The sequence below is a fragment of the Zosterops lateralis genome, assembly GCF_965231275.1.
Source record: "Zosterops lateralis genome assembly, chromosome: 1".
NCBI lineage: Eukaryota > Metazoa > Chordata > Aves > Passeriformes > Zosteropidae > Zosterops > Zosterops lateralis.
The window spans coordinates 113,297,012-113,528,633 of record NC_139762.1 but is presented as its reverse complement, the minus strand read 5'-3'; the positions used below and the strand labels follow the sequence as shown (position 1 = coordinate 113,528,633).

The 231,622-nt window shown below is 37.2% G+C and overlaps 2 protein-coding genes across 2 annotated transcripts in view; both read right to left on the bottom strand.

Moving 5' to 3' along the window:
- XKR4 (XK related 4) overlaps positions 1-8,366 on the bottom strand; it is a gene marked incomplete at both ends in the record, with an annotated part of 215,905 nt that extends 207,539 nt beyond the window's left edge. Inside the window, one exon of the mRNA XM_083877469.1 lies at positions 7,537-8,366. Within this exon, the coding sequence (XP_083733595.1) occupies positions 7,537-8,366 (830 nt within the window). The remainder of the gene's footprint in view (positions 1-7,536) is intronic.
- Positions 8,367-17,918: 9,552 nt separating this feature from the next.
- RP1 (RP1 axonemal microtubule associated) lies at positions 17,919-189,360 on the bottom strand (the record flags this gene model as incomplete). The annotated part of the gene is made up of 56 exons (XM_083858160.1): positions 17,919-17,988; positions 20,700-20,775; positions 23,483-23,561; positions 25,114-25,396; positions 25,611-25,689; positions 28,167-28,242; positions 28,368-28,522; positions 31,795-32,017; positions 32,562-32,740; positions 34,663-34,870; positions 47,360-47,508; positions 49,105-49,231; positions 51,723-51,964; positions 57,754-58,006; positions 62,436-62,575; positions 65,151-65,283; positions 68,901-68,987; positions 69,532-69,713; positions 70,205-70,336; positions 71,887-71,965; positions 74,693-74,844; positions 80,063-80,273; positions 81,768-81,958; positions 83,268-83,481; positions 85,364-85,518; positions 86,818-87,037; positions 93,199-93,368; positions 99,319-99,374; positions 101,474-101,555; positions 104,351-104,429; positions 105,142-105,296; positions 115,257-115,482; positions 125,059-125,222; positions 129,989-130,030; positions 130,327-130,385; positions 132,715-132,869; positions 135,293-135,444; positions 135,683-135,815; positions 137,762-137,851; positions 147,716-147,918; positions 152,718-152,849; positions 154,500-154,677; positions 155,777-155,989; positions 156,588-156,761; positions 159,234-159,337; positions 161,237-161,366; positions 161,508-161,539; positions 161,626-161,702; positions 163,246-163,321; positions 163,984-164,062; positions 164,619-164,770; positions 169,204-169,336; positions 171,988-172,074; positions 173,974-174,137; positions 187,181-187,352; positions 188,722-189,360. 56 exons carry the CDS (start codon positions 189,358-189,360, stop codon positions 17,919-17,921), a joined length of 8,403 nt encoding a protein of 2,800 aa, XP_083714286.1.
- Between the last annotated feature and the right edge of the window lie 42,262 nt (positions 189,361-231,622).

The following is a 231,622-nucleotide window of genomic DNA, read 5'->3' as shown; positions in this document are numbered from 1 at the left end:
GCCTCTTTCTCTAAAGCAGCTGGCACCATCCTTGGTACATTAGTCTCATCTAAGTCACACCTTCCAAGTTCAGAGGAACAAAAAGTAGTTACTTTCCCTGTCATATCACTGCCTGCTAAAATTCCTTTGAAAACACCCCACAAAACAGTGTCACTCCATGTGCTCCAACTCGTGACATCAAATCATTTGTGACTGATAACATTAACCACCCCCACTGATTATCCCTGCCAATCAAAAAGATTTATATGGCTCTCCATACAACCCTTCTACCATGAACATACTGAACAGCACAGGCTTGTTGTCAAAGGAAAAGTAATGAAAATAATAACATAATATAGCAATTATTTTATCTTGGGGAAAAAGGTACATTATAACCCATTTCAGCCATTCAGGCAGGGAAACAGAATGAGAAGGAGAGTGATAAGAAACCACTTCAGCAATCAGAGCCCACGGGGAGATGATAATTCATGTTATGGTTGTCAGAAAACTCAGGTAAAACCTCTTGGAAAAATATATATCCAAGACCTATTATTTTTTAATTCTAAAATTTATGAAAAGATGTTTTAGAGTACTCTCTTTCCTGTCAGCTTATGTCAGACTGATATCTCACATTTTTATTTATCATTGTTCAGATGACTACTCACTGCAGTGAGAGTTAATCTAGCATTTTCTCTGTGTATCTAACATTTTTGCTGTGAGTTTTCCCAGACATACAACTCTTCTGTTTCCCTGCCTGCTTCTACAGTTTCTCAAGCAGTCACTTAGGAAATTATTCAAATAATTCCTCTTTGGCGGCTGAAATAATTCCCTTTCAGTGGCTGAAAGGAAACAAACTCAACTTAGGTACATAGTTAGGAGTACTGATATTCCTATGCCATTTCAGAACCTTCTTCCTTTTCTACATGATCCCTTGTACTCTTTTATATCAGCCTCCTTTCATTTTAAAAATCAAGTAAATCAAAGTAGTCCTTTTTATAGCCTGTTTGCCCCTTCCATGCCTATATGTCCAATTGACACAATGCATACAACTGACAGCTGTGCTAAAATTGAAAGAAAAGGCACCACTTTGTAAATATACTTTGGCAAACAAAAATTTCTACTTGAAGTGCAAGCAAAAGAGCTATTGATTTTCTCTGTGCCTGATAAATTCCTCCCAAACAACCTGTTTACTGAAAATGTAAGTCACTGTTGTGATTTATCTGCTATACATTAAAAGCTACTTAATTGGAACAGAGAGACAGAAGAACAAGGTAACACTGTTATAAGTGACAGAGGAATTGATTTAACTTTAGTTTTATTAGAGCTTTTGTATCTTTGTGGCCAAGTCAGTTCTTATGGACAAATATTAAGGACTAAGCCAGCTGACAAGGAGAATACTCTTCTGAACAAGTTAAACTGTGATGTAAATAACCTGAAGAATGAGGGAGGATAACTGAGGCTACAGATCACACTCTGGTGTTACACTTTCTTGCTTTCCCACAAGAGATGTGGACATGCAAACTGACCTTTCAGAAATAAATACTTTCCCTGATGTAAGTAATAGAAATTTTAACAATAAAAAACAAAACAAAACAAAACAAAAAATACCCCTCTCATCTGGTTGCAAGAACCTTCTGTGAGTTTATAACACTTAGAAACAAATTATGATGTGATCCATTTACTTGAATTCATGGTACGCATGGTATGCATGTCATTCCTTCACAGCATCAGAGGACTCTAGAATAATATCTATATATGGGGAGATGAAATCCTCTGAAACACAAACCCTTGCAATCTTACCCATTTTCCACTCTTGGAAAAAGGCAAATATGATTTTTTCCATATACAAATTTCTAGAAAGCATTCTGTGTATAAAATATTAGTTTTCCTACTAAGCCTATTGTGTGATCAGAAATCAGTGTTTAAGCAGTCCTTTGAAAATCTGAAAACTTATGTAACTGATAAATATTCTCTACAGAGAGAACACTTGTTAATTATTAAAGTACAGTATCTTTCTTCTAAAGTACATCAGCATCTTTTACACATAGCTAAGGTTATTAGAATAAACGGAATACCAAATCTGATTTGTATGCAGACTTGTAAGAGATTTTTAAGAACATAGTGAAACTTCACTCCTGTGTTTCCAAAAGAATATGAAAGGCACAGACTTCATCTGCATACCACTGTCTTCAGAAAAGAGAAGAAAAAAAAGAAGAAAAAGGAAAAAAAAAAAAAAAGGAATGAAAAAAAATTTGAATATTTAATCTGATGAATATATTACCAAAAGTTTAAATGTGGTCAGGCCCCTTAACAGGGTGGGCTGCCCCTTCTAATCCTACTGAGAGGGAAAAAACCCACAGCTTTATTTCCTGCTCCTGACAGCCCATAACCTTTCCTGAGACCTAAAGATACAGCAGGCAAAATAGTTAATCAGTAGGGTTTTAACTCAAGCACTGCAGTAACTCAATAAAAGAAATATGGCATTGCTGAGTGGCAGCATTTCGCTACACTAAGAGACAGATGGGGAGGATATGCAATAATCTTGTCTAGGAAATGGCTATGATTCATAAATTTGGACTCCATGTGACAAATTATCTGACAGATTTCAAAACAGTGAGAAAAACTGGTGTCAGATTGAGATATTATCACATCTTAGTGTGAAGTCCAATGGCAGCTGGAATTATTGACCACATAACTACACCAAACTCCTACACTGCTACTGAACAAAAGTGTCAAAACTACTATGTAGATCAAAAGTGTGAAAAGAAATGAACCTATTTAAGTTCAGAGTTGAGCTAAGACTGATGATATTTTTCTTAATTTGAACTACCTTGCTGCACTTCCAGTTTAGGGGGCCGGTCATGCTCAACAGTGAGCACCTGAAGAAGTCGTAAGGATTTCTGCAGGGCAGACACCATTCCTTTTTTTTTTTTCCCTAAGAGTGTCAAGTTATTGTAGAAGTGAAGCTTATGAGCATAAGCAATGACACTTCTTTGGCAGATGATCCAGACCTGTGAAAAATGTTTCCACAGGGCACCAGAGAAATTACAACTCACCCTGTCTCAGATTCCAACATCACCTTTACAACCTTGCTCCAACTCCTTTTTTTTTTTTTCCAAATAAGAATCAGGAAGGATGAGGAAAATAATGGCTTCTTAGTATTAGATATAAACAGATACAGCCAAAGCATGGCATAATTTGTCAGGGAACAAGATCCACTTTGGAACAGACACCTGTCCTGGACAATCCCACTAGGAAGAACAAGTAAGTATCTTGGTGTGTCCTCCTCCTTCTCTAGGTGGTTTCCCATAGAGCTACGAAGTCTCAGTCAAACCTCTTCACTCTGTTGAAAGGGATATACTTAATCATCTCAGTATTGCTTCAGCTATCCAAAAATAATTTTAAAGGGTAATTTCCAGTCCTCTTCTTTCCAATGATTCACCCTTCCTCTGGCCTTGTTAGCTACAGAAACTTGACAGTTCCCTTTCAGGCGCTTTGACTGCCGCCTTTCAGACAAAATGACACACACTGTGGGAACTCCCAAGCACCCTGAGCACTAAGGCAGCCTGCTCACACCACCCTACTGCAAGGCACAGGAGCTGTCTCAGAGAGATACTTCTTGCTTTCCAGACACCACAAGATGGGCTCCAGCAAATCCTCCAGTCTCCTCCTCTCGTTCACCCAACTTCCCACAACCCACACTCCTCCCAGGGCTGACTCTCCGGATCCCTTTACCCAGCTCCAGGGGCATGGCTATCCGAATGCTGCCAGACCAAAGGAACCTCAGCCAGAATTTTTTTCTAATGAAATGAACCAGCTCCACAGATGCCAAATGAACACTATGGTCTCTTACATCCAGTCACCAAGTCCTGCTACGCACAGCAAAATCTGAAAGTCTTGGCTAAGCCTGTGAAGTTTAGTGAATCAAAGGGATGCTCAGGGGCAGTGTTACATACTCTCAGGCCAGGCTCAAAGGGCAATAGTTCATCTGAATCCTACTGGCCCATACACATCTACAGAGGTCCTCACAGACTCTGAATTAAAGCATCGACTTCCATTTTTTCCTTTTGATGGGATAGGAACATCCTGTGCATTACACCCTCCTTGTACCCCCAGAGCCTACTACTAATAAGACAGGTCTCTCACAACACCTGTTTGGGAGAAGACAGCCCCACAGTGTGGTTTCCATGCCCAAATATTGGTAAAAAAGCAGAACACACCAGAAGTGTGGATAAGGAAACATATCTATATCTATCTCTGAAGGCTAAATCCCATCAGTGATCATATTTAAACATGAAATTAGCTGCCAATAAATGCCTAGTTCCTGTACTCTGCTGTGGCAAGCAGATCCTCAGAGACTCCACTGGAGTTTTAACAGGTGGACAGTGTTATCAGAAAGTCATGAACAGCCAAAGATACACACACATAAATATATATATATATATACTTCAAAAAGGATCCACTTGATATTTTAAAGGTTTTTTTGGGGGGGAAGTTACACCAATTTCAAAAGAAAAAAAAATACCATTTTATTCAGAACTGATTGGCAGCTTAGCTGCTCCTGCAGCTCCCCTTTTTCACACTCCAGGAATAAAAACTGTTTTAGTAATTTTAGATTGCCTACTTCTAGAATTGTTCCATACCACATTAAAGACCTCATTCATTTCCCATTAGCACATTTTAGTTAAAATTAACACATAATAATTTTCAATGATCTGGCTTTCAGTATGTTTGTAAACAAAAAATTAATCTCAGAGGAAAAGCTTTGAAATTGTTAAAAGTCATTCTGATGGAACTAATCACTAAAAACACATTTTTTACAATTTTTTTCTTTTGTTAAAGAATATTAAGAGCACTGCGATTGTCAGTTGTACTGCTCTCCTCATGATGTTTTCCTTAAATAAGCAGTTGACACCTTTGCCCCCAAAACCTTTGGCAATGGGACAAATAAAGAGAAATTGAAGACCTCGAGATTCAATTAATTTTAAGGGGAGACAGAATACAAAAAATACCACACGAAAACAGAATGATCACCAGTTTTAGTAGCTTGGGAATCAGGCACGACCAAACTTTCTCCTCATTCCCTGACAGAGAAATGACAGACATATTACTGTAATTTTCACTTGTGGAATACTCAGTCCAATAAGTAGCAGAAAAACTTAAATGTAGTTACAGAAGAGCTTTAACCAGGGGCAAAAGGAAAAAAATAAGGAAAAATCTGAAAGCTAAGAAGAAACATAATGACAGGCACAGAATAAAGGGTAACAGGTTTTGTCAACTGTTGGGATGGTGAGCCCAGCACTTGTGGTGCACACACAATCAGCACAGTTTGTTCAGTTGTGTCAAAGAAGGAGTTAGTCTCCAAACACAAGCAACTGGAAAACATTTCAGAACACCTTTCAGCCTAAATAGTTTGAGCTATTTGCTCAAGCCAGTGCCAGTGTTACACTGTGGAGTAAAAGTTCTGGACTATTAGAGTGTCCAATTATAGATACTGCTTTCCAGAAAATTTCTACAGATCATGTTAGTTCTGACACTATGTTTACGCACAGAGTTTCTCAGGGTTTGATGTGAAGAGTTCTCTTTGGTGCTGATTATTAGTTGTAGATGTCTCCAAAGGCTCTCCCTAATCAGGAATATATGTAGGGAATTAGAATGGACCTACTTTAATCAATTACGAAGAGCTGATATGAAACACTCCATACTGCTGACCATATAATTTCTAATTTCGTGGAAAAATGCAAATAAATACTACAAAGTTACTGACAGACAAGCAATTTGATGGCTCTATTTCACTGAAAAAAAGAAAAAAAAGTGTAACAGGCTAAACCATAAATAATGTCCTAACATGCCTCGTCAGTTTAATATTCCGGTAGTTTTACACTGATGCACATAAAACATGAAGAAAAGCTTCATATGATCAAAAGAGACTCATCTAGCTTTAAATATAGAGGACTAGGTGCTTTTGCAAGGAGGAAATTTTATGTTAAGAGACACTGTGCTTCATCAAAAAGCAAGCAGCTGGAGAGCTCTAAATCCCAGACACCCCATCTGACAGAAGTGCTGTACAGTATTGGATCCCACCCTGCTCCACCCACAGCCCTCCCTGCTCTTTGTGTTCTCCAATACAGAGTCGTGACACCAGACCTTGTAAAACTCTCTTTGTCACTCAGCATGATCCACACTGTTTGACTATATGTGTGATTATCAACATGAATTTCTAACTACAATTTAAGCAACTGTAGTTATTTTTCTATCTCTGCAGGGTGGGGACTAAACATTACACAAAACTCATCACATTCAGAAAGCCCTAAACTTAACCTGAAGGTAGAAAATAAAGGAGCATACAAGCATTCAAGATCTGAAACAAAGCATCCCTTTTTGTTCAAAATTCTGCTTCCCTTTCAAGTCATTTCATTGTCAATATGAGCACACCTGTAACTTTTAGTTAGTTTCACAAGTTTAGAAAATCGAATTTGTTATAATGAACCAAATCCTCTGGAAAGTAAAAGGTACTTAGTTGTGGCATCCCAAGATCTTTGGTCAACTATCTAGCACCCCTTGGACTCCTTGATGCTTAAGGGTCACAAACAGAACTGAGCTGTACTGGATTCTGTGCTAACAGAGCAAAAGGCAGACTTTGCCCAAAAGGATGAGACAGATATTAAAAGTACCAACACTAGAATTTTACAGTAACAACAAATTAAACTCCCTAATGAAGTAGCTGTGAAAAGTCCCAAGTGTTTCCAAAACAGGATGACATAATTTTTTTTTCCATCCATCAGACAAGAAACACAAAAGGTATTTTCCACTGTTGCTTTAGTGCACTCGCCCTACTGCATGACCTTCTTCAACACGGCATCTATCTTCCAAAATTTTATGTGAAACTTTTACCTCTTTATACACAATGCCTTCTGAACTCTGCACTTTTCAGGCAGCACTAAATGTATTTGCAGGGCATTCAGCCTCCATATAAATCTTTCCCAGAAATTTGCTAAAATCGAAGGAAAACTTTACTTTTGAAAACTATGATGTCATCTCCTTTTCCAGCAAGCGCTTTTCACAACCTATTTCAGCACATCCTCTCCCTAACGCACAGCACGTCGCTTGCAGATGGTTTTGGGAACTGCTACTCAAAACTTTGATTTAGAAGACATCCCTTTAACACATCACATATGTAGAAAATGGATATGAATAGCAGGGAGATGACTGTTTGCAGCGTATGTACACATAAATCTCAAAACAGGGCATTACTGGAAAGTAACTCTTCCCTGCCGGTGAAGTTTCGTGCTGGCCACATGTGAGGAGACCAGGAGATGTGCATTACCGGGGTACGTCCCCTTTTCCCCACTGGTTCCCTTATTTTACCGAGCGTCCTGCGCAGGTTTCCCAGGCGGTTCTGGGCACCTGGCGCTGTGCGGGCAGGCGGCACAGGGCGGCCACCCCCGTGCGGCACAGGGCGCTCCGGGAGCCGGCGGGGCTCCCCGGGGCTCCCCTCGGGAGCTCGGTCCAGGCGCTCCAGTCCCGACCCCGCACGCCCCTCGCCCTGCTCCTCACCTCCAGACCTGCCCCAGCTGCAGGATGTGGACGAGCGACTGCAGGAGCCAGACGCAGAAGGCGCAGGAGGCGGACCGGCCGGCGCGGGTCCCGGCGGCGGTGCTGCCGCCGTTGCTGCTGCTGTTGGTGGCGTTGCCCTTGCTGGCGGTGGACGCCTGTCTCTGCGGCGTGCCGGGGCGAGCGGCGTCGATGTCGGCGGCCGCGGAGCCGCTGCTGACCAGCAGTTTGCTCTCGGCGGCGGCGGGGCAGTGCCCGGCGGCGGCGGCGGCGCTGTCCTCGGTGCTGAAGTCGTGCGCGAACCAGCGGAAGCTGAAGACCTGCACGGAGAGGGAGCCCAGCAGCACGAAGAACAGCGTGAGCCCGAACCACCAGCGCTGGCCCCGCAGGTAGTAGTCGACCGCCAGCCAGATGTCGGTGCCCACGTCCGCGAAGTACACGGCCAGGGCGGCCAGGATCCAGAGGCAGTCCCACAGCGAGTAGCGCCGCTGCTCCCTGCCCAGCCGCAGGCACAAGGAGGACGAGCCCCCGCCCGAGCCCCGGGAGCCCCCGCCGCCGCCCCCTCCGCCGTCTCCTCCTCTGCCGCCGCCGCAGCAGCAGCAGCAGCACCGGGAGCCGCCGCCCGAGCCGTCCCCGCCGCCGCCGCCGCCGCCGCTGCAGCAGCCGCCCCCGGGCGCCTCATCGTCGTCGCTGCCGCCGCCCGGCCCGGCTCCGGCGGGCAGCCCCGGGGCCAGCGCCTGCACGGAGCCCGAGTGCTCCGAGTTCTGCAGCGGCGTGAAGGCAACCTCGCCGCCCTTCTTCATCTTCCGCCGCCCGTCCGACTTCGCGGCCATGATGCCTCCCTCAGCCCCGCCGGAGAGCGAGCGGGAGCGGCGAGCGCTCCTTTATCCCGCGCCTCCTCCCGCTCCTCCTCCTCCGCCTCCTGCCTCCTGCCTCCCGCCCTCCGCCGCCGCGGACCCGCCGCTCCCCGCTCCCCCGTCCCCGCTCGGCGCAGGGCTCCGCGCCCGCGGGCGGCTCCTCCGCGGCGGCCGCGTCCGCAGCGCCGCCTGTCTGCGGGGAGCCGCGCTCAGCCCGCCCGCCCCGCCGCCGCCTCCGCGGGGACCGCCCGTGCCGGGGCCGGGGCCGGGGCCGCCGCGCTCCGCCGGAGCCGGGAGCGGGCAGGGCAGCGCCGCCCGGAGCAGCGCATCCCGCAGCCGCCTCCCCGCCCGCCTCCGCCCGCGCCCGCCGCCGCCACCACCCAGCTGACTGACGCCGGGAAAGAGGATGACCTCATCCCTCTTCCCTCGCTGCCACCGCCCCCCGCCCGGCACCGGCACCGGCACTGGCGCAGGGGCGGGGAAGGGGGCGCTCGGCCCCCGGGAGGGGACGGCAGGGGACGGCAGGGGACGGGAGGGCGCGGCGCTGCCCCGGGGGTGCGGGGGTGGGCTGTGTCCCGTCCCGGGGAGCCGGGCACGGCGGCGGCGGCGAGGGAGCGGGTCGGCGGGGAGGGGAGGTGGGGTGTGGCCGGCGCCCCCCGGGGCCGGGACCGCGGGAGCAGCGGGGGCGCGGCGCTGCCGCCCATCTCCGGCCTCCTTCCAACACTTTGGGCCGCGTCCGTCCCGCCGGCGCGGGGCTGGATGCGGACGGGGCGGCCAGGAAGGCAGAGGTGTCCCCGGGCTTCTCCCTACGAGCAGCATCCTCGGGCTGGGGGGAGCCGCCGCTGCTGCCGGTGACCGGGGGCGGCTGCGGGCGGCGATGCCCCGCCGTGACCAGCCCGCCCCGCCCCGCCCCGCGGAGCCCCGGGACCAGCCCAGCCCAGCCCGGCCCGGCCGGTCCCGCCCGTCCCGTAGGAAGCGCTGCCGACGCTCCCCTAACTTTGTGAAAGGCTCCTGCGAGCGGCAGTTCTCGCTTTGTGCCGTGACTCACGCTGCCTCAGAGGCGTTCGGGGGAAGGTGAGGAGACACCGTTTTATTCCGCCACCTGGAGAAATCGTATTTTAGGCGTAAAATTCACCAGGCGAACTCACGACGCCTTTCCCCGCTGCCCGCCCCTTTCCCCGGCTGCTCGCAGAGCGCGGTCGCTCCTCAGAGCTGGCCCGGGTGTCTCGGTGGCAGAGCTGCCTCCGCCGGCAGCTCCCGGCGCGGGGCGGGGGAGAGCGGGATGGGCAGGAGCCGGCTCGGCCCCGCTCTCCCCATGGAGCTCAGAGTCCCCCCGGCGGCCCGGGGCAGCCGCCGCCCCCGGAGCCCGGCGGGGGACACGAGTGAACGGCGGTACCCGGTCACGGGAGGCCACCAGCATCCGCCCCCGAGGTGGGAACCACACGGGAATCAGGGCTCGGGCTGCGGGCGGGATTGGAGCGCATCTGCCGCCCCCACCCTTGGCCCTTCTGCCCCTTCTGTCCTCCCGCATCTTCGACCATAAGGGATGAGCAACTAATTGACCTCTTTACCTTTTTAATTTTTTTTTTTTTAAAGCCTCTGGAATATTTTATGGGCATGCCCATTCCTTTCTTAAAATAGAGCAGTGAGTTCGTCCAACCACGTTGCTGGAATATCTTAATAGGAATGGCAGTGAGACTGATAGGGTAGTGTTACACTAAATATAGTCCCTTTAACTTCATTAATTAAACAGAAGAAGTCATATGGACAGCTGAGAAATCTGCCTTCTAACTCTTAAATGTAGATGGTAAGTATAAAATTGCCTTTAGGAAAGTAGCTTTTACTGATCTGTACCCCAGATTTCAAGAAAAGACTGCAGCACGCATTACAGAATTCAGAGTGCTGAGCACACAAAAATCAAACTTTGGAAGGCGAAAAGCACACATGAAACTAATTTGACTAGTTATTTTACATGTTACACACAAAGAGTCTTTTAATTACGTTGTCACATAATGGTTCTTCAATAATACACATTTGCTATGCAGTCTGGTACAATGGTATAGCTGCACTTTATTTCTATTCCTGTTGGAACCCTGTATTTTATTCTCATTACAATCCACATGATCTTTCTTGCCTGAGACTTGTAATACAAATTGCTTCTTTCTCAAGGTATCTTTTAGTAATTCAGTCAGCACCTATATATAGTACAATATATTCACTTAAAGTCCCTTTCAACCCAAACCATTCTCTGATTCATTCTATGATTCCAGGATTACCTTGTGAGCAGAGAAGGTGCTTGATGATAAAGCTAATTTAGCTGCAAGTTTGTGGTGTATAACCAACAACTTTTCAGTGTTACTGTATTTCACAGAATGGTTTGGGTTTGAAGGGACTTTAAAGATCATTCAGTTCCAATTCCCTGATGTGGCCAGGGACACCTTCCACTTGACTGGGTTGTTCAAAGCCCCATCCAGACTGTCCTTGAACCACTGCCAGGGATGGGGTCTCCCCAGCTTTTCTGGGGAACAATCCTCACCACTCTCGCAGTAATCAGGTTTTTTTCCCTAACATCGAATCTAAACCTGCCCTCTGTCAGTTTGCAGCCATTACTGCTTGTCCTGTACTGCATGCCCTTGTAAAAAGTCCCTCTCCGGCTTTCTTGTAGACCTTTTTAGGTAGTGGAAGGTGCCATAAGGTTTCCCCAGAGCCTTCTTATAGTTATGTATTCAATAAAATGGTTTAGTGTACACTTTAACTTACTTTAATTGAGTCTGTTTGAGATATACAGGTCTAAAAGATGCCACAAACTTATAATGAAGGTTATAGTATGATACCTGAGTGGCATTAGAGGAACAACTGTGCTCCTAGGGCTGAAATCTTAACCTAAATTTCTTGGGCTGCAGATGGGGTAAGAGAGTAACTCAAAAGTGTCAGATTTAAGAAGGAGAGAATAAAAAGGAGGAGATCAAAGTCCAACATACTGAAAGGGCAGAAGATGGCTCTGAGCAATTCAGGAGATATTTGAGAACATGAATGGCATCAAGCTCACTGTACATCATCTTCAGAAGTCATGGAATCCTGCTTAAGCCTACTCCACTGCTTGCCATTGGAAAAGGTAACTGCTGGGGCCAAGTGTCCCTACATCTTCCCCTCCCTGCTCCATATGTGTGAAAATTTTTCTGATATATTTGCCCTGAACCAATTCACTAAAGGATAGAATTTGACAGAACTAGGAGCTGACCTATCTTCCAGGAAGATTTCAGTTCACCCCAGTGGGCTCAGACCTGTAAATCTGAAAGGTGTTCAATTTGCAAGACAATTTGTTGGGGGTGGTGGGACAACTTTACACTTTCTTTCCTATATATTGAAATCCTCTCCTCTCCTCTCCTCTCCTCTCCTCTCCTCTCCTCTCCTCTCCTCTCCTCTCCTCTCCTCTCCTCTCCTCTCCTTTCTTTTTGTTGGTTGGTTATGTTTGCTCTGTTTGGATTCAGCTACCATTGCATTTGAGAGGGAAATAATATTCTTTCAAACTGATTTTCATATTAACAATAGCTGTCTGTTACAAGAAAGGCAGTGCAATAGATGAACATTTAAACTGAAATTAAAGCCTGTTTGATACTTGATAAGAGGAATGTCTTTTGGTTTGTTTTCTCACTTTAAAGATAACAAATGAAAAGAATCCCAAATAATAATAATAATAATAACAACAGAACCAAATTTCCTCTCTGTTAGACTGGCATAACTTCTGTGGAGCTGTATCAAGGCCAGAAGTGTTTGTATACACACAGTGTACAAACCAGCATGCATTCAGCAAGCCAATGTTGTTACTAAACCTCAGAAATTATTAATTACAAAATATAATTGAAGGACAAAAATGAGATTGCAGACACAAATACATATTTCATAAACCAAGTACAGACAACCAAGTACATTCATTTCTCATGTAAAGCTATTTTTTTTCTGGAGGAGATTTTATTCATGACTTCCTTTTTCTCCTCCTTTCTTTAAAGAAAACATTTTTATGTGTATCACTGCTTTTGCTTTGCTGTGAATTACACCTGTTTTCCTTTTTTGCCCCTTAGACTCTTGGTCTACTTTAGGAATACTTTTTGTGTGTGTATATGTCCTTCTGTTTGTTTCACTGTAGACCATTATCAACTCAAACCTAAATGTCCAGGAAACAAGCTTCCAATTCTCTTTACTCTAAACTATTTTTTTAGTTCTTCACATCCCAATAGTGATGTTTTTCCATCTCTTCTTTAGCTGTGTTGTACAGACTGCCCTTTCAAAATACACTCAAAATTTTGCTTGTATATCTCTCATTTTGCCAGTAGACTATCATTATACTCTACAGGTCTAATAAATTTTTTCATGTGTCCTTCAAAATTATTCCAAAATCAATTTCCTTTCATTTGGCAGTACTTTTGGCAATTGCAGTTCAGTGCTTTAGTTTCTGCACTGTCTTCTAGTTCAGACCAACTGAAGCATTAGAATAAGCTTATTGTGTCTGGATTTGACACCCTCTGGAAACATTCTGGCACAAAAACCTGCCTTTCTTACTCCAGTCAGTCCTTTAGGGAGTAGTTCTGCCTCAAGGAGTTGTGCATAATCCTGCAGTCCTGGTAGGGCTTGCAATACTGAGCAGAGCTCCTGAGCAGCCCCCCCTTAAAAAAAAAGGAAGTCCTAAGTCATAAGGAGTTTCCTGCTGATCCTTCCTTCCTTCCTTTCCTTCCTTCCTTCCTCCCTCCCTCCCTCTCAAAGGCACCCAGTGTCTTTTCCTGCACTGTGCTTCCCTCTGTCTGGATGTGTTCGACACAAAACTGGGTTGACCTTGTGGAGGATCTGATGTACATTTGTTTTCTCATTCACTAACTCAGACATAGTCTCACTCCTATGTCTTCCATACAACTGGCTTTAACTATTTTTCCATGTTAAAACAGTGCCCTCAGGCAGAGATGCACATAAAATCAATTTCTTGAGGAGCATCAAGTAAGAACCATTCTTCAAGATGATCATAGGTTTTAGGTATTTTCAGTAGATTTATGTTTAAGCTATACACACAGGTGTCAGTGGAAGTTGTAATATAGGCTGCATGTTTAACATTTATGCACGAAATTACTTAATTGTCTTTTTGCCCAACTAGCTTCATTCAAACAGGCCACTGTATGTTCTGATACCTGAGATACTTCATTGCAGAGGGAGGATACATTTCCTTTCAATTTGGGCAATATTTCAGCTTATTAGCATAAGCACAAGTCAGAAATACATTCATGAATTGGTATGCTGTTTAGAAAATTACTATTAAAATACTATCTATCTTTATAAGCAGCAACTAATTTCTTTAGATTTAGATTATTTTATTTATAGGTCTACATGTAGATTGAGATAGAAGCATTTTTCAAACTGTACTTTTAAAATTGCAAAAGGAGGATGAATCAAATATCTCCATATGTTAGCCCACTTTTGCAATTACAAATAATACTCTGGAAGGTTCCCTGGCTTCCAAAATTACTTTGCTTTATAACACCCTGATATTGATATGTGTATTTGGTCACCTTAGACTCTTCTCTGTACCGTGCTAGGGTTCATGTGAAAATGCCACACCCACCGCATGAGATCTCAAATGAGACCCAATGTCATGAGGTTCATAGGTGTACACCCAAAATAAGGAAGACTATAAATCAGAGCATTGGGAATGATTATTATGTCCTTATTGTTTAGGCAAACACGTTTTAGGCACATACTTAAATTTCATGGTGAATTGTGGCTGCAGTTTGTTATAGGCTATTTCCAGAATGTCTAAACATTAGAAACATACAAAAATATTCAACTGTACACTCCAGATAGATAGATTCCAGGTTTAAGCAGGCAGAGGATAAGCATGCTTTGAAGATAGCATATGGGTTTTTAAATGACCTATGAAAGAAGAAAATATTTCTTGGGATTTTTTAAAAGATTTAACTCAGGATTTCTTGAATTTACATTTGGTATTTAGAAAAGGATGTCAACCACCTTTCAGGTTGCTTCATAGCTTATATTTAAATATATAATCAAAGACAGACATAGATATATAAGGAACAATAGCAGAAGACAGAGATATAAGAAGACAGTAAGGAAGCAAGCTTGCAACCTTTTACAATGCTGACAACTCTTACTGCTATTGTGCAGCCAAAAACCAACCAACTACCGTGCACATCACATTTTATGACAAATGGGAAAGGCATTTATAGAATGCCTAAAGAAAAATATTAGCAAAACAATTCTGACACTCTAAGATGTAATTAAGAATTTTCAAAAATTTGAAAAAAAAAATTTAAAGTCCCATTTTCTTTCCTTTTCTTGATTCACTGTTTAAAATTAATTTAAGTCAAGCAAAAGAAAAGGGTTTAGCCACAGCACAGGAAGTTATGACACTACTTTGCACTGCTAAGTACGGAGGATTTTATGAAATTTTCCAGTCTACTGCCTTTCTTCATGGAGAAGTGCAAAGGACCATTTCTGACTGATATGTGAGCAGAGCTTGTTTATATTTGCAAAGACATTTATAAATACTAACAATGAAGGACTAGATGGCATTCATCCAAGATGTCTAAAGGAACTCAGAGGGGCATTTGGTACTTCCTTTTTTTCTTATTCTCATGCCATTTCCACAACTGACAAACTACAGGATGGATAGATGCAATACAATTGCTCATATCTACTTAAAAGGAAGGAATCCTTTCTTATGTATAATGAGTTTCAAAAAAACAGTACTTGGAGTGGCTAGGAGAATGTTAAATGGTCCAATGAAAAAGTCAGAACATGATTATACTTTTTCAAACCTTTAACATCAGCAGCAAAAGAAACTGGGACACTTAAGGGCTTAAAAGGGCAGAAAAGTATCATCTAGATCAACCTAATAATAGCCATATAACAGCACACCAGGAGAAGAGGATGAGGAAAAAAGATAGAGTTAGCTGGACTCTAATGGACATTTTCAGACTCAGTTTTGTTTAAGAGTCTATGATATGGTCTACAGGGTAAATATTTTAGCACCTAACTTCATGCTTTGTCTATAGTGCATAATCAAATGCTTAATAAGAATAGCAGCAAAAGCTTCTAGCCTGCCTTTTTTCACATCTTGTCAGGTTGCAACAGAAAGAGGCAGTAGCAATCAAACCCTTATCTCCATTACAGCCTTGCTTCCTCCAGTAGATTGAGTTATCTCACTACTCCTTCCAAGACTTCTTTGTGTGTCAAATTCCTGGATTACTTGTGACCCAGGCAGTTTTCCATGCTACATCCCTGTTCCCCATGGAAGCATCAGTACTGTCAGGCTCTCCACAGGCAGGGCAGGGTGTTGTGAGGAAAAAAGCAGGGCAGCATCCTTGCTGCGTGGGAACAGCAGAGTGCACACGAGGAGGTACCTTTGTAATGTCCCTGTCTTTGGCCAGCAATTTTTCCAAAAATCATCCCACTGGCAAGGGACAGAGATTAAGTGGCTTCTGTGCCAAACACAGCACACATCAGCTTATACCATGTGGAAGAAGCACGTTTGGGATTTGGCACTAGTCACAAGCTAAATATGCTAACTGGCATGTCTTCCAAGCAAGACCTGAGTGGGGGGGTTAGATGGTATTTCACATTTTCTTATCAAAGTGTAATCCGCTGCTATTGTGGGCTGCAAGCACCCATGATGCTCTTGAAATGAAGCCCTCTGCAGTGCTGGTCCTGTTACTGAAAGGGTTAGAGAGTTTGCACTGCTCTGCATCCAGAAAAGCAAATCTAAAACCTGCTTTGGACACTGTATAGGTAGAGAAAATAATTTTCAAATATGGAAGGCAGCTGCAGAAGAAGGGTATCCAGTGTTAGTAAAGAAAAACAGATTAGGAAGGCATTATTTACACTAGATAAATCTGAAATGGCATCAAAGCGAGCTAGTATTACAAACTATTAATGAAACACATAATAATGAAACAAATCACATAATAGATCACAACGAAGTGATTCAGTGTAATGAATACTGATACCAAGTAAGTGAACTGTGGGCTCAATTTCAAATCCATTCCAGTGAATGTGGTAGCAGTGTGAGCAGAAAAAAAAAAAAAAAAAAAAAAAAGAAGAACAATTTGAGTGCTCCATTGCTCACACTGACCACATCCACACCTTATGATAGTTGTCCTTTTGATGACATAGGTAGATAAAAATTATATTAAAAAGTTATATACCTACCAAGGCCAAATATAGACATTTCTTATTTTTTCTCGTGTCAAAGTAACAACTGAGATCTCATCACCCATGCAGATGTCAGCCAACTGTCCTAATTTCACAGAATGTGAGTAAATAAACTTTAAACATAATAAAAAGACAGGCAGACAATATTTTATCATCACACATTACAAACTCATTTATTAATTATAGAAAGCCCATTGCTGCTACAGAACATGGTAGTGTCTTGAGGGTGAAACAAGTCTAAAATTCAGATCTTCAGAAAGATTTTAGATTTTGGAGATACAAAAGGTAAAGTCTTTGATTAAGAGAGGGATGCCTTATATAGCTTATGTAAAGTATTTGTATTTTGATCACACACCTGAAATTCAGGTGGTGTGCAAGTCCTGATTTCATTTCATACTTGTCTGTATCCTAAATCCTTCCTGAGTCAATTCTGGCAATATCGAAGCCGACCAAATCAGGCGTAAATCTGTGCATTTATAGGTAAATACTTTTTGTTGTTGTTGTTGTTGTTGTTGTTGTGTGCATTTGCAAAAAAAAAAAAAAAATTGCGCCTTCTTTTTGTTTTTCTTTGACATAAAGACATTCACACATGTAGCACTGGAAAGTTGGTTTAATAACTAAGGAGAGGCACTGCAAAAATCATCAAGCTGAGCAGGGAGCTGCCTAAGCCTGCCTAAGCTATTGCAGTGTTACTGATAACAGCCTCTCTTAAGAGACCCTTTGGATCTAAAGGTTCTCAGCTGAGGTTCTGGCTCAGCTACAAGATTTTACAATCAAACCTCAGTGAGAGGTTTACCGGCACAGAGTGAATATCTGAATAACAAGATCTTTATTACTGTCTGTTATGGTCTTAAAAGAAGCAATGTATAGTAAGGCTGAAGGGTTGTGCAGTTTGTTTGGAAAATGATTTTGAGGAAATCTAAATTTTAATAAATGTTGAAAATGAAAAAAAATCATCAAATACATACTGACAGATTTGAAACGAGCTAAATTTAGCTTACCTACAAATCATTACTGAACAAAAATATTTCAGTATGTTACTACATATGTCTACTTTTATGATTGCTCAGTTCAAGTCCACAGAGCCATGTTACAGATTTTATTTTCTGATATCTAAATTTCTGTCATGCAAAATTTTGAGCATCTATGATAGGATCAGAATTCTGTGTTCATGTTAGGCATATTTAATTTACTGTGATGTTTTTAATACATTGTTTTGACTTTTCTTCACATTAATTACAATGCCTTCAGAATTATAAAAGACAAGTAAATCAAATCAGCATGAATTTGGAGAAGCATCACACTTGGAAAGAATCAGAAATCAAGCAGCTGTGGATAAAGTTGCACTGTGGTGAGGCCATCACTTTCATCTTCAGAAAGCCACCTTATGGGAAAAACACAAAAACCTGTCATAGACACAGCACATATAAAACTTAAGAAACAGACAATTTGTGAGAGCCTGGTTCTGCACCTTTGATTTTCTAGGAGATTTTACATTGGTTTATAGAGAAGAAGGAACCAACCTGAAGAAAACAGTGACTTTAAAAAATTTTGGTTTAGTACTCACATACATTTGATTTTAAAGTGTAATTAACTTTATTAATATATTTATGAAATATACATTAGTTTTATTTGTTGGTCATAAAGGTAAATTTCTCTAAAGAATGACATCAAATCAGGATAATTCGAGTAGGGAAACATGTTCTGTGATAGCAAGTTACTGTCCTTGTAATTCATTCCAGGAACTCTCTCTTTCCCATACCTCTGTTGGTTCACAAAATACTAAATTGCATGATGAGCCCAATTCAAGCTCTGTAAGAGCCTATGGAGCTTTTACTGTTGATTATATGAGAAACAGGCCTGAGTCCAAACTTTGGGTAGACTCATTTTAACTGGAATCATGGATACAGTGGTATTAATTTCCAAAGAGAATCAAAAATCTTTACTTTGGAAGGCTTATGATAGTCTACTTGATGTGATAGCTACTAAGTGGGTCGTGTGGGAGGGATTCCCAGATTGTTAGTACAGCATCAAAGTAGCTCACATCTGAAGCTGCACCATTCAGCAGCTGGGAGATATGGCTGAAGATAAGCAGATCCAGGCTGAAACACAACTGATTTTGGCAGCTAAAACTGCATGTGGAAGTCACAGAGCTTAGAAAAGGTGTGATGGGTAAGCTAGGTAACAGGCATTTAAATGGGTTAGTAAAGGATTCAGGTTTCTCAGTGATTAATGTCTTTTAGAGATGTTATTTGTATTGGAGGACTCTTTTTTATGTGAGTGAATGAGCCCATTCTCCATTCACTCCGTAGGCCATGAGAGGAGGAGCTCCATTAGGAGCTCTAGATTTCAGCTGGAAGAGGGCCATGAACTTCAAGTTTCCTCTATCTTAGGAGCCTCTGGGTCATTGAGTGCTCTAGGGTTTAACCTCCTGATCTCTCCTACTAATTTAGGGGTTAACCCCCTAATCTCTCCTACTAAATAACTTCCAGTTTGAGTAGGCTGATATGCTTCAAGGTGGGCACGTAGTTTGGCACCCACCAAGGCTCCAGTTAAATGTCCTTGTCAGCAGCCTGTAGAATCCATCTGTGCCAGTCACTCCCCCACATCAATGATGTGATTCAAGTTCTTGTGCCAGTCTCTATCAAAACTTTTCACTTTTACTATAAGATTTTAAATAAAATTAAAAAAAAAAATCTCAGGGAAAAAAAATGTTTGCTGCAGTCTATCTTCTTCAAGAATCTTCCTCTGACTGGTGTGGTCTGAGAACTCTTACAAGCAAAAGAGGTGAATGGTATCAACTGAAAATCCTGTCATGGATTGTGTTGCACATCTGAGTGATATTGTGGTTTAAGAATTTTCTTCATGCCCACTAACTTAGATTTAGGTATCTAGAAGATTAGAGAGCATCTGAGCAGGCCTTTGGAGGAAGTTGAAGCAAGAGAAGTTTAATGTTGTTCAAAGAAGTTTAATATTGTTGAGGTTAGTACCACTCTCACGCTCTCATAATTTAGACTGTAGAGACCAACTCAGTATCCAAGAACTTTAAAAATGTTACCCCTTTTTTGGTACAGGGGCTTGGATTTGGCTTCCATTAATTGTCAAATTTACAGAAATATTTAGGGAAAGGATAAAATTAAATCTTCTTGGCTACCATTTCTGTTTTCAGATTACCAGGTAGCATTCCTCTTTCTAGATACAGGGAACTTATAAATTTTCACACTTCTGTTTTCTCCAGATGCATTAAAAAGCTAATTTCCCCTTGGGAGGACATAAATATGTTTGCAGCAGTTATTTATTCTGAAATTCTTCAAGCTGTGAACTATATATTGTAGTGAACAGTCATTGCAAATATACCCTTCAATTTAATTTCCAATTTTTGAAACTATATTGTTTCAATTTGATGCAGACTGATGTGTACTTTCTTTTTGTACATCAGAAGCCCTTTACCCAAGAAACCCAGTACCTAAATACATTTCTAAATTTAGATTGTTATACTTCTACATTACATTATGTAAAGCTTTTTCTTATCTTCATCTTTTTCCTATTTGCTGAATGTATCTTGGGCCCATACTAAGCAAACACTGAAACAGAAGGATTTTAATGTTTTAATGTTGCCTTTGCTCAATAAAATATACTACTTATTCCTTGAGTTTTGAATCTATGCTGCCATATTTCACTGTCCTCCTTTCTGATTCCCTTCTGTGCCTCTTTGCTTATTCCTAATATGTTTACCAGAGCTATTTATGCACTAATGCTTTTATAGTGGTTCACCAAACACCTTCTACCTCTTGAAAAAATGTATGCATGCTTTCTCTTGGCAAAGGCATTAAACTATGTCTCTCCCTCCTCCAATCATCCAGTTTTAATTTCTTGGAAAAATCTAGTGTCTTCCTCTAACAATTCTTCTGACAAGTTAGTTTCAAGTTGGCCAAAGGGTTGGCCATCAGTTGGGGATGGACTGATAAGAACTCAACATTGTAAAAAAAAGAAAAAAAAAATCACTACTGTCTTAGAAAACCAGAAAGAAGTAACTGAGAGACTTCTGAAAAAGAAAACAGCATGTACAGAGTGATGATGGACTGATCTACTGACCTGTTACAGTTGAAGCAATGCATTGGATTCCCATCTGCATCTGTGATTTCCACTTTTTCTAGAAACCAGCCACTTGCTGTAGAAGGAAAAAAAAAAAAAGAGCAAATTTAATATAACCAAAACACAAATACAGCATAAGAAAGGTTTCTAATTTCATTTCCGAAACCCCATGTGGTTCAGTACTTCCAAGTATATTCAACATCAATAACAAAACTAAAACACAGATGATTCAAATTACTACCAACTTTTCTCAGTTTTACAGGGAAGGTCTTTGATGGTTTTGACAGAAAATGTAGTGGAAGATTTTTGTTACAACTTAACTTATTTTTCCAGATTGGATAGAACAGGCAGTAAGACAAATGAAACAAAGTACATGGTAATATTGAATACATTCTTTAAAACCCATTTTGCCCTTTGAGGTACTTGGAAATGCCCTCTAAATGCACCCCTAGTGGGCATTCTACTACTCTTTTCTAATTAATATATTGATATGGATATGAACTAAGTAGTGGAAGTGAATGCTTCTCATATTCCTAGTTTTCCAGCAGTCATGATTCAGAATAGCATTTTCATTTAGGCCAGCACTCATATTTGTTTCGGATTTAAGAAGATATTAAATATTCTATTTTAATCTCCTATTTTGCTGTGTGAAGAAATGCTTTAACTCTTGTGATATAGAATTTTATTTCATAGAATACTGAAATATTAATATTTTAAAACCAAAACTTTATTTTATATATACAGTGTCTGTATTGATATTTTTAGTTGTGTTTGCCAATGCAAATACTTAATAACAACATTTTAAAACTAATTAGGATCATACTGCTAGTAGCTGACAACCTTTTGGTATTCTTTACGTGTCCTAGAGATAAAGAGCTATATCCTATCTAATTATTTTGGTTTTCAAATATTTGGACAAAGTACTATTAGGCTAAACCCAATAAAAATATTTTTATTTGTAAATACCAAATTTTAATTGCACATGCTAAAAATGTAGTATAAAAATATTTGCAAATTGTGTTGGTTTGGATAAAATGTAAATATACAGCGATGGTTCTTGTTTTTCAATGATATTAAAAAAAAAATAGCTGGGTTAAGTAGGCCATGAAGGTGTCAAGGTATTCCACCTTCATTTATTGATATTGTGAAGTACTTTTGAAACTCTTTTAATGAAATCTTGTGAATGGTTTAATATATCATAGACTCCACTTGGAATAGATGACCTTTCATGAAATCTCTAAATCAGAGTCAAGATTATCAGCAATAAAATTTTACAGTCTCTCAAATGTACATGACACTTTCCAAAAGAATAGAAAGGCAAGTTTGCTCTCTTGAAAAGATTAAAATCTAATGTTTCATCCTTTATTGACAAAACTCCAACCTACTCACTGAAATCTCCAGGCATGGGGAAATCTAGAGGTAGCTAGGCTATATTAGCAAACAGATGAAACATCTCAAAGAGGTGTAACATTTGAGGAAGCTTGTGGGGATAACAGCTGATGTGACAAAAGACACTTTGAGGTAATTTTAGAGAAATATTTGGAGGAAGGTTGTCATGTCTAAGATGAATCGACACACACCAGCTGTGCTAGGAAGGCACTATTAGCAGCTATGTGATGTTGATCAGGACACAGAGAAGAAAAATAAAAATTTTGTTGACAGATCAGGACCCAGGAAATAAAAGTTCAATCTGTTATTTCCCCTGCAGACTTCTGTGCAACTCTCAGTACTAAAAGTCTGCCTTTTGTCGAGTTTCCTTCCCAGATCAAATCTAAGATGAACTGTGTGCAGTTATCACAAATAAAATGAAAGTCAGCAGGACAATCTTGTTTATTATAGATATTTCAACAGGTTTGGTGTTTTTTCCATTTTCAACACTATGAAATATACAACACAATTGGGTAGTTGTGAAAATAAAAAACCTGTTCAACATTTTCCAAATAGGAATTGCTATTTGCAGAGTTTTTCTTGGTTTGTCCTAGAAATTATAAACCTTTTGGCACTTTATTATGCCTCATGCACTTAGATTAATCAGATATAATTAAACATAAACCTATTTATTTGGGTTAAGCAAACTTCACCTGACTAGAGTATCTTAATACAATCAGACCTCTTTGATTCAAGTTATACATTCCCTGCAAATTCAGTTGATGTATTTGTACATCTCTATATGTCTGTTTATATCCCTGCATATCCCTAGGGGGTTTTAGCACTATTAAATATAAACTCAAAAGATTATATGCTCTAATTTCTCATTTTATTTTTTATGTAAAATTCAGGGTTTGGAGGTTACTGTACACAGAAACATTTTCCATCACCATGTGTGGTTATATTCTACAGTCACATCCTAACTTAACATCAGGGCAGACCTGATGCTCACTGGTGTTCTCAGACTTTCACAAGAGATCTATGAATGTGAGCTACAGCATGCTTTGACCAGAGTCCCCAAACTCGCTCAAATCATGGAAAGTTTAGCCTGAAGTTTGAAAATCCAATCCTGTCTTATTTGAGACATCTCATAAGGGTTTTGGCTGAGCAATGTTTGAAGTATAAAACTGTCTGAGGTTTATTTCAACTAGATCACTGTTAGAAAAAAAATAATTATAGAGTCAAGAGAAATGTGATAGAGGGGGTGAAAACAAGGGCAGTAAAGCTGACCTCATTTGTATACAGATTTGTATTAGCTAGTTGTAGCAGTAGTGTGACTTCAAACACCTTTCCAAATGTCAGGCAGATCCTTAAGCAGAAGATTTTTGCAAGGCTATCAAACACAGAATACTTACCAAATCCTTTCCCATCATGGCCAATTTCAATTGAACGTAGGCTGCCTAAATTTTTTGTCTTGATCTTGAATGTATCAACCTTTAATATTAAAACAAAATAAAATATTAAAACAAAATAAAATATTAATAAAATAAATAATAAACATAATATAATGAAATAATTAATAAAATATAATATTAAAATATTATACCAATGTTTGGAAGCTTACATATTTGTCTAGGTCAGTTCTGAGACCACTAATGTGGTTTATTTTCCTTACTGATAATGTGAGGCATAGATCCTCTCCTATTAGGTCTCAGTTTCAACACAAAAGATTCACTCTTCAACTTATAATATGACAATCTCTACCTCTTTCTTGACTTTCATCTACTGTGAAAACATTTTTGGTCTCATGAATCCTCAACTGGTATGGTCTTCTAAAATGTTTTTAGTATATGATACGTAAATAAAAAATCAGGAATTTAAAAGTTAAAGGCTTTTACTACATTAACCATCATTCCTCTCAAATATGATTTACTTTAAAATATTACATAATTTCATATTGCAGATTTTTTAAAAGAAATTCTTTTTTTCCTAAGATCTTCAACATCACTGGCTACCCATTGACTTAGCTGGATTGCTAACAGGATCTCCTGTGTAGTACCAGGCAAAAGGAAGTATTACTTGAGACACTTTATTACTTGCTCCTTGCGCCTGTAGGTAACTAGATTTATTATCCTCCTCAGTATGGAAGACAATTCATGGGTGTAAATATCTTTATCTCATAGATAACCTGGCTGAAGAAACTCAGACTAATTCCAAGTAAAAAGATGATTAATATTGTTGGAGATAATGAGGTAGATCTCTTAAGGGATATATTTTCACTGGAGTTCTAATTATTTAGTCATTACCTTTCAATAACTCCACAATAGAAAGTTACAGAGAATATATATATTTCTTTTTTACTTAAGGGTAACTATCATTGTACTCCATTGCACAGGTGGTGATCAAAAGGAGCAATTTCTTTGCCAGAATAATATGTTTATTAAATTAGGAGAACATCCAGCCTAGGACTAGGACATCATGCAGAGTATTTGCATTCTTATGCAAATATGTGTATCTGAACTAAAGGATCCCTGAATAACAGCCTAAAGCAGGATGGATATCGGAATCAAGCTGATGTGTATGGTCCCATTTCATCTGGTTTTAGGCTTAAATATGGTCACAGCACCAGTTTCCACAGCAAAGTGAAATGATGGGATGTGAGAGACTGGTGTGTCCTCATGCACGATATTCAAGGTATGTGGACAGCACAGGCAGTGCACATACACACACACACACACAGACAATGCACACTGTGCATTTCAGGATGAGGAAATACATAACTGGGTATGTAAGTGGATGCAGTATGAAGATGTATTTGGGACCCAGAGGCAGAAGAGCAGTGGAGACAGCTAAGATACAATAGAAGCAAAATGCTCCTTGGAGAATCTGGTGAAAAGAAGAAACACAGGGCGAGCTGAGACTGTACCTCATGTGGTCATATGGAAAACAGATTAAATGCCTCAAGTTTTCCAAAGAACTTGCATAGATTTAATGTTTGCTTTTCCAGTACAGAAAGGAACAAAACCTATAAAATTTGTGTACTCACCTTTCCTCTTTCAAAGGGGTTTTGATGCTCCAGTGAGTGAGCGAGTTGAAATACCTCAGATTTGTCCTCATTCCCAAATAAAATAATATGCACATTGGCATCAGTCCCTGCTCCCCTTTTGTCACCTGTGTACACTTTAATAGTATACTCTGTCAATTTTTTTACTTGACTTTCTTTATTCAAGTTGTTTTCTATGTCATTCTTTTGTTGCTCTCCTCTAATAACAAAAGATCTTGGGATTTCTCTCTGTATTTTGGGCTTATTTGCATTCACAGAAAATTCTCTGAAAAACAGAACCACATATTTTTTGGTAAATAAATAATAAGTTAAATGAAAAAAATCATAGGAATTTATGTGGAATGGCAAAAGATGGGTGTATTTTTAAAACATCTATTGGCAGAATCACTCTATGGCACTTGCTTTGATTCAGTGTCTGCTCAGTGTTTTCAACTATTATGCTATAAAAAAACATTACTAGCTTTGCACAATATACTTACTCATTCACTTCAAATACATAGATAGGATGCTCCTTCGCAGCTTCTTGCACATGCAATTTTTTAATGTCCAGTTTGCATTCTGCAAAGAAGGAAAGAGAATATAGTGAAAATGTTCCATTGCATGACAAGAAATTAGTGTTGTTGGTATGATGGTGGCATTCTTAATATATGAAAACTTCGTTTTTTCATTAGTTCATGAATGCCAACACTTGAGTTGAAAGTGCTGGAACTACTACAAAATTCTTTATATTGTTCCTATTTGTAAAGCTCAACTTAGAAATTTAGGAGTAAGCATTTCCTTTGACTTATTGAAGCAAAAGATTGTTGTCCTCACTATCCTTGGACAGGCATGCAGAACAGATTCAGCAGGGCTCAGGCAAGCACATTTGAGAAGGAAGAGCAGAAATACACGTCTGTTGCTTCCTACTCAGTGACTGGTTGACAAGAGGATTGGAGCTCTATTCCATGTGCAGCACAAAGGGGATCTCATAAGGAGGCAGGTAGGAAGGCACTTCAGAAGCTCACTGTATCTCTCTGCTGTTTGGGAAAGGTTGCTCTCTGACTTACACTCCTTTTTGAATTTTCTACTGGGGGCTTCAGCTGCATGGCCTGCATGTCTTGCCACTAGTTAGTCATGAAGACTATTCATTTTCCCTTCTCTTCTGTTATTTGTAGCTTCAGCCCTGTTCAACAAAAACTGCATTCAATCTCTTCTACTACTATCCAACTCCCTTTAATTATAGCAATAGGATATAATCAGGCTTCTCTGGAGGAATCCAGGACATTGTATTACACTCATGACCTGCCAGGTGCATAAAGAGAGAGTCAAGGATTCAGGAAGGGACCATGAACCATTTGATCTTAAAAACTTACTCTAATAAGAAATGAAAGCATAAATGCACCAGAGAACATTGCCTGAACTAATCAGTCCTGCAGGCTACATATGAGTTTGAAGAGTTTTATGGGGTTTGGGACTTCTGTTTCAAAGTCTTGGTCCAAACTAGACTCAGTTCAAACAAGTCTAGTTACAATATAGACACTCTTACTCATCTGAAGTGTTTTATCATCTAAGTAACTCCATTGGAAAAAAATATCTGTTATACATCACAGAATTCACACAAATATCACAGAATTCACAGAATGACTAGATTGGAAGAGACCTTCAAGATCATTGAGTCCAACCCATGCCCGAACATCTCAACTAAACCATGGCACTGAGTGCCACATCCAGTCTTTTTTAAAGACATCCATGGATTGAGTCCACGACCTCCCTGGGCAGGCCAGTCCAGTACTTTATCCCTATTTCCGTAAAAAACTTTTTCCTTATATCCAACCTATATTTCCCTTGGCATAGCTTAGGACTGTGTCCTCTCGTTCTGTTAGTTGCATCCTCCCAGTCCTCTCTTCCTAACACACACAGAGGCAATGAGCCCAATGTCCCTCTTTTGTGAACTGTGTTTTCAAACCCGAATGGAAAAGTCTCGCCTGTCGTGCTCTCCGTGTTCTCCGTGGTGCCCTTTGGCTCCACACAATTGTCACATTCAGTGACTGTCAGTCAGACAGATGGCTGCAGTTAACTTTCACAACGGAAGCTGTGGGAAACAAAAGCAGTGAGCTACACGCCTTGCTCCCCACAGCAGCATGGCAGGGCTGTCTCTCTCCTTCCCTTCGCCTCTGGAACAGCTGCAGCCCCACACCGTATCCCCCTGGGACTGACCAAGGCAGCCCAGCCTGTGCTGGGGTGTGAGATGTGTTGACCAGTCAAGGAGTTCTCACATGTTTACTGCCCCAATGTCACCTTACATACTTGGTTGAAACAGGGGGCCGTGCCTAAAGGGTTTTTATGAGGAGCCTCCGGATGAGCAAAAAGCAAAAAAAAGACAGATAAAGTGCAAATGTAGAACCCTTGTTTTCCTGGAAAACTGTCTGAAAATGGTCAAGTGTAATGCATAGTAATGACTTGCAATTATATATAGGAAATTTCATGAACACATTTCAAAAAATTTTATAGTAAATTCTTTGAATTAGCAGCATGGTAGCCATCCTACAGATAAAGGAGAGAGATGTTGAGGTCAAGACAATTTTAAGGAAGTTCAGTGACAAAACTTGCTGACTGCCAAACAGAGGTAAAATTTCCCTCTGAATGTCACAGGGAGAAAACAGAATTTGGGGCGAAACAGTGAAAATAATTGAATCACAGAAGGAAAATTAAACAGTACCAATTTCTTACTTGAGTTACAATTATTCTCCTAGACAATTTATTAGTAGAGCATGTATTAAGTGCAGAATATAATTATATTCATCTTAATTTTCTGTTCTTTTTTCTTGTATGCAAAGGAATAGTTTACTTTCTTCATGCATTAATGTTATAATCTTTAGATCCCAGGATTTTAAAGTGTCAAAATTTAGGATTTTCTTTATGAAACACTACCCTTTAGAAAAAATAGCCAAAAGGAATTAATTAGGATTTAACTCTGGCAGTGACCTTGTTGCCTTTAACAGGAGGCTAGCTCTGTGATCTACATGACTGACTTTAGAAAGTAAAAAGTATTTTACCTGTTTTACTGCTGATCAAAAGAACAATTTTTTCCAGTTCTCCCAAGTCAACAGCATCCACGATAACTAGAAATGACTAAAATAAAATTATTCAGTACTGTAATACTGTTATTTAATTGTATGGGAAAATTTGAAAATAATATGTAGGAAGTACAAGAATGAATTAAAGGGTGAATTTTAAAATATTTTAAGACAGAGTACCTCATTTTTCTCTCCCTGCTGTACATTCTGCAATAACTGGAGAAGGGATCTGTCCCCTGTGTCACCATGAGTACCATATATACATGCAGTCATATGCAGTAAATTTCTCTCATTCAAAATATTTCTTGAAAATACTGTTAGATGATATGTAACCACTGCAATATCAAGCAAAAAGTGATCTTGTTAATACTGTGCCACAACCTTGCACAGCTATTTGACAACATGGCATTCCACAGTCAGAGGTAATTAAAATTCAAGTACTTGAAAATAATAGCAAAACTCAATATTTTTTTGCAATTTTTCCTCATAATTGTTTTGCCACAATCTCCCAGATCTGAAATTTGAGAAGTGAGACTGGACCAGCCCAAAAAAAAGAAGTGAAAGGATTGCATTTGGAAGGTTTGATTCTTGGATCACTGTGTCAGAGAGCAGTGGACCTGCCCTACAAGAGTGGACAAGGCAGAAGCTGAGCACAACCCCAGCTCAGGCAATGCCCTCTCTGACCAGGTTCTGCAGCATCTGCATGAGACAGCCAGAGCTGCCAACAGTCCCAGGTGCAGCAAACAGTGAAAAAGACCTGGGATCCATCCTGGTGATTTAGTGGGGAGTAGAGGGAGAAAGGGCCAGAGAAGAAATGAGAACAAGGCTACGACATAGGTCCAAACTGTGTGCAGAAGAGGGGGGCAGAGAGAGAACTAGAGAAAGACACACATACAATGTAGCTCAGGCAAGATCTGACCAAGGACATCCTCTGCCCTTCATGACTGGAGGTTCCTTGGCTGAGTCCAGCCAAGGCAAGTTAGATCTGTAGACTCATCATGGCCCTGATACACTGGAGTCAAGTAGAGGGGCTGCATTCATGAACCTTAGATCAGATCGTAGCGTGGATAGCACCAGGAGAGTCCATTGTACAAAGGAGGGCAGTTGAGGGAGATTTATGTAGGCAAGGGTAGGAGGGCTGAAATGCTTCAGCAGTGATCTTTGTTTGGGTACTGCAATCAGATCACAAGTGTAGCAACCAAGCTTTCATCTCTCTAGTGTACTGAACAAATTGGAAAGGGAAAAGATTAAAGGAATCTCTGAAATACCCTTGCATACAACAAGGGTAACATATACAAATGTTAAAACTCCATTAATTTTATAAAATTCTAATTATTTCATAATATCAATATGAATTATATCTCTCTGTTAAATTTATGTGAATAATCAGTTTGAAAGTAGCATAATAGGTTTTTTTCACCTTTTCAATATTTAATTGCTTTGCCTTAAAAACTATGGTAGTGAAAAATTGACCTTCTGAACAGCCCTGGGTTTGAGAGGAGAGAGACAGCACCATGTCACCCATCTGGATTCCTGAGGTGCAAGCATCTCACAGGAAAGTACAGTAAAGGGAAACTACTTATGTGTGTACTCAGCTGGAGGCCTCTGCTCATTAATACACCCAAAGGCACAAGTGTGCACTGCCAGATCTCGAGGGTCTGTACTCTATCAACTACATTTTGATGGCTTCAATTAGCCATTAGCAAATGCTTCATCACAGGCACAAGCAGAATTATTTTTAAAAAGGGAAAATATAACTGAGATAAAATACTAAGTCACTTTATGAATGACAGAGCTGTATCTGAAATTTAATATCACATGGCTTCTGGTTATGGTGAGTGTGATTAGCTGCTTTTCACTCCAATTAATACAATACTGGTTTTGCTTTTAGCTGAAAAAAGGGAGAAAATAAATTAGGTTTAGAAAGCTGTCAGAAAGCATTTCTGGTTTTCACAATAAATTGTGAGTAAATTTGTTTGTAAAGATCACTTTTAACTTCATGTGTACCACATGCTGTGGAGCTGCTTAAATCTCTCTTGAACATAAATGACAAAGATTTGGGGGAATCACTGTCCTAGTTTTTTTTTTTCTTCACTGGTTACAAATCCCTCCTTGAAGCTATCTAAAGCATGGATGGAAAGAAAGAAAAACTGTAGAAATTAGCTATATCATTTGTTTGTTCTTTTACCTAAATTAATAGACTAATAAATGAATATAAACTAATATAATTCCTATTCCTTGTTTGTGAATTTTTGCCTCTTGATTTCAGAATATTTGCAAAGAAAAAAAATATTACCAGAAAAAAAAAAAAAGGAAAAAAAGAAGAAAAAGAAAAAAAAAAGAAAAAAGAAAAAAAAAAGGCAAATAATGGGGAAATTATTCCAAGAGGTCAGTGATAGAGACAGAGCCAAGGTAATAAAGACTACAGTCTCACCCCCTCTTTGTGAAAGATGCTGCATCTTTCTCTTCTCATTTCTGTGTGCTTGTACCTGTATCCTGAATACTTCTGCCTGTGACAGTGATCAGTTCTTTGCAAGGGGTGCACTCATGTGCTTTATGTGAATTTGAAGATCCTCTTTGTTTCAGTCTTGTGTGTAGGAGATGAAGGCCACTGAGCCTCGTTCTGTACTGTACTGTGTAAGTGGTCAAGTGAAAATAACACCTCTAAGCAATATAAAATCTAAAGCCTAGATACAAATTTTAGGTTTTCAATTGCAGCCAAAATATGCAAAAAGACCCCAAACCTCAATCTCTGTTACTCTTATTGAGATTATTCACATACTTACTTTTGGATGCATTCAGAGACCCCACTGAAACTGGGCCAGAAGTCCCAATCCAAAGTGTGTTGGGGTAGTTCATTTTACATCTACTTCAGCTCACTTTAGATGAGCTGACTTATTTTTTACCCGAATAATTAATTTGTTTTCTGCATAAAATCCAGGCAGAAATTATTTGAATATTAAGTATCGTAATTTGGTCTGTTAATGAAGTTACTATTTGTTCCATCACATGTTGGCATTCAGTAAGCATCATATTAGGAAATAGGGTGGATTTTAGGTGAAAGGATTTCTTTTATTTTACTTAACCAAGGTGCCAAATGTAAGAATTGTTGAGCTAATTTTAGGAGGCATAAATATTTGGAGTGCATAAAGGTAATAAAGCTGAAGCTTATATGTAGTTTTGAGCTGTTATTTACTGAGAATATTTGTTTGGAATGTGCAAACAAACAACAAAATCACTTAATAGTAAATGAGCTATAAAAAACCATGTTGGTAATGTCAGTAATATGAGCAGCTGAGGACTAAACAAAAGAGAATAGAAATATTACAATATTGCAAGAAAAGGATATTTCTTATAAACGGTTCTTTTTAGCTTATAATAATGCTTCTGTGCAATCAAGTGAATATTGCATTTCCCACTTTATGGTACAGAAATTAAGATGAGTGAGTAATATTTTCCTTCATACATTTTAAATTCTTATCCAGTCTCTATGAATCATTAGATAAAGATAATAAAAAATTCTGTTTGGATAAAGGTTTCTACTGTAATACTAGGACATGTTAACCTCCTGAACCACTCTACTGCTTTGAAGTAGATTTATACCTACCAGAAAGTGCTTCTTTTAATGGCCACTGTATAGGGAATTCAATCCATCTGTCTCCATTAGGAGAAAGAGGAAGTGTTTTATTTATGGTGAGACTAAAGGTATCCAGGGTTGATGTGTTCTGTATTTTAAAGTGATGAAGAGACAACTGGGATATGTTGTTTCCCAGATTCTGGAGGCCAAGTCTCACTTTATAAAGCATTCCCAAATTGGATGGCAAATGTATCTAGGAATCAACAAAACAATGAGTTAGCCTCCAAACAGAGGTATACACATAAATGCATAGGTAGTTTACAGGAAGAGAGGAAGTTGGCTATAAAGGAGTCAGCACAGTCCTGGACCCATTTGCATCAGTCTTGGTGCTAAAAGTCCCATTCACTTCAAAAGCAGCAGAACCAGGTTGACTGTAGGCACTTAAGGACATTTTAGCTTTATTCTCTAGGGGCATTCATTGTAATTGTCTATCAAATTCAAATTACATACAACAATGATTTCTAATGTGAATAAGTAATGGTAATGTCATTTAAAATGATATGCATTATTAACTATGACTCTTTGTTGGGGAAAAAAATAATATGCTTGATCATCATGAACTTGAGAAAGCCAGGAATTAGAAAAGAAATCTGGCACGCAACTGAAAACTTCAGCTCTGATTTTCTTGAATATTTAAACAATAATACCTCCAATATTTACAGCACTACATGATTATTTCTCTTTAAAAGGAAACTCAAACAAAATTTAAATATAGGCAAATCTATAAATTATTTTACATCATATGTTATTTGGTTCTCAGTCTGATGTTCCACTTTGTTTCCCATGGAAACTGGATTTGACTTGCCGTTGCTTCCATAAAAAACCATAACCATCTTGGATATATTTTCTGACAACTTTTCAAATTCTGATTTTGTTTCTTCTTGATGCTTTGTGAAATAAATTCTCCATCTGCCTTCTGAACAAATAAAAGAAGGAAAATAAAAAGGGAAAAATATTAAGGATGTTTCTGTTTTCATATATTAACAAAACTATCTGATATAAAATTTCTAAGACATGCCTTGTTCTACATGGGGAACATTATTTTATAAGCATGTCACCTGGGTATTGAGCAGCTCCCTAAGTTTATTGCCATTTTTTACTATTACAGAGGGGAAACTATTGTCAATACTAGTAATATAATGACATATTGTGATGAAAATATTCTCACGTTATTATTTCAGAACTGATTAATAAAACAATCAGTATAATGACAGAAGCTATACCTGAATTCATTTGCTCTCTTCCCAAAGGCCAGGCAGATGTACTCCTCCACTCCTGAATTTCTAATTAAAAAAAAAATCAAATTAATATTTTTGTAGAACAGTGTCTATATTATAATAAAGGTCTGTATTCACGTCTAGTGAGGCAATTCACTGAGTATTATATCATTTAGATTAAAGATTCAACTAGGAAATGTACAGTGTGATTTTCTATTAAACATCATCTAAATATTACCCTGTTAAATAAACTGTCTCTAGGGCTGGCTCTTCACTAGGAAAATAGTAGCAACATGAAAATTCAAGTATTTTTCATTTTAAAGAATTTCTGTTTGATTTGTACAATTTATGCTCTGGATGAATGAGTACTAATTGAATGTCTTTAATGCCCATTCTAGAGGCTGATGTTCCTCCCACGGATATTAGCCTGCATTGATTTCATTGGGGTTTAGATAATTTCATTGGTATAGATCAGAGCTGCTTGTAAACATTAGGTAGTGACCTGAACCGAAAATAAGAAGACTTCTTTTGAGTTCCTAACCAAGACTGAATTTGCCAATTATTCTATAAAGAAACTCACAGGAGCATTTGTACAAATCAATGAGGTCTAGTAGAAACAGAACTAAATATTCCCTTTTCAGAGAAGTCCCAACATACAAACTAAACCAAGGCTGAAATTATTTGCTTTTGCACACTAACAGTTTCCTCCTTTTTTTTTCTGGTTTCAAATGATCAAAAGTTCGAGATCATACAGCAGAGGAAATTGATTGAACTAGGATCTTCTTCAGTCTCAAGAGGCTACTGCTGGACAAGTGCCAGCAAATGCCCGGGGAGTTAGGAAGAAAAATCTAAAACATGTTTTGTAATCCAAGGACTTTACTGTCAATTAACTTCTCTGAGAGGCAAGAGAATAAATACATCTGTCTTAAGAAGTACATTTCTGGGCTTTGGTGCCTACTGATCTGGTTGGGAGTGTGTTGTGGTTCCTCCCAGCTTGAACACCAGATTGTATTGAAATCCATACTTGGACTGAAACCATGAGGCAGGGAGGGAGGAAAGGTGTGCATTCCCTTCCTGTCTTGACAAAGAACCACAGGCAGTGGGGTCAAAACTGCCCCTCTGTGGCCTGATTACTCACATGGGGTCAGTCAAAAGTATCTTCAGTTTCTGGCAAAAGCTGTCTGAACAGTGCAGCATAAATAATGTAAATTAGTCATCTTGAATACAATGGAGATACTTTCTCCACTGCTTAAACAGAGTTTTCCCCACTTTTTACCTCATTTTCACTCTGCTTAGCAAGTAACTGGTATTAGAAGCTTAAAAAATAGTTTGTAAGTGTAGAGGTAAGACTTGGAATTTGTAAAAAGGAATAGGACAAATTTCTTGGCATTTACACCACTGAAAATCTGGAGTAACAAAGCAGATATTATCCTCTGGCAAATAGTGGCTATTAAGTGGTAGTAAAACACAAAGTGTTCAGACACACTAATTCCCTATATAATGACAGAGTTCTACTGGAATATTTTAAATCACAACTTGTTTGTAGAAGCAAATCCTATAGCTGCATTCTCCAGTTTGGAATGAATTTCTTAGCAGATGGTAGTTTGAAGACAGTGTTGACCTGTGGCATCCAGAGTTATTGAGGCAGATCTTTTTCCATCATGTCTGTCTTTAAGCCATGTTTGAGCCATAAACAATGTTTCTGTCCCTGAAGATGCTGACTCTTTCACAATAATCTTCTCCAGAAGCCAGTCAGAGCCTCTCCCTTTTTCAACAACCATCTTTTGCAAAATTCCAATATCTACTGCCTCCACTTGAAAAATATCCACCTGAAAAATTCAGAATCAGAAATCATATGGAAACAGAACTGTGTAACTAAATTATCAATGTATTTTGAAATATGAAAGTGAGAAGAAAATCAGGATTAATTAATTCAATAAATACCAACAGAACTCAAGATGAGAAGTTTAAACGTGCTAAATGCCTGCATTAAAAAGTATTTATTTCCTTTGTGGTTCTGCAATTAACAGATAAACCACCTCTTTGCCCACACAGACCTATGAGTTGCTTATGCTCACTTCATGAGAAATTTTCCATCCCAAAATTGATGTTTAATGATCTACAGGGAATATATTTTAAACATATCTTACTCTCAACAAAATAGACCCCAAGGGCTATTTCAGAAATGAAATACAGGGAATGAGAAGGGTAGAAATGAGCATCACAGAAGGAATCTCTTAGGAAAGAATGACAGACTTAGTTCCAGATTTGGATTAACTTGTAGGATTAGTTTCAATATAAGTACTTGAATTTAAGGAAAAATATTAAATAAAACTATGTTGACATGAGTTCTGATATTCTCTATCAGTTAAAAAAAAAAACAAACAACAAAAAAAAAAAACATAATATTTTTACAATGTTTAGAACACTGAAGTAAGATTCCTAAAGAAAATTGTAAAATATCAAACATTCAACTCATTCACAATATGTGATTCTGGCTTTTTGTGAGTGTTACAATTATTTCCTGTTTCCTCAACAGAAAAACAGACATTAAATTCTTGGCACAGAGATTTTCCACATTTTTTGCTTTATAGATTTATGAATTATCATCTCATTTCTACTGGGGTTGAAAACTGTTAAAATCTGGTGTTATTTTTGATGGAATTTCAAACATGATTTAAAGAGGCAAAGATAGTTTTGAAGGGCCAAGGTAGCAGTAGTGATGAAAACATGAATCCTGAGAAGTCTTGAAGTCTTCCCAATGTAATCGACACTGGAGTTGCTCTGACAGAGCAAGAGGGCAGCAACCCTTGAAGGTTTATGCAGAGATGAAACAGAGAATAGCATTTCTCTTGCTTCACCAGTCACAGTTTCTTTCTTGGACAGGTTTTCCAGCTGAAGAACTGATGAAAGGTTTGTGTCACAAAGATGAGCCTTACCAGCTTGCACCTTAATAAGACACAGCATAAGCTCAAATACTGAGCTTAAAATTGCAGATAATATATGGCCATCAACTTTAAAAAGAATTCCCAGAAACAGAAAAAGAAATTTGTTCAACTTTTGTTTCTCATTTTTAATTAATGTCTGTACATGTGAATTTGAAAGTGTGTGTGTTTGTGAACTACACCTTTAAAAGTGTCCTAAAAATGATAATCAACCTGTTATTATCGCTCTTAAGTTATCATGTGAAATGGGAAAATGAGACAATGATATTAAGGAAAAATCTGAAAGAGGCACTTGAATTGCTATACTTCACAAGGAGTCAAGGTTATCAAGGCTTAGTGAATTTAACAGCAGAACAAATACATTGGAACGGCTGAAATTCTAGATGGAGTGCAGAACTGCAGGAAAAGAGGTTCCTCTTCATGTTTTCCTTAGTTAAATAAAAAAAAAATAATTAAGGTTTAGTGTCAACACAATCATTTTGTTTTATTACCTATTGGACTAATTTGATGATTGAATGCTGTTAATTTGAACTCTTAATTTACCTTCATTGTGATATTAATTTGATCACTCCTTTATTTAATTGGATTGGTAAAGTTATACCATCATGCCTGAATAAAATGAATTTGTTACACTTAATAAATAAAATGTATTAAAATTACACACAGTTATTAGATGACTGAAAAACACAGACTGAAAGAAGAAATATGCAGACCCCTATGTCTGTCAGTAATAAAGTATTTTAAGTTCACAAAATGTGAAATTTTATCCTAAAATCTCTGCTAATTCTTGCAAATGATCATGGTTATATTGATGCATGACTGTTGAGGTTTAACCCCAGGCAGTATCCAAGCCCCACAGAGCCACTCGCTCGCCTCCTCACCAGCAAGATCAAGGAGAGAATGAGAATGGTAAAAGCTAGAAAATTTGTGGGTTAAGATAAAGTTTTATAGAGAAAGCAGCAGCCATGCACACCAGCAGAGCAAAACAAGGAATGAATTCAGTGCTTCCCATGGGCAGGCAGGTGTTCTGCCATCTCCAGGAGGGCAGGGCCCTGTAGTAATTATTTAGGAAGACAAACTCCAAATGTCCCTCCTTCCTCCCTCTTCCCCCACTTTATAAACTGAGCATGAAGCCATAAGGTCTGGAATATCCCTTTGGTCAGTTGGGGTCACCTGTCCTGGCTGTGTCTCCTCCCACCCTCCCATGCACCCCCAGCCTCCTCACCAATGTGGCAGCACAAAAAGCAGAGAAGGTCTTGGCTCTGTGTGAGCTACTCTTGGAAAGGAGAGGTAGGAATATAGGAAAACTACAGACAATATTCTGCTGGCTTCTAGACTTGTGCTGTCTCCAGAAGGATAGTTGGGTCTGACTTGCACCAAGTTTGATGGTTAACAAACTTTTAGTACTTAGTGACTTAAGAAATCAGGGGCAGCATGGGCTATGGGTTGTCTGTGACCTGGAAGATCCAGCCAAAGAGAAAAGACAGTTAGTATATATATTTAACACGCTAAAGGTTTTCCAATTCCTTTTTCCTATAAAGATAAGTATATTTTGATGGAGTAAACATTTGTGAAGACTTTGATGTTTGGTTTGTGTTAGACACACTACTTTATCATTTGTCAATGTGCCATTTTAACAAGCTCGCCTTAGAGAATGTAAAATCTCAGAAATCCATGGTCAAATCTGCAGGCTATTCAAACATCTAATAAACTGCAAGTTAAGGAACTATTAAATAGACTAGAAATTGTGTCATGTGGGGTAAACTCACTTCACAGACAAGATTACATTTTCTCTTTATGTGTACATTTGAAAATCTACAGAGTGTAATGAGCTTTATTGTAGTCAAGAGACCAAAAAAGAACAGAGAAAGAGCAGCAACTCTAATTGTTAGAGCTAAAAACAATTGGCTAGAGGTAATTTATTTGCTAAATTTAATTCACTTTTCTCCTCTCAAGCTGTCTGCAAACAGAGATTATGACATATATTTAATTCTAATTTCATGAAATTCAATTATTATTAATAATTTAGCTAATATTTTTGTAGATTCATCTGAGACATGGATTAGGCATAAAATTTTCCAAATACTCAAGTTGTTGACAGGTCTTGTATGTCACATGATATTCTATCTTTTATTTGATTTACAAATCAATCAGAGCTTCTAAAGTACTGGAGGGTTGATTCTTCTGTAAAAAGAGAAAGAGAGAGGAAGGAAACACACAGAAGATAAGCAAACTTATAGAATAGGAAATTTATCTTTATCATTTTCCCCTAGGGAAAAGAATGTTAATTGTTTTTTAGTTACTACTAGCAAATTAGGTTTGAATGGAGAAAAGTCACCTTAAATATTGATAATAATACATATTGTCTAATTCAGCAGAGCATGTATTGAATTTTCTCAGAATAGCATTAAAGCAATTTGTATGTATGTACAGCCCACTAAATTTTCTTAATTAACATTGCCTGGAGAAAGAAAGATATTGTCCCAGTCTGAGCAGCTAAGATTGACAACAGTAGAGCACACATCCTCTGTGACCCAGAAGAGCTGCCCTAGCAAAACCGGAATTTCCATACTTCTTGGCTAAGAAAATAAGAACTAAAAAAATTCTTTATAACAATAATTCCAGCAACCCTTTCAGCATATTTAAAGTTTGGTTTTTTTCTTAACTCCTTTTCAGATTTTCTTCAAATGTTTCTTTTTTTTTTTTTTTTTTTTTTCCTGGGACCCACATTTTGAGCCTTTTCTTTGAATCTATGACCTAGTTTATTATGACTTTATTCAGTACTCTTCTGTGTCAGTGCTGGCAACATATCACCGTCTGCAGCAGCTGCAATAGCTCTTGTAACAGAAGAAGCATTTGAACAGTCACTGTGCAATATTTACCTTTATAAATGCCAATCATTTTACAGGCTCGGTATTGAGACTTGATGGTTGGTTAATGACAATATTCCCAGAAGAACTGAAAATGGCAAGTCAAGACACACCATATGCTTCATTTCATCAACCTGAATGCACAAGTGATTTGCCATATTGCTAATGTTAGTATCATTTTAATAGGCTTTTATTGGAAGAGGAGTCAGAGTGTCTAGATAAATGACCTTTTCTTATTAAGCTTAGGGAACCTATTGATTTGCTGCCTGATTATTTTGATCTCATTTGTTAATCTGGAGAAACTCTGCTGAAAACAAAGGAGTTTTAACACAGGTAGGCAAAATAAAGGCCCCCTGTAACACTGAGCCCAATCAGAAACAGTGTGTGAACATCACTGGAAAAGGAGAAAAAAGAGAAAAATTACTTTTGCCCCTTCAGACTGGGGTCCTGTGGGCTCTTAAAGTTATGCTGAACTGAACCTCACCACCCTGTCCCAATTGCTTGTCACATCACTACCTACTCTTAGATGGATGTAATCACCCTTTTAGTTGTGCCAGGATAACCATAAAATCAGCACCAGCCAAATTTTATCAAGATAGACCAAATGAAAAAGCCCAAATCACTAATGATATTAACTGCTTAAACTAAATAAATATTTGGACAGAGCAAATGTATGTCACTGTGCCAGCAGACTTCAGAGGTGGAAATATTGGGTGGTAAGCAGCAGTGATGGCAAACACTGGTAGCAGTACTGTCTTGGCTCAGCTCAGTGGAAGGATGAGCAGTGCCTCTGACTGTGCCCTCACTGCCTTGGAGTGCTCTGTACAAATGCTTCTTTAAAAATAGGGGGTTTCATGCATCTGAAAAAGCCAACCCTGGATCTCCTCCTAGACTCACATTTCTGCAAGCATACTTTTGTATTATATTAAATTTTCAGCTATATATTAATTGAAAATTTCTATCTCTGCATGGAAAAAGTAACGTAGATTATAATAAATGAATCATTTGAGGTTTCTGATAACCCACATTTATTCTAGTTTATCAATCTTCAACAAGATTAGTGAAGAATCAGTGAAAGAATAGGGGTAGTAAAAAACCTCAAAGATATTTGCCCTGCACTTATCTTATGTTAATAAGCTTTGCATAACTGGAAAGAAATCTTTCTGAAGCAAGATTTCTATGCACAAAACAGCAGCAGGAGTAAGAAAAAATAGGGGCATCTTATGATCAGTAGTTATGACCATTCTGCTAGTTAAAGACATTTCAGTCAGACTTTAAGTAAAGTATATTTAATTATATATAATATAATATTATATTATATTATATTATATATTTAATTATATTTATATTTAATAAATCGCAAAACAACTGCTACATAGATCAGTATCATCAGCCGCATCCAAAGCTCTAATCATAAATTATATCAAACAAAAGAGATTTGAAAATCAAACCAAACAACAACAAAACACAAACAAAAGACAGCCATCAGTTTGGACAGATTCAATCACATCTGATGCAGCCTGATTGTTGGACTGATTTAATAACAGCCCAAGTTTGAGATCTGGTTTAACAGGCAAAAAAAATAGGATGAATGTGATTTTGTTCAACTTCAGTAATGCATATCATATAGTATTTTGATTAAGACCCTATAATCAAATATAATAACAGGATAATAAAATGTCTAACTTGTATGTCTCCAAGTACAACTGTAAAAAGAGAATATTTTCAAGCACACTTCATTGCAGTAAGGCCAATTAATAAGCTTATGCTCTTTAGTATTTCCATGATTTATCTGGGAGAAAACAAGATTGCAGAGATTATGCAAATACAATCTCCAGTTATGACACTTGAAAAAGTAGGGTGCTAAATTGAAGAGTGCTCTGAAAAGATTTGTGAGAGTTAATAAATCACTGGAAAAGCTTCCTTTCAGTGAATCAAGCAGAATAATCTATTTAACTTGTCAAAGACATACTGATTTTCTTATTGTCATAAATACTGTCAAAGGCAGTAGAAATTTGGTGTAAGAGAGCTACCCAAACTAGCAGTCAAAAGCATGACAAAATTCAGTTCCTAGAAGTTAAAGTTTGACAAATTTAGACAGTAAATAGTGTGACTCTCTAATATTTAAAAGAAAAGTATTGTTAAGCTTTGAAACAACTTTCCAGCTAGATTTAAACTACATCACTAGTAGCAATATTCACTTGGAGTTAGATATATTTTCTAAACTATTTAACTTGAGCTGAATTTAATTTAGTTCTTGTTTCATTGAGAAAATGATTGAATATTTTATTTCCTGAAAAATGCACACTTCTATTACCATAGCTATTTTAAGATTTTTTTATAAATCAAGCTCATAAATTTAGCTGCATTTTATTTTAAAATTACCTTGTTTATCAAACCCCTGAAATGAACAGGGCATAAAATTCACTTACCTAACTTGGCCTATCTAAAATAAGTCTATATAATAAGAAAATTTCCTGCAAAGAAAGCAGCAGGTACTCTCTGAGGTTAACTAATTTCATTTTAAGACAAATGTCCAAATGAAGAGAGAAGATAACCACCACTCCCTTTCTGCAGCAGATGCTTAAGCCATCATGTTAGAACAAATGTGTGTAACACAGACAAGTAAAACTGAGATGCATTTCAGCTTTAGAAATGTCACTTACGAGATTTATTTTTAAGATCTGTAGAGACAGAATGAAGTAATTCCCTCTTGCAGTTAATTTTAGCATTAATTACTTTTGCCCAGTTTTTAATTTTTTGGAACGCAGTTTTACATGTTTTCTCACTCTGCAAGAATATGTCAGGAAACCAAAATTAATTATTCACATGGCTCTCAACATTGGCCAGTGCTGTATAGGCTATCTGGGTGATTGCAATGGGATGTTCTGACTCTGTCCCTTTTAAATCTCTCACTGACTGTAAGCACTGACTGGGAAATGCCATCCTGTAGGTATTGATGAGAACTGCACATGACTCAGGTATTTGCCACCCTCTCCTAGGATTTTATAAAGCTTTAGTAGTAGTCTTTCTTTCTGCCTTGCTGACAGCCCTCACCAGTCTTTCCTTCACTATGGTGGCATTCCATATTTTCCTAGTTCCCATTTGATTCATCCTTCTGCTCAATGGATTTAAACATAGTGCAAATAAAAGTAGCAGTCAAATGGCCAAGGTGAGCCACTCTGGTGCTGGCACAACTGGCAGCTAAACACTGAACACTGTAGTGTGGTACACAGGGCATCTTCCCAAAGGAACCTCAGGGACAGCAGAGAGAGCCTCCCAGGAGCCTGCAGCTCGTGTCACAGCAGGATGCAAGGCCAGAAGCAATAGTGTCCAAGCTTCCATGTACAAAAGAAGCCCTGGGGGAGTGCAAGCAACCAGGAGTGCCACAAACAGAACCAGCAAAGGCTGAGGGAAAGGTCGGGGTACTTACTGCCATCTTTGCCTCAGTCTATAACAGTAAGACCAGTTGATCTTCCAGCTCCCTGACATATAGAACAGAGACAGGGAGCAGAATGAAGCCGCTACCATCCAAGGGGAAAGGGCCAGCTACCTGCTACAGCACAAAGACACACATATGGGCCTGGATGGGATTTGCCTAAGGATACCTAGGGAGCTGGCAGAAATGCTCACCAAGCCTCTTTCCATCATTTACAAGCAGTCCCAGCTAACCTGGAAATGGACTGGAAATTAGCAAATATAACATCCATCTACAACAAGGGTCCAAAAGGGGATCCAGGGAAGTACAGGCCTGACCTAGGTGCCAGGGAAGGTCATGGTGCAGATCACCTCGAGTACCATCACAAAACACATCAGACAACCAGGGCGTCAGGCTCAGCCATCATGACTTTATGAAAGGCAGGTCCTGCTTGAACAACCTGATCTTCTTCTATGACAGAGTGACCTGCTTAGTGAATAAAGGAAAGGCTGTGAAAGTTGTTTAGCTGGACTTTTAAAAAGCTTTTGATACGATTTCCCACAGCATTGTCCTGGAGAAGATGGTGGCTCATGGCTTCGATGGATCCACTCTTCTCTGGGTAAAACCTGGCTGGATGGCCAGGCCCAGAGAGTGGTGGTGAATGGAGTTAAATCCAGCTGGTGGCTTGTCTCTGCTGATGGTCCCCAGGACTCAGAACTAGAGCCAGGTCTGCTAATATATTTATTTCTGAATTGGATGAGGGGATCAAGTGTGGCCTCAGTCAGTTTGCAGACACCACTAAGTCAGATGGGAGTGTTGATCTGCTGGAAGGCAGAAAGGCTCTGCAAAGGATCTGGACAGGCTGGATCAATGGGCCAAGGCTAACTGCATGTAGTACAGCAAGGCCAAATGACAGGTCTTGCACTTGGGTCTCAAAAACCCCATGCAATGCTAGAGGACTGGGCAAGAGTGCCTGGAAAACTACCAGGTGGAAAAGGGTCTGGAGGCTCTGGTTGACAGCAGCTTAACATGAGCCAGTGTGTGTGCCCAGATGGCCAAGGCAGCCAAAAGCATCCTGGCCTGTATCAGAAATAGTGTGGCCAGCAAGACCCGGGCAGTGATTATCACCCTGTACTCAGCACTGATGAGGCCACAACCTTGAATCCTGTGTTCAGTTCTGGGCCCATCTCTAAAAGAAAGACACTGAGGTTCTGGAGCAAGTCCAGAGAATGGCAATGAAGCTGGGGAACAGTCTGGAACATAAATCCCATGAGGAGCAGCTGACAGAACTGGGGGTGTTTAGCCTGGAGCAAAGGAGGCTCAGGGGAGACCTGATTGCTTTCTACAACTGCCTGAGAGGAGGGAGGTTGGTGGGGGAGGTTGGTTGCAACCAAGTTGGGGTTGGTCTCTTCTCCCAGGTAACAAGCCACAGCATAAGAGGAAATGATTTTGAGTTGCACCAGGAATGGTTTAGATTGAATAGCTGGAAAATTTTCTTCACTGAAATTGTTATCAAGCATTGAAACAGGCTGCCCAGGGAAACAGGTCAGGGACATGGTTCAGTAGTGGATTTAGCAGTGCTGGGTCAATGGTTGGACTTGATCTTGAAGGTCTCTTCCAACCAAAACAATTCTATGATGACCAGACACTAAATCTAGTGTTCATTTCTGTATTACAGTAACTTAGACAACAGCCTGCTGCTGTGATTAATACATTTAGACCAATGACATTTGGCAACTATTTAATCATGTCAAGTATGCTTTCCATAAGAGATTTATCTGCAGTCACAAAACAGCAGCACTGTCAATGTGGTGGGATTTGGACATTACTGGCTTCCTACTTGCAACATCAGGACACTGCCCCACATTCTGATTTTTCTTAGTGTGTCCTGACACACATGGACTTTTTCCAGAAGTTTTTTGGGTTTTTTTAATTGTCAGTGCCTAATCTGTAAGTGAGTACTGAAACTGAACACCAACAGTCACCTCTCACTGAAAATTTTTGTATGTGCTGCAGTTACCATGGCACCAACCTGAGCAGTTGATGTCTAAATATAGGGCAGGATAAAGAACATATCTTTTCAAATACTAATAGAATGAGGAAAAAAATTTCAGAGAATTTAGTGGTTCCATAACATGGAGTATTTAAAATATCAGCCAATTTCATAAAATCTAGATTAAAATACTTAAATATCATTCAGTGTCCTTTACTGGTTTTGATGGAACTGATCTGAAAAAAAACCTCACATTCTCAAAGAGGAAATTTTTTGGATAACTCACAGCCAAATGATAGAGCATACAGCAAGTCTATCAAAGGCCATATGAAGAAACACCAAGAATTCCATTTGCTGAAAAGCATTGCATGTCAGAAGCAACATGGAGATACTGTAAGGATTTTACACAGCTGGACCTTGGTTTTCACAGAATGTCTGTGCTGAGTATACTTGGTTCCAGAAACTGCTCAGAAGCAGGTAACATCTATCAGGCTTAAACTGACTCACAAAAAAAAAAAAAAAAAAAAAAAAAAAAAAAAAAAAAAAAAAAAAGCATGAATAAATACTATTAGGATTTCATGAAAGCGGAACTGCAGGAATAAGTGTGCTGAGATTGCGTTGTCTGTCCTCACAGCTTTTAGGAGAACATCAAACAAGGCATCAATGTCATAGCAATTTGAAAGACTGTGGTTCTAGCAGGACAAGTCCTCACACTCATTTATATGAGTACATCACCAAAAGCTCAACAGTGACAGCACTGCACTCTCAGGAGAGAGCTACAGGGCCTTAGTGTTGAATTAATAATATCATGTACTTTACCTCCAAGTTCTCTGATGGTCTCACAGGTGTAAGGACTTTGGAAAGGCACAAAGCAACTTTTCAGATATAAGATGCTAATTCGCTCTTTTACTATCATGTAACTTAGCTCAGGAAAATAAAAAGGCTGTTAAATGAGAGAAGAATATCTCCAATCTACTGCAAACTTCACTGAATATTTAAGCATTTCTATGTATTTCTGCACAAACTGTTGCTTGCAACAGCCCTGACATTCTGTGAGACTAACACCATATTTTGATGTGATTTCCAACAGAAACACTGTTCCAGTTCACTAGCTGTTACTGTATAGTCAGGGGAAAAATTATTGCAAGGAAAAGCACATTTTAAAATGTCAGAACAACTGTTAAGATTCCGAATGCAAATTCTGCCTCTTATACTCCAAATCCCCTAAACCACCAAGTGCAGACTCTCTGACTGCAGGGGTGCTTGGCACAATATGTGATTGGGTTGATGCAGAAAGACATTCTACACTTGAGAGTCTTTTTGGAGATTACTTTTAAAGGGAATAAAACATTGGGAAATTTCCAAAACATATAATGAAAAAATACTGCTGCATAAGCAGGAGCCTTTCTTGCAGAATAATTTTATACTTTTCAATTAACCAAATACCTTTATTTTCACTGAACAAAGAGTGAATCAAGACTTTTATGTGTTTCTCTTATACTAATCTACAAGCAATTTCTTTTCAGAGCCCTAAAATACTCCTGTGCTGATATCTACATTTATAAATATAGGGTTACTGTATTATATACACACACTGCTCCTATAAAATGTTAAATAAATAATGAAAAGATGGCTACATGCCAGATCTGCATCTTACTCTGTAAGAGAAAAAAATTCTGAGCTAAACTGAAGTAGGTGCAAATACTGTAAATGTACCCTTCAGGTTATAAATCTTTGTGGTTCACTTCTGATTTTTTAGTCAACATTTCTAGATGTCCATCCCTGGCCCCTCTTCATTAAAAACTACCAGTCTAGAAATCAGATTGCTCACTTGTGGGACTATGATGTACAGAAGTACAGTAAAACTTACAGTAAACTAACTTTACTTCATGAGGACAAAAACACTGCATCTCTAAAATTCACTTAAATCAGCTTATCAGCAAACCATAATCTGAACTTCAACATTAAGGAAGACAAATGTGACTCTATCAAAACTGAGTAGCCCTATCCACAGTATTTTATCCCTTAAAAATAAAGATTTAAACGCTCTAATATTTCTTATGAGTCAGTATTTCAAGTAGGTGAAATCCAGTGATATAATACCCACTTTCAATTCCCACTGAATGGATGAAGCTAGGGGTAGTTAGGAGCTGACCTCCCCCTAATCACACATGTCTCTACTTTGGCTATCAGTCTAGGCTGATTTGGAAGCTTGCATCCTTAGAGAAACTCTCAGGTTTTTTGGCAGCCAACACCAACAGAAGAAGTAAATTACTGGTTGCAAGACACTAGTGGACTTTTTTCTTCTAAACTTTAACTATTCCAACTCAAATTTTCTGCAACAAATGTTTGTTTCAGAATTTTTATAAAATTGTTTCGATCCTCAAATTTGTTTTCAAAGAAGAGCCAGAGTAAATACAAGCAATTTGGTTATTCCATGTTTGAAATAATCTTGTGATCTTTTCAGCTGAGAATTTCACTCCCTCTGTCCAGGGGTTCTGACAGGCACAAGGTTTTATGTCAAAGATATGCATTTTGCTGTAAATCTGCCCATGTTTCTGTGGCACATTCAATACCTAAATTTCCTCCAATTTCTGCTTATACTGAAAATGCATCAAGGAAATGCATCTCTGGCAGCAGTATTGGACTTTGACTGGTCTATGTCTATGAGCTACAAGACTCACTCCTGCACAGTGAATGAAAAACCCTCCTGGTATACCTAAGAAAACTATGGAGAATAGTGTCTGACAGTCTGGAGAGAGGCCAAGGACCAGACTGAGGGGTAGACGGTAGAAATCAGGGAAAGGTGCCATAGTCTGAAGAACAGCGTGGGCAGAGAAGAGGTATTAAAATTTGAATATAAAATTGAATATAAAAGCACTGGATATAGTCACTTTATTAGCTGTCAGTATTGCTAGCATCAGCTGCATAAGGATTGGTACTTCCCACAAAAGGTAGAGATATTGATAGGCACACTTCATCACAGAGTGTTGTAAACTGTACTTTGCAGACTTCCCTATTCCCATTAAGTCCTCATTAATTGGACCGGGTTCTAAAAATGAAAAAATATCTTGCAGAACATAAAAGTATACCTTTCCGTTAGTGAAATTTTCATCTCCATTTCTAATTAACTTTCTTCTGCCGGTATCTCCCAAGGAGCCTTGCAGCATGACATGCACATCTGCATCTGTTCCTGACCCAGGGGTAGCGCCCGTGGTGATGTAGAGAACATAGATTTTCACTGTGGGGAAAAAGAGATCAAAGGTTTACCAAACCTAAACCAGTTAAAACATATGCTATTTAATAAATTACTTCTATTATATTTTCATTTTTCATCCTATGTGGAGTGATCAGAAGACCAAAATATATTGTAATGCTCGGAAAAGCACATAGATGCATTGTAATTAGAAGTTAAGTGCAACTATTATAAAGAATAATAAGCAAAATAATTTGAGTGGGCCTGAAACACAAGAAGAAAAAAAAATAAAAATAAACGCTTAACAAATTGGTATAAAAGCATGTAAATAATACTCTATCACCTCTTGTATGCATTTAAATACATGACACTCCAATGAAAAAGTTCCTAGGCTATGGATGATACTAAATCACTCAACAAGTACATCTGTGCTCAGAGCCTCATGGACTCTGTCAGGAAGAAAGCAACTTTAGTATTTCCTCTGGATCATGGTCCAGTAAGTGGCTGTTCACTCTGCACTGTACCAGTTGGAGTTACTGGCCTTAGGAGAGATGACACATGACAGACCACACATTGTGAACACACAACCCATCAGCTGAGCACTCCTTGAAAGGCTGCTTATGTAGAATATCTGTTTGTACTCCCAGAGAAATGCATAGCACACATGATATGGCCCCTAAAATAAGAAAGAGATCACATCCCAAAAAAATTCAATTGAAAAGGAGAAAAAATTGTAGGGAGAGGTAAAGAAAAAGTACCTGTCCTCATGTTAAATGCTTCTCAGAAAAAGGAGCAGCATTTTTAAAGATTTAAATATTTGTGCTTTTCCAGAAAGAAATAAATCTAAGAAGTATTTAAAAGAAAGAACTTTACCAGTGAATTTCCCATCAATACTTTCTCAAATTCGTATTCAAGAAGCTTCTGTCTAAGTGCTTTGTTTGATACTAACTTTGAAACCACAGCAAAAGAGGCAAGAGTATACAGATTACTTCCGTGCTTGATCTAAACCCTTAACTTCTGGAATAGCCTAGGATATTATCAAGGTAGAATATTCATTTAAGATAAGAGCTCTTCCATTCTTCTCTAACTTTGATTATAGAAGCTTGTAAGAAACACAGAACAAACTAAAAATATCCAGCCTTGAGGGGACCAAGGCAAAACTCTGATGGAGTTCAATGACATGCAACTGCTATGTCACAGAAAAAGAATGCCTGCAATTCTAGGAGCACAAACAATGAGATCTGTTTGGGGGGGGGGGGGGGGGGGGGGGAATGGATCTCCTTCTTGTCTGAAATTACTGTACGAGTGTTATTGCCTCTGTATTTCCCTTGCTCAGTCTGTGAGAGAACCAGATCATATTATTGAGTGAAAACTAAACTCCTAGTACTCTTCAAAACCCTTTTAACAATTTCAGTGTCATATGCTTTATCTTTTATGTGTCACAAACTGATACCAGCCAGATGAGTGTGTAATTCTCAGTTTTAGGATCTAAGATGCTGGTTTTAAACACAGGAGTGGACTGGACCTAGCCATGCATCACCAGGCAGAAATGAACAGAAAATATCTGCTAAATCCTTTTCTCTGAAAATTGGATATTGTCACTGACCAAATCTCTCCCAGGGTTTTGAATTTGTGACAAACCTGCTGGAAAAGGAGACCCAGCTGTGAGAACTGGAAGCTCAGTCACTCTTCCTCCTTCTTCATCGGCAAAGGTACGACAAAATGGGAATTCTAGAACAATTTCAGTTTCTCTGTGTTGAAGCTTTATCTTAGCAAAGACATAAAAAGAAATAACTTCAGCATCTGTTGCACTCTAATGCAAACTGTAGCTAAAGACAAACTATTAAAAAGCTATGACACATCATCTCAAAATTTAAAAATAAGAGGAAATAATTTTTTATAATATGTTTTTGAAAACATCCTTTTAAATGAGAAGGACTAAGTATCTTTCCCAATTAAGGGTAATTAAAATGTTTTCAACATTATTTCTGAAGAGACTGCAGTGAAGGAAAAAAAAAATTGAAATTGTTCAAATAGTTTCCTTTATGTAACCTATTCATCCAGCATATGGGAGAAAAAGAAATGTTGACATGGGCACATTTCAGCTTGTGAGAAATGTCAATATGCCACAATATTTTTCAGCGTGGAACGTTTTCTTATTCTAAATAACAGGAGAAAGAAAAAGAAGGGAAAAACTGAAATAGAGAAATTAAGAATGCTTTCTGACATGTATATATGTCAGTACATATGTATTACTTGAATATATAGACTTGGATACTAAGTAATTTCAATGTCTATGAAATTCTGTGTATGAATAAGAAAATGGTGATCCTGAGCTAAGTAGCTTATTCTTTCTGTAAGAAAACACATTTTAATAATGAGATATCTTCAACTAAGGTACTACTAGATACACTGAGATAAATTCCTATTTCTAAACTATTTAAACCTAGACTAGACAACATATTTTAAAATACTTTGTAGGAAGTAAGTCTGCTTTGAAAAGGGCACATATAATTCACTCATTCAATTCTTTGTGACCTAACTCACTAAAATGTCCAAACCTTTAAGCCAGTAAGAAAAAACAACTTTGGTTGGGAATTGTCACTGAGAGATGGTAGCATTATTTGGTCTTCAAAAGACTCAGTATTTTTCATTATGACAGACACACTGAAAAGACTTTTTTAAAAGCACTGTGAAGTATTATGCTGGCACAATTTTCCTTTCATAATAATATCTACATTCCTGAACAGTTTATTGAAAGTAAGGTTTCATTTACTGTGTTTTATTTCTTCAAAGAGTGAAATAAGCAAAATGAAGATATTAGCTATTACATGCTGCAGAAATAAGGCATATCTTAATTAATTTTGGTTTAGGCATTATTTTATAATGATTTCAATTTTCTAAAAAAATCAGGATTATTATTTTGTAATTATGGCTATAAGAATGAAGTCTGAATCTAAATATGAAATTCAACCAACTGCACTTGCATTTACTTTTGATAGGAGGGGGAAATCTCAGACTCTCTGGAGGTGCAATCTTATAAAATCAAAACAAAATAGTATAGAAATGACCATGCTGATTCTAACCAGCAGTGTAAATACACTGCTAAGCTGTGTTTAATAACAGCTATTACCCACAACTCCTATACCAACCTAGTTATTTCATACAAGGACTCAGCCAGTCCTGCTATAAAAACCACAGAATAAGGAAATGTCTTTCTAAAATCCACATAATTTACATGCATCCCAAAGCAGGGAAATTTATAATTTCTTTCTCTACCTCTTCCTACCTAGAGTAAATGTACATCTTTTCCTTATTTATATAAATGATGTTGATTTCTTTTCAAGTGAGTTCTGAGTGATTGTTCTGAGCTAATGAAGTAAAACAGACTAATAGATGTCATTGTTTTCAACTGCCAAGTTTCTGTTCTGAAATTTTTGCTGTGATTTACTGTCTCCTACAATATTCCAGGAGCAATCTTAATTTTGATAGATTTTTTTGGCTGACTATTTCATCTGGCTATGAAGATGAAATTAACAACCTGCCTACCATTTAAATGTCAGGGAGTTCAGCTCAGTAATACCATTTATTAGGAAGGAATATTATTCTTTCTGTAGTATTTAATAAGAGAAAAATAGAAACATTAATGGACAGAAGCATGTCTGCAATTTTAAAGAAGATTGCTCTCCTTTAGAATTGTTTTTATTTTTCCAGCATAAGAAGATGATGATATTTTTTTGTGTAGTGAAATGCCACAGCAATTTCAGTGTGATGTCAGATTTTAGCTGGATATCAGAAGAAAGATTGTCACTTTTGCTATCCACTTCTTTTTTTCACATGCCAACTTAAAAGGCAGATAGTTTCATCAAAATGCATTTCTAGTGTCTGCCTTAATTATTTGCCATGGATCACTGAATCTACAACATGTAACAGCCAATTTGGAGTTATGTAAATACTGCAACGTATGCCAGTGAGTACAGTTCTGAAAAGACAACACTGGATATGCTACAGATGATGGCACATCTGTATGTATGGCTCTCCATAAAACCATCCAAGTTTACAAAATTTTGTTATCCATAGCTATTGCAGTGTTCTGAGCAGTCTCTGAAGTTAGCACTCTACAAGTGTTGCAGCTTCTGTAAATTAAAAATTTAGCAATCTTAGATGGGACTTAAAACAGGAAGAAATAACAATATAATATGAAAAGCTAAAAAAAAATAGAGAAACAATAAATAATTGCTTTAGGTTTTAGTTTTTACCTCACGGCAATGCCAAGTCTCTCCTTCTCCTGCTTCTTCAATTTCTAGGCGAACTTTGGATATAGTATTAAATTTCTTACTTAGTTCAATAGAAGTCTCATAAATCTGCTCTTCTTTAAGGCATCCTTTTGGGAATATGACTGAAGTACAAGTACCTTTTTCACCGCATACAGTTAGAGACATTTTAGGGTTCATGGAACTAGAAGAAATACCACTACTTGTGACATGGACATCCCAAGTCCCTGTTGAAATAAAACAGAAGAAAAAAATTAATGGTTTCATTGAATATCCAAAATAATAACTTAATTTGTAACAAGCTGAGTTAGTGAGTGACTAGCAACCCACTCCCACCTTTGTACTGAGCTCAGATATTGGCACATAACAGGTTCAGTCACTGTCATTGATTTAGTGAAAAGCAAATTTGGCATCAGTCCTTGCATCATGGTAGCTGATACTTTAGAGATGGGCTAGTCCAAGAGCAATATGCAGATGAGACTGCCAGTTCCACATTAGAGACTTGTGAAGAGCCATGACAATCTGTTTATTTTCTCCCCTTGCCCCTTATAAATATCTCCTGATGATTTTAAGATTTTAAGGTTTTTTTCTCACTAGTCACCATTCAAAAGCAGCATATTTTTTACAAGATACTACTGGTTATCAGATTTGCCTTTGGTCAGGGAAGGGCATATTTTCGTTTTAATTTTGGGGGATTTATTTAAATGAACATGTTAAAATTTGATCCATACATGCTATAAGAAGATGGTGATGAGATAAACCAGTTCAGAGCTTGAAATGTGATATTTTTATCACACCTCATCACAACTATCATGACAGCAAAGTACAAAACTTTATCCATTTCTTCTATGAAGAAGTAATGTTTGCTGAGAGATTAAAAATAGTCCTATATAGCATCACATAGATTTGTCTACTTTAGGGACTCAAGAAACACTCCAGGAGAATTTTTACTAGGTCTTTTTGAAGCATTTAGTCACTTAAGGAATGTAGGTTAATTGACAGATCCCTGAAAGCTCAGAAGGACTGCAGACTGATGCCAGGTAGATTCCTAAGTAACTTCTGCACCTTTACCTGGAACAGATATTTGGTTAAAGCTTCAGTCAACAAGAGAGTTTTGAAGATCAGAAACTTCTATCCCTCAAAAAAAACTCCCTGATTTAGCTAGCTTTATTATTTTAATTTATCTTAGTAGAATATATGGAAAATTCAGGATTATCAAAGCCATGATTTCAATTTTAAAAAATTGTGAAAATCAGAATTTTTGATTATCTGGGCTACTGCAGAACTGAGCAGAATTTTTTAGTAACATGACTTAGCTGTGTTTATGTGAAGTGAGACAAAGTACGGATCTGATAATTTCAAATAGCTATTTTGTAAAACAATACTTTGAGTAGTGGAATCAGAGACTCTCTGAGTTTATGTCCATAAATCTCAGCTTCAGAATGTTCAGTCACCTCAGCTTCCTAATCACAACAGGAAAGTCTTTGTCTCCTACTACAACTAATGCAAATAAAGCTTTATTGCTTTAGATCAGGTGAATATCTGTGCCATAAATCCAGTGCTTGTTGGCATAAAAATTTAGTACTCACCAGCTATAAAATCATCTAAAATAACTTCAGTGTTACAATTTCATTAATAATCCTAAATCTATTTTCATGCCTATGAGCATTAAATGTAAATGAAACCAATGATATCTGTGGAAAAAATGGAAGTAAAAATGAAAATATTTCACAACCCATGTGAAATAATCTAGGGTATTTTAGCCCTTTAGTACTGAAATGCTGCACCTTTAAATTAGCAGTGTATAACCGAATAGAAGGACTATGTGTGTTGGATTGTAAAGTATCATACACTGCTGTAACATAAATTAAATTGCATAATTTCTTAAAAATTTATTAGGATTAAATTTAAAAGCAACTTCCTTCCTTCTCCTTAGTTAAGTCTAAAACAGTGTTTTGGGTTTGCATGGCCAGGTTTTGGTAGCAGGAAGGTTCAGGGATGGCTTCTGTGACAAGCCATTAGAAGTCCCCCTGTCCAGCAGAGCCAACGCCTGCTTGCTCCAAGACACACCCACCCTGGCCAAGGCTGAGCCATCAGTGCTGGTGAGAGCACCTCTGGGATAAGTGATTTAAGAAAGGGTGGGGGAGGGAAGACCTGCACAACTGCAACTGGAGAAGAGTGGGAAAATGCAGGAGAAACAGTTTTGCAGTTGCTCAGGTCGGTGCAGAAGGAGGATGAGCAGAGACTCTCCTGCAGCCTGTGGTGAAGACCATAACAAGGCAGCTGTGCCCCTGTGGCCCATGGAAGTCCACGGTGGAGCAGAGATCCATCTGCAGTCCATGGAGGATCCCATGAGGGAGCATGAGGTATGTCCAAAGGAGGATGTGACCTCATGGAAGCCTGCACTGGAGCAGACTACCAGCAGGACCTTCCAGCCCCATGGGGAGAGCCTGTGCTAGAGCAGGTTTACTACTGAAGGACTACACCCTATGGAAGGAACTCATGCTGGAGCAGTTCATGAAGAATGACAGCCCCTTATAAGGCCTCACTTTGGAGAAGTTTGGGGAGGACTATCCCTTGTCACCCCATGCTGGAGTGTAAGAGGAAGGAGCAATAGAGACAATGTGATAAATTGACTGCAACCTTAATTTCCTGTCTTGTTGCACAACTGGATGTGAGGAGGTAGAGAAAATTGAGAGTAAAATTTAGCCCAGGAAGAAGGAGGGAAAGTGTTTTTAGATTTGGGTTTAGTTCTCATTATCCTGTTCTAATTTCATTGATAATAAATAAAGCTAATTTCCCTTAGTCAAGCCTGTTTGGTCCGTGGCAGTAACTGCTGAGTGATCTCTCTGTGTCCTTATCTTGACTTATGACCCTTTTTTTTTTTTTTTTTTTTTTTTTTTTTTTTTTTTTTTTTTTTTCTCTCCTGTCCAGCTGAGGAGGGGAATGATAAGCAGCCTTGGTGGGCACCTGGAATCCAGCCAGAGTCAACCCAACACAGAGTACAATGCTAAAACTCTAATCTTTCTTTGTTTCTTTCTCAGAATTTTTTTACTTCTCTCGGAGAGGCATTAATGGACTGCTGAAACCATTCATTTTTAGGACAACTTTGTTAGCTTAAATAACTCTCTTCCATCCTTGATGTGTAAGCCACAATTAATTTGATAGATCACTACTGTGTCCATTTTGAACATTTCATTAACTATTCTGAATCTGTCACTTTTTTTTTCAATACCCATTTGCAAGAAATTTTCTCAGTTATCATATCTTCTTTACAACTATTCCAGTTTGATCCACTCCTTCTGGACATAGGTGGTCACAATTACACGTGGCATTTCTGGTGAAATATCATAGTTTCTCTGTAAAGCCAATAATCCACTTTGATTTTGACTGATAATGCCTACACACATTGTGGGGTCACAGTAACCCCATAGCCATGGCACATTACTGCCTCAAAATTATCTTGTGATCTTATAACAAACCCAGGTATTTCTCATAGTCCTTCTGCTGATGAATTTGTGTAGCAGAAATTGTTGCAAAACACAGCAATGCAGATCAAATACAGTTTTTAGACCTTTAGCTACAACTTGTTCCTAATTCTAAAAAAAACCCAAGACAATTGAAATTAGGACCATGCGTCAGAATTGAGAGCCCAAATAGCTAGTTGAGTTTACACCTAATTGTATACAAGCTGTTTGGCACAAAATTCTGTTCAATTCCTTTCGTTCAAAGTTTATCACACAACCTCTTCTTCTCCTGATAGCACTCCCAGCTTTGTAGGACCAAAAGATTTCATTAACATATTCATTGTAACTTCTCCAGCTCTGTATAATTCTTCCTTTTACTACTACTTTTCACTTTCTTGTGATTACCTAATAATTTCCCATAGAGAAAATAAAATTCAAGACAGAAATTTAGACAGTTTAAATGTCATTACATTTGTCTTAATGAAAAGTGTTTCTGTAGTATCATTTTGTTTTACACTCTACCTTTAGTAAAATCATGGTGCATTCCTTCTCATTTCCTATTTGCCTCTATTATCTCAACTATTCCTTTTTTCAAAAGTCTGTTATAAAGATTTTTATGTGAACAATTACTAGGTCTATATTCACCTACATTATGCTTTCTATTGTTCAGATGGAAGTATTATGTTTGCTGATGTTAAGTCTCATAAAATTGTTTTAAATCCTTGCTATTAGATCTGCCCCTGGACTAACAACTACTCTGATTGTCACTGTTTGAGTAAATGGAATTCAAAGTTCTATTTTTGTTTCAGATTTTTTGATTTCAAATAAGCTCATCCCATTGGTAACTGTTTTTGCTTCCTTGACTAACACAATGGTTCCTTAATGAAAAGAGAGATGAGGTATTCTATTTGTTTAGGGATTATACCTACATGATCTTCAGTCTGAACTCTATTGTTCCTGAATAATTACTTGTCTTTGAAGGTCCTTTTCTTAAGTAAATGGTTGAAAAACACTTACTTTTTTACTTCTTTTATAAAATCTGATTTATCTTGAAATGTAGTAAGTTCCATTGTATCCATATAGTTTCTGACCCCTAAGGTGTACTGCTCTTTGCTGATTTGTCTTTTATTTATCCATTCTTCATAGGCTCTCTGCTTACTTTTCCTATTATATCTGGATTTATTAAACACCCAGACCAAAAATGATTTTCAATAGATACAGCACTGATTGTTAATAACCATAGACATGAAATTATTATCAAGTCTGTACTCAGATTTTTGGGGACTATGTATGTGTGTGGGAAACCAAGGAAGAGAATAATTTTTACACAGCTATATTCAGACATTAATCAAGGTGCATAAACAAGGACGCAAGATTTCTCTGGCTTTTCATATTATCAGTGAAGAAAGATGTGACAGACTTTGACCAACCTTGGGCTTCTGCTCTGAACTTGCCTTGCTCTGTGGACTATGTAGGACACCTATTAAATCTCCTTAATAAAGACCTAGAATATTTGCAGTGGTGAAATACAGCTATTTCTTGTTCTGAAGTTGTCACTACTCTAGCTGTTCATACTATGCTTATATTTCTCATGGTTTCCTGTTCTTCTGTTGTATCAGTATCATTATTTCTGTTTTGTTAGATGACACAAGGTATTCATGAGTAGACTAACTATAGATGGCTAAATATGAGGATATAATCTATTAGTTTTGTCTGCAACTATGTATAGCATAAGATTCTCTGAACATAAAAGGAAATATGCAGTATCAGGGAAGTTAATAGAGATTGGTTTACAAAATGGCTGATACAGAATGAAAATTCACACTTTCAGATTGGTTAAACTTTGCATAGCTTGGTCTATCAGTTCTGATTCAGTTTTCATAAATGGACCCAAACCAGCATTTTACATCTCTTCAAAAAAGACACATGTGAGAGCTAAAAAATCCAGTATCCTGGCAAAGCATGTTTTCAGTGTCGAAGTTGTTTCTGAATTTTGGTTGTTTATTAATTAAACAGTTTGAATAGAATATTGAGTTCAGGTCAACTAACTGTTTGCAAGAACTTGTGCCATTGATATAAGTAAAAAAGAAAACTGCAAATAAAAGCAAATGCTTTCTGCAAATAAATGAACATAAGGGAAAATTGCATTTTGCTAAAAGAGTTTTTGTATCTCTTCTTGTGATTTCATCACTGTTGCAGGAGCCTTCTGCTCTGCATTGAATACCATATGGAGCAACCTACTTCTTTCTGCTTCAGCTTTTTTTCTAACCTCGACTAAAGTCATAGTACCTTTATTGCCTCTGTCACTTAATATCTCCCTTACGGTCTAGTTTTTCTTCCCTGAGCATTGTAATTGTATTTACCATCTCAGGAAAGTGTTTGGAGGGAAAATTGGTGTGAGAGAGGCAGTTCACATTCAAGCTATACTGTTTCTGTAGTTTGGCTTTAGCCTTAAAAATAACCAAAATAAGAAAAAAAAAAAAAAAAAAAAAAAAAGGATTACAATGAAAACAAAATCTGGAAGGAGTTTTGAGGATTTTGGACCTTACCATAAATCTTTCCTGTCAACATTCCATTCCTGACTTTTCCAAGAAGTTTCAGTGTTCGTTCCATCTGTGCATCACCGACTCCACTGTCTAACCATTGCTGGCAAAGAAATACATATTGTTCATCAGTCTTGCCTGACTCATGGATGATGATTTGGTCGAGGTACCATCCGGCTCCATAACCCACATCATGGTGCTCAACAAGCACTTTGTTTAACTGTCCAAGGTCTACTGCTCTCATTTCAGAGATAGAAACCTGAGAAGATAAAGCAAAACGAAGAGCACACTGATTAGACCATATACCTTATCTTTTATGTTTTAGAAGTTTGCATTTGGAAAGACAGATTCCTTTTAATGTTGGAGGGTCTTTTTCTGAAAATAAGGAAAGATGTTGTAAGCTGACATTCATATTTGGAGAACCTGTTCAGAAACTATTTGTATCCTTGAATATCTACATTTTCTCTTCTTCATGATCACTGCAGCTCAGGTTTTATTACAAAAAACATCCTTCTGTTCTAGGTAGAAAGAAACCTCTGATTGAAAAAACCTAGAGAAAACTAATGAAAATTGAAGTTCAGCTAATCCCTCACAGCTGAAACAAAGGGAGTTCTTCAAAAATCAGGATAGACCTGGTAACTTAAATTTTTTGTTTAGATAAGGAATTTTATTTTAAAACATTTTCAAGTATTTTACATTCTAAGACACCCTATTATTCAAATAATGTCATATTATTCAACTCTGAACAGAAATACTGTTGACGACTATGCAAACAAAGGAAGATACTGACATTAGAAACTATAACTAAGGCTGTGCACGCATGCAGGCAAGAATTGATGTGCTCCTCAGATGTAAATAGACATCTGTTTAAATATTGCTACGGCTACCAGTAAACAAAAGCTAAATGGCAACTGCACTAGTGCATGTTGGGAGGAATAAATTATGTGAGTGAGAGAATGAATGTGTTCTGTGCAAGATAATATAAGTGGGTGGGTAGATACATGGGCATGTGTGTGGGTGACATTAAAAAACCCCAGATGGATAGTAGAAACAGACGCTACAATTTTTATTTGTTGCCAACCAATTTGCCACCAGGCAGGAAAAAGCATGAGGACCAGAAAGCAATGAAGGAAGAGATGATTTTTAGAACGAATTATGTCATCTGGTCCATTCTCCTGTCTGTGTCAGACTATGCTCCACAATGTGATCAGAAAAAGAAAACATCTAAGTTATTATTCCTATCACAGCCTTGGGACTTCCAGCATTCATACCTTGTTATTTCCATGATATCCTCAAACAGTTACCATGGCAAGTTATACCCCTGCATTTAAGTATATGAAGCCCAAAATAAGATCTGGCTGGGAGGAACCTCTTACAAATAACTTTTTGGGAGCACTCATTGCTTTTTAATTTTATTCTTTGTAGTTCCAAGCCAAATATAATTTTCCTGTCAGTCTACATGACCTTTGACTTAGAGGAAATAGCCTGTATTGCTAATATTCATGTTCCTTCACAGCGAACTCTAATTGAGAAAGGGGCCTATCATTAGTTTCATTCTTTGTGACAATAATTAACATTCATTAGACAACAGTGGTCATAATCACCCATTGTTATCAATGAATTCTCATAATAATACATTAAATTGCCTACTCCCTCAGCATTAGTAAGAATGTACTTTTGGTTGATGTCATTATATTTCTTTTTTCCCCCTTCAGTATAAAGACATTTGGAACTGTATTAAACACACTACTGGAAGCACAACTAATGAAAGCCAAAATGATTCTATTTAAACTGCTTTGCAAACCCATTTTACTCTGTTTTTTACACTTGGTTTAATTTTTTTATCTTCCTAGATTTTCCTTATATTCATGTTCTTCATCAATAAAGAGAGATCCTTTTTTGTGTGTCTCTAGTTTCCTTAACTTTGCTTTCTTTGTGTGTCCATTCCACATTTTTCAGGGATATTACTGACATAACCTTGTCTCTCAAGAAAGCTTGCTCTTTACATTCCTTCCTTTCACCTTCTATTCTTAGAACCTCTCACTATAACCCCACTCCAATTTTTTTATTGATGAACTTCAATGTAAAAGGAATGTAAGACTACTAGTAGTATTTTAAATTGCAGATCCATCTAGTCCCATATAGTGTTGCCAACAGCTACCAGTAACAGATTTCTAGGGAAGAGTTGAAAAACAGGGCAAATATATAGAGATGCTTCTTGAATATAAAGTCTCTCAGCCTTTTGCAATTTGTGGTTCAGAGATTGCCTGAGCCAGAGATTGTCTTTGCACTTAACAACCTCAGTGGAAAGTTGTCTTCCATGACAATGTGCAATGGCTCTTTGCATCAATATGTCTTTTACCATCTGCAACATCTTGTGCTAGAAAGTAAAATGTATTAATTACACATGGAGCAAAAAAAGCCACCTCCTTTTGTTTTGAATCTGCCACCTGCACATTACATTGAATGCTCTTGAGCTCTTGTATTTCACGAAGAAATAGAAATGTTCATTTTCTCTATGCCATTTTATATTTCTTGTCTCCCTCACCTTTCCTCTCATCATCTCTTTTCCAGACTAAACATGCTTGCTTGCTCCATTGTTCTTTGTATGGAAGATATTTCATATCATTTGACATTCTTGCACTTTTTAAGACACGTGAATCAACAAAACACAGCATCCATTATGCATCTGCACCAGTGAACATCTTTGGAGGTATAATTTTGTTTTCTGTCTCGAAGTGGTTGGATTTTGTTGTTTGGGGTTTTTTTGGTGGTTTTTGGTTGGTTGGTTTTTATTGGGTTTTTTAAAATAATTTCTAAACATTTTATTTGTTCTGTTTTCCTTTTGTTTTTCTTCTACTAAGATGACATCCTGCTACTTTCATCTTTCAGAGCCCATCATTTTGCATGCAAATTTAAGGGGTTATTCCCCCACACAGCCACTGCTTTTCATTTAGCTACAAAGAATTTAATCTGCCGTTTTATTACCCATTCACTCTGTATGAGGTTCTTCTGCAGTCTCTGCCACCAGCTTTAATATTTATTACCTTAAATAGCTCAGTATGGTCAGAACATTTTGTTATCCCACTGCTCAACCCTCTCCCAGGAGCCTATCGAACAATGAAGAATGCGAACACACAAAATACCTAAGCTGAAGAACATTTTCATTGTCTACAGCACAAAGACTGCTCCCTGAAAACAAAGGAACTGCTTGGGAAGACACTCAGCACTCTGCTGCTCAACACAGTGGCTCTGATTTCTTTATCACTCACAGCCGCACCACTGACTCTGTATTGACATCCATGTATGAAATACCATGTGAAATATTTCTTTTTAGAGTTCTTTCTCGGATTATGTCACTGACTATGTGCCTTTACACTTTTCATTAACCCTTCTAGTTGTCCTCAAAAATGCCTAGGATTAACCTGTATTTTTAATAATATCATCCAGAAAATCAATATCATAAAGCTCTTCCTATGATGTTATAGCACAGTTTGGACTAAGACTGTAGGATTCTGAAAAAAAAATAGCATCTTAAAAAAAAGGAAACATTATTGAAGAGCAAGAACAAGATAGAGAAAAGTCTAAGTAGGAAGATTAAAAAGACATTTTTCTTTGCAAAGAACAACACAGCAATACAAGTGCACAGAGGGTAGAGGTCTATAAAGCAAGGGAAAAGCAAAGAGAAGGTGACATGAAAGGAAACATTCACTGTGTCTTCCAAAAAAAATGTGGAATGAGATTTAAGTAGTATGTGAAAGTTTAGTTTTACTCAGGTAGCAGATCAAATGCAATTGACACAGGAGACTATGGACACTTATCACATGTCTATAGAACAATTTATACAAATTCATGGAAGAAAAAGTACCAATGACTAGAATATGACTCTGGGACAAAATGGTGTGGCTGGTTTCTAAGTTTCTAAGCTCAAGAAGACATAATAAATCTAGTGAATGAAGAGTTGTTAAGTGCAAGGTCAGTAAAGCAGTGGAACAGGTTGCCTAGGAAAGTTATGGCATCTCAGTTATGAGAGAGCATTAGGAACAGTATGAAAACATACAGAGAATTCTGCTTTATTGTACAGGATGAATTGATCAAGCGCTGTGAGTTCAGGGTATGGGTGAACCTGTTGTGTAGATATAATCATTAATATGGTAATAAGCAAAGGTTGACCACGAAATCTCTCCTAGGATTTACCTTGAGCAGACAAATATGTTTACAAGCAGGTTTACCTGTTTGCAATTCTACAGATAAATGGATTAATTAACATATAGTAGTTATCACATTTAAAATCTTTCTTTCAACTCTATCTGGGCAAATTTAAAAAAAAAAAAAAAAAAAAAAAAGAAAAAGAGAAAAAAAGGTGCAGTCACAGGAAATAGCCCTGATATTTCTATACTAGCTTCACAAATAGGTGAAAATTAAGCCATAGAATTTTATATATCATTGGATTCACTTCCAGATTCTAAGAACATTTACTGGTAGTTTGTGGATTTTAAATTTATCGGTATTCAAACTAATCTCAATTCAGACGAAACGCCTATACTTAGTAAGCAACACAGTTGTTCCATAGTTTACCAGAGTGTAACATCCATGCTGGTATTTCATAATTGGAAAGAAATATGGTATTAGAAAATAAAAAAATTAAACACATCAAACAAACGTAAGGAAAATGAGTCAGTACTAACCTGCCCTCTTTCAAAATGTGAGCGCCCTAGTCTCCTTTTGCAGGAATCTCCCCCGTCTCCAAATACTGTGATAAATACATCTGCATCAGTTCCTGATGCAGGGAGTGTTCCTGTATGGACATTGATCAAGTAAAGGACTTCTGCCATGAAAAAATCAGTGACACAAGACATTATCAAATGAGATTATTAGCAATGTAATTATCAAGCATTATAAACCAATATATTTTAGTACAAGATTAATTTCAAGAACGAGGAATTACGTTATAGAAATTAACATCAATTTTCTGAGTTTTATATAGATTGCTGGCTATCTCACAGCACACACTACAGCATCAGGGGTGAAATGTCCTTTATGAATCAATGCAACAACCCATGCTTGCATTATAGAAGGAGAAAATATCCTACTTCTGGATTCTGGAATAACCTGAAAGAGTCAGACTGGTTTTATCATGCTTTGTAAAAAGACCTGGAGTTTTTGTAGAAATTATAGGTCTTAAATTGAGTTAGGATTTATTAACTCTAACATTTTACCAAGGAAAAAACACAGACATAACGGAAGATGAAAACCACTTTTTGTTCTGGATCAGCTGAATTTTGTTTTAATGTCATATTTTGAGAATTATGGCCAACATAATTTAATATGTTCAGCAGAAATGGCTCAGCTATTTATACAAATATGCATTGTTATTATTCTTCACAACAAAGGATGGCTTGCCATGACTTTTGTCTGATGAGTTATACAATACATATTCCTTGAGGCAGCATGACAGAGGATTTTTAATGGGTTCTGTGAAGGATTAAATGTTATAACAGACTCTTAAGATATATTTCCATTTGCAGTCTAGCCTCCAGTTAGATATTACACACAAAAAGTTTTAAATATTTTAACTAAGACTTCTGTTCACAGAGTATAATGAATGAGAATTCTTTTCTACATATTTTATAAAATGTAATCTGAACAAAGGAAGATGTTATACTTTAAATACAATGATGAAATGAAATATGACTTCAGGGACAGAAATGGGACTTGAAGAAAGCCTAAAAAACCCCTGCATTTTCTCTTTGTGATTCGTGCCATTGTGACTTTGCACCTCCCTTTTTTAATCTGTGATTTAGTCCCTCATTAAGTGTAAATCAGTCATTTTCTGAAAACTGCCATTAAAATATACTAGCTGGGCTTTGTGCATTTTTCAGACTTTCAAATTGGTACTTAGTCTAGTGAAAACAATGCATGTCAGTTGTTTTAAAACAGAAGAAAATGCTTTAACTAGATACACATATGCACCACTTACAGATGGCCAAGGTCTCAGGCCCAGCCAGCACGGGTTTAGGAGAGGTAGGTTATGTTTGACCAACCTGGTCTCCTTTTATGACCAGGTAACCTGCCTGGTGGATGCAGGAAAGGCTGTAGAAGTTGTCAATTTGGACTTCAACAAGGTCTTTGACACTGTCTCCCACAGCACACTCCTGGGAAAGCTGGCAGCCCGGGGCTTGGACAGGAGCACTCTTTGCTGGGTTAAGAACTGGCTGCATGGCCAGGTCCAGAGAGTGGTGGGGAATGGTGCTGTATCCAGCTGGGGACAGTCACCAGTGGTGTCCTTCAGGAGTCTGTGCTGGGGCCAGTTCTGTTCAATATTTTTATTTATGACATGGATGAGGGTATCGAATCTTTCATTAGTAAATTTGCAGATAACACAAAGCTGGGAGCATGTGTCAGTCTGTTGGAAGGTGGGAGGGCTCTGAAGAGAGACCTGGAATAATTGGATGGATAGGTGGCATGCAGTAGGATGAAGTTTAACAAGTCTAAATACTGAGTCCTGCACTTTGGCCACAATACCCCCCTGCAGTGTTATAGGCTGGGGCTGGTGTGGCCAGACAGTGCCCAGGCAGAAAGGGACCTGGGGGTTTTGGTGACAGCAGCTGAACAGGAGCCAGCAGTGTGCCCTGGTGGCCAAGAGGGTCAATGGTATCCTGGCCTGGATCAGGAATGGTGTGGCCAGCAGGAGCAGGGAGGTCATTCTTCCCCTGTCCTGGGCACTGGTGAGGGCACACCTGAGATGCTGGGTCCAGTTCTGGGCCCTCAGTTTAGGGAGGACATTGAGACACTTGAGCACGTCCAGAGGAGGCAACAAGGCTGGTGAGGGGCTTGGGACACAAACCCTGTGAGGAATGACTGGGGGAGCTGGGGTTGTTTAGCCCGGAAAAAATGAGACTCAGAGGTGACCTTATCACTCTCTACAACTCCCTGAAAGGTGGCTGCAGTCAGGTGAGGATTGGTCTCTTTCTCCAGGCAGCAACTGACAGAATGAGAGGACACAGACTTAAGCTGCACCAAGGGAAATATAGGTTGGATTTTAGGAGAAAGATTTTTTACTGAAAGAGTGATAAAGTACTAGAATTTTCTGCCTACCAGGGAGGTGGTGGAGTCACCATCCCTGGATGTGTTTAAAAAAGGATTGGATGTGGCATTCATGCCATGGATTAGTTGAGGTTAGGGTTGGGTTGGACTTGATGATCTTGAAGGTCTCTTCCAACCAAGTGAATCTGTTATTCTGTGATTCCCAGTTTATTGAATGAATAGTTAAAAGTAATTTGAGTGGGGTTTTAGTATAAATAAAATAGTTTTTGATCTTGTACCTAGATATAAGGCAGTTTACAATTCTCTGTGTGTGCATGTATTTGCTCATATATTTCTTTTTCATTTCAGCAGCATACCCCTGAGTGGTGGCTGGTCTGGCCTGACTGCAGCAAGCTCTGTCACAGTCTCAAATCCATCTTCTCCAAACAGACATGGGGCTTCAGTGTGAAAGCTCAACTCTTGTTTAGTGTCCAGATCCTTTAGCTGAAGCTGCAGGCAGAATCAGAGAAAGAAGTTAATTTATTTGAATTATTTAATTTCCTATTTCAATTCCAATAGAAACTGACATTTCTTCCGTTTACTAACTCCTGCACACACTTTATAACAGCTACCTGATTCTGCATAACAGTTACAGCAGCTTTTTCAAGCTGCTAATTCTGCAGCCTGATGTTTATAGGTGTATTCTTCATTGCATATCAACACAAGCATAGGACCCATTTGTAAAGAACCAATGAGAGATACAGCTTAAATTGACCTGTATATGCTTGCAATTTCAGAATGTCAAATGGATGAATACAGTTTCATCAATCTTAATAGCATATGCCCATTTTGCAAAAACATTTGCTTTGCTACTTTTTATTTTGTTTTAAATGAGTCTTGCTATATCTCAGATAGGATTTTCAAAGTTGTCAGAAATTAGGTGTCCAGTGGCTTTCAGGGCTGCCTCTGGAAATAAGTTATTTGAAGAATGAATTTCAATAGAATGGGCAAGCTTAGGTCCAATTTCATTTTGCTTTGCTTTAAATATTTATTGGAGAGTGAAGAAATTAGGTTCCAAGTTCAAGAGGACGTAGTTCTAAGTGGACTTAGAATCTCCAAACCAGCTGAGGAAGCAGAGCCTTAGGAGCTCACATATCCCAGCTGAGAGGGTCAAGCTGGAAATCAGATTCACAGGAGGTCAATTCAGATCATGTTCTCTGTCCCAGGTCAGGTTATAAAATACAGAGTGAAAATATATCAAGTATATGCAGAAACATTTCTGATAACTATTTCATGCAGTATTGAGCTTCATAAATAGCTAATGACTGCAAGTTTGCAGAAACGGCTTCTTCAGTCTTCAGAACATTTTTGTATAGAAATAGCATATTCAAGACATTTAAAACAAACGGAAACATAAAGAAACAAATAGTTAATTTCATCCGGACGATAAGTAATTGAAATTCTTAGGTAGGGATTCTCAAAATTATTTGGGAATAATTTCACTTCTTTCCAGTACTGACAGAAGCTGCAACAGCAAAACTTTGTGATCATCGTACAGAATACATGTACAAGTGTTTGGAAATCCTGAGTACAGGTTTCCTCACATGGATTTCAACTGCAAGCTTTGAGATATATAAATATTTATATAATTGAATGAGATGAATTATATTATTGGGAATTTGACAGTTCCACTCTTAAAAATTTTGTCAGAATGTCTTGCCCTTGAGTTCTTAGAAATGCAATGACTTAACATTTTCCAATATTGCTTATTCATTCTGCCCAGTGCTTTACAAGATCAGTCACAGGACTTCCAGATGAAAGTAAACAATACCCCATGACCATTTCCAGACTTAAACCATTAAGTACTTGAATAAAAGACAGTTTTATTTAGATAGTATTAAATTCCACTAAAACTGAAGCTCATTGTTTACCTAATTTTTGCACTTGCAATGACAATTTTTTTATATTAAATGTATAATTTTTTCTTATATAAAAATATTTCCCCCTAACTTCTATCAATATGTGCAACTCTAATTAAATATCAATACATATCACAAACTCCTATCTGTCTTAAAATTGCACTAAGGTTTACCTACATATACAGGCAGACAGCCTGCAGAAACTGGACTCATATAAATGAGATGTGCAAATTTATGCAGAATTTGGCCTTAAAAATAAAACATACCTGACAAATTCTTGCTAGTTCTAAGATTACATCTATATGTGAACTTCATCTTCAAATCATATAGTGTTTCTATATTATAAACAAACTAAAAAAATGGGTTTGTATTGTATTTTAGAAAAGGCCAGAATCTCTTTTTGAGCAAGAAATAACTACTCATTCTAGAGTTCATAAATCTTCAGAAGTTACAGAAAATGCATAAATTTTAGCTAAGGTTATATAATTCACTACAGAATTTTGCAGAAAACTGTAGGAGATAACAGGAAAAACTGATACTTTGAAGAACCCTGTAAATATCAAAATAGAGAAGACAGAGAGTAGCAAAATGAATGTAGGGATTTTATCTCCTTTTTGCTGTTTCGTCTGTGTTTATGAGAAATTTCTGGAACTTTGAATAATAATTCTTTCGCTTAAAAAAAAATCAAAGAGGGAAAATTCATTTCGTTGGGGCGGGGTTTCACCACTGGTTCATAGTAGGCTTACACATCCTGACTGCTGCCTGTAATTTTTCTGTTTCTATACAACATCTCTATTTTTTACTGCACTGTTAGAATCCTACTACAGTGAGACTAAATTGTTACATTTTAGATTGCCCTTCCATAAATAACAAATTTATAAACAGACTAATAAATTAGTATTAGATATTATAAGCATATTAATGAAAAAAGCAAAAGATGTTATTGTGGCTTATGCTGTGGGTTGCATGTGCATACAAGAAACTACTTAGGTCTGTAGCAACCTACTGATTTCTTGTAGATTGCAAAAATTTATAGCTACTAATAAACCAATAATCAAATGAATTGTGAAGTATTTGAAAGTACAGAGGAAAATCACTTAGCCAGTCTGCATAGGGTTGTTTTGGAAAAGAAAGCAGAAAGCAAACTATTACATTTATTAATTTTCTGCCATGTTTTGAGCCACCAGATCTGGAGGCTGAAGTCTTATGTTACATAATGGATATATTAAACGCAGTGTCAAAATTTTTTTGGAATGCATTATCAAATGGCCTGGAGATGCATATTTAAAATTAGAAATTAGCTTTGTTCACCAATTCTTTCCATTCTTATAGCCTAAACTAAGACTACAAAATTAGCTGACACAGAACACGTCTGGAGAGAAAACACAAGATAAACTCCTCCTCTATCCCCAAGGGAGCTCATAAATTCAGACTCAATGTTCCTATGAGTGCCACAAGCCCATTCACATTTTAGTTTGGAATGCAGCTGTCTCTAGCATTTCCCAACAGAAAGGTTTCTGGAGTCTTTATGCATTTAAGTAATCACCTTGATCTTTCAAATCCATAGCAGGGTTAAGGGACTCTGTGGCTCAGTTCAGGAAAGCATTCTTCTATTGACTTTGGACTAATTAAATGCTATGTTCACAATGGAGTTTTATGCCCTTGCCTATAGGCAGAGCTCATTGGTACAGTTTTTCCTTTAATTTACCTTCAAGTTTAAGTATACTTTTAAATTCTAATTCTATTTTAAGATTGACAGGTGTTGCTTGACTAAGTCCTTTCTCCATTCCTTTTAATGAGAATTCTTAAAGACATATCAAACTACAATCAGAAGTTTAAGGCCCACTGATGGCCATATTGCAAAGAATAGATACTGATTATCTTAATTGGCTTCTGCAGGTAGGTTGGTCTGAGTCTGGAGACTATCAGCATTTCCATGCAGGAATTAGCCTTTCCTAGCATCATCAGGTAACATTGCCTTCCATGTCACAATGAACTGTGCAGAACAGGTCTGCACACCAGTGAAGAGCTATAACAATATGCTCTTCAGCAGGTGCAAACAAGGTTGAGCTACCCACAAAGAGATCTGCAAGCTGTAGGCAGTCATCTGTAGACACCAGGTAACTGAGACCGTCTGTGTCTCAACAAAAGTTATTTACTGCTGTGTTGAAAAATATTGCAAGTTTATATGTGTTATATTTGGAATACCTTGTGAAGTTTAATTCCTCTTCTCAAGGATGGACCACATAACACAAAGGAGACTTTTGTTATATCTCCAATATCACCAATGGTCAACTGTTAGGAAAAAAATGGTAGTAATTAACTATATGTTGCATGCAACAATTTGCATGGCATACTTTAAACCAAATAAAAAGATAAATACAACAGGTGAAAATATTAGTCAATGAGGTTAATGTTAGGGTGAGAAAATCCTATTAAGAGTGCAAGTTAATTTGGGCTCACATATATTATGTCTATTTTATAAATTATGTCAATTTTTTACTGGGGGAATTGGTCACAGAGCATAGGCAAACACAACAAAAGGAAGGAAATGTATAACTGAATTCTGTATTTTCAAGGACAGTCCTTTTCTCCTCACTTAATTCAAAGTTAATGAGGTTTTTCACATCAAATTTGGCATTTCCCCAAGAGAATTTTCCTAAGTGATATGTTTTGGCCCACAAGTGAGAAGTTCTCCTAGCTGTGTTTATTTAAGAGGTGTAAACATTAACTCTGACAAACAAACAATCAGTCCACAAAATGTCATACATATTAGCTACAATTCTTATTTTACTGAAATTATTTGGTAAGACTTGTATGAAATAGAAAAGAAACCAACCAAAAAGGGAGTATCACTTAGATTTTGAACTTTCTGTGGAGGAGATTTCCCTTTTCTTCCAAATGCAATAACTTGAATGTTAGGAATGTCTTCTGGTACTTGTGAGCAGTGCACCCATGTTTGCCATCGTCCTCTACTTTTCATATCTAAATTTTTCATGGGAAGAGGTGTCACAGATGTTTCTGCAGTAAAAGCAAATCTATATTTAGTGCTCATATCTCTTATAAGGCAGTATAAACCAAAAGATTATATTGCCTGCTAGTGCTGGATGCAGCGCAGGAAATTCAGGCAACGAAGCTGCAAACCCCTCATTACTCATATTAGTCTCATGGAGGGGTAGAAAACCAGGCCAGTGGCTTCATGGATCCATGTCACACTCATGCAGAGGCCATCCCTCTTTTTTTTTTTTTAATTATTATTCCAAGGACAGAAAATGTCCTGCCAGAGGAGAATCTTTCAATACTGCCATTTCAAATTTCTCCATCCCAGGCACAATTTCTTCTCCTTTGTTTACGGAAGGCATGATTTACCTTGGTTCAGGCCCATGCCTCTCACCATGGGGGTACCATTGCTAAGTTCTTCCTACTGTGTGAAGTAACCTTATAGCAGTTGTGGTCTGCTCTGCCACACAGGAGTGATTCATGGGAACAAAGGACACTTCTGCTTGTTTTACCTTTGAGCGGAATTGCGACTTCTTCAAAATCTTCCTTGTAGCGTTTATTGATCCAGCCATTATGAAAAAAAACATGTGCAGAAAAAGGGTAGAAGACTTCCTTTATAACAATTTTTTCCAAAAACCACCCATCTGATTGAAAATAAACAGGAAATTATTAATTTATAACTTTTAAGCCACAAAATGTTTTGTGTATGCAGTCATAAGTTTCTACCTTCATCAAATCAATAAAAGGTTTTCTTTTGACAGACTTCTTCAGGAAATAAAACCTCTGAAAATATATTGGCTATGTGTATGTGTTCCTGTCTGTTCCACTACACTCCAAAATAGTCAATGTTTTTACAGATCTTGTGAAATTAAATGTAGGGATAGATTTGCTGTAATGCTGTAATGTATTACATCTCAAAGTATGCAAAGATTTCTGTATGCAATCTCTAGACACAAGAAACCCCAATAGGAAATTATATTATCAATTTCCTAATGGAAAAAGAATCAGGATTTCTATGACATTAGCCATCAGAACATCCACTCAACACACAGTATTCTTTCTGGTGAGGTTCCATGCTATATAATAAGGAACAATCTTCAGCTACTTTTATCTCTAAATCATGAGACCATGATTATTTGGAAACAAAGCATTTGTAGATACAGATCTCCGAGTCTTGGTAAACCTGGTCACACTCCCAGTCTTGCTGAAATGAATGAAAGTTTGATTGTTCATTTTAATGTTATCATCTAGGAACTATTTTCCCAGCCTGTTTTTCTGAGTTTAACCTACAGAGTCATTTTGTAATCTTGGGGTTTTTTTTGAAAAGAAGAACAAGAGACTCAGGTTATCATACTCTGGAACAATCATTTCTATTATCAACATTTTCTGCAGGAATAAAATACCTGTAGAATCTCTGTTCTGCTGCCTTTAAAAAACAATGGACAAAAAATTGCAGCCAAAGGATTGAATAAAATACCAATTTGTGTTGCTCTTTGCTGTTGCTATTTATTTTCAAGAAATAAGCAATTTTTTTAGCTACAATAGCTGCTTTGGAGTCAGAAGTAGGATGAGCAAAAATGCTGCAGGAATACAGTCTTTTCATCTGCCAGTCAACCTCACATATGCAGGATGCCTTAAAAAAATATTTTGCATGCATTAGAAGGAAAGAACCTGTGAGGCCAGAACAGCTTTTCTTCTGTGTTCCACTTCTTAATCTAATGAACCACTTTTATGTTCTTATCTTTACCTAGAAGCATATAGCTCTGAAAATAAATTCTTTTTTTGACTTATCCATCATCTAAAAATGTACAGGAAGGCAAAACTTACAAAAGTTTCAAAAACATCATGTCATACTGCTTCCTAAAAAACAAAACCTTTGTTGACTGTGCTTATAAAAAGATAGAAATTTCAATGAAGAAAAGTTTAATATATAACTTTACCATTTTACATTGTCACAACATTTCCTTGGAATCCCTTGCACATTTTAGTAAAACCAAGCTGGATCTGGATACTTGACATGTATAATCCAAAAGAAATAATGAACAGCTGAAAATGGAAAGCAATTTCATAATTTCTAGAACTCTTTAAAAAACAGGTTTGTGTTAAATTTCAGACATTTCTGGAGTACTAGGATCATCCAAATCTAATAATCTACATCGTTATTACCTTACACTAACTGAAAAAAACTACCAACCTTTTCTTAGACTTTTAAATCCAACATGAACTTGATTCAACTTGCCAAGGTATACAGATTTGATTTTGAAAATATCCACCTGAAATATGAAAATAATAAAAATTATATTTTAGTTAAACTTAATAAGGCTCTCTGGTTTTGAGTATTTATCTGTTTAGCCTTGCATGTCTGGTTATTGTTTTGTACCTTGATGGAAGCAAATTTATCTCATCTATGCCATTTCATTGCTTTGATTTCATGATTAAATTAAACCCATCTTTTCTTATCCAGTTGATGCTATGAATTTCAGAATGCCTCTGTATTTAGTAGGAAGTAATTTTGGAAACATCAGATACACACACTAGAAATAAAGTTCTCATTTCTCATACCTTCATGGACTGAAATAAACAAATCAGATCAATTCATAGTGTTTTGAAAGTTACTTTGGTCCAGAACCTTACTGGCAATGAAACTGATAAGTACTAGATGTCTAATAATTTTGAAAATCTAGAGCAATTTCATTTTTCACTAAAATTCACTATTAATTTAGTGGGAATTAGGGATGCTAATGGGAATTAAGTGAATGATATCTGTGAAGATTTCAACTACTGTGCTTTTGGGATAAGGATGCCTCCTTGAAATCATCTCTATAATAGAGCAAATTTTCTACATTTGAATGATCAATAGATCTCATGGAGTCTTTCCTTTTTTCCATTCCATAAATCTTTACAGTTTATTCACCTTCTTGCCTATATTATGCTCATCTTCTTCTTTGAGCAGTCTTCTTTATAATCTCTGAGAAAGCTCATGTAAGTATGTGCACTGACACTGGGAACACATATTGCTTAAAATTCTTTTATTTTTTCACTGGGCCTGAAGAAATGAGGTTTGGAAAGGTATTTATGAATGGAATCATCTAATCTTTTGAGAAACCAGTTTCAAAATTAAACCTCTACAGCTAAGACTTTTATTTCATGTGAATTCATGAGTTATTCTGTTGAACACAGAAGCAGTTGTCTTGGGAAGTAGGGTTGAAAATGCAAACTTGAATATAACTCTTGAGGACTAGTTTGTGGGTTTGAAAAAAAAATAATAAAACCCTTGCATTGTTCCCATAGCCCCAGAGTTCCAGAATTTCAATATCTGTGAGAACAATATTGATCAAAAGAATCATCTAGAAAAAAAGAGCAATGACTAAGAACAGAGCATTCATTATTTGAGGGTAAATTGGAGTAAAGAGAACTGCAACAGAGTGAATATCCAAAGAGTTGTTACTTGAAATCTGTTCTACAAGAAGAAGATTAGGGTCTTATAGCCCAGGATATAGAAAAGCCCTTTAAAATTTCAGAGGAAGGATTTAGCAAGCTTGAACAAGCCTGTTCAAAACCTGACACAGAATCTGGATTAAACAGAAAAAATCCTTGTGAATTTGGAGATGAGTAGTACTTCCACAGGAGTGAGTAGTCACAGAAGTCAAGTGCTATTGTTCAGGTTTTTCTCTGCGAGTTTTATTCTTGGCAAAAATGAACACATCCTTATAAAATAATGAATTTTTTAAAGGACAAGACAGTTTGGGTTTTTGAAAGCAACAGGAATCTGTCCCTCTTCCGGCCTGTACTGATACCTTATCCATTGTAGCAGGCAGTCTTGCTGCTCAGATTTCTCTAAGACACTCTCCTAAAGACATACTACACAGGACTGTTATCTATTATCATCAAAAAAAGACTATTCTATACAACTTCCTACGTTACTCCTTCAAACAAGATGAGCTGTTTTATCCTGTCTTTATTTTCAGATTTAACTTGTGAACTCTGAGCTACCAGTGTGATCAGTTCTTGACAAGCATGACATTGGGCGTGCATATTCTCTTCCACAATGGAGAGAGGAAATGCAGAGGACATAATGACTAAGATATGGGTTTCTTTTCATACAAAAACCTTGTATCTTCTAGAATCTTTAAAAATACTAAGAAAAGCAGATAAAATAAACACAGGTATGTGTAAAGAATAAATGAAGCATATATCAAGCACACTTCTGTAAATTTCTGCACCAGAGAAGAAACTATTCTAGGCTGGCTGGTAACAGTGAAATACTCTCTCTCACCTTCCCCAGAAGAAAATTTCTAGGTATTTCACAATTATTTCATTAATTCCTTAAAACAAAAAAATATTCCAAGCTGATATTCTAAACACTAGAGTCTAATAAAGTATCAGCTAGACATGTTATTCTGATTTGAAAGAGATACTTCCTTTTGATCTGAATTCTATTTTAGTTACTTTGTTCTTATGCCAATAACTATTCAAGGAATTACTCTTCTAGGAAAAGCCATTTAATTTCAAAAAAGCAACAATATGCTTACCAAAGAGCAAGAAGTGGGTGGAAAAATGTTAAATGTAAAAAAATAAGAGTCTTCTTGGAATTCTTGGAACAATGACAGTGGTCAGGAAAGTTAACAAGTAAAGTTCATAGAATACTCTAGGTGGAATGGATAATGAAAATTATCTTACAGAAATGCTATCAGTTCTAACAATCAGGCATATTTTAATAAAGCAGTGATCCCTCCCCAGCCTTAAAAATCTGCAATATTAAAACAGAACTCTTAGAGATGGTTTAGTCCAACTCAAAATTACTTTAACACCTTAACTGTTTTACTGTAGCACAGCAGTGATAATGCCTAAAACCAATATGTTAGCAATGGAGACAATCACTATATGGAATATAAAACATCAATACTTTTGATACTCTATCCATGAAAGGTTTTCTGAAAATATAAGTTCTAAGAAAAAGACACTCACAGATTCAGTTACATTTTCCCTTATTATTTTACCTGCCCTCTAGCAAAAGTGATCAGACTGTTTCTTGAGTTAAGCCATCGCTTCCCTGAGTCACTTTTTTCTCCTTGTATATGAAGATAAACTTCTCCAGTGGCATCTGCCTTCTTCAGGTCTCCCGTGTGCAAATGGATTTCATATTCCACAACTTCAGAAAAAATAGACAAAAAGCCCCAAAAAGTCAGCAGGAGAAAACACTTGTCCTCTTGCCTGACACCTGCATTATATACCCATTCTTGGTAGAAACCATTGAGGATCTCAGCCCAATCCCACACTGTACCAGCAAACAAGGTCTCTTTTCAGGCATAACCAAAACACATTCCTGCTGCACAACAGGATGGTAATCTAAAGAATATACACTTGCTCTGCCCTGACACCATTCCCAGAAAATAAGTGCTACAGGTTGCTGTTTGGGGGGCAGGATCTCCTGTGTACTGTCTCCTTCCGTGTAAGCTAGGAAATTCCTTTTTAAGGAAAAAGCCATACTTGCATCCTCTTCAGAAGACTTTCTTTCTAAGATTATTTACTGATATTTCTTTGGTTTTTCCTTCCCTCTATTTTTATTTATGACTAGTTAGGCCATAATACTATCACAATATTCTGAAGTTAAAATATGTAATATGAAAAATAATGAATTAAAATTCTTTCAACATCAGCTTTAACACATAAATAGAAAAGCCTCCTGACATTTTGTATCATTCTCCAAAGAACCTTCCATTAATGACATAATAGCCCAAAAATTCAGGTCAGATAAGTGAATTTTGAGTTTAAGGGAGAGCATTCCTGAGTTTCTCAGCTGTGGTCATAGTACAGAGATTAGAAAAGACAGCTATGTCCCCTATATGAAGCTTCTGTTTCCTTGCCTTTTTTTTGTCACAATACATAGGGAAGTGATGCAGATAAGACCAGACCGAATTCATGCCAAACAAACCTCATGGAAATCTCCTAGGTTCACATTTTAAATGACCTATTTCAGCCCCTGAGATTATCATGGAAACAAAGAAACACTTAAACAGAAGCAGGTTGCAATCTCAATATTCACTGTTATTTGCATCACTTTAACAACAAGGATCCCAGGACAAAATAAGAAGGGTTTTGGGGGGATCAATTTTTATTTTCCATCTGGTGTTGTGTGCTCTAATTCAGATTATAGTAATAAGTATCATTTGCATAGTGTGTTCATTTGGGCTCATCTGTGTAAGAGCTTGTACTGTCAATTTAGGAATCTAACTTTGGTGGCTATATTAGGACTGAGATCCTTATGTAGTCAGCAGGGGAAGGCAGGTGCTGTAGAAAACACCTCTGATGGGTTCCCACACATTCTAGAGACAAACACTAAAACCCACGAGTCTAAACTTAGATGTTCTAAATGTTCCTCTGCTTCCAACCACAGGCATCATTTCTTCAGCCTAAGAATAAAAGCTATGCTCTTGTAGCAGCGCATGTTTGTAAAGCATGGCTGTCTAATATTTTTAATAAGAACAACATTTTTCTCCACTGTAAAATACATAGTCACATTTGGGATGCAGGTAATGAGCAATGCACATGTACCAAGAATGTATTTGAAAATATTTGCATTATATCTTGAACTTTTTTTATCACAAACGCAGCCTTAAAATCCAGCATTTTACAAGTCCTGAGCTGGTTTTGACCATCAAATGTTTTCAGCCCTTAGTCCCACAATCCTCATCACTGTAGCAGTAAAACATAGACGACATCTAGACTATGTGACATTTACGTGTTGGGGAAAGTCTTTCAGCCTCACTCTGTCTCTTGTCCCTCCCTGGAACTTGGCTGGCTCTACAACATCTGCTTTCCCAGGCTAGTCATGTGTGCAAAGAAAGGAAGGGAGTGGTGCTTTAGACAGTCATGAAACTGAGGAGAAACAAAGCACTTTCAGTTTCACAGCTAACAGTACAAGCTAGAGAGCATGGAAACACACATTATTTAAGTCTGAAACATATATTTCAGTCTAATGTACATCATAGGATATATTAATATCTAAGTATGCATCCTGGAAACATCTGATATTCTCAGTATATTTTTCTTCTTCAATCAGTTTTTTTCCAAGATAGGAATGGTCTATTTAGGCAAACTGTACATTCTTTAAAAAGATTATAATTATGAGAAAATTCTAGTAAGTTTAAGAATAATTCAATGAACCCAGAAGCTAAAGCTGTCATTTAGTTTCATGCGTAGGTGATAGGAAAACAGAGAGGGGGAAAAAAGTGTTGTGAGGATATTTATTTTAAGCTTTCCTTACAGCTCTTTTCACAAGTTGGTGCTATTCATGTTGAGTGTTATAATGAAAAGGTCTGAATTCAAATATTGTGACATCTTATATAGCTATTTCTTTCTATTTCTATAAAGAAAAAGGTCCCATAACAGGATAAATGGTTTTAAAGAGTGGGTTTGTATAGACCGTAAAATTAATATTTAAAAGGATACATTACATAATTAGAGCTGTATAAGTCTGGTACTAAAAGTGTGCTCATTTCAATAAACTCCTGAAATGTATTTATTCTCTTTATCTTTTACTTCATGAGGCTGATGTCTGAGAAAATCTGTTTGATTAAAAGTAACTTTATTTCACTGCAGCACTATTTGCTTCAGGGACTCCACCTGGGACTATTTTCTTTAAAAAAAAAAAATTAAACAAAGGGCTAGGAAAGTTCTTATAATTGATGGTATCATTTGTGTTTGATGATAAGAAGTAAACCAAGAGTTTTCCCAGCCTGGGGCCCTCGCATGTCTCATTCCTTTCTTCAAGGGAGTTAAACATGCACTGCCAGGTAAAAGACAACAGAGCTGCATTAAAGTCAGTGCAGTTACACAGACTTGATCTTTCTGGGGTTCCAGATGGTTGAAAATACACAAGCTGTCCAGGTGATACTTTAGTTAGCATTTAACCAATGGCATTTTGCTTTCAGGGGAATTAGGCTATGAAGTTTCTGTGTTGTTCATTCAGAGTGCTGCCTTGTCTGTGTAACTGGGCCATGAGAGCAGATTTGTTGAAGTCAAAAGACTACTTGTAGGAATAAGATCAAAATATTTTCGTCCATGTGTCTGACCACCGCTGTGGGGGTAAATCAGAAATCACAGTGCTCACATTGTTACTGCTTCTGCCCATTAGTATTTGAATCATTAATATACAGTATTCACGAGCTTAGCTTAGAAACGTATATAGTGTTTCTGCTGAGTTGGTATTTTCAGCTGAATGTGCTGGATCTATTGATGCATAATTTAAAGCTCAATGTCATCATAGCAAATACTTCCTATTAATTTTCCACTATTTAAGTGAAATAAAAGTATAAGAAGTAGTCCCTATGAAAGGAATCATAACAGAAGGGGGATGCTGGGAAATGGGGTAAAAGTTTTTAGGCTGAGTTTGGGACTGTTATGATTATGTTCTATATGAACAGCATAATCCAACAACAAAAATCTACTAAGACAAGGTATTCTGTTCAAGCTTGTCATTTTTTGTCTCTTCCCAATCCTATTTATAAAAATTCTTTTTCAGATGTAAGCCAACACGTTGCAAAACTGAAAATGATCACCTAATTCTAATTGAAAAAAAACAAAAAAACCAACAAAAAAACCCCAAAAAAACCCAAAACAAAACAAAACAAAACAAAACAAAAAAACCCACCACACAAAATAACAAACCCCACAAATCAAAAAAAAACCCCAAACAAACACATAAATTAAAGGTAGGAGAGTAAATACATATTATTATTTATTGATTATTTATTTGTTATTAATTTTTTCTGTATGTGTCTATGAATAAAATCAGAATATAACAAACAAGAAATTTTAGACTGAAGTAGTATTGGGATCACAAAGAATAAAAGTGATCTTAACACTTCCAGTTGTAAATCACTGGACTCCACAAAATGGTTTGTGGGAAACTTTATAGGTTGGTAGATACTCCCATCTATGGATTAATTTTTGACGGAGTGCATATAAACATCTTCTCCCAGAAATTTTCCAGAAAAACACCCTAGATTTCTAACATACCTCAGAAATTACTTACTTTACATATCAGAATAATGCTTTCAGACAGTATCTCCATTTCTTAGCATAATAGAGGCTTTGAGAGGTGTATTCTAGATTTTTTAAAAAATTTTTTGTACTTTTTATATGCAGTAAAAAATTTAACAAGTTTGAATTCTGAAAATGATTGTTCATATTTACAGTTCTTATTTTTTCTTAAATAAATTAGGGAAATAAGGCCTTTTATTAAGGTCTATAATTACTATATTCATGATTGTACAATCAGCATATATTACATCCAACATCCAATGTTTTTTTGAATTTGATGAATCAAAAGTCTAAAATGGTGAGATTTTTCAGTACATTAATACAAGGTGACAGGTTTTTTAATTATGCAAGCCCACAAAAGACCAGAAATTTAAAAGGTCCTCACTGGTTTTTTTAAGTTTCAACTTTAGGTTGGATGAAATATTTAGGAAAATCTCCTTAGAGAATAGTCTACAGAAGTTCATGTCTATATTATTTCTTTTTCTGGGCTGCTTCCATCTTTTTGTATTAGCTTCCATTCAAGCAGAACACTTTTTGTACCATAGCCTCTAGCAGTTAAACCTCTTAACTGGCACTAAAAGCCTCAATATATGATCTTTACTCTCTCCATCAATCCTCTTTATTCTAATGAGCTGAATAAATGGGAAGCTTGTCCTTAAGTACTAATGATCAAGTTATCAGTATACAATCCGTTGTTCCAGGGGAATTGGTGGGGGGTGGTTGGCAGAAATCGATTATCTCTCTGGCATCATACCATTCACATATGAAACATGCAACTTAATGTATATTTTTCTAGAATATCACTTGCTGTGCTGTAAATTTCTTGTTGACATCAATAAAACGCTAGAGTAATTGGAATTCTTGGACATCACTTTCCTGGCTAACTGTGTGGCATTTTAAAAATTCTACCTTTGTTGTGTAGGGGGTCTGCAAGACTTTCCTTCTTTGCTGTGTTTTTAGATCACATGTATTTCTTTGTGAATAGGAAGAGACAAATAATATCATGCAGTTCATGATATTTTGTACTCATCTTCAGCTGAGATGCCATTAATTTGAAGAGATAATAAATAATCAAGGTCTAAAACTGGAACATCATCTAATGTGAGAGAAGCCAATTACTATGTTTGGTATCAGCAGTTAGAGCATCTCTCATAATCTTCACATCAATGATTTCTCTTTTGTGGTAAATGCATGGGCAAAACAATCACATTCCTTAATATCAGATTCTTATGGAAATCTTCACACAGTATTTGCAGCCCAAAAGAGATATACTGGTGTTCCAGAGACAGATCCTGACCCCAGTCATAAGAAAGGGCATAGCTTACCAGGCAAAGGCTCCTGATCTGCATAGAGAGCTGGCAGCTCCACACATTTGTCTTCCTTAGGGTTGAACCAGCAGTCAAAAGCTAAACACATCTCTTCCTTTGTGCCAGTGTGCTTCATATGCAGTAAATCTAGGTGCCACGGCTGTTTTAGCTCACTGTGTGGGCCAGTGACCTGAACTTTGTATATGGAGCCAATATCTGCCAGTTCATCCTGTGTGAGGAGAAAAAGAAGTTGAATGGATCTCATTTCAATTGTGCCAGAACAAATGTAGTTGGCAGCCGCATGCAACAGTTGAACAAGTTTCAGTAGTTAAAAAATTGGGGCAGATCTATAACTATGACTATTTTTCCCCTTTCTAATCAGTACAAAATTGATTTAAAAGCATGAATGAGGAGATGGAATGCTTGAGGTTTGATATTAAGGAACAATCAATGTCAGTCACTGCTGAAATTTGTACACAGAACAAGGCACACTGTTCATATATATTACACAGATTCAGTAGACTATTTTCAGGCACAGAAGCTTTAGTCAATTTTTAAAACTTTGGACACCATTGGAAATATTTCTTACAACAATAAAAATGATGCAACTAATTATGAATTTGAAAGAAAGCCAATCTATTTTTGAGCAAACATCCAAAAGATACTTCATCCTCACTCTAGATCACAGAAGTTGTACATTAAAATCTTACATTCATACTTGAGAAAAAAAACCAATCTAATTTTACTGGGGATAATACACCATCTCAAAGACATACCATTGCTTAAGTGAAAGCAGAGGAGGCCTTGGATATTATAATTAGTGGTTTAAAATCAGCATTTTTTTTCACTTAAGGAAAAAAAAAAGAGAGGAAACAGAAGTTGTCTTTTCCTATTCAATACTTCTTGGATTCTTTTCCCTACTCTTTCACTTTAGATATACTCGGATAGCAGAAGTCCATGTGACCTGACTTCAGCCTTTCCCTTCACAGGGTATTTCAGTTTCATACTGTTTTTTTTTTTGTATTTATCAGAGGTTCTTGGAAATAACTCAGAAAACCCCCTCTAGCACTCCTCATTTTGGATCATGTTTGTGGTTAGTCTGCTGAGTTCCTCTTTCATTAAAGAAAGCAGGAGCATCAAAATATAACAAATTATTTCTGTAGTTCAGTCATAAAATTCAATTTATTAAGAGGAAAAAGGAAAAGACAATAAATAAAAAGGGTGAAAAGAGAAACCATACTAGAAAAAGCAGTTCAGAGAAACTGATGGCAGGGATGAATAAACTACATGAGAGAGAAAAGAGAAAAGTTAACCTTCTGTATATTTAATTTCATTTATGATTCTTCCTTCTCTATCATCAGCCCCAAAAGCTCTACAGTATCCCATGGCATATTGTATGCTTACAAATTGCTGATTTTTGTGAGATCAACAAAGCCTGTAAATCAGTACCTGCTGCGTGGTATACACTGTGATATGCACCAAGGGACCAATTTGCTCACTTAAACATTCTCAGTATGAGACACTGGGAGAATTTGCTCTTTCAAAACCCATTGTTCATGTGCTGCTACCTATGAACAGAAATGATGATCTGTGCCAAACTACACAGAGGGCTTAAAAATCAATTTGGTAGTTTAGTTTAAAGAAACAATTTATCTCAGAATTAAGTGGATTATTGGCTACATGATTCGTAGGCTTTTCTTGCAACAGAGAAAGGTTGAAGTACTTTGATCTGAATTGCTTTTCCTGTGACTTGAAGCGACAACTTTTTGTGACTCAGGTTGCCGTAGAAGATAAGAGAAAGGCATATTGGATCTTCTTCACCACTCAAGTCAGATCCAGTGATGTCCATTATCCAGAAACCTGATGACTTCATGTTGATTTCAGGCAATTTAGGACTAAGAGTCGACCTTCTGCCTATAAAAATTATCAAAGAGAAAGGAAAGATGACAGCATGAGAGAATGGCTTAATCTAGCAGGACCATAGCCTTTACAGTACACAAACAAAACTCTTTTTGCAGGTTATGTTGTATCTATAGTAACTCCTAAGAATAATACATCAATATATTTATTACATATTTTATAAAGAATTTAAGAGCTTAATGTTCTTTCTGTGTTTAAAATTTAGTTTCAATGGCATTTGTTGATGCCAGTGTATTTTCCTAGTCATGTTTGGAAGTAATTGCTAAGAGAATATTCAGTCACCTTTTAGAGGTCTAAGTAATTGCTCTTTAAAAAGCAATCAGTGTTATTAAAACAAATTTATCATTTAAGAGCATGCAGCCATATGTAGCATGTAGGCACCTAATGCAAAATGAACAATTTTAATGAACTTTGTTTGTTGCTAGATGCTACCCAGCAATATAATAGGTGCTGCAATAGTGTGAGAATGACAGGTAACCTATAATAAACACATAAAATTATTTGCCAGGTCCTCAGAAGATCAATATTATTATCTTCCTCTCTTTTTCTTCATTAATTGCTGTTATTCTTCATTTTAACTCCGTTTTAACCAGTTTAGATGAAGTGAAAATGATTTCATGAAGAGAACAGCTCAGGAAAATGTACTTTCTACAACTCAAAAAACCCACACAACCGAATCAAGGACACCTTATATCTTACTTCCTCTGGACAAACTTCTGTTGTTCATTTCCTTTGTATTGAGTTCTTTTCACAGGATTGAAGGAAGAAATCTTTTACCACTTCTGAATGACTAAAGGTCCTGCTGTAAGTGGGTTTTTGCCAAGTACATCCAGGTTTAGATTTGCACAAATTGTGGCATAGTAGTAGGTGTGAAATGAACAGAAATGAGCGTACCAGAACTGCTGCTCTGGGCTATGGAATAGTCTCACAGGCAAAGATTAGGCTCATTTCACTGAAGTAATTTTTCTCTAAATTTCAAATGAGATTCTAGGCCAAAAAGTAGTGCATAAAATTTAAGTTATTTGTCCCCATGAGGGGCATATCCTAAGCTCGGCTATTTATCTCTTGTTAAAATAACCTGTTATAATATAATATTAATTTGGAAGGCAGGTGTTCCATATGCAACACATTGGCAAGACAGAATTACATCAACTTTGACCTTTCCAACTGTGGCTCTGCTATAACATTAAGATCAAACTAAAAATTCACATTTTCAGTAAAAGAAAGGTACTATAGAGACCTGAAAGAGCTGTAGTCAAATATATGTACATAAAAAGGTGCAGGTCAGTTTTGCAGAACTTACCAACTGTTACAATCTCACAAACAGTCTCACATAAGCCCAGATGAGTATCGAGCCAGTTCCACAATGGAAAGACCCATTCTTTGTCTGAATCTTGTGATTCCTTGACTGTCACCATCTTGAGGTACATCCCTGCCCCATAGCCTTCTCCATCATGTCCTATAACCACTTTTTGCAAATGACCCAGAGAAACAGCTTCCACCAAAAATGAATCCACCTGCAAAACAGGGAAATTCTTAATACAACAGAATTTTGACTTCGGCTTCAAGGAAAATATAGGCCTGGATTCATCTGAGAATTTTTAAAGTCTGTTTCTTTATAAAATTTAACATAGCATCTCCCTGCTGAATCTAAGAAAGCACACACTGATTAGAACCAGCATTTTAATCCTATATTCATCATTAATGATGCATTGTAATTTCATTTGATCTTTGGTCAATATGAGTCACTGCACCAATAATTTCATAATACATTAAAATCTTTACACCTCAGCTTTCTGACAGTCAGTTTTGACAAGGTTTTGGTTCTAATCATATTTCTTGCTCTCAGATATCTAGTTTCTAAAGCTTATCATACAAGTCTAGATATATATTAATAGTTCTAAACAAAAGTTAGAAATCTAAAGAGTGTTTTCACTCCAAGATAGGTTTTTAATTCTTCTACAATAGTCAGAAAACTTGACTTTTGCTTTCCTTACAGAATAAAAATAATTGTGGAGCAAATTGAGAGAGTAAGGGAGGAAGTTAAAATGAAAGTGGAGTAAAAGATGAGAGATGGGAAGGGAAGCAGAATGGAGAAGGCAGAGAAACACATGAGAGAAGTAAACACATGCAGCAGCAGATTTGAATAGGGACCAGAAAAACAAGATAAGGAAAAATGTGAAATGCAAAGAAAGAAATTATATGCTCCACTAAATTTTTGTATGAAAATTTTTGTATAAAGGCCCAGCCAGGGGCCAGATGGAGCTCACTGTATCTGGTAAAGGTTAGAAAGTTATGAACAACTGGAGTTTGAACAGCAATATCTAGGAATCTAATTAACACCATAATTCTAATAAAACAATTCAGTAGTAAGTACTTTCTAAACTGGATGTCAAAACAATTAAAAACCCAGGATATTAGCAAACTGATCTCTAAAAGAATACAATAGTTGCCAAAGTCCTATGTGTTGTCCTTATTTCTTTTTAAGTAAAATATTGGAGAAGTAGATTTTCTGCTACTAATATTGAAAGTACATTCATAAGACAAAAAAAATCTTTTTCTTTTCTAATAATAGTCAGAATCCAACAGCAGATTGTGAGCAGAAATCATTAACTTTCTTAATTAAGATATTTTAAGAAATAAATCCATGTATGGACATAAATTAAAATAATTACAATATAGTGCTGTCGTCTGTATATAGGCATAGTTCTAAGAAATACACAGAAATTAAATTTAGAAATTCTCTCAGTTCTTTACTGATTTCACTTTTACCCTAACAAGTGCTGTGGTAATTATCTAATAAAATTATTTCACAGAAATCTAAGACTCTCAGTGACAATGGACACTTTGGCACAAATTTTTTCAAACTTCCTTGTTCAGTGAGTGGAAGTCTAATTCATAAGACAAGAATTTTATTTGTAGTGGTCATCTAGAAACACTTGGTTTACTTGCATTCTTTTTTTAAATGGAATTTTTGTTTCTTGTCAAAGCTTACTGATATTGAATTGATGTTTCAAAGTGGGATTGTGGTTTCAGAAACATCATAGACTGCAAAAGTCTTGTGAAATTTCTGTAACTTATTTTTCACTGATTTTTCAATTTTTTACTACCTGTTCTGTCCTAAATTTGGAACAGAAGAAGTCAGAAGCACGATCACAGAGGTTCTCCCCACCAATCTGCTATGTATTGCTCATGTGGAGCCTTTATTGCCATATGGGTATGTTCTTGTACAGGAAATAAATAACACTGGCACTGGTCTACTGTGAATATCTGGAAGATAAATTCTGTGAATGTTTCCAAATTTGTGTCTCTCTAGCCAGATGTATTCTGAGCAGGCATTAAGCAACACGATGCAGTGCTAACCCCTGCACAGGTTAAATTGCATTATAGTGCCATTACCTTATTTCTTTGAAATTTTCTTCCTTTTGTTAAAGATGTGTGAAGTTTCCTCACACCTGTGTCCCCTCTTTTGCCATAGAGAGTGAGATAAACATTTGCAAAAGTCTCTGCTCCCCAGCGGTCACCAGTGTGCACAGAAACAACATACTTATAGACTGTAAAAAAATAAAAAGTTCAATTCAAGCTGATTAAGTGCAAGGTGTACTTAAAATAAAACAGCAACACAAAATATTTAGTAAGATTTTAACTTTCTTTTTATTCCTGCAGCTACAAAAAAATCTGCTACATACTGAATGAAATAATCAAGTTACTCTTTATGAATCTAATCTCTTCATGCCAAGTTCAATGAAGACTTTACATTCACTTTCTTAGAAATTTGATGGAAACTGGACTTGAACAATTTAGACTTATGAATCTAGGCAAATTCTGCCCGATTCTGTTTTATTGTGCAAGATCTGGAAAGAACTCATTTGAGTTAGTTGAGGAACTAAACTAAAAACTAATTAAAAACTGAATTATCTTTGAAATAGATAATAATTAACACAGGTCAAAGACTAAGAATAAGGTTATGCAAATTTAAATAAACAGATGCAACATAGCATCTGGATGCATGACATGACATATAAGTATAAAAATTTACAAAATGCACTTATTAACATAAGGAAGGAAACTATAAATTCTTTGCCTCCATATTGATCCTGTATGAATGAATTTCTACAGTCAGATCAGATTTTCTTCCAAGGAAGATGATTTAATTGCTCATATTCAGGCTCATACAAAAAGAATAACCAAAATTTTTCAAATGTCATTTCTAATGTACAGTCCCCCGGAGTTAATATTTAACTAATGTAACACTATACTTTCTTTTAAGGTCATGAATAGGTTTGAGTATTCAGGGACCAGAAGTTCTGGAACTTTAATTTAGCAAAGCAGTCCTGTCTCTAATTACTTTTATCTCATGTGTAACTGCTAACATTTCTGAACAAATGCAGGACTTCTGTAAGTCTTCGCATCCCAAGGGCATCTCTGGGAACTTTCAGGATGACAGAAAAAGTAGTCCTTTGGAAAAAAATCCTCAACGTTTTTGTACAATAAGGCTTACTTGATACTTACATTAGCAAGCAAAGCTATTTTAAAATAAGTTATTAAATAGACACTCTAGAACAAATCATTTTCATGGGTTTCAACATGTTTGTTTCCCTAAAACATCCAATTGTATTGTTTAGTTTTTCTCATTTAGAATCACGTAGAAGATTAAGCAACTCTAAAATCCAATATGCAACTTAAGTGGAAAATTAAAATTTAAGTGATCAGCATTCTTGCAGTGCATGTATGAAGACAGGTCCAACAGAGCCATAGAAGGTATCAAATCCAGACAAAGCATTATATTATATCTGTGGCATTGATTTCTTTTCAAGCAGTTAATTTACAGTGTGTCTTCTTGGTGCTTTTACCTGGTAAAGTTTTCTGGTCCTCAGTGACTGCTGGGAATTCTTTTACCAGCTCCTTATCTTCTCTCTTAAGAGTGAGCCAGCAGTTGCACTCAAAGTTCACTTCTTGTTTTGTATGCAACTCTTGTAAGTGAAAAGACTTCAGATGCCAGCCCTTAAAGCCTGGCACATCATCACAGCTGACTCGAATCTTGTATACATCCCCCAGACCTCCAGTCTCAACCTGCACCAAATATCATGAGGAAGAGAGTACTGTCAAGGTTGGTTCACTCAGAGAGATTTTCCCCAATCCCAGTGCAGAATTTCTAAACTTAACAATAAATAATGGAAAGGTTGAGTTTGAGGCCAGGATAAGGATGATGATAGAATCAACCGTTTTGTTTAATGGTATAATCATGGGTAAGATTATCTACTTTATTAATACTTACTGTAAGCATGATATTTTGTAAGCACACATACTGTAAGGATGATAACTTTAGAGTGAGTCACAGTTAAAATTTGTAAGATCTGTGCATATAGGATCTTTAGACAAAAGGTAACACAGAAAGTTGTGACCCTATTGGATTAAGAGAGCATTAACTTACAATTAAAGATTCTAATATCAGCAGCCAAGTGAGGTATTAATTTAAAGATGATTATTATGAGCCTAGAATCACAGAATTGTTTAGGTTGGAAAAGACCCTTAAGATCATCACTGCCAAGTCCACCACTAAACCCTGTCCCTGAGTGCCACATCAGTATGTTTGTAATAGCTCCAGTATGGTCACTCAACCCCTGCCCTGGTGAGCCTGTCCCACTGCTTGACAATCCCACTGGTGAAGAAGTTTTACTAAATTCTCGTTTGCTAAATGATTTTGTCTAGAATGTAAAACTACTTTATAACCAATTCTTCATTAAAGGAAAGGGATACTTCTGAATAAAAATAAATCATTAATGTTACAGAAATAACTCTGTAGGACAACCAGTCCTGTTCCTATAGTACCTGTGGAAATTCAATAACTGGTTGCTGATTGTGGATAATGATCTGCTTGACATTACCACTGCATGATAAGTCTTCTGAACAGAAGGAAGTAATGTGGCAGCCATTCACTGGGCAACTACAAGAAAGGTAGCATGGGAACTGATTTTTGAGTGAAACAACTGAGAACTAGTTATTTTTAAAGGCAACAATTTTTTTATTAAGTATCAACAATACTTAATACAGAAAAAATGTTGCCAGTGGCTTTGTTTTTCTCCCATATTGCTGCTTTTTTTTTCCTCCCACATCAGTCACAACATGAGATTTGGTGACTTTCCAGGGAATAAATCCTTTGTGCACAATAGACCATCACAATAAGAAACTGAAATTAGCCTTACACAATCATGCCCTGGCTCTGGATTGGCTCCTAAGACAGAGCGCAGACCTCCTAACAGATTAATTTATTCTGCTTCTCAGCAGAGCTCTGAATGTGACAGCCTTTCACTGCTGACCTCACTTACTTAAAGTTAGTTCATGTGTATTTGCACAGTGAACACATGTAGGGAAGCATCAGCTACCTTATTCTAATTAGAGAGGCACTAAAAAAATGTGCTTCTGTCATTTTGAGATAGTTGTACACCAGTTTTAATAACTGTAATGCACATAAGAAATAGTAGAATATTGGAGTATGAAGAGGAATAATTAGTTGAAAATAAAGCTACCCGCCCAAACCATTTTATGGGAATTTTATGAACGGTTTATGATGCAGAACTTAGGAAAAGAGGCCTTTGGTAGGAAGAAATTGTGCTTGATGGATTAAAAGATCCCTTCCAGTCTGAATTTCTTGAAGTAGTTATTATAAGTGTTTGCCATGCCACTCTTACACAATTTCATGACTCAGGGCATTGTTTAAGGAGCAGGGAAGAACTCCTTTCCATTGCCTATAAAACAGCCCTGGGCTGCTCAAACCACTCAGCTCCTGAACTGTAACTCCATAGTACTCATAAAAGCCACACAGCAGTAGTTCTACACCAAAGAAGAGGGCACCAGACTTGTCCTCTCTCTCAGCCCAGCCTGCCCTGCCTGTGTCTGTGCCATGGTGCTCACTGAGATCAAAGCTGTCCCTGACTTGGACTCCACTCCCGCATTGTGAAAAGAGAAATGCGTGGGCAGAATTTCACATCAAGATTTTTCATTCATGCCGTGTATGTTGCAAAGGATATCACTAACTGTGTATCATTAGCTGTGGTGGACTAAGTGGATTAATTCCTCGCAAAATATGCATTCCACCTGATTAAGCTTAACAGGAATTATTTGGGTTCATTGAGAGGAGAGTGCACAGGTTCATCACCCATCTACACTACAGTTTTTTCATAGGCAACAAAGCCATTGCTTCTTCTCTTTCAGAGCCTGACTACTGACTTAAAATTATTGCCTGCAGATTTTTTTTCTCACGCATGGACCCCATGACTGTATCACACAGCTACTCTAAATGCTGTGAACAACTTATTCCATAAAGTTCTCTGTTTCAGAGTTGCAAAAATACAGAACTTGGTTATTTTTATGTGACAGGGCAAGCTGTAATTCACATTTTACTTCGTCCTCTGCTACCCAAATTCGCAATTCACTAGGATTCTAAGTTGTCATAAATACATGTGCTATAATCCTTGTAGGAAATGCACAGAGGAGATTTACAAGAAAATAATTCCAGAATACAGGATAGACTATTTAGAAGCCATAATTGTCTGTTTTGTTTCTAGAATCACAATTTCAATTAATTCCATGACTGCCTTTGAACCAGCAAGCACTAATAATCATACTGTTTATGATCCGTGGAATTAAACACCAGCCATTTTCAACTGAGTGTATTAGATAGTCTACCTTTTTTTCATGGATTTGTTTTTGCACTTACAGTTGTGGCCAGTATTAGCCTTTTTGTTCAGGTGCATCACAGTATCTAGCTCTGCCCTTACATCATTCTTGTAATCCTTTTCTGACCAATTTAGTACAAGTGGTTTTCCTTGGGAATATGATATTCTGTCTTTGATGCCAAAATTGTCTGTTCCCTCCACCAATGTCTATTAATTGATGCAACATGAATTTTGAAGCAGAGACAGACATATAATCCATCATAAAGTACATATCCAGTGAATGTCATGGTTTTAAATTTGTTGAATATTTGCAAGAGGATACTTTATCACATTCACTACTATAATTTCATAATTAATTTTTTCATATTTATTTCTTTGGAATATTTATCTCTAATATTCAGAACTTGAAATCTTAGCTGAGTTGGCATGATTTGACACATATTAAACACTATATGTTTTTCATTACATGACTGAAGGAGCAGGGCTCTTAAAATTAGGAGGAGCCAGTGGGCTTCTGAAGATCTGAGAGATAGATAACTGATAAAGATGATTAGAGAATTACATAACAATTTAAATCTTTTCCTCTTTAACTCACACAAGGCTTCTCAAAGACATTATGCCTAGGGTAATTAAAGCCTTTCAAATTTTACTGCTTGGGTGCATATTTAAATGTAATTTCTTTTCATTCTTTTCCCTGTTAAAACCAAAAAACCCAAACAAATCACACACACACACACACACACCAGTAAGTTATTCTAGTTAATGGAGTTTCATCAAAGCATCCTGAAATTCAATTGGACAGACATCTGTCATATACTCCAAAAATCCTTCTGCTCATTGTTTGGAGCATCATCTCATGCTGTGGAAAACACATGCATGATTGTATTGTGTGATTTGAAACTTTCTGCCACTTTCTTGATCCTTAACACAAAACATATTCAGAATTTATTGTGTATTTACCAACCGTCCTACTTGAAGAGTACTATGGCTCAGTGTGTATTACCTGTGCTAGTGTTTTGGAAAATAGTTTTGGGCATCCTAATCTCACACTCTGTTCCATGTGTTTTATGATTCTCTGGAGAACAGAATGTGCACAATACACTAGAACTTTCCAAAGGCAACCAAGAAATGAAGATGGCTGTGAGAAAGATCTTTAACTTTTCAAATCTATTCATTCCATGTGAGTTCAATGATTGATTCCAACCATCACCAGACTACCAAGAAAAAAACCCCACCTCTTCACTGGTTTCTTCCCATGCTGCCTTCAGAGCTACAACTCCTGTCAGATTTCATAACATTGACACATACACCTATTTTTCAATTTATTTTTTAAAACTAAGGAATTCTAATTAAATTCATTCTTATTTAAGCAGCTCAACTACCATACTACACATTTCTGAGACTACTGGAACCCAATTGTACCTTAGAGCATGCTGCTATTTTCTCTCTTTTAATTTATTCTTTATGCTTGCTATGTGCAATTAAACTACACCTGTTCTTTCATAGGAGTTGATTGGACATATTTTGGATGGAAAAATAATTCTGAATATGATACACATCTGTGCACATAGTTGTGTGAAAACACCTGGAAAACCAGGAATTTACATGCCTTTCTGTCCTCAGTGTGCAATAAACGTATCTCTGAGATCAAAATAAGCTTACTGTTTCAAAGCTATGTGAGCTGCTTATAGCACATAACTTGTTTTTCTTTTTACTGCACTATATTATTAAGGATGTTTGTCTAGGACCATGATCTTGGGGGAGATTAAAAGTTCATTTATTCCTGCGTGTTGGAAAGCTGAATTCACAGCTTGTCCTCCCTGTGATACCACGTTCATGCCTCCATCCTGCTGCTACAATGAAAAAACATAAGCAAAGTTTCTGCATTCTTCTGCATATTCTTAGTAAGAACAAAGAAAGGGAAAGCAAAAAGAAACTGGGTTTATTGACTCAAGCACCTAAAGAGGTGTGAGGGTGTTTATGGAGATGCCCGTGAATCCCCAAATGTCCCTTTATACCAGAGCTGCTCTTCTGTAAGCTGCAATGTAAGCAATGCAGAAAAGAGATAAAATGTCATGCACAGTAAATAATGCTCAGATAGTAGTAACTTCTTCATACAAAGCAATAAAAACAAGGACACAAATAGCTGTGGGTAAAATACAGGCACTTACCCAAAGTCTATGCAAAGTATGAGTAAGCATTCAGAAAGCTGCTGGGGTGGAAGGGTACAATGGATAATGCACTGTGTACCAAGGATAGTAGGCTATGAGGGACAACCACAACTGACACACAGAAATACTAATTTCTCCTAGTGTGATACCAAATCATTGAAATTAGGCAGCCTTAACAAGGAATACATGCCATTTGGGAAATTACCAACATGTTGGATGCAGCAAAGGTCTGCTTTATGCAATGATGCTTGCCAAAATTCAGTCAGCTGGTGCTGCTGCTCCATGGATAGATTCTGCCTCTACTGAACTCTTCAGTTTATGTTCGTGGCATAGGATAGGAAGCTTGTTTTGTTGCTCAGTGTATTTCCTGTGTGTTTACTGATAAGCAGCTGCTTCCTTGTCTTCAAGAAATGCCATTTATCTTTTCATTTATTCCCCATAAAGTTCCTAAATTGCTTTAGCTTGTTATTTAAACTAAAAATTCAGCCTGGATCAGGTCATTACAATGAAGCTTTGACATAATTTTCTAAATGTAGTTTTGCCATTGTTTTCAGAATGTTTATTGCAGCCATTGAAAAGCCTTTCCGAGCTGTATAAAACTGCCTCAAATTGCAAGCTATTTCTCCCATCTTGCTGGCTAGAAGCTGTACTTCATGCCAATCAACAGAATTGGCAATGACTTAGCCTAGAAAGCCAGGGCAGAATTTGAAGTTTTAAAAGATGCCTCAGATGAATCCTCTCAAAGCAGCAGCACGTGTGTCAGGTGTAGGGGCGGTCAGGACTGTGTTGGGGTTGATTTTAATACTAGCCATATATAAGTTATTGCTTCAGAGTTCACCACTCCTTGATATGCATGAATGCATTCTCCAGTGATTTGTGATTATCCAGAAAAATCCTCTGCCTGCTGGCCTAAGGGACAGAATGATCCTGTGGAGAGTGGATACTACTTTACAAAGATGGAAATGAAGGAAAGAAAAGCCCACTTATGTCCCCTGGGAATGCTGCCCAATCCTTCATCTTCGGCATTCACAAGTAATTGTATATTGCCTTTTGTTTGAACTTCAACTCAGGAACCTTTAGGGAATTAGAAGAAAAATGCAAGATGAGCTGGTGAATGCAATAAATTACACAAAAGGTCCATGGAGCTGGCTGTAGGAGAACAGGAATAGCAGTAGGAGATGACCCAAGACCTATACTTATGTCATGCCATCTTTGTAAATAATTACATCATTTTTTACCAGACAAATCAACTGTATATATATAATGATAATTACGTATACATACACACAGATAGATAGATATACTTATATCTATATCATCTATATCTATATCCATATCCAAGAGGACAATGTCATGATAGGTTCTTTGTATATTTCTGACTTACAATGAATTCATCAGTTGCTCTGGGGAGAAAGCACACATATCCTGGGGTTTGTGGAGAAAGCAGAAGCTCATCACTTTTGCCCTTTGAGCCATAAATCACAAGGGTCCTTTTACACTCTTGTGGCTCTGGGGAATCTCCATCTGTTTTAACCTGCACTCTCCACCGTTGTGCTAAAACAGGAAAAACATTTTTAGCATCAATCTACCAATTAAACACTTTTAGGATCAATGGTAGAGAGCAATGGATGCCTTTGTTACTATCACAATGAAGAATTATGGATTACCATGAATTTACATGCCATTTACTATACATAAATAGTTAATAATTAATAAAAAAATAAATCTCTTGAAGATAACTTAGCTCAGACTTGACAAACACAAGACGATTGTTGAAGTGGGTATGAAAGCAGAAATTAACACCTAGGAAGCAGAAAAAAGACACTTTGCCTAGGTGTGGTTTTTTTTGTATTCTTTGTAACAAAATAGTTACTTTAATTATAGTAATTACAGAAATTTATTATTTGAATAAATTTCAGTTCTTAGAATATTCTTATGTAACATGAAAAGAATAGTAACATTTTGAAAGACTTGTGTGTAATACATTTGTAAGATCTCCTGGCAAATACATAAGTGGCTAAACAATGAAACTTCAACTTTTTTTTTTCAGATTTTTCTAACTTAATTTGTCTTATCCAGTCTGCTCATTTGCAACTGAGAAGCTGTTCAAGGTGTAGGAAAAATACAGTGTCTTAGATGGACAGTATGGTTTAGGAAGCCATTTAAGTGCTTGAAGGCAAATCATCCCCTGATTTCAAAGGAATTATTTTTTTGAAAAGACACTTGATCCTGCACGGTAAGAGGAACACTTAACAGTTCCACTTAACAGTGGAAACAAATTCAAAGTATTTGGTTAGACTGTGGCTAATACTGTGATAATACAATAATTTTCTAATGGGACTGATACAAAGAGAACTATTTTGTGATTGTGTGTAATCCCACAGTACAATATGCTGATAAAATGAATTTTAGAATTAGTTAATTTGGAAATAAATTGATGTGACATTTTCTTACACAACTGTGTGCTTTTTTCTTGCCTTTTGTTTTTCCTCCACCTGCTGAAAGATGGAGACTAGATGAAAACCTGATCCAGTTTCCTTGATTTCTGATTTTCCTCTTTTTTCTTTCTTTTTTTTTTTTTTTAAGCTAATCCTGCTTTTCCTCTTGTTATAGAACCTGTTTCTGCCTTACATCTGAATGTTCCGTGACTCTTCTGGGCTCAGCTAGAAAACAGCAGGCAAATAATCATCTCACAGCCAGTCTTCTGAGTAACACACTAGCTGAAAGGATCCTTCCATCTGAACTCTTTTTTTAAGGTCATTTCCAGCAATGAGTCAGATGTAGTGTGTGGAAGATCCACACTCTGCCTAATGAGGAACTTTTGCTGTTTGATATATGTGCCAGCTTTGAATTTTATCTCCTTGTGCCAGGTTGGCATGTGGTACTCTTCAGGGTGTCACACTTGGTGAAGTCAAGCATTGTTTGAGCTTTTGCTGTTCCTGAGCACTCCAAAGCTTTATGAGGAGCTTCAAATTTTTACAAAGACTCCCAACATAGCCCCGAATCTCTTATCCTGTCCAACCATGGCCCATTTTGAAGGGTGTCCCAGGAACACAGCAGAGAGGAAATTAAGATAATTTTGCAGTTCTCTATTTCCCAAGTGGAGCTTTTTTTTTTTTTTTTTCTCTTTGTAATATCTCTCTTCTCCAGGAGAGAGCAAGCCCTAAGTTAAGAGAAATCACAGATGCATAACTGCCTGTTCCCTCCTCAAAGAGGCAGAATGTTCAGAGAAGGTATTTCAGGCAAGGTGATTTATTTTAATTAATATCCATGATTGTGTTTTTAATTATTATTTCAGTAGGAAGGCTAAGACACCAGTTGGGAGCTTTCCAGGGAATAAATCAACGGTTACAGATTTAAGGCCTCTTAGTGTCTGTGATTCTTTATTCTCTTACACTTACTTTTAATGCTTCTACAGTTTGCTAAGTGAACTAACACAGACTGACTGAATTTTCTCTCAGTTCAACAAACTCATTTAACCTGCTCATGCCAGAAGAACCAAAAAATCCTTCGTCTAATATTCTATTCACTTAAACGTCTACTTGGCGAGGATGGCTACATGAGACAGAAGACTGATGCCAATTATTTATTGTGATTTCTATATCTCCTCAGGAGTGAAGCTGTGGAAATGAGATAGCCGGGCTTCAGTGGGTCATTTTCTGTGTTTCATATGTGTGGCCACATTAAAAAAGACTTTTCCCCTGATATCCCTGACCTGTGTTAACTTCCTTTCAGACTGATTAGTGTGTTAGTGTGTTATTGTACTTTTACAGCTTATGTGTAGAGCTATAGCCATTTACTTCGAGTCATCAATGTAGGAAGCAATAAAATGAATGGCAGGGAAAAAAACAACAGAATTCTGTGAAAAAAAAAGTATAGAATACTCTCTTTTCTATAATGATATAACCAAGACTCTGACTCTCATTACAGAGATTTATCCAGATATATGTTACAATTAGGGATCATTTCTTGACTTTCAGAAATTAAATGGGATCAGTCATAGCAATTTCCTCCCAGAAATTCTTTTAACCACTATTCTGGGACCTGAAAGTTTCTTCAATAAAACTATGAAAATCAAACTTGCAATGACGTCTTTGCATAGAAATCTGGTAATGGCAAAACCTGTAGTCAATATTTAATAATACATTGGAAGATTTATTTTCTGAGTTTTTTAAATATGAGCCATTTATGTATTTTTAAAGAATTTCCAAAACTGTTTTTACAATACACTATTTCACACTGGTGTTTTTTGGTCTTAAGACCTAGAATGACATTCACACTTCGCAAGATGTAGGAGTTGGTTGCTTATTTCCTGAAGATTGTAGAAATTTGTGTTTCCTTGAGGCAGAGCAGTCAGTCTGCTTAATTCTTTTTCTTAGGGATTTCCGCCTCCATCTGGCAATGGAAACATACTGTTGTTTCTTTTTAGAAGCAAGTCCATTCCCTTTTAAATTTGGGAATCCTGTGATTATTCTTAGTCCGTTATCAAGTACTTGCAAGGTAGGGAATAATTCCAAAACACAATTAGTCATGGCAGAATTTACTGACTGCTTTATCCTTTCATATTAATTTCCTGTATGCCTTAATACCAAAAACCTTGCACAACAGAAGAGCCAACCAAGAAATATCTATTAACCAAACTCTGCGACCGAACCACACTTTATTTACCAGCCACAAAACCCCACAAAACTTCAGGACACCCTAAAGGCATCACATTACAGGAAGCCAGCCCCTTTTAGCTGACTGCAGCAAGGATATGATTGGAACATACCTTGTCTCCTGCTTAGAGAAAATTCTTTCCTATGTGCTATCACAATACCTCCTCTATTTTGAGGCAGAAAAGGAAAATAAATAGAGAAAACAGAAGGAAAATGTTGTAAAATATCCCTACCACATAGGAAACTTTTAGAGACTAACATAAAGCCCCATTGAAATCAACTTCAAATCCCTCAAATCAACCTCAATTGAGAGCTAAGAGCACCTATCTGCCTTCTCCACCAGGGAAATACACTTTATTTATCTTGCATCAAATATACGAGGAGGAATCAGAGGCATACAAATAAATCTATTCCTATGCCTGATTTGCCAGAGCCTCTCTGTAATGTACAAATGTACAAAGGTTACTGAGAAAACTTGATATGGGCAGACTGCATTTTGGCAGAATCCATAGCCAGCAGCAGCAGTCACAGGGATCTGGGATTTATGCTTCATTAGAGCTGGCATAATGCCAGCCTGGCTGAAAAAGGACAAAAAGCCCTCAAGTAACCTACCTACAATGATGACTTTCAAAGTTTCCTCTTTGGCTAGGTGGTTGAACAGGTTACTAACCTCATCCAAAGTGAATGAGATTTCTGAACTTCAGAGTGACTTATAAAGTAATTTGATCTGTAACTGATGCTTTCAACCTGACTTAAGCACATTGATCTTACCCTGAATATCAGCAAACACTGAATTATGCCAATCAGCTTTTTATGACTTTCCCTGAAGCCCATTTGCAGAGTGGAGCTCATACAGAATATGACCACATGAGTGCCTAAAACATTGGCTCCCTAACATCAGAACTTCCACTTGCCTCTTATTCAGTAAATATATGTTACATGGAAAGTTATCCCCTCCACTCTGAAGGAAACTGCTTATCACTGTTCTGCCATGTAAAATCTTCACTGCTACACGTGCTGGGAGAATCTAAGGGAATTGTTTTTTCTCCCAGCACTCTGAGTCTCTGGAATGTTCTCTTACCAGCTCTGACATTGGCACTGAGCCATGATAGAATGATGCAGAACTGATTACAGGGTATCTTTCCAAACCTCTTGTGATTGGTACCCTTCTACAAAGCTCAGTTATGCAAAGTCCATGAGATCACTGATATGACAACACAGATTAAACTGTGAAAAATCAGTCCCAAACATCATCTTTTTCACATAAGGCATAAAAGTCCCATCTCTAACCGATCTCAGTTCCTTACTGGAATGAGCCCATGGGTAAAAAAAAGATGGCTGAAGAGCAGCTCAAGCTAAGGTCTCCTCTAGCTAACTAACAGATAACTTCCTACAAATGTTCTTCTCTTTTATAACCTTTTTTCCCAGAAGCTCTGATCTCAACAGTCTCTTCTGGACATCTTGACAGTGTGACACTTCAAAAGCTGGTTAAGAATAAGCCACTCCTTTCTCCTCATAATCAATATATTGAGTCTGATCACTCTTGACATTCACAGGCAATGAGCAGCCTGTGCATCTGTGCCTGCTTACTACTACATAATGAAGAATGAAACTGTGCTGGACAAAATTTTGAATTGGTGGTAAAATATAGTCTATTTTCTGAACATAAGGTGAAACAGATATGGTTGTCTCTCAGAACTGTGCACTTAGCAGAATGCAGAATCCAATTCCAAGTCACTCATGAAAATCAACTTTCTCTATGGGAAAGTCTTTACTTAACCAAGTTCATAATTCTCCTCCTGTCAAAGTTATGGTTTTGTGGAATAATAAAGCTGTTGGCTAAACTATTTGATTGAATGCAAATTATTCAATCTTCACTGAAACTGGAACTAGATTGAGAGACTAGGACTCATCCTATAGAAAGCAAGAGACAAATTGAAACACTACTTTTTTTAGTTTAGTTTCTCCCATAAAATTCCCAGACATAGTTGCACAGAATAGCCATTTACAGTTAAATGTTCATAAAAAATATGTGTGCCAGTCTGCTTCTCTTCTCTGATTAGGAAGAGACATGGAGATGGTAACTAGTGCATTACAGGGATGAGACTGTCTTTGTAGATATGAAAACAGAAAGCTAGGTGGGGAGTTTTTTATTAACCTCTTTTTATTAATTCAAGCAGATTTAGCCAACTGAATGCACTTTAGCTTCATTGGAGGATTTGGAGTATAAGCTTGTATTATTTCTGGCTACTTCAGAATTTTAACCTGAAAATGTTTCCACTGATGCTTCACAACACATTTTTCAACTTGCTGATGTTTGCTAGGGGACCTGTCCCCGAGTATTAAATGACAGTGACACTGGGGTAAACAAAACAACACTTGAATCTCTTCTGAGAAGAATTGCTGGTTGATTTCAGGACAGAAGAGTAGAAATAGGAAGAAAACCAGAAATGGTTTATGTTTTTTTTCAATTGCTTATAAAGGTCTAGTCCTTCCTGTAGACTACTGCCAGCCAATTTGTCATTTTCTCTCACAGCTCAAATACAAGAAAACACACATACAAATGAGGTCACTTGCTCACATATTTCTGGCAATATTGATTTATATTCAAACAGAAAAAACTATGGCATAGAAAACACTGTGGAAAACAACTCTTACCTTTAAGTAATGTCTTCATTGAGCTCCCATCCTCTAAAAATATGAGTAGGAAAAATAATTGGCAACTAATTTTATTATTACTTTTTACTTAAGTTATGGTCTTATCTAGAAGGGTTCTTCAGTAATAACTAGACATTAAGTATATATACTGTAGTGTTGTAACAAATTTTCTTTAACAAAATACTTACTATTGGCAGTTAGCTCCCACTCTGTTTTCCCACCATCTTGATATTCATCTAACCATCTTTCATTGCAAAAACAAAAATAATAAGATTAATAAAAACTATTAGCATAGTACATATATCATCTGACCATTATCTTTTGTCTCCAATAGTATTTTTTATACACCTTCTATCAAATTACACCTTGAAACTACTTTCAAGATCAAATTGTCTTTTATACCTTCAACACAGTTGGCCTTACTCATAGAAGAAGAATTTGGTTCAATTTGCTCCAGGCAAGGAAGAATTTTCATGGTAGCTGTATGAAGTGAGTTAGTACTATATGGAGTCCATTATATGAAATACTAATTATTTATTGGTTCAGAGACTCAGCTGCACATATGAGGGAGTAATAAAACCCACAGTGGTTATTCATGGTCATTGTACTCAAAATTATATATAAAACCTGCAGGTCTGGAAGTGTCTAAAATTTTGCAGATCTTCAGCAACAAACTGAACTTCTGTTCTTTACTTTTCTTTTATACTGATGAATTTAAGGACCTTTTCTGCAATATCATTTCACTGCAAACATAGATTCATACTCCTTCAGTTGAATCCCTTGCTCACATAATATTTTCCAATCTTCAACAACCTCACTTACTTAAAAATAAATAAATATATGCTCACTAGCTTCTATTCTATTGTTGATGTAGTTGTTTAAACCCAAGGATCTATAACACATTTCATTTCTTGTGTGTAACAAAACTCTATGAATAAATCTCTTATGCATGAAGTCTAAACTCCACTGCATTTCAACTCATGTTACAATAAATAGCTTGATTAACTTTTGAGACCTATCTCCTCATTCCATCCTAAGAAACAAAAGATCACTAAAAGTAGAAAGCAATTTTTGACAAAGACTGGACACAGGATTCGAGATGCAGCCTCACCAGTGCTGAGTACAGGGGGCAATCACTGCAGTGGTCATGCTGGCCACAATAATGCTGATCCAAGCCAGGATGCCACTGGCCTTCTTGGCCACCTGGGCACACACTGGCTCATGTTCAGCTGGCTGATGACCAGTGTTCCCAGATCCTTTTCCACCAGACAGCTTTCCAGCCACTCATCCCCAAGTCTGTAGCACTGCATGGGGCTGTTGTGACCCAAGTGCCTCTCCCTTCAGTTCCCGTGTGTGGATCACATCCAGCCCAATAGACTTGTATATATCTAAGTGATGCAGCAGGCAGAATATTTCCACTTGGATTGTGGGGTTCATTCTGCTTTCCACTCCTTTCCTCTAGCTCAGAGGACTGGCCATGAGGAGAACTGGTTTTGCTGTTGAAGACTGATGGGAAGAAGGCTTTAAGTGGATCAGCCTTTCCTTTATCCAGTAGGTATCTTCCCTATTCTGCTCACCAAATGTGTCAGAAGGTTCTCTTCCATGGGTTCCAGAAACCTCTTAAATTCCTTCTCCTCTGCTGTATTGTATTTGTAGTGCCTCATGAGAACAACAGTTGTGAAATTTCTTCCAGCTGCTCACATTACATTTTGTCTGTTTCTTCTTCCTGGTTGGCTGCTCTGCAACAGACCTGGACCCTTCTACCATGACACTGCCTTGCTGGCCTTCCCCCCAGTTCTTACCCATAAACATCCAACTCTATCATACCATCATCAAACCCCAGACAATCAAGAAATGCCCCAACATACAGGGCTGCCCCACCTCCTCTCCTTCCTTGCCTCTCCCTGCTGAAGAGTTTATAAAGTCATGCATGGCAGCACTGCAGCTGTGCAACTCATCCATGTTTCCACAATGGCAGCTATGTAATTTCAGATCTTTACACACAATACTTCTTAAAAGATTCAGAACTGAGAGCTTATTTAATTTCACATGGTTTCTGTATAATTTAGATTAAAAAAACAACAACAAATACACCATAATCAATGTACCTTTCCTCTTATGCAACATTTGGTTTGGGGCTTCTCTGCATTAGGCTATGAGTCCCTTCCATGCCAATATAGGAATTTTTTCCTTGTCTTCAGGTGCAAAATTTTGCAACACTTGTGTCTTGAAAACCTCTGGGGCATTGCTCAAACATCTAGGTTGTGTGTGCATATCTGCTCTAAATTTTTCTCATTACATTGCCGGCAGGTAACAAATTCTTTTTCTCCATGAATGACATACCTATTACAAGGAAATACAACTTCCTGAGCTTCCTCTCCTTCTTTATGTTTGATGACAATCTTATCCAGGAACCATCCACTGCCTGTGTTGAAATGACAAAAGTTTATCATGTGAAATCATACTTTTTTTAAAAATAAATTTTAAGAAAAAAAGCCTAGATTATCTTTTTCTGGCAGAAACACAGATCATATTAAGACAGATCTCATCTAAATAAATAAGATATATTAACAGAATGAAAGCTTTATTATTTTCTGTCTCTCATAAAAGATGCAATTCTTCTCTGCCTTTGTTTTAATTTTAAGAGGAGTGGGTTTTTTCCCTTGGAGACAAATACATACATACAGCTCTGAACTGTCAACACCATCCACATACCAGTCTACATCTTTTGATTCCCTGTGATCAGGTACAAGGATATTGGGACAAATCTGTTTATGCCAATAATCAAGATTTGTGTGAAAGCTGAAAATATTGGTCCTCTGTGAGTGAAATCCTTATTGCATATATAAAAATACTAATAATCAATCTTTTAAACTTATGCTCTCATGTGCAGATGCAGAGGGGCTTTGTATGTCTTGGTGCCAGTAACAAGCAAAACTGAGGATGCAAGGATCCAGATCCAGAAACCAGAAAAACTGACTGCCCAAGGCCAGCTACTGGAGGCCTTATACATCCATCCATCCTTTACATATTTTTTATATTTGACACTGATGGACTGTTGTTCTGGTCAGCTGCAGAGGGTAACAGGAAAGGCCACTTGTACTGTTTGGGTGCATGCTGAGTTCCTGTCTGTGTTGGTCTGCATGGCCAGCTATGTGCAAATATATGTATTTTATAAATCTGTTTGTGTGCATGTCGATGGGGAATGAACACAAGCCTTGCTACTATGAGACCAGCAGGCATGGGGCTGGGCAGTCTCACTTCTGCTGGGCTACAGAAGAATTCATCTTTTCTCTAACAGCAGTAACCACTGGCACATCCATGCTGATCTTTTAGATCACTTCCAATGACCATCCTGGTGACTGGTCTTGTTGTCCTGCAACACCCCTCTCAAATATCCTGTTCTCACGGTACCTGCACCACTCACAACTTGTCAGATTGCTTACAAGGTTTCATCCAACTCACACCATTACCTATCATCACATTGCAGCAAAAAAATATGAGGGATGTTTTGGTCAGAAGCAATCATTCTCTTTATCCTTATGCTTTGCCTCCCTGGCTTTTTCTGAGTCTGGAAGTCCCTAGAAGGCAGCAGTTTCTGTCACATAGGAAGGGCATTCCCAGGTGGATGGAGAAAAGCCTGTTCTCTAGGACAAAAATCCTTTACTTTCCTCATTCACAGTAGCTGTGGGAGTAGATCTGTGCCCTGCAGCCTAGGAGCCCCAAAGAAAACATTTGTTCTAGGATCCTTTTAAGACAGATTCCAAATCAAGACTAAAGGCCTTACTGCCCTGTCACTCAGGCAAGTAATGAGAAAAAGGGGTGTCCCACATCAGAAGGAAGCCTCTTTCCTCCTTTCCAACCCCCAAAATGTTGATTGTCTTCTGAGCCACTGTCTTTTTCCAGCTCTCAACCCCTCAGCCACCTCAGGCTAGGCTTATGTGGGGCTAGTCCTGGATACAGTTCAAAAGGTATCTGTGAGATCTGTCTGTGCTGAGTTCAGTGAACAGCTTTCTGAACTACCAAGGCATACATTTTGTTACAGGTAGAATTCAATCCATTGTCCTGTTTAGACAGTCCTTCAAACCCGCAGATTTGAACTCCAATGTCAAAAAACATCCTAGATAGCTGAATTGGGATACAGATTTGTAATGCTGATCCTGCTGATCTGTGCTGCCTATTAAAGGAGATATGAGGGAAGAGAGCATGGTATGGTGCAGTGGGGAATAGAGGGACGGTGGGCTCCACCACAGTGCCTTTTGTGTTATGTCTTGGGTTACTACAATGTGAAACTCTCTGGTGTATAATCAACCACACTGCTGAAGGCAGCAAACTCTATGGAACTACAGACACAGGAAACAAAATTACACACCATTCCAAGGCTGCACTATTATGGCTGTTTCTGTAATAGTCACAAGCCTGCTCAGAGCCTTAGGCAGTACAGACAGCAAGATGGGCATTGCTTGGGGCCATTTCAGAACAGAGTAAGGTAAACATGCTTTTATAATCTTTTATCAGTGGAGCCCTGAACTGCCTAAAAATCCTTCTCTTCATGTAGCTTCTTTCTAGATATTAATTTGCAAGCATATTTGCATTATTTACATCTTTGGCACTTTTAAATGCTAGCTTTTTCTTCATTTACATTGTTCCAGGGAGATGCACATGTCTTCAAGGGCCTGTACCCAAAATTCATCTCATTACCAAATTCTTTCTTTTTTCCTGAAAAACCTACAATGCCACTCACTGGAACAGCTCCACATTGACTTTCACAGATCAAATATATATAATCAAATCTTCTACAATTGCCTAAAGCAGCAAGGACATTGTGTTATAGCTACTCAAATTTTGTCAGGTACCAAATCAACTGCTGAATATATTTAATTCCTTCCTGGATAGTTTTCACTGATTCTCTAGTGAAAGATTTTCTTACCAGTGTGAGCCACATTTTTGAGTTTTCTACGTGCAAATAAATAGTTCTTTCTTGTAAATAATCGCAAAAACAAATAGTGGATTAACAGTATGTGGCATTAAACTCATGCCCTTTTTCCTGTCCATTACCACAGTTTTTCATCATCCCATCACAGTGACCAACCTGCAGGAAGACTTTTTATCACTGCAAGACCTTCTGTCACATTTTCTATGAAGGATGCAACATAAACAAGTGCATTGGGTTTAAAAAGGACTTGAGAACAGACTGGTCTCTAGGAAATTAAATCCTACCTGGACCAGCTCCATCATGGCTAATCAGAACTTTTTCCAAGTCTCCCAGTGAGACAGCCCTTATGCAGAAAATATCCATCTGTGGAACCATACAAGGAAAAGGATAAAGGTCTTAAATATAGCTATTTGACTCTAGCAGTATAGAAAATCTGTTTTTTCACTCTTTTTTTTCCTCCAAAATTAATATAGTTGTTCTATATTCATCCTGGCCAAACAGTGAGGATTCTTTAAAACTTTCTAGGGTGAATAACACCTGAAAATTACTCTACAGAGACAGCATTGATACCTTTGGCATGACACAATGATCAGTTTCAATTATTCTTGTCTAGGTTATATTTTCTAGCCCTTTGTACCTCACCAAGATTGGAAAACATACTTAGAAATGCAGATTTGGAATTTGATTCTAAAATTCAGAGTGATCTGTTCAGGACAACAAAAATGCTACTGTCACCATTTTATCTATATATACAATACAAATTGTATTGTATATATACAATATATACATACATATACAACATATACAATATACAATATTACATATATATACAATATATACATATATATACAACCAAAAAACCCAAATTCTAATACCTAAAGTTCTCAGTAAATGGTTGATAAAGCAGATAAAAATTATCCATATGATGAAATTATGTAAACAATTTTAAATAAGGAAAATGGTTAATGCTTGAATAAACCCCATAAATAAAAAGATATTTACATTTCTTGATGAAACAGTTTTCTAGCCATAATTTATTCTTATTTACCAGAAAGTGCATTTTTTTTTACTTCACCTGTCCATGACGAAACTTAACATTATTATTCTTAGATCTATGGAGCTTCCTTTTGCCAGCATCTCCTCTTGTCCCAAAGATGTTGATATAAACACTGGAATCTGTTTCAGCACCAAGTTTAGCACCTGTGTATACATGGACCTCATACACCAACACTACAAGAAGAAAAAACTTGAAATTATCCTTGCAGCTTGCACAAGATCCTAAAGTTTTCTCATCAAAATTTTGCAAGAAAACTCTACTGATTTTCAGGTTTGCAACTAGCAACAGCTATCCATGAATTTGTCACTTCTAGGTTCAAATCTTTTATTTCTCTTCACAAAAATATTAAAACACCAAGCTTTAGAAAACCACATTATTCTGAGCATTGCTATGCATTGCTAATTCACAAAGTCTTTCTTTGCAATTTATCTGGAGACCACCTAACTATATCTGATGTAACAGCTACTTTTCACTACCAAAGCATTTTCAACCCCCAGATTTATGCAAAACAATTATCTGGGTTCTTAACCTTCATTTCATCTTAAAAGAGGAATAACTATCATAAACTCAAGGAAAATTTTAGGTTTTCACCCCACATACAAAGATGGGCAAGCAGATGAACAACTCCCACACCTGTAAAAAATGAACAGTCATCTTCCTTTTGAAGGTTTCTGCATCTGTCATTAGTGAATGATAGAACTTCCAAAACTAACTCGTAGTTAAAATATATTTACAAGTTTTTAATGCCTCTCCTTATAGTATAGACCAACATCTTACACACAAAAAAAATACACATTCAAGAATTCTGCAATATAATTTAAAATTACTGTATTAAGATATTCTATGCCACACTAAAATAATTTTTATAACTGTTCAGATATGCAAATTTATTTTAAAACATTCTTTGCAGTGATTATATACTATTATGTTTCCTTTCAGTGTTTCTTTCTGTGACTAAAAAATATATATATATTGTTTACATTTTAATGGCAATTTTTCCATGCAGTGTTTCTATTCTAATCACAGCTGGCCATTTCTGCTGCTATGTAGTAGATCACAGTTTCATTTATGTGTAATTTTAACAGTTCTTGGGAGTGAAGAATGGTACTAGACATCCTAACAAACACAATTAGTTACTTTTAAGAAAGAACAAAGATGAAAACAGAATATAACGAAATGCTTGAAACTGGACAATACTCTACAAAAACTCTATAAAATACTGTTACCCTTAAACCACCAAATAGGTACTAGAATTTGACATTTCCATAAATTTTTTATTTGCTGGTTCCCAAGTCAGCTTATGAAACTCAAACATCATGTTGTCCATCATCACTGAAAAACAGCTACTCCTGATTCCCAGAGGAGAAGCTAAACTATTACTAAAAGTAGTAAAATAATATTGCAAATACTTGACAAAAAAAAATAGCCCCACATGTATTAAAAGATAGGAGAAATGTTGATAGAGAGACTCTATGCTTAACCAAATTAGGGTATTTCTTTTAATCTGTGTAAAATTATCCTAAAACTGTGTCTCCAACTCTTTATCACTATTACAACTAGGACTCTAAATAGGAGTGGTGTTCCTTGACCAATTTTATACAGTAATACAGTAATACTGTAATTCCAAGCATTCATTGCAGCTCTCACATCCATGCATTACTGTACCAATATTGCCCGTGGCATATAATTGATATCAATAACACACACACACATCTTCAAAATTTTGGCAGAGCCTTGTAAAAATTAGTTTCAAGGGTTTCAGCATTAAAGTTCATGCTAAAACAAATTGTAGATATGAATAGCAAGTAGCAAAGATAAATTGACCTGATAATTAGCATAATTGAGCTATATATCCAAATTACATTTTATATCATAACTGCTAATATAATCATAACTGGCCAAAGGGCAAAGAATAAGGGGTGGCAGCAAACTGTGATAGAAAATGTGCAGCAAACCAAAGAGCCACACTGATCATGAAGGGGCAAAATCTTTAGGAGTGTGGAAGAAGAGAGGTTACATTTCCAAAAAAAAAAAAAAAAAAATATAATAATCTGGGACCAGAAATTTTAATAACAGGGCTGTACTACCCCTGAAGCAAGATGCTGTAGGTAGTAAAAGAAGGAACATATTGACATGAAGTCTCCTCCACACTTTTACACTCTCACTTACATTCTTTGTTTTGAAAATGCAACACATCTGTGGGAGGAAAGGAAAGGGTATAAACTGTTTATATGTTTACATAGAAAGACTGGTATCTGTATTACTTACAACTACAAGTAATTTCCATGACCAAAAATAAAAATTTTCAGTAACTATAAGCACAATTTCAAAGTATATTCAAGGCTTTTTTTTTAAAGAAACCATTTAGCAATAAATGTTTACAAAACCAAAATACCAACGAGTCTCTTTCAGAAGAAGAGAACAAGAGGTAATTATAACACAACACAAAGATAATAACAGATAAATAAATTACAGTACATTTTGTAGCACTGCACATCTCTGTGGTAACCAGAGAGATGATAATGATCTAATCATTAAATAGAGCTTTCTTTTGCTACCAGCCTAAATAAATCAGTCTGAAGTAGACAGCATGCACATCTTGAAATGTAAAACAATGGAAAGCATTTTCCATAGTTTCTTGTGTCTATACATCCCTCACCATCTGTAAAATGTTGGGCCTGACATTTATTTAAGCTACACACTCTGCATTATTTATACAGGAACATTCTTAACAAAAAAAGACCAGTGTGTGCTCTAAATTTTTCTACACATATAGGCTACTACAATGCAGGCTATTATATTATGATAATGAAAGGAATGTTTATACCCCTTAACTAGAGTATATGTGCATTATACTCAATGCATTTCATTGGAATGTCATAGGAATCACACAAAAAATGAAGCAAGGAAAATATTGTCCAAAACACACGTGCCTAATTAGAACATGGTGAATATGGCCATTATGGTGAAATGCCTGCACATTCAAATAAACATTCACTAAATAGATTATAAGCAGATTTAAGCCTTTCCTGTGCAAATGGAAAACTAGGCACTGACCAGCCTCAGAGGATTTGAATTCTTCACATTTTATCAAACAGTTCCTTTAGATTGCAGAACACCTACAAAAGGTGCTAGTGCTAATGGTTCCTGAGCTAAAGATTGCTTAAAACTAAGAGCAAGAGCAACAGTGCCATTCTGTAACAGATAAAACAAGGTACACTAATTGTCTGATAGGACAATACAATCAAATCTGGAGAACAAACCTGCCCATTGAATGTACTGCTGAGACAAAAAGACTCACCATATGTGACATTTTTCCACTAGTAGTTTTCTGTATATTGTTCAAAACATAGTTTGTTGTGTAGGCAGTAAAGTAAAATGATCCTAGATAATGTGTTCAGCCTCTGAGACTGTGGTTTCTTTTTTTTTTTGAGTAACCAACCTATTCTAAGGCCCCTGCTGCAGGCCCATCTGCAACAGAGACCTCCTTCACTGCAGGAAGAAAAAGCCATCCCAAAACTGCAAATTAGAACTGTATGGACTGATCCCCTATTCTGAACCAGTAATTTCATTTTACTATATGCTGATTCAGTGAAACTACACCAGCTGTAAACTGGGGTGGCAAAATACTCAGAGAGAGGTAAACCCATAGGCAAAAAAACCCGACCAAAAAAAAAAATACAAAAAAAGTTGAAAATTATTTCATAAAATGAGCCACCTAACAGAAGTCAAGGAACAATGTTTCAGCATTGAGAGGGACCTGTGAGAATCACATCTAGGCATCTGTCCAAAGTGGAGCACGTCAAAGTAATAGAAAAAATGTCTTGGAAAACACAGTAACTTTGATAAAGGATATAAGAGGATTAATTAATACAGAATAGCAGGGGGAAAAAAATTTCAGCTAGCACTCAATAACAAAGAAAATGACCTTTCAGAAAATAAGTGATTGAAATCTTCAAATTGCTCACAGGGTAACCTTAGATAAGCTCTAGAAATCAAAATGAAAAATCTACAACATAGGTGCATGGATGAAACAGATGAAAAAGGGAACTAAAGTGTTTTTAGACAGAGGTGAGGAGTTTCTAAAAGGCAGACTTTAAAGCAGAATAACTGTGCTAAAAAATGACAGAACCAAATATATAAAAAATACTGTAGAGTCATATGAGCAGTCAAGTGTACTAGTACCAAATTTCTAGTTGCTCAGTCTATAAAAATGCTATCTCTTGAGATATTATCAAGAGGCTTCAGGAGTTTTTTAAATCCCAACTCCAGCTTCTGGCATCTATTGATAACATAAAATGAACTCCCTTGGACAAAAGAGAGAGAGAAAGGAAGTTTTCCTGGTTATGAAGAAGAGGTAACCTAAGGGCACACTAAGGGCAACAGAACACAAGTTAGAGAACCCTTTTTCCAGATTTCCCATTCTGGGCACCTGAATCAGGGTTTCCAATACAGAAAATTGATATATTCCTGACTGAGCCTTCACCAATGACAAGAGACATTTTGGTCCCAGTTTTGCAGGCACAGTATATAATTATCAATTCCTTTTGAAGAAGTAATGTACAGAATTCAATGACATATGGCACTTGCCTTTGGAAAATATAAACAGTAAACACCTCCAGTTGCTTTGCACTGTAGACTAAGTTAATATTTTGATATGTTTTGGGAGAAGAAAACAAACCTAATAGAATTAAAGAATTTATTGTTGAGAATATGAAAATGAAAGTTTTCACGGCAGAAACATTGGTCTCTTTCTGCTGACTTGGTACAAACTGCTGTCCCATTGTCAGCTCTTTTCAAAGTAATTCTACTAAAACTACAGTCATTATTTGAGAATTCTAAATGAGAGCAAATGAATTGAAGATCCACAGCTGTCTGTGCCTAATGACACTGGTTTGCTTACAGCACCAATGAATCCCCTGGATGGCTTGACTTCACTCTTCCTAGTGTGCAGCATGGAGTGGTTTTAGACCAAAGAACTAGGTTTTTTGGATGAAACTACACCAGATAATACATTCCAGGAACAAAATGACAACAATCTTGACACAAACTGGCAGTCAGTCTGTGGGAACAGACTAGAATAGGCCTGAAGTAACTTCCCTCTAGACTCCCACAAAGGAGACATCGAACACTTAACTAAGTGGGATTTTAGCACTGAGTGCTTCACTGAGCAAATCCACTCCCACCAGGCTGCCAGTGTAAACAGACAAACAGGCCAAAGAGCACAAAACCTGGAGAGATGTTAATTGACACACAACATTAAAATTGTCCAACTGTTTCTATTCAGCCCTCCCTTTATGCTGGCATACCAAGACCCCAGAATAGTATTGCACAGTATTGCTCCAGGTTCTACCTTTTTTCCATATGACATGCCCATTTGAATGAAATGGTCATTTTGGCTCAATCTGTCAAACAGCAAGTTGAACCTCTGGTGTTATCACTTGGTGCTTACTACCTGGGTTCCATAGAGGGTGTTAGGTCATTTTACCATGACAGAAGGGAAAAGATACAGCTTAGTGCGGCATTAAAGCTAAAAGAGAACAAATTCCTAGTGGCTGATACTGGTTAAGAGGGACTATCTTCCTTAGAAGTGGTGCATATATTAATTTAGAAGACACAAATACAAAAACAATATCAGGTTAGGACATTTCAGTTAGAATTGTAGTTCTCACTCTAATCTCCACTAAATGCTCCCTAATCTCCACTAATACTATTTGGAGCAATTGTCTGAAAATATATGTTCTTCATGACATGCAAGAAAATTATCAGCTTTGAAAAAACACACTTGCTAATGAATTTTACAATAAAGAAGCTTGACTACTTATGTAGTTGGTGCCTCCCGAGTGATAAAACAGACAAAAATTTTGTAGAGTTAATACTTGTGCTATTACTATTTGCTTTGGTCATCTTTTGCACTGTTTCAGACAATGGCCACCTTCTAACCTTTCTGTATTTGCCTCCACACTTCTCCAAGTGGAAAAGCATACTAAATCTTTGGAGCTGGAATTTTTCCTGGCTCAGTCTCAGTATTTGTCTTTTATCTCATTTCAGTACAGTTATTCCTTTGAATATGTGAACAAGAACAGGACACATTTACCCATTTATATCCTCGTTTGACATTTATGTTCACATAAACACAGCAGTAAGAAAATTCAATATCTCTTGCATCAGGTATCCCTCTAGAACTAAAGTTCAGCCATACCTGAAGACAGCTCACGTAAGGATCTGTGATAAAGGTCTGCACATATACAAAGGAATACAGGCAAGGGGCAGTCCAGGTAACACCCTCCTCCGGCTTCTCCCAGGCCCATCACAGGAACCATCAGCCCATCTCCACCATCACAGGTGCACAAAGGCAGGTGAGAACCCTTAGAGACTTAAAGAAAGGGAACCCTCTTCCAGCCCCTGCAGGGCTGTCCCAGGAGTCTCAGTCTAGGCAGGAAACCCACCACGATGAGACAATTTGAAACATCTATCATACTTGGGAGGTTTGATGACCAGGGGTGTCAGATGCAATATAGGGCAGAGGAGAAGAATATTTTGTGATTGCAGAGGACTTATAAGTCATTTAGGAGAGGAACTAAAGGCAGGGAACTAGATGGATCTAGATGACCTGGGGAGGAAGTGGTGTTAGAAAATAGATCACATCTGTTCTCTGTGTGTGTGCATGTGTGGTTAGGGAGTCTAAGTACCAGCATCTGGACTTGGAGTCTGCATGGCAGCAACTGGAGAGACTGAAGGGAATAAAATTGTCACTGAGTGGAGTAGGACCAGGGGTCAGAGGCCCATGTCTCTGAGTGCAAGACCACATGAGCAGCCCAGTGTTGGAGGGACCATGGGAGTCCTGCTCAGCTGCCAGAGACACCCTGAAGTATGGGCATCTTTAGGGGTGAAACCTGCTGGGGTGGGCATGAGAGAAATGGCCTGTACCAAAAGCTGGAGCAGGACTGCAGCCTCAGAGGCCCATATGTCCAATTGCCAGCAACTGGAGAGGCTGGGATTAGACAGAGTGTGTGAGCCCAGCTGTTGGATCTTGTACACATCTGTACACATATACACTCCCACTGTTGGACATCTATCCTGCTCAGCCAGAGGGGGGAGAAGGATGAGGCTGCTGGTGCTGTGTTTGTGCAACTGGTGGGTGTGTGAGTGATTTCTGGATGAAATTTCTGGATGATCTGTGCAGCTGGCCTTGATGTGTGGTACATCCCTGTGCCTTCTGTAGGTGCTGACTGGGAACCTGCTGAGCCTTGCTGCTGGTTGGACCTGGGGCCATGCAGCTGCGGCAGCCTCACTGAGCCACACTGGGCTGCCACATCTGGTCTGATTCCCCTAACAATGCTGTGTTATAAAGCCAAGTCAAAAGCATTCAAAGTCTTCTATCTTATTTCCATTGAGTGATTTAAGATTTACCCAGCTCATGATTACTAATTTCCAACATCCACTTAGAACATAGTTGAACAACTTTTATTTTGTTCATCACAATATAACTAGGGAGTGAAATATCAAAAGAGAAACAAGTTGAAAAATCCAATACTTGCAAAGTTTGGTAATCTAAATATATCTGGATCTTCTAGACGGGAAAAAAATAAAAAAAGGCACAGACTGCATAGAACAATAGAACAATCACACAAAAAACCCACAAAAAACAAATAAACAAAAAAACAAACCAAACCAGGCTGGAGGAAACCTCCAGGGATCACCAGCGTGATGAACCACCTCAGGGTTCAACAGCATGCTGAATTCAGGGTCAACTTCAAAGACAGATCAGGTGAAGTTTTTTAGATCTCCAGGGCTAGAAAAGCAAAAGATAAGATGTAATAGGAAGAGAAAAAGGAGCCATGGACCCAGATGCCTTGGCAATGTAGAAAAATTAAGAAAAGGGAAGACAAAGACAAAGATGCATTGGAGGGACAAGCAACCTTAGTTAGGAAAGGAAGTTGAGACTGGTGGGATGGAGAGATCAAGAAAGAACTGAAATCAGTACTTGGGGTAGGAGACCTGATCAATGTCAAGTTTTTGAAGTGGCAAAGGGGCAGTCAGAAAAATTAAAAGGGGTTACCAAGGTGAGAAATTTGAATGGAAAAGAAGCAAGTTTAGAGAGGAAGGTAAAGAAAAGCTAAGAGATTCTGGAAATAAATTCAGATCTTAAGACAAGATGCTAGAAAAAAAGAAAGCCAAGAAGCCAAGGAGTCAAAAAACAGTTCCAAGGCTTTGGGTCCATACTGGTTGCATTGAAAAATTCAGCTGAGGAAACGGGGGAAAAGAATAAGGAAAAATTACCCTTTCTTCTACAAGGGAAGTTGAGCAATGAGGTGAGCATTTAAGAACAGCAATTACAAGATCAATGCTGTCTGTGCTTAGTTTGTATTTGTTCACTTTGTTTAAAGTTTCCAGCACAGGAGTTTTATACCTAAGCAAATCTAGTATCACAAGAAGATAACAGATTAAATTGAAAGCAGAGAATACAAACCCCTAAATCATATCAAATCCTCATTAAATAATTACCAGCATGTAGTTTCTTCTGCTGGAGAAAGTGACTTGATGTGGTTTGCTCAGTACTTGTAAGCAATTAACTTTTAAATGGGGAATGAAAATGGATAGTGTTTCATTTGCTTGTTCCTGAGAAAATAAATAGGAAATCCTTTGGACTCCTTGCTGAGTTTGTATTGATGTCCAATTTAAAAGTTCCTAAAATCAATAACCAATTAGTAAAACTTAAATTTTTGAGACATTTCCAAGTTCTTTTGGAAATATATCTTTTCTTACATATTTGAGACATATATTTTATTAAAGATAATGTTCCTGCAAATACAAGGAAATATGCAGTAATACAATGATTAAAGACTAAATAAATGCGCCATTTTAAAGCTATTTCCAGCATTTCCAGCATGGGTTGATTTTTTGTATACAAATATATAAATAGAGTGCACTGACCAGAAGATTAGTACTTTTCTATGAATGGGTTTTTCAGAGTGCCTAATGCAGATTTGAATTACTGATGATGGATTGATTGTTTGTACAACTTAATTGGCTTCTGCACTGTTTTTCTATTGCACTAGTAAATGACATATATGTCACTGTCAGTGACATATGGTACTGTGGTACACGTCAGTGATCATAAAATCAGCCCCATTTTTCAAAATCTCTTATTGAAGTTAAGAACTATTCTGGGAAAAAAAAAAAAGCAGCAGAAATGCGAGCTGGCTCATACATGTTTCTCAGCATCTTCTGGCCTCTGCAATAAAACATTCACATATAAGTCTTAATATTTTTTTCAAAGAATTATATTATTTTGGCTTAAGGATTTTCACTTCCATGATATTTTCTTCTGAAATTATTTGATTATTACTAAAACATGATTTCTTTTTAATGTTGAATTCCAGACACCCGGCAAAATTCACTGCATAAGTTTGAATGCAATTTGCTAAATGGCTTCACCTATCTATGTAAGACTATCACTGTCAGACATTATTGGCCATCAGCTGCATTGTTGTCATTCTATTAATCTAAAGAGAATCTAATTAAAAAAAAATATCACACATAATAATTATACTGAATCCCTATTCCTCTATAAAGGCCCAGGACTTTTCAAATAAAAAACCTTATGTGATGGGCTATTTCCAACTTCACTTGAAGGGAACAAAGTGCATCAAAGCTGTCATAAACTTTGAAGTTCCAAAGTGTCACCCTGCAGCTAACAATTTCTATGTGAATGGCAGTGACTCAAGCCTGATTTGAAAAACACATGTATGATGATTCAGATCATGGATTTCTTGTAAAGTATGTTTTAAGCAGGACAAGAAAGGATTATCTCAAACTTGCTAAAAGGAACTGGATATCACATGACATTACATACGTTGATTTCCGGTGATGTATGGCCAGAAACAAATATTTTAAAGAAATCAAACATTTTATAGGGTAAGATGCCACGTCCAACAGCTATTATTCTGATTTTGGGAAGAAAAGGAGTGGAGTTAAAGGGTCGCTTCCCTCTCTTGGAGCTAGAAAGTATCTGGAAAGGATTGCTTCATGTTACACTGGCTTTCGGGCAGGTTGCCCCGGAGGAAAAACTGTCATATACTCACAGGGTATGGTTAGTGAACACATGATCTAAAATACAGAGCACGTACATGGCAAAAGCTTCTTTTCAGGATTTCTTATTGCCACTTCTCTCCACGTATCACCTTCATCCTTGTCTTCGGAAAGCCAGCCCTGAATGGGGAGGCAAATCTCTCTGTCAGAAAGAGGGACAACTCTTTCAAGTCTGACTTCCTCAAGGTACCAGCTGGGATCATTTCCAGTGTTGTCATGGCCAATGCGGATTTTATATAGCTGCCCAAGATTGCCGAGATTAACCTGGAAAAAAAATTTTAAAAATAATCCAGATTTTAATAACAAATTACACTGTTGCCTTTAGCCATTCTTATACTGGGCATGCAAAATAAATGTGTACCTAACGTAGCCAAGAGTAATTGAGTTTTGTTAGAAAACTAAGCCTTAATATACAATGTATCCCAGAGACAAAGAGTAAAAGCATATGGAGTAGTCTGCAAGTATAATTTTACTGACTTCAGTGCTGCATTATTTAAAGTGAGTAAAGGGCTCAGACAACCCAATCTGTTTCTAGACCTCTTCAAGTAATCCATTTTCTAGTGTTGTAATGTAAATCTCTATTACTAGACAAATACTTTAACAAACAGAAATAAGTTCTGTCATTGCTACATGAAATCGTACAAGTCCATACAGTTACCATCAGCAGAGCCCTGTTAACTATTCCTACCACTTATCAGTCTGCTACTTTTCTCACTGACTGCTGTTTTTATGTGCACTGGTGTCAGGGTTAACTGTTTCTGTAAGTGCTGATGCCACACTGCAGCAAATTTAAACAATAAAACATGACTATGTCGCATTGACTATTGCAGCCTTGAAAAGAGCCACTGTGTTTGGGGTCGCAGAAGTAATTTGGGCAGTTCTGATGGCAGGAATCTAAGCACAAAAGCAGGGTTAACCACTTTCAACCTTTTTTTTAAAAAAAAAAAACTTTTTTATCGGTTGTGTTTGAAAGGTCATGGTAATTGGGAAAAAAATCACCAAGTAAAAAAGAACAAAAAATAGTAGTATTCTTTACTACTATAGCAATTTTGTACTCTTTCACATCAAAATAAAGAGGAAACAAACATCCCTGAGGCAAGCTTGGCATGACCCAGTTTCATAGGGTGAGAGCATGACACATATGCAGTAGTAAAAACTCTGAACAGAGTCACACTCATGACCATTGTAGTAGGCTTTGCTATATTAAAACAGTATGTTAAAGTAAGATATCCCAACTGAAGATACAATTACAACATTAGTGCAACAAAACCATGTACCTCAAAGATATGCTGCTAATACTCACAGCAGAATTACAGGAACAGATAAAAAGGAGCAACTGAGGAAGCTCCACAGGTTGTTTAGCCTGGAGAAAAGGAGGCTCAGGGGTGACCTTATCACTTTCTACAACTCCCTGAAAGGTGGTTGCAGTCAGGTGGGGGTTGATCTCTTTCTTCAGGCAGCAACTGACAGAATGAGAGGACACAGTCTTAAGCTCCACCAAGGGAAATATAGGCTGGATATTGGGAAAAAAAAAATTATGGAAAAAGTGATAAAGTACTGCAATGCTCTGCCTGGGGAGGTGGTGGAGTCACCATCCCTGGATGTGTTTAAAAAAGACTGGATGTGGCACTCAGTGCCATGGTTTAGTTGAGGTGTTAAGGCTGGGTTGGACTCCATGACCTGGAAGGTCTCTTCCAATGAAGTGATTCTGTGATAGCACTTTGAAACTAGCCACAAATGTAGCCAGAACATAGGCTAAGTTGCCCTAATGAATGTCACACAGCTGCAAAACAGAGACCTCTGCAACGGGCAAGGGAATGCTACTGTTTCCTTCAAAACAAATATAAAAATATATTAGAACTCTCAGCCTTTATTGCAAACTGAGTAGAATATGGTATTGGTGAACAACAAAGGTGGTGCTCTCCTGAGATGTAGGCATTGGCTGCTATTTGTGGTGCAGAAGGGTTAAAGGGCAATTTAGTATGTAAAACACTGGTACCTGGTGCCCTCATGGCCAGGATTAAATTCTGGCTTAATCCCTGTTGAAAGAGAAGCATCACAGCCATCATGGATTATTGTATACAATAATCATTATCATGATTCTTGGTGAGGACCAGGAAACTCTATAAAAGAGCCCCTTTCTATTTCTGAAGCATCCAATCAATCATTTGGCTATGAAGCAAACTGAAACATTGATAAAGCAAATCCTGCATATCTAGTATATATATATATGAGTTAAAGTATGTGTCATATGAGTTATGTTAGCTCAATAGTGAAGCTAAAACTTTTAAAATTATATTGATTTATCATACTATGCTAAAGTGGATTTTTTTTTGTATTTTTTTTTTTTTTCCAGAAGGAGGTCTAAGATGGGAGATATGTTTCCAGGTGAATTCCCATGCAAAGAGCATGAACATGCCCTTCTGGTCCTTCTCCTCCTGCTGTGCTCCAGCAGATCCATTTCCTTGTTATGCTGGAGGCCCTAGAGCTGGATGCAGCACTTCAGGTGGGGTCCCACAAGAGCAGAACAGAGGGACAGAATCACCTCCCTCAAACTGCCAGCCACATAGTAGATGATCTTTGGGAGATCACTGGTATAACTGGAGAAAATATTACAAAAATAAGCACATGTAGGAGAGCTGACCAAAAATTGGGGAGGGGGGAGGAAAGAAAAAGCAAAGGAGAAAAAAAGAAGAAGCAATTTGAAAAAGGAGAGGGAAATTATGAAGCCCATTCATCACCATATCAGCATGCAAGGACTTCCTTTTACTGGATAAGCAAGAGAGCAATCCATCAAACCTAATCAAATGAAGTTTCAAGAAAAATTGGTAGAGAACAGAAAGCTCTGTCCAGACCATTAGGTTTCTCTAGGAGATGCATCTAGTTGCAAGTACTTCAATTACATCTGTTGAAGTCCTGTTTAGCATCTCTAAACATGTATGTCCTTGTGTCTTTCTTGACTTCCTATCATTCCCCAACATTCACACTCTAAAAGCAGTTATGATATAATTAAGAAAGTTATGACCGTGTGCTAAAGGAGATTTTGCCCAAAGTTTCAAGTCAAATATATTTGCTTGCTTTCAGTTAAAGGGAGAAACAGCATAAAGCATCCTTGTCTACCTTACTTACAAATTAAGAGGTTTTTGGTAGGATAAACTATGCTGGGCTTACAGGTAATGGCATATGTCTGAGTGTGAAAAGTCTCAAAAATAATTCAAAACACAGAACACTGCCCATTTGATAACATGCTTAGTAATAACTTAATATTTTTGCATAATATTCTTTTTCTGAATAATTGTTTATTATTGACCTTGGGGGGAAAAATTCCTGTTTATTCTTAGGTGGAAATTAGGCAATGTCAGAGAGGAAATAAATTGTATATTATGTTCTGAAAGATGTATAATACAATTAGAAATTTATTTTCAGTATCAGTTGCATATTTGGGGCTCAGAACAATTCATCTTGATGTCAGATCAGATATCACATTGGTCTCTCAGTGGTATTGACTTGCTAACACGTTATTTTTTGTCAATTGGAATCCCGTCAAATGTATGTCAAATTTTGCTCTTGCAGTGAAATGCAGAGGAAAATATTCTCATAACACAGTAGGGCTAACAATATTCTTTTGACAACATAAACAAGTGTCTTGAGGTTGCTTCTTCCTTTCCTGTGTTGAATAAATTGCTTTGAACTTCTGCATGACTTGAACACAACCTGGCATTTAGAAATCTACTTTCACAGCCAGAATGTTCTGTAAAAGTTGTAGAACAAAGTTGACTTTGTCATTCTTGTAAACAACGTGCTTACAAAAACTGCAGTCTAGCTGTTCTATGATGCCCCAGCACTAAAGCTGCAAAAGTAACATTCCTTTTATATGGAAACAGTCATTCTGATAGGCCTGCAATAAATGTCCAAAGAGAAAAGGATGAGCTCCAGGACTAAAGCATCTCTCTGAAAATTAGGCAGCTAGATTCTATTCCTGGATCTGCTTTAGGCTTCCTAAGAAACATTACAGAATTCACAAGCCCTTTTTGCTTCACTTTCTCAACTATACAACGAGGACAACATTTATATGTCTCTTACAGGGACATTGCAAAACTCTCTTCATAAATCTTTAGATCCTCAGAAAAAGGCACCACTCTGAAATTCTGTATTTTTCTGAAATGTTCTATTCATTTTGTGTTAGTTGCTACATTTCGAAATTCAATTGAGATATCAAGAGTTATGAATTGTAATGATGTAGTAGAGTTTGGACATGGAGAGAAATTCAAATTCCATTATGATGCAACTTACATCAGCCACGTGTAGAACATAATTAGAACCTAAACTGCAGAGGTCACAAACAAGTGCATAGAAACAAAGATTGAGCTAAAGAGATCTAGATACCACAAACATCAAGTATGGTGATCTTAGAAATGGCCTGTAAGAGAATTCTTCAACAAATGCCAACCTCTTCCCAGAAAAAGATTTTGCAAAACACCTGAATCATCATCCACCATTAACTTGTTGGTTGATTGTGAAACTCCTTCTGATGCATTAACCAATCTGTGTTAAGTCCTGTAATAAGTTCTGGAAGGGATGGACCTCATATAGGCCTTGCTTATGTGACAGACTGCCAGCATTTAATAAGCTTAAAAACACCATTGTGACTACAATGATAGTGGTAACTCTATTGCCTTTGTAGCATTTTTCTTCACTGTTACAGGCAATAATATCAACACGTATTTTATGGTACAAGTACCAGCACAAATTATTGAAAAAGCTATCTGCAACTTTCAACAGGGCCATGTTTTCACACACAGCATCTTTGCTTTAGTCGTATTCTAAAGGTTTGCAGTTAAAATAGGCTGACCTGCTAAACAATGCACCTTTATGCTTTGCTCATTGCTACTATTTATAGGACTAAATAGTCTTACCATAGGCAATGACAACATTTTCATTAAATCATGTGTTAGACAACTTGGTCTTACTTTTTGAATTTGAAGCTTAACAAAGCTCATATTTTACAGTTTGTCTCTAAGCATAAATTGAAATCCAGGTTTATCAGCAAGAAGTTCTTCCTAAAGAGGATGCAAGGACTAAATTTTAATTCCATTTCTAAATGAGCTATGCAAATACACTTTTTGGTCCCTAGCATACCTGTAATATTTAGAGTGGAGTTGGTATGACCTATCTTCATGTACTTAAGATGTTTAATTAAGTGAAAAGGGAAGTTCCTTGTCTGAATAAGAAAAGGGTCAGTGGAAAGATGCTTCAATAAAAGGATTAAAAGAAAACATGTAATGGCTCCATTTCTCTTTTATATACTAGAATAAGTGAAATAATATCACTGCTTTCCTGTTGTGTAGAAAGTATTCTGCAATCTCTGAGATAAACACAGGCTAGAATGAAAATCATTTGGATAAATCAACACTTCAGAGGCAACTGCACCAAAATCCTAATGTCTAACACACCCACCAGAGAATATGCTTGACAGACAGTTAATTATTTCATGTAAGGCCACTTCATTAACAGAATTTCAGAGAAGTCATGTACTGCAGTTGGATTCCCAAAAGAAGGAAAAATCATTGACTCCATTAGTTTTACTTCTACAGCGTTGGCATATAATAGAGAAATCTTTGGAAGTAGATGATATTTTTTAATTGTGAACATGCAGCTAATAACTGCTGCCAAAAATACAATAACTATTATACCAGTACAGTACCTGGGGTCTACCCATGCTTCTTGCTTTTTCCAGATTTCTGAATTCAGCCAATTGTTAATTGTGCCCAAAAGGCTTGGCACAGTTACCCACTAACTCAAGAGTTATGGTATGTCACAGGAGCTCACACAGAAATGCAACAGTGTCATGAAATAGGTTGCATCTAGACATGTAAGGAATAGGATTAAAGGCCGCACAAAGATCAGCATTATTTTTTCCTACTTCACCCTTGCTTTGGTCACAAAAATAGATTGGGTAAACAAATACTGCTCATTGCACAGTGACTCTTAAAACACTTTCTTTTCCAGTGCATTCAAGCTCTGGAAGAACTTTTCTCTTACTGGGGGTTAATCAAATTATGCCAATAGCAAGTACAAAGGTACAAATGTGTATATAAATATATATATACAGACTCTTGATACTGCAGTATATACTGCCCAATTACTGAACAGGTAACACCACATTCCCCACTCCCTTTTCTTGAAGATGAAATGAGCTGTGTTTTTCTACAAGATTTTTTGGGAGCTCTTACAGTCCTGTGTTGTTTCTTGGAATAATCTAAATTTTGTTTAATGCACAGCTCACAGCTGATGAAGATAATTTTACATACTTCTCCCTTTTATCTCAGTAAGGGATGAAGTTCATGTTGTTATCATCTGCATTTCACAGACAGTGACAGCTTCAAGTGGAGTAGCAGTCATGAGTATGACTGTTTCACGCCGCCTTAAGCAGATCTGACTAAAGCCTGGGATTCTCTAAGTTTTATTCAAGTGTTTCTGGACCTAAATGGTCATTATGGAAAATGGGGACAGCTGGAAAATAGCAAGACACAAGCAATGTCCAGCTTTTTAAGCATTGTCAGTCCCACGGTTAAGAATGCAGATAGCTACGTTAGTACTTGTGTTCACTTTTGCAATCTTCCCACTCTGGAAGGTTTCTAACTGAGCTCATTTCAGCCTCTTTTATTGGAACATCATGAGCAAAAGCATGAAAATGGATTTGTTTCAACCTATTTTTACAGCATTTAGTTTTCTTCTCACTGCTTCTCACTTTACTTTGGAGATCACGGTTTTGACTGAAAAAAGAATGACTATGGATCCAGAGTACAGGAATGAAAGACTCACAGTGAAACACAACAAATTCTTAGAGTCTGTAGAGCTGATTCTAAAGAAAGACATTTTAGTTATTCATGTATAGGTTATTTAAAATGAATGATAATTTTATTTAAACAGGAGGAAATCAAAATGAAAAACAACAGATCAAGTTCTAAATGTTAACACATTCCTGAGATGGAGTACAGCATGAAGTTCATGCAGTTCACCTGATGAATACAAATCTTAACAAACAAAGCAAAGTGGAAGTGGAAGGAAAATGGCTGTATTTAACACATTAACAGTCTCATCATAGGAGTACTATTTATTACGTGTTATAGTATTAAGTATTTCTTCAGTATTACAGGAGCCCTGCTTTTCATCTCCCTATATTGCTTTCTGGTATTTGCCCTAGACAAGAGGATTGGTTTAAAGGATTGTTTATGCAGATGAAGAAACTCTAAAATGTGTAAATTGATGTGGCACCAGCTTTAAAAGCTAGAAAAATGAGCTCATGCTGCAAAATTCACACCAGGGATGGATTTTAGTTTCCAATGCTCCTAAAATATCATACATACTTTATGTTCTGTACTTGCAAACATGGAACAGCTACCTTCCTTACAAAGACAGCCACAAACCATAAAATATAACCTATGGTTAAACAGAAGATTTTGAAGATTTCTTCGGAAAAATTCCAGCACTTCTAGTAGTTTAATATAATGTTATTTTTAAAAACATTGACAATGTGTTGAGTTTCTTAAGACGAACACTCTCCTAAAGAGATTGAAGAGCTGACAATGAAGCAAATTCACAAAGCAATCATGGAAAAAGTCTTGTTAGGGAGATGCTGGGTCCTGTCACTGTCACTAAGGCAAGCAGTATTTTGAAAGCAGATCTACTGAACTAGTCAGTGTTTTTACTGACTCCATTACTACTAGAAGAGCAAGATTTGTACCCGAAGGTATGGAATTATTATGTATGGAAGTAATAAAAATTGAGAGATTGCAGCTGGCTTTTACAGAAGATAATAGGCTTACAGTCTTATGCTTAGTTCTCTTTGACACAGAAGGGAATATTTGGCATCACCAAACATTAAAGGAATACTTTTAAAAAGAATTTCTTTATCAAACGGTCTGTACAGTCAAAAGAGATAATTCAGCATATTTCAAAGAATGATGATGCAGAAGACAGGGCCTCAGAGAATATAATTTACAATATAATTAAAGCTCCAGTGTCTTAAGCAACTCTGCCAAAATCAGTATTTTTTGAAACACTGAGAAATACTCAGGGACTGTGATGACACCAGAGAAAGATGCAGGAAACAGATCAGAGTTGTGATGAAAGCTGTAACTTATGGTAGATTGATATTCCTCTACTGGAAAAGGAATGACTCTCAACAGAAAAATTATGCCTTAAAAATTATGCCTCAATAGTAACAGAAGAAGAAAACCACAGCCGAGAAGTAGCTTCTTTGAACACACAGGAACAATTCAGAGCAGAAAAGGAAATCAATCAGATTTAAATTCTGTTCTTTCCTGTTCCCACATTTTTTATCCTTGACATACCCATCTGGTAGGAAAAACTGCTAAACCACAAATGTTGTGCAGAGTATATATGATTGTCTTCTGGAAATCTAGAACCTGGGACTCCAGTCAGAAACAAGAACTCTCCCCATCACACAATTGTAAATTACCTCCAATGAATTTCATGTACTGCCATCATATGGAAATCTCCAAGGGTAATAACCTTGTTACATTATACCTGCATTACAATGGACTTTGGCTAGTTTTTAATTTCATTTACACAAACCTTAATCAGAGATAGCCAAGGTTAATGAAGTTATGCTTGCTTTATAAAGCAATAGAAGCAACACTAAAATTAAGCTCTAGGATGAAATCTTAGGAGGCTATAAAGGAGAACCAGGTGATTTACTCAAGTTTTATTAACTTTCTGTTTTTCATTATTTTTAAGTTTACTGAATATTCATTGTATAATTTTAGGTACGCAAGTTACTACACAGTTAACTGTGCTTTCTATCAGACTACTATTCTTGATTCTCTATACTGTAAGACAATCCAGTACAGTTTGGTCTCATCTTCTTTTTGTGGGCCATTTCTCTGTGATTTCTCCTATGGTTGTATGTGTGACTACAGGGATTTTGAAACTGTACTGTATTTTGATTGTTTTTGTGAGATATGACTGTGTTTTATTTGTTTCCATTATATTATGCTGATCTCTTCCAGCACCCTGGCTGGACCCACTCTGGCTGATTTTTGTATCAAAAGATACTTTCTGTCCCATCTGTCACTGATTTTCATTCATCTGTTTATTATGCATAAATTAATTAAACCAAGTGACATATCACATATTTAACTATTGCAACAGGTACAGTCCTGACTGAGGAACTGAATGAACTAGAGAAAATGGCAGCAGTTACAGGATCTTGTAGAAGTCCTGAGAAATGTCATGTTTCTGAAGCACATCTCAGAGACTTTTTTGGTCAGCAAGGAGAAATGTCTCCATTTGCTTGAAGAAACAGGACAACACTAGTTTAAACCACATGAGTTAACTTAATCTATGTGATTTACCTCTAGTTTCTATCTACCCCCCCCTTTCCTTCTTACTTTCTCCAAAAAAAGTTCACACTAGAGTGTGCTTCAGTGAAAGGTTGAGGAAGTTTGTGGAAGAATCTACAGTGGACCCTTCCAAAGATGTATATGCAACACAAACCGTAACCTAGACTATCTTAATTCATAAATGCAAAGAAAGTTCTTTTTACTTCTTCAAATGAACACCTAGTGTAAACTAGCACATCATGAAGATGCAAGCAAAAAGCAGATCCTGAGAGACACGACTCCCCCATGCAGCTGTGAACGCATTTCCTGATTCAAAATACACAGTGGTAAAATTCAGCCACTCCCTCAGAAATACTTAATAATCTTTACATGTTTCTTTGAGCCTCTTTATTACCTCTATTATTTAGTTTCGAGAAAAGCTACTTTCATGTATTTTGAATTCTCTGGTGTTTATATAACAGCCATACTATACCTTAAATGTATCTTCACTGTTGGGATTAAACAGCTGCTCTTTCCCAGATCCCAAAATAATAGGACCAGAAGGTTTGTTTTCTCCATAAGCATAAAGGAATACTGTTGCTGTTGTGCCAGCTGTTTCAAAATCCCCGGTGACTACAGTTATCTTCCAATCTCCTTCTGTAAAGTAAAAAAAAAAAAAAAAAAATGTAAAAAAAAAAAAATAATTTTTTTTAAAATGTTAATTAAGATATAAATGAAAGATATAAATGAAAGCACAGTTTGGCCCAAGGACTGTAACTATAATGTGCCTAAAAGGTAATGATATTGGGAGAGGCAACAGAGGATTGGTTAAATACTGCACCATTCAAACTCATCTTAAGCAAGTTATGGATCAAGGATGGAGGAGGCTTACACTACACTAAAGCCAGAAATACGAACACAGAGCTAAGTGAGATTTCTAGTGATAAGCCTGAGAGTCAACACAGAAGCAGACCACCATCCAGAATTTGGATTGTGACAACAGTATAACTAAGAAATGCAACAGGAAAAATGTCAAAGCATCCTGATTAAGTCCAATTTCCTCTCATTTTAGGCTGAGGTGCTACATCAACAGAGTTTCATTTGCCTGGATGGGGGCATGATATTGAAATCAGCATGAAAAAAGATAATTTTTGTAGAAAATTGTGAACAGATTAGGACTCATTAGAAAATCATTTTATATAAAGCTCCCTGACACTAAAATGTCATCTCTGCTCCCATACAATGTACACAAGTTATTTAAATATTCAAAAGCAGCTTAATATAAATCTTATTTTAAAAAACAACAATTCATAATTGTAAAGTGAATTTCTACATCTGAAAAGATGGGATTGCACGGTTCTCCACCCCTCACTGACTGCAGCTTTTGTCTGTGTGAAATTCCACACAGTGACTTAAATTCATCCTGTTCAAGAAAAACAACTAATGAAATACCAGCCCACAGTCATCTTCTAAATAAATGCCATAGCATACACTGCAGTTTTCTTAGTGGAAAGCTGTCTGGTAATGCCTGCATGATTTAAATCTCTTGTCTGACAGTAGTATTTATCTTGGGCCAGCCTCATTATCGCTCAGTAATTTGCCCCACAAAAATTGAACTGGAGCAGGAAGTTTGATTTCCTGTTTTCCAAGTCTTTAGAGGTCTGGCTGATGTCTGCTTTGGGAAGGTGATAGAATTTTAAATGCACATAAATACACAGCTGGGAGCTCAGAGAGCAGCAACAACTCATTTGTTCTGTCTGATCAAACCTGGCCCACAGACTGAGGGAAGGAGTTGTCCCCCTGTACTCTGCTCTGATGAGACCCTGCCAGAATACTGCATCCAGCTCTGGGTTCCCCAACAAAAGAAAGATGTGGGTCTGTTGAAACAGGCACAGAGAAGGGCCATGAAAATTATTAGGGGCTGGAGCTCCTCTCCTGTGACAAAAGGTTGTTCAGCTTGGAGAAGAGAAGGTTCCAGGCAGGTACACTTTGTTGACAGCCTTACAATATATTAAGAGGCTTAAACGAAAAGCAAAGACTTTTTACAAGGACATGTAGTGATATACAAGGGGGGATGGTTCTAAAGTGAAAGAGGGTAGATTTAGATAAGACATGAAGAGCTTTTTTTTTTTTTTTTTTTACTGTAAGGATTGTAAGACACTGGAACAGGTTGCCCAAAGAAGTTGTGGATGTCCCATCTCTGGAAGTGTTTGAAGCCAGATTGGATGGGACTTTGAGAAACCCTGTCCAGTGGAAGATGTCCTTATCCATGTCAGGGACTGTACTAGATGTCTTTAAAGATTTCTTCCAACCCAAACTATTCTACAATTCCATAAAGGATGTGAACCATCCAATTTTCACTAAGAATTGTCAGACTCTAGCTCGTAAGAAACTCTTTTGTGCCTTTGAAAATCTGCGTCTTCACAGCTTTCTCTATAGACTCGTTTTCTTGATAAAAGAACTGTAGCACCAGGAAACAAAAGGATAAACATCAATTAGAAGAGTGAAAAGCCTCTATACACTGATGGTGGAAACAAAGAGGCAAGGGCATAAGGCAAGGGCTGCCTGCCCCATAGAAAAAGAGCTTGTTTACAAAAAAATCAGCCTTTTCCATTTTCAAACAATATATAATGCTAATTTCCTAAAGACAAAGTTCCTTTGAACCATTTGACTGGAAAATAAGGACAAGTCCATTTATAAGGGCTTATGAAGAATGGTGCAGACAAGTGGTAAAAATATGACCTACTACTCCTCCTAAAATTTCAAACATCATTCAGAAACAAATATTCATTTTAAAGCAAGTAAAACTTATTTTCATTGATTAATTGTGCCTTAAGTGGTTTTGATGGCCCTTTCTATTGCACTACCCTCTCAAAGTCTGTCTTTTGTTAAGCAATGGGGTTCTGAAATGATGCAGTTGCTACTGTTGAGGCTGTATTTTCTAGCTAGTTCAGCTCCTAACTCCCAAGTATAAGCTTAGTATCTATAAATTATTTTGCACATAACTGCCCCTCTGAAGGTAAGGTAGAGAATCAAACTTTCCCAAAAACATAATTAAGAAGAGTTTGGTTTTGAACTCTTTTATATTGACTTTGATGCTTGTTCCTTTTTTCTGGAAACAAAAAGGACTTGTGTTTGAAAGCCAGTGTGGGTATAGGAAGAGTCTTTTAAATTTCTAATCTCTCTGATGCCAGAAATCCTCATTGCATTGCATTGCATGCTTCCAAATAGAAGAGGGTAACAGTAAGTATTACAAAAACATAATTCTTGTTGGCATAAAAAGCTGGGTTGTTCTGATGAGGCAGAGTACCAATAGTTCCTTAATGACTGAAGAGGGACACACTATGAGAGGACAAGAATACATATAAAGGGATTATAACATAACTTTCATTTAGCATACGTAGAGGAAGGGTGCAACCTATCAGCTGGGGTTCTGGGTACATCAGAAAGTGGTATCTTGCCACAGATGACTGTCTAGACGTGCCAGGGTTTTGTGTTTTTTTGGGCACTTTTTGTTTGTTTGTTCATGGGGTTTTTTAAAATTTCATACATTATTAGAAACATTATGATACACTACAAAGTTCTATTTCCTAGGAAAAGAATTCTGCTTTTTTTTTAAAAAAAAAAAAAAAGCAATACTGTAGTGGTGTGGTTTTGGTTTTATCAGTTTATGTATGTATTTGTTCCTTGTTTTATATTGTTTTTTATAAGTTGTAATGGTTTTCCCTATGTCACCCATGTTCAACCCTTCTTGGTTTTACCCCAACCCCAGTTATGTGTCAATCATAAGTTATCCAGCCCCTGGGTCTTGTCTGTCACTTTGGGGTCTCTCCCAAAAGTCTGGAAAGTTCCAGTGAGGGCCCCAAGTGATTGGACAAGACTTTGGCTGTCTGCCCATCCGACTTATTGATTTGTTGTAATATGTGTCGTTTACCTGCAGAGCCATACCCCCTTGGTCCCTGATGTGTCCTCAATTAAACCCATCCCTGAGTTCCTCCCCCCAATAAAAGATGTTACTTTGGGGGGTTTCCCACTTTATCCTGCTGCTTCTGCCAAGGGGTCACATCTGCTGAGGCGTGTCTGCTGAGGCAGATACCCTGAACTGAGGTTATCCCCACTGAGGGATGAATAAAGCCAGTGGATAAACCCTGAGCAGATTCCCTCCTTCTTTCCTGCTGTCGTTGCTTGACCCCTTTGGGCAAACCAGAACCCAAGAGATGGGTGAGGTTCATCCTGCTACCAAACCGTACCCTTTACTGTTGTGGTGTCAGGGCTGGCCACGGCAGAGAGACACTGACATTGTGACATGATACAGAAAGAAAATGCCACATATTTAGAAGCTCATGGGAAAAAAAGGTAAGTGAACAACCACTCCAATGAACCACTAAACCAGGAGGAATTGGAGCGGTTCCTTTAGGTATAGGATACACAATTTCAAGTCTCTTTCCTGCTGATCCACGTTCTACCACGTGTCCCAAACAAGAGGTTCTTTGTTGCATTCACTTTTGGCTGCCTTACACTGGTTGAGACTTTTGCACAGCTTAAATAACACAGCCCAGAGACCCAGCTATAGGTTCAGAAAGGAGTGAGCAGACTAATTTGAATCATGGGAAGGAGAATCTCTAGGGCGGGCCATGCAAGTGAGGGCTGGGGAACAGATAATGCACAAAGAGTGATGAAGAGAGAGCAAATTACTGCCGGCTGAAAAAAGCAAAGGAAGCAAGAACAACAAAGATACTTGTGACTCAAAAGCCTGTAACAGGGTGGAATTTTTATATCTTTTCTAAAAAACTGGGCAAAAAATTTATCATTAACCGCTTGCCATAGGAACAAGGTTTAGGACAAAGTATTTGGTTCTTTATGGATATTTTGATTCATGCAACAATTTTTGAATAAACATTTCAAAACTTTCTCACAACACCTCCTAGATCATTGTTCAACCTGAAGCACTTCTCATAGCTGAGAAATTCTAATGTGTTATTAAGAAATTAAATTTAATCTGCTCTGCTTGCCAGGACAGAAAATTGAACCTGAACAAATATGAAATCACAAGTAAAACAGAAAATGAAAATCTATTGTCGGAAACAAATCAATATATAGGCCAGGAAAAAGAATCATGTTTTAAAGTGTTAACTATAAAAAACTGAAATTAAGATAGGTCACCAATAAGTACTAGAAGAATAGGAATTTTTCAAAGAAGCAGAAAGAAAACATGGAAAGAAAAATGACAGAATAAAAAGAAAGCATAAACAAAGTTATTTTTTTAAAATTAAAATGTGAAGTTCAGAGTTTACTGAAATATTCAAATAGTGTGCTATAATTAATGTTTTAAAATAAATACAAATGGCAACAAATATGTAAAGCAATTAGTTCTGAAACAGAAACAGTCTTCATTAAAACCAGAAAACAAGAGCAGAATTTACCATTTGCTTCTTGCATTTTCAGCTGCTGATTTTTTTCAAACTCTGCCAAAAAAAAGAAAAAAAGTCCATTAATAAAGGATCTATCCTTTAACATTACAGAAAATGTTTGAAAAAGATAAAAAATACATACAGCTTTTATAGCCAATACAAGAAAATTCTTTCTCATTCATTCCCTCACTATCACCTATAGCAATTATATAAACTGTTTCTCTCTCAGAAATATAGCAAAGCAATCTGCAAAATTGTTAACACTGTTATTTACAGTGTAAAATCTGCCCAGATTTTTTCAGAGGAAAAGGATTACTAATTATTATCCATAAACTTACAGTAAATCTTACCTTGAGGGTACAGCTCAATTTCTGAGTGGATTATACCTTGAGACATAAACGGAAGCCACCTAAGAGAGAAAATAAGAAAGCAGTAGGAATCAATTTTTATTTATATTACCATATAACTGAATGATCCATATCTGATTTTTATACTGAATGCACCTAACAGCAAAGGCACACTACTCCTAAAATTTTAGTATTTGTTTTAAAGAATAAATTATTTGACTCATCAAAGCAACTTCTTTTGTGCAAAATAAGAGCTATGTAGGTGTAAAATACACTTTTATCAGATGAAGAGACTCATGTGGCACAACTGTACTTGTTTCTATAGCTAAACAAGAATATAGCACGTAATATTTTTTTCAGTACTATGGTATGAGAGGTAAGTATAATTTGCATGTATCTCTTGCAATGTTTCTTAAAACTACAGTGTTAAAAACAAAGATGGAACCAAACACTTCTCTTTCTTGTTCCTCCTATAAATTGAGGACAGGTAAATTAGTCTAAAAAAGGACAAATCAAGGAAAACATTCTTTAAGTTTCCTAGTCATGTTACTCCAGTCTATCTATAATTTTGAAAACTTTTCATTCAAAACATGGATTACCAACAGTTTTTGTTTCCTCTCGCTTGGTAAAAAGACAGCTCTTTTTCTAGCAGAAAAGAAATGCAGCAATCTTCTGGGCTGTAGTTTTTTATGTCCTTGGTCCACTTCTATGGACTCTCCAGGAATGACCTAAATCATTCAGTCTCCTATGAAGCCTGTTTGGATTCCACTACAGGCTGGGCAAGAAAAGTCCAGAGCAACTTACAAACTTACCTATTTTTTGTCTTGAAAACATTACTTGGCCAATTCGTATAAGAGTTACTTCCTAAGAAATAATTTTTCTCTTGCTAAACTACTTATTTCTATCACTTCTGCTAAAAACTGATGGCACAGGTATCTTCTGAAATCCCAGATGCTAAAGGCATCAGTAACTAGTAAATACTGTATAATTGGAATCGAGTAGAAGCTGTTAGACATTCAGAAATTAATATCAGGGTTTTAAGACAAAAAATGCTTTTGTTCCCTTGGCTAAATGAGAACAAAGACAGAACTTTTTTCATGTCCTGGAACAGAAAATAGCTATGAAAAATAAAATAAATGTGAGGCTTAAGAGTACTGAATTAGATTTCTGGAGAGCAAAAACCTTTTCCCTCCTTGAACAGAACACAGGTACATTTTGGCAAACATGGAAGCTACAGCTGATCCCCACCACTGGCTTATTTTAATCCCTTTTCAGTGGAAGAGTTTCTTTGTAGAGAAGTTAGACATTAAAAAAGAAACACTTGTTTCTTTTTAACACTCTCTATCACAGAATAATAAATATCAGGTGTTAATTATCACAGAATTAATGCAACAAAATGTCCTGCCGTTTATCATTCTTGAGACATATTGCTCACTAAAGATAGCTATGACAAAAAGAAAATTTCACCTATATCTTTTTAGAAAGGTAGAAACTACAGCTAGCAACAACAGCTGGTCTGCATCTAAATCTTCTCAGAGAAATCCTCAGTCTTATACTGCTATTTATAACCATCTTACCAGTTTAAGAAAAATCTCAGATTCAGAGACTTAATCAAGGTGAGAAAACATTTTTATTCCTGTTTTTGAGGATGTGACAACAATAATTGCAAGAAGTTGTTCAAGGTCATGTAACATATTCATTAAAATCCTGACAAAATAACTAGGCAACGTGCATTTATTAAATATTATTAATTAAATATTATTTATTTTAGTGCCTTGTCACATAGTTGTATTGTTTCTCTTCACTTTCTTTATGTCACTTGAGTCATGCATATACCAATGAGAAAGACTGTAAACTGGAAACACCAAATGTAGGATTACCATATTTTTCTAAAAATGCAAAATGAAGTATTTATCAATTGACTTCTTTTAAGATGCTCATTTAGTAACTTAAATGGAACATCTACAAAATAGTTCCAGGCATCATATTTGTCTCTCTGGCCATTCTGTAAATAGAGTGAATACTAGTTCTGGATGGAAAACCTGTTCTCTTTCCCATTTAGAAATACACTTAATTTAGAATGTTTCAGGTGCTTTATCTTTCCTTCCTGAAAGGTAAATCACACTTAGAGCACCAGTTCTGTAAGATAAGGCCATACTCTAAAATCAAGTAGTACAGACTCAATATAAGTGTTTAAACTTTGCTACAGACCATACAGAACATTAATTCAAGCAATCTGTTCTGGAACAACACATTTTGTGGATTTTATGAAACTGTGAAATAATCAAAAAATGTCTTTGCCTGAAAATCTCACTTTTGGTGCATCAATTGACATAATACTTTTAGTGATACATATTGACAAATATTTAAGAATACTGTTGTAAAAACTACCTTCCACAATTGAAAACGTATTCTGAGTTGTTCTCGGCTTCTCTGACAATGACTTTATCACAGTACCAGTGCTGGGACTTGGTATTGGCCTCACAGCGCAACAGCACCTTCTGCAGCTTCCCCAGAGATACAGCTTCCACTTCAAACAGGCTCACCTGGAAGGCACAGGAGACAGCACTCTGCCATTTGCTACCAGTAAGACAGTCCAAAAACTGGAGGGTGTTAAAAGCCTGATAACTCCCACAGTTCAAAGATTTTAATTGGTTTTAATGACCAAGCTGTATTTAAAGAGTTTGGATCTGAAGAGTTAAATGACTTTTGATGAAGTGTCACAGTAAATAAGAAAACAGAGCCAAAATCAGGATGGAGTAACAATCCCAAAGAAATTGAGCTTTTACAGCCATCATCCAAAATGCTGCACACAACCCTTTAGTATTGCTTCAATACCTTGCCATTTACATAACTCTTCTCTAGGTAAGAAAGTTTTAAAGCTGTTATTTCCTTTGTTGATATCACTTTAAAACAGACCTTCTCATCATTTTCTCTCTTTGGTTTCACCTCCTCTACTTACATTTTATTCTACTGAAAGAAACTGAAATCTGACATGCCATTTTCCCCTTGTTATTCATTTAGGCTTGTGCTTATAGTTGGAAGAGATTGTTTTCATAGAAGCATGAAGCTGATCAGGTTCAGGTTGATAACTTTCTGTCCCACTAGAAAGCCTACAGCTTTCTGTCTCTAGATGTAATGGTCCAGATCATTCTTCTCAGTAAAACGAAAAAGAAGGGAAGAAATACACTGGAAAATTCATATCTGTAAAGTTCTCAGTCCTCAGGAAATGGCAGATTTGAGGCTGCTTGTGCAAGATTACTTATCCCTTGTGTATAGATAATATATGATCACAAGCTATTCTGTCTGAAAGATTCCTGCCTCAAAGTGTGCTCAGGAGAACGACAGATTTTCAGTATCTCTTTTTATCTTCATTATCTTTATGACTCTATGCATTATTTACTGCAACCACCCAAAGAGCTCAGTGAAATAGAACTGATTTCCCCAGTGACTTCACCTTTGCACTTCTCTCATAGCACCCTCGTTTTCTGCAGCTGCTTAATCTCTTTTTTGAAAGGCCATCTGCATAATATTTCAATTTATCTACATAGTTAAAGCACAGAGTTTACTGCCAAAAGCTGTCAAAGATGCAAAATGGTGTGGGTGCTCAACTGAGAAACAGAGGGGTTAATTTACTGAAATATTTAGCATTTCAAAGAGCTTACTAGGTGCAGAACAGAATTCTATTTGAACTCAGTTACAGCTATGGTTGTTCAGAAAAGTTAAACTGGTTATGCAGCAATACATAAGCATGAAAAACGTGGTCACTCAGGAAAGTTTTATTTTAAGCAATTTGCCCAATACAATGCAGAATATTTGTGGCAGGGATGAAATCGAGTTGTTCAAGTCAGCATTCCACTACCTGTGCCATAAAATGATATATCCCAGTCCCTGCCCTGCTGCCCCAAACAATCCACTGTCTTATTCACCCGTTTCCATAACAAAGTGCATTTTGAACCATTCCCCTTAGCTCCTGTGTAAATAATGTGCTGAATTGACTATCAATCTGGCTAGAATTCCACATCAATTCTGCATTTTAATTTGAATAGAATTTTATCTCTCATACATTAGTAACAGCACAAAATAGATATTTTAAAATGGTATAGATACATTTAGTTTCCCGGTCAGTTATGGCTATTTTTAGCACTTTAGGTACTGCTTTTCGTTTTGTAATTAAGTGTTCCACTAACAGCTTGATACCACTGGTTATACATACAAGTGTTAATCCTCAATAGATCACAAAGGAAGAAACAGGTCCAATAGAAGGTCACAAGAAGGCTAGAGGCAGAGTTAACATTAAATTCAATAGTTCCTGAAATTCAACCATACTGCAGAGAATCAGGATGATGTACATTTAACTTTTGGAAAAGCTAGGAGGTAATAAATTAAAGAAAAATTTCTTTAAGTCTCTCCTGTATTAATCACAATAGTTTACTATTGTACTATATAATATACTTATATTATATTTTTATATATTTATATTATGTATAAAATATATTGTATTTATTTATATTATACTTATTGTATACTTATTGTATTAGTTATTTCTATTATATTTATTTTATATATTAATATATATTATGTTGAATATATTATATTTTAAAAATACAAAACAAACAGACCTACTGAGATCTGAAATCATGGAGCAATTTCTGTACACTCTTTTGGAACCAGCCTTAGCTCATCATACTTTGAAAGGATATGTCTTAAATTCGTAGGCAGCTCTTGTCACCATCTGAGGGTGAGGGCCTCAAATAATTTTTCATTCCCTTTTCCTGCCTATGTTTTCACTTATTCTGTTAATTCCTGGGTCAGCAGAAGAATATTTTTCTTAGTTCTTAAAAGTCATTAAGCTAAACTTATGTGGTTTGCTTTATTATTATTATTATTATTATTAGGAACCTGTATAACCTGTATACAGTTACTTAACTATATGCATAAGGCTAAGCAAATAGTTTTTCAGACTTACCATTCCTCTCTGAAATGTCACCGGTATCCCAGTTTTGTGCAGGAGTCTTAGACCAGAGTCTCCTCTTTTTCCATAGATGCACAAATAAACTGCAGAGTCGGTCTCAGCTTGCTCAAAGTCGCCCGTGTGGACATAAACGTGGTATAAAACAACTTCCGAAAATATCCAAAAGAAGAAAAATGCAAGTTATATGTAAACACAATTAATTTTACTCACTATTACAGCTTAATGAGAACAATGACAGTAAGTCTGATCTGCAATTAGTTTTCTGGAAGATACTCTGCAGAATTCAGTCAAACTATTTGCTTTTAAGATTGCTAAGGCCACAATTGGGTTGGCATTAATACTGAAAATCAGGTAGCCAATATATAAATAACTGTACAAACATACTTGGATAGATAGGTTTTCCACCTTCCACTACTGGAAGTTCACACAGAAATTCTCTATCGTCACGATTCTTTGATAACCATGTGTTTGCTGGAAAATTCAGTATTTTCTTGCTCTTTAGATGTTGCAGTATCACCTGAAGGAGAAACAATTCCAACTATGACTCAGTTCCAGTGCTTTGCTTCTCAACAGCAAAACATAGTTTTGTGTATCTTTTTTTTTTTCTACCTCAGAAAACAGTAACACAATCTGTAAATATGACGTACAAAATTTCACTATGAAAATATTTTTAGTTTGGCCACTAATATGCAACAAACAAATGTGTAATTGAAATTTGTGGGTTTGCCATTTGAAATGTCACCAAGTCTGGTTTTGGAAAGTAAACCACCTCTATGTAACACTGCCTGAAGGACTGAAGACTGAAAACCTTCTGGTAGCTGCTGTTACATGACACTGAGTTTTTGGAAGGTGTGGAAAGATGGACACAGATTTTTTTTTATTTTAGAATGAAAAAAGGATTAAACTCAACATCTACATCCTTTTGAACTTTGACAAGTAGAAGATACATTGGAATTTTAAATCAATTTTTATTATCTTTGGCTCTTGTACAGCAAAACAAAAAACAACCTGTGTACCATCACCATCTATATATTCTTAAGCTGGTTGGAATTCCAATTTCTAGATTTATTTTCTTCTGTAGAGTAAGATAGCTGCCTTATTTGTTTCCTATAATTACAGCACTTTTTATTCTTTTTTATGAAAGCAGTTTTTGTTGATCTTGAATTGCAGTAGTTACTACAGGGGTTTTCTAGAGGTCTTGACTAATAAAAGGAAATCGAAAATTATGTTTCTGCAGTTGTGTTTTTGAGTGTACATATAATATGCATAAGCCTTGCAAACAACATTATGAAAACAAGTACTCACATCCAAATTCTAATACTTGGGGAAACAGGGCAATAGATGTTTTTATCTCACTTTTCCAATAAAATATTAAAGTAAAATAAACACTGCTTTCAACACCAAAGCATGTATTTATTTTAACATTAAATACTTTGGCAGCATTGATTCCTAATCTCTAATATTTATTGGCAGCACTCCCCCTGCTGATTCATGACAATTGCATATATTAACTGCTTTTTCAGAAAAACACAGCTTTCAACATGATTTATTTCTTGATGTGAAATAAAGTTTTTGAAGTCCCTGGCTTACCCTATGAAATTTGGAATAAAATGTTAAAGAAATATTTTTTAACCACCAGGCTGGAAAGTGGGACTCCTGCAATCATCTGAGCAACTGAAATATTTATACTCACATTCAGTTTTACTACAGTCTCAGTTAAGACCTTTGGGTTAATGTAAAAATCTGCTATTATTGCCTAATTTTGATTGTCTAAATCAAGAAATAGAGGAAAATAGAGGAAAAATTCTTATCCTAGTTCTGAAATAAATCTTACATGGGTGTCAGCCTTAGCAAGCATTTAGAATGAATTTAGTCTGGTCAACATCCCTAAATAGCAAGAGAAAAATAGAATTAAAACAAAACAAAGAAGAAGAATTGATCCATCAGAACAAAAAAAATGATTCATCAAATTGAAAAAATTTTCCTCTGAAAATATTCATAATTATGAGGAAATGTGGGGCCTGTTATAACTTAGTTTACCTTTCAGCAAACTTTGTTCATCCCTTGCAAATTGTCATGGAATGATTGCTGCTCCATCATTTTAAATTTTTCAGAGCTGGAATTTAAAGCTAAAATCTCCCTAACACACACTGAAGAGTACAGAAACACCAAAGAGTATGGAAAATTTTCAGAAAGCAAAACTTGATCAAACACATCAATACAATAAAATTGCTGTTTGCAGGAATTAGGAATAATTGCAAAATAATCCTGCATATTTCCATCCCTTAAGAGATGAACTATATCAGTGTTTTTGTCACTACTAAAGCAATATAACATAAATCAGTAAGAACTTATCCCAATCAGCATTTATGGATTCATAAACTTATGTTTTTATGAAAAGATGGGCCTTTAGTTCATGTAAAAATTAATAAAATTTGAGCAAAATCACCATAAATGTCTCACCCTTTGCAAGTTCCACTCGGGTTGTTCATTTGGTAATCCATCAAGTTCGATTCTTATCTTGTAGATATTCCCAATGTTGTTTATTTTAACCTGAATAAAGTCAGAAAAGTACAGTATATAACTACATAAAATTACATCTTTATCTTTGCAATTGATTCTAGATTTATCTGAACCATTGTAGTATCTGAGAGTTCAGACCAAAACATAACATTTGATTGGCAGATTTGAGGTTACAGGATTCAGAAAACACATTGCTTCTGTTTTGACTGTCTGAGCCTCAGTTTGACAAGATTACAGCCTAGTGGAATCACAATGCTTGCCAGGAGAATGATTTGGCAGGTATCTGAACTTTTCAGAGTTTCAAGAGTAAAAAAAAGTTGGTGAAGGCTGTTCATGAGAGCAATGAGCCATACAAAATTACATCTTCTAAATAAAATCACATCTTCTTACTACAAGTCAGAGATCTTTCATAATTTTGCATAGTTAGATGACCATAGATCTTAATATTTCAACATGAAAGACACAAAATGTTGGAGATCTTAAAGAATAGCTCCCAAAAGCTGACAGAACACCTGCAAAACTTCAGAAGTCACTGGTGTTTTCTTTGCTTTCTGACTATGATTTGCATTCATTTGTACTTTCAAGCATTATGTGTGCTCGTACTTACAAAAACTACTCTATCCAACCCTATCTTCAAAATTTTAAATGAATCTTCATTTATCCAGGGTTCATTTGAAGTTTAACCACTATTTAAAGCAAGAATAAATACTTTTAGATCATTTGCAATGTACCTTTAGGAAAGAAAGAGTGAGGGTGTGTCTTAGTTTGAAAAGACAGGAGTCTGTAAAGGAAGGCAAAAGCCTCCTGTGAAGTGGGAAAGGTAAACCCCCTCCCTCCCTCCGAATTACCACAATTTCAAAATAAAAAAAAAAAAAAACAGCTCTCAGGCAAAGGTATGGGAATGGGAATAATAGTTATTTACTAGAAAAAACTAAAATAGAAAAAAAAGAACAACAAATGTAATTAGTACAAACAAAACTACTGATACAGTCAGAAAACCTGACACCCTGAGGAGTCAGGGTGTTGGTAAAAGTCCAGTTGGATGGTGGCTGTGCCTCCTGCAGTGGCAGATGAAATGCTGCTGAAGCAGAGATCCTGTAGAAGGGTATAGTTCTCTGTGAAGGTCTGGTGATAGAGTAGATGGGCCTGGTCCTCCTCTGGGAATCCAGCAGGGAAGAAGCTGCTTCTCTGGGAATCCAGCGAAGATGGCTGCTCCTCTGGGAATCCAGTGAAGAAAAACTGGGCCGATGGCTTAGACCAAGCTTATTTTATGCAGGTAGGAATGCTTGGTTCCTCCTTCTGGGTGGAGCATCTCACAATGGGATGATGTACCTTATCAGTCATGCAGTGAGTCACTTAATGGCCCATTAGCAGGAGACATCTCCCCGGAGGGAGACATTGTTCTTGGAAGAGATAAGATAACTGCCCCCCACCTCCAACAGATGGCAAATAGAATACATTCTTATCTCACAAATCCAGGACATTATCCACCCCTTATTCTATTTCCATCTGCATCACAATGAAATCTTACACCCATTTCTCACTTAAGACTAGGTTTCCTTGTGGTACACAACGGGTTTCTCCATCTTTCTGCATTACTCACCAAGTATAACCAGGTCCTTGAGCAAAAACAATCCCACGGATGGGTTTGTCTTTGCCTGAGGTGGGATTAATCCAAACAGTTTTTCCTAAAATACCTTTCATATGTACCACAGGGACTTTATCTCCATCTACTGTGTGCACGGGTTCAGACTGGGCAGGACCAGCTCGATTGATGGACCCTCGGGTGTTGACCATCCAGGTTGCTTTTGCCAGGTTCATTTCCCAGTTTCTAAAAGTTCCACCACCAAGTGCCTTCAGGGTGGTCTTAAGGAGTCCGTTGCACCGTTCAACTTTGCCGGCAGCTGGAGCATGATAGGGAATATGATATATCCATTCGATACCATGTTCTCTGGCCCAGGTGTTGATAAGGCCGTTCTTGAAATGGGTTCCGTTGTCCGACTCTATTCTCTCAGGGGTGCCATGTCTCCACAGGACTTGCTTTTCCAGGCCTAAGATGGTGTTCCGGGCGGTGGCATGAGGCACAGGGTAGGTCTCCAGCCATCCAGTGGTGGCTTCCACCATGGTCAGCACGTAGCGCTTGCCTTGGCGTGTCTGGGGTAGTGTGAGGTAGTCTATCTGCCAGGCCTCCCCATACTTGTACTTGGACCACCGTCCACCATACCATAGGGGCTTCACCCGCTTGGCCTGTTTGATGGCAGCACACGTCTCACAGTCATGGATAACCTGAGAAATGCTGTCCATGGTTAGGTCCACCCCTCGGTCTCGTGCCCACTTGTAGGTGGCATCTCTGCCCTGATGACCTGACGCATCATGGGCCCATCGAGCCAGGAACAACTCCCCCTTATGGTGCCAATCTAGGTCTATCTTTGACACCTCTATTCTTGCTGCCTGATCTACTTGCTCGTTGTTTCGGTGCTCCTCATCAGCCCGACTTTTGGGGACATGGGCATCTACATGACGGACTTTCACTGTTAGTTTCTCCACCCGAGAGGCAATGTCTTTCCATATATCAGCAGCCCAGATGGGTTTTCCTCTGCGCTGCCAGTTGGCCTTTCTCCACCTTCCCAGCCACCCCCACAGAGCATTGGCTACCATCCACGAATCGGTGTAAAGGTAGAGCCTTGGCCACTTCTCCCTTTCAGCAATGTCCAGGGCCAGCTGAACAGCCTTGAGCTCAGCGAGTTGGCTCGATCCACCTTCTCCTTCGGTAGCCTGTGCAACCTGTCGTGTGGGGCTCCATACGGCTGCTTTCCACTTTCGGTTTATCCCTACGATGCGACAAGAACCGTCAGTGAAAAGAGCGTAGCATGTTTCCTCTGCTGGTAGTTGGTTATATGGTGGCGCTTCTTCAGCCCTTGTCACTTGTTCCTGTTCCTCATCATCAGTGAGACCGAAGTTTTCACCTTCCGGCCAGTTCGTAATTATCTCCAAAATCCCAGGGCGATTCGGATTTCCAATACGGGCACGCTGGGTGATAAGGGCAATCCATTTGCTCCATGTAGCATCAGTGGCATGGTGGGTAGTGGGAACCTTTCCTTTGAACATCCAGCCCAGCACCGGGAGTCGGGGTGCCAGGAGGAGTTGTGCTTCCGTGCCAATCACCTCCGAGGCGGCTTGAACTCCTTCATAGGCAGCCAAGATTTCTTTCTCTGTTGGGGTGTAGTTGGCTTCGGACCCTCTGTAACTTCGGCTCCAGAATCCCAAGGGTCGGCCTCGAGTCTCACCAGGCACCTTCTGCCAAAGGCTCCAGGACAAGCCATTGTTCCCGGCTGCAGAGTAGAGCACGTTCTTCACCTCTGGTCCCGTCCTGACTGGGCCAAGGGCTACCGCATGAGCAATCTCCTGCTTGATCTGGGTGAAGGCTTGCTGCTGTTCAGGGCCCCAGTGGAAATCGTTCTTCTTGCGGGTAACCAGGTAGAGAGGGCTCACAATCTGGCTATACTCGGGAATGTGCATTCTCCAAAATCCTATGGCACCCAGGAAAGCTTGTGTTTCCTTTTTGCTGGTCGGTGGAGACATTGCCGTGATCTTGTTGATGACCTCAGTGGGAATCTGGCGGCGTCCATCTTGCCATTTCACTCCAAGGAACTGGATCTCTCGGGCAGGTCCTTTGACTTTGCTCTTCTTAATGGCGAAACCGGCTTTCAGGAGAATCTGGATGATTTTTTCTCCTTTCTCAAACACCTCTGCCACTGTGCTCCCCCACACAATAATGTCATCAATGTATTGCAGGTGTTCTGGAGCCTCACCCTTTTCCAGTGCAGTCTGGATCAGTCCATGGCAGATGGTGGGGCTGTGTTTCCACCCCTGGGGCAGTCGGTTCCAGGTGTACTGCACACCTCTCCACGTGAAAGCAAACTGAGGCCTGCATTCTGCTGCCAGAGGAATGGAGAAAAACGCGTTAGCAATGTCAGTAGTGGCATACCACTTTGCTGCTTTGGACTCCAGCTCGTACTGGAGTTCCAGCATGTCCGGCACGGCAGCGCTCAGCGGTGGAGTCACTTCATTCAAGCCACGGTAGTCCACAGTCAATCTCCATTCTCTGTCGGATTTGCGCACAGGCCAGATGGGGCTGTTGAAGGGTGAGTGAGTTTTGCTGACCACCCCTTGGCTCTCCAGCTCACGAATCATCCGGTGGATGGGGATCACAGCATCTCGATCTGTCCGATATTGCCGGCGGTGCACTGTCGAGGTCGCAATTGGCACACGTTGCTCTTCCACCCTCAGGAGTCCTACTGCAGACGGGTTCTCTGATAATCCAGGCAAGGTGTTCAACTGCTTACTGTTCTCTGCCTCTACAGCAGCTATTCCAAAAGCCCACCTGAGTCCCTTTGGGTCTTTGTAATAGCCGTTCCGGAGAAAGTCTATGCCTAGAATACATGGAGCGTCTGGGCCAGTCACAATAGAATGTTTCTTCCACTCCTTCCCGGTCAGGCTCACCTCGGCCTCCACCAGGGTCAGTTGCTGAGATCCCCCTGTCACACCAGCAATGGAAACAGCCTCTGCCCCCACCTGTCCCAATGGTATTAAAGTACACTGCGCACCAGTATCAACTAAAGCATCATATTTTTGTGGCTCTGATGTGCCAGGCCATCGGATCCACACTGTCCAGAAGATCCGGTTTTCCCGTGCCTCTCCCTGGCTAGAGACAGGGCACCTCTAACACTGGTTATTATTCCCTTCCTGGGCATACATACTAGAGGTTCCTTCAAGGGGATCTGACACATCATACCCGGCAGCTCGGTCATGGGAGGTCGAGGCTACCTTCACCTTGGTGGAAGTTCCTCGGTTAGAGTTTCCCTCTTTGAGCTGACGCACCCGTGCTGCCAGGACAGAAGTGGGTTTCCCATCCCACCTACCCATGTCTTCCCCATGGTCACGCAGGAAGAACCACAAATTGGCCCTTGGGGTGTACCCTCTGTCTCTAGCTGGGGAATGTTGGGCACTGAATTTGGGGCCTGTAACTCGCACAGGGGCTGCATTAACTTTCTTCATCTCCTCCCTCATCTCCCTCATCTCCTCTTTGAACTCCTTAATCACAGCTGAGATATGAGCCTGCATTGGGCCATTGATCATGCTCTCATAATTCCTCAGCTTGTTGGCAACAGAACCCACGGTCTCTCGGTTAGTATCTGCATCAATTGTTGCAATAAAAGTGGTGTATTGAGATGGCCCAAGGTTTGCTAGGCTCCACAGCATTTGCCCTGTGCACCTGACTTTGTCGGGGTCATTGTCATGCTGTCCATCCCTCCCGAAGAGTACCTCCAATATTGCTACTTCCCTCAGCTGTTGGATCCCTTCCTCAAGGGTCTTCCAGCGCATCCTATGGTGGTGCTCCTGCATTCTTTCCCTGTGGACAAACCTCTCTCTGACACTCATTAAAAGCCGCTCCCAGAGAGAAAGAGACCCTGGCTCCCTTACAAAAATCTGATTCATACCTGAGTCCTGGGTCAAGGGTCCCAAGTTCCTTGCCTCACCACCATCCAGCTGCACGCCTGTACCCATAAGATCCCAGACCCGGAGTAACCAGGTAGTATAAGCCTCACGTCCCCATCGCACAATGTCTTTGTGCAGGTTACGGAGACTTTCCTACCTCAGGGACTCGGTGATGATTGCAACCTCTGGCTCCCCTGTGGGTTGTGAGGTTCCTCCATTCCTATCCTTATCTGGGTGCTCAGCTTTCATCTTAGACCTCCTTGTTTCTACCGGGGCAACTGCTGCTGGCTGTGACTGCCTTTGTGGTTCGGCTGGACCCTGGACAGTTGTAACACCTGTGGGTTCCACTGCTGTACTATTTGGCTGTCCCTCTTGAAGGCAAAGTGAGAGTTTCTCAATAGCTGGGGAAATGCACTCCTTCAGCATCTGACTCATCTCACATATCTCCTTAACCAGAACCCCCACCCAATCTGGGTGGTTCATTTCTGAGACAGACTGTGGGGCAGGGTCAGGCTCTGGAACAGCAGCATCTCTAGTCTCTGGGGCAGGTGTCAGGGTAGTTCTCCATGTTAATCTTCCCTTATCTCTGAGTGCTAAATATAACAGGCATATCAACAACACCACCCATTGTATGACATCATTAGCATTCAGAGTGGATCTTAACCCTTCAAAAACTGGTGGAGCAGACCCAAAAAAATGGTTAAAAGGTTGGGAGAAAATCTCCCCTGGTGTCATTTCTTCACAATAGGTACCATTATTAAGGTAACCCCAAAAACACACAGTTAGTGTATGATAGCTCTGAATCCATGTACCTGCCTTCCAGAGGAAGTTAAAGATCCATGAATTCCTCACCTTATTGACCCATAAGCCAAACTGGATAACAGCCACAGTAGCCTTAGTTATAGGACCCATATCTAGATAAGGGCCTGCAAATGGGAGAAATACAGCCACGATCACGTGCCACCCAAACCAAGGTAAGCTAGACCACATGGTGACACTCAAAGATGTTTCTATATCAGTACACACAATTAGATTACTTAAGAACTATTATTCCCTTTTTCCTTTCAATGCCCTCGAGCCCCATGTTGGGCGCCAAGATCTGTCTTAGTTTGAAAAGACAGGAGTCTGTAAAGGAAGGCAAAAGCCTCCTGTGAGGTGGGAAAGGTAAACCCCCTCCCTCCCTCCGAATTACCACAATTTCAAAATAAAAAAAAAAAAAAACAGCTCTCAGGCAAAGGTATGGGAATGGGAATAATAGTTATTTACTAGAAAAAACTAAAATAGAAAAAAAAGAACAACAAATGTAATTAGTACAAACAAAACTACTGATACAGTCAGAAAACCTGACACCCTGAGGAGTCAGGGTGTTGGTAAAAGTCCAGTTGGATGGTGGCTGTGCCTCCTGCAGTGGCAGATGAAATGCTGCTGAAGCAGAGATCCTGTAGAAGGGTATAGTTCTCTGTGAAGGTCTGGTGATAGAGTAGATGGGCCTGGTCCTCCTCTGGGAATCCAGCAGGGAAGAAGCTGCTTCTCTGGGAATCCAGCGAAGATGGCTGCTCCTCTGGGAATCCAGTGAAGAAAAACTGGGCCGATGGCTTAGACCAAGCTTATTTTATGCAGGTAGGAATGCTTGGTTCCTCCTTCTGGGTGGAGCATCTCACAATGGGATGATGTACCTTATCAGTCATGCAGTGAGTCACTTAATGGCCCATTAGCAGGAGACATCTCCCCGGAGGGAGACATTGTTCTTGGAAGAGATAAGATAACTGCCCCCCACCTCCAACAGATGGCAAATAGAATACATTCTTATCTCACAAATCCAGGACAGGGTGTTATTATGATATTTCTCAAATATTAATTCTATTAATAAAAGATTGGTAACAGCCGATTCCTTCCCACCATTTACATCCAAAAAGCTATTTCCATTGTACAAAAATTATTTTCATTCTCTTAGAAACACCTACTAGTATATTATCCACTCATTCTTTACCTTCATTAACAAAAAGCACTCTTCTCATTTTAGAGGACAGAATTACCTCATTTGCTGTATCAGCTTTTGGCTCTTTGTTCTCTTATGTAAGAAAATTTTTGTTATACTCACAGCATTGCCATGCTTTAGTCAAAGATTTCTAAAAGGAAAAAACTTTTACTCTGAATTTCCTGAACAATGAAATGCATAATGAAATTTCACGATGGTTGTTTGAGACAGAATCTGTGAGTTTCACACGAGTTTTTTGTATTGGTATAATTGTTACATCAACATTACATTAAAGAAATGTATGTGAACACCAGGATTGCAACACTAATGTGACAATTTTCCTTTTTTTTGTCCATTGCCTTAAGAAAATAGCTTGGCTTTGCTCTGACGAGTCATATCCTTGCGTATGCGGCATAATATTCCCCTCTAAAAGTAGTCTTATTGGAGGCAACCTAGAGACTTTGGGATTAAAGCAGCAGTAAAGTATTGGCATTTAATGTAAAAAAACCCAGCTATTCTCTTCCCCCCATTTCACAAACAAACTAATCTATTTCTTAAGTAATATGGGATATGGTCTTCTCATTCACAGAGCTGGTGTTCACTGCATACACAAGGCTATTGTGTCATCTGTTTATTCCAATAAATCCCTCTTCAGACTTTCGGTTAATAAAGAAAAAAGGTTGCACATAATTTTATGTATCAACACAACACAAAGCAAAATGCAGTAGACTAAGTCAGAATGCAAGAGTGCTTTCTGCCTAAAACAAGTATAGATGTTCCAGATGAAACACTCTTGTAGTCTTGATTTTTCTCATGCACGGTCTCAGGGAGAATTAAACAGGCAATGAAACTCACATGGTAAGGTAAGAAACAGAAGGCCAATATGAATGGTTTTCAGTTCTTAAGTTAGTTTTACTCAAAGTTTTCATATTTGCACATGTTTCTGATAAACGAAAGGTTAGAGAACTTTAAACTGATTCCTAATTGCTAGATTATTACAGCCTTTCAGAAGCCACTTTCTTCCTAGAACTCCTGACCAGAGCTGTGGTTAAGTTGATTACTTTAAAAATAAAATTTGGTATCCTCTGTTCTAGTGTATATCAGTGAAAATATAAAAGTTCAAAGACAGAATCGGTAAGAAGAAGATGTAACTTTTTTATGTCTTAAATTTCTATCCTCATTTCAAGACCTATCCTGTTAAACAAGTACAGGATAAAGTTTAAAGGGAAAAGGAGAAGAAAGAGCTCTTACTTATTGGCTTTTTCTTTGCAGATTTATCCACTGCAGACTAAAGAGTGAAAAGCACTTCAGTGACATTTGCTGTTTCATGCCCGAAAGCAATAGTGTCAATGTGATGTAAAAAATCCTACGAGTAGCCCCAGGTGCTGAGAGAAAAAATCCTGCTCTCTCACAAGATCAATATCTGCAGCACACAGTCATAATGGGCCACATCCATTTTAGAGAAGAAAAATTAGTCCATCTCTTCTGAACACATGGATTAACTTTGTAAACATGCCATTATCCAACATCGTTTATAAATTATTTACTAATTAGGAGAACAGAATTCCCTGTGGATCATAATCTATAGCCTATATGCTTAGAAAATGAACATTATGGTAGGTTATCTCCCTGCCTATGCCCTATTCATAAGGAGTATTATTATTATTATTATTATTATTAATATCATTGACAGTAGCAATCTTGGATTGTGCTAAGATTGTATTAGAAGAGTAGATGAGTTCAGAACAAAATCATGAAACACATAACTTCTGCTTTAGCTATTGAAGACAGCAATGCTACATGCATCTCAGACAGAGATTCTCAAATATTATATATAAAAATAAATTAATTAATAGATAGAGTTATTCTCAAATAAAAGCAGAAACCCTGCGTTTTCACAACATGGTAACACATATATTTCATTGGACTTTTAGTTATTCCACAGGTAAACATTCCTGGCATTTCAGTCACTTCAATATGGCAGCTCTAAAATGGGTTTTCTTTTTTAATTGAATGAGTTCCACAGCATACATTTTATAGTATGATTTGAAAACTGTATGAATAAAAATTTAATTACTAAAGATCTCTAACTAATATGCAGGTCTTATATCAGACATTGCTTGTTTCAGAATGAATAGTTTTTAAAGCTAGTTTCAACTCAATTTCCTTAAAGAAATCAATTTACTTCTGCCGTTGTCCCATTTCATCTTATATATGGGAGGGGGTTTAAAAGAAAGATTATTTCTTCTGTTTCTTACTATAAATAACAAGATGCTTTAACACAGAATTCATGGAGATTAGATACAGATTTATTTTATGCAGTAAATATAGGAGAAAAACATTTTTTCTTTTCACATGACAGAAAAATCCTTGGAAAGGTACTTATTAAAATAGTGTTCTTAGCCTTCATTAGCTACCTGAAATTCATCTTCCTGCCTGGGAAGAAACAGCTGCTTCCTGTTGTCCTTGCCAAGAGTTATTGGTCCAGTTAATCCTCTGTCTCCATATATCCAAAGAGCAGTTCTTGCTTCAGTTCCCGCATTTCCTGTCAGTATTGACAGTTTCCATTCATCATCCGAAGGAAGGGGACACTCACCACCTTGGGAATTTCTCATTTCCTCTGTGAAATACAGAACGTTAGTGGGAGATGAAAATTGACATGAAACTGCCAGTTGCTGCTGTAACTTCAGCACATAAGGAGGCCATAACAGCAGGGGGATTGTATTTTTTCATGGCAAGGGAGATAGTCTGAAAAGATTGATTTATGTTTCTTGTCTGGACCAAAATGTACTGATTAGTTGAGCTACAAGAATCAGCCGTAAAAGAACAAGTTAACTCTGGCATGTGTTATTGTCATATTCTTTGTACATATTCTGGAGCAGAGTAAGGATGCCATGGTGCAGAACTATGACTATTAAACTGACATTTCTGGTTCCTTAGTCTGACATTTAGAAATAAATAGAATTCTTCCTCTAATGCCTTGTGTTGGGACATCGTTAGCAGAGTCATGTGTCTGAGAATACAGACAATTTTCATTTCAAATTAAAAAAAAAAAAAATCAGGAAATAGACTTTCTTCAAGTTAAATATGAACTAAATACTGTAAAACAAACAAGCAAACCCACAAAAAGCCAACACCTCAATATAGCTTTGCCCAACCATACTTATGCAATGCCATAATTTGGATTAAGGCATGCTCTGCATGAATGAGACAATAGCAGCACAGTAGCACTTTATGAATAAATTTCACAGCTTTAATGGCTGAGCAAATATAATTTTGTGAAACATAACCTTCACTTTAGAACAGCACCTAGTGATCTTCCCTCTACCGTTAATAGAAATAGACATACATGCAGAGACATCAACCGACACCTCTGCACAGGAGATTTGGAAAAAACAGACTCTAATAGGGTAAAGGAATTTAATTTTGAGTAATTTAATCAAAGTGGAATTTATAAACATCAGATGTCTGGAACACTACTTTTCCATAATGGGACCACTGACCATGGAGCCCTCTCCAAAAGAGGGAATCCTTGCTGCCAGGAATTTATAGTCTGTTCTGACACAAGAAGCAGTTATAAGCCCCAAATTTGAAAAGATGAACCTACACATTGCCAATATACTGTGTCCTTCGGGGATTCCCAAATTGTTCACATGAGCATTTTCCATGTGACTGAAAAAAGAATTTTTAATATGCCACCAACATGAATTTGCTGAGGAATTCCCAGTGCATCACTGTGGAGGTTTCTGCTGCACTGCGTAAGTTATGTAGTGCTATTAGAGTCCTTTCCTGTTTTATTTGCTTGATTAAAATACTGTACTGGGTTTCTCTGGATGAAGTTTTTCCCTTCACTTATTGCACTGCCCTTACATCAAAGGAAAAGAACCGTTTACCCAACCAAACAAGATCAAACCAAAAACAGACATAAAAACAAGTGATGCAAAAGCTATCACTCACCACTAGCATAATTTTTTCCTTACAAGTTGTACTCAAAAAGTTGTACTCAAAAAAAAAAACAAAAAAACAACAAAAAACTGTACTGTATACAGTTGATTGGATCATCAAGTTGCTCTATATTTAAATCAACATGGTAACTAAAGCACCAAAACTGAATAATGTTCCACTAGAATTGATATCCTAATTGATGTGAAATATTTACACAAGGAATTGCAAAGGACTTAGGATCCAGTACAAAGTTCTATAATAATAGAATTACAGGAATCACAGGAAATTTAGCACTGGTAAAGATTATGATATTTAATCAATTTTTAAGAAATTCAGAACTGTAGTAGCATGACTTCAACAGCAGTGCTTCTAACAGTAATAGTATGACTTTGGATTATGTAGTATATAAGTAGTATGACTTATGGTCATAGTGATTTAGAATAGGCATTGCTGTCATAATAATGGCTGGTTTTATTGTATTCTTCATCATGACTGAGAGCAAGTTGTTCTGAAAAGAAAAAGAGAAAGAAAATACAAACCCCAAAAATAAAACAAGAGGCAAATATTTAGAGTTTACCTGAACAACAACTTAATTACACCTATGTTTCAGTGCCTGAAATAACAGCACTATAGCAAAGTAATTGCTTTGGTATGATAATTTTTTTTGAGAACTTGATTATAAACTTTCTGTAACTGTAGTTAGCTAACTTCTCACCTGTAACTCTGAAAGCCAGAGTTCCTTCCAGCTAGCTAAAACTACAACTTTCTTACAGCAAAGAGATTAAAATGTCCATAAAATGCAAAGGTATTCAAGAAACAAGGAATCCCATTCTGCTTCATGTGCTCAGGACAAGAATTCCACATTTGGGCAGTTGCTACCTGAAACAGTTACTGCAACCTCAAACTACCACATCTTGGAACAATTACAATGTACAAACAATTCACAGGCTTGGAATACTTTTTTGCCTCATAAATTATTGTCTCTTTTTACAAATGGAAATCAGTAGCATTGATTTGCTACAGGCTAAAAATATGCCAGTCTGAAAAGAGGATTTGATGGTTGCCCTGCATTACTCATGGGATTTTACACACTTCATGACACCATGCTGTAAATCTATTGTGACAAAAAATTAATTCTAATAGGCCTGCATGAGAATGATGGAGTCAGAACTCTTCCCACCATTCCACAGAGATAACTATTTTTAAATTTACTTACTTATCCTAAGTGTAACACAAAAAGAAAATTATCTTGTCTCACAAGACCATATGATTGAGTGACACTTTTAAAATGAACCATCAGAAAAACTAATCTCTGGAGCAGAAGTCTGGGCAATATAGTTGATGTATTTTTACTACATCTATGTGTATCATTATTTCTAATGTTAACTGAGGTGGAAATGAGATCAGATTTTATTTGTATCTTATAAGTAAAATATATTTAAAAATTAGTCACAACTAATAATACCAGACATACAGGAAAAGAATGTGGAGGATATACAGACCATTTCTCAGAGATACATTCTGTTAATTCCAAACCACAGAGGTGTTCTCAAGGTCACAGACTGCATTTGTGTCTTGGAAGATAATGACATCTGAGGATGTGGAAGCTGAGACCTGACATCATCTCTGTACAGTAAAAGAAGTTTCTTGAGGAACACTGAACTCACACTGCAATGGGAGAAGTCCCAAATGCTGTAGCATGGTTTTCAGTTTAATGAATCCTAAATCAGTTATTATTTGTGAAAACAGAAACCAAAACATTTACCAGTTAGCAGACACAGACATAAAAATGAGGGTCTGGTCAGCCTAAGAGTTAATATGCTCTGAGCTTGCCTGCTAAGCCTACTGCTGGATTGTATACTCAGTACAAACACCACCCTTTTCCAAATATTAACTGGGAGTGAAAAATAGAAAATGAGAATTTAATGAATATCAGTTTAAAACTCAAGGCCCACCTGTACATGTCAAAAGATACATGTTGAGTGAAAAATATCTTACTAAAAATGATCATTTTATTTGAAAGGCAGAGTAACTTTGATATTTCTATTAATTTTCCATAAGCAGAATCTATATTTATGAATGCCAGAAAAACTACTTACAGAGTGCTATAGACTCTGTGTAACCAATTTCACGGCAGATATTGCTTCTATAAAAGGATCCTTTGTATCCAACCCTAAAAACACCCAGCTTCTTTGAAAACAGGTTTGATGGCTTGTGTATTGTTGCCACGGGTTTCAGACACAGCATATCTGCTGACAACCCACCACACTTTGGGAAAGCTTTGTGACACAATGATACAAGATGAAGTCTGACAGATTAGAAATTGGGTGTTTTGAGCTAAAAATGGAAAAAATATTGCCAAAAAGAATTAAGTATTTATAGTGATTCACACCTATGCTTTGAATTTAACTAGAATACTTAGTTAAAATCCTGCCTGACACTTCCCATTGTACCCTGTGAACAAGGATGTCACATGTGAAGTCTTGTTCTCATAGCCAAACTTTTGATGTACACTTTGAAACAGTCTGATGATCAGTTCGAAACCAAATCAGCAATCTACCTGAATTGTTTGCTACATAAGTGCCTTTGAAAAAACCTGTAAGTGAGTAATTATGTCTCCCATACTGGAAGTTGCAACATAATCTTTTCTTTAAAGCTCTTTCAAAGTACGATATGTTTTTCCACCATGTGAAAGTGCTTCAATGTGCTGTTTGCAGCTCAGTAGTTTCCATTTACCCCACCCGCTTTTTATGGCGATAGGACACGATTCAGACTGTCAGGGTCTTTGGGTACATTGAAATCAGAGATGCAGGAAGCAAACAAGATCATCCCCACTCTTTAAGACATGTACCAGTCTCTGTTTTGTTTAGTTGTCTTGTTCCTTAGTTTGGATGTTGAATATTCCAAAAGTTCTTGTCTTTGACCATTTATGCAACTTCTTTAGCTAAAGAAAAAGCATTTTATTCTAGAAAAACACATCTGCTAGACCATGACCCAGAAGCATGATCAGAACATTGTTTATCTACTCCTACCTGCCAAAACATAGGTATAAATCTAGCATGCAATGCATCAAAACCTTCCTCTTTCCTCCAGTGAACAATAAACCATGAACATGAGAGCATAATTAAGAAACGTTCAGTTCTTTCAGTGAGCTTTAGATAGGGTTCTGCACCATATCAACCTCTTAATTTCCACAGAAATAGTCAATCAATAGATTACTAATTAATTTCAAAAAAAGGAAGTTATTTAACAAGTTGCTCAACCCGATGATTGTTGCCTTATCAATAAACCACATTCCAATGCTTCTTTTAGAAAGAGAGTAACTGGCAATGAATTTTCTGCAGTGTGTTTGTGTGCGAAATTCAATAATCTAGAAAAGGCACTCCTTGTCTTTCCTGAGGTAAGTCTCTGCAAACATTCACAGAGGACAAGCATAAAACATGTACCTCAGCTGGTTTGTAAACTGTCACTTACTTGGGGGTGGGGGAGTTGAAGACCTTTGAGGTACTGGCTCCTGGGCTTTTGCTGGTTGGAATTGAGATTCTCTGAAGCCTTTCTTCTCTTGTTTGCATGCTGCAGATGTTCCCATAGGCTTTTCCCGGCCAACTAAAACAATGAAATGTAAAATCTGTCTCTAGCTAGAAGCCATTTGGTTTTTCTTTCTCAGAAGCTAACAACAGATCTCACAGTTGTTCCACACAATAGACATCAAAATCTTTTCTGTATTGTTAGCTGAACGCTACAAAAAATGGAAAAAAACCCTGACATCCCATTTAAAATCCATTCAATGTTTTAAAAATCTAAGCAAAAATTTAACATTGATGTAGGAATAAAATGACTTGTTAAAATGTAGTTTTCCGCAAAATAAACTTCTCCACCCCCAAAATGTTTCCTTTTTTGGGAGTGGGAATGCTGAAATGAAAATTGCTAGAGGCCATTTGAATAATATAAATTGATATTGTTAATATGGACATGTCAAAGAGACAATATTTGTTGTTTGCATAGAACATATTAGCTCCTTTTAATATTCCTTTTAGTGAGCAGCACAGATTTAGAAGGGTTGAAGCCTGTGACAAAGTAATATTTAGCTTTATTTAATGATACAAGGAAGCACTGTCTTGTTGAGAATTTCTATAGAAAACACTGGTCCTCCAAAAGGTAATAAAGGAAAATAATTTCCTTGTTTCTAAAGGACATAGTGATTAAAATATTCCTATCACCCTGCAGCAAACAGGAATGGAACAGTAGGGATATGCTTACAGTGACATTCATAATGCTTTAACCACAATATACATGTAACAGTTAGTAAGAGTGGTTGTAGGTTTTGTTATTCTCTTTTTGCTGCTGAAAGCATTCAAGATAAGCTTGTTCTGCTTGTGTATGGAAAAAAATCTGACCAACTCCTCAATTGCAAACTGATGTCCAGTTTAGCTTTTTCACGAGTTGTTTTGTTTCCTGTTCTCTATAGCCAAGTCCACCAGATAAGAACATGTTTCCTGTAGAATAGTGTTTCCTGAGGCTCTCATCTAAGTCGGCTGGCTGTCTTTGGTAGGCCGTTTTTCACAAAATCAAAAACTTTGTTCTCCTGAGGAGAAAAAGACAAGCAGGCTACCCAATGATAGTGATCCAGACTGTGCTGAGACCCAGTTTCTGAGTCCTGGCTAGTTGACTAAGTCAGCTCTCAACTGAGGAAACATTTTGGCTGCAATAGCTCTCAAACCTGACTATGGGACAGAGGAATGACATAATGAATATGCTGGGTGAGGAGTACAATGTGTTTCACATCTCTGAAAAAGAAACTGAACACTGCCAAGTAAGCCTTCTTGAAAATCTCCTCATTGCCCTGTAAAATCAGGAAAAACTGTGGTAGATTTGGCAGTAAAACAACATCTCCCAGGGTTCCAAAATCTGTGGCCAGAAAGGGGAATACACCCAGGAAGTCAATGCCATCTTTATCTTGTCTCCTGTTTCAATTGTCGTTTTCAAAACCTTAATCGTAAAACAATTGACTTCTACTGTGCTATTATTATTATTAATTATCATTACTGTTGTTAATATTTTTATATAAAGAAAGGAATTAAGTTAACTGAATATGTAGGAGAAATTAAGTGTGCATACAATGAACTTTTCATTTTTAAAACTACGGAAACACAAGGGAAACTGTGTCAATGTATCTTTTACACTTTTGCTTTGAATTTTATCAGTTAGAAACACTAATTACTAAATAAAACCAAAGACTATTGAGAAATCACATACATTTGATGACCTGTGGGTAGAAAAAGATATTTCTCTCTCCAGTGTTAACAACTGGTTTAGTCTGGCCATCTGGCAGAAGACCGACATATATCCCTTTATTTTGCACTGATTCCAGACTCACAGATCCAGTTTCCAAATTCTTCTCAATTTTAAAATGACAATATTCATCACCTGTTCCCTAAGAAAGTGAAAACAGAAACATGAATTCAACAATTGAATTAATGTAGCTAGAGGATGTTTCTTAAGTCTTAATTATTACTACTTTCCAGTAATATTTCAGGTTAATTTTACATCCTCCACAATATGTTACTACATTACTACAACATTACTACAGATACAGAGACATACCTGCACCTAATCCCTGTTTATTCCTTTATGACCAGAAAGACTAATCATGTAAATTAGGAAAGTGAAAGACCAAGCAAAAACATTGATGTTAGGATTTAGGCAAAGGCTAGGACATATTCAAAGGAGTTTCCCTCCTAGACAGTTTCCAGAGGATTAAGGAATGTGAAAATATCTATTTCAGAACACATAGGATATTTCTATACAAGTTTTATACATAGCATAGATTTGCTAATGCTACATAATAGGACTGGTATTAAATAGATGTAATTTTTTCCTCAGTTTCATAGCTCTTACAAGTTTAATTTCAATACCTTTACCCAATGTCACTTTTTTATCCAGACCTCCTGATCCATTGGTGAGAGCACTGCTGAAAAATAAGACACTCACAAAGCCTATATTCAATATATGGATCAAATATTTTAATCTATGGAAGTGTACTGGAAACAATGAAAAAACTCTCATGGGCCTCATACTTACAGAGCTTTACTTCATATTCAGTTGTCTTAAACTCCCAAATAAAAATTATCCAAGAATATTTCTCATATAAATGTGAGAAACATTAACTTAGATGAACAGAATAACATTTTAAAAGTCAGGGAAGTTTCTTATGTCTTAGTTATTCTTTAATGGGTCTTATCTTCATCATCTATCTAGCTGTACATAAGTTTTAACTACATCCACATTCTCAATAGTTTAAAAATATAATCAGATCTTTACTGATTCAATCAACTGCCAAACTGACACAACACCTGCTTTTGCTACATTTTTCTATCTTTTCTTTGGCAAATTAAGGAAAAGATTTGAAACGTTTTAAATCTGAACAAAGTTTTATATCAGTTTTATCCAAGCGAACTAAAAATATTCTCTCCTATCACTGTCAAAACTCAAACTATCTGCAGAGGGAAATACAAACAAGAATTGCTGCTTACTTTTCCATCACACTGGTCATCTTTGATCTTCAGATACATTCTTGGTATTTTCACACTTTCAAACATGCAGAGTCCAGAGCCGATTTTGTGCACCTTCCAGTAGGATTCCTGCTGCTGCTGACCTGCTCCACTGCAGCTCCCATCAGGTCTAAGGGACAGAGCCTGGCAGAGGCTTGTATTGAGCAGAATGATGGCACCATGATGAAACACACCCTTTAGATCAGAAATAAGAAGTTTTCTGTGAACAGCACAGCTTTTCTCCACATTAAATTTTGATACAAATACAGCTCCTACTGTTCTGTTTTAAGCACTTACTCATGCATGTCCTTGTATAAAAGATAAGAGTTAGTCTCAAGTAATTCAAGTATACCTCCAATCTTTGAATATTTGCTGCTTTCTGTGCAGGCACTAACCAGAGCAGTGGAAATCCTTCCCTACTCTGCAGCATCCCTGCTTTTTCTTGCTGAGCAGCACAGCACAACATCCAGAGCACAAAGACAGTGGCAAATTAAGGGACTTGTCTCTTTTCAACAGCAGCTCTCATGTGCTACTTTTCGAAGGTCTACAAGGGAGTTCAGGGTCTCTTATCTTCCCTGTGTTACAGCCCACCCTATTTGCATGTAGCAGCTGCAGCATCGGCATCTCTCGCCCCGGGAGAGCAGCAAAGGGAACCTTCCCAAGTGCCGCCTACCTGTTAAACTGTTGTTGGGCTCCACCTCGTGGAAGAGGATCCCTCTTTGAGCTCGCAAACCTCGGAAACTCAGTTAGAAATTTTAAAAGAGTCTTCCTAATTTCCCTCTCTCCACCTTACCTTGACGTGCACAACAAATTCTTTGGAAAGCCGGGCATATCCTGTTGTTTCATCAGCTACTTTGCCTTGGAGATTGAAAGCCACAGTGTGACCTGGGTAGCTGGCTGACTCCAGAATGGCACAGCTGTTGGGTTGAAGGTGAACACGGAGCTCACAGCATGCTTTGTCTTTGCTCTAACATAGTCAAAGAAGGAATAATAAATTAAATGAACTACATGGCAAAATCCAAACTATCACAACATAGTTTCTGTGTTGTTTGAGTTCCCACAATACTAGCAGTCTAGTACAAAAATATTTTCATTTTTTCAGATTTGCGGTCCTTAAACTTAGGACTGAAATTGTGGACTCTGCAGAATTTGACAGAAACAGTTCATTGCAAGATGACACAGGTCTGGTAATAATTTGAAATATACTTGAGTGCCTCAGTTGGAGCATGTGTCACAGCCTATAAAGATGGCAAAGAATATAAAACTGATTCAGACAGGAAAGGAACCACAGTAACTCTTGGCCACCAGCCCATCTTTGGCATAGTTTGCTTTTGTGTTTGTCCTCATTCATTTATACTGTTCTCACAGAAAACTCAGATAATCAGAAATTTTACATGAAAGAGTAAAGCAACACACTTTACTCCATGTTTGCCTGTTCAGCTTGGCAGTCTCTATGACTCCATTGTATAAAATACATAATTTAATATTTTATCAAAATAATAATACATATTTAAATATTTTATCAACTCATCATCATTCTCATATTTAAATAAAACCAACATTTTAATTAATATAAAATGCTAAAAATCCAATCATCTAATAATTGATAATGCTTCTGATTTACATAATCTTAGAATTTTCAAGACTACAAAGAATCAATATTTCTAGGAAAATTTTTCATTTTCAAGGCACTACCTTCTGAAGAAAAAGCTAAAAGAACTGTCTATCAGATTCAACATACCTATAAAAGTAAAGGAAAAATTGTACGAATTTTAGATGTAGTTGTGAAACAAGTGAGTAAGCATGTGTCAGAGTCTGCCTGTGGATGTGTTATGCCCCATAACTGTCTCCGATGGTCGGGAACTGGGACCCCGAAGAGAGCCCCCTGGCCTGGCTGAGGTGGAACGTTTGTCGAGTCTTGAGAGGACTGAGAACAATAGTAGCTCGTTACAGTGGACTGAGCTGACTATACTGACCATGCTAAAAGGGTACAGCTTGCAGCTTGATCCTGAGCACCCAACCTTAACACAGGTGCCTGCCTTGGCCATGTGCCACTTGCCTGGTTCTCCTTGGCTTCATGTCACTTGCTTTGGTCCTTGCGTTAACCAACCTATAAGAACTCCGAAGATCCCGAACATCTTTGTGATCACCCCACTGGAGAAGATCACGTCTATGGGCATCTCTACACCTTGAGGATTTCCGACTCTCCACGTTGGTAGCTATAATCCCCTCCCCCTCTTTATCTTTCTCACTATTTTCTATTTTCTTTCCCTACTATCGCATTGTGGGCACTAAATAAAAGTGCATTTTTTGTTTAAGCAAATTGAGTTGTCCCCTGCTGTGTGCACTTTGAGATCTTCAAAACGAACCATCAGGTTCCCTGCATATGTTTGCGGACCCTGACAGCATGTCCTCAAAGTACAATTAAGTCTGTATTATAAAGCCAATTGCAATTTTGTGTTGCCTTTTTTGAGGCCTTTCACCAGAGGACTGAAAGCTTCCCTGTGTGAGGGGAGTTACCTGGGTGTTCCCACCTACACTTCTCATTTAAATCCAGTATAAATTTACACACATCAATCATCCAGTGTCATTTCACTCTAATCAGCCCCAAGGAGCCCATTTACAAGAACCTGGATTACTGTCATCACCTAGGATAGGTCATAAGAGGTGGATATTAGGAAAAGGTTCTTCATAAAGAGAGTGCTTGGGCACTTGGACCAGGCTCTCCAGGGGAGGGGTCACAGCATCAAGCCTGACAGGGCTCAAGAAGTGTTTGGACAAAGCTCTCAGGCACAGGGTGTGACTCTTGGTGCTGTTTTATGAAGGGCCAGAAATCAGATTTCCATGATCCTTGTGAGTCCCTTCCAACTCAGGATATTCTCTGGTTCTATGATCAGAAGGAACTGAATTCTACAACTTCATTTACCTACCTGTATACTGCAAACGCTGAGTAAGAAAGGTCAGAGTAAAACTTTGAAGCTGGGCTGAAGCAAATCAAAATGCATCAAAACAGACCCTGGATTACACCAGCTGTCTTATGACTGGCATGTTATTTATAAAAAGAAAAAAAATACAAAGGAAAAAGGGGCATTTAAAATCAAGCCAGAGATTTTTTTCTTATTGAAAAAGAGGAGATATTAGGGCATTCCAGGTGGCTTGTCAGCATGTGGCAAATATAAATGACAGGAATGGCCTAATATATCTGAATTAAAGAAATCAACCAAAGAATAAAAAGTAAACTGTAAGAAAACAAAGCCCTGTCTCTAAATTCACCTATTTATCAGCAATTTCTTAGGTTCAGTTCTGCAATTTTTCACTCCTTATCTGACTGGAAATACAATTATTTATTAGACAGATTTATAATTTTTTTTTTTTTTTTTTTTTTAATCAGGCAATGACACGTCTTTACGAAACAGGAATCAGTAACAGCATTTCCTACCTTTCCAGTTACACGGCCACTGACAAGAGCAAGAGCAAGAGATGGCATCTGATGACTGCTGAATATACATGTATTTCTCCTTTTGACATTTACATCAAAAAGACCTGAGATTAAATGAAAAAAATGTTAGAAATATGAAAGTATATTAATTCAAATTTGCATTTAATTACGATCAATGGTTTATCATTTTCAAGGGAAATGAATTAATTAAGTGTTTAACTCAACAGTTTGACTTCTCTGATCAATAAATTCTCTCATTCGTTCAGAAAAGGGCATCTGGGGACTACTGTCTATTTTGCTGCCTTGAGGAGAAAAGCCCTGAGAGGTAATGATAAGGAACAAATTTCTTTTTATCAGCACATATGTTTAAAAAAAATCCATAAAAAGGAGCTGAGAATCCCAGCATAATGAACTGGGCTCTAGCAATGAATTTAGATGATAAATAACAGATGATGTGGGGAACATAAAGCTCTCAGGTAAGAAAAGATAATTCATTTTCTCTATATCCACATCAGAATTTGTAAAGCAAATCATGCAGCATAGCTCATGGCTTCTCAAATTTTAAATCTGGCCAATTTTCCAAGCAATTAACTCTTATAGCTACAAAATACTGATGAAAGGTAAATTCTTGCCATTTTTATCGTTCCCAGGGACAACAGTGATTTTTTAAGCAACTGTTCTACCAGTCCATTATGTTGCCTTTTTGTAAGATGCAGCTGTCTCTGGAGGACTCTTGTCCTGATGCACTCTTTGGTGTGTCCTGAAAGATTCTATCACTTCCAAAAAGATCTGTGTAAGGTCCCTGGTGGGATGTCAGAAAGACTGAGCAGCTCCATCACTACCAAGGGAATAAAATATATGTACCGAATATGACATGTATTAGAGTTAAGTGTTACTAATGCAGTAGGAGGAAAGCTGATAAAGGGTTGAACTGGTAGATTGCCACTAAAATCAATTTCAAAAACAGAATAAAATTAATTTATACATACATACATATATATATATTGTCCTGGGTTGCAGTGTAGGATGTACACAAAGTATTTATTCTATCACCATCTTCATGAGCTGTTGAAACCAGGTGGGTTAGTGTTTTCCCAAGCCCCCTGCCTCTTCTGCTAATGGCCTTTGGGGTGTCTTCTGCTAATGACCTTTGGGTTGTCTTCTGCTAATGGCCTATTAACGCCTGGCCCATGAGTCACAGGTAACTCCCTCCAGGGTTATCTCTGTTTAATGGGCCATCAAGGACCCATTTCACACTCCTCATCCTATTGTGAGATGCTCTGCCCAGGGGGAGGAGCCAAGCATTCTCACCTGGATATAAGCTGGTATGTGGGACAGTGCAATGGGCACTTACCCACTGGATTCCCAGAGGACCAGAGCTCTCAGACCTTTCTACAGGATCACTGCTTCAGGAAGAGCACCTCACCTGGACTGCTTCCACCATCCTGCTCAGGTTGTATTCTGACTCTGTCAGTGGTCCTTTGTGTTATTGCATTTATTTTATTTTATTTTTACCCCTTTACCTTTTACCTTTCTTCTTATTAAATTATATCTCTGACTTGGAGCTTCTCATTCGTTTTGCTTTCAAACCACAACAATATATATATAAAATATATATATGTACACACACACACACACACACACATGTACTCCTTAGTAATGAACTCCACCTAAATTTGAACTTGTTATTTTTGATGGATCTAGTTTCTAAAGACTCCAGCTGTCCTTGCAATGTGAGTTCTGTGGGAGCACCAAACTGCAGATGACAAGAAGTTTTTCTATTTGTTAAAGGAAAGCCAGTGACAAGATACATATGAGAATTTTTGTGTGTGTGTAAAGTAAGCATATATTTTCTGTGTCCTTATATTCATTAATACATGTATATTGTAAGTAAGGAAAATGTTTAGTATGATTATCTACTCCTATCCATTTTAGGAATCTCAATATTAAAGTCTTTCTTTCTTGTATCTCTTATGCATACATCCACATGGAGAATACTTTACCGTATTTGTTTTTCTTGTCACCAAGAGCATCAACTCTGCCATCTGGGTACAGGCAAACGAAGCCATGGGTGAGCCTGTTGTAAAACTGAAGTGTGATGCCTTTCTGAAATTTCCACTTCTCTGCAGCCCACTAGTTTTGTAAACAACAAACAGAAAAGACTTATGAGAAGATAATACACAGGAATTTGTCATACAAAGCATTCAACTGACCTGATTTCACTCAAAGCATGATTTCAATGGTTTAAATTAAAATAAAAAGGTATACTCTTACAGTTTTTTCTCTCTTCAGTTCCAGCTCTTGTCCTGTGGAGATAAAAACAGTGCAATTAATTTACAGAGATTCCTCATTGCCTTTGAGACAGTTCTCCTCCCTGCCAATTTTCACTTACTTCCTGGAAATGTGCTGGCATCTGTCACAGGCAGTTCTCTAGTAATTTTGCCATCATCTTGTCCCTGGTCCAGCCACCTAAGAACCAGAACCTCTTTCAGTAATAACCTTGATTGGCACTTGGATACTGATACTTGCTGTCCTATGCATGCAAGTCTCAAGGCTGACAAACAGCAATACAAAAATCCAGCTTTAGTAAAAAGAGATTAACATTGGCAAAAAAATTATTTTTCTTTTTTGTTCTTGGCAAAACATATGTAAATACTTTCCTGGACTGAGGTACAAGGGCCTAACCCAATTATTACAAATCTGAGAACTCATATTCTTCCCAGATCAATAATGAATTTTGCAGTGGTCATGATGTTTGTTCTTCCTGTCTGCAAGAAGGCTACAGCAAGATGCAAATTTTTCTGTGCCCTGAAAGTCCCTATACAAGGAGGCAAACCCAACAGTAGAAACACTTTCACCATGTCTGAACTATACTTTCACAATGCCTTTGTGCACATCTACTTTATACACATCTACTTATGTAAGTTAAGTCTAACTCCATTTGAGTCAAAAGCATTCACACACTCAAAGCAAGATAGCAAGCACAGCATCAAACTCCAACAATAGCTAGCACATACACTGTATTTTTCTGCCTGAAATGGATTTGAACTCTCCCTAAATTATGTATGAAGCCAGCATTATAGATCTCTTCATAGCAGTTCATCTCATCTAGAATACAGACTCAAAATTAGGTCAGGCAAGGATGAGGTGCTGTATCTGATAGGCAGAAAGCCCTTACTCACACATAAATCAGTTTCAGTGTGCACATCGCTCACTCTGGGCTGTCTCAGGCAGTTATTTATTCACTCAGAGAAGTGAGAGGGGGAAATAGAATTGGGGTGCCACTGGCAAGCTGCAGCTAGACTCTTACGTGACTGGACTTTACCATTCCTAATATTTGCACTGATATTTATCGATTAAAATTTTTTCGCAAGGTGTTGGGAATTAATCAGGCATAGATAAAGCTGTAAATGAATTATAGAGCAGAAGATTCAGAGCAGCAGCATCTGCAGGGGAAAAGGCAGGGAAGTTAGGATTGCTTCAAATTATGTTGCAGCTCAGTGACAGGCTGCAAAGCAGACAAGTAAAGGGATGTGGTCAGGTAGCTGCGTTTGTGATTGCCATTTCACAGGATCTTAAAGTCTGATCCTGAGCTCACTGAACCCCACAATAATCTCCATACTAACTACAGTAAATCAGGAACAGTTTGCTAGAGAGACAGCAAGCTGCTCTTCTGAAGAGCCTTGCATCACATGAAATGGAAGAATGGATGAACCTGCTGGTTTCAGATACAAGGTGCTGGATATGGGAAATGTGTAACAAAAGCCTATCTTAAATAGTTCAAAAGGTGCAAGAATGGAAAGTTCCCAGGCAGAACTTTTTATTGTTTTTACCTTAGTTCAAATGTACCAGATGTTTGGGGCAGATACAACTCTTAGAGCTGTAAAAAGAATCAGGCCATCTCAGCTCACATCTTAAGAAACACATATTTTTCCATACAGGGCATTTCTTAGAAAAACTAAGGGTAGTTACAAATTTGTTAAATATCTAACCCAAATCAAACACAACAAACCTGTGACAAAGAAAAGTATAATCCAAATCTGTTACAGGATCCTTGATTACAACTTTGTCCAGAAACCATCCATTTCCTTAGAAGAAATAAAGTAAAAAAAAAAATTAAAAAAAAAAAGTTGTTAATTTTTCATGAGAGAAAAATTGATGCATCTAATTATGTCTGACTTCCTATAGTTTTCTCTCTTCTACTGGAGCTGCAAAATCTGCAGCTCCACTGGCAGGCTGCAAGAGTCACAGCTACCCTCACTGCTGGAGAGAAGACAGTAGCTGCCCTGGGTGCTCTAGAGCTTCCTTATGGGCCTGCAAGCTCCTGGGTCTCTCCCTGGCTACATCCCTCCCCCCTTTAACATAGCCATCATATGAGATTTATTTGTTTTGCCAATCAAAATGTCAACAAAATTAGATAGCAGCTTATGATGGCTCAAAATAAGTTGCTATGTTTACAGTATTTAGGCTCAAGAGTTTGAAGAATAGACTTGTGATTGCAACCATTTTAAATTTCACTATTAATTGGAAGTCTAATGACAAGATAGTGTTACAAAAATTTTTAGTTTCATCTTTACAGTGCAACTGATAATGCTAAACCATCTCATTTTGAATTTAATACAAGACACAGTCAATGCCTTAACATGCAAACATTCCCCCTCTTCACAGTTTTTTAATAGGAATTGGTAAAAAAATAACTAGCAAATGCTGTCCTTAACATAATGGTTGAGAGTACAGTTAGATTTCTGACCTGATCCAAGCCCATTATGTCCTATAACAATCTTGTACAGACATCCAAGGTGCACAGCTTCAACAGCAAAAATGTCAGTCTGTAATCAACCAACAAAATTTCAGAAAAAATCTGAAAAGCATAGCATTCTTCAGCCACGAAATTGTGAAGACCCATAAACCCTTATAACTCTTTTTTCAAAGTCATAATTTGAAGTATTAGCTGAAACAGTAGTAGAAGTAAGCCTGATCACTTTGCTAATGGGAGTAGTGCCATTCAAATGAATGGGATCAGAGTCAGGAAAGAAAAACTTTTTGAAAGCACCAATGGCTAAACACTTACAAATTACAGCAGATTTCAACATTAGAAATGCAGATATAAAATGAAATTTCATTTTGCCTTTGCTTATTAAACCAAATTTTTAGAAGAATAAAAACCACAAGTACACAGCTTACCTATTTTATAAATAAAAATTCTCACTTTCAAAAGCACTGGTATAACATTAGAAAGTATTTGGAACTTAATTAGGGAATTTTGGGGAGCCACTGGGATATAGTAATTATGTCTTTTCTAATTGCACCTTTCTTGGAATCACCACCCACCCAAGAGAGAAAAGCCAGCCAGAGATATCAAAAAATGCCCTTTCTTTCACTTACTTGTCCTTTTAAAAATTTTTTGGATTTCTGCGACCTGAGCAGCTGTCTTGATCCTGTATCACCTCTTTCTCCGTAGACAGAAATAGAGACATCAGCCTCAGTTCCAGCGTTCCACAGGTCTCCAGTTGTCACATGCACTTTGTAGACAGTCACTGACAATAAAAGATGACAACTTTTCACATCACAAGCACTGTTACAGTTACAATAACATCTAGCTAGCTGTAGAGTCCAAATACATCTGTGTCAAGGACAGGGTATAAAACTTTAAAAATCCTATTCAATAAAATAAGATACAAACTTGTTTTTATGTTTTTTATGGTTGCTACATTTATTGTTGTGTCCCAGGCTGCCATTTGTGGGGAATACAAACAGAAGTTGATTCTAAATGCCCAGTAGTATATCTTGGTCCTGCAGCATCCTTTAAAACCATCATAAACTGAAAAGTAAATAATGTAAATCCAAGATTAGTGTCACCATAAGTGGTGAGATAAAAACTATAAAAAAGAATGGGAACTATTAACATTTTGAATGCACTGGTTAACCAAATAGGCTAAAATCTAGCACCATAATTTTACTTTTCTAGGATCTCAAAACTCACTGTTTTATTATTTTAGCAATTCATGTTATGGGGTAGAATCATAGAATGGTTTGGTTTGGAAGACACCTTTAAAGACCACTTAGCCCAACTCCCCTGCCATGATCATGGACATCCTCAGTTACATCAGGTTGCTCAGAGCCATGTCCAACCTGACTTTGAATGTTTCCAGGAATAAGTAGCCTCTCTATATTCGATATGGAAATTTTTAAAAGGATATAAATTTAGGAGGGAAAAATTAAGACATAAATTCAATAAATCATTCATTTAATAAAAATGGATAATGCAAGTAAAACTAAATTTGAGTCAAAATCTAATGAAACTAAAAACTATGATACATAAAAATATCTACCAATACAAAACTGTGGTCCCTAAAATGCAGATGTAGGAACTTCATAAAATTCAGAATTAAAGTAAAAAATGCAATCGTAATCTTCAGTATTAACAAGGGGAAGGCAAAATTTATGCCAACATACACTAACAATATTTTGTTCGACCAGGTGAGATACAGAGAGAATGAAAGGGGGAGAGAAAATCTCATTTTCTGGCACACAAGCTCTTCTTCCAAGGGTAGGTGTCTGTGTGCAAGCAGAAAAGAGTTTCTGAACCACTGGGTCTGAAACAATATCAGCATTACCATCATTTGATTGTCAGTTTCCATTTGAAACATGTTATGAAGCTTGGCTGTAATTCTCTGAAGGAGGTTGCTTCCAGATCTCACTCTTCTGATGGCCAAACACCTTCCTTTAATAAGCACTAAAGATTTGTTCACCATCAGTCCTTATCTGCAATTATGCTAGGTGACTGCTCAGAGTTATAATTTTTCCCTTCATCCTTATTTTTTTCATTATTATCTCTCATTTATTTACATGGTATTTTTTGTGCTTGTTACTAAACGAGCTATCTTTAAAGAATTCCATTTGAATAATGGTAACATTTTGGCAAAAACACTATACAGCCTGCACAGGTTTTAATGTGCCTGCACAGAGCACTAGTGGTAGTTTCCTTCCGGTATAAGAGCTAACTCATTTTGAGATCAGAGCCTCTGAACTCCTCTGAAATATGCAGCAAAGACCAGCCACTTTTAACACAGAGAAGCTTTTGACACTCTTTGGTTAGCAGCATAATCAGGCACTATCCTTCCCGGTGTACACTTGTCTCAATGCTCAAAACGGTTTTCATTTAGCAACTGTAAATTCATTTTACCCATATAACTTCACATGTCACCACCTGATCTATTTACTTGCCCATTTTTTTCTTTGCAGCACCCACATGAACACATGGCCCATGAATAGACCACAGCAGAGGGAGAGAATTAACACCAACAATTCCATGCATAGGACCAAAACAATCCTCTATTGCAACAATTTCCTCCTTCAATAACTCCCAGCTTTCCAATTCCTGCAAGAGGAAAAGCAAAGGTCCACCAGCTACCAACCCTGTGTAAGCCTGATTTATTCACAGGATATAATTAATGATTGTGTCATACACCATGAGCAGACAGGGAAAAAAGTAGGATGGATAGAAGGAGGATAAAATGTCAAATGAATGCTGCTCAGTCCTCCAGCATTACAGTAACAAAGTCTCTTCTTAACAGTTTAATTCCTATGTTGTTCCTTTGAATAAAAAAGAATGTTAAATCAGAGAGTGTTTCAGCCTCTTTTTATTCAGAAATTGGTTTTAAAGTGTCTCTCATCATTTCTCTTTTGCATTGAATCCAGACCCCTCCACAGTTCTGTTATCAAACTATCTTCTCTGAAGTTAAAAGCTGTGTTCTCTTTTCACTGTCTCATGCAGAAATATAACACTAGCAAAAAGACACAGAGGCTGTCTTTCAATTACTAAATCAGAGATGAAACTGCCTTCTCCAAAGCCTTCTGCATGACCCCTTTTAAACTGAAGCTGGTAGAAATGCAAAGAACCTCCTTTCTTCCTCCCTTGTGTGAGAGAGAAATTGTTAACTACAAAATGCAGATTGAGAGGTTGGTTGTAAGTGTGCCTTTGTGCTTTTCATGCAGGAAGATTACTCAATAATAAAAATCTTTCATTGCATCTTTATTTCAGAAACAAGGAAACCTGCTACTCAGAAAGAGCCCACAAATTAGGATGTTCGGAAAATCACAGAACATTCTGCATTGGAAGGAACCCACAGGGAACATTGACTACAATTTTTAAGTGAACCATATAGGGATTGAATCCATAACCTTGGCATTATTAGCACCATGTGCTAAGCAACTGAGGTTGTTGAGATCTGTGTCTCAGAATATTTAAACAAGAGAACATCTGGGGAAGAACAGATACTGCAAGTAGGAGAATAGAGCATATTCAATAGAATTTGTCAATTATCATTAATTAGCATTTATTTAAAGAGGTGAGGAGGAGCTTGACTTTTATACCAATGTGTTTGTGTATCCTCCTATGCAAACAACATTAGTCTCCTGGCCGAAGAAACCACACCTGTGAGGAAGCAGGCTGAGTGCCTCTGGGCTTATCATGTCATGAAGATCATGACCACCCAAGACCAAAAATTGTTGTGGTTAATGTGGACAGGCCTCTCTCCAGAGCATTTTATGAGGCATCGACAGATACTAAGTATGAAGGGAAATCTATCCCATTATTCTTTTTCTCTTAAAACATACTTTAGAGGCACAAAGCTGGTTTTTTTTTTTCTGATCTTCTTGTCAGCCTCCTAATCTCAGAGCTCAGTCATCACAGAGAAACATAAATATAACTCCAAGACACCCATCTCTTTATTACAAGAGTAACTGTCCCAAGGTATGTTTTCCCACATCCATGGGCCCTTTTCTGGACTTCTGACCCTCTATTTTATTTGTATATATCCTCTTCCTCTAGCCTGCACCCAGAATATCTGTTACCACTGAAATAAATACCTGTTACAATTTTAACTTTGCAAGATCAACACAAGGGATCATAGACACACCATAAAGCACTGATAAATTATCAAATATTCTGAAAAAGGGATATCATAGTTTTTGGAGACTTAGAATAGAAGTTTCTCTCTTCTCATTAATTTCATCCTCTGCAGCTGATACGGTTTTTGTGGGGAAGAGAAGAGGACGTGTCCAGGTGAATCTTTCTCTAGTGAAGTCCTAGCACAAGTATACCAGTGGTGTTTTTGCTTTTTTTCCTTCTAGCATCACATCCCAATAGGATGGGAATCTGCTGCAGCATTCTTGCTCCCTCACCCACACTCTCTCCCAGGACACACTGATCTTGTTAAGCCCTTGTAATTTTCTTAGGGTTTTTTCAGAAAAGGACAATGCCAATTGGAGAGAAGGGAAGAACAAGCAGAGACTTTCCACTCCTTTTCCATTGATCAAGCAGAGGAAACATATAGCAACATCAGGGTATGGTAGAGCAGGACACTGAAACAGTGCAACAACAGCAACACCAAATAATTTTCATATCCTTTGGAATCATTCATCTTTAGAATTACAATACAATCTCTCTGTGAATAGTGGCAATTTCAACACTCATAGCCTCCTGAAATATTTATTCTGAAAGTTTTATTCTGCATCCAAAAATTAAAAGTATTCTGGAAGTCTGAGCCACTTAGCAGAAAGAGACTGAAACAGCAGCTACAATAGTAATGCTGGAGCTATAATCCTCAGTTATTGAAAACAGAGTTTGTGATCTGATCAGTTTGTGATCATATACTTGCTTCATGGTGGTTACCTGTCTGACATGTCTTTACTATTGCCTTCATTTTAAACGAAACACAAACATTGAAAATCTTACCAAGGAATCCACTTAAATAATGTGTGAAATTCAAAGTATTAAAGACTCCCTCATTTCTTTTCCACTGCTATTTAACTTTTTACCTGAGTATGCACCATAACAACAGGAAAACAAAGCAGAAAAAGTGTTGTGGCAGCAAAAAAGTAATAGAGGGACTGATGAAAACCAATGAACTCACCTCTATCAAAATCAGTCTGGGGTCTGACTTTGCTGATGTGGTATTGTGCTTACCTGGGAGAATAGGCTGACCCTGCTGTAAAACAGGAAGCTCCACAGATATTTCCCCATCAGCCTGGTCCTTGGCCAGCCATCGATGTACAGGGAAAGAGAACTGTTCCCCCGAGAAAAGGTTCAGCAACTGCACCTAAATAGCACCAGGAATTCCAATTTAACTTGCTGATCTCAGACTAGATGGAACAGAACATGAAACCTATGGGATGCTGTTGAAATCTGTGCAGGTAGAGCTTTGTGGATGACCACAAAACCATGGGTTTGGAGCATTTCTGCTCCCTGGATCCAACTGCCCAAATCTGACTCTTCACTCAGTCATATTTTAAAGCTCTGGGGAGAGTAACTCAAGTGCAACCAAGAAACAGGTTTTTGTCAGCTCAGGAACACTCCCACCAACTGCACCTGTTGTTCCAGCTGGTTCATCTATGGGGGCTGGCACTAGGTGGCATGGCTTACCAAAGACGGAACTTCTCACTGGGAAGTTTGTCAAAGTTTGTATCTCTATTCCTTACACTTTTATCAGAACAGGAATTAAAGGGACAGGTTTTGATTCTCCAATGCTCCTTTTGACATAAATAAACTGTGAAAGTTCAAGCCCCAACACTGACTGACATCTACACAATGCCCATTATTTTCTTCCATGCCCAGCTTCAAGCATGTAGCAGCAAAAGGACCATATGTACACCAGCTGAAGGAGGAAAAGAGGTTGAGTTATTTTGTACTTCAAAGTATTCCTTAGTAAGCACTTCAGAGGCGGCTGTATGTTCTAATAGTCCCTGATTATGCTAATTTATACCCATATCTACATTAGATTTTGGATCGGCAGAGAGAAGGAAAGACACTCCTACTTGTAGTTCCACTCTGTGCTTTGCAGAATCTAATCTCCTTAATTTGAATATTGAACAAACTCAGAATTACTGAAAACATTTTTATCTCTTTTGCTGCTTGAATATTAAACTTTAAAGACAAAGATTCATCTTGTCTGGAAAACCTGGCACACATTAGCCTGTTGACATCTGCTGATGAAGCCTGAAAGGGAAATTCGCAAATAGTAAAGCAGCACCTTCATGGGCATTTCCTGGTCTGATATCATCTCAGTACAGATACAGACAGAAACCATGGGACACTGATGGAGGACTACTGTGCCTAACTACCAGGAAATCTCTACTGTTGTAGTACACACTCTTTAAATTTTAGTTCTTCCTGAAAAACATGTTGGTTTCCCAAGAAACAGTGATGATAAATGTCTGTAGGTTGTTCCTCTAGTGTGAAGTCTAGAGATCAGTGGCTGTATTCCATTGTCTCTGAACCATAAAAAACACTACTTGTAGAGTTTGAATATATTTCTTTTTTTTTTTTTTTTTTTTTGCTTTTCTTTGACTTTCTGCCCAAAGTTGCCAAGAGAAAATGACCTGGCCCTGGCTGATGAGCCACTCCCTAAAAACTGGATCTGATTGACTGAGATTCCATAAAGAGACAATTAAAATTTATAAACATAAATAATGGAACATATGGAAGTGTTGGTGTTTTTAAATTTTACTGTTGATTTCAATTATCATATCCCAGGTGGAAAGAAGGGTAATAATAACTTTTTGTTTTTCTCTTTCCCTTTATTTTTTTTGTCAGACTTCCTCAGTCTCTCATTTTAAATGTCTGTCCCCAAAACCCAGTGCAGCTGGAAAACGAATATCTAGGTTTTATAATCAGGCAATCATTTGAATTGAAAGATATATAATCCCTATAATTCCATTATGAAACCTCTTAGAGTGATAATAGTATAGTGATAGTGATAATACATAGTATTTCAATGTAGACATGGACTGGGTAGAGGTATGAACTCACAGAACTGTGCCTAAACTACAGTTAACACTTCCCAGATCTCAATCTTCTTTCTGAGTCACAGGCCCAGGTAAAAACAAGCATCAAATAGCCACAGATTTTGAGCACTGATGAGTGAATATTTAACTTCAGTGGGCACTTTGCATTAGATAGATCTAGATACACCACAAAATATAATTTTAACACTGAGTTTACCAGCAGCTTCTAAAGTTCTTCATAAACTGCAATCTCTTAACTGAAAGATAAGACACTCTGGCACAAAGATGGAAGGGTTTCAGGCATGCATAATGTATAAATGGCACACATAGTATCACATCAGATATTAGGATAAAACTCAGATCCTTTAATTTTGAGACCAGAAACCTATATACTATGCTTCCCAACCAAACCTTAAAATGCAACTAGCTCATTCTCTTTGCTTTATTATATTTGCTTAGCCTGTATCAAGATATTTTTTTACATAAGGAGGGAAAAGGACCTCTTGTTGACTTTTTCTTGTCAGAGACACAGAACTAGAAACATTTGCAATGTACCTCTGGTGCTGTGCACAGGGACACATAGGCATCAGCCACAGATCTGGGGAGGACTTGGCTAGACTGGGTTCAATGACTTTGTGGGTTTAAATAATCTCTAGGCATGTTGTAGTGTACAAAGACTGTAGAAGACTCAGACTATAGCAGCTAAGCGAGCAGTCTTCCTTGCTGCCCAGCCACACATTTTTAAAAAAAGTAATGTATTAAATTGCGAACAGCCAACCCAGACATCGCAAGATAAGCTGCTTTAATTCCACACAGAAACATTCCTTCATAAGTAATCCCTTAAATGAAGGTGAAAGAATTTGATGAGGCCAATATAATCCCAGGGATTTTTTTCTTACTCATATTTTGAATCCACTGTCATAGTGACTGCTTTTGGACAGATAAAATTCTTTCTCACTTCTTTTACCTCTTTGCAGTGCCAGGCAGGGGAGTCTCCGGCATTGTTATGTCCCATACGTATTTTGTAGAGATTTCCTATGTTCTTAGTATTGATCTGTAAAAGAAACAAAACTAATGAAACATAGAACATTTGTTAAAAAGAAAGTACATGCAACAGAAAATTTAGTAACTGTAAGGTGAGACTTTTTATTTGAGAAATTAGATATTCTGACATTTAAACAAGCCTTTCCAACTTATTTTACTTCAGATAATCCTTAGACATTTGGGTCTTCTAAAAGACAACCCTCAAAAATCCCATTGGCTGGCCAATACTATTTAAATATCTTCAGGAAGTTGCTGTAGTAATTCCTGCCTCAGCGGGAGATGAACAGAGACCATATGTATGACTAAAAAGCAAAAGTATCTTGACCCTAAAACCTGTCTCAGTTTAGCATCTATACTAGTGACTTGCTCCAAAATTATTTTTGCCTCCCACATACCTATGAGTTTCTCCCTACCCCTCCAGAAGCATATGCTTTACAATATTTTGGAAACAATTGTGTTCATCTTTGATGCTTCTTTTTACAAATAATTTCTATTAAATCACATTAAATAGCTGTATTTGAAAGACTAGCTCTTGGGCAGGCTGAATATGTCCAGTACAGATAACAGGGCACTGAGGGAATAACTTTGTGTGAAGGTTATTCAACCAACCTTACTATGAACTTAAGTGTAGAAATAGAAAGCTTATCTTCACGGAACTGGAAGTACACCATCAGTCTTCCTTCCTCACTGTATAATTTATTTTGTTATAATGTAGGCTTGATTTTCTCTCCTTCTGTTGTCTTCTGTAGATTTAATTTTCTCGTTTTCATTGACATTGTATATATGGGTGTGAACTGAGTTGCCTGTATTATGAATTTCCCTGAACTCAGGGTTATAAATGATAAAGAGACAGAGCAGCAAGGACAGACAACAGCTACGTGCAAATACAGTGCACTCAGAGAGCCTTTTCTCTTTCCATACATTTCAGAGTAGGTTCTTCTTAGTTGCATTCAGTGCTATCTATAGCAGGGGAATCCTAGATCTCAACAATGAGACTTTCCTCCATATTTTGCATTTAAAAGTCATTGTAGGTGAAATTAATTTCAGTAATGGCAACAAGACCTGCTTACTCCTTTTATCCACTCCTTTCAATTTGACTTGTTTTGATATCACAAATAGAGAATCACATTCTGTATCAGGGGTGCTGGATTTTTCTGAAAAACTCCTTAGGCTGAAAAGGGACGAGAACTGCACTTCCTGCATCCCAAATGTCTGCAGGGCGATTGTGGAAAAGGTGAGCTCTTCATCAGTGGTGCCATCAAACACCTTTTCGCAGAAGAGGATTTGCTATGCTGGATACTATTGATGGAAGCACCTGTTTGTCATATGGCCCTATAGCAGAGACCTGTAGACAACCCCTGACAATCCTATACACACACTCAAGCAATGCAGATTGTGATAAAGGATCTAGTCTGGCTCACCTAAATCGCCACATTATAAAACTGATTGAGGAAGAATTTGTTTGTATAACTGGAGCAGAAGCAGTTTCAGATATATTTGTTACAGGTATAAAATTTGCCACTATTTCAATAAAGCAGCAGGTGTTTAACAAAGTTAAAATTTTACTCCATATCCTAATTCTTCACTTCCTCATTTAATTTTTAATATTTTAGCCCTGTTTCAAATTTGCAAACTAAACAAGTATCTGTTGTCATATATCTCTTGGTATCCTTGAGCACAATGCAAATAAAACACTGGTTCTTTAACAGACAATAATTATGTTGAATCTAATAAGCTTTGGATAAGTGAGTGGGAAAGGATACTAAATTTAGCTCTACATTTAAGTCTTGCTTCTCATTTCTAGATATGTGTAACATACAAAAAGCTGCCTTTTCATCACAGAGAGTTTGCAATGTCATGCGATCTGGCAGGAAGCAAGAGGGCAACACAATGAATATATATTACTTACTGTGAAGATGTCTTCATTGCCTCTCTGAAATAATTTTCCCTTCTCTCCATCAAGAAAAATAGGACCCGAACTGCCATGATCCCCATACAACGTAATATACACCTTTGAACTTGTTCCTGCAGATGGCACATCACTGGTGAGGACTGACACATTCCATTTCCTACCTATCAAAAGGTAAAAAGACTTGCTGAATTACTTAAACTCAAGATTCTTAAATAAAATGCATTTCAGTAATCAAAATTCTAAATAATAGCATGTCAATGAATACAGAAATATGTGTTTCAGAAAATTACAGCAGGAAAATACTGAGTTTGCTGTGTTGGGTATGTCACGAAATGTCAGGTTGCATTCATATCTTTTATTCTAAATGTCCTATATGACCAAGACCAATTTGAATGAACATAATTGTATTTCAAACACGAAAGTCTTGGAATACTGTATTAAATATAGGGTTCTCTTTACTTAGGCTATATCAGCTCTGCTCAATGCAGTGCTGTGCAATGACAGCCTTGACACTCATCACTTTAAACTTTAGGGACTCTGAAAGCAAATTAGCTCTTCTGAAAAAGAACTGTTTAAGAAAGGATTTATATCTCTGCAAAGGTGTGATCAGCTACACAGATGCAGCAGCTTGTTTAGAATCCACTGAAGCTTTACCAGCACAGGAAGAACTTTGATCTGTTGAAGAAAATCCAGAGGGGGCCAGCAATCTGATCAGAGGGATGAAGAACTCTGCTAGGAGGAAAGACTGAGAGAATCAGGTTTATTCAGCCTGGAAAAGAGAAAGCTTTGGGGTGGCCTTCTAGTAACTGAAGGGAGCCTACAGGAAAGATGGAGAGAGACGATGTACAAGAGTGTGTAGTCACAGGAAAAGGAACAATGCCTTCAAACTGAAAGAGAATAGATTAGATATTAGGGAAAAATTCTTCATTGTGAGGGTGGTGGGCACAGGAATATGTTGACCAGAGAAGTTGTGGATGCCTCATCTCTGGAAGGGCTCAAGACCAGGCTGGATGGAGCTCTGAGCGACCTGGTCTAAGTGGAAAGTGTCCCCCAAACCCTTCATTCAGTGGAAACTAAATGCCAACAGCATGGAGTTAAGGGAAATGGTATCATTGGTGGGTACTCTTATAAGTTAAATTTGATCAATTCCAGAATTGTCATAGCTGGAACATACTAAACAAAGTATAAGTGAAAACTAACAACTGTGAGAAAAAGAAGTAACTGGCAGAAATACTATCAACATTTACTATTTACTATCAGCAAAGCACTGTGAGCTTCCTCAAATGTTGCTGTAATCTGCTTTTCCCACAGCTGAAATTAGCTGATGATTGAATTCCTTGTTGGATTTTTTGCTTGTGTGTGCACCTTTTGCTTTATCTATTAAACTTTATCTCAACCCATGAGCCTTCTCTCTCTTATTCTCTCCAGTTCCGCTGGTGAGGAAGTAAACAAGCAGCTGAGTGGGGCTTAGTTCTGACTGGGGCTAATCTATGACACAAGGTGAGAAAATTGTATTAACTATTCCCCATAACTCTTACAGTGGATCAACATTGTGATTAGATTAATGATATTTGATATCATTAGTGCTATAAAAGTCAAGGTACTTGTTTAATGGTGATACACTGAACAAACATCTTCTTTTCCTCTGCATCCTTAAAATTAAGAGCTATATGCCTGATGTATTTCAGAAACTACAGCCGTGATGATTAGAGGAAATGAAGAAAATATTTATGTTGGAGAAAAAGCTGAGAAAATGTCTCATTTTGTTGATAGATACAACGAGGAAAAAGACTTTTCTAAGCAAATTACAGTGATGGCTTTGGGACACATGTATATAAACTAACCATGAGTAGGCTGAGGATGGAAACTAGAAAATATTCAAGACAGACATCAAAAGCAGGACTCAAGCTCTAGAATATCTACCTGGTGCAAGCTTTAATGACTACAGAGAAAAATATTTAAAATGAGATTTGTAATTAAATGGAATTACTTACCTAATTGTGTAGTTTTCCTCTAGCAAGCGGCTGAACTAGATAAACTGGGAGTTCCTGGGACTATGATCTATATATTATGTTGGCAGTTTCTTTTTAAATTATGGCAAGACAAAAACTGAATTCTTTCCAGATGTATGGCATACTCTCTATAAATCCCAGAATGCTTGCTGAATGCTTTTCTATCCATATAAAGAAGCTCGAACACCTCATGGTGTTTTTGCCTCTGTCAATCAGTATTTGCTCTAGCATTGTGAGTTTCTCTCTTCAGCCTTCTCCAACCTTAACTATGAAAACAATTTTATCTGTGCATCTCAGACACCTGATATTCTCTAACTTTGGTTCAAGTTGCACCAGGGAGGGTTTAGATTGGATTTCAGATTGGATGACAGGAAAAATTGCTTCACTGAAAGGATTGTCAAGCATTGGAGGCTGTCCAGGGAAGCAGTTCAGTCACCAACCCCAAAGGTATCTAAAAGAAGTGTAGATAGGGCACCTGGGGTCATGGTTTAATGGTGGACTTTGCAATTCTGGGTTAATGGTTGGACTCTGAGATCTTTTCTAACCTAAATGATTCCACAATTCTCTGATCTTCCCTGTACCCCTAATGAGTATATAAACCCTATGACAGTATGGTACATCTCACTGTCAACCTTTTGTCCTGCTCTGAGGTGACCATTTTATTCCTTCTCTTTCAGTTAACACACAGAAATCAAAACCAAATCTTTCAGTTAATATTCATTTCACCACTTGCTGTGGTGTCTGCTAATTGTAACCTGAGGGAGTACCTCACATCTCATGTTTCAAGTGCTTAGTTTGCTCAGCAACTCTCAGTAACTCAGTAATAAGGGTCTGATTAAAGTTTTCTGAACCTTGATCTGGAAACACTGAGGTGTTGTGAATGTAGCACAGAGTTCTGTGAATCCAGCAGAAAGGTTGTGAGTCATGGAGACAGATACAGTTGTTAATTTGCCTACAATTTAGACATGATTTACAGCACAGAATGCTACATGACATTCAGATGGATTCTAGTAATTTTGAGTTGCATTTTTCAAACACAGGTTTCACTTCTGTATTGACATGTAAAGGGATGAAAAAAATACCATTGGAGACTTTTTACTTGGAGCAGTTCTAAAACATGTGAAGAGGGACACCAAAAGAAGTGGAAATGGACAGAACAACATCAGAAACAGGGGCAGCATAGGAAATAAGATACAGCTATTTGGTGTGAAAGATATTAGACAATACATCTTGCTTTAGGGTTATAATATTAGTTTATTACATAGAATACACTGCTTCGAACAATAGAAATACGACATTTATTTAGGGGGAAATAGATCAGCCACTGGACTTCTAAAAAAACTGAGGAGTGTTTCTAGGTTTCCTACCTGTGCTACAAACCCCTTCTGCTTCCCATCCAACTTCTACTTCCCTTCCACGTGCCTTCTGTCCCACAGAGACACAGTCAAAGCTTCTGGGCCAAGAGGAATTTGCGTCAGCCTTTTATTATGTCCCCAATCTGGATAATCATAGGATCATGACCCAGGGCTTACCACAGCATGTACCATGCTAGTTATCCAAGACACAGTCTTCAAGAGTACAGAATGGTCAAATTCTCATTCTCTACCTGAAAAAATGGTACCATCTCTTTTCAGGTATATCTCTGACTTCATTGACATTGAAGAGAGGTACTGTGCAGTATTAGGAATTAAAATCTAACAAAAAAACTGAAATACTCTCCGTAATCACAATATACACTAAATATTTTCCAATTTCATGTGTTATATCATTTACTGAAAATTGTAAACCATATTTAAGTGCTTGCTACATACATACAGTATTTAAAAAATGCTGTAAACAGGTATGAAAAATACCTCTAACAGGAGATTGAAAGATCCTGAAACATATTGCATATGCCTTGGATTCTCAAAATACAACGTATTTACAAAAAAACCCAAAAACCCCCAAAACAAATAAACAAAAACAAACCCACAAAAAAACCACATCAAAACAAAACCACAAATACAATCTTTAACGTACAGACAGAGGTTAAGTTAGAACACAGAACTAAAACTTTTAGTGTATGTAGAACAATTTTAAGAGTAAGTGGTGCCTCAGAAGGAAATATGGCAAGAGAAATCAGGAAGACCATTGACAAACAGTCCCCATTCTCAGCTCCTAAATATGCCCCTTTTCTAGTGTTCTCTGAGTTAAAGAGACCAGCTTTATTTGGTATCTGGATGATCCTGCATGGAAAAATCTCTTTACTCACATATGTGTTCTATAGCTGGCCTTTAAAATCTCAAACAGCAATTTTATGATGTACATCTATATAAAATTAATATAACTTCTGTTTCCTACTTGTTATTGTATTACAGCATTTGAATAGTATTTCCTACTTTTCATTTCAAATTAAACATTTCAGTTGATTTTCTTCTGGGAAAAGCATTTCTACTGAAAGCCAGCTTTCAAGCTCCTTCTCAAATGTCATGGAATATAAAAATCTTATTTTAAAGATTGGGCAGGTATTTCAAATTTCAGTTCTCTGTTGAAACAAGCAGCTGTCATTTCTCTAAAATTAGATGACTGGTATGCAACTACCTTTTAACAGATAATATTTCAGAGAAAAACTGTTTCCTAGTCAAGAAATCATTGCCTTAGTATAACAACTTTTCTTCATATGGCGGCTCCCATAAAAATTTAATTAATATTTGTATTTCAGCACTGATACACAATTGTGACTTATTTTTATCTAGTTATTCACAATGGGAGGTTTATTGGTTGCATCATTCAGCAGTTTATTATGTGATTTTTTTTTTTCTGAAGATGTTCTCAGTAATCTAATGTGATGGAAATTCCAAGATCTTTATTGCAAGTCCTTCTCATCTTTACTGTTTTCACTGTTCATTGTAGAAGAGCAAACTACTTCTTCTTTGTCTTCTTCTGTAGGAAAGGCATTTTTGTTTTTCAGATTTTCAGAGGCTTTATGTTCAATGTTATTTAAGGAAGTGCCACACTTCAGAAATGTTTCAGAATGACAAGTTTCTGCTGGATCTGCCAACATAGGAGAAAATTTTTCTCCAACAATATAAATTAAATCCATTCTTAAGGTTTGACATATTTTTGTCTTTCCATTGGGTCGCTCAGTATTTGTGCCTGTAACAAGATCACTGGATGTGTGTTTGGATACACTGTTTTGACAATTTCTGGCTTTCATGGGGTTTACATTCATATTCTCTGTAATATGTAACTCCCCTAAAATACTTGTGTCTTTCAAAGTTGAGGACGCAATTATTCCAAAGTTACTAATGAAATCTAAGGTGTTATCAGCATAAAACCTATTAAATATATTACTGACAATCTTATTGATAGAGTTGTTCTTCAAAGTCGCATGATTATTTTTGTCTGTCAGGTCTTGACCTGACCATTCTAAATGTTTGCCCTTTTTAGCCCACAAATATGGACCCAGCTGGTTCTCAATATCAGATGCCTTTTGGTAGGCATATCCTCTTTGTTCCTCATTGATTGGTATCACTGTTACCATCAGTATTGGACAATGTTGGCCACATATTGCATGGAGTCTATCCAGAGAATCTTCTTCATGAACAGCACTTCTATCAACATTGCTAACATTAGTTGGCTGAGACTGTATGGGTACAGCATTTGAAGGCTTTTCCAATGGATGCACCTTGTTATCAGGCAATCTAAATTCTACAGATGAAAAGGCTGGAAAATTGGTGTCAGCCTGTGTGGAAGTAGAACCTACCACAGTTGCTGGATTGGTCTTGTCTTTGTTTGGTGCAGGAAGGATCTTACCATTGCGACTCGGTTTGCCTTTTGTATTTGACTCATCCTGAAAGGGGTCTGAATCACTATTATGAGGCATATTGAAATAGCTGCAAAAATTTTCAGGGGGTTTTACCATGTCTTCAAGTTCTGAAGAAGGGATCTCATCAAGTGCAGGATAGTGATCCAGATTGCCAAAGTGAGAGTATGGAGCTTCATCACTTTCAATTGATGTTGTATCCAAATTACCATACATCCCAGTCCGTTCAGGTGGTGACCTTCTTATCAAATGATTTTCTTTCAGAAGCCATTTGCCTTTATCTATCAATATTCCTTCATCTTCACTAGCCTGAATGCTAGGTTGACAAGGTTGATTTATTGATTCCCCTAAACAGTCATTAGTACCACTTGTCCCTTCTCTATTAAGAGCAGATTGTGGTGTTGGTAAAGGAGTATTTTCTCTTCTCATTATACTGTCATCTTTGTTTACTTTTACTGGATATTCTTGTGATGGTAGTGAAGAATGCAAAAATTTCTCTGCAGAACAAGACATAGATTCTTGAGAAAAATAAATTATTTTTTCCCCCACTGCAGAGTGGAATCCTTCAGTATCTGTATGAAATACTTTCGACATACAAGGAAATCCTTTGTGAAAGTCAGGCTTAAATGAAGCTTCTGTCTTGCCATAGAGTCTTTCAATAGTTCTCTTTACGTAGCCAGTATTATAATGTTTTTCAAGTGCTTCCTCCCCACTTTCATTGGTCAAGTCACTGGATGCTCTAAAGTTATAATCACTCTCTTCAGTATCTGGTCTGTAATCTGACCAGTCTGAAGTAGCAGGACTTTTAAAGCATTTTTTTAATTGAGAGGTGTCAGAACACATTTTATTCTCCAGTTCTTCTGCTTGCAATTTCTGTTCTCCTTCAGTCACATCACATTCTGTATTTTGCTTTGATTCATAACGAAATGATAATGGAGAGACTGTTGATAACCTCTCAGAGGTTTCCTCAGATATTTCTGCATCTTCCTTGTCACCCTGTTCAGAAGAATCCTCATTATTATATTCTACAGAGGTTTCAGCATCTAGTGTAAGTTGATTTTTTGGGTTTTTGTCAATATCTGCTGACTTTGGATCAACATCCTCATCTTCACTTTTATCAGTAGTAACAGGTACAACACCTTTTTCACCTTCTAACTCAGTAGTATCCTGATCTAAAATACAATTGTTATCATTAGAAGTTACACTATGAACTGTGGAGTTAGGTTCTACTGAAGATTCTGACTCTTCATTAATGAATGATGTATCTTGAGTTTTTTCATATAGGCTATCAGGCATTTCTTCATTTTCTTCTGATGCCTCTAGAGCTGATGGAAGGCTATAGGTATTTGAATTAGTGTTGGCATATTGACCATCTGGTTGTGTTTTGGGAGCAGTCATGTCTAAAGTCTCTGTTTCTTTACAAAGATCCCTCTCTATATCAAAACAGCTTTCTGATCCCCCAGTTAATTTTAGAGCTTCTTCAGAATTGACACTGTCTATTGAAATACAAGACTCAACCGATTCTTGTTGTTCATGCAAATGTATATCGTTAGGAATTTCAGATATGGGCATATTCTCATGTGCGGAGTCCTGGTTTTCAAGTTCCTTCCTAAATTGTAATAGGTTATTTTCTGTTGATTGTTGGAGATGTGAGAAGACAGCCTTCAGCTCATCAGCTTGTTCTATAGCTGCAGTTTGTTTCAGACATTTTAACTGTGTAAATATTTCAGAACAGCTACAGGCATTTTTTTGCGTATCATCTGCAATTGTCCCAATCAAACTCTCTCTCAGATTCAGTAAAAGTAGCCAAGCTAGGAGGGCGTTGGAGGAAGAACCAAAAGCTGCAGGAGAAAGATCTGATAAGCTGCAAGATTTTCCAATGCATCCACTATGTCCTTTCTGGAGACCAAGCAAAGTTGATTGTAGTTCATGGAGCAACACACTAGACATGCAATTATTCTGAACTTCAATTCCAATTTTCTCAGTAACAATTGTGCAATCAGCTTGAACAGCAACTTCAGATCTTTTTCTTTGACATGGGTTTGTAACTTCAATGTCAACTTCTCTCGTCTTTTTATCATTGTCGTGTGCTTCATGAAACAAATGTAGCTTACTATCCTGATGAAATTCCGACTTCAGTGAATACTTGCCTTCTTCTACTATGGATGTATTAGAATGAATAGAGCCAGTTTGTCTTTCATCTGAATCTTTGGCTGAGTCTTCTGAAATTCTCAATTTGCCAATAGGTTTTAATGGCTTTTTTGTTAGAGTATCTTCAAGTAGATGTTTTCTTCCAGTCACATGCACATTATTTGTGATAAATCTAGCTTCTTTTTCTATAGAAGCATCAGTATTTTCTTTAGTAAAAGAACAGGCATTGCTATTCTCTACAGACATTTCTTTTTTCTTTATAGGGGGTAAGACAGAATTTGATAACGAATTTTTCAGCCAAGTTTGGACATAGTTTTCACGAGAATGTTCAACAACCTTCTCTTGAAAACCCTCCTGTTTTAGAGACGCTAGTGTAATGGCACTCTCTGACGTATTTATCTTATTTGCCCCTTTACCTAGATTTTTCTTCATCACCTTTTGCTTTTTCTCTTTCTTTGATAGCAAATGTTCCAAATTCTTCTTTTCCTTTTCTTTTTCAAAGCTAAGGTCTTTTGGCACGTCTGAAAATGGCTTTGGAGTCACTGATGAGTTAGATGTCTGTTTGAAAGAACTGGTTATAAGATGTGCACCTTCTTTCTCAGTACTAAGTGTATCCTGACTGAGCTCGGATTCATTGTTTGAATCAGCTGTCATTAGACCATCTTCACTCTTTGCAGATGAAATAATACTACTTTTTTTTCCTGATTTCAATTTTACCTTGGCTAATTTCTTGTTATTACTTCTTTTTTTCTTATTAGATGATGATGATCCATTTTGTGCCACTGAATCCTGGCAATAGAGCTCATCTTCAGGATACACATTTTTGTCTGAATTGGCAGACCCATCACTGTTTTTTGCAAAATATTCAGATCCATTTTTCTGAGGCATTTCAGAATATTTATCCATAGCCTCTGTTGTGGAATCCTGTGTGATAAGCAATCCTTCACTTGTAATTACCCCTGAGGTTTCTTGATGCTTTTGATTTTCATATGCACTTTGCTCTTGCAAGCTAGGTGATTTTCTTTTCTTCTTCTTTTTGGTAAGCGATGATGCAGATTGGCTGTTCTCAATGAGGGTTATCACAGATTCAGTTGTGGAACAGATTTGATTCTCATTTTCAGTAACAGTAGGAAAGAATCCAGTTGTCGGATTTACATCCTCAGTAGAACTCTTACTACATGGAGGTGCCATCTTCATCTGGCTATGTCCAGCACAGGCTGAATGGACTGAATCTTGAGAAATACCTATTAAATCAGCAGGTCGGCATTTTAATTCTTCTTTTGATTGACATAATTCTGAATACGTAATGAAAGAACTCACTGATCTTTTTATTTGTTTAATATCACATGACCTATGGATGTGATCTGCTGTACCTGGTCTAGCTGTCTGGTAAGCTTTTGATGATGGCATGAAACCACTGATGTTATCTTTGGAGGTTGATACAAAACTACTGTATGCACCTCGTCCCACAACTGATTTCTCCAATATATTCTGTACCAATTCATCCTCATCAGGCACTTCTAATGTTTTTCTATTTGTGGTTTCTATTAACTCACTACTTTTTTGGCTTACTTTAAAATGCATTTCTTCTTTTATATTTTCTGAAGAAAGCTTTAATAAACCATTGTCACTCATCTCATTAAACTTTGGATTACTGACACTTGATTTTTTTCTGCTTGAATGAGCTACCATGCAATACTCAGATGTTTTTCCTCCATTCTCTATTTCCTCACTGTAGGAAAACTGTCCTATTGTCTTCTCTTGAACCTCTTTCTCAGATACTAAGGTGACACTTTCAACTACTGCTTTCTTTTGTCTAACACACCTTGGCCCAGGGGTGGGAGGTCTATAAAAGTGAGGCTTGATATTTTCCTCGGGTACATTGCCTACATCTAAATCTGAAGAATTGTTCTTCTCAGAGACATTAAAATCAGCAGTTTTCAAATCAGATTCTGATTCTTTGTCTGGCATTTCCTCATTGGATTGCTGTAAGGAGTCTTCCTCTTCTTTATTGTAGCTCTTAAAAAATGTAGCATCTTTTGGCTTTATACAGTCTGATGTATTTACATTGGATGAACAGTCTTCCACATCCATTGCAGAAGAATTGCAGATGGAGATATTTTTGTCGCCAGAAAGGCCAGCACGACTTACAGTAGTTGTCCACTTAATGGTTTCTTCCTCTTTAATTTTGAATCGCACTTTCATTTCCACTGTGATACTGCCATCTTGATTAACATGAACAGATTTCTCAATGTCATCTTGATACCGTGCCACAGGTAAGTCTTCACCAGTAACTGACTGATTTCCTTCTACCCCATTATGGCTGTCAAGAACATAGGAAGACTCTGAGTTGTTATCATTTGAGTTGTTATCATTGCTGGATCCTTTATCAGAAGAAACTGAAAAAATCTGAGATCTTGAACTAGAGTCCATTTCAGCTCCCACTACCAATAATTACATTGAAAGAACACAGATTCATTTGGTCGATAGAAAGCAGAGCAGACAAATACCATGGGTAAGGATCCAGATGATGAGACAGTGGACAGGCAAAAAAGGAAGAGAAAAGAAGAAAGGAGAAAAATTAGTATTAAAGATGCTAATGAAGTGTGTTATTTTACATACTTTGATTTTTTATTTATTTTGCATTAGAAAGTATAGAAAAAAAAACCTATGGGTGATCTTGCTATATATCTATGAAGTTTTCAGAGAAAGAAATATAAGAAAGGCTTAATAAAGAATTGAGCATTTTAATACTTGTTCACTTAATTTTATTTTACAATAACTTCTTTCTAATGCCAGAAGTATAGTCTTATTTAAAGCTCCAAAGCCTAAAAAAGTACTAGATGATCTCATTTTATACTTAGTTGAGAGCTGAGATTGCCTTGAGCTTTTCAAGGGATTCATAGGCACTCACTTGTTTGAGCTTCAAGCTACCAGCTTTACTTCTTCTTCATGCTTTAGTGATCATTAATATATCATTTCCTATTAGTTCTTAAAGTTAAGACTAAAACATGTCAGTAAAGGTGAATATATATGTTCTTGGGCTTAATCTAACAATATACAGTACATGGGTAACTACTTTTTGTGATGTCACTGACACGTGAGGAAAGGGTTCATATCCAATCCTCTGGACTGACCTTCTATAAAGAAGTAAATATTGAAGTTCTTGAACTCCTTGTAAAATCTGAACTTAAACGATGACATCCTGAAACACATTTATGTATCCGTACTATAGACAATGGTGCAAAACTCGGCAAAGCCAATGAGAATACTTCTAGACTTCAGTGATTTCTGAACATGGTCCAAATTTTGTTAGCATACACAGTATATATTCCCACTCTGCAATAACTTGCGTTTTTTTAAAAAAATTACCTCATCTCTCTCTCATAGTTGCGTTTGATGAGTTGAGAGCTAAAAGAACATAAGAATAAAGTTTTGCTGTCTTCCAAGGTCATCTGCATGTGCAAGGGAAACAGTGCGGGTATGCCACACAAAGGTATGAACAACTGCCACTGATATCTATGATCAACCATTTTATAGATAGGTTTCACTTACAAAAAGTATTTTAACATGTATTAACTTATCTACTTTCTTGAATTTAATTAGGTTTGGTTTTTCAAGACTCACATCAAGACTTTTATAATAATATATTACCTTTACAGAAACATGTCTATAATTTCAGACAAATGGCCTTGCAAGTTCCTCAAGCATGTTTTTCCATGAGCTGAATAAGAAACAAAAGTTTGTACTAAGTCTTCTAAGACAGAACTTGTGCTCCCCAAAGTAAAATCTGACTTTCTCTGTCTCAGGAAATGGATTTAGAGCAAAGATGCTGAAAATTCATTTTCCATGCTTTCATATCATTAATATCTCCTACACCTGATATTTTTTAAATTCTCAGGTTAAAGACAAAAAGAGGGTTGTGTTTTCCTCCCTTCTTCTGTGATCACTGTTAACAAAAATTAGAAGCAGGAGATAATCAGATTCAGCAACTCAGGTTTTCTACAATTGCAAGGCTCAATCTCTGTCTCAAAAAAAAAAAAAAAAAAATCTGGGTAGGATTTTTGTTTCTGAAGAACTTTCATTCTCATAATGTTCTTATTTAGTGTTGCTTGACTCATTATGTTATGCTCTGCAAACAGCTCTTAAGCAGTGCAAGTCAAATCACATGAAGGCTGAAAAACCTTTACATTAATAGTTTGGTGGGGAGATAAAGTGCAAGGAATGTGAATGGAACTCCCTCAAGCAAATGAAAATCAAATGTCTTATATATTAATATGCTCCACAACACTGCCAGGGTTACTGTGGAAAGTCCCAGTACAGTAACAATTACAGCATTCCCTGGGTTCTCCAGTATAGCACAAAGCTGTAGCAAGAGTAGAGAGTACCTCTGAATTAAGGAAGTTCCTGCAGACGGTACCTCAGCCCTACAGGATGCTCTGATGTCAGGAATTCCCATAGGACCTAAAGCTCTGGTACTGCAGCATTTAATTTCCCTTGACCTCAGGCTATTCATCTTGTCTGGCTTCTCTCCAAGAGCTCGTCATGTTCCTGATCATCCACTGGCCACTTCCCACTCTTCTTGACCTTATCAATAGAGCAACTCCACGAGTAATCAAAGAGTAAGTAGATATTTGTGTATCCTTTCCCAAACTTATTGAAAATATATATACCCATAACAGCCATGATGATATAGGAATGGACAATAGCAGCTTCAAAAACATGATGAATTTGCAAGTGAACAGATGTTATACTACTTTTCCTACTTATGTGGATCATGCAACAAGAGAAGAGTAAGTCATGACAAGGCAAACCTCTACTTGTTAAGTTCTGAAAACTGAACAAAAGTTTTGCCCAAGCAGTTCAATGAGACCCTGATGTAGCATGAGGTTTTACTTTTACCACTCTCATTATTAATTCTGACACAAAAAAACCCCTTAATAACGATGGCAATCAAGTGAATTAAAATTAAATATACTCATAGACTTTCATGCATGTTCGAAGTCTGTCAGAAAAAAATATGCATACTAGCTAAGTACTTAGTCAAAACTTGCATTTTAAAAAGAAAATTAACACTTTGATCTTTCATAAGCTTATAGAGGAGTCACAGCAGATATAAGCAGTTTCAGCTGGCCTTTCTGAATATCCTTGATCCTAGTAAGATTGTCACTGTTTATGTCTTATGCTGAGAGAGATAAACAAATTAATAAAATACAAATGAATTCAAAGAACTTACTCTTTTCACTTTCTGACTTGGCATTTGCTTTTGGGTACACACGATTTCCAATTCCAAGCAATTTAGCAGGCCGCAAATACCCAAGAGATTCATAATTGCTTGGTTTAAAAGGCTCTCTCCCTGCTGCAACTACAGCTCCAGAGCACAATATCAGGGCCTGAAGATTAGGAACCTGGGAAAAAAAAGTAACATTAAATTCTGTGCCTTCATAACCACCAAAAAATAATGTAAGAGATTTATCCCTTTCAAGCTTTAATATCTTCACTTCTAAGTCTCTACATTCATTTGCAGCAGACTATTAAATATGTATCACAGCACAGAATTAATTTTTCAATTCCTATAAGGCAATTCCTACTTCAGTGAGGATATATCTTGTTATATAAATATATTGGATAATTACTTCAAGAAGCAACTTGGATCCATATCAAAATTTTCTTAAAATCTAAGTGTTTACACACGTAATTTTGTTTCATCATTGCACAGTGACTGTTCATAATCATGAAATACGAATATGCATTTGGATGTAGTATATTTATGAAGACATACTTGGAGGAAAAATTCAGAATACAGCACAAGAAGTTGACTAATACTTCCACAAAGGAATAGGACACCAACAGAGAGCATTATACTTTGGAAAGGACTTCTGGAGGTCATGTAGTCTAACCCTCTACGCAAAGCAGATCTGACTGGATCAAGTTGCTCAGAGTCTTGTCTGACAGTTTTGAATGTATGTTCCAAAATATATTGCAAATTTATGCTTACAAACTGTACTTCACTAACTCGTAGGTAATATGGATAGTTTCCCAACCTAATACACAGTTTCAACAAGTGAAGGGTAAACAGGAGATTTGTTTTGAACTCTTCAAGTTCTGCACAGAGTTCTCTTTCTAGATACCTGCTAAGTGTAACTGTAAGTTACAAGTTCTTCTGTGGTTAAACAGACAGAAAAACACTGGGATAAAATTATACAAACAACATGCAAGACTAAAATCTGAATTACTAGTGCTGCACCATCTGAGTTTAGAGGTACAGAACCTGGCCCATGGTTTAAAAACTATTATAGGCAATTAGGTGTCAGAGTTCCAAGTCATTAATGGCAAGCCACTCTGCATTTGTGCAATGATAAAAATACATGTGGGCATTAGATGCTACTTATCATGTTCTAAAACATAAAAAAAAATCCCAGATAAACAGCATTAAGAGTAAAAGAAGGATTTGTATAAATGGATAAAAGTATAGGATTGGGAGCATTCCTGAAAGAGGCCTGAGTAAGAGAAAGAAATGTTTTTTCTTTTTGCTTAAAATGAAATTGCATGTGTCCTCACTAGCTACTCTCTGTTCCCAAGATTCCAGTATATTTCCTCCAAGCTGGTAGCCCTTCTGAAGGGGGAAAAAAGAATAGAAAGTAAACAAATTAAATTTAGCACATCTGATAATGCATCATAACCATGTTTCAAGCTTATCGTGGATACAATTTTTTTAAAATTTAAAATAATCTAGAAGAAATAATTTTAAAAATCAGTACTCATTGATAGTCTCACCTTTCTGCCATCAGTTGTATAGAGTTTTGCAACTGGATACTGCATTAACTCACTCATATAGTCCAGTAAGGCCTCAAATGTTTGTGTATTTTTCTTTCCCAGAACTATGGTGCGCCTAAGTCTTACATCCCCATTTTTGAAAACAAGCATCTTTTTGGGTGTTGTTATCCTGCTTTCTCGATGGCCAAACCCGTCTTCACTCTGCCTTGCCAATTGCACAGCTCGACGGCGAGCGCTGACAGGCCTGCTGATCTGCCAGGGCAGTGGCTTTCTGCTGGCCTGTTCCAGGTTGATGGGCTTCATTCTCCTCTGGTGGGAGCAAATATAGGATTTTCCATCTTCCAGATCCTCCAGATTGGTGATGCTGTGTCTCCCTCTTGGTGTACTAATATTCCTTACTCCAAAAGGTAGCGGGACACGTTTGGATAAACTATCCAGCAAGGCATCAAAAGTCTTGTAAGACCTGCTGTTAACTACCATTTTGATTCCATTAAACTGGGGATCTCCACTTTTATAGAAACAAATCCGTTTTGCCACAATGGGTTCAGTAACATTGAAATGACGTGTGGATAAACTCTGCTCGCTCTCGGACGAGTTTGGATGATTCACCGAGTAACTGCTTGAAGGTGTTTCACTCATTTTGACAGCAATCTGGAAGAAAGAGGAGGTGGATGTAAAACTAAAAAAAAAATATATTATCTACACTTTGAAAGGTGCAGAAAGAGGATTTATAAGAAACCAATGGCAGCATGTTGTGCCAAAAATCATTGGGTTTAAATGGATTCAAGCTGTTATCACTAAATTCCACAAAGACTCCAATACTGTCAGATTAAGTTAGCATAGCTCTACTTGCAAGTATTCCCAAAACTCTCCAATGTAATTTCAAATCTCTTATCATTTTGGTACAAGAGACCTTTTCTTAGAAGGAGGTAGTTTGTCAGTCCATCCTTTCTTGAGCATGAGGCTAATGACATTTCACATTTAAGATATTTAAGAAAAGTCCTTACTAGGAAAGAGCAATTTGTGCTTTGGTACGAGCCTTTTTTAGTCCAAAATAGCTAAACTGAAAGACAATGTGATTCAGTCTGATCTTTTATATACTAGTTTTATACTAAGACAAAACCATGGAAGTCAGAGAAAAGTCTCCTGATTTATAGCACTGTAATCTATACCATAATAAATACCAAAACATGCTAGAGTGAAGTTTTATCATAAATTGATGTATTATGTGCTTTTCTAATACAATTTTCATATCTTACAATACATATCTATGACAACAGTCACATTTATACTGAGAGAAAAAAACCTACTGACAAAATAAGGCATTTTTAATAAAAGGAATGTCTTTAAGTCCCTCAAAAAGACACAAAAAACCCCAGGTATTCTTCAGGAGTAGTAGCTTTGAAATTAAAACATTTAAATATGGTCTTATAAACAACAAATTATTTCTGACAATCATATTGATAGTCTTCAGGCTTGTAAATAGAGCACCAGTCTTTCCATTTTAATCCAATCTAAATATAGGTACTGTAATGACAACCCTTTAAGTGACCCTAAAATAACTTTATCTTAATGATTGACTTGCTTTCACTGGAACACAATATAAAAACTTTTGACTAATTAGCCTCAGGAAATGGTTTTAGGAGACTTTTACTGAAAAGCTACATAGCGTCAGGGAAACTTATCATCAAAATAATACGAATTAAATTATTTGATTATGTAATCATAATATGGCTGCCATATTGAGTAATGGAACAATCTCTGGCTACTATATATTTTTCTTAATGAAGCTATGGAAAACATTATTCTGATTATTTTAATACTGCATATATCAGTTCTGAAATTGATAAGAAAATGTTATGTTTCAAGACAGTGAAGGTTCAAATAAAGTCAGATTTGATACGATTTTATCTTAATGTGTTCTTACAGCTTTTACAATAATGCCTCAGCTGAAATGCAATAATGCACTGCTTCAGCTCAGGTGTTTTGCCTTCACTAGGAGTTAATTATTTTGAACACTGATCAAGACAGGAAGAAATGTCTCTCTATGAGACATCATTTATGCTGTAAAATATACTCCTCTAAGTACTAAAACTAAAAAATAGCCAAATGGGACTGCACAAGAATGCTGTACTCCAAGACTGATTTGCATAATCAGTTTCATTTTAAATAAATAAATAAAATTTAAAAACCTAAAAAGTGAAAAATAAAAAAAAATCATTTAATTAAGGAAAATGCAAGCAGAAATTTTCAAGGTTGGCTGCAGCAAGTTATACAACCCAGCTACCAAAATGTCATGCTTTTTGTGGGAAGGGAGGAGCTCCACTTCAACTTAAACCACTGAGAGCTACAGTTGTTCATCTTTTTTGACATATCTACTCATTAGCTGAGTAAATTTTCACTATACTTTTATACTGAGAGTTTGACAGGTGAGTTTAGACTGGGGACACAATTTAAACCAGACATTTTATGCTGCATGTGTCATCCTGCTTAGCTGGATATGCCTAGAGGAAATCTAGAAGGGCATTTCTGTTGCTGCAACACAAACTTTCCTACTCTCTTTGCAGAGCAAATGTTCTACTCGAGTGAAAGCAGAAATGACAAAAGTTCTTGAGTGAACTGCATGTCATGTTACTCCATTTCAGCTGGCCAAGACTGGAGTTTGAGAGTCCAGTCCAAGATCTCTGGGGGAAAATTGTTATTGTCAACAATGGCCAGAGAGCAAAATTAACAGATGTAGCTCCTCAGCTACTCTCTACTGTACTTCTGACACTTCGTGAAAATGGAGTGGAATATCTTCCAGCTGATTTGATTATTCACTTTTACAAGAGATAAAATAGGTGGATTTTCTCATGAGACCAGTGACATTAATCACTTTGGAATTAGCATTAGCATCTCAGAAGCTGTTCTAGATATTTGTGCTTGTGCAAAACATTCAGTTACACAAGCATCAACATTTAGAAGAGAAATAAAATGTATTTCACATTAAGATAATTACTAGACTTGGTCTTGATATGGTGGAAGTAGTGAAATCCAAGACAAAGAGGGAATATACATATCAAGAATGAAAAAAGACACTTTTCAGTATAAACACGAAATAATATGAATGCACAAAACTAAGAAAAATAAATTTTCCTTAGCAAAATGGATGATAGAGCTTTATTTGGCGCAACATGTTCCAACATTAATTTTAATAGAAAAATTGCTTCTGCATCTTTTAGATTCCTTATAGTTATATTTTATAAATAGAAAACATTTCAACAATGAACAATCAGCTTATTGTAGAAGTTACTTTTTCATACTACAGGCCACCACAAAATACCTTAATTTCATCATAAACATACTATCAATTTTCATACTTAAATGACATTATTCTAAAATTAATAAATAGCTTACATTAAATGAAATAGGATGCCAATTAAGATATTTTGCTGACTAAAACATTGAGAAATTTATTCTCTGAGAAAACCAAACAGAAATCAGAACTTAATCTTTTTCCTGCCTTCTATAAACAAAACTCCTCACGCAATGTTTATGCACAAAGTTAAATCCTATAAAGACACTAAGTAGAACACTTTGTTCTAAATACATAAGAATACCTTCAATACTACAGAGCTGGTAAGTATTGCATGTAATTTTATCATACTCACCCACAGTCCTATGAAAATAAAAGAGAGTATAGTTTGTTTTCGGAGATTTATAAATTATACGTGTGTTTGTCTATGCCGCGTGAAACACCATCCTTAGTCTTATTCCAAGTATCCTCAGCCAGGAAAAACGTCATAATCCACTTGCTTAATCTCAGTTAATGTGAATCACCAGACCAGGTTCACCACAGGCAGCCATTGTTCAGAGCAGAATGTCCACCATCTCATCCAGCAAGTCCTCTTATATGATGTTGTCATGATGTAAAATACTATTTACCTATTAATTATTTCATTTGTATAATTTTCTATTTATTTAGATTGCTCAAGAGAGTCACAAAACCACATAAAATGCAGCTTTGAGTGGGGAATGTAAGTTATCTAACCTACCTTTTTGTCAGAGTAGGTTTATCACCCAACCTAAATTCTTTAGTGATAAAAATTTTTAATATGTTAAAAATGGAGCTTCTACCATTCACCTTCTGAATTATTTATTAACTATCTCTAATTACTAGCTACCTCTAATTCTTCCTTTCATTCATTCACTTCCTAAAGTTGATTCTCTTTGTACTAAAGATTCTTCCATACTTTTCTCTACTCAGAAAATACAATGAATATAGTTCCACAGTTTCTCTAACAATAGTTAGTAAAACGTGACAGTCTGAAGGATCGTGTCATCCATGAGGCATTCTTTATTTCCATGTGTTGGAAAAAAGGCCACGGCTATTAATGTATGTGAATATAGTTCAGGAAGATATAGGAGGATTATGTTTAACTGTATTTTAGTTATGCTATGGAATGTGGATTTTTTTGTTTTTTCCAGTGGAAATATTATGTTCCCATGTGGTAACTGTTCCATCTAATTGCCACCAGATGTATAATCTGATTTGGAGCTTCTTTGCTTAATCGGGATTACACCAAGCTGTCAAAACTAGCTGTGTAGAACAGTAACAAAAACACTGCTCAGTAAATAGTACCACTACATGCTGTAATGAGTTTTTAACTAGTCTCCTTATCAGAGAACTCAATAGTTATAGGAGTTGCAAAATATCTCTTCAGTTCCACTTTCATAAGATGTATAGGTACAAAGACTAAATTATAATGCTGCATATTTTTTATATTTGGCTATAAACATTGCTTTTTAAAATGACATATTAATATAATAATTTAGGTCCTTAATCTATTTTAGCTAATTTACTTGTATTCTAGTCAGTATTCTGTTGTTTAGACTTGTTCAGAAGATGAACAAGTGCAAATTCTATTCTGATGTCCTAAAACTAAACTGCTTATAACAGGAATTTATATTGGCTTGGATTTCCCTACAGCATAGGATTTAAAACATTGTTGCTTCCCTCATTAACTTTCCAGTGCATGTAAAGAGACTTTCAATAAACAGCTAATCCATCAGTGGCCTCCATGTATCACTAGAACTGGGGATTCAAGAGATCATACTGCTGGGACCTGGTGAAAATGACAATCAAGTGTCACCATTTGACAGCGTAAATGCCTCTTATTTCTCTAAGACTTCAAAAGGCTTGCAAAGCTTCTGTCCAGACATATGTACCTTAAAAGCCCACTGCATTCATTCTTGCGCTACGAACATTTCATATATTCTGAAAAGATAGAAGAAATCTTCAACTTTATAGTGAAAATAACATCAACAGAATTACACTTTATTCAGGCTTAAAGCTAACAAGCCACAAAAAAAAAAAAAAAAAAAAAAAAAAAAAAAAAAAAAAAAAAATCACTGTTCTAAAGCAATCGATATTGACACAGAAACACCTTTCATCCATTCGTGTGGGCAGCTTGGCTGACATGCATGGAATTATTAAAATTTTACAATAAGAATTTATCCTTAATATCTGGAGAACAGTTGTTCTTTATACATAAACCTTTCACAAAGAAAAATTGGGGAATACAAAATTAGTCCAGAAAATTGAAGCAGGCAAAATCAACCCACACAAGAAAATTTACCACTGATCAAAATTGTAATGGCAAGTACGTTTACAATTTTTGTGAGTTGCTGTCATTCTCACTTTTAGATTTTTATCTACAAAACATCTTCAGTTCTATGTTATAATACTAAATATTACAGTTAACCTGTACTCAATATCCCTCTTGGTCCTATTTTTTAAGGGTTATTGACTGAGCAATAACTGAAATTATGACCATATCTCTGTGAGACTGTCACTAAGTTTCACTGAGAGGTCTTGTCTCTCACTGAAAAGAAAGCTCTCGTTTGGTTCTTTGTGAACATAGTGCCAGATAAGTACAAAGGATCTACTCTAATGACCTCAGGCATCAGTAGAAGTTTTCCTTTCTTTATTCCAAAGGTTGTCCTCTAGAAGGCAGTGGAAGAGCCATGGCCAGTTGAAGGTCCAGTGCCTGCAGTTACCTTGTAACACAATTCTATACACCAAAAGGCCCAAGGCAGGGACCCTAAGCAAACACACGACCTGCCGAGTTCAGCCTAACCCGGGCTGAGCCAAAGCTCAAGTGGAAGCTTTCAAAGTCAAAAGTTTCTAACTGACTCCAGAATCCTTTGCGTGAGACCAGAAAAACACAGCATCAAAATAAAATTGCAACAAATACCTTTATCGCTACGCTTCCTGATTTTGAGCAATTACTCCTCCTTTTCTATGCACATTGCTTCAGTAACTGAACTGATTAAGTGTTACAAGTTCCTAAACAGAACCTGTGCTTTTCATCTCCTTCTACAAGTCCTCAGTGTTTCTCAAGACCATTATCATATCCAGGAAACTGATGCTTGAGAAAGAAATATGTTAGCAATTACATTCGCATGTTTGCTGATATATTCCTTTTTCACTAGCAGATAATCAGCATCCGCGGTTGAGAAACATAAGCAGCCTTTTCTGCAGCATTGTCCTGAGTAGGAGCAGAGTCAGAGCCCTGTGTGCGACGAGGACTTCCCTGCCTGGCAATCCTGAGACCCTTGAATGACAGACACCCTTTGTTTAAGTCAGAGCCATATGGAGCAGCAGTTAACACTTGAGTATTTTTATCATTTACGAGTGAGTCACTTCTTTAGAAAGGGCAGCTGCTACACCAGTTAAAGTATTACTGTTTATCTCATGCCCCAAGAAAATACTGATAACTTGCCTTGTATTTCCAAGTCCCTGCAACCTCTTATATTTCTGTTTTGTTTTTAATTGGACTGCCCAGTAAGGTATGGAAGTAGGAAACTGCTATCAAGCTAAAAAGGAAATTATCACATTAGAAGCAGGGGCCTGGGTTAAGTTCCCTTTAGTGTGCCCAGCCTGTTTACATCCCTTCCATCAAAGCTTTCCAAAAAATGTGGCACTATTAATATGTTACTTCTGATAAGATTTTGAACCATCACATTACAACTGCATTTTACTGTTTGATATACATGAACTTCTTATCAAGTTAATCCTCACAGACTTTTATTCATTAAATTCTCCAAGAGAGATTTGATAACCAACAGCTGAGGATGCAGAATGAGGAAAAAAGTATGCCTCTGGGGAGGAAAACAAAACAAAATAAAACCAGAGCTCTGCTTTTAAGCGAACTCTGCCTGAATGGTTAGCTGAACTGAAAAACTCCTGTTTGAGTTGTTCTGGTTTTTGACCACCACTACATTTAACTCAAATTTGAATACCCATTTGTATTCAGTAGACAGATTCCTCTGGGAAATTTATGGCCTTCCAGAAGTACAAATTAACCCACCATCTTTAAGTGAGCTAAAATTTAATTCTGAAATGTATAGCTTGTCTCAGATTTAAATGCATAACCATTCTCAGATTAGTTTTCTTTATTTGCTTGCCTCAGAAATATCAAACTATCTGCACTTACCTTCTGCTCTGTAGTATATACAAACTGAAGGGAAGGGTCAGCCATGTTTTCATTTTTTTTCTGAGTGTCAACATCTGAAAAAAGAGCCATCCTAGACTCCGTTTTTATTTGTTTACATTACATTTACAGAAATCACTGCAGTGATATGCGAATGCCTACAGAGCATCTCAAATTCTTTTAAAAGGACAAAAAGCAACTAGAAATTCTCCATATCCCTGGTTTTCTTCTTTTACATTTTAATAATTTCTTTTCTTCCTTGAATATTTGCTTTTATGACCCTCTCAGCCCTTTCAGCAAATTAATAATGCAGTAGTCTGTGTACCAACCTTAACACACCATGATTTGCAAAAAAGTCTTGTTAGAAATAACTGCAAATCTAATCAGTGCTGTCAATTTATTAAAGATTGATTTCTTACTGTATTGGTCATAAAATCTTAATGTTTTACTGAAAATTTCACTTATTAAGACAGCTAAGTTTGTCACAATCTCTTTTTTATTATTTTTTACCTTCCTTGTGTTTCTTAACAATCTGTTAATTTATAATTTTTATTGTTTGCATCTCCCAAAGAACCTGGCCAAAGAAAAGGATTAAGCCGGCAGCACATGAGTTCCTTGGTCAAATTGTTATCACCTTAACTTGCCATTTGCCTCAGTTTGTCTACCTGAAATTCTATGCAATGGCCTTGCCAAATTTCCTATTTTGTGGTGACGTTGTGAAGCACAAACTAAAGAAGTCTCTAGCAGCTTAAGTGACGATAAGGGACATAGTCCTCCTTTTGGTTCCTTCTGGAGGACATCCTAAAACCTTTTGCTAGGATCTGGTCTTATTTCCTTGATGGCTTAGACATTTTACAGTTTTGCCTCCTAAAAAATTAAAGCAAGAAGATTTAAAGTAAAAAGTTAAACATCTTCAAGCACTTGCTCTGATCTGCTGCCTACTCCTGAAGGTGCCCAGGCTCCTGAGGCTCCCAAATTGCAAACGGTACAGCTTTGCTGCTGGGCACGTGTACAACTATTGCAGCTCTGACAACACTAAGCTGCTTAATGTCTTATCTTTGGTGCAATGCACAGCTCATCACTGCTTTGCCAGTCTTGCCTGAAGAAACCTGACCATTCCCTCTCACAGCCCAGGCAGACAGCTGTTGCCTGTCCTCCATTCCTCTGGCTAGTAGTTAAAGAGCTCTCTTTCCACTCCAGAGATCCAGTTCAGTGCCTAATTTAGAGCAAGGATTTAAGTCCATATATCGAAGCCTGCAAGTCAGTGAACCAGTTCAGAGCTCCTCCTCCTGTCTAGGCTGTGTATAAGAACAGGCTGATGGGTGCACAGCATCTAATTCCACAACAGACCTCCCAGCTACAAATGCCCAGTGGCAAGACACACCTAATTTTAAGCCTTGGTTTTGATATCCATTTCTTTGACAGGCATAAAAATTGTGTCAAACAGAGAACCCCCATCTAAATGGTCTGTATCTGCCCAGGATTCAGAAGCCAAAATATCCAACTCAAAACTGAGCGTTCCTGGATGGAACAGCCCAACCACCTCCAGGCACTGTATCACTGTGCCTGAATCTCCAGTACCAGTCCAGCTCAGTTGTGTTAACTGTAGGCACAAGCAAGACGATCTGAGGAAATTCAAGTACTACTGACTTTTATTTGGCTGTCATACTTGCAGCATTAGATGTAAAAAATGGAGCTAAATATATGTTCCTAGTATCAACCCAGGACTCCCACGCTGAGATTTAAAGCTGAAGTCAGTCACCACTTCTGTTACTGTAGCTCTCCAAGAGAATTGGTTTTGCCCTTTCTTCATTTACTCTCACTTACATATAAACACTACAAATAGATATTTCTGCATGTGCATATTTATGTCTGACTAGGTATGTGTAGATAGCTACACCCACAAAGAAGCTCTACATCTTCAATTCTTTTTATGTGTTTTAGATTAAATAATAATTTTCTGATGTCTTTCTTGTACATTCTCAGACCTGTTGTTTCCTCTAAACTCCCTCATATGCTGAACTGATATTTTACTAAAGGATCTTATACATATATAGAATTTTGAGCCAATTAGATCCATTGTTTGCTTAAATGAAGATTTCCAGCCTCTATTTCTGCATTGTAATTTTGTCATAGCGCTTGTTACTAATCTCAAAAAAAAATCTCAGGTAAAAAAATTACTAAAAAATTACATTAGATTGATAAATATTATTATATATACTCAATAAAAAATAGAAAGACAATGTCCACCACCTTGAAAAATAATCAAATCCTATTAGATGTTATTGTCACCAATTCTCCATGCATCAATCTTTTCCCTTGTCTAAATGAAGCCCCATATGTTTTCAATAAAATTTTTCTGCACATAGTAATATTGACTAAAAATTATACATAAACAGAACTTACTAGTTCATTTTAATTAAATGCTCACTAACAAAATGATGTAATTTTATTTAATAAAATATTTTTGCATTGAAGTTATTAATTTTTAATCAAGTTATAATTAAATTACCAAAGGCCATAAAAATATTTGCTAGTAGGAAGTCTGTGAGATGAATACATGACCACAGAGCGGAAAAAAGTACCATTGCTGTTTCCAAGTTCTTTCAGTAAAACATAAGAAAGACTACTCCAAGTTTCATCATGTGAGACTGATATTAGACTAGCTAAAATACAAAAAAATTAATTTTTTTAAAAAAAGAAAAGTATACATTGGCCAAGTTAAGGAGTAGGCAATCTTTTATTTCTATCTCTTAAGCAAATTTAGTCAAATCACATACTCTGTGCTTGACACAGATAAAAGCCAGGACATATATTTTTTTAATGGAAAGGATCCATCCATGTTCCATTTCATGGAAAGGATCTGTTCATCACACCAAGCCCCAGAAGGATCCTTGTGGCATTTCTCCAGTGATAAAATATCACAAAGCAAAGAAAAAGCAGATGTGTTAACTCAGGAGACAATTTATCACCTATCATTAAAAACTAAGGAGAGGTCAGTGAGGGAAAGGCCTGGCTCTCCATACAGATTTATACTGGTTTCTGCTTCTGCTGCTGCATTGCAGCAGAAAGTTAACATGTTTTCAAGCTTCCTTCTTCTTACCATTATTATTCTTTACTTAAGACAAACGAAACAATGCTTCTTTCTCCCATCAATTGTTAGTTTTCGGGTCAGGCTCTTCTTGACATCATCTCAGTGATGTCAACCAATAGAATAAGAGGCAACAGGCAGAAACTGAGGCACAGGAAATTCCACCTGTGTATAAGAAAGACCTTCTCTACTGTGCAGGTGAACATGCACTGGAACAGATTGTCCAGGGAGGTTGTGGACTCTCCCTCACTGGGGTTTTCAAGAACTATCTGGATGCAATCCTGTGCCATGTGCTCTAGGAAGAGGGAGGTTGGACTTCATGACCCAACATGGTTCCTTCCAATCTGACCCATTCTGTGATTCTGTGGATGTGACTGAAGCTGGAAAGGAGATATATTCAGATGCTCCACTCCCCTTCAGGATACAGCTACAGTGTATTGTACTACACTGTGAAATGTATCTATGCTGTTATCTTCACTCCACTGAATATTGAAAAGTATCTATTTTCAAATTTAAAAGTGACATATTTTAATTATTTAAATTCTGTTATTGTCCCTTAATTTCTTGACAATTTCAAACGCTAATTAAGAAGAAAATGTTCAGATTTTCAGACCATACTGAAGGAAAGCAGTGTTCTTATATTGATCTAATACTGTCAAAAGGGATGCTGAATCAGAGAAATATATTCAGAACAATTCTTGAAACCTTTTGGTAATGATGACTTATCACATTAAGTGATAAGACAAAGAAGGCATGCTTTATAGTAAAATATTGGCGATACTTCCACAGGATTCTAAAGGCACATTTATGCAGTTACACTTTTCTTCAGAAGAGCAGTAGCTGACACTCGATTTTTGCAGGCACAGCCATCGCTGTCTTCAGAGAATCAGAAGACAGCACAAGGCCTTAGAGAATGGAAAAAATAGAAAACTCCTCAGAAATACAAAACCCCCTCCGGAGCAACCTCTGCTTAGGATCACAGTCCTCGTGGCTTTCACTTGGAACGTGTCAAGAAAAGAAAGCAACCTGCAGAAAATTATTTGAATGTTACTGAAATAAACCAGCAAATTTTTTGCAAAATCACCTCTGATAAGGTCACCAGCCAAGGTCAACCCTTGGCAATCTCCCCAGTGCCGTGAGAGAAGAATGGAGCCTCCCCTCGGAGCAAGCGGCAGGCACGGGCTCCATCTGGGCAGATAAGCACTCCCTGTGACTTCAAATAAATCATAGCAAGAGGAAAGAGTCGTGTCGGAGAGGTCCCTTCTCATGTTTTTCTTAGCAGACTGCCACAGGGAAATACTCAGATGCTGAAGGATGTCTGTTTACTTAGAAGAGACTGATGTGAAAAGAAGTGACACGCTATAATCTGGTCACGCGAACTGTCTCTTAGCAATTAGACTGTCTTAGTGGTTTAATGTTATTTCAGGGTAAATTTTTGCTTTTGGAAAGAAGACTTGCTGCTTAAAAACACTGTACATGTTATGCCACATCGTCCATGCACTTATGATGATATCAGAGGCTATTAAAGTCATTGCATCATTTTTGTAAGATGTATAACCTCAAGCTGAACTGAGTTACTCCTTTGCCTTTTTGAACTACAGAGAAAAATAAAATGTAATATGCTTTATTCAGAGTGTTTTCTGGATATTACTCCTTAACTTTTATCTTCTTTCAGAAACTGAGGGGAATGGAGGTGAAAAATCATTTTTGAAAGACCCCATTACAGGGCTAAAAAACAAATTTTCATTTAGATACTTCTTTCTTTTTATTACCACTGATATCTCTTAAGTTTCAGATTTTCCTAGGATTGTTTCAGACTAAAAATAAAAACTGAGAGATAATTCCTAGCATACATTAAGTTGTTTATGCTGCAATAAATAACAACAAACTTGTTTTCAACTCAAAAAAAGGTCCCTGTCAAGATATAAAATAGCTGCAGAAGCAAGAAGATGAGAGAGTACTAAGTAATAGCAACATGTGTGTACACTACAAAAGAAGCTAATTCAAATTGGGCTCATTTTTATTTGTGAGAACCATTTCTACCAGCTCAGCAAACTGATGTGTGGAGGGGACTTGGATATGGTTCTTGATTACCACATGCACATTCCATCAGGCCCTTGATTTCCATTATTTTGCTTGAATTTTACCACTGGTTTTTGCCTTTCTCCAATGTAGTTGTGCATTTTCTTAATTTTAAATACATCAGAGCTTTGTTGAAATGATACATTTTGCTTTATCTTTCATCTATCATTAATAATTCAGTTTCATTCTATATTGCATGTGCTCCCCATCACATTACATACACTACACAAATATGCAAGACGTATTTGTTTCTATTATCATAGTGGGAAAAGAATTGTAAATCAAGTGGGAACAGAACTGTAAAGCTCGAAGTTGGAGAACAGAATCATGGAAGGAATAATAATGACTCATAATTGATCTGCTTTCAAAAAGCATATTTAATACCTAGTAATAACAGTCCTTTTAAAAGGACTAAATTGATTATATATGTGCACTCAGAATAAGATAAATAGATAGACAGATAGATAGACAGATTGATAGACAGATGGATAGATAGATAAACAGTTACCAGATAGTGAAAGGGCTTTTTTATTCTGTCAAGTTCAAAGTTTTGCTACTTCCGCAGCTGTCTTAAACAATGTTATCTTTTATGACCAATAGCAAAGATATATTCCCTGATTTATTTTTAAAAGCACTATAGTCAGGGTTGTAGACAGACAAGCTCATGCATTGGTTGCTCATGCCAAGGTTTTGATAGCAGGGGGGATAAAGGGAGGAATGGAAGGGGGCTGAGGCTGCCCTGTGCTGAACACAGCTGATTCCTGTCAGCTCCAGCAGACCTAACACAGATGAATCCATCATGTTCACATATCTGTAATAACATATTTAAGACAAGAAAAAAATGCTGGACAGGCAGGGGAGGAAGGACAAAAGGGAATGAGAAATGGCAGTGTAAGCATCAATGCAAGAGAAGAAGCAGAGAAGGTGCTACAGATGCTGGAGCAGAAACCCCCCTGCAACCCCTTGCACAGCCCACATTGAAGCAGAGATCTGAACGTGGGCTAGCAAGACCTCATGCCAGAGCAGTTTTTGCCCCTGTACGACCACAGCTCATGGAAGAACCCACACTAGAAGAGAGGAAAGGTGTCAAATGGAAGGAGAAACTGAGAAGATCTGCTGCAGACTGACTGTGCACATCCCTATCCCTCACTGTACTGCTTGTGGGGTGGGTGGCAGGATCTGAGAAAAGTGAAGTTGTGCCTGGAAGAAGGAGAGAAGAGATGCTGTTCTGTTCTATTGCTTGTCTTTGTTTCTCACTACCTGAATCCATTTTCATTGGCAACACATGAAATTCATTTTCCTCAAGTCAGGGCTGTTTTACTCACAACAGTAATTGGTATGCAGTTTTTCTAACTTTATCTCAACCCACCAGTTTCCTCATCCTATTTTCTTCCCCTGCCCCCTGAGGAGGAGTGGGTGTGCAGCTGGGTGGGTATTTGGCTCTTAGCAGTGGCTAACCCACTGCAGCTCCCCAGGAAAAACACAGATCCCTGAATTCAGAAACTGCATCTCCTGGCTTGTGCAGCTCATCTAGATGAAAATCAAGGTGCTTCATAAGAATTACTGCCTCATAAATATTCCTTTCCTAAACACAATGCCTGCCAGCAGCAGATGTAGATAAGGGACAAATGAGGCTGAAAATACTTTTTGCTTTAGTTATCTTCAAAGGATTCAGAGCTGAAATCCTCACTCTTATAATAGGAAGTCTTTAGTCAGAGCAATATTTCCCTTGGTACTGGACAATTTCAGACAACCTGTTCACAAACTGACACAAACTGTGTCCTTTGCCCAAGAATTCCCATTCAAGCAAATTAAACTAATGCTGTGACCAAGAGTGTTAAACTCAAAGTAGTCTAAATTGAAACTGTTTAGAGGAAATTTGGTTCAATGCATTCCAATACTTAATATGCTCAAAAAAATATTAAACTCTCAAATAACTTATTCTGCTATTTTCTAAATTAAATTTCTGTTCTTTGGTTAGATTACACTTTTTAACTTTAGAAACTTTCCATATGTTTAAAATGGTAAAATAAGAAAAGATCACGATTGAAATAACATATCAAACTATTTAAATAGTTTAAATTCAATATTTTGAATTGATCAGAGCTTTTTTTCTTGGTTGGTGCCAATTTTTTTTAACTCTGGATTCACAGAAAATGAAAAAAATCCCAAACAAACTGAAATCTCAAAAATGTTTGCATGATGGGAAAAGGCCATGATTAAAATTTAACAGGATAATCAGCATCATGATCACATCTTAAAAAGTAAACACTGTTTTTTCTAACATTTAAAATAAGATCATAAAAACTGCATAACTGGGAACTTGCCACACAGCAGCTGACGTAAGTTGGCCTTACTCTCCTAGAAGCCCTTCATGGGACTTGTAGCAAATTACAATAACAGAAGAGCAAGTGGATCTTTCTGTGATTTTATAAGCATGCTGTTCAACAAATGTCTACAAGCAACTCAGTATGATGATGCATGAAAAAGTAAAACATTACTTTGAGAGTGCATAGGTGTAGTAACAGAGATGCTCAAAATACAACCAACAAACATTATTCAGTATTAAAAGTACTTCTTTGAAATTATTTGTGCACATTATTGAAAGAAGGATTAATATCTTTATGCTGATAAAGAGTAATGTTTCTTTTATAAAAATTATGTGTCAAATCACTGCATGAATCTTTTCCTCCTCACAACAATGTCAGTAGTTAGCCAATATATTTAAATATACATTTGAAGAAAATTGCGTGTAAGGTCACATAAAGTCATTGCACAGCAAATGTGTGCCCATCTAAGAATCTAATTTAAACACTGCATCCTGCTCAGTTCAAAATCCTAATGTGAAGTCAATGGACAAATATAGAGAAAAAACCTTTTTTACAAAGTTTATGAAGATGTAGTAGCATTGCATTACCTAGGCTTTTGTTCTAAGACTCCTAAAGTAGAAACTCCTACAGCATAGTTAAATATTCACAAAGAAAGGATTATATCAAAAGAAGGTGCCTCACAGGGACAGGAAGAAAAAAAAAAAAAAAAAAAAAAAACAACCAAAAACAAAACAAAACAAAAAAAAAAAAAAAAAAAAAAAAAAAAAAAAAAAAAAAAAACACCACAACTCTGAGAGATCTCTGACATGAAGCAGCTACTCTGTCCATTCCAGGCAGGCAAAGCTAAAGTGAGTTAATTTCAGTGAGTTAATTTGCATCAGAAATACTGATGCAAAAATATGTATAAGGAAAACAAGAAAACAAACCCTCTTGACTTCTCCTGCAGAATCCTGCTGTTTCTTTCTAAAAATGAGAGATTTGAGTAAAACAAATTATACCAACAGTACATTTGAGCTAGTACTTTCAAGAGCTGTCTGTTAACATCTAAGAGTGAGACTGACTTTTTAAAGCATAAAGTTTGCAATATTTCTGGAATACATCCTTTTTGCAAAATGCTCTAGATTGTAAAATGCTCAGGAATTTTTCTGTCTCGGCCTTAACCTCTGGCAAAGACAACTTCAAAACACCTGAAAATTCTGAAAATTGTAAGTTCAGTCGTTTGTCATTCTGTATTTGCTCAGATTTTTAATATCAGACTAAGAGAACAGCTAAAAAAAGGGCACTTTTGAAATGTCATAAAAAATATTTGTATCGCTTAACTTCATCAAGATATTTATAACTGATGATAAAATTTACTCCTGTGCTAGAACTGACTAATACTGTCCACACCCATAAGCCTTTTGCAGTGCCTCTTTTCAGTTTGTCTTTGATGTCTGAGCCTTATCTATGAAACAAACCCATCAATTTCCAGACAAAAACTGGAAAGAGATTAGCTCCCTCCCTACTGAGATAAATCACTTCCCAGTGTACTCACTTGCAAACTTCAACATTTTTCATATGGTTTTCACTCTGACTTGGCCTGTGAGGGAATGTGAGCTTCAAGAGAATTAATACTGCTGCGACACAAACATAGAACTGTAGGCTCAATTTTCAGAATTGATTGGTAACATTATTCTTTAGCTACGTATAATGCAAACAGTCATTTACTTGTTTCCCGTGAATGATCATACTGGGTTTCGAGCCAGGCAAGAAAGAAAGAAAAATATACTTTTGCATCTGTTCAGGTTAAGTTGATAGTTGAACTTTAGAAACTCATCTTGCACAGCTGCAAATATATTTATAATTCTACATGTGAGCATCATATCACAAACACAGATCTTATAAGTCTCTGGAAATATTCCAGCTTTCTAGCACCTGAGATCCCAGCACAGACCCATTTCTCAAATATTTTGAATGCTATGGAAAGCCTTGCTACACAAAAAGCAGTTATAGCCTATAATTTCTCTAAAATAGATGCAAAATTGGGCTAGAGTATACAGTAAAATGCATTGACTTACACATACAGAATAAAGAATATGTTCTCTTTTACAAGAAAGAAAGCAAGTACCAGTTAGTCCTTTAATATCCAGACTAAATCACTGTATATCAAAAATTCATTTATTTGTTACAAGTGCCTCTTAAGACACATAAACAAGCAGATACTGGTGTCCATTCAGATCATTATAAACAGACTATTAAGACAGTTTGTAAAGGTTTTGACTTGGAATCACAGAGCAGCTAATGTTGGAAAGTGCCTCTGGAGGTCACCTAATCCAACCCACAGCTCAGAGCAGTGTCAGTCATAGCAAGTTGCCTGGAACCATGTCTAGATAGCTTTGGAATATTTCCAAGGATGAGACACCACTGTCTCTGAGCACCCTGTGCCAGTATTTCACCATCCTCACATTAAAATAGCTTTTTCTTATGTTTCTATGGAATTTCCTGTATTTCAATTCATGCTGCTTTTATTTTTCTAGATATCACTGAAAAAAGAGTTTGGTTTCATCTTCTTCACTCCCTGCCCATCAGCTATTTATACACATTAACAATCTCCCCTGACTTTTCTCAAGGCTAAACAAACCCATGTCTCTCAGCCTTTCTTTGAATATTAGATGCTCCACCAACCCCTTAATCATCTTAGTGACCCTTTGCTGGACCCATGCCAGAAGGTCCATGTCTTTCTTGTACTGGGAATTGTTTTTTCTTTTCCTTTTTCCTTCTGTCTTTAGATTTAGAAACACATCTTTCACATACTAAATATGTACTAATGCCAAGTAAACTTCGTTCCCAGGATTTTTATCCTTTTTAGCTACAGAAAGCCAACTAGTACCATTTCATTGCAAAAAGTAATGAAATTACTCCCACCTGGGAGGGGAAAAGAATTAAGTAATCTCACCAGCACAGCAGAGCCTTCTGCTTTGAGGCATTACTCGTTCATCCACATCCAGACAACAGTCTACAGGCAAAATAATATTTTCATGTGTTCTTTTGTGATGCAAATGTATCAGGTGAGGGTTAAGGTGTCAGGGCCACAGAAAGAGCCAAAAAGCAAGAGCTGTCTCTAGGAAGGAGAGGAGGAGAGATTCTCCCTCTCCATTGCTGCCAGAATTACCTACTGACATCTTTCCAAAGGGTGACACTGGACAGAGAATCGGAATGCAAAGATTTTGCATTGACACATAAGAGAAAGCAACTCATCTACTGGCCAGCACATTTCCAGAAATCCAAATAATCCTCTCTAAAATTTATTGTAATCCCTAATCACACAGCAAGTAAACAAAGGTGAAAACGGCAGCAGCATTTGTTACGTGTTATTGCCAGGGGTTTTAGCACACAAAATCATGAATTAAGGACGTTAGACATCTAACTCATGCTCACTCACAGTTTTTAATCCTGCAAAACAAAGATGAGAATAGGCTTTGTCATGGGATATAAGTTTATAAAACAGCTGTTGGAATTTAAGGACCACAGAGCTCAGTCTAAAAACAGCACAAAAGCTGTGTCAGAATCTGAATAAATTAGTTAATTCGTTTTTCTCTACCCTTGTTGTTATTTTGAAGCCATCATTAAAAAATCTGCAGGCAACTCTCACAACACTTTGATTCTCATTTTTCACTGAAATAACTGCAGTCCCAGCCTTTAAAGACTGATGTCTGAGCAGCTCATGCAACAAGGTTAATGAACATTCAAATCCTGGATCTGTTAGTTTTGGAAAGACTAATTGGGAAGCGAAGAATATGCATCATTTAAGCTGTTATGTGTTGTGCTGCTTCAAAAAAAAATATTTATCTGAACACAAGTAAGCCATTTGTCCTAGTGGGCACTGTCCCTCATCATGAAATGGTCACGGTCTTATTTCTTTTAATTTTGCCATGGTAGAGAGGCCAATAGTTTAATGTCACAAGCTAAACAACAAAATATATTTTGATTTGGCTTAAGTTCACCTATAAGCTGATAAAATGTACTTGGAGAAAAATGTCTGCCTAAAAGTGTAGCTGGAAATATGCTTTGAATTTCTCATTCATCAAGAGAAGGATGTAATAAAGTAAATCTGATGTTCTGGGATTTTGATAAAAGTGCAACACTGAAAATCATTTTAGGTGCAAAAGAATTACAAAGAAAGAACCTTTCCATTAAGTTTCCACTTAGTTACTACAAAAACTGGAATTTGCTCTGTGTGAATAACATAGTCAAGATTCATCCAAATCCCTTAAGCTTCCAGTAGCCAAAACGTAATTTTTACGTGCATATTTTTCCATCGTATCAAAGGTATGAAACTGTACTTGTCAAGACAGTGTACATATATTCCCCAATATGTAATGAATACTTTGATTTTCCTGTGTCACATGTTTTTTTCTTCTTCACAAAAGCAGAAGTGTGCATGATACAGGCTCATGGTTTAATGACAGGTTTTAAATCAATTTTTTGTTTCATACTCAACACTACAAATTGTCAGTAAATTTTCAGCTGGAACAACAAACTCTCTTTTCTACTGAGACTTGCGCTCAAAATATGAGGATACTGTTCACAAGTATCCTTTTTTCCCTGCTTCAGTTACTTGGGATTTTATTCAGCAACTAATACTACTTGATGTTCTGGGGCAACATGATAATAAATGTAGAGCTATAAATAGCCCAAGCACGTGCCCAGTGTTGATGTAAAAACTGTGCTCAGTGTTGATATAAGAGCTCCTACCATCTGAATGGTTCATCCTCTATTATAATACCTTACAAATTGATCTGACAGGAAGACCCAGTGGATTAAAGTACGTAGGTATCTGGTGAGTTTATGTTTATAGCCTAACCTGTCAGAAGTCAAAATTAAAGGGAGGGAAACTCCTAAGTGATTAAGCAAATCAAAGCCTAAGGTTAAGTCAGGCAGATCATGTACAATGTTTAACACCTTCAACTACTACCAAACTTAGCATGACCAGTCTAGTATAGCAGCTTTCAACATTCTTCGTCTCCTGCTCAAATTTTTCTACGTGTTGTTCCATTCAGACTTCCAATAAAACATGCTTTTATCCATTTATCCATAGCAGGGTTTGAACTTTTTTAATTGCAGAAAAATTTCAAAAGTAATTTTTTTTTCAATAAATTAAACTCTACACTACTTCTGTCCTAACTATTTTCATAAAAATGCCAAAATGGAAATTCATAAACATTTTCAAAATTCAAAACCAAGATTGTGTAAATGGTGATTAACCAGAATTATTATTCCATAGGAACACAAAACAGATGAGAAATAGCTACATTCCTGATCTGAGTAATTATATATAACAAACTAATTGAGCAAATTTCTTAAACTGGACAAGTGTAGTTGTTAAATAGGTGAAAATTACACAGTTGGTAAACAGTGTATTATATTTACTAAAATAGCACATGGAGCAGTACTCTAAAAGTACAGTATCTTAAACAATGCAATAATTATAAAATGCTTTTATCTAAAATTTTAGATAATGCACTAGAGAATCCTCTCTTTGGGGGATTCTGAGATGCTGATAAAACTGTTCTTTAGAAAATAATTGTAATTTAGGCTAATGACAATGAGAAAATACAATAAACCTTTAAAGCTTTTTAAATTATGGAGTTTGAGTCCCCAACTCTTGCTTTGACTTTTTCTTCCTGTAAATTTTGAGATTTAAAAGGCATTTAGGTACCTGATTCTAACAGTGAAGTATATTGTCAGAATAAAGGCCTTGGCACCTTCCTGCGGAGAACCAAGGTCAAAACATATTTGGAACTAAATGCAAATATAATGTTGAACATATTACACTGTCTCTCCTACCAGAATTATGGTCTGAATTTGTCAGAATGTACCACCTGAATTTGGGGACCTAGATCACTACACAACAATAGGACCTTTGCTGACTGAAGAGACTAACAAAAGATGCACAGTAGATGCTCACTTAGAAGAGAACCAAAGCACCCTCACATTGAGAAGAACACTGCTTTGTAACAGAGCTGTCAAAGGAACAAAAAGACAAACTCAAAGCTGAATTATTTTTAAGATGAGTGGGCCTGCATATTCAAACAGTTGGAAAAAGTACATTTTTGCTGCTTGGCAAATGTAAATCACAGGGAAAATCATCTGTATCACAGGCATGCTTTTAAAAACTGCAGGTAGAAGATACAGAAGTTTGGGGATATATTTGGTTGTATTGCTGCATTGTCTTTGGTCTTCTCAATTAGATTGTTTCCTATTATTTTTTTTATTCCTGATGACTGTGTTCTTATTGAGACACAGAAAAAATTCTTTACATCTTTGTAACATTTAAAAAGCTAAGGCCCAGCACTGAATTACCAGCAATCACTAAAAAATCACTATCAGAATGAGCAATGCTGACACAAAACACAGCAGAGTGTGCTGTGGCTAAGGGGAAGAGAAGGCATGTTCAGAACAAAAATTATGTAGAATGTGCTGCTTCGAAGGAATGTTACTCTGAAGGTTGCTGCTAATGTGTTATGTTTCAAAGAGTTCACCCTAATAGTTTGTAGTAGAAGGTGTCTCTTAGACGGCTCTACCCTGACATGTAGTCTTCAGAAACCCTTCATCAGCAGATACATTGGGTATGTGGTAGAATAAAACAGTCCTGTTGGGGCATCTGTCAACAACAAAACCTGGGGGTAGAGGAAAGAGTGGTAGCTTTAAGCCATTGTGATAAAATACCATGACTTATTTGGACCTTCACAGCAACAATACCCAGTTTACATGCTACTACCTTTGTGTGCCAGAATGGCAAAAGCAAGGTTTTCATCTTTGTGAAGAAAAAATTCTTTGAACTGAAGACCTCTGGGGCTAAGCCAGACCAAAAAGCAACTTAGCAAGAATCTCTGACCAGCAGAATTTTAGGGAAGAAAGGCCATAAATATAGCATCTATCACAGATATTGTCCCTGGCCCTTCTAACTTGCCAAATTCCAGATTATGAGAGGTATCCTAACAGGTTGCTTATAGATCATAGTGTTCAACAGTTGTTGATGAATATATTCTCCATTAGCTTTTCCTTATTCCTTCCTTTATCTATTTATACTTTTAAGCATTCATGACAGGTATGACAAAGATGTTAACATTTCAAGTTTTGTGGGGAAAAAACCCAACCTTTCAACCTTTTCCTTTCAAATTCACTGCCCAAAAGCTACAATGGCCTAGTTATGAAAACAGTAATTAATCCTCAGTATCATTCCAGTTTGAATTTATTTTAGTCTACTTTTCTTGATCATTGCTTTTGGCTATTCCTTTTACTCAACTAAACCAGCACAGACTAAGTCATATTTAAGATCTGAGCAGACCAGTTTCCAATACAGTGAAGAATATTTCACTGTTGTGGTTTAATCCCAGCCACCAATCAATCACCGGCCAAGTCTCTTGCTCGCTCTCTCACCAGTAAGATCAGGGAGAGATTAAATGGACCAGAAAAGAATTCCTGAAATATGCCTTCATGTATTTGCTGTTATGCATAACAGCAGAGCATAACAAACACAGAAAAGGAATTATGAGGATTAAAATATTTTTTTCAAATTATGCTCTAATATGTCTACAGTAAAGGTGTAGTACACACTTCCAGTTTCTTGGGAAATAAATTCTCTTTGACTAACTGTTTTTAAACCATCAGGAGGTACATCTGTGTGTCCTGAAGTTTTGCATCATCTGTTTGAACCATCCACACAACATACACATGTTAGATGGAAAATGAAATTTTACAATCATCTATTAATTTGAAGCATTTCATAGGGAAAGCATAAGGAAAACAAGAAAAACAGAGTTCTTACAGTTCTTCTATCATCTATTTTCAGTCATATTTCTATTGTTAAAACATAATCTGTTCCTTGCACAGCAGCAAATACTTTTTCTGTGCTATCATTTGGGTCAAATCTCATGGGTAGCAACTTGTATCACTGAATACTGTACAACTATGACTTGACAAGCCATTCCTGGGTGATCTTTATCACATAACAGAACACAAAATGCAATCACACAATCTCTTTGGTGTTTCCCTGTTTAGTTTACTGTCTCCAAGGATGCTGTTTATTTTCCAGGTGGTGCTGACACAACTGATACCAAGGCAGTAGAACACATTCCAAGAAACTGAAAGCACATGTTGCCATGGCACAAAGAGTAAATGCATTGAATATTCACTTCAGCAAGGAAGGGGCTCCTTAAGGCATTTTTAAGGGATTATAACTGGACAAACAAGCCCCTTCCTTTCTGATGTGTAAATAAAATTGTTTATTTCATAGAAAAAAAGATAACATCTGACAGTGTGTATTTTGCTACTAGGTTAGTTAAGATAATGTCAGCACTGTAAACATGAATATGGCTATGTCATTCCTCTTAGAATTAGTAGTCATCCCTAAGCACAAGCAAAAGAAGTAGAATATATTTTCCTTTTAGCATATCAATAACACTTAAATCCACCCAGCCACTGTGTCTGCAGTCCCAAGACAAGGATCTAGGAACCTCACAGGAGAATTCCGAGTCTCCAGGATTGTTTGTCTAGAAAGGCAAAGACGAACTTGCTGTGTTTATATACTCAGCTTTGAGATGTATGTCAGCTCCAAATCTATCTCTGCATAGCATAGCTGGAGCAAAATAAAAATAAAATTGTACTGCTGAATTCAGTTCTGCAATAAGGCAGGTCCGTACCAATCCCAGTAAAATGCATTTACTACTGCTTATTCTGGAGTGATTCCTGGCTTTTCTTGCTGTTTCTTGTCCTACTTACCACAAATATTTTCATATTTTCTAAACATAAAATTTGAGTTTGATTGTCAAAAATTCAAGTCAGGTCTCTATCATTCTAAAGCAATATAAAAAGCTAAGATCATGCAATGGTTTCCATCTTAATTTACTGAGTCCAAAAGTGAGATCAGTGACAGCATCATCCAGACACGCTCTTTCATCTTTGTTTTTTGGCAACAGGGATAACAAAATGTACCTCTCTACATCAAGATGCAAGTGTTAGTGTAAGGAAAGGCAACATTTTCCCAGCCCGGCACTTTAAAGGCTTGTATCCAAGAATTTTTTGCAACAATTTAATATTATTAAAATTGACACATTGATTTCTTTACACAGAGCAACTCCTTCAATCAAACATGTCTTTTATCTTCTGTAACCACTGTATGTGTTAGTGATAAATTGATACCTTACTGATTTTAAGTAAACTGGCTTCATGCACTACAAAATAAAAATCTGAGGTTCCACCTAACCAATTAGATGATCTTTTTGGATCATTGAAGTCTGCTTTACAACCTCCTTATTCCTTACAGTTCTTCATGGTTCAATGTTCCTAAACCATGTCACATAGACTGAAAAATGGGATCTAGAGTGTATGGCAGGTAAAAAGCTTCCATCTCATCACCACACTTTGCCTCTCCATATTTAGCCTGTGAGTACTGAGGCAGAAATCATGTTTAACAAGTTGTTCATACAATGCCTAGCACAGTGAGTCCCTGATTTCACACTGGCAGGTAGGCTTTGCTGTACAACTGTAGTTCCTTGTTACTGTTTATACCATTCATAACATTATGGTTTTCTTGTGTAGACAAGAGTGGTCTACATCAGCTTGTGCTGTATGAAAATTGTGAAAGGTTGATAAAACAAGAATTGTATAATTAAAATAACAATAATAATAATAATAATAAATTCCAATGGAAGGAATGATCTTCTCTTTTCAAAACAGAACACTTCAAGCAGATCACTGGAAATTCATAGTAAAGCCCAACTAATACAGCAAGCTCATCATGCTGTCTGAATAAAGATGCTTCTAAAGCAAATGTCTGGCCTTTCAGGAGGTTTTTCAAAATTTTTTCTCCAATAATCAAGCAGAGCCATAGCTTCTGTTTTGTCATCCTATTCCTAAAGGAGGTACACAGCCATAGATGCAATCTCCCAGAATAAGAGCTTGGGACATACAAAGATTTAGCACTTTGCTGCAAATCTCTCAGGTAGGTTTGTTTTTATTTTTTTTACCTAGAGAGAAAGAAGATGCTTTATTGTCTGTTTTTCTCTAATGCTGAAAGCAATATTTTTCAGAGGTAACTGGCCACTCAGCAATGTCATTCTCATGGATTTTGGATGGAATACTCTTAATATATTTTGCCTGGCTGGAAAAATCCATGAACTTGAATTTATAATACTATCTAACAGCACTGACAGATAGCTACCATTCCTTGGTAATGTAAATCCCATATTCAGCCAAGAGGCAATAACACTGTGACAGAAAAAAAAAAAAAATAGATAATTACTGTGCTAAGGATCACTGCTGGCACCTCTGAGTATAAGACACTATCTTTTTCATGAGCTAAGTAAAATGTGGAAGAAAATTTACCACCTAAGCTAGTAAGCCGATGGTTTTGGTTTATCTATATCCCAATACCATTTATAGAAGCCTTCAAAAATTTTAAGTCAAAGTTTCTACAAATTAAACTCCTTTAATTTCATTTGAGATGTTCAAGTGGTGAAATTGGTAACACCTCTGAAAAAATAGTTTTCAACAAAGCAAAGTATTGCATCTTGACTAAAAATGCAAAGTTACAATAGGTAAAAATGCAGTCAACAGTTACAAAGCATAATATGAACGTTCTTTCTCATTCTCTAGCAGCATATGCTAACCTATAAGTTTTAAGTGGCATCTCTTAGTCTCTCTATTTTGAAAGTGTATTCATAATTACTAACACAAAAAAAAATTCAAATATAGGCACCTAAGGTTAAACATTTAAATAAAAATTGTCTCTTTATGAAGAAAAAAGAGGCTGTGACTGAAGTCAAAGAAAGTTGCCAGGCCTCTGATCTTGTGGAGATGGAATTAAAGAATAGGAAAACTATGCATGAAGTAATGTGATTAACTTTCCCAGCCAAATTTAAAAGTATTGGTATATATCTTTCCTAAGCTGACAGAGAAAATATCAGGTAGAACAATGTATGCATTAAAAAAAAAAATTGTCAAAATGTTAAAAACAAATATTTTGGCACAATCTCTTAAAAAACCCAAAAGCCAAATAACCACAAACATAATATGCTGCAGTGTAATCAGAATATAAATTCATCCTGATATATTATCATGCTATAGAATAATAATTGGGAAACAAGTGAAAGAAATATTACCTGGTGCTCTGGAAAGCAAGCTGCTAGCAAGCACAATCCTTGAAGTGTTATAATAGGTAAGAGAAAAACCAAAGTCAGATAGTGTTTAAGTGATGGATACCGCTTCTTTCTGCTCACACATATTCCAGCCACAGTGTGTTCCAAATGCTATTGCCCTGCCTGAAAACAAATGTTGATGTTAGTTCAGTATCATTTTCTATACCACCTATAGCAACAGCAAACACATATTGAATACTTAAGCAACAGCCTGATTATTCCCTTGTCAGAGTCTCAGTTGGTAACCTGAGTGGTGTGCAAATGATATCTTGTAACCTGTGTCTTCTGTACTGTACCTTGTACAAACATTTTCTTTTGCAATATGATTCAACACTGTAGAGAAATGTTTCATTTAAGCTTTTGAAAGCATTGTTTACTTAAGATCCTATTCTATACCTTCAGTAGTCATGTAATAGCTTATGGGTATCATGCAAAACATTGCACAAACATTAGTTAATTAACCTTTATAACATTTTCATGTGAAACTGTATTAGATGTATTAAATGTGGGAAAAGGTAAAGATTAAGGCACCAGAGACAAATTATTTGAGGGAACAGTGACTGAGAGAAATGCCATATTCTTCTGACCACAGTGATACAGATTTATCTGCCAAAGTTAGATATCAGGTAAAGGGCCTTGCTGTTTCAAGAATATATGACTTGCTGAAGGCTCAGGAACTGTGGAAATTCAAGATCATATTTAGGAGAGCTTAGGAGCAGTTCTGAATCCTACACTCAAACCTAAATCTATGCAAATTATAAAATTATGTAACAAAGGGCTATATTACTCATTTGGAATTACATGACAGGTATGATGATGTATTACAGAAAAGCATTGTAGTTTAGAATATTGTTTCATTTAAATTGTTGCAGTTACATGAACACACTGGTGAATCAGGGTATAATATAATGCCTAAAATATACCACACAACATATTCATATTTCAGTATGTAGATGAACAATTTCTTGTATGAAATAGAAAGTGATTTTGAAGAACAAGATACCAAAGCATATATCCTGGCCAAGTCCTGAGGGTTTTTTTTTCTCTTTCCAGTATTCTTTGCAGATTTTCTTTCCATCAGCAGAAGACAAGGAAAAATTCAGAGAAGCATAAAGTAAATTAAATCTACATTCATTTTTATGAGTTATGAAATTAATAGTTATCTACCATTAAAATAAATAAATACTCAGCTCAAATGATTTTATTTTTAAGTGGAGTAATAATTCCTCCTTCCCCCTTTGTGGATTTGATCTTCAGACCTCCTCCCACATCCTACCTCCACATTTCATCAACAGATCAGTAACAGACTGTTTCATATGCAGGAATAAAGGAGCCTCTCCCCAATTTAAGTAAATGACTGCAGAATCTAAGGAACACCATAGCTCTGCATCTGCCTTAGACTTGTCTCTTGTTTAAAGAGAAGACCTGCTGTTGAGATGGGATTATAGCAGCCAAGATGTAAAATGTGACAACAGCTCTACAGTTTGTGTCTAGGCAACACCACCAGTGGTCTCAGTTGTCTTGTGGTTTTCATAGCCTTAAAATACCGGAAAAAGTGAAATTTTCAGCTTTCATTGAGAATAACTGCATCTCCACTTATGGTAGTCACATGGGCAGTTCTGAAGAGACTAACCCAGCAGTGCCCTGACAATTTGCAAGCCAGATACAAATAAAATGAAAACCAGAAATTCTTTGTATTATCATGTTGTTTTTTTTCAGATGCTGAATTATGACATCTAAGAAGCTTGGAGATGGAACTCTGGACCTTCCTTGATAGTGGGAGGGTATAATATTTGATGTATGTAAGAGCACATATAACAGTATCTGTCTGGAACAGGTAGATGATCAGAATGATATTTCCTGGTTTGATTCTCCCTTGATCATTTATCAGCAGGTAAGCATAACTTCATATAAACAGTGCATGTAAAAACTGTAGTAACGTCTTTATCAAGGAACACACAGAAAAACAATCAGAATACCAATAATATGTGTTTCAGAAAAACAGCAATCTGAAATTGTGGTGCACAGAAAACAGGCACAAAGTGACAAAACCTTTAAGCTCCCTCTTTGTCTGTGGTTTGTGATCAGAATCTTGCCTCACTTACCAGTTTATCTGTTGTGCATGATGATGCCATCTACTGTAGTTGTGAAACGTGCCATGGACAGTTTCTACAGAGATCTTTAAAGCAAACAGAAGTGTTTTTAAGCAGTGCCACCCGGAGGTGAAAGAGAGCTTCTCATCCCCGATGACATCAGGGCTCATTTTTTACAACAGCTATAAAGAGATCATAAATGCAAAAGTCTCTTAATGGTCTGAGAGTCCTATAATAGAAATGTCCCTGCAGAGAGGTCACCAGTGGGTGAGGGGAGGAGTGCTATCTGCACTGAGACAAGTTCTACCCCAAATTTAAAGTGCAGTATCACATACTTGAGTCCCACAGCTACACTAAGGGCAGAATCTCACGATTCATTTTGTTGCCCAGGGATCTCTTTGCTCTGACAGAGGTCTGTGTGTTTCTCCTGTGCTGTAGGAAAATCAGTATTGAGACCTTTCCTCCTCAAGCACACTGTCCAAATGAAGCCACATGAAACAGGCTCCTCGACTGCCTCAACGGCCCCACTTTATTGTTGTCTTTTTTGTACTGGGGTCCTAAAAATGGACATTGCATTCCAGCTGCAAGCTAGACAAACTCTGCCAGGAGTGATCCTCCATCTGCAGTGAGGAAACTGCAGAACCCCTTAAGGTCCTGCTCCATCTGTTGACACAAAACTGGGGTACATTATCCATGCCCTAAGGAAAGTGAAGTCTGGAAAGTTCTACCTCCTTGTGTATTACCAAAGAAAAGTCTGTGTCCAGAACCTATAGCAAGGTCCTGTCACTGGCCACCCCATCAAAGTCTGTTTTCAATAAAAACTCAAAGGAGCAGCAATCTTTGTAATGCCAGCTGTGCCAAATAGCACAGTGTGGGGGCATGACTTGCTTCTAGAAATATCCCTTGTAGCCTTCCTATATGGACTTACCATGTAGCAAGCACATCTTAAAGTAATCCATTCAAAAATTGTAAGAAAACAAAATAGAAATAAAATATATATAACTGATAGGAAAGAAATGTTCTATACTGTCAGAAAATGACTCCTTCCTGTTATCTTCACTGTTGATCCAAAGAGGTAAATGTCAACAGAATGTGAAGAAATAAAACAGGAATGAAAGTAAAATAAAGATAGAATGAAAATATAAAATTTGGTGTTAAGGCAAAAGAGAAGTTATTTGACAGTCTACTGATGCACCAAATCAATAGACTCTGCCAAGAGACAACTCCTACTTACCCACAGAAGAAACAAGAACTGCTCAGTGCAAATTTTACTTTAATTAGAGAGGGCATAGTGTGTTCAAACCCCAAGTACTCTGCTGGCATGAAGAACTGAGTTCAAAATCTATAAACAGATTTTCCAAGCATAAATGTATATATGGACAAGTGACACAAATACTTCTTTGCCAGACTTCCACTGAAATTTTGTTATTGTAGAGAATGTTTCTGTTTCAATAAACCAAATTAACAAAAATATCCTCGCAGCTATCTTTCTGTGAATTTCTAGTTATGCCTTGTAAAAGGTATTCTTAAAGTATTAAAGACAGCTGCCTCAAATTAGAGTCAACTGATATTAGGAAAAAAATACACTGGATTTGCATTCATTAATATCAACTGAGAGAATATTTTCAAGCACAGTTGCACCACTTTAACTGTTAAAAATTTGAGGATGTACATAAATGAAATTTCTCATCCCCCCTGCTAGACTTTAGCCCCCAAGCACTTCCCACTTAGCAGTTGATGTAGAAAATATCCTGTTTATACCCTACATTCTAGTAAATAGTGTATGAAGTCATACCTGTTTGCAGGAGTGAACTATAAAATGGCAGAAGATAAAAAAATCAGTGACACTTTTAACACCTTTCAAATTATCTCTTGCAAATGGGATGCAAGTCTCATACAGCAGCTGTTTTCCTCCAGAAGAAACCTGTGCTTTTAACCAAAAATGTAGTGAACTGCTCTGAGTTTTTCTATATTCCAAAACTGCCAGATGGTTTTGAATTCTTCCCATGTCTTTTTAACAGGGTCTCTCCTGAATACCACGACAGCATGAAACTGAAGAAATACCAAGTACAGCCAAGCCATTCAATGCTGGAGCTTTGATGGCACTAAGAGGGTTCCCTGGCTCTGAGCAGCTCCACCCAGGACCCACACTCAGCCCAGGTCTCAGAACCCCGTGTCATGTCCTGAGGCTGTCAGATCTGCCCCAGTCAGGCTGCAGCAGGGCTGGTCTCCATCCCCAGGAAGGAGATGCCTGGGGCTGCCCTGCTGCCCCACTCCTGGCCAGGGACTGCCTGGGGACGCTGTGCAGCTCCACAAGTCAGGGCCTCAGAAAGCCACCTGCCTGTGTCATGCCATGCCCTGACATTCATAAGTAACTAAACAGATAATCTGTTCAATCTACTGAGATAGCTACAGCACTGTTTCGCTACATAAAATCAATGAATGGCATAAGAGCCTCATTGTGCAATTCCTGTAAAAGCCAACACAGAAGTACACAAGCACAGTGACACTATTGCCTGTCAGACACTACACCTCAAATCTTTGCCACTTCAAGTATTTCAAATGTGAGAAAGATGAAGGCAGAGGAACATGAGAAGGAAGGCTATTTGATTACATTTATGGTTAATCTTAACATATACCCTGTTAAACTCCGCAGTTGTATTTTTTTGTTTATTTAAAAGGTTTTCTGGCTCACTCACCAGTGTAGGCAGCTATACAGGACAGACTGTTTCTACAGCCCTGTAAAAGTACTCTACCAAAAATAAATGTGTTGATTATGCTCTGAAGGTTCTGCTACACCACAATGAAAGTATAAAGAAGATAAAAATTGAGACAGGCCCATACGGTACAAACTTCTAGAACAGGGAAGAAAATCTGTTTCTAAAAGACAATTACACCCAAATCAAAAATATTTAGATTCATGATTTCAAGTTGCATAAAACCAGACAAGTTTTATACATCTTCAGAAAAAAAGCCTGTGGCACTAAAAAGATACATGCAGACTAATAAAGGCTTTAAAATTAATATTAGCATTATCCCAATGATATGCTGCGTGTCTGTGTTCTAAGCAATAAAGATCCTATGTATCATCTTCTTTTTCGAGTAAGCAGTGGGATCAACAAAATGCCATACAAACTTCCAGTTTACAGGCATATGTCCAGCATCAAAACAAGCATAAGCAACACACATTGAAACAATGAATCCCAAATGTTCCTCTTCTTTTTCCATATTAAGGATATATTGATGATATAAGCAGCAGAATGTACTGGAGTAGATGAAGAACAACTAAGAGAGAGGGCAGAATACTGAACTCATATGAATGTGCTGTCAAACACTCTGCTGCTCCCTAAATTAGGGTTTTTGTATCATCTCACATTGATTTTTAAAACAGGTCAAATAGTCTGGAAGACAGTAAACTCCATCAGGATACTTGACTTGGCACCACAGTGAAACACAGTGCTTAAAACAACACAGAATTCCTCTGCTGATGCCACTCTTCAGTTTAACCAATGGCAGGAGCATAGAGCACAGAGAAAACATCTGACTTAATAACTGGAGGAACAAGAGGCACCTGTATTACCAGTGTCTTAAGAGAGGTAAGCAACATCCCTGTTGCCAGAATAAGTGTTTCTACTTCATAAATTATTCTTTGCTTCAGAGAAAATATTTAGCTGGACAAAAATGCTGATCTGAATCCTTTCTTCTTCCTCCTTTGCTGATATCTGTATCACAGCTATTAATCACACATCCTCAAAGCTTTGTGCCAAAGCAAGCAAAGGAAAAAAATATGTTCTGACTCTAGAATCTTACCAAGTGATTTCCATGAGTCTGGCACAAGACTAGGTTTATTCATCTAAGAAAGGGCAGAGCTGGGATCCCAGCTCATTATCACTGAAGAGAAACATTTTCTCTAAAACACAGATCATCTTTCATGGCTGTAGATAAGTCCACAGAATTTCCACAAACACTAGAAAGGCTTTGGGTTTTGCCTGAACAGTGTTTCTCACCTCATAGATAAGTTCACCTGTGATAAGTCAAATGAAATTACTAAGAGTTTAACAATATTTTGCTATTAAAAGAAAAAACATACCAATCACTTCACTACAATTATCTGCAATTAGGTTGCACACTTCTCTCCATATGCCAACATTATAAATCACATAACACACACTTGAATTGCTTCAATAAGGTGTAGCAAGCAGAAAGTTTCATCCACTAATGCCTTTCATTAGGCCTTAAATTCTTGTTCATAGCAACAAAGCAAGCAGAGGCACTATTGCAATCCCTTGTGAGCCTTTCAGCCTTCTTGTGAGTTCAGTCTCACAGCTGTGAGACCCAAGTAGCAGAGGGGCTGCCCAGGCACATCATCTTGTTCAGCTATGGAATATCATCATATTGTAAAAAAAGACTAACAAAGAACTAGCTTTTCAAGTCAAACAGAGCTTAAAATAAGCAATAATTTGCCTGAAGAAGGAATGTTATGTATCTATCACACCATTTACATCATGAATTGTAGTAAGTGTTAGGAGTATCTCTCTAGTTGTCTTCTCCTAACATCCTTCTTTTCCTATTACACACACAGTTTCAGCATTTTTGCAAACCTAGGACACCAAATTCTAAATGACAAAAATACTAAATATTTGGTGAGCAAACAGTACCCTAAAAGTGATAATAGTTTTATATAAAAAACCACTGAAGAGTTAGATCACACTTTGTACAAACTAGGGAAGAAAAAAAAAGAAAAATCCTACCTTGCAGCCATGACATTCTGTAGGGCAACTCATTCATCTTCCATCTGAATTGCCTTAGGAGTAAGGGCTGTATACGTTTGATAAAAGCAGTCAGGCTTGGAAAACAAGTATATTTATTTCCTTGAGTCATGACCATCACACTCTACCCTTTGCCAGAATCCTACAATTTCAGCCAAACTCATCAGTCTAACAGAAACACATCAGGTTTGCCTCACCTTTTCTCTAAAAGGGCCTCTCAAAACACTCAATATGCCGTTGTTAGCCCAAATCCTGTTCTTCCGTAGCATTTACTCATCCACTTGAAATCAGCACAACCATCCTCATCTCCCAAATAACCACACTCTGTCAGAAGAAAACAATGTTGCTGTCTCCAATTATTAATTCTAAGCCAACAAATCATTGAAATACTGGAAACCACTGAGATCTGAAACCCAAGATCGCAACTTTTAGCATATTCCAGGCCCTTGAAAGTGTATCTCTATTATTAAGTCTGTTAAATCCATCAGTTCTTGATTCTCATTCCAGTTCTCTGCACAACACTGACCTTATCCATAAAATATACCTTTTCAATTTTTCCTTTAGTTCACACCAATCACATAAAGATGTTTAATAGCATCACAGCCAAAAAAAAAAAAAAAAAAAAAAAAAATCTCTTCGTAAATTCCTTCACTTTAACATGTACAATGTATATCACATTTAAAGTAACCCTTAGCAACTTTATACAAATGTATTTCTTCACACAGCTAATTACTTCTTAAAAGCAACTTTGAACATCTCTTTCTGCCTGTATCAGTTATCTTTAGGCACATTCTAGAGCATTTCTAAGAAGATCAACACAACAGGTCAGGTAATATTCACAAAAGCAGTATCTTGTCTGCTCAGTTGCACGTCAGTCACAGGAAGTCCTGTGGCCTTCCCTACATTTCCTGGACAGAGATATTTCCAATGTTTGCAAATGTATTCTCCCTGATCAGAAAATATGATAAACATTAATGGTACTGTCCCACTGAACTTCAAGAAAGTCTTTCTAAACCTGCCAACTGCAAATGCTTAGGGGAAGTGTATTCCATGAACTCAAGAAGAGATACATTTTACAGCTGTGATGACACTACGAATATAGAACAAAACCCAGCAGGCCCTGCACAGCTATTTATAGTCCTGGGATTTACCCTAGTGGCATCTCCTGGGTTCAGCTACTGAATTCAGATTTTCAAATTTTGGTGCAGAGATTGCCTTTCTTTTAACTCTATCATATCTCCTTGACTAAAAAAGTGATTGAAGAAAAAAACATTAATTAAAAACTGTCTATTCAACAGTACCTCCTTGCCCCAATGGCTTAAAACTCCTGCATCCTTTTTAAATGTTTATATATAGCCTGGCTGCTGAGCTATACATACTGCAGCAAGTCTTCCACCTGCTGGACAAAAGGCGGCACTAAGCTTCCTTAACAGGAAACAGATGCAACAAATATCTAAGAGCAACACAATGACAGAAGGAAAAAAAAAAAAATCACAAAAAAGGCAGCATGAGGGTGCCCTTGTTCTTGTCTAAGTGCAGTAAGTAAATACAGGTGAAAAACCAGCCATCCGAATAAAGGGATACACAGGTCAAGCATCTGTGGCCAAGGAGGAGCTGTTCTACTTTCCCACTATTCCTTGTTTTACAAACTGTTTCTACAAGGCTTCTGTGCTTTTAAAAAGGACCTGCATTAACTGAAATGGAAATATTACAGACCTTCTGCCTTTTGGGCTGTTTTGGGTTGGTAACTGCCCTAATCAAGCAAGTAGAGAAATTTCCCTCTTTGTGTTCTTTGCCTACCTCAGGTGGGTGGCTAAATCAGAACATCATGTACTCTGTGATCCTAAACTAGCATTCCCATGTTCTGGAGCAGATTCAGACGGGATGCCAGGCTAAGGGCTGAAGGCTTTTCACTCCCAGGTCCAGGGGGAGGGAGAACTGTTCCCTGCACTCCCGGGGAAAGGAGCGATGCTGCTGTGCCCGAGGGTGGGGAAGGGGAAGATGCTGCTTCCTGCACAACCTGCACCTCAATCAGACATGGAAAAGGCTTTCAGCAGCTCTGTATCAAACTACAGAATGTCATTTCCTCATTCAAAAAAGTTGAAACATTGTCTTAACCTAAAGTTCACTCAAATCTTTCAAAGCTCAACTATATTTCTATCACGTATCTTGCTTTGAGACCCCCCCTCCAGTAGCATTTTTGCCTAAACCTTGGGCCAATCAATGATGCAAAAGGAGAGGCTGCAGGTCTCCTTTGGTGTCATCCACTCTCCTCTAAAAGGTACAAGAGGAGAGACAGTTGTAAAATTGCAACCAAAGCCAGGAAAAGATGGGTTACAGAGCCTTGTGGGACCATTCAGAAATCTAAATGGAATTAGCAGACATTACTAATAATGAAAACTAAGCCAATAGCATGAGCGTTATCATTCTAGATCTTAATAACTAAAGTTTTATGGGGGTTTTTTTGACACAGAAAATTATACCCATTACCTTAATGGTCACAGGCATAAACAGGTCTCAGTGTTTCAAAATTTATCTTCGGAAATTAAAGACCAAACAAAAGGTGCAGAAAAAGCATTTTGGAGACCTCATCATTTATGTTGCCAAAGACACCACAAAAGAGCCCTCCCTATATATCTGTACACATCTGCACACAAAAGCATATAGAGATTCATATCTGTATCAGCTATCTTAAAGGGCCAGTGTCACAAAGTTAAACATAGTTTAGCAATAATAGTTGCAAGAAAATATTTTTTAAAGCATAATAATTTGTAAAAATTAGACACTTCCTCAAGGAGCCACAATCTGCAAGAAAAGTAAATAAACTCACATCGAATAAAACTAATTACAATCATTAAAAAATCATAAAAACCATAAAATAAATGTGATGAGAAAAGACTTACAATTATTTTTAAGTGAACTAAGAATAAAGACAATGTAATGGTGTTATAAATTTGCTGTGAAAATTTGGGCACAGAAGAAATGTACAATGAATAGCTAACTAGTCTGTTTTATGCATGGTAAATCAGATGCAGTCATACCATAAGGCTGATGAAATTCTTTTTTTTTTTTTTTTTTTTTTTTTTTTTTTTTTTTTTTTTTTTTTTTTCCAGAAATATTTAAGAAGGTTTCTATATAAAGCTTTAAATTTGGATTTTATCTGTTCAATCAGGTTGGGACCACGTGTTAGAAAAACAAGTGGAAGAAGAATGCTTCACAATTTTCAGGTCAAAGGATGCCACAAAATACTCAGACTTAAAGCAAGTCAGTCTGTGTCATTAAACAGCAAATATAACTGAGATATCTCCAATGCTATAGGACATGCCAATTTGTAAAAAATCCTGGATAGAATAAACCAGTGCCAGCAGCAGGACTAAGTGAATCAGAAAGCTAAGAACAGCAATTACATGCTAATTTATGTGTGTTTACATTAGATCATGGGAAACTGGTTTGACAGATATTTTTGATGTCATTACAAGTCCAGCTGATACCAACAAATAGTGTCAGTGCTGCATGTGCAGATCCCCAAATGAAAGCAGTTTCATTCTTGCCCCACCCACGCTCTCATGACTCTCACTGCTGTGGCAGCCAAAGCCAGGCCAGCCCTGTAACTCCCATCCAAAAGCACTGGCACATACTCACAAGCAGGGTATGCTCAGGGCTGGACTGACATAACCACAAGGCATCAGGACATAAACCATGTTTTTCATGGGAATCTACAGGATCAGTTCTTACCACCTCCAACTTGACTCTTTTGGAATAAATAAAAGTCACTAGAGAAGACGCGAATAGAGGGAAAAGGCAAGTAACATCAAGGGTAGAGTTCACTGATACAGAGCAATCAAGATCACATGGCAGCATGGACACCAGCAACCCCAACTCCTTTTAAGATAAGCAAATGAAAGTCATGCATAGGCACTGAAAAGAGTCATCAAATCAACATGGAGTTTTAGCGAATTCTGTGCCCAGAGGGACTACTGTGATTCTGAGGTGTTTAAAATGAAGACTACTAAGCAGGAGCAGAAAACAGGGGCACAGTAGTTCCTTTAATTCTGTGTTTGGCAGGGTTGCGTCCTTCTTTTTTTTTCTTTTTTTCAAGCATAACCTGTTTTCAAGCTAATATGTTAAAAAGAATGTTGATCAGCTACAATTACATCAAAAATGTGTACAGGGATGATTTAGAGGTTTGATGGTGCAGGATTTAGAGACTCAATCTTTCCAGCTTAACAGGGAAAAGCTGAAGCAATGATTCAATCATTTTCTTTAAGAACCTGGATGGAGAACAGTAGCACTACAACACTTCTCAAGATAATAACAAAGATGTAGTAAGAAACAAAGGCTGAAAGTTGGAGCCAAATATTCAGAAGATAATTATCAACAATGACAGTACTTACCTGTTGGTTAAACCATTTTGTCACAATATTGAAGAGTAAATATCTAAGACTCTAAGATAATTCTGAATATTGATGTAATATGTATTTCTTTTAATTGATGCACTTATGTAATATATTGTATCATGTATTATTCAATTATATATAACTGCAATTTTCACCACAGGACCGTTTTTAAATGACACAAACTATCAAACTGTATTAGATCTAATTATGAATTACATAAGGATGTCTTATTTTATTAAAATAGGCAAATGGTAATAATATTGTAACAATAAATGTATTCAAGATGCAAATACCTAGATAAGCTGTATGTCAATTTCAATTTTTGATCAAAGACTACTAACAATGTAAGATAATTGATTGTTTTTGCATAGACTTTTAAAACAACCATCCTCAGCTATAGACAAGATCCGGAAAATAATATTTCCAAAGGATAAATCTCAACAATGGAAGTGAAAAAAGTCCTTAGAATAAAATTCTTGGAAAATCTTAGACAAAGGTTTTGCAGTATGACTCAGGGGGAAATAAAACATACTGAGAAGATAACAAATAATGTAAGCAAATAAATGTCCTGATTTACCCACCTAAGGTATCTAAAACTCTCAGTATTTCATTTGCAGAAAGAAAATAATATATTTTAAATATTTTCATATCCCTTCATGTATGAACATGTACTCATCAAATACACCAAAATGCTCTTTACTGGCAATGATTTGCATCACCTTGTAAATTCTAAATTAAAGGCAAAACAAAAAAAAAGGTCAAAATTAAAATATCATTCCTGTCCTCAAAGATCAATTGTTTGGCCTTTTTTAAACTTCCTGTTTTGCTCTATAGGAACTCTTCTTTATCACACTTGATTCACAGCACATGCTATTATTGTTTTGCTTCGCTTTACTCCCCATCAGCAAAATACTACTGCACCTGAACAAGACTCTAAACTGCTTTTCCATGCATGTTTTCTCACAGAATTAACTGACACCAGTAGATTGTTTGCTTTTAACCCTGACATCCCCCCTCTAACCTATTTTTGAAACAAATTTTATTTTAGGATGTCCTGACTCTGATACTAAATTGGAAACCCTGGTGTGAATTTTATAGAACACTATTTCCTTTTATAGAGGATGTTCACAGCTAATCTGTCATCTAAAGGGCAGACAGAGGCCAGAAGGTTAGGAAACCAAGACAGGTGGCCCAGCAGCAGCCTGAAATCTAAACTTTTTTTGGTATTTTGTGCTTAATTATATTGCAAGGAATCTGAGCATTTTCTCAGTGCTCCATTTAATTTTTTATTAACACTAAAAAATCCTCAGCTCTGTAACAGAATAGGCAAACACTGAACAGAAGAATTTTCTTGCAGAACAGTTCTTCCACCTGGGTAAAGATGGACATAAAATTCCCTGTTTCCCACAGATCTTTTCCCAAGAAATTATGCCAGGAAATGAAGAATCCGGGTTTGTTCAGGCTTCCCTTCAGCCCTGCAAACACACACTTGTGTTTCTATGTTTACAATATGCTTTAAAAAAAACCATATTTACCTCATCAGCAAGTGATCTTAATCCCCCCTTATTCTATTATTATTAATAATGTAACTGAAGATTATTGTTCTATTCAATACCACTTTCCAATCACTAAAAATTACTAGTTTTTACTTGCCATCTAACCCAGTGTAAACACATGGCATGGCCACTTTGTCACCAAAGCAACCACAGACTGAAGTTCTTAGATTCTTCCCTTTCCATAGCACATCAGCAGCCTCCAGGAGGCCCACATGTGTTTTCCACTGTTCTTACATCCTGGTAAGACCAAGTGATTCTGCAGAGAAAGCATAGTTTGTCCTTGTGCAGACAAGACAGGTTGGAGAAACAGGACCTAATTCTGTAGAATTATCTTGCATCAAGGACAGCAGCAGAGAGAAATGGGTTACTTTGGATCACAAGAAGCTGCTGTGCCAAGATTGCACACCATGAGCTGGTGCATTTAGGCAGGAAACAGGATTTCCACTGCGCCCCATACGTGCAAGGTAGGTATCACTCAAATTATGCAGTAAAAATATTCTCTTGCTCCCAAAAAAGATGTGGAACAGTAGCAAGTCCCACTTTGGACTTAAAATGCTACACAAACTATTCAGCTCAACACTTGCAAATCTACATCACCCATGGCGTCCAACATGAGCTCAGCTACAAGTAGGGTTTCCCCATGACACATCAAACCAGTATGGAACACCCAAATACACTCCAACAGCACTTCTGCTTTCACATCAGCCTTCCATTTTGTTGAGGGTTTTTATTTGGGCACACAACCTGATTTTGAAGCCAATTCGACTTTGCAGGCCTCAGTTAGCAAATGTGAAAAAGTCTCTCCTGAAGGCCATGCTTTGCAGAAAAGCAGCAGGCTCAAAGTTGCTTAACAACTGTGCTGAAGTCAAATGCAGAGATCCTGCTAAAGATACAACCCAGAGTAGTTAACTTACTGAAAAAGTTTCCCATTTTGAACACAAGTAACACTGTTTTATACCATTATCATGTTAAAGGCAGACACCAATCTAGTATTTGGGGAAAGGGCTTGCAAAACATGGAAAGAAAATAGAAATGCCTGCGTTTATGTGTATGTCTGCAAATGGGATGGAAGTAACTGTGTTAGTAAAAATGATTGCCATGACACAAAATAACTGTTCAACTGTATTACATTGTTTCCATTTATTATCTACCACATATAAACTATTTTACCAAAAAAGATACACACTGTAGACAAAGCACAGAAACACAAGGTAGGATGTACGTTTCAAGAAAATTCCTGACTTTCTGTTCCTTACAACTTCTTTGTCTTCCCAGACACGTTAAGGTAAACATAGCTAGACTGACTTCAGCATTTTATGGTTTATAGCCCTCTGTCCCAAAATCTACCAAAACCTGCATGCACAAAGATATCAAGAATGAAAGAAAAAAATGGTTTTCCCCCCTGCATTTTTCTACACTATCCCACCTGTTAACAGTTTCTCACAGAAGTACATTTTCTTTGTAGAAGTATTCTTTCTAATTTGTATTTCTGCAAGTTACACCAAATAAAATAATTTGTGCATCAACAAATGCTGCACCTTTCAAAAATATATCTTCTTAATAGTTTTTCAACACTTCTGATTTTAACTTGGGAAGTCTTTGAATACAAGAATAGGATGTCAGACAAATAAATGGAAGATAAATTTTATGAGCTTGAGAACCATGATACTTGATCCATAAATGCCAAACTAATAAGTTTCTTGATTCTCTCTCCTCCCAATGGCCCTATACTCATTTTCTGCACAAAATTCACCATCTCTTTTTTAAGGTAGAAGTAACAGTTCTACTAATTAAAAAGTCCTACTAATTAAAAGATTCTACAGTGATTATAGATTTTTCTATTTGCTGAATTCAGAGCATGCCATTTTATGTTATCTTGAAACATGTTTTTACACCAGTTAAATATGATTTGTCAGTAATTACCCTTATTTTGGTTTAGCCTGTCCTTTGTTAATTAGAGTAGTCCCCAATGCAATCTTGCCAAGTATTTTAGCTCTGGAGTTTGCAAGCCCCTAAGCTATCATCAGTTTCACAAGTTTCTTAATTTACACCTGCTGAGATAGGATCAGCAGACTTGGGTTTGTTTAAATGAAAATTTCTGTTTGGATTACAGACAGAGGCTGCCTATCCATGGGTGTATACATTGGGATAAACAGCCACCATAGGTGGCCACTCTCCAAGTGAGAAACATTACAGAAAGTTGGCTGTACAGATAAAAGAAAATAAATGAAGGTATACTACAAGACAAGCATTTGCATTTACTGTATTTCAAACAATACAACACTGATTTTGTTAAATTCAGCATTACACTTCCATAAGCATTATAAAGGTCTTTAAAGACAAGGTATTGCAGTGATGTGTGTGAGAGAACAGTCATACACAGACCAAAGCTTTCAAAACTGAGTAGCAGTTGTTAGTCTATTCATATCAATTTAATGACTTACTTTCAAGAGTCCAAGTGTTCAGTTTTTGAGAAACACAAATCGAACAAAACCATTTCCACACATATATGGCATAAATGCATGTTACAGTATTTTAAAATTAATAGGAACTTTATTTTCAGTTTTGTTATTAAAAAAATCTTTACACCGAAGGTTGGTTTTCAGTGAATCTTTTTAACAGGAAGAATCAAGAACTGTTATTCGTTCATTATGAAAAACATTTTTAAATGTATTTCCAGAAAATACTTAAATGCTTTTTCTAAAGAGAGAATAAAAGAATTTTTAAAAAATCAGAATATAACTTTGTTTTGTAAATGAAAGAAGCAGTCAAGTATTATAAAGTCAAATTTACAACAAAAGAAATCTGCATTAAGTAAAACTTCACATTATCACCTTTTTTGCAAATACATTTATGATGAAAACAACTAATTTAATCCAGTTTAAAATGTTTGGATTAATCTAAAGAAAATGTACTCCTAATTTACATTGCCTGAAGACTTAAACTCTTCATCATGACTGGCTATGTTAGATACTTGTTTATATTGTTGGGGGTTTTTTCCTAATATGATTCAACTACCATGTTTGATTTAGAGATTTGCTCCCTACTGCAACATATTTAAATAAATTTGGCAACTAGGAGTATAACACGATAACCTGGTCCTGTAAAAGGCTAAAGTCAACAATTACAAAGCTTTTAGTTGTGAAAACAACCAGTAAATCTTGAGGCAAGCCAATTACATTTTTCTTCTATTTTCTCACCAAATAAGTGAGATCCTGTTTCCTAGTCTGAGGTGCATGTAGGTTATCAGGTGTGTGTGTGCCTTCAGGATTAGCCATGTTCATGGCAATAAAATTAGCATAAGGAACTGGGAAGAGTTTACACAGTCCAAGTCCAGCTTTTCCATGCTCCATGTCTCATGTCACAAAATACTCCACAGTCATTTCATTTGAATGCTGCCTGGACATTCGCTACGGGAATAATTATGAATCATGTGTAGAATCTATCAGACAAGGTCATTGTCTGTGGCTCTAATAGACATTAAATTAAATTACTTACCATAAGTCATGTATGTTTCTCGATCTCTTCAGAAGGCATGACTGTAGAAAAATTCATAGATACACAGGGATTGAGTCAAGAAAAATATCAACAGTGAGCAGGTTTTAGCAGCAGTGGAAAACAGCTCTAGGACTATGATATTTTTCCCTGCAATTCACTTACTATTTTTCTTGAAAAATAACTTCTTACAGCAGTGATCTTGTACTCAGCACTGCTGTGGCCACACCTCAAATCCTGTGTTCAGTTTTGGGCACCTCACTACTACACTGAAGTGCTAGAACATATCCAGAGTACGGCAACAGAGGTGGTGGAGGGCCTGGAGCATGAGTCTTATTAGGAGCAGCTGAGGGAGCTGGGGTTGTTTCTTCTGGAAAAAAGGAGGCTCAGCTGGGTCCTTATTGCTCTACAACCACTTGAAAGGAGATTGTAG